Raw genomic sequence first — 288,358 nt, 5'->3', positions numbered from 1 at the left:
ACTTGCTTGACGTCGGAAAAAAACCGAGCTGGAGAGTGACTTCTTCTCTGACATTTGGGAAGCCGCAGGTTCTGGCAGAAATCAACTTTCAAGGGACCTATGGGAAGTTTAAAACAACGGTACTTTCTTATACGACTGCGCTTGAACGTTTTCTTTCTGGAAACTACTAGTATTTCCTACGCATAAGAGTAAGAGCTCTCAAGACACGGGTACGGGTTGGTAAAAAAAATCAATTCTAGAACTTCAGGTAGCAAAAACACAATATGATTGCGAGGCACGCCGTAGTGGCTGAGTGCGGATAAATTTTGAGCGCCTGCGGTTCTTTAACGCGCACACCAAAATCTGTGCACGCGAATGCTTTTTTTTTTTTTCATTTCGCCACAACTTAAACGCGGCCACCGTGGCCCGGGATCGACCCTACCATCTCGAGGTCGGCAGCGTAACCTCACACCCATTAAGCTGCAGCCCGGGCTATCTGTAAAGTTGTGATGGCTACGAAAGGAAGGGGAGAAACATGGACAATGTTCTTTACCTGTCCGGGACCTCTCTACAATGTCGTATCAAAGCTGCCACAGAGAAAAGCTTGCATGGAGAACTACGGTTCTTAAATGCGGTTCTTAAATGGCGAAATGTTCACCTGACCCCGAAAAATAATCTCGAGTAGAGAAATTCTCGGGGTCATATGTAATGTGTCCCATTCCTCCAACGTGATGTCCCACATCTCCCAAAAGTAAGAGCGGGGTGAGGCACATTTCGTTGCTTGCAATATTTTTCTTTCCCTGGACCCCGGCACACACCGATGTGCCACTCGCGTGCAACGAGGCGGCCCACGCCACGGCTCGAAGTCTCACACGCCGAGCCGCCGCAGATTATGTGGCCGCTGCCTCTGCCCCCGAGAGCACGACATCGGATCTGCCGGATCGGGACACTACGACAGAAATGCAACAAAAATCACAGTGGGTGTGGGGCGTTCGCCTCACCCCGTTCACAGACCTCACCCAACACTACAGACTCGAAAGACGAACATTCCCGCCACCGCACGATAAGTTAAACAGTAACTTTGCACATGCTCCAGATGCACTCCTCCCCTACCCTAGACATCACTGCTACCCGGGTTTATATCCAACAGATGCGTGTAAAGCTTGCGGACAGAGAGCAACGCTGCGACACATGCTCTGGGAATGTGCCGGCAATAACGGTAACGAAACCACCTCCGTTCGCGACGTGTCCGTAATCGCGGCCGTTACCACAGTACGGGAATCCTCGAGCTCGCTTCTTCCCGATGCCGCCCGGGCTGCGGGAACCGCCGGGGACCTTCTCCATCGGCGTCACCGCCGCTTGGAGGCGGCTCTCAAAAGTTCAGAGTTGGCAGAACAGCTCTGGGCCGTCCGGCAAGCCGAAGATGCCGCCCGAGTCCAATGACTTCGAGCCGCCACCTGAGGCCACCACAACAAAAAACTGCCGGACCATTCTTTAATAAAGTTTCCTCCTCCTCCTCCTCCCTGATACCTTCCTAACCGTTAGAAGAGCTACTGTGTTAATGTAGCGGAATATGTGGTGTAAATTTAGAGCAGTTGATCCTTATCTATGTCGCAAATGAAAGCAAGCAGTAACTTAAAAGTAGAAAACTGTCCTGTTGCTCACGCCAATCCCCTAATGTTTTGAAATGTACGAATAATTTCCGAATGGAGCTTTCGCTGATTACACGCAAGGAAAGTAGACATGTAAAGCAAACTACAGACTAGCGGGAAGTTTTTCTCCACTCTAGAAACTATAACAGATACACTGTATAGAGAACTGCCTCTAGACCGTCTAATGTGTCGGCGATTATGAGCCGATGTTACGGGTGAAACAAAGGAGCCAGACAAGCTTAACAAATATGCAAATAATGCGCTCATACTTGCAAAAAGGAATAAACAAAACAGAAAGTATGCATGTTGGTATCTATGCGATACGAAGCTTTAGTGAAAAGGCTAAATAAATGCTTGGACGTACGATAATGTGTTGCTGGCGTTGCACTGCCAATTGTGCAACAGCAACGGCTATCAAACCGTCCACTAACAGTTGTACACTAAGCTTGTGGGTTCGACACCCACCGGCGACATGTTATCTTTTCGTCCACTTTCATTTCCCATTCGTTATTATTTTTTATACATTTACATAGTCCAAAGAATAGAAGCACCTAGTAAAAATAACAGGATTTTACTGACGTTCCGGCCTAACGCCGGCCGGAAAGTCAGTGCAGTCCTGTTATTTTTCCTACGTGCTTCTATTCTGTGAACCATTTGTGTGCCGGATCCTGTGATTCTACGCTTAAACTATATATATATATATATATATATATATATATATATATATATATATATATATATATATATAGATAAGCGTGTGTGTATGTGTGTGTGTGTGTGTGTGTGTGTGTGTGTGTGTGTGTGTGTGTGTGTGTGTGTGTGTGCGTGTGCGTGTGCGTGTGTGCGTGTGCGTGTGTGCGTGTGCGTGTGCGTGTGCGTGTGCGTGTGCGTGTGTGCGTGTGCGTGTGCGTGTGTGCGTGTGCGTGTGTGTGTGTGTGTGATTTTTTTAATGAAGTTGACTGAGGCCCAACGAGTACACATTGTGTAGGAACCCCTGAGTGTATTCTGTTACAAAGCCAAAGAATGCATTCCTTGATAAATGCGGATGTAGTAAGCTTGACAGAGGCGTTAGGTTTTAAGACGAAGCTTTAGCTCGGGACAGAGTCAAGTCCTGTTCCCTATTCAAATACATATACATATAAAACACAGAGGTGCTTTCACATAACCGCTAGGCGGATTCGAATTAAATTTGTTGCAGTGAGACAGAAAATTAAATTCTAGTTACTGCACAAAGCAAGATGTTGATCTATGGCTCGGTATTTTTCAACATTGGAAATTGGCAAGTTTAACAAATCTGAAAGCATGAAATTTAGATACGTGTAACTCTGCACATGAACACATATCGCACTTCTGTAAATGGCATCTGTTAGAACATCTATAGGTAAAACTTTCTCCTGAAAGGCAGTTTTAGCTGCAGGGCTCCTGCACAAATATGTGGAAGCATAGAAACCGTTTTTCTCAGCAACCACTGAACGATATTTCATGAGGTGTATTGCATCTAAAAGGAACTAAAAATCTGGTTGCTGTAGCAAGGGAATATTTATTTATCACAACTTTTTTTTTAATTGCTGACATTTTAAGAATTAGGAAAAAGTCATGCATCAAGTTTACAGCTCCGTAACTAAGCAATAAAAAACAACATCACAAATGTGTAAACTCACCTAATAATACATATAAAGCAGACAAATTGATGTATTCTACACCACTCGAAAATACACCAATTATCTGTGAATAGGTCTTTTGCAAAACACTTGTAAACACTGTAACAAATTCACGCACGCTTTAAATTCATATTTCACATTTATTTGCTTTACATACGCGAACGAATACAGTTTACAGAAGTGCAAGATCTGTTTTTCGTGCCGAGTTATAGAGTTCAATACATTAAGCTGCTTACTTTTCTTTAGCCTACCAGTTTTTAATAGTAATTGTAAACAATTTTAGGCCCTTAATCAAAACTGTTTCTTATAGTCACTAGAATTTACCTTTCTCTCCGAAATGCAAAAAAAAAAAAAAATATGTAGACCGGTCCAGAAGTTTTTCTTTAATTGCTAGAGCAATTATGTGGACACTCCAAGCCCATTTCCGCCGTCGCCGTGAGGTTCCGTATAAACTCCGAAGGCAACAACACCGTCGCCCCGTGGGCTACGCTGTATGTGCGAGTTAAGGCGTGCGAGGGGAGCCGATGATCGCGGCTCAATCTCGACCGCGCGAAAGAGACGAAAGCGGGCTGGAAGCGTGCCGTCTCCCGTCGTGCGAGGTGGGGGGGGGGGGGGGGGGCTGAGAGAAGGGGGGGGGGGTTATATTCCAGCTGTAACTGCGCATGTGGCGGCTGCGCTCGGTCACCCGGCCGTAAGAACCATCTTCGTTGGGGGCAGAATCTATCTGAGTCGACGGCTCCTAGCTTTGTTCGTGCTGTGTGTGCTTGGCGCTCACTTTTCGTTGAAGCGACAGACGGCACGAAGGTCACTTCACTCACTGCTGCTGGCGCGTTTGTTCACGCAAGCGTTTTGACAACGAGTTTCCGCGGTCACCGAGTCAGATGTTAACAGTTTTTAGCGCAAAGAAACGCACGAGACGAGAGAAGGCACAAAGGACACATCGGCTACTAACAGCCTTCGCGTTATTGCACTTGGTCACAGTACATATATCAGAGCACAATAAAATACGGAAAGGGAGTGTAAAATTACCACAGCATCACAGATCGCCTAACAGCGTAACAAGGCATAACAAGCTACCGCTATCGTGACAAGAACAGTATCTCCTTCTCTGACAACGCGGCAGATGGGCAGCTACAATTTCGCTTGTCAGTTGATCAGAATTCATGCCCATCACTCTAGTCTTTTTGAACAAAGGTTTTCAGTCACAGTGCATGCAGTGTGCAGCAAGATGACCGGTTACCAGTTCGATTACTATAGTTATATGACCGGTGTGCGCGCGTGGCACCATGCTTGTTAATTTAGTTAGTGTGCCTATGTTTACAAGTTTATGCGCCCGATAAAACTACTATCCTTACTTCGTATAGCTGTCCACCAATTTTCGATCGCAATCGCTGCTTCACCTTTCGGGCGAAACTGCGACTTTTTTTCCATAAAATAATTTCCGTGTTCTACATGTGTTTCAATGGATAGCTTGACGAAAAATGACAACAATTAAGCGATAGCATGCGATGCAGCGAACCTTCTACTTTCAATAATGTAACTTGATGTACAAGGATGCTCAAAGGTCTAAACGGCACCAGAAAGTTTTAAACGAGCTTAGTGGTAAATGCCACCACAACATTTGGAACGGAAGGCTCATATTATTATGAGCCTGCCATCATGAACGGAGGCTCATATCACCATCATCAGGATAACTCTGGGTCTGGAGAGGCCAGAGCAGGACAAAACACCGTTCTACACGTAATCTGCGGGACAGTCGGACAACGAGTGAAAAATCGGCACGTAACCCGCCTAAATCGCAATGTCTGATCATTTAACTTCCAAAAAGGATTTTTAACCGAAAAACTTCCAGTGGCATACGTGAGCTGAAAATTACTTCAGTCTCTTGATCAAGCAAACTCTTTCTCTACCTGACAGACGTCGGCAGGAAATATAGAAACGCTGCCTCCACAAGTTAAAGCAATTCCTAGAGAAGTAGCAATTCATATGAGAACTGGTGTGTTCTATACGTCATGGGTGCTGGCGACAAACAATCCTCTGCATAGAAAATAGCACAGAAAGGTAATAAGTTTCTGACTGCACGTGGCACATAAAAGTGACTTAAGGGCTGCGTGCGCAAAAACAAAGATTTTGGGAATCACAAAGCAAAACACTGAACAATGATCTCTCCTTGCACTCTAAGTTCCTCTCGTCGGAATTCAAGTGACAGCTGTCTAGACTTAGTGGTTGATCTTTCCAAATGACCCCGTAATTGACAACTGGACAGAAAGGAAGTAAGTTAGGAGCGGAGTGTTACGAGAGCTGGCCACGAAATAAAGGACGTAGGTAGAAAAATTCAGAAAAGAAACTGAGGCGACCGTCTTTGCAACCTGGAACCTCCTAAGCAAACAGTGATCCGGAGACGCTCCTGACGCGAACGTGGAGTCAACGTCAAAGCTAATCTTGGCCGTCCCGTGCCATAGGTAAAGAAATAATCGCGTCGGGATGGGTAAGCATTAGCCGAGATCGAGGCGCTCGGGGAGCTTGGCGCGAAGTTCAGAATTATTCGAAACTGAGACGAATGTGTAACGGGTATTTGTTTTGTCTCTCTCAAGAAGGTGACAAAATGCAGCACTGAGGGATGAATCAATATTTATTTCCTTTGAAAATGTAAGTCTACCCGTGCAATCCGGTTAGGCTAGAGGCTGAACGCACATCGCTCGCATGCATTTCTAGCGGCATGGAGAATGCCTGTTGAAGCACAGGACGCCAGGACGTCTTTTTATGTTTGCAGTTTGGAGTCACGTTCTCAGTTTATACAATAGGCTGTAGGAACGCGCTGCACAGACTAGGGCCGCGCAAGCAATATTATATATATATATATATATAATATATATATATATATATATATTATATATATATATATATATATATATATATATATATATATATATATATATATATATATATATATATATATATATATATATATATGTGAGTGTGTGTGTGTGTGTGTCCGGTTAGCTACCCTGCGCTGGGAAGGGAGACGGCTAATAGAAAGAAGGGAGAGAAGCAGAGATATGGGGATAGAGAGACGAGCACTAGCCGCATTACAGAGTCAGACGTCACAGAGTCGGATCAAAATGAGGAAGAGTTAGACAGATATTTGCATTGATATTGCTTTGATGAAATGCGAAACTATGAATGGTAGGAGACTCACTGCAAAAAAAAAATCACTCAACTGTCTTCAGTTGTCCAATGTATACTTAAGTTACTAAGTAACCAAGCGCTAAGTTACTACTTCAAATATGTACGACCAACTAGCCCAACAGTCAACTCTTCTAAAGTATACTTCGTATAGCAGACCTAAAAGAGAGAGAGAGAGAGAGAGAGTAAACTTTAATGAACACCAGCAGTTCTGTCGGCTGGGCCTAGGCCTCCCACGATGGGACGTCGAGGTCTTGCCTCTTCGCCGCTTCGTAGGCCTGCTGGGTCGCCCAGAGTTGGTCGTCGAGATGGGAGCTGCGCAGGGCGGCGTGCCATCTCGACGAGAGGGTCACGGGATTAAGCTCTTGGTATTGATCTTTGCACTCCCATAGCATGTGGGGGAGTGTTGCCGATTCAGTTTTACAGACCTTGCACGTCTGGCTCGGGTAGATGTCGGGGTATATAGTGTGATAGCGTGTGAGGGAGGGGTATGTATTCGTCTGTAGCAGGCGAAGGGTGGTTGCCTGTGCCCTGTTTAACTTGCGGTGAGGGGTGGGGAAGGTTCTTCTTGCGAGGTAAAATGACTTTACATGGTCGTTGTATCTTGTAAGGCGGTCGCGCCCTGCGGGTGCACCTGCACCGTCTCCGGCACGGTTGACTAGTCCTCGTGCTACGGAGTGTGTAACCTCGTTGAGGTTGGTGAGGTGCGGGTGGACAACGCCGGCGTGTGCTGGGATCCAGACGAGGGTGATTTGATTTTCAGACGAATGCGGGGCTTGTCGTAAGATACGGAGTGATTGATGAGAAATACGACCTTTGATGTAGTTGTTGACTGCTGCGCGAGAATCGCTCAGTATGGTGTGACAGGATGGGTCAAGAGTGGCCAGGGCAATGGCCACTTCCTCGGCCGTCTCGGCATTTTTTGTAATGATGCTGGCAGCATGTCGGAGCAAGCCGCCTGCTGTGGTAACCGCCGCAAAGCGCCGTCCATCTTGGTACTCAGCTGCGTCGACGAAGGTGACACCCGCTGTGTTGGCGTAAGCTTTGATGAGGGAAGTAGCTCGTGCCTTCCTGCGTTCTTTGTTGTAGTCAGGGTGCATATTTTTCGGAATAGGGTCGGCGTGTATCCATTGCTGAATTTCGCGTGGTATTGGGTGTTTGTCTCCATGTTGACGGTGGTAGGTGATATTAAGCTTGTTTAGAATGCTGCGGCCCGTTTCCGTGAGAGTAAGCCGCTCTAGTTGAGATCGACGTTGGGCCTCGATTAACTCGTCTAGCGTGTTGTGGACACCTAATTGTAGTAGAAGATCCGTGCTGGTGTGGTTGGGTAGTCCTAAGGCCTGCTTATAGGCTCCTCTAATGATGATGTCCAGTTTAGTCTTTTCAGCTTTGTACCAGTTGAGAAAGGGCGCAACATAAGTGATGTGACAGACGATAAAAGATTGGACAAGGCGGATGAGGCTGTCTTCCTTCATACCCCCTCGCCGGTTGGTCACTCGTTTCAGTAGTCTGGATGTATTGGCGGTCTGTCGAAGGATCTTTGAGATAGCCGTAGAGTTAGCTCCGTTGGCTTCTATGGTCATACCAAGAACGCGGATGCAAGGGACCACGGGTATAGGTCTGCCATCCCTCAGGTTGAGCTCTATTTCCTCGTATCGGCGTTTAGTCGTGGAGCCCCGCGGGGGGCGTCCACGGAGTGTGGGTCGGTATAGGAGAAGCTCCGACTTTTCGGGGGAACAGCGGAGTCCCGTGCCTTCAAGATAATTTTCTACGACGTCAATGGCGTCTTGTAGGGCAGTTTCGATTTGGCCGTCACTGCCCTTTGCAGCCCAGATTGTAATATCATCCGCGTATATGGTGTGTTCAATGCCGTCGAGTTTTTGTAGTTCTTGTGCTAATCCGAGCATAACCAGATTAAACAGTATTGGGGAAATGACAGAGCCTTGCGGTGTGCCCGTGCTGCCGAGGGAGAGTTCCTCTGATCGAATGTCTCCGACCGACAGGAAGGCCTTCCGATTGGATAGAAAGTCCCTTACATAGTTATAAGTGCGTTCTCCAAGGTTGAGCAAGGAGATGCGCTCGAGGATGGTGGAGTGCCTTATATTATCGAAGGCGCGCTCGAGGTCGAGGCCCAAGATCGCCTTCGTGTGACGGGATTTGCCATCTAGGATTTGATGCTGAAGTTGGAGCATAGCGTCTTGGGTGGAAAGATGCTGTCTAAAGCCAATTATCGAGTGGGGGTAAGCACATGTGTCTTCGAGGTGAGTGTTGACACGGGTTAGGAGTGCGTGCTCCATGACCTTGCCTACACACGAAGTTAGCGATATGGGCCGGAGATTGGCGAGGCTAGATGGCTTACCGGGTTTCGGGATGAGAATTACTTTGGCCGTTTTCCATGTCGGGGGAATTGATCCCTGGCGCCAGCAGTTGTTGATGTATTCGGTGAGTTGTTGCGCCGAGGGGTCATCTAGATTTCTTAGTGTTTTATTCGTAACCCCATCTGGGCCTGGCGCCGAACGGCTGTTCAGCTTATGTAGGGCAGCATGAATCTCTGCCACGCTGAAATCTTCATCAAGGGCAGGGTTGGAGTTCCCTGTGTATGGGCCGTGAGGTTGAGTGGGCCCAGATGGGATGTACTTTTCACATAAGCTATTCTTAACGTGGTCCTGGCCATGCGTTTTGCTTTCTGTGAATAAAAGCTTGGTGAGGCGATCTTGTTGATATGAGCGGGTGGTGGTGCTATCAATCAAATGTTTGAGGATTTTCCACGAGCGGGGATGGTGGAGTTGCCCGTCTAGAGAGTGACAGAGCTCTGTCCATTGTTGTTGACTTAGAACGCGGCAGTGTGCTTCAATTTCCTTGTTGAGAAGTGCAACCTTCCGTCTGAGTCTTCTATTGAGCCGTTGTCCCTTCCATCTAGAGAGGATGGATGATTTGGCCTCGATAAGGTGGGCGAGTCTACTGTCCATGCGCTCAGTCGGGGCGTCTGTTATGATAATGCGGGTGGCCGATTTAGTATCAGACAGTAGATCGCATGACCATGATTCTATGTCGGTAATGGGAGTGTCCGTCGTTGCTGTTACACGGCGTTTACGGAACGCATCCCAGTCCGTCCAAGTAAAGTCCCTTGTTCTTCTCATAACGGCTGTTAGGTGTGGGAGAGTAATTTCGATGATAGAGTGATCACTCCCGAGGTCGTGTTGGGTGTTGCGCCAATGGGCGTTGTCTGCGTTTTTGGTGAAAGTGAGGTCTGGCGTCGTGTCTCGTTCAGTAGAAGTGCCGAGGCGAGTGGGGAAGGCTGGGTCAGTAATGAGCGTAAGCCCGAGATCATGGGAGTCTTGCCATAAGTTACGACCTGCAGCAGAGCTGCGTCTGTAACCCCATCCTGTGTGCGGGAGATTGAAGTCACCTCCGATGATAAGGGGGCTGCTGCCTGCGATGTTAAGGGCCTTTTTGAAGAGGGTTAGAAATCGGCTATGGCGTTGAGATGGAGTATTGTAGATATTGAGGATAAATATTCCTTCCTTTCGTTTTCTGTGCGGGATGAGCTCAATGAAGAGGTGTTCGGTGCGCCGATCGTTGAGATCGTGTTCGATTGCGGTAATTCTTTTTCGAACGAGTGTGGAGACTCCGTGTGGAGCGTTGTTCGCAGTGAAAGAGTGATATCCTGGAAGGCTGACCGGAGTATTGTGCGTTTCCTGGAGCAAGATTACGTCGGGTTGACATGAAGTAGTACGGAGGTGTTGACGGAGAACGGGTTGTTTATGGAGGTAGCCTCGGCAGTTCCACTGCCACAATGTTGTGTCAGTTTTAGTGTGGGCCATGATGAAGGATAGGGGATGCCACAGGTGGCAGGGTGGCGGCGACGGTTCCTGTGGTGTCCATGGGTACGGTTTGAGCGGTGGAAGCGGGTTGTGTGAAAAGGGTTTGAATATTAGCTTCCATGGCGGTGACTCTGTGCATAAGGGCGATTAGAGAATTCTGTAATGTTTCCACCGTGCTTTGGAGTGTTACGAGCATATCCTTGACTTCGGAGCGTACTTGGCCCTGAGCTCCTTCTTGGAGGGCTCGCTTTTTTGGGGCTGGTCTTGAGAGTTCTTCGGTTTGGCTGCTGGTAGCGGGTTCTGGGGTGTTAGGTGTAGGTTGGGTTTTGGGTTGTTTGAGGCTGTGAACCTCCTGGGTAAGCTTTTCGATTAAATCACGCATAACTGCGTTTTCTTTCTTAAGGTGTTCGATGTCTGTGTTATCTGTGTTGTCTGTGTTGGGTTTAGGCAGTGGGGGGGATTTAACGTGACCCTCTCGCGAGACGCCCGTCAGGGCCTCTGCGAAGCTCACCTTTTCTGAGGTATATCTGGCTCCTGGAATCGACGTGGATCTTGATCTGGACCGACCTCGATCCGACCTCGGTCTGGAGACGGAGCGAGACCGGGACCGGTGCTTGGTGTCCATGGACGGGAAATCTTCTGAATGAAGGGCTGAAGGCTGTGCTACTCGGCGTTCTCCGAGGCGTCTTCGTATAACGTACGGCGTTTTGTATCTGGCAGTACAGGCTTTGTCCGCTGTGGGGTGGGGTCCACCACACAACATGCACTTGGGTGTACACTGATGATCTTGATCTGGGTTGCGAGCACCGCAGCCCCGGCAGATCTTGTTATTAGGGAACGGGCAAACGTCCATGCGGTGCCCGAGGCGGCCGCAGTGGTAACATATATCGATCTGCTTGCGGTACAGGGAGCATGGGATTAGTGTTGCGCCATACCGAACCATGTATGGTACGTCAGGTCCGTCGAAGGCAATGATGATGGTCGTGGTGGAACCGATTCGCTTTGCGGCCAGGGCTAGAGGATTACGATCATTTATGATGTTAGCATCGACTTGTCTGGCGTCATCGGTGAGAGGGATGCCTCTGATGACTCCTTTGGTGGTATTATCTGGGGCGGCTTCGTACGCGCTGACCTCGTGGGTCACCCCGTTGACTTGGATGGACTTGATTCTGACGTACCGGTCCGCATTTTGCGGGCTGGGCGTGCTGATCACCATGATGTTTTGCTGGTTGTTCGAGCATATTGTGTCGTTTTGACTGTCTTCTGAGCTAAGTTGCGCTGCTTGAAGAATAGCTGCAGTCACTGTAGGGCTGCCGACCTTGGAAATATTGAGTGCTCCTTTGGGTCTGACGATGATCTTGATCTCATTTGCTGGTAGTGGGAGCATGCGCCCGGCCTTGAGAACCTGAGTTCTAACTTGCTGCCTGGGTCTATAGCGAGAGCGAGAGTCTTGCGTCCTAGGTTGTTGTTCTTGGGATAGTTTTCGGCCCCGCTGCTCGTCTGGGCGACGGGCGGTACACCGACGGGAACGGGCGGTACACCAGCCCATCTCGGCGGTTAACTCTTCTGGGGAAATATCTTTGCCACATACTTGGACTTCCATGCTTCGCAGATTTGGCCAGGGGCTTGTGCGTCGTAGCAGAGCTCGCACGGACACGCGCGGGAACGTTGCAGGTAGCCTGGTAGGCCGAGCACCTGGCGCACGCGCTTAGCCTTAGCGCGGCGACGGCGTGATCGTAACACAAAAGTGGTCGCAGTACCGGAAAAATAAATGTCCCACCTGATAACTTGGTATCTACAGAGTCCTGGTGGTCTCACGATTCGAATGGTACAAAATTAGGGCTGGTATGCACAGAAAATCGCGGCGAAAACATTTCGAGAAGATGGAGCCGATGTAAACACAAGCTATGGCGCTGCACTTCTTCCTTCTCCTCCAAAAGAGAGAGAAAAAAAACTTTATTTTATCGGGCATTTAGACGGGAGGGTACCCGTGGTGCGTGGAGCCCTCCGTGCACTGTTTCAGTGGCGATGTCAGCACTTTCGACTCCGGCGATTACCTTTCGACGTTCTTTCGATGACGAGCTTGTCTGCACCATCTCCCACTGTTCGTGCATTGTGTTTCGGCTGAAACGGTTATTAGGGATTTTTGCTAGTCTCATGTGGTATGGTAGAGGGTAGTTCGCTCTGCACAGAAAGAAACAAAGGGGTTGATAAAGGGTGGGGCGCACCGCCTAGAGGTGTTTGAACTGAGGATAGGTGCTGGTCTGGAGTTGCCTCCAGGACTTCAGCTGTCGTGAGGGATGGGTGTGGTGGCGTCTTGGTACTTCTACAAAGGCGGTAGTGTTGAAGTATTTTATGGTAAGTGTGTAGGGCTTGTGGTCAAGGGTCCTCTGCCGTATCGTGCAGTGACCTCGGGCTATCATGTGTTCACAATTTCTTCCCCTGACGGCTTCGTATTCTCGGTGTCCAGATGATCGTGGTGCATGAGATATATATTCTTACAGATTGTCAATCAGCCCAGCAGGAATCAGTAAAAAAAAAGTCGTAGTGGCGACCGAAAGTCGAAGCATCGATTGCGATACCAAATTAGTAGACAGCTGTACAAAGTAAGGATGGTAGCTTTATCGGGCGTAAAAACTCGAAAACATTCGCTTACTAACTAAATTTACAAGCATGGCGACAGCGCGCACAAGCAAACATGAACACATCCCACTCGGTGCGCGCGAACACTCGATGTGAAAACGCTAGTGTGAGCCAGCGCGGCAGCAGGAGCGAGCGAAGTGGCCTTCGTATGATCTATCGCTTCAACGCAACATGGGCAAGAACACAGCGTGCACAAAGGTATGAGCCGTCTACTGATCCCTTTCAAGATATGGCGCGTGACCACGCGTGGCCGTGCAAAGTACGCACTTGTTGGGGTTGTCGCAGCCGCCCCCCTCCCTTCCGCGCTGCCCGCTATCCTCCATAGATGGCGCGCGAGAATGAGCCGCGATAAAGCCCCTCAATTTTTCAAAAGTAGCGCCATTCTTAGATCTTTCCGCCACCCCGCTCACCCTGGCGCGTCCTCCTCCACGCCTCCTGTCGCCCCAGCCTCCTCCGCTTCCCATTGGCCAACCTGTGTCACGTGGAAGCAGGCGCCGCGCTTTTGTATATTTTTTTCTTTCCAGCGCGGAGCAGGCGCCGCGCGTTTGTATATTTTTTTTCTTTCTAACGCGCGCCGACCTCCATTGTTGGGCCTGCGCGACGAAAGTACGGCAGGCGGAGTGACGGAGTGTGTTAGCGTAATAGAATGTGTAGGGCCGAGAACTTAATTGCGACGCCATGCTGCTGCACCTTCGGTTGCCGCAACAGACACAGCGAGGGCAAAAAGCTTTTTGCTTTGCCGTCCGGCGGGCGCAACGCAAAAAGAAGTGTGGATTCGCAGGATCGGGCGGGCTGACTTCGAGGAAGTGGCAAAGAACGCACAGCTTAGTGAAGTAAGGGCCACGGCTACTCACAACCTCTTATTTCGAGCCTAGTTCACGCCTTCCGCTTCGAAAAAGTGTTTGTTCATGCTCTGCGTGGTTTTTAGCGCGTTGTTTGACTTTTTTTTTTTCGAATGTGCTCTCTTTATTTCATGTAGTTTCGTCTTGCGGTGAAATGCACGCATCTGCAGCTGGCCTGTGACATAAAAGCGACTTTATTCAGGGTGTGTTTTGAGCTCCACCAGAAGTTAGCACATTCTCGACGCTTTTGCAAGGCCCAATATGACTTACGATGCAGTCTTTTAGCTTCGAATGTACGCCCGCATGTATTGATCTGGTTTGCGGTGATTAACGTTTTTAGCATTCCGAAGCGACTAAAGCTAGGATGCAGGTCGTAGTGGATGGCTCCGGATAACTTTATCTAGCTCGCCTGGGGATGTTTAAAGGGACCCTGAAACGATTTTGGCGATTTTCTACAAACGTACTGAATCGTTCGAGTAGGTCCTTCTGATCATTAATTGACACATCTAAGTGCTCTGCGTAAAGCGTGTAATTTATTATTAGGTTTTAAAAATGCACATCGCTGTCGATAGCAGCGCACTGCTCGGCGGAATTTTAAGCCGCCCCTACCCATATGATGCAAATACCCATATGACGTCACATGGGCGAGCTATCTGATTGGTTGACCAGGGCGCGTGGTCGATAATTTTTCCAACTTTATGGTGAACAAATGATGCTCGTAATAGTTGGAATGTTAGTTACTTTGTTTTTGTAAAAAGAAAATAACTTAAAGAGAATACACAAGTATAGTTTTTTAGTACACTTGAGCACTTCCGGCACACAGCAAGTGTCGTCTGCTTGTGTTACAACGTGCGCAGTCTTTGACGAGAGCTCCGCCGTCAGTGTCGATCAGTCTTTTCGTGAGCACGATGAATCACCCTTGTTGCGTTGTGGGCTGCAGACGTAGCGACTGGAAAGATGTGAAGTTGCGAAATCGTGTCTCTCTGCAAGGCAGCATACGAGCGAACTGGCTGCTGCGCATCGGACTGCGGCTATCCGATAGGCGCCAGGATTTGCGCGTTTGTGGCCGTCACTTTACAGCGGAAGATTACTAACGCAATAGCGTTTCGCAAGTCCGGTATTAGGGCAAACACAAGCGCAAGGGGACAGGGTCTGGCCGCTTGACTGCGCCGGGATGAGTCATGAGATGAGCAGAAAGGTAAATGTGAATTGTCTGCACGGTGCAGCCACCTGGTGGCACAGAGCTCAACCATACACAGTAGCAGCAACGAAGTGCATTCTTCTTTGCTGCTGGTGTGTATTTTTCGCAGGAGCGTAATCATCAACACGTTGTTCTTATAAATGTTTAAAATGTTTTACACTTGGTTAGAGCAATATTAGCGCTTCGCTTGACTTGTTAAGCGCTCCGCCAACAAGTGTCTGGACAGTGCAGACCGATCAGGCTGCTCACGTACGTCTACTCTGAAGTTCCTTCATCAGCTTGAGTTTATGCCTCCAGTCATTTGCCGAAATGACCGGCTTGCCTGTGGTTACCGGAATACCGGCCACCTTCGGCGCTACGACAGAATGCTCGCAACGCACGCTGCTTCGATGGCTCTCGGTCGACGGCCAAGCGGCCAGCGGAGAGGTCTCGCGCGGGAGGAGGCGTGCTCCAACAACCGGAAGTGGACGATGTGACGTCGCATCGTGACGCAGGACCAGTGAAGGCGGAGCTTAGCGCCGCTCGCTCGGCGAGCGAGTTGAGGAGGAAAGGCATGGCTAGGGAGGAGGGTAATTTCTAATCGCTTGTAACTCCATTAATACGTAACGCTTCATTTAAATTGTGGTGCGAATGTTCTACTTAAGCTGTACCCTATGCGCCTACAAAATTTGTCCGAACCGTTTCAGGGGCCCTTTAACGTGAACTTTGATCGTAGAGTCGTACGTGGGCCGGTAAATTCCTCGTTGGCGTTTCATAGTACTCGCGCTGGCGCGCTAGCGCTGCTTTAGAAGTTGGCGCCTCGGTGCGATTGTATTTCTTCAATAAATTTTATTTACTAGTTGTAACACCTTGTCATTATTTCGTATTACTGACGGCGCCTCCAGGGCACCAAAGCGGCAACGGGAACACCAAAGCTAGAACCAGGGCTGGATGGGGCTCGCCGAAGCCTGCACATGCCAAGGGGGTATAAGATCGTGGTCAGCCAATTTTGTATGCGAACACTCCCTGCGACGCCTGCATTACTGTAATGTCACGTGCTCTTCAGGGGCCTCCGTTAGCCATTACATGTGCCCTCCTGGAGCAGTACTTGTGAAAAAAAAACAATATATCGTCACAATTACCAAAGCACCGCGCAATGAAAAAAACGGCCCTGTTGCCAGGCATTGCTGACTGCACACAGCCATTCCAGTCGTGTGTGGTCAGCAATCTCTCGCGCGCCGGCCGAACAAAAGTATCCTGCAGGTACGTAAATGAACGTACGAAACCACGTACACATACTTTCACGCTGTCAACACCTTAAACTTTGGTAATTATCCGCATGTTTGAGTACACCGCGTGCTTGCGTCGTGTTTCAGCAACACGAACTCTCAACGTCGCGCGCTTTACGCCTTAAATACGCCTTGAATAATGGTCCTTTTCTCTATTTCTTCCGCAATTCCAACACGAAATTCTAAAGGCCAGTTACCGACTGACAAAGAAAGATCTCGATTGAAAAAACTGCTCCGCAGGGCTCGAACGAACATTTCTGCGGATTTCCTCCCGTAGCGTGTTAGCCGTCGTCTGCTACGGCAGGCCCACCACCGGCGGCGCCACCATCGAGGCCGCGCCGAGCGGAGGAGGAGAGAAGTGAATGGCGCTACTTTGGGAGATTGAGGGGTTTTAAGCCGCGATCTTCAGTTGCCCTTGCTCTCAGTCGCGAAGTGCGCAGTCGCGAAGTGCGCAGTCGCGGCCGGAGCACAACACCGTCCCTTCTCCCTACCTCCCATCCCCCCACAGCCTTTCGCTCTCCGCCTCCTTCCTTCGCGCGCGCCTGATTGCGCCGCGATCGTCGGCTTCCCTCCCACGCTTTCACTCGCACATACAGCATACAGCGCGCGGCGACTGTGTCATCGCCATTGGACTTTATGCAGAACATGACGGCGATGACAACGGCGGCGGTGACGGCGACAGAAAAAATGCGCTTTGAGTGTTCATATAATTGCTATTGCAATAAAAAGAAAGCTTCATTAAAACTATAGTATAAAGGTTATAAACAGGGATAAGATGCCTCAGATAGGCTGGCCAACGTTTCGATAGGAGGACCTATCGTCGTCAAAGGATAGGTCCTACTATCGAAACGTTGGCCATCCTTTCTGAGGCCTCTTTTCCCTGTTTATAACTTTTATACTACAGTGTGCTACTCCATCTGCCAGCCCCAGTCATGATTTTGGATTTCAGTACAACTAGTTACATTACTAAAGAGCAGAATGTATGCCTAAAGGCAGAGTCGTCCATAATATTTTGTTGCTGCTCAAAAATATATAGATCTTCGGCAGGGGTCGTTGCCGTGCCGCTCTGCATTGCCTTCTGTGTTATCATATTATTTAAAAAAATAAAATGCGTATTGAGAGTAATAAAATAAAACAACAAATAAAATTTGGAATATTCATCCGCGAATTAACTTGTGTGTGAAGGCATAGTGCAATTCACCACTGGTTCCCATTATTTGCTTTTACATTATCATCATCAGCCTGTTTTATGTGTACTGCAGGACGAAGAACTCTCCCTCCTATCTCCAATTACCCTTGTCCTGCGCCAACCGATTCCAACAAGCACGCGCAAATTTCCTAATTTCATCACATTTTCCCTTTGAATAATATTTTCCCACGTTAAGTGGCTCAGTCCTTATGTTCACGGTGTTGTATTTGTTTTTGTGGCGCTACGTGAGTTCCCTGGGAATTAACATGAACAAACAAGCCTCATATCCCAACTTTATGGTGGAAAAAGGACCATGGTATGTACGCTGTACTTGCACTGTGGTTAAAAACCCTCATGTGGAACCAGAAGTAGAGTCCAAATTTACTCATATTACGAAACACGGATGGCAAATTGTCGACAGAAAAATTGACCCCATTAAAATGAAGCCAAATAAAGAAATGAAAATGCCATGTTCCACGTCACACCATTATTACTCATGATCATAACGAGAACAACGTAAAATGGTAGCCAACGTTTCTGCAAGTGGACTTGTATTCTTCAAGACGATTTTTCACTCATGATTACACATAAGTGTTACCCTTGCACGTCACCAATTTCTATTTAGTGGAGCCAAAAGAGCTTCTAGCGGCAGTCATCATGTTTGAAAATATTGGTTGAAAAAAAAATGGACACCAGCATTTTTTTTTTAAATTTAGGTTCCCACCAAGTTTGTTGGCTCGAATTCTATCACTGTACGTTGTAGCGGTCATTTTAAATTCAACAGTGAGATAAAATAGCTATCAGCGTGTACAGGGGTGTTCCCCTGTGCCTTCGTTAAAATAATATTGCCACAATAACTATTTGGAAAGCGTAGTAGGGTCGTTCTTACCACAATTTAACGCACGTGCATGGTGAACAAAGGATGCCATGTTTTCCAGCTTTTCTGTTTTGAATCAGCAGCAACTCCAGTGGTAAAGCTAGACACAGTAAAAGCTATTGGCTCGATCCAAACCGAGCCGGGCCAGGACGGGCAGGACCTAGACTTTTGTGACTCGGGCTGGCTATGGGCCAGGTTTAATATCATCGCGTCGGACTCGGGTGGGCCAGCGCAATGTACTTATGAGTTCGGGCTGGGCCAGGGCCAGAAAAAAATGGCCCGTGCCGTGCTCTAGGCTGTAGTACAGCTGTAAAAATAGACCATTGTGCAACTCACAATGCGCTATGGCGCAGCGTTATATAACTACGTCTTCCGTTATGTTGACAGATACTGGAGTTTACACTAGGGCATGTATTTTGATGCGCACAAGTGTATTCTTTGGGCGTGGCATGTATATAAAGGTCGTCAATGTTTGGGACACCCATAGTCTCAAACAATGAGCTAAAAAAAAAACAGTCGCAGATGACCACCAAATAAAAGAAGACTCAGTGTCCTTCCACTTTGAGAAGAGGAATGACTAGCGAAGCTGCATATGTGGGCCCCTTAATTGAGAACTGCACCTCCGCCACGAGTCGGCCCGGTATTGTACTATCTTCGGGATCGATCCACGTGTGGGGAGTGCTTAATGCCTGCTTCACCTCCGCCGCAGGTCGGCCCGGCATTGCATTATCTTCGGGATTCTTTTTCTACACATGGGCACGATACTGCGGAATGTAGCCTTAAACATCTTCGCTGTAAAACATTATTTCCCACAAGAACAGTGACAAACCGCTATGCCACGCTAGGGTGATCAACACGAAATGTTCAACTTCTAAACGCCGACCTCATTGGGTAACCAAACAGTGCTCAGAAGCAGGTATTGTACCCTCTTAGACGAAGAATGTACAAAGCGACGCAAAATCTGCAAAAGTGAAATTCGATCGCATGAAGGTGGTCTTATATGAAGGAGAGGAAGCTATTTATTGACGAAGCAGAGTAATTAGCCAGTATACCTTATCTGAGGCTAGCCTGGAAACAATACAGCAGCAGGTGAAACGTTCACTAACAGAAAAGGTTGCTACATTTCCTTTTCGCCAATCTAATTACGTACATATACACCAAAATTGACAAGAGTTCTGTATAGGGCGCGGCATTAAGTCGGAGAATAAAGAAATGTCTGGCTGAACCCATCTCACGATGAGTGTCGATGTGAATGCGATTCGCACTTGAGAAATGTAGCGACACCCCATATTGCCACCGCCGAATCGCGCCATGTATGAGGTGCGCAGCCACGAAGTCAATGCGTGGAGCGTGTGTGAATATTTATTCAGACAAGACTGTCTGAATATGTATGATGCCACAGGTTTAATTCCACCCAGCACCGGAGAAATCTTAAAGGATTTATTTCTTCTTTAAAGGACGGCGCATATACCATAGAACATACCCAGTAACCCAAGTTGGCGTGAAAGACGCTCATTCAAAAGTGACACATACTTTTGACCAAAGTTGGTCGAATAGTTGGCTTCGAACACGGTTTCCTCAGCACAGCATCCCGGTGCTCTACCCGTTAGACCATGGACTACCCACACTCTTCAATAACCTTGCGCCCTTTGGGGCTTATCTTGTCTCACAACAATCATCGTAATGTATCTTGCCCACACTTTGTTTCTTTAAAACTGCGCGCCCGGTACTTACAGGTAACGAATGGCACGCGTGTTATCAGTGTGGCATAGTAGTCTTGGCAGGAAAGTATTAAGGGCAGAGTTTTCAACAAAAACAAGCAGGAAAGGCTGACGACGATTATTGTTGTGGGACAAGATACCTCCCAAAAGGTTGCAGACATATTTAAAAATGCAGTGACCCAAGTTCGTGGTAAAACGTTTAAGACACAGAAGAAAGCACAGATACCCGGAAGTGCATCAAGTACCCTATGTTGGCAGGCTAACAAAAGTGCGTTTGTTCTATAGGAACGCAGAATAAGTAAGTTCGAAATATATTTGAATGCATACAAATAAGAAGGAAACAAAGGTGCAATGTCTCAAGGGAAGTGAACCAAGTCAGACTCAAAAGAAAAATGCGGAAGAACCTGCAAAGCCTGTGAGTGCTCAAGAGCTCGGAGAAGTAACAGCAAGTCCTTTCTAAGCATAATGTCTTTTCTCGTACACGTTTAGCTAAGGATGATTCGTACAGTTGCCATTGCTTCTTCGATACAGAAAGCTTCTCTCACTTATGAAGTGAGCCTTCTTACATTGCCAAAGCAAAATAACCCCCTATAATAAATCGGCTTATGTAACTATGTCTATACTGATCAAAACAAAAGCTAGCGTCTATGAACCTGCGTGCTCATAGGCAAACTTCAAACTCTATTTTGCTAAAGAAGCATTCATTCGGGGTGCACGTACGATCCTGAACGGACCGTATATAATTAAATGCGAGAAATTTTATTTCTATGCGCCACATTTGACTCTCAAAACTTAAGCGCGCTCACACACTGTCTAAGAGAAATTGTCGGCGACAACAATTCAACGGTAACCGACAAATTGACTCTCTGTATATACACCGCATACCTAAAATCGAATTAGGTGTTATAGAAAAAGAAGTGTATTACATTCCGAGGCCGGTGCTTTTTTCCGCATAAACTTGAAGATCCAGATTTTCCCTAGTGGTGTGGTAAATAAACAAACATTGCACGAAATTCACGTTGTGCCTGTGCGGTGCTCAACATAGGCGTTGCATGAGGTTACACGTTGCTTAGAAGGAAAATAAACACAACCGCATGAACCAAATTTTGTTGTATCGCATTTAACTAACGGTTTCCCTAAAGCTTTCCTTCACATATAATCCGCCATATGCACCCTGTCTGCACATCTTTTAGTGGTAACATTCTTTGCTGTTTTTTGAAAGTAACCACATAGGGGGTTCTATATTTTTATTTTTCATATACTCCTCCATGAATTGTACACCTAACTAAAGAAAAAATATGATTTTTTTTCATTTTAACATGGCGGCAGACCTCCATATTAGTGAAATTCTCAAGAAATAGTCTTTCTTTTTTCCTATCTTTTTTTTTTTTTTGCAGCCCTCCTTCCTCCTTCCCTTCCGCGGTTCCTGCAAGAAAACTTGATACACAGTTTTAAGCAATACTGCATTTTGTATATAATATTTCGTAAATTTAAGCCTATTAAATTACATGTAAAAGAGCTGCTTAATACCCTGTCTCTTTGAAATACCCTGTCTCTTTGGAGTTGAGATTGTGCTTCTAAAAGTCCATTTCTACTTTTCTGTGCAATCCCACCTCCCCAAGCATACACGTTTTTCGAGTTCTAACGATAACCCTTGTATTTCCACCTGCCTCTCGCAGCACCTTTCAATAGCGTCTACGCAGCTGCCTTTTGTTATATTTTTGGTGGGCCACTAAAGTAAAGTAGGGTTCAATACTTTGCTTCTTTATTTTATAGGCTAGGCTGAACGCCACTATGTCAGACTTCTCTGTGGGACGTTGACAATGACTATTCTTTGTTGTTTTTATGTCCTAGCTTGTTTTACCTTATTTGATTGCCATGATTTTGTTTCTATTGTCTCTTTTCTTTTTCTGTAGCTTACGGACTGCTTAACAGACGCTGATAATATACTGTCCTAGTTTCGTAAAGTGCATGAACGTCTATGTAGAACACGGTTCTTTATTTCTCTGCACGCCGTTTCTCTTGTTTCCAAATCGAACAGATAGACGTCGCGCATCTTATATCCGCCCATCGTAAAAGTGGGCTCTTTTTATTTTGCGTTTGCTTTCATGCCTTCTAAAGATTGCAACGTTCCTGAGCAATGATACGTTGATTGAAAACCATCAAGCGATAGACATGGTTCCGATCGAAAACACTAAAGTTTACAGAAGTATTGTGGACAGCCATACTAATTTATTCTGTACCGCGTAGATGAAGAGAAATACAACGTTTATAGTCACTATTTTCTTTTCACTCATATCTGAGTTGTATTTAGAAGGTTGGGGCTTCCGTGAACTTCCTACGGGAGAGAGAAACACTTATCCATTGCAACGCTTTTTCCACGCCATCTGTTTATATACACGATGAGGTACGATGATTTCTTTATCGAATTCAGCGAACTCGTGTTCGAAATTCAGCTGGATCAACAATTCCTGAAGAGTGACGCGTCAGAGCACGACAAACACTGAGGCGGAATGATGGCAGAAAGGAAGCGCAACTGCTCGTTGAACACGCAACGTTCGTTGCCTATAAAAGGACTTTCGAAAATTGCGTGTGGCCTAGCTCTTTCACAGCAAGTCACAAAGGCGCCCGTCACAGACACCTGAGATGCAGATTTTTACTCTCACTCTGCTTGTCTTTCTTCTCGCTGCTGTGTTCGTTCGCGGTGACCACGGCAATGAAGAACACGCTGAAGATGGTAAGCTTACCCTAGTAATTCGTGTTGCTCTAGACATATGGGAGCCAGATTAAAAAGGCTTGTTTACTTAGGTTGCTTTGATCCTTAATGTATTATACCAGGTACTTTCCTTTCAGATATCACTGCATATTTATAATCGCCAGTGTCATATAACTCAAGTCAACTCATTATACTGGAATACTCAAGATTGGGACACTCATTCACAAGAAATCGAAATACTGATTTTGCAAAAATAGCAAAAGTTAACTAATCAACGTTTTAACCAGTTACCTTAGTGCATATATTGCAGTTTACCACTGTAAATCATAGAGTTCTCAAAGCACATTCACTTGGAAAGAATTATGAGACTGCCATTACATTGGCGATAAGCTACGTTGAACTTGCGGTAAAATTAACTGTTATTCCTCTCATTTTGTTTAGCGAAATGCCTTTTTATGCAGTGAAATACAAAAGTAACTGCAACGCCAACGAGTCCTGTCCCGAATTTTGGGAAGGCAAATCTCGAAACTGGTGTCATTCTCAGAATTCGTTCGAAGTGGATGTGTCTTGCGACTTGGCAGCAACAATCCGTAAACTGCAACATGTGCCACAAAGCAGTTAGTTTAAAAGTTCATTAGAAAATATTTGATAGTTAGACGCTTGTACGCGTTGACTTAGTCTGCAAATAATTCAAAATTTGGGCTTAACGTCTGGAAACTGCCCATTGTGTTATAAGGAACTTGCAAAAAAAAAAGATTATTTATCTATCTTTTAATAAAGCTATATCATCATCATCGTGCAGCCGTAGTACGGTACACGAGCATGTTTGCTTTCCGCCTTCATTAAAACGCTGCCGCCGCAGAGTGCAATCGTTCCTCAGCAACGCAATTCCATAGTCACTGAGTCATCACGGCGGGTTCTCATTAAACAATGTCCGCCTCTCAGAGTAATCCAGCTGAAGAGTATAAGTGGTGCTACTTGCTAGAGGTTACTTTTGAAAATTCTGTTAAATTAAAAAAGAAAGATTAAAATAAAGCACGATTTAAAGGGCCCGTTTGAGCTATTCTTATTAGGGGCCAAACGAACAAAAACGCTCATGTGCTTTCCTAGAAGTTTCACGATAAGCTTATCTCGTCTTTATTTACGAACACGTCGTGATGCTTACCACTTACGTGTTCGCGCAGATCAAGTGGACGAGCTGATGGACGACCTGACAGGCGGCAGCGAGGAGCTGTCTCGAAGTAAACGATGGGACCATGGAGGCAGCGGACGTGACAACGGTGATAACAGCCGCCACGCGCTTGGCTATTAAAGCAAACAGCAATATTATGCTGTTAATTATACTTCCATGCTAATTCGGCGCTGTTTCTTGTTCTGGGAAACGCAGCATGTTTTTTTTTTTTTTTTCAAACACCATGTTTCCGCTTGCAGATTCCGCCGAATAAAAAGTATTTTTAATTTTGCCTACCGTGAACTCTAATTTGAACGTTGGCTTCATTTGCCCGAGATATTTACTGCTTTGATTTGTTCTTGGCTCACCGATATCGCATTTTTATATTCAGCCGAATGAACTTTACAGCATCGCTAGAGTTGCTAATCTGGAAAATATTGGCTTTCGAAGACAGGACAGGATTCTTCGGAATATCCTCTCGTTATTTCGTGAGTAGATGCGGTATCTTGCAGAATAAGTGAAAGGCTTCATTTCAGCTGTTTGAAAAGGTGCAATGGAAGCGTGCATAACAATGCCACACCAAAGTTTTTCTATAAACTTCTTCAACAAACATTTTAGCGAACTTAGCAGGCATGTGAATTAGAAAACAGAAAAAGTTCGTTGACTACAACAAAAATAATTCGATAGACTTTTATATCTTCCCTACGGTAAAGCGGCAAACAGTCACGCGATAACAAGTTTTGTTCAATTTACCTCCTCTCAAAGAAAGTTTTCTTAAATATATGAAGTCTCTTCCGGACGTAGTTCTATTGTAACACTGAGCAGAAGTGTCACATTCTTTTACGTTACCGACGCCTTCGCACCATCCGCACAAGACCATGCCCCTCTCTAAAAGCTTGCCCAGCTAAAAGAATTGTGACGGCACAACCGAGAGTGAATCAACTCGGCGCTACATTAGCCTCTTCTTAATCTTCCGAAAAAGAATATACTTCCTCGCCATCCTAACCTGACTCTACAGCTTCACGAACTGCTACGCTTGTCCCAACGACACATGTCATAGAAGGTGAAGTGCTCTAGGCAGTGTTTGGCAAGTGCTGCCGCGTGTAGCCAGACGCGAAACCTGATCACTTACTGCATGTTCTGCCGTACACTGCTACCTGTCACGTACAGGAGCAGGCCCACCTGAAGGTGGTGAAGGCGGCGAGCGTCGAGGCGGTGAGCGTCGAGGCGGGCAGCGTGGAGGGTATCGTCGAGGCGGAGGTGATAGACGCGGCGGCCAGTGGAGGGAGCGCCAAGGCGGCAGACGTCCACCGAGACCGGGCGATGACGGGCCCCGAGAAGGAAACGGCGAAAGGCCTGCGGAAAGACGCGGGGGAGGTCCTATGGAAAGACCAGGCGAACGACCAGGCGAGCGACCAGGCGAACAACCAGGCGAAAGGCCAGGCGAAAGGCCAGGTGAACGACCAGGAGAAAGACCAGGAGAAAGACCAGGAGAAAGACCAGGAGAAGGAACAGGCGAAAGGCTAGGTGAATGACAAGGCGAAGAACAAGGCGAAAGACGTCAAGAACAATAATAACAGCCATAGGGTGCCCGTCCCTGGATTTCCAGCTGGGTGCAATCTAGATAACGCGAACGCTGGCTACAGCGGCGTGCAAGTATAGAAAGGAAATTAATTGAATACACGCCAAAAAAGGAGCCGTAAGCACCGGAAATTTGTCGTTTGGGTCTCTTTTCCATTGTTTTACGTTGCAATGCCAGCTGGCTATATGCTTCCCGCATAAATGAATGCTGTCTGCATTCTCATTGCCGTGGTTTACATCATTTCATTTTTTTGCTTGACAATGCATGAGGAATGCGAAAGCAGGGAATAGCTTTTGCGGCACTGCTTTTCGCGAGGTACATGTCTCGGGCCTGGCGCTAGCTAGTAAAAAGTTTGTTTACCCTAAAATAGATATATGATCCGTTGTCCAACCCCAAGCAGCTTTATATTTTTCGTAATAATAACAATCATGTGAACATATATGAACAACACAGAGAGAGAAAGAGGCTAACAAATGTCTTCGAAAGCGACGCGACACTCACCCGACTGAGGATGAGAAAAAGAAAGAGGTGCCACAAGAAAAAAAGAAAGAACCTCGGGGGAGTGGCACTGTGCTGTCACCGCCGAAGTGTAAAGCAAGTTAGCACTGATCCTGAAAACTAAGATACACAGCCCAAAGCAACTTCGGGCCTGTTAGAACGCGTAATCCAGTGCTCTAGATTATTCATCATCTCTGAGAATCTTGGGCTTTATGACAATCCCAGGCGGGTCACCACCGTGAGTTAAACAAGTGATGTCGTGCACGGAACAGCAAGGTTGCTCAGTCAACGCGCGCAGTAAAACTACTCGGTTTGTTCACTATGCACCAGAAGCGAAATTCTACAAAAGCGGTAGCAGCCGGACAGGACGTTGCTATTAGGATCTGCTCGCTTACAGCTAGAATTAGGAGTAGCGATGCCAGCTGCCGCAGCAGTTAAACAGGTTGTGCGTATGTACATAGCTCACATAAATATCCAACAAATGCAAGCTTATTTCCTTGGTTTGCACTTACCGTGGACTCCGGAATGAAATTGTTCGTTGACCTGAAAGCTTTAGTGAAACGTAGGTTTCTGTATTAGATATTGTCATCTTCACTCTCATCGCAATTTAAATGCATTTTTTGAACTTTCTAGATTAGCACCAATACGTCCACTTTCTAAATCAGGCCGTCATGTAAACTCACTTGCGCTTCTTCTGGGGGTTGTTCCACAGTAGCTTAGAGTGTAAATGTTACAGTAAATACGGTCATACTGATTTGTGTAGATAGCAGGCAGTGCTACGTAGCCTAGAGAGACTTCATGCACTGGCAGCCTTCAGGACCAAGAAATAGTGGGCACACACAAACAAAAATTCTTTCTAGCGTTTTACGTGGCATAACCTCGATGTGATTATGAGGCGCGCTATATAGTAAGGAACTGCGTAATAATTTTGAGGGTTGTTTAACGTGCACATGAATCTAAGTACGCGAGCGTTTTTATATTTAGCCCCGTCGAAATTCATCCTCCACGGCCTGGAGGTGAACCCGCTACCTGGTACTTAGCAGCGCAACCCTTTATCCGCAAAGCCACTGCGGCGGGTCACATGAAAAAAAAAATTAGGTATCAGTGATGTAATTTTATGTGAAATTGTCCCATGCACTTCTATATCCCTAAATATGTCGTGAACATTACGTGGAAGGCTTTGGAGATTCTACCTTGCTGGCCATCCAACCGGCGGAGTGGCACATTTCTGCAGCCGGCGTCCGCAGCGCGCAGTTTAGGCTCGCGACCAAAACATAGTAGGTTGCGTACTGGAAGCATGAAGGTGCACAAATACAGGATTTGGTTTAACCTCGCCCCCACAAGTTAGATTAGTATACGCAGTCGTTATTCTATAGAAAGAATCGCAGATAATAAACAAGTCGACTGCAAATGCGCATAGCTTCCACAGCATTGTCTGTTGAGACGGAAGACGAAGACGACGAGCGATAGGCTCGCTTCCGAACACCCGTCTGTAATTTAAAGTCTTTGTTAGCAAGTCTAAAGCTCATTTTTACTCTTTGTGCCTCTCTCTCACCGAACGCCGGTCTGGGGGTCACCGTCTTGCGAGAGAAGCACAGCAAGCGCCTCCCGAAGCGCACCGGACCGAAGCAGCGCGGCGAGCCTCCACCGTCGGCCACCCTTAGTGATGCTCTGACGGCATCCGTCGCAAGCAATCAGCAATCAGGTCAGCATGTTGCTTCTGTAGACCACAGAGAAGATGGGCAAGCAAGGAAAAGGCTACGTGAAGATGAGATCGACACAAGGGAATCTACAGGAGACAACGAAGAGATAGACCAGACAGCCTTCACTGTTGTCTCTTACAACAAGAAAAGAGCCGCAGGTGTTCCTGTTATATTCATGCGAACTCAGCCTGACAGCAGCTTATGGAAAGTAAACCCAAATCTTCTGGCTTCTGCAGTCATGACAACAGCCCAAGAAAAGATACTCAGCCACCGTCTCAACAAGGATGGCAGCGTCATGGTGACAGTGTCTACACTTCCTGCAGCCAAGCGTCTCCTCACAGTGACGGATCTATCGGGTATTCCTGTAGAAGCTCGAGTTCCATACTCTTACTGCCACTTACGGGACGATACAGGACGTTCCTGTTGAGTACTCAGATGACGACCTCAAGGACTATTTGAGCGAACAAGGAGTCATATCTGCTAAAAGGCAAGTTTTGTACGTCCCTAACGAAGATGGCGTAGTAACGGAAACCCGAAGACGCTCGATCATCCTGGAATTCTCTAAGGACGCACCTTTACCAAACCGAGTGTCGCTTGGATTCTGCAGTTAATCCGTGCCGGAATACATGGGGTCTTCTACTCAATGTTTCAGATGTCAAAGACATGGACATATAGCGAAATATTGTAAAGGCCCCATCCGCTGCAAGGTATGCGCTGGTCCACATACGCATAAGGAGCGTACGTCACGTTCTCAGCCTCGGTGTGCAAACTGGGGAGCTGCGCATGCTGCGCCATACGGAGGGTGTCCTAAAAAGAAATCAGCCACTCTTGCACGGACGATGGAGCAAATGCAAGGAAAAGTGCGGAAACGACGAGAACCACCACCGAATCCGGATGTGATATATACATCTACAAACCAAAAGCAACACGACACGGTGCAGCGCAGCGACACGGCTTTGAAAAGGTCCTTCGCCTCAGTCGTGAAATAAAACCAGCAAAGGCCTTCAACTGCAAAGAGTCCATCAATGCCCTCAAGTGATATAACCTCAAGCCCACGACAGCAACAAGTGTCCTCAAGGTCGCAGCAGAAGAACAGGAAGAACCAAGAAAAGCTATTAGATGGTAGCACTGCAAATGAGATATCAAGTATGCTGATTCCCATGATGTTCGCCGCAATCAAGTCCGTGCCAGCCCATCGTTTAAGAGCATCCCTGAGGTAGAGGCCGTCCTGGCTTTGGAACTGCTGGTGTCGTCTTCTTTCACGGCGCAAAGCCGTGATTCTTCGCAGTAGCAACGATGGCTTCGCCAACAATCGTCTCACAAGCGGTGTCCACCAACAAACACTTCCGCACATGAACTATATTCCAGTGGAACGCTCGCGTCTTGCGCTCTAAGTTAGCAGACTTTAAGCATCTTGCGCGAGTGTACCGATTCCCTTTTATGGTCATTTCCGATTCTCGCGTCGACGAGCAGTTTAGGATAGAGGTTATTATTTTCATCATTCAAGGCGACAAAATGGAACTAGCCGACTCCTCGTTGGATTTCGCAACGACGTACCTGCCTCTGCGATTGACGTAGCACCACATGACAAGAACGAACATATTTGCGCAACCACAGTGATTGCATCCAAAGTGTTTACCCTGATCCGTGTCTACTTGGAACCAGGATCACCTTTCGACGTGACAAGATTGGAAAACTTGTTGACAAACACTCAGTCTCCACATATTATTTGTGGCGATTTCAACGCACATAACGAGATGTGGGGCAGTTCATATGCATGTGCTCGGGGTGCTAAGCTGGCGAGGCTTCTTGCAAAATACAATATAGAGCCCTTGAACGATGGCAGCATAACATACCTGAAAAATTCGAAGAGTGTTAGCTGCATTGACGACACATTCGTATCAAGTCAAGTGGCCCCTATGTTCGGATGGTGTACAGATTTCGAGACTCGAGGTAGTGATCACTACCCGATCCTAATCTCTTCCCTTGATTTTTGGATGTCGCCGAGAAAAGTGAAACTGAAGTCAGTAGACTGGGAAGCTTACATAGCAGCCGTAGACAAAGGGATCACAGCCTCAACTACGAATACAGAAATAATACCGACATTAGCTCATTGCCTCAAACAAAGTACCCGCTCTGCCACTAAGCATTGTAATGTACCAACTAACGACGAGGAATTTGAAAGGTTATGTTCCATTCAAAGACGTGCCGAAAGGAAAGCTCTACGTACTAAGAATATCGAAGACCTCAGGTCTTGTCGACGGGCATGACGTTACCTCACCAAACTGGACCGAAAAAGGTGGAGGGCCTCTTGTGGGACACTGGACATACGACAACCGCTGAGCAAAATCTGGCGAGTCGTCAGAGGCATTCACAAAGAGCCGCAACAGCTTTATCCTTTTATCGCCCTCTCATTACATGAGCGCGCCTCCCTGAAAGAGGCGGCAGAGCAGTACTGCAGGCTCCTTTCCAACGGGGCACAACCTTTTCGGCAAATCGCAAGTCATCAGGCTAGTCCACCTCGAGCTACCCTTCCTGATTTAGAATTACCATTCACCATCGAAGAGCTCACGGCAGCAATCGGCGACGTAAACAAGCGATCATCACCTGGCCATGACGGCGTGAGTTATGAAGCGCTCGCAAATCTATGCCACACATCTCGCCTACGCCTTCTGGAGTACTACAACGCCTCATGGATAACTGGGGATGTTCTTACGGAATGGAAGCTTGCGAAAGTTATTCCTATATTGAAGCCAGGGAAGCAGCCAACAAATTATCCCTCCTTCGGGCCCATATCTCTGCTTAGCTGCGTAGGGAAGCTATTCGAAAAAAATGATCTACAAACGACTAAATTGGTTCCTGGAAACTACAAAAATTGACCCGGAGGAAATGAATGGCTTCCGGCAAAATAGGTCCGCAATTGATAATGTCATTGCTTTGGTCTCATCAATTGAAGAGGAATTGGTCTCTGGAAACATACCTACTGCATTATTTTTAGACATTAAGGCAGCATATGATTCGGTCTATCATAAAGCAATACTTGACGCTTTGGAAACCCTTGGTCTTGGAGGACGGCTTTACGCATGGATTGAAGACTATCTTCAAGGACGCCAACTTTCCATGTGTACCCCGGATGGCCCCACGGCGCTTTATGCCGTCGAGAAGGGAGTGCCACAAGGAGCTGTGTTAAGCCCGGTATTATTTAATTTAGTCCTGAGTAGTAATCTGAGAAGAAACGTGCCCCGCGGCGTCAAAATCACACAGTATGCGGACATTTGCATTTGGAGTGCGGCGCGTTCCCGCAGTACCACCAAACAACGTCTCCAGAGAGCGCTAGCAAATATATCGGCCTACCTAAATCCAAGGGGGTCTGGAATTGTCCCCCGACAAAAGCGTTGCCATGGCTTTCACCTGGAGGTGTATGGAAAAAATACCCACTAGTGTCGGGTGGTCGTGCCCTTCCATACGTCAAGACGCAAAGGTTTGTTGGAGTGACGATCGATAGGAACCTCACATGGTCGCCCCAAGTGAAAAAAACTGAGTGAGAAGATTTCCTCGGCGTCGCACGTATTCCAATTTTTAGCCGGATCACAGTGGGGCAGCAACTGTCGATCAATGGTGCTCCTCCATAAGGCCTACGTCGACGGAACACTACGATATTACCTCCCGATCCTGCACAAAATGTCTCCCACAAGCAAGAGAAAACTCGAGGCAACACGAAACAACTGCCTTCGCGTATGTCTTGGCCTTCCGAAGGGGTCGTCCCACTCAGGAACTGTAGCAGAAGCTGGATGCCTGCCTCTCCAAGTGCTATCTTCGCAGGAGACACTTCGCATTCACCTCCGCCACGTCATTCATACGAAGACTCATATTTTAAAGGATATTTCTAGAACCCGAACTACATCTAGCTTTGAACAGGCCGTCGGAAGCATATCTATTTCGATTCCTGCTCACGCGTCACAAATTATGCCGCGAAACATTTCACCATGGACACTGTCCCGACTGGAAATCGTGCCATATATACCTGGAATCAGTGCGAAAAAGAAAATGCCTCAAGCAGCGACTTATCAGATAGCTTTGGAATATATGCACGAAGAATACGCAGCCGCAACGCACAATTTAACAGATGGCTCTACAACTCCACATCGTTCATCATGCGGACTTTTTGTTCCCTCTACAGGGCAACGATTCTCGTTTCGTCTTGAGCGATTCTCGTTTCGACTTCAGCGGAGCTATAGGGCATTAAGGAGGCCCTTGTGTATGTACATCGACAGCAGCCGCCAAAGACATAGGTGATTTTCACAGATTCAAAAGCAGCCCTACAAAGTATGTGGAACAGGGACAAGCGTTGCAATAATCAACCTGTAGCATTTGACATCGCTTATCTTCACCACAGGGCTAAGATTGCTGGGCATTTCATAAAGTTCCAGCGGATACCTGGCAATGCCGGCATTTTGGGAAATGAAAGAGCGGGCGAAGCTGCCAGAAATGGACTCCAATACCGCAAGTTCAAAAGAACATTTTTTACAAAAGCCGACGCTTCAAACATGGCAAAAAAAATATGCCTATCAAGAAAAAGACCGCATCTGCCGCTTCACCAAGATAACTTCCTGCATTACATTGACCCAGAAATGAGGCCGAAAATTCCACGACCACTTCCTCGACACTTGGAAACATTGTACCATCGTCTTCGACTGAACGTGGCATACACGAACAATTATCTGTACCGCATAGGGCTTACCACTAACCCATACTGTGATAAATGTCGCAACTTAGAGAGAATTGAACCCATATTACTAGAATGCCCCGCGTACGGCGACGAAAGAAAATTTTTTGAGCACCAAATGGACATGATTTGCCACGAACCGTTAACGTTACCGAGCATCTTAGGTCCAATGCCCGGCCCTTCAAAATAGCGACGGGTTTTGGATTTATTGTTCAAATACCTGACAGAAATTGGTCTAATAGGAAAGCTTTAAAAAATTGCACACTTCATAAAAAAAGCCTAAATATACCCGCCATGCCACCTGTAAATATTAGTATCAGGTCCACTCGGACATTTCATATTTATTTTTATCCTCTTTTTCTCCCACTCTCTTCTGGAATCTTTTAATCCCATTCACCATCCCTATACAGAGTAGCATGCCAGCGGTTATATACGCGCCGGCAGAATTCTCTGTTTTTCTAATAAAGAGCTCTCTCTCTCTCTCTCTCTCTCTGTTAAGTACAAAACTTGTAAAAAACCTGCGTGGGACCTTTTTTCTGGGGGGGCTCATATAAAACTAAATTGGACCCTAAGACAATTAATTTTACTGTACGCAGTATCAAACTGTGCCCACGATTTTAATAAAGCTGAAACGAAACTCGTCTAATTTGAATATTTGAATATATTTGAATATATCTATTTCCAACAGATTGGGGGAGACAGGGAAGAAAAGCTGCAAGTGCAGCTTGAAAGAAGCACCCGGCCCCCTAATTACTAGTTTAGTCAAGTTACATTACTAATTAGTTAGTTACTAGGTTACTACTAGTTACTAATTTAGTCAAGAAAGCAGTCAATCAACTCGACAACACTAAAACGCGATTTCTTTTTCTTTCCTACAACCAAGTAAGAAACCTTTCCTGTGTTCAGTTACAACATTGTACTGCTAGAACCTGGATTCATGCACCTTCATTTAAACCAAATCCATGCTTTCTTATGTGCTCTGATTTTAGTGTAGTTATGTGACCGGACTTCGTATTTACTTTAGTGCACCTATATGACTTGACTTTGTGTTGCTGTTTTTTTGTGATGACTCAGTTTTAGTGTGGCATTAGGGTGCTTATGTGACTCGACTTTGTGCTATTGTAACTTGGAGTTGACTTTTATTTTTAATGCGTTTAAGTTAATTCTTAATTTTCATGTCTCTATTTGAAAAGCAGTAGCCAGCGCCAATGAAAGCTGACAGCAACTCCTAAGTAATATATATATTTAAAAGAACAATAAATGAAGCCCATGTTGTCAGAAGCACGTAGGGACTTCTCAGTTCAGGCCGTAGTACGTAGCGATGGCGACGTACTACGGCCTGAACACCTCAGGCGCAAACCCCATGCGAATGGACGAAAAAAAAAAAGCGATAGAGAGGCGCGCGATTCGCTGCGCAAGTTGTGACGTCGTTGCTCTTTGTCGCAGCCGAGCGGGAGCGCAGTAGTTTCTCTCCGGCTACGAAATGGGTAGGGCACGCGCCATACGTATACCTACCACTGAGGAGCAGGCAGCTCTTTGGATCAGCAACGCCGCGAGCAGAACCAGGAAAGAGCTCCTCTTTGGATCAGCAACGCCGCGAGCAGAACCAGGAAAGAGCTCCTCTTTGGATCAGCAACGCCGCGAGCAGAACCAGGAAAGAGCTCCTCTTTGGATCAGCAACGCCGCGAGCAGAACCAGGAAAGAGCTCCTCTTTGGATCAGCAACGCCGCGAGCAGAACCAGGAAAGAGCTCCTCTAAGCCGTTCCGAAGCTGCAGCCTGGGCAAAAGGACATGCTGGTGCAGCCGAGTGCAAGCAGCAGCTCCGTACCGAGGATCCCGCAGCCTACCAAGCCGTTGTTCAATGAGATGTTGGGATTAACCCAGTGATGAACACCGGGGCCACACGTTACAGCTTTGCTGTGTAATCATCTGTACGGAATGCTCGGGCGGTGATTTTTTTTTCTTTATTTCCTTCATTTCTTACTGGCTAACTCACGAGGAGCCTGTTCGAGGGCTGGGCTTTATGATGCGGGTGGGAGTGCAGTCACGTAGTATTCGCCATATTTTGCAGTGGTTTATTTATCAGTCGGAAAAAAATAGGTAAATAGTACGTCGCTGAAGATACCGCACTTAGATGTCCCTTGACTGTGCCTACAAACGCTCATTAACACTTTGATAATTGTGATAGTACATCACTAGCTAGATAATTACAATTATCTAATTAAATATCAGTAACTATAAAATTACTGGCAGCTACTCCACTGTACTGGAAACAATATGCACTAGGCTTTCTTCGAGTAACGCCTTGCTTTTTTTAAATCTTGCTGCATGATAGTTGATTGGGACACCGTGTATATATTTATGGCATCTGCATGTAAGTGACGGTGTCTCTATCCCTAATAAATGATGTAAATTGTTAGAAGTGTATTTTAATCAGTCCTTAGCTTTGCTTACTGGAAAGAGAAGTGATACTGAGACACATATTATTCACGTGCTTTTCAAAAGCCGTTGATAAAAGACTGCCGAAGCGGTCACTAAAATCTACAGCTTTTTTTTTTTTTTTTCAGGTTCAAAGAACCACGCAACCCATTTTGAAGCGAGGTGAACATACAGCAACATATTCAGTCTCTAAGCATAGGCTATCCATACCTTTAGAAATAATTGTTAATTGGGTACCCCCTTCTCGTTAAAAATATCATAAACTTTGCCCTGTGCACATATTTAACTATATTCTGCATGTGCATGGTGTTTACAGTGTAAATTTAAAACAATTCTGAAGTGAGAAAATGCGGATGAGGCAGCCGCCGCTGGTACTTCTAATGCGCTTGTTCTCCTATTGTCAGGATTTGCAGAAATAAAGCAAAGTTTGAATTAAAATCTGCGCACGTCCACGCCAACCATGATGCAGTAAGCTATTAGCCACAATAAAATATAGGTGAAAAGGTCGAGGTAAGTCAAAAGAAACCTCAAATGATGTAGGCAACAAAGCTCTCGTAAAGGCAGTGTAGGTGTGTGTGTGAGGGGAAAAGGGCGTAGGCTGCCGCATTGCTGGGAGGGGGGGTGAAGACCCCCCCCACTCCGGAAATCTTCGAAGGGGGCTCAGAGCCCTCCGCTCCCCCCCCCCCCCCCCCCCCCGTAGTCGGCGCCTATGGTGCCCGTACAACGCGGTCTCCGAACTTCAATACAAGTCCAAGTACGACGCCTTGCTGAAGAGCTCGGAATTCATGCACCAACTACAGGCCGTCCAGCGGGCCCACGACGTCGCAGAGAGTCACCACCTACCGGTCCCGTCGTGGGTGAAGCCGCCAAATTGATTGGGGAGCCTTCGACTCCCCCCAATCAAGTTCCTCAGTACACTTCAATAAAGTTCTTGTCATTGTCAGACCGATGGCCAGCTTTTGCGCGAGTAGGGTATCATTCATTTTTGTGAAAATGAAAACTGCCGCCAACACCTGAGAATTTTTATGCTTGGTTTACCGCCCCTCGACGCCTCGCCACACATGCTTCTGTGCTACCGTTCAATGTCCGCATTTGTCCTTTCACTCTTTCTGCGTGCAACATAAAAGTAGCTACGAGCTCGCTAAAGCCTGCTTGCTCCGATGGTGACGTCAACACTGTAGTATGACGCTTCTCGACGTTGGCAATATTCCGCGACGGCTTGCTTCCTTGAGCCGCGGGCGATCGTGCTCTTTTCTGCCTGATGTAACTCCTTTTTCTATGTACACAGTCACGACGTGTGCTTGGCCATGAGCCTCGTGTGACAGACTCGATACTCGGTATAAATAGCACCGGACTAACTGTAAATCGAACTAATCAAGCTAGCATGTGCTCCCAAACGCAAAATATATATATATATATTATCTATAAAAGCCTTAGCTTCGGTAGTCGGCCGACGACAATTAAGGGTAGGCTTTTTTATTTATTAATTAGGAAGTCAACACATTGCAGCAAGATACGACTTGGTGTCTGAAAATGGATCGTCAGTGGGGTCTTGCACCTGACAAACTTCTTAAATGCCGAGCACATACTGGAGAAAACATGAACTTATTAGTCGGGCGCTTGTGATAACCATCTATGCTGCCGTCTATGCGGTCTACCCCCACCTATGCTAAGAAGTGAACAAGAATTCACGATCGCCAGTCAGCCTCTAGGGTCTGTGCAGGAGTACGTTTATTTAGATCACTTACTCACAGGGTACCCTGCTCCGGAGAAGGAAATTTACAAAAGAATAAAAATAGGTTGGGGTGTATACGGGAGGCACTAGAAAATCCTGACCGGGAGGCGGAACTTTACCACTGTCGTTGAAAAGTGTACAGTCATTGCATTCTATCGGCGCTACCTTATGGGCCAGAAACATGGAGGGTGGCAAAGAAGCTCGAGAACAATGAGCGGGCAAAGAACGATCTAAAGAGAACTGTTAGGCGTAACGTTAGGACACAGGAAGAGAGCGGTATGGATAAGACAAGAAACAGGGATAGCTGATATTCTAGTTGGCATTAAGAGAAAAAAATGGAGCTGGCCATGTAATCTGTAGAAAAGATAGCCGGTGCTCCATTAGAGTTACAGAATGGATGCCAAGGGCAGGCAACACTCTAAAAAAAGTTTACACCCTTTGGGTTGTATATTTCCCACAGAACCATAATCGTCATCTGTCTTGCATTTCCTTTCTTGAAAACGCTGCGTTCGCTACTTTCCTGTGGAGTATGCTCTGTCAAGCTGATAACTCGCATGCCGTTCGTGACTTGGAAGTACCGGGCTCGCAGCTTTAAAGGAAGGAAATGCGGGCAAGACAGATGACGATTATTGTTGTGTGGCAAATATACACCCCAAAGGGTGCAGCTGTTTTTTGCAGCACAGTCGAGGTCGACAGAACGGAGAAATTAGGTGGGGAAATGAAATTAGGAAATTTGCAGGCACACTTTGGGATCAATTAAGACAGGGGCGATTGGAGATTAAGACAGGGACAGGAAGCGCAATTCAGAGGTAACTGGAGATCGCAAATGCCTTCCGCATTTCCTTCCTTTAAAGCTGCGAGCCCGGTACTTCCAAGTCACGAACGGCATGCGAGTTATCAGCTTGACAGAGCATACTCCACAGGAAAGTAGCGAACGCAGCGTTTTCAAGAAAGGAAATGCAAGACAGATGACGATTATGGTCGAGGTCGACAGAACGGAGAAATTGGGTGGGGAAATGAAATTAGGAAATTTGCAGGCACACTTTGGGATCAATTAAGACAGGGGCGATTGGAGATTAAGACAGGGACAGGAAGCGCAATTCAGAGGTAACTGGAGATCGCAAATGCCTTCGTCCTGCAGTGGACATAAAAATAGGCTGTTGCTGCTGCTGATGAAAGTTATAATGCAATCATGAAAATTTACCTTAAACATTGCTTGCAGTACATATCCCGGCATGAGTTGGAGTAAATTATGGACACTTATTTTGTGTAAAGCTGTTGCAGAATAGCAAAAATTATGCCTTTAACGTCATGGGCAGAAAAATCACGAAAGTGAGGTCTACAGCAGTTTTAGACATTTTTGTTTAAGAGTACCAATTAACGCCTGGCGTTAGTTGTTTTCCGGAAAAGTAAACACACTCTACGAAACTATATCAAAGAACTACATATGGCTTTCTAACCGTAATGCCGTTTTCGACGCTCGACAGTACAATTTACTGTTCTGGGTAGCGTTTTTCGCGATGCTGCATTCAGGCAGCAGGTGCATTCAGGTGGCAGAAACATGAATTAAAGACAACCGCCGCTCCTGACCTTTCTTTTTTCTTTTTTGGGGGGAAGGGCGGGGGTGTAAAAACTGCTGATAGAAACACTGTCGAGAGACACTTACGAGGTCACGGTTCACAAAAGACCGCAGCATGATCTTTTCCTTAAGAAATAGGTGCTTTGCTATCGAAGAGTTGCTATACATTTCTTCACCTACCTGCGTAGCGCTCATGATTTCGTATTCTTTCCGTGCCATCGTCTGTAACAACTTATGACGGCGGCTTTTCTTCCTTTGGGACGGAAATCACGGGTCGCTGCGGCTGGTTGGAGACAGCTTGCGCGGCAACTGTGCACACAACACTTCAATGACATAACCAGTGGCGTCTCCCAGGTTTCGCGATGTAGCCGCACTACTCCACAATGAACGCAAAACAAAGCGCACGCATCACGCGTCGAGTTTAGCACAAGCACTCCATGCCACGACCATGAAGAGGCGCACTCTCAAACCGGCGACTTGTCTACGGCTGCCGGTAGACTACGAAACTGACGCGTGTGACGAGATGCAGAAAGCAAGCAGGCTTTTATAGTTATATCGAGGACGTGGTGACTCGCTGTGTCTTATCTGTAATAGATAGTTGTAGCTCAGCGAGCCAGTGGGCCCAGCGGGCCCAGCGTAGACGCTAGTGCGCATGCGCGGTACAACATGGGTAGCGCTGTCTACGCTCGCCCGCTGGGCCCGCTGGCTCGCTGAGCTATAACTATCTGATATTTCACGGGCTAAAGTGCGCAGAGCAATGATTGACGCATAGCTTGCACTAAAGCTCACACCGTCTGTCCTTATTTGTTTTTGTGAGGCCACTATTTTACGCGCTAGAAAGGGGGAGAGGGCAAAAGCAGGCATGAAGGGACGATGTTCGCTACAATAACAGCAGTACCCTCCCCTTTGGGCCGGCGGTAACATTGCTCCAATTGGCGCTCTATCTAACCTGGGAGAGCGCTTTGTGGCTTTGTCACGTGCTCGCGCGTTGTAGCTCATACTGAGCGCGATAGTACTGTGCTGCGATATCGACAGGCGCCACATTCATCGCGGCACGGGCCACAGATTAAACACCCGTTGCGGCGTATGGTCAAACTTTGGTGAGACGTAGAATATTACACCTTCCGATTGTCGCCAGGATACCGCGCATCGAAATGGAATGCCTTTTCATTTTTTTTTTCTTGATACGGAGCATTACTTCTGCAGGCGAGAGCAGCCGATCAAACTGCCATATGGACTTCACGAGCATGGGGGCGGCCGGGGTTGGCGGAGCTTAACGTTACGCGCAATTGAGCAGAAAGCGACGAAACAAAAAAATACGTCACAGAAAAGCGAGTTCTGAAACACTCTTGGGCATCGATTGGTGATACCATGCTCAAACATGTCATTGTGTAGGGCATCGAAAACGTTAACTTTTAAGGGTATCGAGAAACACTTTATTTCTCCCTTGTCAGTCCTTCTTTCATCTCAACTCTTACAGCTTGCCACTAATTTTCATACCTTCGGCATCAGCTATCCCTGATGGGTATCTCTATCTGCAAAGAAAGAAAGCAAATCAAGCATGTCAGTATTGCCTATAGCAATCACTAAAGTAGCAAAATAAATCATTCCATTTCGCTCCCTGTTAGTGCCTGTTATAAAAATCTGAGGCTGCAAGGGAGTACCTTGTTGGAGTGTAGGATAGCGGAGCAACTGTTACCCCTGTACTTTGTTTAAAAAGCCACACGTATGCGGCATCGTTGGTAATCACCTCGCCGATGATGCTGCCCGACGTGCCCAGGCTGGCTCACCGACACTCCTTATACCTTTATCCAGAGTCGACGCTGCAAGAGAGCTTCGCAGTCTCGCTCGTACAATCACGTTAGGTTGCTGGCATACACCTCAGAACTCTAAGTGTCGTTTACACAGCCTCGACCCATCACTGAAACTTACATTACCAGCGAACCTTCCACGACGTGATGCAACACTGCTGTGTCGGCTGTGGGTAGGAGTAGCATTCACCAACTCCTACAGCTATCGTATTGGAATGGCGAATTCACCAATGTGCGCGAAGTGCAAGTGTGAAGAGACCATCAGTCACCTTCTGTGCCACTGTTCTCGCTTCGATAATCAACGCGAGACTCTCCAGTGTGCCTTAAATAGACTGGATGACAGGCCATTTACGGAAGCGAAGATCTTGGGGGCCTGGCCTCATAGTTCATTGGCCCAGAAAGCAGTTCGAGCGCTTTTTCGCTACCTGAGGGAAACAGACTTGAGTGCCAGACTGTAGACATCCTATACCTAAGTTCTCTCTCTCTCCCTCTTTCACTCCCCATTCCCCTCCCCACGTGTAGGGTAGCAAACTGGACTCAGTCTAGTTAACCTCCCTGCCTTTCTGTCTTCCCTTCTCTCTCTCTCTCTCTCTCTCTCACACGTATGCGGGAGTTTTCACATTCCATGAAAATGCCTGCTGCCCTCTTTAATCGACGTGGGCACGGACGTGTACGATCAACGGGAAAAAATAATGACGAACGCTTGCAATCTACGAATGGCTCCGCATCACATGCCACTTGGACATATATAATACTGATGCAAATCAAACCTTGACCCACAAATTACATTTAATCTTTACTGATGTCAACTTACATTGCTTTTTCGAGGGGGATAAATATATAAACCGTGTTTGGAGGCGGTTCCGACAGCCGAAGACTCATACATCGTAAAATTTGAGAAGGCAGAGCAGGAATGTGGTAGGCGGTGACAACTGCAGCGTTTTTTAGAGTGACTCTAAGGACGGTGGACATCCAAAAAATTCATTTCAAGTGGATACGTCTTGCAAACTGAGTGGCTACGATTCGCAAATTGCGATATATGTGCCATAAGGTAATTAATTAGGAGGTTAATTAGTGAGTTCGTGTTAATTAGTTGAATATGAGTTTCGATTTCTCGTGCTAGCTTGGTCCGCCTCTTCAAATAATCCAGCTCAAGGAAAATAAATATGTTATCTGCAGCAGGCGATCTTTAAAAATTCCGTAAAACTTTAAAATGATCACCCTGTATGTTCCCGATTCGAATGTAATTTATCGCACACAGTTTCCTTCCATTTGCGCTAAACAAGGTGAGACTGTTTGTAAGTGTTTTCAGCGAGTCACTCAGAGTGAGTCACTGAAATGAGAAGCATAGCTCCGATCATGGAAATGCCAGCGAACAGAATAGGAAACAGGAAAACCGAGAGCAATGCAAATACTTCAACTTGGTATTTGCCTTTCAGAGGCCCACCATCAACCTAGTCTTTATATTCCTCTCCGTTTTCCTGCTTCCTATTCTTTTCGCTGATATTGTCCTGCTCGGATTCGGGGGTAACGCCTTACGGGTTTTACCGTTCGCTATACATAGAAGCGCTGACTCCTAGCGCCCAATTTTCGGCAACCGCTCAAGAATGTATTACTACCAAACTATTCGGGCGACTATAGGAGCTCTCGGAGTGGTATGTGTAGGTTTTTTGGGTGTACTGAAAGAAATAGATCATTCTAAGAGCCTATATTTAGAGAAAACTGGCGGCAAATTATATGCAATGCGCAGAATAAGTTTGAAGTGTGTGAGTTATTTAGGGACTCAATTAAAATTGGTAAGCCACCGCCATTTTCTTCCGGTTTGGAGGCCTTATATGAAGCGCTTACAATGTTTTCCCGCTGCCATGGTAGTGCCAAAGTGGCAACCATGTTATACTTGGAGGCAATGGCTGCTATGTTGTTGGTGATGTGTACGCACAGTTTGAAGTGTGTAGATAAATAATACACTTTAATACAATTACTAAACACTAGTTTTCTCCTTATTTTCATACGTAATACGAGGCACGTCGTAGGTTTCCGCTGTGTTTTCAGTGAGCCAAACGAGGTGCCTTGTTTAGATTTGGTGAAAACAAGGAGAAGGAAAAGTGGAGACAAAGTTTTATGTGTAGGGCTAATTTAAAGTTCTTGCAGTAAATTACGCAGGCAAGCGCTTTGGAGCGTTTAGGCATGTTTTACAAATGCTGCAGGAGTTAGCTCACTGTCTTGACTAAAGCATCTATAAATGCCCACGAGATTAAATTTGGTGAAAATGCGGGGATTACTTGGATGTGCATGCGAAAGTATCTGTATGGATAAATTATGACGTTCATAAAAGAAAGTTCTTAAGCAAGTGTTCGAAGGCGTTATGCGACCGTTATTCGATATGGTTCCCAAGTGCGGCGAGAGAAATCTACGTCACAGCGAGTTCAAATTTGGTGGCTAATGGGGCCACGTTAAGCGAAATGTGTGGCGAACCTTTGCCGTTTCTGACCTAATTAGGAATTCTGCAAATGATAACCGAACACTTCTTGTCCTTATTTTCATGCGTTATACAAGGGGCCCGTGGTGTTCTCGGTGATCTAAACGTCACCTTGTTTACATTCCGTAGAAATAGCGGGTAGGCTATAGATGTGATGCATGGGCAAAGTTTGAAGTGTGTGGGTTATTTACAGTCGTTCCGGTAAAATACTTAAGCAACCTCTCCAGAGCGTTATATGTATGTCTTACGAACGATGTGGAATTTAACTCGCTGTCCTGGAATAATTATTACCTCGCCAAGATCGCAATTAATATGAATTGGGAAAGCGTCATCTGTATACTAAGTTTAGTGTATAAGGTAAAGTACGCCCTTCGCCAAAACTTCCTTAATCAAGTGCTCTAAAGCGTTTCATTCGCGAGACGTTGTAAATGGGCCACTCATGGAGCGCCTACGTTTTAAAATGCGTGTGTTTCTAATCAATCGCAACTGAAATTCCTAAGGTCGAATGAAATAGCTTCACTAGAAATCAGGCTGTGGTTCTGCAAAGCTGCACAAGTGTGCTGCATTTTCTGAGTGCGAATGTTCAAAAATTTTGAATACGAGTCGAGTTGTCTATTCTTTTTACTTAGTACCCCAGCATTCGATAATAAAAATGCTAACTAATTTCTGTTTCATTATAATGGATATAACACCTTTTCTTTACAATCAGGGAACACATTCCAGTGCAAGCCAGGACTGTTAAATGTAATTCTACTGCAGAGGAGATGCCGTTGTTGCCTAGAGACACCAATTCCTGAGCGAGCCTACGAGGCGAGTAACGTTTCTCAATAATCTCTTGTCATTCAATAATAATGCCTCGCCTTCAGGCATCTTATGAATGTGTTGTTTCCATTTGGGCAACGCCTCTTATTATTCGGGCAGTCTCAGCACATTCGTAGCTGATTAAATCAACACTCAGCGCCCTGTAATGTTCTTGATCTCGCCGACTGGCCAAGAAGCGATGCAACGTTTATTTTTCCTAAAAAAGAGACACACTTCTATCGGAAGCCGTGTTTATTCTTCCTATAACATTCTTGTCCTCAGTCTTCGACTTCCTTCCTTCTCGTCTTATAGTGGTTGGGTCGTTATAAGTATCACTCTCATCTTTCAACGAACACGTGACCATGTGCATATGGTGACGTTCTGTTAGGCTGTTTTTTTAGTCATTATGAATGTGCACCGCGTAACTGAAAAAAAAACTGTTTGTCATTTAAAATCTGCTCAATTGACCGCAGGTACAGTTTTGAACGGCTCTACAAGCGTTCACCAAGTAGTGTAAATAACTCATTTCTTATATTACTCAGCGGACCCCACACAAATTTATATTTCCCTTTGTATAGAAACAAAGAAATAGTCAGTATTTGATTCGATATTAGAAAGTCATTTTTTTTAATAATTCTGTTGGATTCAGAAATTCACACTGCTTGAACACGCCAAATTTTCTTGCACACTTGAATGCGCGTTAAGTTACATGTCGCTTACTCATTTGCGCGCCTCTTAGTGCAATTTATTAGGCTTGAAGCTAAATCTGCCACCCGTAAAATGAAGCAGTGTGTGGGTAGAATGAAGACCTGTGCAAGCAAGTATAATAACCCTGACTTCACGCATGATATGTGCGTGAAACGAAGGAGCTGTCGTGCTTGACGATACCGCTCAATAAAGTACAGATTGCGGCTATTCGGTCCCCGCGCTCGTCGGAGGTTGCCTGGCTACTGCTACTCCTGCAGACCTCGACACATGAACACTCACCCGTGTGCGTCCGGTTAGAGCCCACCAACGTCGACAGTCTGAATGAAAGCAAAACTGTCGTGCAAGAGAGTGCGCGTGTGCGCATGTGTGTGTGTTGAGGAATCTGTGTCTGTGTCGATTACCCGAACTTATGAGGGGTCTTATTTGCCGCGACAACGAAATAAATTATTACTGGAGCAAATAAATAAAGAAAAAATAATTGAAAAGGTTTTCCTTCCAGACTTGCACAGTCTCGTGAAAGTGGACTTTACGCACATTACTGTCGCTCTGGGAATTCTCGCCGCCAGCGACCACCATTTCCTATGAACAAGGCTGAAGTTTCCCTTTGTTTATCGCCACAAGCTTGCGGCAAGAGCCAGCTATTTATGCATTTATTCAACCCGTGGTAATTGCTCGCGGAACAATGAAGACAGTGACGGCCGCTGAGCACATGGCCCAGTGTCCTCTCAACGCCTAAGCCCCCCGCAGCACGACAGCTGCCAAACAACCGCGCGCAAACTTCACGCTCACCTGCCACCGCGTGTATACGCGTCGAGTGGTCAGCGCGGAGGAGCATCGCTCGTTGAGCCACCGTCTTTTGAACGATCACGCACGCTATTATGTTGCGTGACCAGAAATTCCAAGGCTCCCGGAGGCTGGAGTACATGCGTGGGTCTATCTTGTACACGGAGGAGCAGTGCGAGCTTAAAAATTGCCTACTTTGCCTTTTCTACACAAAATTTATTTCTTCGCACGGCTACGAACATGCCGAGCGTGTGTGCGCAGAAGCGTGGATACCGTAGTGCTTTTGGATACAGCGCGGGAACAGGACAAGGAAGAAAGAAAAATTGGACGGTGCTATCAAATGTTTCTTTAGACGGAAGCCGGTGCATATGCACTTGGATCGCTATGTGCTGAAAAGACGGAAAAAGAAACAGGTAAGCGAGACTCAGCTAACTAAAGACATGGGCTTGATAATATGAACAGATGTTAGTATAACGACTACATAAAAGACCACGGACAGCAAGAAAACAAACAAACATAATACCATAAAGCAGGACACGCGTGTGACTATTGACGACCTATGCAGCTTCAAGGCAAGTGGTTCCATTTTTCGGTAAAGATACAACGGGCTTCGCCGCAATCCGTATTAAACGATGTGATACCCTTTGAACTGTTCTCTTTTCCTGTGTTCGTAATGACGAAAGAGGACTACGGAGTATCTAGACTTAGCACAGCCGGCACACTCTGAAGAATGCAGTAGTTGATCTGGCATTGATTTCTACAGATCATTGTGATGCTCGCCTAACGTTTGTTCACACGACGGCCTTTTTGCCCAGCGCATAAATTGCCGTACAAAAAAAAGCCCCGTTTTCGAACTGTATTTTCAAATATGAACTGTCTCTAACTCAACCAGACGAGCAGTCGACCCTATTTATGGCCATGCATACGTTCTCCTACGGCAGCGAGCGAAGCACGTGAACGAGCTGGTTCACTTTAAAGAGTGGAACGATCACCAAAACACACTATTCTGGCAACAAAACAACCACGCTGAATACTAGACATCAATATTTTTATATGAGACAGTTTACTCCCACCGGTGCTCTCTCGCAATAGATGGCGCAAGAGCGTTACACATCATGAATGAAGCCTTGTCTTTACATTCATTGGCGCATGCGAGCAGAATTTCTGCATTTGCGTCATGACAGCAATGAATTTTCAATCAAGTATGTGTTTTAACGGAAGGAAGTCACTGCCCTCGCCGGATCCCCAGTGAAGCGACTAGGGCTAGAGAAAGCTGAGGAGACAATACGAGCTCTGTAAACATTCACTGAAATACCCGAAGTAAAACGTGTTTGATTAGATGAGTACGTTTAACGTCTCAACTCAACACATGGGCCGTGAAAGACGCCGTACTGAAGGACTTCGGGTCTATCTTGACTATGTGGGATCTGTTAACATGGACGAAATGCTCGGTGCATAGGTGCCTATTCATTCCGCTTCTCTATACGTAGCAAAACTGTAGCGGGTGGATAAAGAACATACTGCCTTACCTGAACGCAACATCCACTGTGCCGTCTCCACCGCTTAAATGAGACAATTATACAAAAATTACAGCTGTGTTTTGAAGCTGGTATAGCAACAATGAAAACATAAAAAAAAAATATGCGAACCACTTGTATCGACTCCATAGGTATTTCACTGTCGAGTCACAATGTTAGTTTCGTTTATTTATTTCTTTTTTGTTGTACTATTCCATGTTGTGTTTTAGTTTCTCTCACTCGAAGCTGAACACCGCGACTCCATCTGCTTACTGACGCCCTGTTCGCGTGACAGCGGGAGCGCTTTATCAAAGCTTGCTTCCAAGAAGACTAATCGTACAGTGCGAAATTTGCGTGACACCCAAGAGATGTTCTTCCCCGCCTTCGTCGCGCTCAGCTGAGAATACACACACCGACCATTTGGCGATAGATGCGCACATCTTCCGTTAATGCGACAGTATAAAAGCTGCCCACCGGGCGTGTCAAATCAGCCGGCGAAAGAGTTCCACCTCCCTGCGCAGTAAGCGGATAGCTCGTCGAGCACCCATCGTTCGAGATGAGCCAAGCTAAAGTGGCCGTGGTCGCTTTGACCTTGCTGGCCTTTGTGGCAGCAGCCGTCTGCTCCGTTCAAGGTGAGAAACCTTCTCAGAATGCTCTTTAGTTTCTATATACCCTGCGCTTAAAAATTACTGTAGGCATTCTGGCTTACGAAGTTTTTGTCTCGGTTCTCCGTCTTAAACACGGCGACATTCAAACACGTCCGCTACAGCACTAATAGAACTCTCTTAATGTCCTTGCTGAAAGTATGGCAGTAGGCCTTGTCCTTCTGTAAAACTCATAGCTGCATGCCTCGCTGAAAAGGAACACTTGAATTATTCTGCGGCAGGAAGGAGACCGCCAGCGTTGAGGTCTCACATGTGGTCTTTCTTCCAAGTAGCGACTGAGCACGAGCCTTAATTTTGGGGATCCGACGCAAGACGACGTTTATATGCTTGAGTGTGGTGCGTGCCACTTGCAATATATTGTTCAAATAGAAACGCCGTTTAGAATCCGATTTAATAATCATCGTTCTCAAGCAAAGCATTTCCCGCACATTCCGCTCTGAAAACACTTATGCACAAATGGAAGCTCTTTCGACGCTATTAGAGCGACCATACTGGAATCTGATTTTCCTTCCCACAGCGGTCGTTTAGGCGGCGAATTTTACCTGATACACAAATTCAATGCACATTCTTGTGGCATTAACGAAAACAACTAGAAACTAACCTGCATCACTACTTCTGATTGACCAGTTTTTATATATATATATATATATATATATATATATATATCTTTTTACTGCTGCACGCGCTCACGGCTGCCTTTTAGACGAGGTTTTTCTACATTGACAAGTTTAGATTTGTGCCCGGCAGCTGGCAGCTACAGCTATGGCATACGCTGCACGGATCACATGTTGATTGGTTCTTTTGGGCGTGATTATTGTAATTTTGAGACGATATAAAGTTTTGGTTGTCTTAATGCATAATACACCAGTCTTTTGTCGACGTGTGCGTTGGTAAATCTATCCGCGTGGGCATTTTTAAATCCTGTTTTCTCCTGCAGTGCGGAATACAGCGCTAGAATTCATTTTTTACTCGTGTGCAGCTTGTGCTTCCTTGGCACCACATGATTATGTGATTACACGAAGGGACGTTTCCTATATGCTGTGTTCTTTCTAACTGCCCGGCAATTTTTAGATTTTTTCACCATATACAGGGTTTACATTTTGTTTAACTAGGGCTTGATTATGCGCATGTTCGTGTGTGCAAAGTGAGAAGTGCTTAGTGTCGAAATATATCACAGTAACGTCACTATACTTGCATTAACATCGACGAATGCCGGTCCGCCGGCCAAAACGTCAGTAAAAACACACGCCACAACGTTAATCTTTTTTTTAACGTTATACCTGCGGGTCTGGCGCGAAACTTTGCGGCGATATATATATATATATATATATATATATATATATATATATATATTCTCTAGACATAAGAAGGATCTGTGCACTTTCCACTACTCCTTCCCAGTCACAACATCAGAATGGAAGCCGCTGCAAGATCATCGATCATTTAGCAAATGTATCCAAAAATGAAATGATCGAATCAGGCACGTGAAATACAACTGGACTTTTGCATACTGTAGGCGCTTTTCTTGAATATTGATTGTTTACTAAGATGAATTTTTTTGACAACCATTGCTGTAGCATCTACGGATTGCGATGTGTATGCGCTATATTGTGCTCGTTGTCTAATCTCCATAAGTGCTTATTTAGATGTGTATATTAGTTTTCTGTTCTTAGTAATCTTTTGGGTGCAATAACACGAAATCTTTGTTGGCACACTTGTTCCGCCTACATGTTGCCGTCTTGGCGATGCAGGTGTTCTGTAAGTAAATAAATGGTCTCGTTTGTACATCTGTTCTTTCGACGTACATTGCTTGAAAACTGCGTAGCGAGGTTATGAGTAAAATAAACTATGACGAAAATGCATAAATAATATTCGAACTTCGCTGAGCAAATTTCTTCAACCTGAACTCCGCAGTTATTTAGTGATATCAGGATATAACTTGGACGTAAAATAGATCCGGCTTGGACACTTTCCGCAGTAGCCTGCCAAGTTTACCAAGTGTCTGCCAAGAGGTGCTGCTGAATGCGAATTGTTTCCACATAATATCTGTCATTGCCGAGGGACGTGCATATTTAATTCAATGCAGGCAGATTACATAACTTGTACAATGGGCTCATCACTCATCGATAACTTGTTACAATGAGAATCTGACAGCCTTATTCCGGCAGCTACAGCCTATCGGACGCGACTTCGATATTCACAGAAAGACTCCTGGCTTTAAAAAGTGATAACCCTATGAGCATGCGCGGGTCTTTACGTCTTGTAGTTATTAATTGAAATTTCAAGCCGTCCCACACTTGTGGGAGCATTTGCAGCTGCTTCCCATTCTGCTCCATTATTCTTTTTTTTTCTAAAATTTCATGTCACGCTACTAATGTAATCATCACATCACATATATTTGTTGCTTCACCGTATCCATTGCAGGGGACGAGCTGTCGCCGCCGAAAGAGAACGCGAAGAGGAGATTCTTGCGTCAAGCTACAACGCCTGCTTCAGCAGGAACCGAAGGCGACAGCGACAGCAGCAGCTCGGAGTCCTCCGAAGAGAGCTCGGCATCAAACTCGACGGATGCGGCCAAAGCTTCGACCGCCGGCACAGGCATGGGGTCCGAGAAGGAGCAGTCGTCCACAACACAGAAACCCTGAGCCTAGACAAATAAGCGCACTATTGTGAAGAAGCGCGCACTAACGCATGCTTATGAAGCAGCGCAAGGTTCGTGCAATAACTTACAATTGGCACTGACCAGTTTTTTGAAGGGTGTGTGCTCTACCCAGGGTTTGCTCGCACCGTGCCTGCAATCAGTTGAGAATGCAAACAAGCGTAGCACGACTCACTCTCACATAGTAAGGCTTTCCTCTGGCGCCGTTAAGCACGCAACGTAGCTAGCTAATAAAAAAAATCCACCAGGTATATTGTACTACACGAGTCTAGACTTGCACGTTCTTCTTTTACTGTAAGCTTTCCAGAGAACGCAAATGCTCCACTATCAAATAAGAATAAATTTATTTTTCTGTTAACTAGGCAGATCTTTCAACCTTTTTTGACCATGAAGGACTTTTATTTTTTCATGCCAAGAGATTGTTTTATTGACTATATCACATTGCTGCTATATTTTAATCGGTGTTGCAGACGGCAACGCATTGCATGTTGGCGTAATATTAATGTGCATGCAGAAATAGTTTGTTAGTTTAATCATGAGCAGTAAGCTACCAACGCCTCAATGAAACATAGAATATGCAGAATATAGATGTCCTTACTGGAAACGGAAGTTGTACCTAATAAATGTCAGCAAGGTTTGGTGATGGCAGAAAAATGAAGCTTGTGCATTGACAACGCAGCTCCAAGATAAGGGTGAATGGAAGAGTGAATGCCACGTAGCTGGCGACACTTAATGTCACCTGCTGTCTTAGCGAAAGTGCACGCATTATTCTGCACGAACAAAACAGTTATATAGGCAGCACGCACTATCAACCTGATTTATAACATCCGCTATGTGCACTCATCGGTTGTGTCATCATAGGGGCCAACACCATCACATACATCACATGGACTAGATAGCTGTAGCTTCTCGCTCCTCGCGAATTTTAAGGTGGCCTTATGCAAGCGCGAATGTAGAAAGGTAGTGAAATTTATCTGTAATCAGCAACCATGCATAGCTGTGTCAAGCGCTATTAAAACGAAACCAACGAGTGTGAGCCGCCATCATGACATAACGTAATTGCATAATGATTGCCCTGGCTAAGCAGGTTAGCCAACTCTACCGTTAAAGATATACTGTACTCTGTGACTAAAGAAACCCAACGTGACCATTCTTATCCTTTATATTCACTCTACGCTTGGCATCACACAGTAAACTTAAGCTTAGCTTTGTAAATATACAAACTCTATAAGTGCAGAAACTATAGTATAGAGCACATGATTAAAACAAACTCCTTAACTAGTCACGAAGCAAAAGGACAGAACATGTACTGTACATACTTACTGCGATCTTTTACCAACGTTTCCAAATAGGCATTGCACCATCATACAAATACATTATTGTGTCTCTGTGTTCTCCTGGATGGCATAGAGACCTCGGTACGGTCTCTCAAACAAAACCATAGTACGCATAATAACTTAAAGCCTTGTCTTTGAAAGAAGTATGTACAGCTAAAACTGCAGTGTCACTCCGATTTCAGATAGTTCTAGCATGACACATTTTGTAGAAACGCGTGAAAAATTTCCATTCACCATCCCATACCTAATATTCCAATACCAAGTATAGACAGAATGAAAAAATAGGACATAAAAGATCGTTCACATAGATGAATAAAGTACGCATAGAGAAAATTCTATTTGCAGTACATCGCCAGTTATTAGGAGATCGTAACTCTTTCTGAACAGTGGCGCACTGAAGAGTGGCACAGGGAATCGACACTTCAGTGGCCCCCCCTTTTTTTTTTTTTCAGGCAATGACTTGTCCTGTCAACATTCGTCGATGATTTTTCCGAGCGCTCCATGTAGCCGACTGATTTAGTACGGCGCCGTAATCAGTACAGATTCGTGAGAGATTTTCTGTTGCTGTTACAATTTGCGATGAAGCAGGATGTTCAATATTCTCAATGCTTTCGATTACTTTTTTTAACATTTAAAACGGCGCACAAATGCGTGATTTCAAGAATTATACCTAAGAACTTATATTCTCTGCTGATGGCAACTCATCGTCCATTCAGTTAGACGCTGACATCCGCAAAAAACATCTTTCCTGCAAAACAGCAAGCATTTATTTTTAGGGCAGTTGTTGAAATAAAATCTGATGAGCCCATTTGGATAAATTTCTCCCTACGAACCACACCACCTACAGCTTCTGTAACTTTGCAAGGCGAAGCAGTATGATATGTTTGTACATCCTGTACATCCGTATATGTAGACGAAATGGAACATTGCTGGTTCTATGCTGCGTCCGCAAAGATTTAATTTGAACAATGAAGAAGGCGCCGCTGAGCACATCTTCCGGAAGTACGATTGCGTCATCGAGTAACTTATTTGACAATGTGTTAGTAATTCATTAAGGAAAACTTCTGCTCGTTAGGAACCTTTTGTAATGGTAGTGTCCAGGTATCCGAATGTCCCGTAACGAACGGATAGATCCTGTAAAAGATTGTACTACCATGTAGTATAGTGGGCATTATCCATCTCAAGAATGTTGTCTCAAAAAATTGGTTGTGTAGAAACACATTTCTTACATTAGCCGCAATTTTATATAAATAATCTCAATTATTCTCCTAAATAGCCCCAAGTGCGCACTAGATGATCTGCGTCGTTTTTTTATTGCATGTCGAGATGTTGCGAAAACACGCCACCGATGGGCCGGCTATCCTAAACAGCAAAAATAAATCACGAAGATTAAGAAACGTGAAGAAAGAAAAGAAAGTCACAAATGAAAAATATCGCAGGAATAAAGCATTCCATTGCTCACGCATAGCCTGTAATACCGAGTGCGTAGAGCGCGATATGTCCGTAACAAGGCGAATGTCCTATCACATAGCACATCGCCAGAAAATGTGTGCAGTCGTACCCGAAAAGCAGAGCAAGAAAGAACCTTAAGCACAGCGCAAAGTAAAACACGTCGTACAGACCATTGACGGTACGTGCCACCAAAAAAAAACGAAAAAAAATATGGCGCAAATTCACACGAGTGGGCATTAAGTCAGGTTACGAACGCATTCACAATTAATCATGAGTAAAAGAAACTGTAGTAGGCAACTATCGACTAGAAAGCTACAAATTGCTGTGAGAGCGTGTATGCTTGTGCGGGCAAGACCAGGGACCCTGACTACAGGTAACAGACGCCTTCCCAGCCTATTATGATGGCTTCACAAGTTGTCTCGCTCTCGAATGTATGGCGGACACTCAAGGAGCAAATGTTGTACAGGTGCATCTGGTGTACTACAGAGAATGAAAGCAGCGGATGAACCCTTGATATTATGTAGGTAAGGTGTGTAGGCTACCTCAAGGCACGTAAGATATGTATGAGCGTCTCAAAGGTGCTATCAATGCATTGGCGTTGTCGGACGCTCAAGAACAGGTGAAATCTGAAAAGCAGGTTGTCCTCGTCTGATCGTGAAACCTCGTGATCTGAGTGAGCTTGCGACGTCTAAAAAAAAAAAAAAGAACCCTCGGCATTTCACATGAACTATTCAATAAGGGTTATTGTTTGCAACCTATGCTCTGCGCTGGGGTAAGGGGAGGAGAGAAAGAAAGAGGGAGGAAAGAGGGAAAGAAAGAGGGGCATGATGCGTGACGATGACGAGAGGAGGAGGATGTAAAATATATAGCAAGCAGTATGGTCCACAAGAGCATATAGGCCAGGCCCGTACTTTAAGTAAGCATATCCTTAAATAAGCAGAGACTCTTCCACGGCTGAGCAAGCATCCTACAGTGTAGTGTAACAGGCATGGAGGCGCCCATAGAGATTATGTCAGGCATGAAAGACTCCAATCCAAGTCGTCGAAGCGGTACTTCTTGAAAGTGCTTTTAGGAAATGTTCGCCTACTCATCTTCCTCCAATACTTGTTCGGCCCTCTCTTTCTTGAGGAGGCAGCCGTCATGCCGCTTCCCATTGTTAGTTCCCGGCCCTTCCCTTAATGTTTTATTCATTTGTGCCTATGCTTTTGTTTCCATATCTACGGTATAACAGTGAATTGGAGAACAAGGAGATTTTCCAGGATGAGAAAGAGGCGCAGGGACGCCACATTCGGCCAATTTTCAGGCCGAACTTCTGGCAATAGTTCTTGCCTTGCAGAAATTACCCCTTCATACTACAAAAGTTATTATCGTCACAGATTCTCTAAATGTATGCAGCACACCTATTTCGTCTACAAATCGACAGCATTGAACATGTTTACACATTAGCTCCGCCTCACTTAAGTTTAGTTCGTTTAGTATGGGTCCCAGGCCACCGAGACATTCATAATAATGAAATAGCCGATTCCTTAGCACGAGCTTCTTTAATAAGTCTGGTGATATCTGTGCTGCCGGCAGCTGCACACATCACTGCAGCCAGCAGTTTTCTAGGACCGAAGTCAGAAAAGCCCTGTCATTAGCAAAATGTACAGATTTTATGCACCTAAATGATTCTTGGAACCAACAATGGTGTCTTAACCGGCAATTCGAAGTTTCATTTACAAGACTGCCCTCCCCCCCCCGTTGCAGTATTCCAACGCTTCATTTTTACTTGCACAGGTGTAGTCTGGCTGCGTCCCCTTTATGCTACCTCTGCAATGAGCTAGAATTCATAGATCATTTTCTTTATTATCGTGTCGGCAGTTTTCTACCCATGGAAAACAATGTCTCAAAATTTCGCTTCAAAATCTAGGATTGCCTTTAAGCAGTACTGTTATACTCTCCCTTGGAACAACAGTATTAGGATACAGACACAGGAGCGTTTGCCTAGCCATTTATAATTTGCTATGCGACACAAAAAGACCACCTTATTAATATTTCGTAGTTTCTACAATTGATTTACTTCTACTTAAATTTAGAAAATTGACAAAGTAAGGCACAATTCACAGTTAAATTATTATTATTATTATTATTATTATTATTATTATTATTATTATTATTATTATTATTATTATTATTATTATTATTATTCAAAATTTAACTTGCTCACGTTTAAGTATGTCCTTTACTTTATGTATTACAGTAACAAGCTTTTGTTAGTATTCCTATCAAGGAAGGCTGACTATCGTATTGATCACTACTTTATCTCATGCATTAACAGTTTATTTTTCATCTCGGTTTGTTCATTTATTTCCCTTTTATGTTATTTATTTATTAACTAAATAATTTTATTTTTCAATCATATTACCACCCGATTCGTGGCCTGTCCCCCATAGTGGGTTTGTGCCATTAATTGAGGCTTCATCATCATCATCATCATCATCATCATCAATGTGCACGCTTCAGCATGTCGATAGCCGACGCTCTGCGAGCCGTAGAAGACGACGAGGAAGGCACCGGCGCCTGCTGGCGCGGCTCTGATCGCGGCCAACCCGATGGAGGCGGACTCATCCGGCGTCGGCGGCGGCGGCCATCAGCGGACTTCATGCGCCGGGCGGCGCCCTGGCTGGGCCTGGGCACCGTGCAGGGCGCCGCCCCGGAACGGGGCACCCTGCCGCCGCTAGATGCCGCGGACCGCGACCTGCTCACTCCCTTGGTCGTGGTCATCGTGTTCACGGTGTTCCTGATTGGATTCGCCCAAGGCGCCGACGGTCAGTCGTGGCACTTCTTTTACCGTACACCTGTTGGGAGCGCGCTTGCTCTTATTTGCTCACGATCAATTTTAGTGTAAGTTTGAGTGACGACGGGTGTGAGCGGACGTTTGAATGTGGGTGAGTGCGTGCGTAGGGTGCCGATGTACCTGACGATGAAAGTGAGTATGTGGGAGCTTCGGAGCGTTGGTACGACATACCTGGAGATCTTAAAGCAATACAAAACGACGGGAGATCAGACTAAGAAAGACCCAGACACAGCGCTATGTCTACGTCGTTCTCTGTAAGGTCTCCCACCATTTCGCCCTGTTTTAAGGTCCCCAAAAACGTGAGTGCACGTGAGCATGGCTGTCAATCGATGCGTGTGAGTCTCCGTGAGTGTAAATGATTTAGAGTTTCACTGCGTGAATGAACGCGATTACGAGTTGTGTGGTTTCACGTCCCAAAACTGCACAGTGGGTTATCAGGAACGCCGTCGTTACGGCGGTTTCGCAATTACTTTGACCACCCATGGTTGTTTAAGATACACACATAGCATGGTACGCGAGCGTTTTTGCCTTCCGCTCGCAGGATGCTCGCAGGGCGGTGATTATTAGCAGACGTGAGCGCGAACTTTAGTTAGCGCCGATAATTGTGACTGGACACTACAGTTCCAGTGAATGCACAGACGGAGAAATACTGGGTAGCGTTAGCAGCCACTTATCTTGCAGGTATTTGAAATATGTAGGCTCCACTAACAAACAAAAAAATGAAGATGAAAAAATATGCAAACAATTAGTATTAGGTGGCTGCGCATATTGAAAGCACCCCGAAGTCATGGACGGCAGATCACCGATATCCTAAAGAGCTAATGTATTTCACTGCGGAGTCGCAACTGATAAACTAAAAAACTTGAATGACAATTAAGTATCGGACAAGAAGCAATGCAACGAAAAATTATAGACGTAGCGTTAAGGGATAGAAAGACGTAAGTATGAATTAGAAAGTATCGATTAGAAACGTAGGCGGCTCATACTTTAGTTGGAATTAAGAGGGATCAATTGCGCAAGTCATGCAATGCGTTGTGCAGATAACCCGTGGCCTTTTTGAGCAACAAAATGGGTGCCGAGGCAATGTAAGCTTAATTGAGCGTGACAGAGGGTTAAGTATTACAAGGTTAAGAAATTTCCAAGCGTAAGATGCAGTGGGCATCAGTACGACAGGAATAAGTTGAGATCGCTTGAGTGGGTCTTCGTCTTGTAGATGAATTACAATAGGAGAATCATAACAATTGGGAATAAAAGGAGCGCCAGATGAAAGGCGCAGAAACATACGCCAGACTATTTCCTCGTTAAAAAAAAATTATGGGGTTTTACGTGCCAAAAACACTTTCTGATTATGAGGCACGCCGTAGTGGAGGACTCCGGAAATTTCGACCATCTGGGGATCTTTAACGTGCACCCAAATCTAAGTAAACGGGTGTTTTCGCATTTCGCCTCTATCGAAATGCGGCCGCTGTGGCCGGGATTCGATCCCGTGACCTCGTGCTCAGCAGCCTAACACCATAGCCACTGAGCAACCACGGCGGATGATTTCCTGGTTTCATAGCGTGATCGTTCTATTTTTTTATGTAATTTTCCAAGATTGCCTGTGGCTGGTAGCATAATTCTTGTCCTTGAGTTGCATTACTGGAAGAGGCGGACTTTAATAGCACGAGAAATCGAAATGGAAATGCAGCTACTTAACAAAAATCCGCTAATTTACTTCCTAATTAGTTACGTAAAGGCACATATATTGCAATTTACTAATTGTAGCCGCTGAGCTTGCGACGCGTATCCACATTGCATGAATTTCCAGAATGACACCCCAGTTTGTAGATATGCGCAATCAAACTCGCCGTAAAAATAGTGTTGTTCTACTTGACTTTTTACAAAGCGCTCTTTCACACATTGAAGCAGAAGCAACTGCAACGCCCATGTATTTCGGCCCACACTTTGGGAAGTAACATCTCGAAACTGATGTCATCCTGGAAATTCGTTTCAAGCGGATACGTCTTGAAAGCTCACCGGATAAAATTCGCAAATTGCAATAGGTGCCATAAAGTAATTCATCAAGAAGTATTTTAGTGAATTTTTATTAATTAGTCGAATAAGAGTTTCGATTTCTCCTCCTAGTAATGTCTGCCTTTCCGAATAATCCAGCTCAAGGACAAGAATTATGCATTCGACTGCAGGCGATTTGTAAAATTCCATAAAACTTTAAAAAATTATCACCCCGTATAGAGCATTGCTCGCAATGAAAACAGGGCGCACAGACTGGTTCTAAACTTTATAATAAACATCGAAAGTAGCCTACATCAGATGTCGACAAAATTTCACAGGTAAAATCACCTCAAATTTAGTCCGAAAGATGAACACACATTTACAACGGCGTACGTTTCACAAACGCAGTAAGTAACCAGCCAACATAGAATCTTTTCGAAGACGCATTAAGCTAGCATATTCAAGAAAACCATCCGGAAACCTTCAACATCCTCCGCAAGAACTTCAAAAAGGCGCGTAAGACGTGTTAGGGTTAAATAAGGCGGTGAGTGTACAGTATCGTCACAGCATTGATCACAAGATCATCATAAGGTCATACCAGGTTTCAAGGTTCACAGGTCGTCTTAATCTTGTTCTACATGGCTTCCAGCTTTAAGTCGAATTTTAAAAATATATTTTTTCTACTTATATTAGTGGAACGATATTCCACATAAAATTCTAGAATATGTGTAACAGCCTTGCATTTATGAGATTTTTTTACGTTTTAAATGCACATAACAACAAATATATGAACTGTGTTTAAGTGAAATAGCCACTACTATCCGGAACAGTGTCCCACATACTTGTACAGACATGGGCCATTTCATAAGCAGCCGGCAACACTTCGAAGACTAGAGAGACTTCTCTCCCTGTTCGCGTCCGTTACCAAAAAGTAGTGCGTACCTACAATGTGCTAGCAAAATATCAGTTGACAGCTTGGTGAATGTGTTTGGTATCGCAAACTCACATGTGCTGGTTTGGGGGGATTTCAACGCACATAACGTCATCTGGGCAGTGAATTTAACGATTCCCGTGGAAGCATCATAGAGTCTGCCGCAGAAAAAAGTAATCTGATCGTGTTAAATGACAGCTCTGTAACGTTCTTGCGGTGGTTTCGTTACTCAAGCTGTATAGATGTTACGCTCTGCTCACAAGACCTTCTTGATGGCGTTGAATGGTCAACGGACATAGAAACGCACGGTAGTGATCATTTTCCGATCCTGGTAAAACATCGCCAAATACGGAGTGAGGGTACCCGGCGCTACTCAAAATATACTAATTGGCAAAGTTTTCGACACCATTTAAGTAACTCATTGGGTGAAAATCTGAGCTTTCAAAGTATTGCAAATATATTGTGTGAGTCTTACGAGATCTGCACAAAACAAGTCGCTGTTCCAAATGAATACGCTGCAGTCGACGGGGAATATGAATGTCTAAGAGCAATTAGAAGACGCGCAGAACGGGCTTACCGCCGCAGTGGAAAGCTGGATGACTACAAGATGACACAGAAAGTTCGGTCAACTTCTCGCAGACGCTTACAAAAATTAGGTACGAGAAGGTGGCGAGAATACTGCACGTTGTTGTCTCCGTTTACTCCAGTTCCCAGAATATGGTCAGTTGTCCGATCTTTTAGTGGTCCAGTTACCCAGAGCCATCCCTTCCGAGCCCTTGCCGTAGCTCGAAGCACTCCGGAAATATCTGTTGCTGACGAATTCTGTCAACTTATATCCAGACCAGGAATTCCGCTTACTTGCCTACAATCTACAAGTTCGACAACCCTAGTAGAACAAAAAGTTCGTGCGTGCTTTATGTCTCAACATCCTCAACTTGACTGTCAGTTTAGTCTAAAGGAATTGAAATGTGCTCTTTCGTCATGCCGCACAAAGACAACCGCAGGCCCAGATGGCGTCACGTATATGATGTTAAAGAACCTAGATCCAATAGGAAGAATGGCTCTTTTGGATATATTTAATGATATCTGGATAAGAGAGACTCTTCCTGATTCATGGAAATTAGCCCGGGTAATTCCAGTTCTAAAACCAGGAAAGACTCCCCTTTGTCTTGACTCCTACCGACCCGTCAGTCTCACAAGCTGTTTTTCCAAACTAATGGAGAAGATGATAGACCGTCGACTGCAGTGGTGGTGTGAACACACAAATGTGTTTTCCAATTACATGACCGGTTTTCGACAAAATCGGTGTACAATGGATTCAGTATTAGACATTGCCACATGCGTCGAACATGAACCAAGTTGCGGAAATGTGACAGTAGCAGTATTTTTAGACATTCAAAGAGCATTCGACACTGTAAGTCACATACACATCTTTGCACGTATGTTCAAAGGCATTCGACACTGTAAGTCACATACACATCCTTGCACGTATGTTAGATCTTGGCCTACATGGTCGAGCACTGCGATGGGTATCAAATTTCCTAAAAGACAGAAAAATATTTATGGAAACAATCGAAGGAGAGAGTAATTATCACAGCATCACGCAGGGCGTTCCGCAGGGCACTGTTCTCAGTCCGTTTTTATTCAACTGTGTCATGGCAGGCTTGCCACTAAAACTCCCGTCTGGTCCACAGTATTCTCTGTACGCAGATGACATCTGCATATGGGCCTCTGTATCTCATATACAAGACATTCAAACGACGCTGCAAGAGGGTCTTGATAATATCGACACCTTCTTAAAAGAAAGAGGCATGAGTCTTTCATACGCAAAGACAGCTGTACTTCCTTTCACTAGACGACAGCTAAATAATTTCCAACTTACGCTTAATGGGCAAATTTTGATGTTTGTGAAAGAGCATAAATTCCTTGGAGTTATTCTTGACCGCCAGCTTACATAAGCTTCACACATCCGCGCAGTTGAAAAGCAGACCAATGGAGTAATAAACGTACTTCGGCGACTCGCTGGCACAACGTGGGGGGGGGATCAGTCTCTTCACTATTACAGGTTCATAACGCACTCATAAAACAAAAAATTTGCTTACTCGGCACCTATTCTCCATGGTTTATCGCAAACTTCTGAGGAACGTCTTCAACGTTTACTGGCAAGAGGGCTGCGAGTGTGTCTTGGGGTTCCGCAGGCGACCTCTAGTTCTTTAGTAATTGCTGAAGCTCGTCACCCACCATTTCCAGTCATACGAGCGGTTGAAACATGCCGACATATTTATCGTATCTTAACCCAACACGAGAAGCATTCATTAAACCTTGCGCTTACCGAAAGAAACAGAAGCAAAATTCACGATGTTGTTCGAGAACATAAAGCATTATTACCAAGATTTGAATTATTCAAAGTGGATGTTTGTTACACTCCCTGGATGTTAACATGTCCTGAAATAGAATTATCTGTTGAAGGGATTATATCTAAGAGAGACATGTTCATAGTAGCCGCACAACAACTGGCACTCTTCCAAATTTACTCCTTATATCCCCAGTACATCCACGGTTATACAGATGGTTCGTGTCATAAAAATTCCTCGACTTCAGCATTCGTCATTCCACATTTAGCGCTAGAGCAAACATTTAAATTATCCCGAGAGACATCTTCCACCGTGGCAGAACTGTTTGCAATCCTTTGTGCTTTGCGTTTCATAACATCAGAAAAACATTCGCAAAAATGGGTTATATTTAGCGATTCGCAAGCCGCTCTCACATTACTACAGAGCAATAAGAAAAATTCTTTGAACACTTCGCTATTGTATGAGACACTCAAAGAACTTACAAAAGCAAGCGCAATGAACCACGTAATTGCATTCCAGTGGGTACCTGGGCACTGCAATATTCCTGGTAATACTGCAGCGGACGCAGCTGCGAATCGAGCGCACAATAACGCGGAGACAACCAAGCTTCCTCTATTGCGTAGTGAAGTCCGTCTGCTTCTGAGGCAGATGTCTTGTCGCCTCAGCAAAACTACCTGGTTTGATCAGCAAACTAAAAACTCGGAGTTATACTTTATAGACCCATGTATAAACTTATCAATGCCGGAAAATCTAAGGGACAACAGAAAATTTGAAACGTTGGTACACCGCCTGCGTCTTGGTACTGCATTTACAAAGCACTTCTTGTACAGGATAAAACGTGTCTCTAGTCCGCAGTGTTCTTGTGGCCATCCAGACGAAGATGTGAATCATCTTCTTCTCGAGTGCACGAAATACGACCCACAAAGAAGGGTACTGCAAGCAAATTTGTTGATGTTAGACAGAAGACCATTTACTCTAAAAAAGATACTTGGCCCATGGCCAACTGCGGGCCTTCAAAAAAGAGCGCTTCTTGCTCTGAAAAAGTTTTTAGAGGACACCAGCATTTTGGGAAAATATTAGGTATCAGATGATCCGAATACGCTAAATGAGTAACACAAGCGTTGTCTGTGGTTCATAATTGGTTTATGTGGTGATCGCAAATTTTACGCAATATGTATAATTCTGTTCTGTACTTGCAGTGCATTACATGTGTTGTGTGTTTCGGCTGTACAAAATATCTGACTTTATATATGCGTACGTGGACTGAACTAATGCACAGAACTTTGCGACTGATGTACTGTTGGACTGTATATTTTTTATTCATCCAGTGTTCTATTGAGTGCCATATTTCGTGTCGCTATTCTCTCTTTTTACGCAAATTTGTTTCCTTTGCCAAGTGACAAGGAGTAGCCGGTGCCACCATAAAGGCGCCAACCTCTCCTAATATTCACTTCAATAAAAAAAAAAAGTGCGTGACACATGAATGATAGGCATTAGGTATGAGTCATGTTATTCGACGTAAGAATTAAGACTCGCACTTTTACATGTGAAATAGGACAATGAAAAGTGTGGGAAAGCTAAACTTATCTACCGCCAAACGAGCGGACTAACATCTTTCTGCGACCAGTGGCCACAGTGCATCACATGCTCTCCTCCCCAACACATATTGCGTCGCCTACTAGAAGCACAAATGTGCGCAAGTAATATGTGGTTCTACATAACCTTGCGTCCACCAGTTGTAGTTGCAATATATGAAGTATTTGTTTCGTAGAACATGTTGTGGATCAAGAACCACTGCACTGCAAAATGCGCGGAGGGAGACTTCCATGTCGGAACTACTTGCGTAGCTGTCGCAGCGTTGCCTGCTAGGTAGAAAATGGAATATATTATCCGTAGCATTGTTCCTCACGCCTCTACCTGGAGTTAAAGTATGCGGTATACCGTCCCAAGTACTTAAAGAGGGGCCTATTTCACTGGAACAAAACATCACATCTTCATCATGACTATATAAAAAGTAAAAAAAAAAATCTCATATTTTGAATGTCGTTACATATTGACATGTGTACTTGTTTATCGGGCGACCGCGTTTCACCGTCCAACAAATGTTATAGCTCAGTGCAGGATGCGCCTGCCTGTATCGGAAGCTTCTCAAATTTTAACGATGGTTCTATCCGTTGTTGTCCCCGAACCTTCTGTGATCTGATTGCATGCAGGCGCCACGCGAATTGTGTAGTACTTTCTGAAAGAAACGCGGGCACCATCGATTACTCCGAACCTTCGATCACTCATGTATAAAAGCCGACGCACTTGATCCGCTGATCAGATTCTCGACGATCGTCGACTGTGTTCGTCGCGATCGTAGTTCATTTAGCGAAGCCTGTTTTTGAGGGCACAAGTTCGCCCAATAAAGCGCTAGTTTCGTCGTTCACAGTTTTGCTGCCTTCTTCACCGTCACTACTGCGTGACAATATATTGCGCGATTTTACTTGAAACACCGTTCCACTTAAGTAAGTCGGAAATGTTCGCAACAACTTTCCCCTTATATATAACGTATGCGGGACATGACTGAGCGTATATAAAAAGGTAACTTAATAATGGTGCACATTTTCATAATTCTAATGTAACTGGCGCTATTTATTTACCTTAAATATTGGTAACAACCGCATTAACTTGCTTTTCTTTGTATATTTTTACCAATACTAAAGTTAGTATCAAAGAGAACATTTACGGCAGCGGACATATAACTGATTTCTTGTGTTTTACGGGTCTAAACCACCATCCAATTATGAGGCACGGCGTAGTGGGGGGCTCCGAATTAATTTCGACCACCCAGGTTTCCTTAACGCGCACTCAATACATGGCAAAGACGCTTTCTTGCATCCCGCCTCCATCGTAATGCGGCCTGCTTCGGCCAGGATCGAACCCGCGACCTTCATCTCAGCAGCGCTACGGCATAGCCACTATCTACCGTGGCGAATACGGACGTATAACCGCGGTGCCAAGCGTCATCTTATGCCATGTAATACGATTATAAATTGCAAATAGGGCTGGTTCCAATAAAATTATGAACGCATGCACGCCCATGAGGATTTATCAACGCGTTTAGAATTCACTCGAAAATGCGTAAGGGTATAGATGATCCTGCAAGTTGCTGCATCTGCTACCTCGGCGAGTATGGTGGATTCACACAGGAAAGTGGGGTCTTCAATTCTTCATTACGAGCAACGAGATCCGCTACTGTTCCAGAAAATTTTGACAATGTAGGTATCATGGTTCGTCGGCGAACTTTAGAAGCACCCATATTTACACATGTCGTTATTTGCGTCAGCTTATGCAGCATGCAGCAGAGGGTTAGGAAAGGCGAGTCCCCTTGTCGGAAGAAAAAAGGAACTGTGGGGCGCTTATTCAGGCCTTTATGTGCACAGAGGTCACTGAACACTCTTACGCCTCTTGAGAACGCGCTGTTTCCGTTACACGTAGGAGCTTCCACGCTCTTTTGCAGAACTGCTGCAACGCTTTACTCTTTACCCGCCGTGGTTGATTAGTGGCTATGGTGTTGGGCTGCAAAGCACGAGTTCGCGGGATCGAATCCCGGCCACGGCGGCCGCATTTCGATGCAGGCGAGAGCACCCGTGTACTAAGATTTTAGTGCACGTTAGAGAACGTGCACGTTAAAGAATTTCGACCACCTGCAGGTGGTCGAAATTTCCGGAGTCCCCCCCCACTACGGCGCGCCTCATAATCAGAAAGTGGCTGTGGCACATAAAACCCCATAATTTTTTTTTACTCTTTAACATGAATAGCCATAGGGCTTTCTCCCGTTTTCGTGGTGGTTGGTGGCAGTCGCGCGCGTCGAGTTTTCACAGCTAATTCAAGGGCACCGATGCAAAGCGCACGTGGTCTACTGGCTTCGTGCTCTCGTGCAACCGATTTTAGGGGTGCATTCACAGCTGAACGCCAGCTATTATAGTTCATTGAAACTCATGTGCTGTCGCGCGAGTGCTTTGGGGCGTCTGAACGTTTAGATGCTGTGACGAAGCACTCAAGGACAGCCCTCCCCTTCTCCCACTGCCTCCTCCCTCTGTGGCAGCTGCGGCAGAAGTTTATAGCAGCCGGCGCTCGCGCCGCTGAACATAACGCACATATGGCGAATCCGCTTGACTAGCCTTCTAGAAGCGTTCGGCAATACACTTACACAAACTAACATCGTCGATATTTCCTGCGCAATTCTTTTTACGCGCACGCGTAAGTAGGGCGTTCTACTAGGGCGGCTGCTGCGTACGGCGCGGCCGTGCGAACCCTATGTTGAAAGTGGTCTGCGATGCGGACAGTATCTATATAGGCGTCTAGGGGTACCGAAGGCCGATAGCTTCGTGTGCGCTGTAGCATTCATACGCTTGTGCGTCACCCGCGTTCACGAAGTGGAACGTCACTAACTTTTTCTTTAGTTTCCTATTTCTTTTATCTTTCAGTTTCTTTATACGCTTTCTCATATGTGGTTTAGATAAACTGACATTACGGTTGTCTTGGGGAACTGGGGCCGTGGGCCAGCAGTTGTCATTTTTACTTCAGTGTCCGTTACTTCATAATGTTTTGTATCCGTGTGCCCACACTTACGTTATTTGAACGCGTATTATTTATTTATTTTTTATTTTTTTATTTAACAATGTCCTTACAGGCCTCGTATGAGGCATTGGGTAAGGGGGGCGTTACAGTAATATTAACAGTGTATATAGAACATATAAAAAACATAATAGACATACATTATTAATTGACAGTGAAAAAAAAATATATGCCTATCTTATACAAGTATTAAAAGCATGGTACAACATAACAAGGTCTGGAGTGTACATATTAGAAAAAAACAAACGATACAGTTTTTTTAATAAACAATGAAAAATAATGTTGCCACTCCAGTACAAATACTAAACAATACTAAAGAATACAAGAATAATAAGCGAAATGAGCTCATAAAGAAGAGAGCACATAACTGGAAAAAAAAGGAAAAAAAGCATCCTGCACTTTATTGAAGTTACGCGGTGGAATATGAAATGATGAGCTGGCGGAATTTATCGGGATTAGGTTCGGAGACGATGAAATCAGGAAGAGCGTTCCACAATCGAATGGCACGAGGAAGCGCGGACCAGTTGAATGCATGTGTGTTCCCGTAGATGCGTGTGAAGCTGAGGTGATTATGTAATCTGCGAGATGTGAAAGGTGCGACTTCAAGCCGTAAAGAAGATTTTCTATCCGCATGAACGTACTTGTGAAATAATGATATGAGTGCAAAATCGCGTCGAGTACTTAGTGGCTCAAGTGAAATATCAAGTTTTATTTGTGAGATGCTTGAATTGTAAGTGTAGTTACGCGAGATAAACCTGGCGGCCCTATTTTGAATTGATTCTAATAAGCTGATTAGGTTGTTATGATGGGGTGACCAGATTGGGGAGGCAAATTCGAGCTGGGGGCGAACAAACGTCTGATAAGCTAGCTTACGGATGTTAGAGGGCGAATTTCGTAGATTTCGGCGTAAGTACCCCAGTGATCTTGAAGCATTAGCACATATAGTAGTAATGTGATGGGCCCAGGAAAGGCTTGGTGCGAGATTAATGCCTAAGTATTTATAGGAAGTAGCTACAGAAATTGGTTTATTATTTACGTTATATTGGAAGGAAGAGATTGAGTGTTTACGGGTGAAAGACATTACTTTGCATTTAGACGAATTAAGATTCATTAACCAAGTGTTACACCAATCCAATATGAGCTGAAGGTCGTTTTGAAGAATGAGGTGGTCATCGGGGCTGGTTATAGGGCGGTAAATAATGCAGTCATCTGCGAATATTCGCACTCGGGATGTTAAGTTATTAGGAAGATCGTTAATGTATATTAAGAATAGTAGCGGCCCAAGAACGCTACCTTGTGGCACGCCGGAAGTGACATAGGAAAGGGGCGAAGAAAGGTTGTTAACGATAGTAAATTGTCGGCGATTAGAAAGAAAGTTCCGCAGCCAAGTTAGTGTCAGTGAATCTAATCTTAGTGCATTTAACTTTGAAATTAGGCGGCAATGGGCTACGCGATCAAACGCCTTGGAGAAGTCAAGGAATATGCTATCAATCTGTACATTATGGTCCATGTCTAAATGCAGGTCAGTCGTAAATTCTAAAAGCTGTGTCTCACATGACAAACCCTTCCTGAACCCGTGCTGATTAGTGAAAAAAAAGTTGTTTGATTCCAGATGGTTGTATATATGAGAAGCTATTATATGTTCGAGCATTTTACAACAAATACACGTGAGCGAAATTGGCCGGTAGTTATCTGGTGAGTATCTGTCACCGTTTTTGAATATGGGCACTACTTTGGCAATCTTCCAATCTGACGGGAGCGCTCCTGAAGTTAGTGACTGTTTGAGAATGTGATACAGTATTTTGCTAGAAGTCATAACAGTGTTCTTTAGTATTTTGGAATTAATCTCATCGATGCCACAAGAATTAGATAACTTAAGGTTGTTTATAAGAGATACAATGCCGTCGATAGTAATGTCGATGGGTGTCATGTACTGATAGTCTAAATCGGGAACGTCAGGTAGGGTGGAGTGATCTTCAATGCTAAATATAGATGAAAAATATGTGTTGAAGCATGAAGGACACTCATTGTCTGGAAGGGGCACATGGTCGCTATCATGTAAAAAAATGTGATTACTGTCGCGGTTCGGAGAGATAATTTGCCAGAACTTTTTAGGGTTGGTTCCATTACACTGGCTTCACTTTGGTACTTCTTTCTGCAGTTTAGTTACTTTCTCCATTCATGAACAACAGACAACATCTAAACATCTGAACATCTAGGGATGGCTGTTTTTTTTTTCATACACGGTATGGCATCACAGCGCTCAACGTCACCGCTTTCTTGTGGGTGTCTCTATTGTCTTTTTCATTCTCCTTGCACTAACTAGGAGTAAATGCCCGGGATGCTTGCAGTTGTGACTTAACGCTGGTCGGCTGACGGCCCATCCGTTCAAAGTCGAATCGGGTCAAGCAAAGAGTGGCACTCGTTGTGTTTGAATGGATTGTTCAACGTGGTTCCCGACGGAAGCGTCAAATTTCAAGCATGGCGTCAGTGCTCTAAAATCCCGCGCACCTCAAAGCAAGTTTCAAATGTCGCTTTATAAAATCCGCTTATCAGACTCTCTTTATTGTCTCGTGCACAGAACTGTTCCAGGACATGGGCCTGGAGGCTTACTATGCGGACGAAGACCGATACATGACCCGGACTGTCATGGCTCCAGGATTATCGAGAGAGGTCCGTGGGGATTAAAGGTTAAGATCATGCTTTTATAACGCGTTGACTGCTTCTTCTGTTAGAGCGTTAGCTTCCTCTTACTCCTTCGCAAATTTCAGTGTGTGCCTTAAGTTGGAGTATACTGGCCTTCGAGTATTATCATCTACATACCATTCCTGCTATATTTAGCCAGATCAGCGACAGTGCTGCTTGCATCGCCGTATAGCTTCCAAAGCGCTTTGCGTCGAGTAAACGCCAGTATTAAGCGTCAAAGCAAAGATACAGTAGATACACCATCTTCTATAGACTCTAAGGCACTTGCACGCGCGGTGACAGCGCAAAATGTGAGCATGTTAGTATTTTTTTTTTTTATGTGCTGTAAAAGATAACCCGATGATATTTGATTCCAAGATTGAAATTAGCACCTGTAGTACAACACGTATGTGCGGCAACCGAAGTCTTGGGCCGAACAGTACGGTTAAAACTCCTTTTTTTTTTTTCGCCGTGCATAACGTTGCAAAGAAGAAAACATCTCTCTAAAATTGGAATAAAGACTGCATGCCAAGGCTGGATTTGTAAACTGTAGTGAAAAGCATATGAAGTACACACTTCGACGCCCGTTACAAGAATAATAGTACCATTTATTTATTGTTAGGTGAATAAAAATACAAAGACACGTCTCCTTAATAACGCGAAGTTCCGTAGTCCCGAACACTACTCAGAAAGAAGATCAGATCAAAACAGATAACACCCAATAAAACAAACACTGCACACCCTATAACACAAGTCACAAGCATGTCAGTAATATCATCACAGGCACCAACATCGGAAATACGGCCTAGTTATTTGATGCAGCCACCACGTCACCTAGCGGAAATTCCAGATCAAGAGTTGCACGTAGACCTAATAAGTGGAATGCACATTTAACTGTCACTTGAAGAATACGTAATGTTCCATGGGCCCCTAATCCCTGGGACAAGATGTATTCCTATCGCTTTAAATAAAATTTATTTCTAGTACTTGGCTGGGTATTGTAGAATTTAGGATAGCGAAAACAACTCAGGAGTGTAAGGAGCACTACCGCTTTCATAATTCGTGGCTTGGAAGCAGTGAACTTAGTACAGGTGCTCAAGTATATTGTGCCTGCGATAAAAATTGGTCGGGCGAAGCATTCACAGTGATAGAAAAGTTCAGCCTTGTGCTTGAACTCATCTGGTGGTGTCGTAACTGTATGCGGGTGCGGCAGGGACTTGAAGCAGCGCCCAAGTAAACATATGCTGGGCAGAAGAAACAGCATCATGACAGCTACCAACCGTCCGAGAACGCTGGCGTTATGAGGGCCGCTAGTGGCATAACAGGCGTCGCACTTCTCCGCTGGACGAGATGAGACTGGATGAGAGCAAGGAGGTTGAATGAAACTGAAGGAAAGCTGCCGGCATTAGTCAGTGCTCAGTGAAACAGTGGATCCGGAAAGAGCACCGGCGCCGGTGCCAGTGAAATTGCATCATCTTATGTGAATATGGGCCCAAATATTTTTTTTTTGCTTTTTTAATGTTTTGGGACAAAAGACGTACACTTATACGAATGAAATGTTAAATGACTGTTATTTAGCTCTGCAATTGCCGAAATTCTGATGAATAAATCAGTCGAGACCATGAAACATGGTGTGGACTTTGATGAAACTGGTGTTTCAATAATATGTCATCTATCTGGCATAGCAAAGAATCCATATCGACTACCACACCAACGCCGACGCCCACGTCAACGGCGACGGCGATAATTCGCCAGGAGTGTCTATATAATTGCTATCGCAACAAAACTACTCACGTGTGCAGTGACTTCAAAATTTTTATTGATGGCTGCACAAGCAGGCGTTTTCTGTCTATGCCTGCTTATACATGTAACGACATGCTGTTCTAATATGTACATAATGAAGCAATAATTGAAAGGCCTCAGGAAAGTATAAATAAATCAATCAATAATTTATCTAACGTTCTTCTTCTTCTTCTTCTTCTTCTTCTTCTTCTTCTTCTTCTTATTATTATTATTATTATTATTATTATTATTATTATTATTATTATTATTATTACGTCATTGTTGATTTGCTTCTAACGTACCTTACAGCACCTGGAACTGAGCAGCCAGGGATCATCGCTTGGAAGAGCGGACGTGGACGAGCCGGGAAGTGCGGTCACTTCGTCGTCGTCGTCGCCAGCGCAGACGAGCTTTGACCGCCGCCACCAGCGCCGCTCTAGCGGCCCCCGTCGTCGGAGGCGCGACACACTCAGCACGCATGCCGTCCGCAGCATCGCTGATCGGCACAAGCCCAAAAACGTGCCGAAGCCTCTCAACAAGCCGGACACGCCGGGCTGAGGAGCAAGACGCGGCTTTCTTTTTTTTTTCCTCAAGGACACTCTCTCACAACGTACAGAGCTTATCGAAAGGAAATAAAATTTCGCGACCCAGGCACAACGACACTTAGCTCCACACTCTGTGCTTTTGTTGTTAAGTTCAGCGGCTCTTACGGCTTTCAACTCTTGCTACGACAGCACTTACTACCCTACCACTCCCCACAACTCATACAACTTTGTGCAGTACTCCTGCAATTATGTGTGGGCTCGACCAGCTATGTGCAACGACGACGCGATGGCGACATATGCGACGATACGTAAATTGAACATTATAGCCAAAGAATTCCCGCGTGCCCGCTCGAACCTTCTTGACGGGTGCCCTGAGCGAACAAAGTGCTTGGATCATAGCTGTGCACTATAATAAAAAGAGGCGCACCGTCAGTGCCTTTCGCGAATTTTTAGTAAACATCAATCTCATTACCTGCAAGCTCCAAGTTGTTTTACTGTTATGCAGTTCAGTGTCACTGTTTACTCAAATTAATTGTGCGAATGCGTCGAAATTCACCGGCAATAAAAAAGCAACTGCCCGATTCGAGTTGCGAAGACAAGGGGGCCTATAACATAAAACTATTCCAGTATGTTTTTATTCCAATCTCCTGACGTCAAATTTGCGTTACCTCCGACGCACGCATCGGGCGATCACACATTCAGGGCTGTCTGAACAGACCAATCAAACGCACTCCTCGGTCATAGGAGGTCACGTTTGTTTGCTTGAAGAACAAATAACATTGCCTACACTGAGCGGCATGTCTTATCTTATTGGCTGACAAGAGGCGAGGATCGCACTCAAGTGGAGAGGGATTTCATGGCGCCGAGACAGTGCACTGAAAATCGATAACCGCATGAAGAGGGTGGTGCCGGCGTCTGCGATTGGTCCGCTTTCCCTTACTTAGCTTGCGGTGGCATGCAATGCAACGGAAGCTTAACAATGACACTAAAACGAATCCTCAGCAAAGAAGAGTTGGTAGAACGAGGTCGTAAACGCGCCGAAAGTGCTCGAAAACGTTACACGGCCACGCAGAAAGCTTTATTATACGCAAATAATCCCATGCTATGTTCTTTCAGTTTTGTTCGGCATATTAATGCATCTTTAACGCGTACACGTCACTTCGACGCGGTGAGTTTTCGTGGTATTGTGACGTCGCGTGACAGGCAGGTGACGTGGGTGCAACCCGAAAACAATAGCCGAGGTCTAATGGAGCAAAGGCATTCAATAAGAAATCACTATTTTCTTTTGTTCGGTCAAATCATGCCTGATCAGTGTGTACACGTCATATGAGATGGGGAGCTGTCGCGGTTTTCGTGACGTCGCGTGACAGACAGGCGAAGTGGGGGTGGTCCAAAAAAGCTCTTGACCAATCACAGCGGGCTCAAATTGCAGAATTGGAATAGAAAAGTCTGGAATAGCTTTACGTTACAGCGTCCAAGGTCAGGAACGTCGGTTTGCCGAGTGCTGCACACCTGTGCGCGGTTAGCAATTCACTTATTTTACGGGGTGATAATTTTTCAGTTTCTTTTATTTCTTTTCTTTAATAGCCTGTCGTAGATAACATAGTTCTAGTGCTTGCGCTGTGTTATTCAGAGCGATGGGCATTAGTTCTACGAGAACACCAATCTTTAATTGTATCCGGTGAGCTTGCAGGGTGTATCGACTTAGAATGAATTGCCAGAATGACACCAGTTTGCAGATATGCGCTCTTTTGAGTTTGAGTTTGGAGATGCACTCTTGCTACAATTACTTTTTTAACAAAACGGTCTTTTATGCATTGAAGCACAAAAGTAACTGGAATGCCTATCTATCTCTCGCCGCTTTGGGGAATATCTCGAAATCGGAAAGTAAGTTCAACTGGATAAGTCTTGAAAACTCACCGGCTTCAATGCGTAAAACGCAATATTGCAGTGTTGTATTTAATTAAGAAGTTAATTAGTGAGTTCGTGTTAATTACCTGAATTTGTACTTTGATTTCTCTTGCTAGTAACGTCCGCCTCTTTGAATATTCCAGCTCAAGGACAAAAATGGTGCTATCTACCATAGGCGATGTCTAAAAATTCCGGATAATTTAAAAGTGATAACCCCGTATTCTAGTCTGCTATTTACGCCGAGAGCTTCGACCTATTGATTTTGTCTATCGGGTGCTATTACTGTGCGCAGTGGCTGCACTGAAAATTCAAGTGCTACAGGGGTTCCGTCGCAAATAACACGGGCAACAGTAATACATCAACAGCAAAAGCTAATAGGGACAAAGAAGAAGTAGCATCGCAAGGTATATGAGGGGAGTTGTCAGTGAAATATGAAACAAAAATCGTGACCGCAGCGACTCAGGCCACTAGTAGACGATATAAAATGATCCCACCATCGCAGGAAGTGTGAATAGGGACGTGTGGTCATCCCACTCCGCAGAGAAGCGCCGGGCGGTGTCGTTGAGACACTTGTCTATCCTTCCAGCGTGGACCGGAGCACACGTACAGTAGCTCAGGGGAGCTATTCTGTAAGTGTCCACCTAGTGCACATCTCCATTTTGTCTGCTGCTGAAGTGCTCATTGGCTGAGGGCGCCTGTCTTATTCTGATGCGTACCCCAGCCCAGCCAATCAGAACTTAAGCAGCACATGAAATACGCACGTCCAATAGGCGAACACTTACAAAATAGCACCATAGCAACCCCCCCCCCCCCCCAGTATCGAGGCTAGTGCGCTTACTGCTGCCTGCACACAATGCTCATTGTAGTAGCGGAAGGCTGAATTTGTTCTTGTTTCGCCACCGACTCGATTGAGTGTAGCACTGACCGTTCGCCCACTTCGCTTCGTCTTTGCAGCCAAAAGCACTCGCGGCGTCTCTGGAGACTGCCTCGCACGAGCCACCCAAGCACCATCAGTGAGCCAGTATGAGAAAGGGGGTGGCTCAGCCGAATGCACGAATGCAGCTCGAGCAGCCGTATAATCACTATCGCAATAAAACACGTTAAAACTGGTAAAATGCATAACATCGGGGTATCACGGATAGCTGAAATCCACCGAAAGAAGTAGCACCAAATTACATCCCTCGAATCGCGTTTTTTTTTTTTTTTTTTCTGTATTACACATAATTCCTTCTTGATGAAGTACGGGCACAGCCTGAGCATAAAAATGAGAAAAAAGTTTAGTGGAGAGGCAGCAAACTTTTTAGAAGAGTGGTTAGGCTGTCGTGTCTGGCGTGCTCAATCGTTGCTGTCGAATGGAAGGGAACGTCTTCCGCTCCGCCAAGTATTGCTCTTTCTCGACGTCAGTGGTAGCACATATTTGTATCTGTAGACAAGACATGGCGCTGCATTCAAACGTCCAAGTCTACGTAATCACGACAATCTGTGGTGTTCGATAGCACAGTGGTTCGGGTCTTCAGCTACACGTCCAACGGCAAATGCGATGAACAGTCAAACACTCGAATAAGGCGTACGTGGGCAACGTAATGTAGCAGTTGTCATGCCTGGCGTGCTCCAATGGCGTTGCCGAGTCGATGTGAACGATTCACACAAAGAAAACAAAGCCAGTGTGAACTGGCAGAGTAGACGGAGTTTGAGGAATGCTGCTCCTGTCATATTGGCCAACTACCGAAGTGACGGTTGGAGCGAGCAAAGGACGTCCCAGCATCGAAACTAGGGGAAGGAAGCCCGGACACCGAGCAGGAGTGATAAGCATAAAGTTGAACTTGAAGGAATTGAAGAAGTGTGAACCATGCACGGGCACATCCGAACACTTCACAAAAAAGAGTCGCAGTTTCGCCCGGAAGTCGAAGCATGGATTGCGATAGCAAATTAGTAGAAAGCTATACAAAGTAGGGATAGTAGTCCTATCGGCCGTAAAAACTTGAAAACACTCGCTTACTAACTGAATTAACAAGCAGCATGTCAGCGCGCACAAGCAAACATAAATACATGACACTCGTTGAGCGCGAAGACGCTGTCAAAACGCTGGTGTCAGCAAGCGCGGCGGCAGCAGCGAACAAAGTGTCCTTTGTGCGGTCTGTCGCTTCAACGCAAGATCGGCGCGAACGCAGCGCGCACAAAGTCATGAGCCGTCTGCCGACCTCTTCCAAGATAGGGCGCGCGCGAACTCGCGCGGCCGCGCAACGTACACACTTGTTGGCGGAGTCGAAGCCGCTCCCCTCCCCTCCCGCGCTGCCTTCCCGCTGTCCTCCAAATATCGTGCGCGAGATTGGGCCACGATCGTCAGTTCCCCTTGCGCCCGGTCACGAAATGCGCAGTTGCTGCCGGAGCACAACTCCGCCTCCCTCCATGCCTCCCTCCCATCTCCCTACGCCCTTTCGCGCAACGGCAGATGGCGCGTCTCCTCTCCGCTTTCCTTCGCGCGCACCAGATTGAGCCGGGATCATCGACTTCCCTCGCGTACTTTCACTCGCACGTACAGCATGCGACGTACGGCGACGGTGTTATCGCATTAGACTTTATACGGAACACCACGGCGACGGCGACGGCGAAAATGCGCCTGGAGTGCTCATATAATTGCTGTCGCAATATTACTAAAGAAATCCTAGGTTTTTCTGAAGAATTCCATCTCTGGCCTGTGCCTATGCTGCTGACGTGGTTGATGGTCTGGAAAGGCCTTGAATATTGCAGTGATTTTTCCTTTTTATGAGTTTATCTGCCGGAACTATTTTATCGTTATTGGGTTTCGTTGAAAGTTCTATTCTTCCCTACTTAGGGGAGGATATGCAGTACTGCGTATTGTGGCTTAATCTGCTATCATTATTTATGTGCATCGCAAACATCCGTCTTCTTTCGTAGCAGGAGAAAAAATGTACTGTATGCGCACGAAAAATGCACTCTCCGCGTATCTAGCTGTATGGGCAGGCCAAAGAGATAGAGAGAGAGAGCGAAAATGGAAAGTAAAGTGAAAACACCTTGAAAGGCGAAATGACATGAATTATCGCATCTCGGGAGCACCTAAAAACACCGCTATCATTTTTGAAAATTTTCGCCTCTAGTTCCTTCTGTGTGACAAAAGAGGAAGGAAACATTCAGAACGCACGCCTGAGCTTCCATTTATTATAACAGCCTGTCTCATTTCCTCAAGACTAATACCACCCCTTTGCATCAAGTGAATAAAAAGAAAGATAGTGCACGGCAGCCGTGTGAATGAATTGCGCGCCCCTCGTTTCGTTGGGTCCGTAAATCAACGTCACTTCTATGCGAAAATAATAGGGCTAGGGCGGAGAGTAAGCACGCCCGAGGTTTGTGAACTTACGGCGCGAAACTTCAGTGGCGACAAGGTTGTGTAAGAGAGACCAGGGTTACGATGCAGGCGTCAGAGATCCGTGCACATTGCTTCTATTTCCATTTTTTGAAGCACAAGAAAGCAATCCTGAAAGAGCAGGCAATGAAATTTTAATGCTGTTCGCCCTGGTAGTTAGCACATAGTGGTGTCATAACGAAAGCTTCGACATGACAAGGAAACTCACTTCCTGAATCCGGCCTGCTAACGGCGGCAGACATGTTTTACATGCCCGCCTCAGCAGCTGTTCACCACCGTATTACTTACTGTTTAAGATACCTTGCTTTACATGTTGCGTCTTGCAAACTTTCTTGCAAGACGCAACATGTAACACGGAGCACGTGTTACATGAAACACGGAGCACGTGGCTCTCAGGGCAACCAGCGTTGGACATCGGTTCCGCCGAAAAGCCGATGGTGCCTTGTGGTATTTTCAAACGAATATTTGCCTCGCTTTATCCTCCCCCTTCTCCTCCCTTTTTCTCGGTCGTTTTCTTCTTACGCTTCATTCAAACGAGCCTGGATATGAAACTGAAGAAAGAAGCAGCGTTAGCTCTTCATTTGTCGGTCTATTGTCTCTCTGCTTATGCGTGCCAAACATGCCCAAGCACTACAAGGGCGTGTTTCACACGGACACATAAAAATGAACTTCTTTTAGGGAAGACGTGCTATTAATATTTTTGCTTTTGAGATTTACGATCTAATTTTTCGTTTAACTGCTGGGATCATTTATGAAGTTTTTTTTTTAATCATTTTAATGCATAATTGTCGTGTGACCATATTTCTGATGCAATTTCCATTAACAACTGTCAGAGAACTAACCGCACCGCGGCATTCAACCGAGTCGGCATTCTGTCCGCAAACGTGGCCTCGTCATCTAGTCTCATCAAGTCTAATCACTTACTGCTTTCTAAAATGAGTACTCTTAATAGTGACCCTAATATTCTGAAATGGATAGAATGTTTCCCGACCAACTCTACCCCGCTTGTAACAGCTAATGATTTTGTATGCCCGCATAAGATAGAAAGAGAGAGAGAGAGAGATAGCAAAGAGAGGAAAAGCAGGGAGGTCAACCAGACGAGCGTTCGGTTCGCTACTCTGCACTGGGGGTGGGGGAAAGGGGGAGTAAAAAGAAGAAAAGAGGAAGGAAGTGATGACTGTGTGTGCTGTGAAGCACCGTGACAGTAAAGTCAGGTGTTTCTCAAGGCTCCATCATGGCCCCGGTACTTTTCCTAATTTTTATTAACGACTTACCTGCCGTAATTCACAGTTCTATTAAACTGTTTGCAGACGATTGCGTTCTACACCGTGAAATGACTAATAAGCATAATAACTCTATTCTTCAGTCAGATCTAGATAACCTCTGAAGTTGCTGCTGACAACAGCTAATGTTTTTAAAACCCACTAAATGCAAAATTATGTCTGTGTCGCGTCGCTCAAACTCACCTGCTCCTTTCGGCTATACTTTCAATTAAACCTACCTTGAGCATTTGACTTCCTATAAATATCTAGTAATCCAACTAAACCATAACCTTTCGTGGCATGCGCATATTGAACACATCAGTAGAAATGGAGACAGATCATTTGGCTACATACGCAGAAATCTTTCTAAAGCTCCACCCGATTTGTGTTCTACAAAGCACTAATTAACCCCATGCTAGCGCGCGCGTCATCAGTTTGGGACCCTGGTCAAAAAGCATTAACACATATATACCATTGAGTCAGTTCAGAACAAGTCAGCCCGTTTCATCCTTTCAAATTTATTCCGTTACTGCATATAATATTCCGTTACTGCATATACTGCAAATTAGCGTTACTGCATATAATAAACAGGAGCTTTACCACTGGTATAATCACAGAAAGATAAAGGATATATATTATCAGGCCTGCGTGAAAGAAAGTTAAAAAAGAAAGTCTGCTAGCGAAAAGCCGACGTGGATTCAAGAAAGAACAAAGTACAACTACACCGCTCGATAGCTTATCCGACTGTTATTCACGAACTGATATCGATGAGGAAGCACTCACGCTGTTTTTAGATATACTGAGAGCATTAGATACTCTTGACCGTGGCATTCGGATCAGTAAAATTAAAAGTTTAGAATTTTGAGGTTCATTTACGAAGTGGTCTCAAAACTACTTGGCCAACCGCAACTGAACCCTTGAGAATGGATTATCAGTTGAGTGAAGTACTAACTACTGAGTATAATGGTATAAAACATAGCTCTTCATTGGGACTTCCGTTGTTCAATCTGTATGTTAGCAACCTATAAAAACTCTTACTGCACTCAGAATTACTTGAGTTTGTCAACGAAATAGCACTGATGACATCACGTCCCAGCTTACAACAAGCAGCCAATAATTTGCAGTCTGTAAAGGTACTAAAAGTTCGGCGAGTCGGTAGGTATTAATTATGAAACTGCAGCACGCACTGTTACCTTTGCTTTGTGCCTCGTTTATTGTGAGCGCTGCAGTTTCATAATGCATTTGCAGTCTGATATACACAAACTATCGCAATGGTATCAAAAACACTAACATCAAAGACCAAGCTGCTGTGCTCCCACGATCATCTCGAGAAATTGTACTTCACGGTACTTTTGTACCTGCGTGTAACTAATTGTTATAACTGTACGTGCACGCAGCTTGAATACGGCAAATTTGCAAATTACTTAGGCGAATAATTTGACAACATGGCACGTTCACGTTGATTATCTATGTAAAAAAATGCGAACAGCAGCTTCCCAGCTATATCATATTAAAACAAGTACACCACTGCACTTACGAAGGCTAATATATAGCTCCCTAGGAATGTGAGTCCCAAGATACGGGATCACATATTATGGAATGTTATGTTGAAATACGTAAAAAAATCAAGTCAGTATAATAAAGATATGTGCAGTCAATATCGGTTCACTTATTCTGGTATTAGAAAGCTCTGGATCTATTTAATGTGGATCAATTACGTGACTATGTGATATATACAAGTCATTATAATGGCCAAACAGTTCAAAAAGTGAAACAATAAATGTAGTTGAACTTAGCAAAACTGGAAGTGTTTCAGCACCTCGAGTGCACACTAATAAGAAAGAAAAAGCAGATTACACTACGTGTCAACACTTATTAATAATCTCTACACGGATGTTTACAATATGAAGTCATTAAAGAAGGCTAAGACCTGCGTTTAAGGACCCTTAAGAACATGTCCTTAGCAGTTTCGCGATTGTGCACGCTTAATGTGCTATGTGTATGCCCCCCCCCCCCCCCCCCAAATGTTTTTATACATTACAATACAAGTTCACTATCGTACCATATGTGTTCATATTGCAATTGGTAAAACCAGAACTGCTGTGCTTTCTTTTTGCTAATAAGCTCAGCAATGCCGCATAGATTATTGTAAAAATCATTGACATTTGCGATAACTTGCACGGGATATTTTGTTTATTGATGTCTAGTTCATTATGTTTTCTTCAAAACTAAATGCTATGCTAGCTAACTGCCAGCGCTACACTCAAGCACTCCAATGCTTACGCAGCCCAGGATTATGTAAAGTGCACGGTCTTTCAATCTGCCAATATAAAAGGAAACCTCTGCTAATCGAGTCGCTTCAAAGAATCAAGGTTCCCTTCGCCAAAGAAGCGCTGCAGGTTCAACCGCCTCAACTCATCCAGCAGCGGCGAGCGGGAAAAGATCATTTTGCCTGCGACCATACAGCCCGTGGCGCCACCTATGTACAAGTGCCAGAAGAGTAACGCTTGCTTCCTGGCGTAGCAGCAGCTGTGCGCCCTTGTTGAAATGAAGTATTGGATCATTATAGTGTTATAATAAGTATACAACAGCAGCTGCGCCCTTGATTGAAATATTGGATCAATGGATCAGTATAGTGTTATAGTAAGTATACAACAGCAGCTGCGCCCTTGATTGAAATACTGGATCAATGGATCAGTATAGTGTTATAATAAGCATACAACAGCAACTGCGCCCTTGATTGAAATATTGGATCAATGGATCAGTATACTGTTATAATAAGTATACAACAGCAGCTGCGCCCTTGATTGAAATGTTGGATCAATGGATCAGTATAGTGCTATAATAAGTATACAACAGCAGCTAATTTCATCACACCACATAATTCTCTTCCTTTCTCGACGGCGCTTCCCTTCACTTCGACCTCATTCTGTAACTCTAACAGACCAACGGCTACATTCTCTACGCCTGCCCAACTTCATTGCAAACTAAGTCTTCATGACAAATCAAACATCGGCTACTCCATTTGCTCTTTAATCTGCCCCACTGTGTTCCTGTTTCTTAACATTACACTTATCGTTTTTCGTTTTATCGTTTTTATGTTGCGTGTTCCTTGTCTTTGCAAGCTTCGTTGTTCACCTACAAGATTTTTTTCTTTTTCTTTTTTTTTATTGCGATAAAGACTTGCCCTTAAGGCATAATTCTTGGTGCGTATATGTGTATTATATGTGTGCTGTGAGGCCTGTGTTGTGTATGAATTGAAGCAGTGATTTGTGGAATCTGTTGTCATGTATCCAGCGGTCATAGCTGGTTGTCACACTGTAGCGGAGGCCGGCTTGCAGTAGGAGACACGAGCGTTCCGATTTTAAACCAGTACATGTCCACATTAGGTGGCATGTATCTGCTTCCATCACAGGAACGGAGCAGTATGGACACGTAGCACCCAGTGGTAAATGCGACCAGTTCCACCTTGAGATAACAGCCGGTGTAAGGGCCACCCCGGCACGAAGCCTCCTAAGCACAACTTCCTCCGCCCTAGTAAGGTGAAGGGGGAAGGAGCAGACACACGGTGGGATAAGAGCGCGTGTGTCTTGCCGGAGAAAATTTTTACGGGCTCGGAGCGAGTTAAGGGGTTGAAGTGGGAGGGGAATAGGTGGAAGATCAGGATTAGGAGGGCAGTGTGCCTGCTGGACAGCAGCAATGTTGTGAGGGTTCGCTGAATGGCCTTGAATCCAGTGTACCTTGACGCAAGTAGCTGTTTTACTATTCATAGTGTGTATTGTCTCGTAGATTTCCATCGCCTTATCGACCTTCTTGAGTTCCTGAATAGCCGCTAAAGAATCAGTGAAGATATCTAGTTGCTTGATGGTAGGCAGCTTAGATGTCGCATCTTGCACGGCGTCGTGGATGGCTTGAAGTTCCTTTACTAGAGCGCTGGCTCCCGTAGATAAATAGCGCTGGTGGCCGCTGATGAAATTATGCGTAGTACTCAGGAATGATGTCCTTCCGCCGTCTGGGAGAATGGCAGCATCCGTATAGACTTTGCAGGTGTCAGCGCATGATGCATCGACGATATTGTGTTAGTCAATTATACCTGTTGTATTGCTGCGTCGTAACTTCGTTGGCTTATTAGTTGTGATGCTGGTGAATTCCCAGGGAGGCATTGGATAGGGCTGATTGTCAATCCGAGAGCCGCGTTGAAAATGAGCATGCAACGCAGCGACAGCCGGAATAAGTTGCTTTTTTTTATTGCACGTGCTTTTTCACGTTGCAGAATTAGCTCTGCAATAGTGTTGAGCTGGGCATGTTCCTGTGAGGTTGGTATCGGAGTGATGCGGGGCAGTGCTGTGATTGTGCGCATAGCATCGCGATTAATCGTCTCCAACTGTGCCAGCTGTGCCAAAGTCAGCCGTTGAAATTGTGCCTGATATAAAATTCGTGGCTGCAAGACTGCACGCACCAACCGTCGAGCTACGTCAGTACGAGCTCCATCTGCTTTTGCTGCAATGCGACAAATAAGGTGAAGTGTTTTTGTCGAACTCTGTCTGGTTTTACGGAGCCAGTGTGCACCACTGCCGGAGTGGTGAATATCGAGACCCAGTATGCGGACCTCAGAAGCCTCAGGGATTGTCACTGCGCCGAGTCTAAATGTAAAGGGGTGCTGCGTGATTCTTGTGCGTCCTTTCTTGTTGGCCACCACAACGTAGCTTGATTTTTGTGCGGAAATGTCCAACCCTGCTTTCCGAGCGTAGTTGTTCAGAACATCAAGGGCTTCTTGAAGCTGTTTGTCTAGATATATCTTCTTGCACGGACCACAAAGTGACGTCATCCGCATAGATTAAGAACCTCAGGTCTGGAATCCGATGTAGTTGCCAGGCTAGAGGTATTAGAGCAACGTTGAAGAGAAGAGGACCCAAAACCGAACCTTGTGGGACTCCTCTGTTCGATGTGAAGTATCTTTCTTACCTTCCATCTACTCTAATCGCAAATGTGCGATTCTGAAGGAATGAGTAAATGAATCTTATCACCCGCGGTGGAAGTCCCAGGTTGATGAGGTTGGCTATAATGATTGCATGGTCTATATTGTCATAAGCTTTCGTTGTGTCTGTTGCTACTACCGTGCGCACAGCGTGACTGTGTGGTGAAACCTGTAAAACATTGTCTGATAAGATAGAAAGTCCGTCTTCAGTTCCCAAGTAAGAACGGAATCCAATTTGAGCAGGATGATATTTATCGTGGCGTTCAAGCCACCAGGAAACACGTGTGGCCAGCATCTTTTGAGCGAGCTTGCAGACAGTTGAGGTTAGTGAAATTGGGCGTAAAGACTGCTCGACTTCCTCGACGACGATGGTATGAGTAGTGCGAGAATCTTGGATCGGGCAATGGAAACAGAGCACTTTGTCGTACGTTCCGTCAATGGAACGCGGTCATAAGCAACCTGACCCTGCAGCGAGCGTTAGGTTAGCGATGCAGAGTTCGCCACATCAATTTGGAGAACACGCTGCTAGAGCGTTTTCCCCAAAATACGATCAAGCGTCACCTATAATCTACCCCGAAATTGATGAGTCTGACACAACTTCCAAATCCGAAATATCCAGCCCTTTCAGTATGGCTGAACTAATAGCGGCGATTGAAACTTGGAAGCAACGAACAACACCTGGTCCCGATGGTATTCCTTATGAGGTTTCCAAGAACATGGAAGGAGCAGCTCTTGACGCATTTCTTCAGGCTATTAATAAAGTATGGGAGACTGGAAACGTTCCACCTGATTGGAAGCATTCATTGTTGTCGCGATTCCGAAACCAGGAAAGTCACCTACAAGATCAAAACGCACGCCTTGTGCGTATTGATCCAGCGGCCCTGGCAAGGTTTCCTTGCGCTTGGACTCTTCTGCCGGTGTCCTAACCAAACTACGCACCGCTGCTACACGTTGGCACGACGCTGCACACAAGGCCACTGCTTCTGGGTGCAGAAACAGCGCCCTGGCAGCTATCAGGCTTCTCACAATGCTGGCGTGATGAGCGTCGCCAGTGGCATTGCAGGAGTCGCACCTCGACGGCGCACACGATGAGACCGGCGGGAAACCGTCAGCGTTAGCCGGCGCCCAGAGGAATGTTAGATAAAGTTAGCTTGACTTTTGCTGCCCACTTCGCACAGAGCAGTGCACATACACACCAAAGATCCGTAGGAATGCAAGTGGCGTGGGCGCAGCGCTCATGCCAGCAACGGAAGGCAGAACGCTGCCTTGGCCCCGCCACCAAGGCGATTGAGCATAGTGCTGATGGTGTGCCAATTTTTGTTGGTCGTTGTTGCAACCAAACCCACTCCCCGTCTAACCTAAGCTAGCCCAACTTAACCTAACCTAAGTTCTAAATCTCCCCACGCGAGCCGCGTATGCCGCGTCGAGCGGGGCAGGACAACGGCGCTGGTGGGATATTGCGCCTCGAGCGTCCGCATGATTGCTGTCTCAATAAATGAATCCTCCATTCTGCGCAGATAACAAGAAAACAAATCAACAAATAGTCGATGTCGCACTTTTTCGTGAAACACTGGCCTCGAAAAAAACGCATATACCCGTTATGTCCTGGAGTGCTATGCAGGATGGCCCTAGTTTGGCTAAGTTTAGGATCACTTCGAGCTCTGACGACGTCCTCAGATGAATGAGCTAATGGTATCATGAGTTAATGGTATTCATCCTTCATGCGCGATATCTAGATTCACTCTAGGGTTAATTATCATCCCTTGGGCGTTACCGCTTCGGCAGTCGAGAAAGGAGTCACGTCGTCAAGCGGCAGGTGCTTTCTTTCATTTGTTTGTTCATCGTTCCGAATAGCGAACTACCTCTGCATGTAAGTTATACAAAAAACATTTTCTTTTGATGTGATCGAAAGAAAGGAAAGGGTCGGCGTGAAAACTCGCCACGTCTGCACTGTTCGCATTCGATGGCGCATAGACCGATATTGTCCGAAAGAGGAGAGACGCCTGTGATGCGACCCAGAAAGGTGTGGCAAGCGGTTTGTGCCGAGTGTGCAGATAGATGTCGGGGCAGTCACAGTATTGCGATATTGTGTTAAAAACAGTAAGCTGTGCTGGCGCGTAACATTACCCGGTTTTCTGTGTTTGAAACGAGGACGTGGCGTGCGCAGTGTGCGCTACAGTGTTGACATACATGGCTTTATCTCGACAGTTTATTATTGCCGTAGCAACTATATGCACACTCCAGATGAATTTCTGCGGCCGCGCGCGTCCTATCTAGGAAGCAGTCTGCGCTGGGTTCGAAGGCTAGCCGGCCAGTTATAGCTGATGGCTTCGTGTGCGCTGTGCACTAGCGCGCCTAGTTCGCGTTGAAGCGAGAAGCAGCACGAAGAGGAATTCGTTCGCCGCTGCTGCCGTTCTTCATCACACCAGCGTTCTGACAGCGATTGTCCCCGGTCATAGAGCGAGATGTATTCTTGTTTGTCTGTGTGCGCGTAGAAACGTGTTTGTTCATTTTGTCTGCTGCTCTCACGTATTCCGCGCTATCCTTGTTTACTGAATGCCGTCATGCTAACTCAGGCGAGCGAGAAACTAGGGGCTTCCTGCATTGCACCCCTGGCGGCGGGCCTCAACGTGGGTTTGATATATTTCTGAACATACAGGTGGAAAATACACAGGTTCCACACTTAGTGACGGGTTCATGGACTCTAATGAACTCTATGTCACGCAGTTTTACGAGCGGACGTGACATCATCGGGCTTTGTTTCGGTAGGTAAGCGCAAGAACGCTCAAGCGTTATTTTCATGCGCGCAATATAAATCAGTTCTACAGTTGCACACTCATCTCGCAGGAAGTGAATGAGTGACGCAGGTACGAAAGGCAATTCTGTTTCACCTATTAGCAGGATGTGTCCCGTATTGACTAAACTCAGTTCTACAGCTTTGCGCTCACGTCAAAGGCAATAAATGAATGACGTACGAAACGAGTGACTCGCTAGGGCAGAGAGGCTATATCGTTTAACCTACAAACAGGATGTGCCGCGTAGTTCCAAGTAACTGACAGCAGCGAAAAATGAGCATTTTGTCAGGAATATTAAACGGCAGCTTTGTTCGCTGCTATTTAATACTCTTGGCCCTGAGGAGACTGCGGCCATGAAAATATGCTGGCCGTGAACTTTGTGATTGGTAAATAAGTTTGTATAAATTGTTAGACGTGCTACGCATTGTGTGACTTGTCACTGAACAATTGAGCTTTGTTTGTTTTAACCCTCCCCCTATGTAATGCCCTACAGGTCCCTTAGGGTCATGTAAATAAATATTTGAGTATGATTTGTGAAGTGTGAAATGCATTGTTTGACTTATCACTGATCAAGTAATCGTTGTTTGTTCCCCCTCCCTTGCCCTCCTATGTAACGCTTTACAGAGCACTTAGGTATATAAATAAATTAACGATGATTCTAGCAGAAAGAGCTTCCTTTGTTTTTTGGTTGTTTATCAAGAATTTTCGGATATATTTATCATGCAAATTGCTGGGACGCTTTCACATGAATTTCTGTCATTAAGGCATTAGGCGACCGTATACAGATGGTGCGGTGGCTCCAGGCGTGAGCGGCGCGATGCTTTTCTGCCTGGGAATTCCATGTGTGCCTCTGAAATTCCGTTAAAAAAGCGGCCCCTCGGTCATCCAAAAATAGGCATTCCGCCAGTCAGGTTCATAGGCGCCAGCACAGCTCCATATTCATTGTGGGAGATCTGAGGGAGCAATTGAAGTAATCGTCTGTTGCTTCTGTTCCACTACTGCTGAGTGTGAAGAACGAACGAAGAGCGCAGATATCAGCAGCCTCGAACTAAACCGATAAAGCAATACACGCTCACGCTCGCGCAAGCATGACGCAAGGATGACAGATGTCAGTGTCCTACCAGTTAGTCCGATGGCACAGCTAAATGATATTTCTGAAATTGGGCAGGGAATGCTTGTTCGCACAGTAAACGCCCGTGGTGCATAGTGCTGTGGGTGATTCTACGTCCGCAAACGCTTACTTCCGCGTAAGAGGTAGGCCTATCCCATTTTTATTTTTATTTTATTTTTCACAATTTAGACTGTGCTTCCAGGCAGCTCTACAACCTGCCCAGGCGGTATGGGGCAAGAAATAACTCACAACCTGCTTCCTGACTATACATATCCGGCCCTTCGTGTTGTACAGTCAACCACAAAAGTTTATGGACCCCGGGATCTCAGAAAACGTACAATTTCTGAGCCGCTTGTAACAGTAGTCAGTGAAACGGAACAGCACAATGTTGTTCACATATACTGGCAGAGGCTGTAAATTCGAATACTAAGCAATGTTGTGAAGTTGCGCAGATATTCAGTTTTCTTCTCAGACCTCGTGTTCCCTAAAATTTTTTGGTTGGCTGTACACAAGGAAATGGCTGTTGGAAAGTGTTGAACTAAAAAAACACACAGCAGAACACATCTTACGATTACTGTAGACGGTAAAGCGATTAGCATTCTAATGTAGTGGCATACCGTGCTCCAGAAGTCGCGTTTATTTACCATATACATTAGCCATTGTGAGACTTTCGGTGGCTAGTCTACATGCGACATACTGTGTTATCGTGCCACTTTGCCATAGCACTCGCTTGTCAAAGATGGAAATGAGCATGGTAGAAAGACTATGAATGTATGATATCGACGCAGTTATGAGGATAGAGTGACGAAGAATGAATGGCGTCGATTGGACGTCAAAGGTGGTTTAGCAACGATGCCATGACGGTAAAGAGATGTTGATTCTTAGAAGACGATGGTATAACCACAACAGCATGACGGTAATATGAGAACAATGAGAAGACGAGGAGTGTATGACGATGATGATATGGCGACAACTGATTGACAAAGCTGAAATGATGACAATGGCACGACCGCGATGGCATGACGACAACGATATGACAATGGATACATGTTAGCGACTCCCGGATGATGATGCAATCAAGACCATGACATGACAGCAGTGGCATTATCCCGATGGAATAATGACAGCATGATTATGACAACAACAAATAATGTCGATGGATTGACGAAGGCGGTATAACGACGACGGCATGACGAGAGTTGGATGTCGAAGCTAGAATGACGGCGATGGAACGACCATGACGGCATCACATACGAAAGTGTGGCCACGAATGCTTGACCCTGTGACGACTAAGGCATGACAAGGGCATGATGACCAATGGCGTGATGACTCTATCATGAAGTACGTTTGACGATGATGGCGTGACTACGACGGCATCACCATGATGGTCTCACAACGGATGCATAATAGCGACCGCCCGAGAATGAGTGCATGAGGACAACAGCGGTATTATCGCTATTAAATGACCACGGTATGATTACAATAAAAGGGCGAAGATTGACATCGGTGGGACGGCGAAAGTAGTATCTCGACGAGGCCTTAACGACAATTGGGTGACGTTACCAGAAGTGATCACGATGGTAAAATGACGGCGTGATGGCGGCGGCATGACGACAATGGTATTACGATGACTATGACGACGACTGTGTGACGACGACGGCATGACAACGGCATGATGGCAATGGCGTGATGACTTTATCATGAAGCACGTTTGACGATGATGGCTTGACTACGACGGCATGAGCCTGATGGTCTGAAAACGGATGCATGATAGCGACTGCCCGAGGATGAGTGTATGAAGACAACAGCAGTATTATCGCTATTAAATGACCACGGTATGATTACAATAAAAAGACGAAGATTGACATCGGTGGGACGACGAAAGTAGTATGACGACGGCATGACGACAATTGGGCGACGTTACTAGAAGGGACGATGATGGTAAAATGACAGTGTGATGACGGCGGCATGACGACAATGGTATGACGATGACTATGACGACGACTGTGTGACGAGGACGGCATGACGAGAGTAGCAAGACGTAGTTAGAATGACACCCCTGGATCGATCACGACGGCATCCGGACGGCGGCGCGACAACGACTGCACGACGACTCCATGACAATAATGTCGTGACATTGACGGCATGACGAGAGTCAGCTCGCAAATCTGAAATGACGACGATGCATCCGTCGACACAAATGATGACTACGACGGCATCACGTGCACAAGCGCCACACGTAGTCTGCCAAGCTATGAGGCAACTTGGGCCACTGGGTCGGATTAGAGGGCGTGAAAATGACGAATTGACGAGTCAGATCACGAATCTGGAACGACGCTAGTTGAACTACCACGGCGGCATCACGATGGCGGTGTGACAACGATGGCGTGACGACGACGGCATGAAGCGAAGTCGGATGAGAAAGCTGGAATGACGCCAACGCGACGACCACTATGGCATCACGACCATGAGCACATACGTAGTGGCGCAAGCTATTAGGCAGTTTCGGAGCGGAACGCTTGACGACGACGGCATGATGAGTCAGATCATGAAGCTAGAACCATGATGATGGAACGACCACGAAGGCATCACGACCGCGAGCACATCCATAATAGCCCAAGCACGTAGACAACTTTGGACGGACGGATTGACGGGCGGACGGATTGACGGGCGGTCGGACGGACGGACGGACGGACGGACGGATGAACGGACGGAGGGATAAGTAGGCTCAAAAAGGCTGAAGTAGGCAAAGAATGCCAATATCGTTAATAATCCAAAAGAACACGAAACGCGCAGGGATTGCATGATAAACAGTATACTAATAAAGTGGAACGAGGTGCTACGATCAAGAGGTCCAAGCCCAGGCCATCCAGCAGATCTCGGCGGCCCTTGAAAGGCAACGACCGAGCGAAACCGAAGGGAGGCTGCCACCCCAAAAGAGGGGCAGGCACGGTCGACCAAAGGAGTGCTAGTGTGGCCACGGCCGGAGTAAAGGCCCCATACGCCGGGAAGACGTCATGGCTGCGTCACGGTGACGCCTCCCTTACAGGGGAAAACGCCAATTAATACGTCAATTCGCGTTGAAAAGCAATCAGGCTAAACTGAATATTTTAACAATGTTTGAGCAACACCAAAGAATGAAGGATAATTATTTCACATCGCCGCTATCTGATTGGCAATTAATTGAATGCGCTGTTTTGTACTGAATCAAATGGAAACACCTCTGCTCCGTGTTGACTGTATTAGGCGACTGGGGAAAGTGTTAATAAAGAATTTGAAATTTCACGTAATTCTGTTATAAATATATCCCCCCTGTGACAGTTCAGGGACATAATCGCGTTTGAAGTCGGCTTTTATTGCATGCTATGAGGTTATGAATGTGAAAAATAAGAAGTTTGTTTAAGTACAACGATTACATGCCGAAAAGAAGGAGACACCCCCATGTACGACAGAAAACCGCTGCAGGAAAATCCCCCCACACACGCACACACACACACACACATATATATATATATATAATGTCGTATGTACTTACGGCCAGCATTTTTGTCACCACGAAGCATTACTTACTTTTAATTAGTAAACATTTTAATTATTGCTTGAGTCGCAAACATATCAATTACAAAGTTGTAGGGCACCTTAAATAACCTCCGAATCGAGAATTTATTTCGTGCTGAAGTGGTCCTGGTTGTTTTTTCCCAGAAAAAACAAAAGCCCGGGCTATACGTGAAATACAAGATAGATGCGCACTCGCACGCCGCTACTCAAGCGCCTACAAGACACCACTGAAAGACATACGGCTGCATTCTCTTATCGCCGCATCGTACAAGGCTCCACAACGCTAAACAATGCGTCAGCGGCGTCTTCTCTTGACGCCGCGCCCATCACATAGCGTGAAGCCCTGTATCGAGCTGCCGCCGCTAGTAAAGCCGTGTATCCGTGGCTATTCGCTTGGGAGCGCTTGAGTAGCCGCGCGCCAGCGCCTATTTCGTATTTTGTTTTTTTCACGCCCTTTAGTTTTCTTCTCGGAAAAACCAACGAGGCATAGCTGAGCACTAAACAAATGCTTGATTCTGAGGTTATTTGAGGTGCCCTACAACTTTCTAATGAATATGTTTGCGATTCAAGCAATAATTAAATGTTCACTAATTACAATTAATTAATACTTCGTGATTAAGAAAATACTGGCCGTAAGTACATACGGCTACGGCTACTATGCAGTCGGCACGATTTCTCTAAAGCTCTTGGGTATATTTAAAACCTTGGTCCAAGTTAGGTGGGACACCCTATATATATATATATATATACTTACGCTGTGCGGCGGCGGAGCCGAAGAACAGAAGTACTTGGAAGTCGATCTGGAGTAAGCATCATGGCTCACCCGAAGCTTTCTATTCGCACTAAAGTCAAAAAGGGTGGTGTTTATTTTAATGTTATACTGCCACGTACTGCAACATACTGCTGACCACCAGTGGCTCCTTGGTCTTTACAGGAGACTTCAAAGTGAATCACCAGATATGGGGAAGCACCAAGATTAGCTTCAGACAGCAGAAAGACGGCCGCTTACTGTATCGGCGAGGCACTTGCTGGGACTTGGCTGATTTCAAGGTGCTTTGCTGCGTACACATACGGTGTTCCCTTTATCCCACTTTCTTCTTCCTGTTCCCCCTTTCCCTTCTTCCATATTATGGCAGCAAACCAGACACTCGTCTGGTTGAACTTCCTGCCTTTCTTCTCTTTGCTCTCTCTCTCTCTCTCTCTTTCTCTCTCTTGTAAATAAACGCACCTCATCCGTAACAACTTTGGCGGACGGTGCGGGGTAATTTCTCTGGACAACCTTCTTCAACGCAGCCTCCGACGAAGCCGGCGCTTAGTCGGACTACCGCCGTATGACACGGACATGAACTAACCGCAAGTAGCTGGCGGCAGCCATTACACAAGCCTGCAAGATGACAGTAAGCATCCTAGGCAAGTCCTCTGGTGGACCCTCAGAAAGAACCACGCACCTTTTCCGGCAAATCTGATGAGGACGTTGCCCGGGGAAGCGTGCAGAACTTACACTGAAGACGTATTGAAACTGTGCAGAATTGTGAACACGGCCATGTCGGTTGAAGACAAGGTTGTATATCTTCTGAAGGGCATCGCTGAAGATGTCTACAATTTTCTTGTCTCAAAGGAAAATCTGCGCGCTCCCCCTGATTTAATACGTCACTGCCATGTTTTTGAGGCGCTGAAGACGCGACGTGTATTTCCAAAGCTTGGTAGACTTGACAACGCGACCACGGTCACAAGCGTGGACATCTCCACCTCCCACGGCATTGCCTTGTTAGTACGTTAACTCGTTAAAGAAGAATTGGCGCACTTTGAAGCACTAGGTGGAGGGAGACACGCAGGACAGGAGTACCACCAATGCACACCTGACGTAGCTGTCCTGAACAGCCGGTACTTTGCCAATCGCAAACTAACAGTGAAAATCGGCCCTTGCACGATGAACGCATCCGCGTCGACGCAGCGGGGTTCCGATATTCTTCGCGTACCTTCGAACACCGCGAGGCCGCGCCACCGCAACGCCTTCCTCCCCGCTACAGCCAGCCCCAGGCCCCATTTTATGATATCAATTATCACTTATACAGCGCATACGAGGGACAAAAATGACGACGAAGACAAGCGCTGTATGTATGTATGCGCTGTAAGTGACGATTGATACCATGAAATACCAACTAGCCCGCACCCAAACCTTGTCCCATTTTATGACTATCCTGTGTTCCGCGAGCCACCCATTTGCTTTAGCTGCGGTATCTGTGGACATATCGCCAGGTATTGTCGCCGACGGCAGTAGCAGCAAGTTTCGGCCATCCCAGATTATCGGTCTGGAGGCCAAGACAGCACGCGGTGGCAGACCGCTGCGCCTCTTCGACGACATCCGCGTGAACGTGTATCCTGGTGTGAGTCTCCAGCTTCCAACCGCAGTCTTACTCCACCTCCGACCAGCTATCGCTGCTGGCCATCGCCTCGCCGTCGTTCACTTTCATCACCATCCCATCTGGGAAACTAGCGGGTGCGACCGATGGAGATGAGGTAGCGGGACGGTCACGTAGTCCTCCGCCTGTCACCATATTCAATAACGAAGTGTGTGTCTGTGATGATGGTTTAAATACTGATGCCTTAGTCGAAACCAGTGCTACAGTTTTAGTAATGAGTGTCTTGTTAAAAGTCGCCTTGGACACAAAGTTATGTTCGCGTGGGACCAAAAGAGTACTTTTCGTGGAGTTGGGGGCGACCTTCTGCGGCCCGTTGGGGTTTGCTCTGCTATAGTGACTGTCGGCGGATAAAATTTTCCTACTGAATTTGTTGTTTTGGAACACACAACTCACAATATCATCCTTGGGATTAATATCATCCTTGGGATTGTCTTTCTTGGTGAATGGGGTGCGATGTTACATTGTGGGGCTGGTGAAATTTTTCTACGAAGTCACGTGATGACGCCCATACCAGCTGTACCTGACAGGGACAAGCAGGGAGTATCTTCTGTGTTCCATTATGTCCTTTTACTGGCCTAGACTGCGACATTTGTTCCGGTGACTTCCACGGATTGTCCCCCGCATCGCTGTCATAGTTTAATTGAGCCGTACTCCCCTACCATGTTGAAAAAATATATACTGGTTCCCCGATCCACTATAGAATGTGTAGATTGTTATGCTCACGTGTGGGCGGTGAACACGTCTCTGGAGCAAGTTTTACATCCGACAGGACTCAAGCCATCTTTGACTCATAAACGACTGTCAGTATTGATGCCATTGACGCTTCTACTGATCCGAGAGCAGCAAATCGCGACAACTGCGTGGGATTCTACTGCACGATGAACAAGTCGTTATTCTCTTTAGAGCGGAAAGAATTGCAAAAAAGCGCTTGTCCACTATGCGCAAGTATTCGATTTCGCTTCCTGACTCGCGAACACAACACCCCATAAACACGGACCAAGCGACATCTATTCGCCAGAAGCAGTACCCTGCGCCTCCTGCAGAACCAAAAGTAACCGACAAGCAAGCTCAAGAAATGCCGCGGAAAGTCGTTGCCCAGGAGTCTTGCAGTCCCTGGGCAGCTCCAGTAATACTAGTTAGGAAAAAAGACAATTCTAGGAGATTCTGTGTTGATTATAGACGACTTAACGCCATTCGCGCTGTGTGACCCCGCCTTTCGCGCTGTGTGACGGCCTGCTTTACACAACGAACTACTGTTCTGACGGCGCTTCGTTGCTCCTAGTCGTTCCCGAACGCCTGCGTTTTGCGATTCTTCGCACCGTGACTGATTACATCACATCGGGCCATCTCGGTTTTGCTCGCACGCTTCATCGATTATGCCAGCGTTATTGCTGGCCGAAGCTATGGAAGAGCACAAAACAGTACATTGCCAGCTGTCCAGGTTGCCAATGTCATAAGAAGCCGGTGACGCCTCCTGCAGGCTTTTTGCAACCAGTGAAACCATCTACTTGGACATTTGAAAAAGTTGGTATAGACTTGCTCGGCCCTTTTTCCAAGAGCTCTACCGGCTGTCGCTGGATTAATGTATATTGAGGCTCTATGCTGAGAATGCGGCCCTTACCTCTGCTACCGCCGCCGATGTGTCGCGCTTTTTCCTTCCTTCTGTCATCCTGCGCCACGGCTCCACGTGTTCCACGGTGCTCCACATTATAAGTGACCGTGGACGGCAATTCACTGCCGAGGTTGTTGACGATCTGCTGCGAATCTGCTGCGACTTTGCGGTTCTACTTATCGCCATTCAACGACATACCACCCACAAACAAATGGCCTCACCGAACGCACGAACTGCCACTATACGTCTCAGCTGATCACAAAAATTAGGATGACGCGCTGCCCTTCATCCCGTACGCATACAATACAGCCAAGTACGAAGTAACCGGGTATGCGCCTTTCTATCTGTTGTAGGCTTGCAGTGCCCAAACGTTCTTGGGCACAATTTTGTCATTCACACTGAACGAAGACACACATCCATTGTACAGACATTGTGTCGCGCCGAAGAAGCGCGTCGGCTTGCTCGCCTAAGAACACTCTCTACGCAAATTTCAACCAAGGCACACTATGACGCCCGAAATGTACCTGTCACCTTCATAGGGTTCCGGAAGTCAAGTACTACCAGTCATGTGGTTTCCTAACTCGCTCCGCGAGCTTGGTCTGCGCCGGAGGAAGATGTTACGCTGCGCGGCGGAGCCGAAGAAATGCCCGACTGCCTGCGATCTCGTTTCTAGCATGTTGTAAATAATCCCATAATCTATCTAATCCGCAACAATATATATATATATATATATATATATATATATATATATATATATATATATATATATATATATATATATATATATATATATATATATATATATATATAATATGATCAGAGAGAGAGTATAGCGTCAGAAGTGCTTGCCAGTTGCTAAGAAAAATACGGATACAGGAAGTAGCCCTGAAAACCCAAGCATAACTCATTTCGCAGCTTAGCAGAGCCAAAAAAAAAAACACAATATGAGTCACTTTTCTTCTCTACCACAAGAACGAGCTCAGAATGCAATGTACGCGTCATTTCGATTTTATTATTTGAGCTACACAGATAATAGCGATGGACACATAGGGGTGTAAAAATAGGCAAATAGGCTCGATGTTGGCGCTTAAATAAAAGAAAGAAATGCCGTTATGGGTAGTAGTTAGGTGCTCTGTAAAATTTTCAGGAAAATCGGCACTCACAGCTTCTACTTTAAAACGCCTTTAAAATGGCCAATTTTGGAGAATTTAACAGTTTTGGTGTTCCCTGGATTTTATTACGAAATGAATGCGTAGCGTAGCTGCAGATTATATATATATATATATATATATATATATATATATATATATCAATTTGCAAGGAATCCTTCTCTACTGAAAAAGCGCATTCCCCATAACTCCTTATCCAATAACATCAAATGACATATGGGAAAAATCGGTTTTTGTATGGGTTCGTATATGTTTCATATAGGATTATTGAATTTGGCATCTGAATTTTTCAGTAGGGTCTGAAGATTTTCTCCTTATGGTCTTTGTCTGAAAACTATTTAGAGCAATTTGTATGCCGCATGTGCTGGAGAAATATACGTTCCAATTGTATCATGGTATAGATACGAAATACTTCGGCGACAAGTATTTGAGACACAAATACAATATATGAACGGAAGAATTGTATTCGATACGGTACTCGCTATCTGTATCATAACACACTTCGATACATCTGCAAATTCTTTATCATAGCTCTAATGTAGCGACCAACGCAAACTTAGAGTAGTTATTGCTGGGAAATTTCCTACGTCCGGCCAACTGGCCTCATTTCATCCGAATGAAACGTTCGATAATATCTGAAACCTTCTACCGTTCTAGCTTAAAGCTCGATATTGATACAGGACAGCCGCAAATAAAGGCCTTCTCCGAAAGGGCTACAGTGAAGACGATGAGAAGGACGAAGTAGTGCGTCTTTGGTAACCCACCGACCGCTTTAAGTATTCTTCCCTTTTTACCGACTGCCGCCCGATTCATGGCCGATCTCCCGTAGTTGGCTAAGCCATATCCGTAGACACAAAACCAAACCAAGCCAAGCCTGGGGCTTTCCGAGACGCTGTTGTCGCGTTGCACTGGCCCGCATCGCGTGGTGCAACAATTGGTGACCGATGGCACGTATCAGGTCATCCCTGCCGGTTCCTTCGTGTCGTCGCCCGCACCAAGCGCCATCGTTCACGTAGCCAGGCTCAAGCCCTATCGCACTCCTGCAACCGGCGATGTTGATGATGCACCGAAATAGTGCTTCTGCTGCCGAGGGTCAAGACATGGAACAGCTGCACATCAAGGCCGCCTCAGCGTGGCTACGTAGAAGACTATGTGAAGAACGAAATGGTGACGATTCTAGTTGATCGCCATCTTGGTCGCCTTTCGGCTACCGTCCAACTATATATTGTACATAACATTGTACCTGAGTTTTAAATAGGGGTATTTTCATTCCGAAACAGCTTATTGGTGTTACTGTAGCTGAATCGGATGAAAGGTTGCACGTTGCACTGTCGGCTGTCCTTGCTTCTCGCCTTTGCAATCGGTAGGAGACGCTGCCTTCTAGGTGGACCAGTCTCCTTGTAAAACATTTATCTGCCTTTTTTAAACCATGCACATTGGCACGCGCGAGAAAATTCGAATTACGCGTAGGAATGAAGTGAACCGATTTATCTCGTTTGTGCTGTGCACTGTTGGCAACCTTTGGAGGCTTGCGTCTAACAAAGTAGTGGCCACAGGAGGGGCCGGATGCGTTGAGAACTGCTGTCTCCCCTTTTCCCGAGAAATTGAAGGGAGTGCACGCGTGCTTGCGTTCTATCAATGCCATGCAGCAGCTGCAACAGAGGTCAACATCTACAGTAATCTTATGGGCACAATAAGTGCTGCATTGTTCATGGTAAAATAGCTGCACAAGTGCAGGTTCATTGCGAAGGAAATCCCAAGCATACATGGTCCTTACTTTCGCCGCTGCTCTTAACTGCTTGCAGAGAAGCGTTCTAGAGGAAAAAGCTGAAGCATCTATACATAAACACAAGCATAGTGAGCTGCAAGCAATAAGAAAACCTGCAGATGATACCGCCGCAAGTTAATCACGAGTATCATACTCTGATAGCAGAAATGTGTATAATATTTATTGCTCCCAATATAATCAGATAGCATTACTAAACACAGGGCGGCAATTAGCAAGGATATATTTTTCGCAGTGCTTGGCCCAGTCAGTGTTGCATATAGTGATGGTGACTACAATGCGACAGTTTAGTATTAATAACAGTGCAATGCTGCTTTCAAGTAAAGAAAATAAATTCGTGAAGGTACGTTTCGTTGTTATGACGGCCCACGCTAATTTTAATACACTGATCATAAAAAATACAAGCTGGCGTGATGCACATTCGCTTCTTTCTTCGGTTTTGCCCGTATTTTACCCGTTATCATGGGCATCTGAAGTAGCCATGACAGGCAATACCAACGTTTCCAGCTTATAGAAAACAGTCCTTCAATCTAACGCATAAGCACGAAAAAGCTGAATGTGACACACATTTCATCACGTAGTTTTGAGCAAGTTTCATTTCATGATAGAGAAAGGCCTCAATTTTTTTGCTGTCGTCTCACCTGCAAATATCATCATCAGGTTTACTCGCACATTTCATTTATTGACTTTTCTTTTTCTTTTCACCCTCCTCTAGAATCTTATATGTTTCCACCTCTCTATGCAGAATAGCATGTCATCGGTCATATGCACGCCGGCAGAAACATATGTATTCCAATATCCCATATATGCCTTCCAATCTATCAATCTCTCTCTCTCTCTCTCTCTTTGTTAGCTGCACGCAGCGCCTGGAGCAATATGAGACGTATAGTTTTTATGCTGGAAACAATTAAGGCGCTGTAATAGGAGCATCATCAAGCAAGCTGTGATTTAGCGTTACAACTCGAAACTTCTCTAAATCACCTTCACATGTAAACCTTCTTCTGCACAAGTCCTTCATTACATCAAAACTTGAATTTGCCGCGTCAATGTGGACCCTATGGCAAGAAAACCTAACCATGCTGTTCAAACGGTACAAGACAACTCAGTTCGTTTCGTTTTATCAAACTGCCATCGCGCAGATAGCATAACAATAGAATCAAGCCTTAAGCTTCCATCCTTAGTATCTCGTCGCAATATCCACCGTTTAAGCTTTTTTTTTTAATTGTACTACCATCCTCATCTACGTGACCAATTTATCCTTCCTAGTCTCTACATTTCACTGCGGCTCGACCACTCTTACAGAGGTGGAATCCCGTTGTGCCGAACACATGCTTTCCGCACTCGGACGTCCCCAGAACAGCTAAAAAGTGTAATTGCCTTCCCGACCGGATGACTTCTATCTAAAGCCGCAAGTTGTTCATTCACCCGCCCACTAATTTTCGGTGAGTTCACATTTGTTACTGTTGCGTCACTCTCCTCAGTTAATCTGCCCTTATGTACAGTATTAGGCTGTATTGTATTGTATTGTATTCGATTGCACTGTATCAATTAGAATTATTCTTGCTTACTTGCTTTCGCGTTTATTTGCACGCAGAACTTTTGAATTTTGTGCGTATATTAGCTGAAATTGTATAACAAGAACTTTTCTTTTTTAAATTAAACGTTCGCGGGATCAACGCCCCCCCCCCCCCCCTCCAATCCCTGTAATTTATGTTTTACTCTGAGGGTATTGCAAATAAATAAACAAATGAATATGCAACTTGCAAAAATGAGAAGTAGGAGCAGCTCTTGAGAATCTTGATACGCTTGAAGCGATATCTCCTTTTCAAAACTCGCTGCTTTACGGACCAGCTCACAATATAGAATGAGTCCTCGTAAGCGTTCCGTCGTCCTCGTTTACTGAAAGCAAACTAAAGCCTCCAAACAAGCGGGCTTCCCGCCCGATTGTGTTCCACATATAGCTTGCTAACTGCGCCATACGGTCGCGACGAGAACAACGACTGGTGTGGGCAGGCGTCCAGACGTCTACGATGAAGCTACCGATACTGGCAGGTGGTCGTAAAAAAGCGATTAAGCGGGCGAACTTGGGCGCTTTGTATGTCAGCAGGACGAGCGCTTTCGGCTCGCAACAGTGCCTGTTGTTTTGTCCCCGCAGAAAGGCTCGCATGGAAAGTAGAGAAAGGTCACGTGATCGTTCGCGAGCAGGCGGCAACTTGCTTTGTTTTTACTCTTTCGCTATGGACCAAAGGTCAAACTAGTGGCTATATACGTTTCGTAGCTGACGTACTTTGAGCAAGAATAGAAACGTGGCGGAAGTTATACTGCTGCGATCATTTTGGCCATTTGGCACCTAATATTAGGCGGTATTTCACTGTTATTTCATTGCAGAGCCTCAGTCAGTGACAGCGCCCTCGCAGACAGTTTTATGTTGTTTGTTCTTCCTTCCTATTCACTCAACCTTTGTACCCGTTTTCTGCTTCGCCAGCGCAGAGTAGCCACCTGTAGATATCTTCTGGTTAACAATCCTCCCTTTCCTTTGCCTTTTATTTCTATATTTTTCAGCCTTCGTAGTCTTCGCATGACGCAGACGCGCCCATACCACGGCCCCACGATTAAAATCACAGAGCTGCCGTGCCCATACATTTGGGAATAGCTGAGTTTAGCGTAGTGCGGATACTTCAGATTTCAAGCTTGTCCAAAGACCTTCCTTTGCCTTCACGGAGTGACGATTCTCTTCGCTCGGTTCTACTTCATTGTTGCCGGCCGCGACACCTGGCTGGTTTCAGCCTTCGGAAGGCGAAGCATTGCTCAACCGTAGGCATTTAACCCCCCCCCCCCCACACACACACACATACTTTACACACAATACAGCTGGAAGTCAAGAGAAACGGCGAAAATATTGCGCTAGAAATCAAACCGGAATAGCATCATTTTGCCATTTCAGCCAAGACTTCAAATATAGGACCGAAAATCATGCCGCTGGAGTTTGCTTCCTCCCGCAACGCTTCTGAAACAGCTCCGAAACCCGGATCTTCACATCTAACGCAGTGTGTCTTAACCTTAGCTCACACACCTATAAGTTCGAGTGAGTCTCCGTGTAAGACCCCTGTGAAGTAACTGAACGTAGCCGGTGGGTAGTGGCAGATCAAGAACGCTTTATTGCTTGGTGTTGCTAGTTTTATAACGAAACAGAAAAGGGTCACATGACTGGACATGATAGCAAGAGTGCGACACGTGTAATCTGTCTTGCTCATGCTATACATCAGCACGCGGGCTTGATAACGTTACATCACGCGTGCTTGATAACACTACACCCTGTCGCTTCCTGTTCTACCCGGAAAGAATGCAAGAAATGTGAAATAGGATTATATCAAGAGCAACAGTGGTAAGCGTAATAAGAGCTGCAGTGCTAATCTAACCGGGAGAAGAAAAAAAGCAAATAACAAAATAAAGTACTGGCAGCAGACATGCAATACGTGCACCTGCAACTGCATTCACGTTAGATTCAAGAAATCAGGCGCCACTTAGTAAATTAGGACCTTGAGCGTTGACCCACCACACCGGCAATCCTTAACCCGCAAGTGATAAGCATTTCTGCAGCATACAGTTCAAGCCGATCCTAATCGAGAATCGCCCAGCGCGAAAATCATAACCGATTTTCTTTTTAAGTGCACGGAGAGGTTGTTCTGAGGGGCGCAGAAGACGTAACGTCATACAACTGTAAGCGCAGCCGTGGAAGCTACCTACCCTTAGCCTTAGCCCAGGCGGAAGCGTACAATGTTTCTCTTCGTACGCTGTCTTCCCTCTTTCTCTTTCTCTCTCTCTCTCTCTCTCTTTTTCTTTTACTTGTGCGGCCCCGCAAGCCTTGAAAATGAAAGTACAGATTTGAAGTTGTCGTTTTCGCACATTTTCTATACCATAGCGCGCACCAACAACTTTTTTTCTTCCTGCCTTCCTTTTATATTTATCCTTTTCTTTTCCTCAGGAACACGGGCGTACCAAGTAAGTGAGGTGCACGTGGATGACCCAAAACATGCGCCCCTGCTGCGCCGCCACTGCCGACACGCAAAAGGCGCTCCCGACAGCCAACTGCGGAGTGAAGACGGAAAGGAAAAACGAAAAAAAAAAAAAAACCAGCGGAACCAAAGACGCTACTGTAGCAGCGAAGCAGGAGGAGTCGTGCGAGAGACTAGTAGCGCGCGGCTATACGGAGGTAGGGTACAAAAGAAAAAGAAGACCATTCCCCACGATTTTTCTTTTTTTAGGGGACGCGTCTGGCGCCGGCTACCACCGAGCCACGGATTTTTCACTCCGTTCCCGACAGCCGTGCTCCAGCTGGAGCACGCCTCTGAGAGCCGTTCTTCTAATCTGTGTCTTCGAAGCCAGCACTGGCGTTGTCGAGTGCGCTGCCTAGCGGCGAACTTCACTCATTTAAACGCCAACCTCATGCAACGCATTTCTGACGTATTCTTGGCATCCGTCTCACATACATGGATGACCATAGAGGTTGTAATCACGGTCCGAAATGTGATCCACGTGATTGCTTCTTAAAGCGAATGCCCCAAAGTACGCATCCCGGATTTGAAACCAGCATGGCTAGCGCGTGTTGTGAGATACACGCGCCGACGTCAGACGACGCCACGTGACGCCAGAAATGACGTCCATGTGGCTGCCGCTTTTAGATACAGCTGTTGAGACCTAAATTTATTCTTGCATGTGGCATGGCACCTTCGCACAATTATTTCATTGTCGTCTAACGGGTGACTGCGCTAGGATGTTTGGAGTCTCCGGCGCAACAAACTCGTGTTGTGCTTGGAAAAAGACAAGCACTCAGCATCCTCTGGACAATGAGTGCGTCAAGCCACGAAACCGAACGAATATGTGCATAAGCAATGCTGAAGATGCGTTAAGCCAGTGTGCACTAATCAAGTGAATCACGGCATACGGTGTGAATCGCGGCAACAGGCGAAGCCTGTCGGACACTTCCTGTGCCGGCACCTGTAATACTTCGTGTACACCTTCGTGTACCACTTTGTGTGTCGGCAACAACCGTTCGCGACCTGCCATTCAAGTTACACTTTAGCTCAGACACAGCTGGTCTGTAATGTCGTATCTGCGTAAACACGTACATCCAGCGCCAGAAATAAAGTAATACCAGGACAGACTGAAATGCGAACAATGAAGCTCGTAAACTTTTGGCTGATGCAGTGTTGCTCAGCAAAAAGAAAGGTCCAGAAGCATTGATGAGCAAGAGTTACGTGTCATAAGCGATGCATCAACGTAAAAAAAAGAATAACAGAAAAAAAAACGGAATTTCACATTGCCTTACTTTAGGCGCAGCCAGCACTTACAAATTAGTGCTACGTTGTTTTTCTTGACTACTATAACGACTTGCGTACACTGTAAGCGCTGGTCGCACCGAAAATCTCCGTTAAGCATATTTTAAATTTATTTTCCTTTAAATATGGACCTAATCTTTTTAAACGCCTCGTTGTAGGTTTGGAAGTTGAAAAGTTTATGAAGAGGAAACAAATACTAGACCTTTCTTTTCTGCTGTGCATGCATGATCAACAAAAGAGATAACGTCATTATCTTCATTTCAGAGGAACTGACGTGCTTGGTCCCTGATAAGATGTGCTTACGCTAATTTATTCAGTATGGCGTTCAGACTGCAAATTTATTGCGACCTCGGAGCTTCCATCTACAAGCTTAAATTGACTTTCTGGATACACAAGGGAAGGAAAAGTTAAGTCAATTTTGGTAATGAATAGAGTCTTGTGAATCAAGTTTCGTAAATCCCGGCAACTGAGCGCTGATACTCCAGTTGATTGGCTATGATGAGATTATGACAGATGCCATGACGATGACAGATGACGTCTTGCCTACTCGCTCCTCGAAGAGGCAGTACGTGTGTCGTTTCAGCTCCTGAACAACACTTTGCAATATGGTGAACAATATTAAAATCATGGATCCAGAATCTAAATGGAAAATGACTTTGAACATAACAAAGCGTGTACATCTCTCATTTACAAAAAAGAAAACACCAATTCAGTCACGGTATCATCTGAACAATGTAATATTGAAGCAAGGCAGTACGTATAAGTATCTAGGTGTGCTGCTGTCGTCTGAATGTTCGTGGAAATCTCAGGTAGACAGTATCATAGCCAAAGCTGGTAAAGCTTGGAATTTCATTCAGAGAAACCTGCAATGTTCACATGCGAATTTAAAACGTATGGCATATACAACTTGTGTTCGACCACTCTTAGAATATGACTGTGCTGTGTGGGACCCCCACGAGATAACCTTCATTGCCGCTCTAGAAAAAAATACAATACCGTGCTGCCAGGTTCGTCTTGGGGCGGTTCGGAAGGAGGGATAGCTGCACTGCAATGAAGGCTGACCTAGGATGGGAATCTCTTTCTACCCGCCGCAATAAACTGAGATGAAAATTTCTATATTCGATATACTATAATAAAACTGGAATTAATAGGGAAATTCACCCACGGAAACCTCATTACATTTCAAAACGAACTGATCATAGTTGCGAAATTCTCGAGCACCCTACCAAGACGAACATGTATGCCAACTCATTTTTTGTTCGAACAATTAAACAGTGGAATAGGCTGACTGAAAAGCAAGTTTATTGTGTGAATGAAGATGTATTTTATTCCATGTTGTAAACCCCTGCTGTAACGCCTTCGGGCGCTGCGGGGTAATTGATGAATAAAGAATAAAGAAAATCTCAAAAAGGTGCGACGTAATGCTAATGCATTTCTCTCTCATTTGCCGCTAAATCGCCCCTGATTTTGAACCTGCCTTTTTAGTTTGCACTGGCAGAGTACATTTGGGCCTTTAGAAAATAAAGATCTGCCAACTTACATAAGAACAACGGTTTAACTTTGTGCCCATGCTAACATCAATATAAGACATTGCGACTGTTTGGCAGTTCTTCAGCAGAGATACGACGGAAGCCAAGGCATAAAACGCTTCCACTCATAAAAACGCTTCCACTCATAAAAACGCTTTCACTTTTAAAAATAAGCAGGGGATACGTTGTGTCAAGATTCAGTATAGTATGTTGACAACCAAGACCAGGCGGGATCGAACAGCCCATTGTGCTTGTCAGTAGATGATATATATATCAAAAGAACATGTGACAGGATGGCTGCACGCGACAAACAGCATGCAGTACCATAATGCTAGAAATGAGTACTAAAACACTCATACTTGTCTAGGCACAACGGAATGGAAAGAGCCACTTTGACTTACTGACTGAGAGCACAAGGTCGTGGGTTCGATTCCTGACGATGACGGTGGTACTGGGGGAATGATGCGTAATGCAAAAACATTAGTGTATTTAGATTTGGATGCACTTGAACGCACCATGGATGGTAAAGTTCATACAGAGCCCTCCACCACGGCCTGTGCCGTTGCAAGGCGTGTAGCTTGAGACGCTCAACTCCGTAATTTTATTTACGAATAGAACTGGAGAGTACAATGTTTTAGCATGTATTCGCAAGTGAGGCTTCCGTGTTGTGATGATCGAAAGCCGAGCGCACACTACATTTCGCACCTTCATCATGCCTGCACCTTTGGGAGCTTCGTGGGTCTGGTAAAAACAGTTTCGTTGTCTTCGTTACAGCATGTGTTTCACCATTCTAAGCTAACAAGGTATGAGGCAGGCCCACATGAAGCACATAAGCTTTATTTAGAGGCGTTGTTCTCTCTCTCCAAGAAAACATGGCCGCGCAAGGATACGCACCAGCCACTAAATCACATAAACCAGTGAATATAACGTCTCAGATATTATAGTAACAGGAAGACACGACACGAGTGTGGTGTCCTCCTCTTTCATCCTCGTCTTTTCTAGTGCTTTGCATTTTTTACTATGCTGTAGCAACAAGGCCGAACGTCAACCCTTGTCAAGTTAGTTACTAAGATGACAAAAAAAAAGAACAAGAAGAAAGGACCTAAACTGAAGTTTTCTTACGAGCAGCAGCTCCGTGCAATTGGACAAACTTTATCATTAACACGTATTGTCCCGAATCTGGGCCCGCCTAGTCATCTGAATCTGGGACGCACACAGCAGGTGTGTGCGGGGTATGAAAATAATAGCGGTGTTAAGGAACGGAAACTCCCCGGCAGGTCTAGATTAATGTCGCCAAAATCCTGGCGGTGTCGGTCACGACTGCCATTTCCTGTATGTTGCAAGCAAGTGCTTTGCGAGAGTTCTACAGTGTCTATTGTCCCACGCAGCACGTAGTGCGTTTCCCAAGCCCACCTTGTTGTTGATTACTGTTTACAGTTTATCGCCGCACGGTCATCACATTGATGGCTCTGCTGCTCCAAACTGCGGCCCAGATGAGTGAAAGCTGGGTCGGTGGCACGACGAACGCGGGGAAGTATGTGTCGAGCTTGTATGGAGCGGCAGTATGGCTGTTCCAAATTACTTGCACGATCTGGTGAGTAACAGCTGAATCAACAACATTCAGCAAGCGTTAAAATAATTACGCCAGACGAATAGCGATAATTCAAGACCCGTGTAAATCTTCTTTCGGTTTAACATTTAAAGATATCTATCAAGATATGCCTCCTCCCCATGAATGGGATCATTAATGTGTGTTCATGCATGGTCGTCACCAGGATGATCTACACCTGTGTGTCATGTGAGTCATGAGTTTGAAATAAGTCATGCCCGTGACCTTCCAGTTGTCACTTGTTGGCGTAGTTGTGGTTTCAACTCGACCGGAATTATTGCTTTGAAACCATCGATAAACCGCAGTTGTTAGCCATTGCTTTCTGTCTGCCTCCACGTTCAGCACGCAACTAAGCGTTTGGTAATATTCGTTTTCTGAGCCTCTTCATAAACAATGCGAAGTTTGGGAGCCCCTTCATTCTAAACTTATGCTGTTTTCGAGTGCCTGCGAAAGATTATTGCTTGTTGCTGTTGGTACAAGCACCGTTATCTGTAAGTAAAACCCTGTTGGTACGTGCTTTCTATACCTACAGGTTTTGCAGCAAGCTTTAAAAAAAGTACCAAATATTTCCCAGAGTAGATTCACTGATTGAGTGATTTAATTGTGATGAATCAGAAATGTATGAAACAAGTAGAATATGCCACCGGCTTCTCCACACCGTTAAATTCTCAAATCAATGAACAATGATCATAGCTGAATTGAGAGGAGTTATTTACACGTTCCAAAGCTGCTGAAGCTTCCTATTTCATGTGAACAAAGTCAAACGTAAATATTTTCTTTGTTTTTCTACTCACAGTAGTTTTTAAACGATGGCACAAAATTTTCCATAACCATGACAGGGACTTTCAGCAAAGCTAACACAACCCCATTTCGCCACATAACTGCAGCTACGCAGCAAATGCGCCAACTCTATGTCAACAAAGAGCCATCGGCTCTCGCTAAACAGCCATGAGCTAGCTATCACATTGACACGTGTGCCTGTGACCCTTCTTGCATCTCATAGCCAGTCTGAACGAGCGCAGCGGAATATATGAGTTCATATACACAGTTTAGCCCGATGATTCATAGATGTGTCAGCTGCAGAGATATTGTTTTAAACTTCACATCGCCCATGGCGCGTTTGTTTCACAAGATGCAGAATGTCCAATACAGTGGGCAACAGGCACAGTGGCTCCAGTGAGTGTACGTGCCGACAGTTTTCCTTTGGTTCAACAGACATAGTTTCTGCCACCAGATTAACGAACGTAAGCTTCAAAACAGAAGCTTATATGCGGAGCATGTTACTACGCGTTATGGAGTACGAAAAGAACACTCAATTTTTCCGGTAATGCGCAAATATACCTTGCCGTGGCGTTGCCAGGAATTTATTTTGGGGGAAGTGGGGGAGGGAAACACTTTACTAGGAAGGGGGTGAATGGGCAGGCGAGTGTTGTCGCACGTCGAGTTATACCACATGTCCTGAATCACGGAAATTCAGGGGCAGGGAGGGAAGGGATGCATGCGTCCGGTGTGCACCTCCCCCCCTGCCCGCACCTTGGCTACGCCAGTGATACCTTGCATTTCGCAACAATTATACATCGCTTTGCACTTGCCAGCCGACATTTTACATATTTGTGCTGTACATTATTTTTGACAGGAAAAATTACTGACGTTGCAATGGCGCACGTGGCGGCAGCTTAACTTGATTGGGCAGGACAAACTTCAGTTTGCTGCGGCAGCAGCTGCGCGTAACTCATTCAATTGTTTCCTCCCGATAGCTCGCTGGATAATATAATGCCAAAAGGGCTACTACATAAATATATGAGGCAAATAACAAAACCTATGTAACTGAAAGTGAAAGGAGCCAGAAGTACGCTGCGCAGAAAATGCTCCCACGCGCCTTTTGCCGCTCCTGTCGTGCCTGGTGTCCACTATCAGCAAAATGTGTTCTGCAGAAAGAACTTGGCTTGACTCTGCCACAATGTTTACAGATCTTGCCTCCGAAGGCTTCCTTTATCCCGTGTAGGTAATTACATGCACTAAACCACATTGTTACGAGAGCTATATCTAAAAGTGTCGGGACTCGCGTGTCTTACTCGAGGGAACAACAGGTGCTATCTTTGAAGCAGAGTTGTACAATAATGCTGGTTGGTGGAACCTTTTAGGGCAGCTATAGAAAACTGCTGTTGTCCACTAAAGTTGGCATTAGGAACAAGTGCTTCTCGGAAGCACTAAATTTGCTCCGAAAATCGCCGTAATTTTCCCACTTTAGAGGACAGCATGCAACAAAGGGATACACTTTGATGCAATCTTCTATGGGTATGCTGAATACTTCAGTGTGACTAATAACTTCTTGTTTTCGTTCTGCCATCATGGTGGCTCAGCGGTCATTACTAATGGGAATAGATATTATCTCAAGACTGCCTATGCTTGGTAAATTGATCAAAACTCCGAAATATCCGTGTATTAAGATTTCGACGGGCTTTAAAGGACCCCGAGCAGGCAAAGCTACTTCTTTCTTAGACGATCTTTGCAAAGAATTTCACATAACTTAGGCATCGAATTTTGCTGCACGCCACCATCGATCATCTTTAAATCGCAGATCACACTGTTTTAATGGACCTAAATACCGGACTCCATGGTCTGCAGACATCATCATTTTATGTGGTTGCATAAATTTGTTCTTGCAGAAAACTAAATTGTTCCTGCCACAGAACTATAATATTCAGGACACCATAGTTCTGATTGCCCACTGTACATCTTGTTGCATAGTTTATTGAAACCTTGTTCTTTGTATCTTTGTCTTCAATTTGCAATGTTTCAAATAACGTATGTATTCACTGTAATCCTCATCTATATAACACCACTCGGGCCCTTAGGGTATCAAAATAATGAAATCATTCAATTACTATGTGCAATCCATTTAATATCTTAATTCTCGCTTTCCATTATTGTAGTTATGGTCCAGTTGATTCCTAATAAAACGTATGTGCATTTATAATGTAAGCTTTCTCCATGTCATGGTCTTGAAATCCTGAGGTTAGCCTGCTATGCTTTCAGCGACTGCCATATTCCCCGTTCTAATCGAAAGGACCTTCACCGCAACCGCCTCAGGGATTGAATTTTATTCATTATTTATAGCATCACTACTTATCGTGTTTGCCAGACTTTTTCCTGTTTCCTGTTTCCTTACGAAACTACCATCGAAACTACGATGGTAGTTTCGGCTTAAGTTCCTTTTAACCGGGAGTTCACAGAACGATGCGTTCCGTTCAACCGAAATTCGCCAACACTCTGCGTATGCGTGGCCAACCAAAGTTGATACCAGTGTTCCGTTTATCACGCATTTCCTTTTAAGCGGGTTTCGTTCATCCGGTGTCCACTGTATCATATGGGTCACGTGATTCTTAAGAACAACGGCAAGCTTCGTTAGTGAGCAATTGGTGCTTTCTCAAAAGTCGACTATGCTTCGCAGTCGCGTTGCCTAGGCGTCACAATGTGCAAGCACTATCTGTAACACCTATAACAGCAGCTGCAAATACAAGTAACATGATGCTAGTCCACCGGGACGTAGTGAACAAGGCACACAGTCAGCCCGGCTGCTTTGCAATCTCATTGAGGTGATGACTTCCGTGAGAGTCACCCCACGCTTTTCTGCCCTCAGGTCGAAATGACCAAGGAATGCCTAAAAACCTTAGGCCATTAAAGGGCACGTATGCAGGCAATAACGAGCAAGCAGTTCCCATATCCGCCAAGCAGAGCCGCAGGCACTCTCTCGAAGGGCGTGATTTTAAAGAGAAAAACGGACACACTGGCGCGCACAGGCAGCTATTCGTGGCGCGAACATAGGTAGCTAGGAAAAGCGTAGAAGCCACAATACAGGCCCAGTGTCCATGCGGTAACTTCCTTCCACAGCCGCGTCCGTCGGACACACATAAACACTGTGCTACAATTACATTGTTTTTTTTTTCAGGAATACTACCTCACTTGCATGCTTGCTGGCTCTTGCAGAATAAGATGCATTCATAAACAACATCAACGTTATACTAAACGGCTCCTACCTAACGCATCATTATAGTCACGGCTGTACGGGAGAGCTCTAGTAATCCTTCCGCTCCCCCCCCCCCCCCCAACCACATACACACCCACGTTCTCTACAACGCCAGCTAGCCACACCATTTAACCGCTTCCGTAAGCGGGTATTACATAACTTGATTGTTAGTTACGACGGCATAGGTTAGCTCCCGTAACCACATGGCGTACATCGTAGGTAGGGGCGCTGCCCCTCAAGCAGATCGCACCACTTAATCGCTACGATGAACTGGCATTGCATAAATTGCTTTTTATTTATGCGGTTGTGCGTGGTCGTGGTGTGTGAACCACACCGCGCGCGTCGTATGCTGCAGGATCTCTGCACCTCCAGCTGGTGACGTCGTCTCGTAACGGGAGACTCCTGCTCCATCAAGGTTCGTCGAGAGCACTCGCAGACGCTTCCTGAGAAAAGACGAAGTAGAAAACTGGAGGCGCGCAGCACGACACTAGAGAAAGAAAGAGAGAGAGAAAGAAAGAAAGAGCGGTTCACGGAAGCGACGGTGTGAGGATGATGGCAGGTCCTGTGACGGCGCGCCGTACGGTTGGGGGCGGACGCTGGCGATGGCGATTAACCCATTTCAGCGCCAAAACACGAACGGCGCGCGCTCCGTAGAGTCATCGCCCCCTGCCATCCACCTTGCGTCCGAAAACTTCCCCGGGGCGTCCCCGAAAAACAGAGAGTGGTGCGCCATTGTGTCGACAGGGGCGGACGCCGTCGCGAAAGAAAATATATATATATACATACATACACATACGTATTAGTATATGTGTGTGCAAGTGTGTGCGTGCGTGAGTGGAGAGGTATGACGGTTACGGGCGAGCTGGAAAGACAAGAAAAGAAGCCGTTGTCGCCCCCCCCCCACCCAATCCGAATGCACCGGGGAGAGGCCCCCCTATATAAGTGAGCCCCCGTGACGTGGACCGGCGACTCTGAACAGTCCACGAGACAAGATGCGGTTACTGGTACGTACAGCTACGGCTCCTTTCCATGGCTTCTCTCTTTTTGTTTCTTTGAGGCGAACGAGCGTACTTTATACCCTAGTTCCAGGAGCATCGCGTTACTGGTTACGTGTCAGGCCAGGACAGTTGAGCGATCACCATACCGTGTGGGTGGAGCAGCGCACTGACCAGGACAAAGTGGAGAGACACAAGAATACACAACACTCGCTGCACTCGCAACTTTATTTCAGAACAAACACTTCATATTATTTCTTGATAATAAAAATAGAGGTATTACGGTTGCAACGATTAGAGCACACCGTCTTAGATATGTTGTCTTTGACACCCGAGTGCGCGCGGGTATAGAAATATGAAGTGTTCGTTCTGAAATAAAGGTGTTGCGAGTGCAGCGAGTGCCGTCTATTCTCGTGTCTCTCCGCTTTGTCCAGGTCAGTGCGGTGTTCCACCCACACGGTACGATGACTAGTCCCCAATTCGTCCAACTTTCCACGTTACTGAGACAGATGACAGACAGACTCCTATCCCACTCCAGTATCTCTTATTTACTCTCTCTGTGTCAGGTATACTTGTATCACCAGCAAGACCAACGCATACAAGAAAGACAGTGCCTAGGTCTAAGTTATTTAGATAAATGTGATACTGGAGTGTTTATAAGGTCAACCCCTTAGCTCATGCAAAATATTGACAGGGTATCTTATAATAGACATCAGTAATACATATTTAATCAGTGGATCTAGTGTCGCAGAAAATGTAAACAAAAAAAGATAGAAATGGTTTATTGATTTGAGCACATACGTTCAGCATACTGATATTTTACAAAGTGAAGCTCTCTAAAAGCAATGTTTTGGTGCAGCCATCAAAACAGTCGTGGCAAATTTTGTCAGACATACAGGGGACTTTTCCGGCTGTATTATATACGCTGATGTGATGCAGTGATGAGATTAGTATCACTGGCTATGCTTTAAAGATTTTGAGGAAGGAAATTCCATAACTTTCTAGCACTGAAAACGAGTGAAAATGCACCATAATGCACCGTTGCGGTTGAAGTTGGGTAGATGATGACCTTATCATATGAGAAAAGTTACGATACTCGAGCTCAATTTCCGGCACTGTACAACATGTTTTAGTATCTTAAAGACAACTCAGCGTGCACTTAGCTCGATACTTTGATTGGTAGTATTGATAGGAGAGTTTACGTGGAATACGGAGGAATCATGCCGGAGTATGGACAGCCTAATACAATGAGCAGTGCTCTGCTAAACTTGACTACAAACCTACAGGGTAGCTAGTGTGACTATATACGAAAGATTAATAAAGCCTCTGAAGTAGCCTCTGTAGGATGCCCAACCAGGCGTGACCATGTTTAAGCTCCCTGCTCCTCCTTTATATCTCTCTGATAAATTTTTAGGGGAAGATGTGCTGCGGTAAGTGAAACATGCGTACACTGCTGCAAGTGTCTGAACATAGCTGCTGCACGTGAAGACGTCATGTAAGCTGACGATTAACCATGAATCCAAGCAATTCAACATGTTGCATACATTGAAGCGGGGCATCATTGATTATGTATCGCTGGTTTAGTGAGAAGCGTCCACTTACTCCGCTCATTATCTGCTGGCTAAGAGTTATAGTTGTTTCAGATTTCAATGAACTAAAGTTACTAAACTAAAGAAGTCGACCTATAATTATAGCTTTGGCACTCCTTCCTCATCTTCAGGAACATCCCAGTGCACTTGTTCAATCTCGATATTTCTTCCTTCCTCTGGCAGCGGTAGAAATGCAATGTTCGAGAACTTGCGAAGCAAGACACTTGCTTTACTGCCTAGCCACCACACAGCTTGATCGCGCCAACAACCCCGAGCTCGGTCGCCTTCATTAGAAAATGTCGTGTATACCACTGGGAAAGACGAACGCAAACGTTTACTTCGAAGGCGTCTCTGACACATGTAGCGGACCTCAGACGCAATTCGCCTAGCTCCGGCACAATGCATTACCACTTCAAAAGCGAAAAATGGCGTGGGGTACGCAAGCCTGCCAACTAAAGATTCAATAGTCCGCGAAAGCCCCCCACCATCGAAACAAGTCCAGCAGTGTGGTGCTGCCCCTACTGCAACAGGCATCAGTGTGGGAGTATACATTATACAGTATTTCATTCTTATGACGGGTGGTACTCGGCTTTGAACGTAACATTCTTTTTATACAAACGTAAACAACATCTCATTTATTCGAAGATCTTTAAGCGCGCGACATTTCATGGCGTGCAGCAAGGCCTCGCCTTTGCTATGGGATGTATCAGTCTCAGACTTGTTCCTAATTTTTCCGTGATTTGAACTGTCGTCAAATACATTTGTACAAATTAGACCAAGGCAAGGAGTTCTCAGGAAGATAGATTCTTAAAGTGTGATCAACAGTGAGCAAACAAGGGAAGCCTCGTGACCTGAATGCAGCGCCAGGCACCAAAGTGCGGGAAGCTATAGACGTGTAGTTAACGAAAACGTTATCGAACACAGCTGCTGACCACCAACTGAATTTTGTTAATCAAAGAACGCATATAAGCGTAACTCTTTCATCACAGAAGGTGAGAGGGTTATTGACTATGCTGCTTGGAAATAGCGAAATATAAAGCATGACAAATAACATAACAAGAACGTTCGTAGTCACAAGCACGAAGATTAGACAAATTAATGTATAATTACTATGGCGTGGCTGAGCGCTGGAGTTCCGCCTAGAAATATTTTGTAGAAACCTCAATGAAGGTTGTTGATATCGCTGCAGCTCGCGAGTGTTGTTGTGATGGCGGCCGTGTGCGCCGTCCACTGCGGTGGAGGTGGCTGGTCCGGCGGCGGCGGTGGCGGCGGCTGGTCCGGCGGTGGAGGAGGCGGTGGCTGGAAAGGAGGCGGTGGAGGAGGAGGCTATAAAGGAGGCGGCGGCGGAGGAGGTGAGTGCATAGATCTTTTTTTTTTTTTCAACCATGACCACCAACGCCGATTGTGCTGCCAGGCAAAGCTTCGGCGCCGGTATTGCAGAAACCGAAAGAAAATCGGAAACTAGAATTCCCTCTCAAATTAAACTTTCACGCGATTATTAGCTACACCTGCTGGGCACATAACGCACACACACACACACACACACACACACATATTATATATATATATATATATATATATATAGAGAGAGAGAGAGAAGAAAGGTCCCGATTTTTATTAGTCATATAATATGTTGAATGCGAGTGAACGTGAGTGAGTGCACTCATGAGTGAGTGTGCTACCCTCTGCCGCTCACAATTCGTGTATATTCAGACCGAAGCTTCCAGTTAGCACTTATTACATCTGGAGTGCGAGAAGGCAGCGTTTTGGACCGAGTTTTCTTTTTAATATACATACACGATTTGTCTTCCCGATTGCCTGGTAACATCTGTCTATTCGCTGACGATTGTTTTTCGTACCGCGAAATTATTTGCAATGATGATCACCATATACAAAATTCTACCTTTTCTTGGTGTCAGGAGTGGCAGATGACTCTAAATACCTAAAGCTAAGTAATGCTAACAGTAAGTAGAAAGAAACAGATATCTGATTTTACCTACATTATTACTGACACACCTCTCACTTGTGTATTTCAGGGTAAATATTTAGGTGTCACTTTAACACGCGCTCTCCGGTGGGAAACCCATGTTGACAACATAACCTCAAGTGTAAATCAATGTATATGTTGAGCACCAAAGTGACTCATCTTTCTGAGAAAATGCTTTTGTCTTGCACGAGCAGACACAAATCTGCTGGCCTACAATACGCTTGCTAGACTAGTGCTGGGGTACGCGTGTACCGCTTGATTTACGTACACAAAAGAACTCATAAGGGGGGGTGCAGAGGAAAGCAATAAAGTTCATTTATAATAAATACAAGTTAACGGATTCCTCGACTGCATTATTAAAGAGAGCCGGTTTATTAACACTGCAAAGTAAGGCAAAACTAGCACGACTAAAAGTTTTCGTTTCAATTTATTCATGGTGACAAAACGATTGACACATCCGTACGAAATTCTTTCAATCGTTCTAGGTCAACAGGCCACGAGCACTCTAGAACGCCTAATGAATACGCTTTAACTCAAATTCTTTTAAATATTCATACTTCCTTAAAACAATCAGGGAATGGAATGAACTTAGTCGTTCCATTGCTAACGTTTTATATTTAGATAACTTGGTGACTTCGAGTGGCCGCCAACTTCAAAAGCGTTCGCTTGGAGCTTGCCCCTCATTGATCATCGAGGAGGGAACGTCATGTAGACGAGACGACGCAAAGCAAACTGGTTTAATACATCGCTACGGGCGAGCGAACATCGAGCGACAGAACACCGCAGTGTATGTCAGCCATAGTTCAGCAGTGTGGGGAGAATACTCACTCACACTCACTCACCTTAATTTTTCCGGGCCCCGAACTCCCTCACGTTCATGCTCACCTCCACTCACACTCACAAGCGCCCACTCACGCTAGCACTTACCTCCACTCACACTCACTCGCACTCCCCTCCGCTCACACTCACTGGCACTCACTCACACTCGCACTCACCTCCACTCACACTCACTGGCACTCACTCGCACTAGCACTCACGCCTTTGTAATGAGTGCGAGTGAGCGAGTGCACTCATGAGCGAGTGCGCCGACCTATGCAAACAAGTAACGAAGAGTCAAATACGCTCCTAAAACAGTTGCACTTGCACCCTTTGGAATGTATATTTGTCCCACAACAATATTCGTCATCTGCCTAGCTTGCGTTTTATTTCTTCAAGACGCTGCGCTCGTTACTTTCCTGTCGAGAATGCTAAGTCACGTTGATGACGCGCATGCCTTTCATGACTTAATTACCGGGCTTGCACCGTTAAAGAAAGGAAATGCGGGAAAGACAGATAACCATTATTGTTGTGGAACAAGATATGCCCCAAAGGGTGAAAACGTTTAACGAGTGTATGGCTTCATGACGATCATGTCGCTGCCGACACCTGATGTAAGCATCTAAGCCCAGCCGTTAGCTGCAGTAACAGCACCGCACGCGTTCGTTGTATAGGCTATCGCAAGATATCGCCAGTCATGCACCTGGTTCCTTCGACGTCTCTGGGTATTCTCTTATACACCTATTAAATAGACTAAGTTAATTCCTAAGCACTATTTGCAACCTTCCCACAGGATATGCGACATATAAGTATGTATCGAAATAACCTACAATAGTCTACCGCTGTCCAAGTATTCATAATATTTATCAATGACTGATGTGCGTTGAACAGATATGATAAAATTACTCTAAATATTTTGTAAAAAACACAATGAGTTCAATTTATCCTACGTTAGTAGCAGTCACCTTTCCACACAAGATGAACCGTTATGGCTGGTAATGCAATGCCCTCTGACGTGAGGAAAGTCGTGTATGCTTATGCACACGTTTCTAGATTGTGAAATGAGGTAAAAAGAGGTCGGTACACAGACACAGACGCCATGTGGCGTTGCTTTGTGCGTTCTACAGGAAAACATTGATTCACAGTGGAGGAAAAGGACTAGCAAGCTTACCAGCAAGTATGCAGCCTGTAGGGTGGGCAACACAGCAAGAAAGAACATCAAGCGGAAAGTCAGAGAGGCCGAAATAATCTCATGGGTGGCAGCAATGGAAAAGAAACCTGCCATGAGTAACTACTTGAGAGGAAAAAACGAAATCAGGAAAGAAACAATTTATGATAACTCAAAGGGAAGCTCATTACTTTTCGAAGCTAGATCGGTATGCCTTAGAACATGCACCTATAAAGCGAGATATAAGAAGGAAGAAGAAGCATGTGCTTGCAGCGGTAAAGCTAGGGAAACTATGGAGCATGTTTTATTAGAATGTGAAGACGTCTACCCAGCGGTCGATTAAGGCACCACTGGCCTCCTTGAAGTCCTTGGGTTCAGCGAGAGCAGGGGAAAAGTAAACATGTCCGCAATAGAGATTAGTAAGAGGCGATTGGAGGATTGGTGGAATAAAAGAAGGCAAACGACAAAAAACGGAGACGTACAAAAGCACAGTTCTCAATGGGGACCAGAAAATTTGGTTGTGGAGCTCATAGTGTTTTTTTATTGTTTTTTTTTATTGTTTAACCTAGGTAGGACATTAAGCAGTATAATAGCACGAGCTTGCTGGCGCAACCCACCGCCCCGTTCCAAAGGGGACGTTTATAACATCCATCCATCCATCCATCCATCCATCCATCCATCCATCCATCTAACCATCATAGCTGTGCTGGCTGGCTTGTTTTACATTTCCCTCGTTTCATCAGCTCATATTTCAGTCCTTGTGAAACACTCTCGACAACTGATTAAAACAGCGTGCTCGAAAAATAGCTGATGCGTGCGGCGCTTACCAAAAGGTTCAGAGCTGCTGTTAGCGTCGCGGGAACTTTCGTCTGCTGGACCGCATATGTGATGACCTTGACAACGTTACATAGCTTCAGAACTGTATTAATTGACCTGTACAGTTAACTTCGAAATATCAACAATAGTACAGGAGTGCCGCCACAGAATCAAAAGGCCTGCATCGTCTCTCACGCCCCGGCCACCTGACTATCATCGCAATCAGGTCACTGTTTCAAATGGAACAATTCTGCTGCCATTCTACTACTGCAACGAATGAAGTGCCAAGGAAAGAGAAACAGAGTAAAGAGCGGCAGGAAATTATAAGAGGAAATAGATACCGAAGTTTGCAGTTATATTAAGTGCGCTCGTCTTACACAGGGAAGAGGTATAGATGTAGACTTCTAGGAGCAAATTCTGCACACTGAAGCTAGCTTAGATAGGTCCATGATACTCTTAGCACTACTTTTACGGCTACTACTACTACCAATAATAATAATAATAATAATAATGATAATAATAATAATAATAATAATACCACAGCATCTACCACTGGTACTACCATTATTCCAACTATTACTACTGCTACTCCTACTATAACATAACCAAAACAATCGCTAGTACAAATATCCGCATTAATAAGACTACTGACACTACCACGGCTACTATCAAAACCACTCTGCTACTACATCGTCGCTACCATTATTCCCACTACTACTGCAACTCACTACTCATACTAGTACAACTACTGATACTGTTAGTGTAATTACTACGGTCAACGCACTCGCTAGTAACACTATCCCCACATCTGCTACTCGTACTACTGCTACTAAATGCTGCCACTAATACCTGCTACCAGAAGCACCAGAAATGCTACTACCATAGTCCCCACTACTGCTACTACTGGTACTAATACGGCTGATGAAATTTAAGAGTTTGATGGAAATCCCTCTGGTGGGCAGCAGACACTGCAAGCAGTTGAAAATTGGACGCCGGCCATATAAAATTACACATAAGAAGTACTACTGCTGATATGAAGCGTCGAATGAACAGAGTTCGGCGCTGAATACTTAGCGACATCTGCTCACTTATTCATTGTGATATTGCAGCGCGCACACATAAAACGAGGACATAACAGCAAAGGTAACACAGAGGCCCTGAGTCGCAACTCAGTTTATTTGGAACAACTCAGTTTTGGAAAGGAAGGGAAGTGCATTGTGTCCTCGTTTGTTGCGTGCGTGCTGGCATTATTATAATGAATAGCTACCAACGTGCCTAGCTTTCAGCGCTCGTAACTATTCGCCTCGCTACTCCAGGCGCCGCCGCTGGAGGCGGCGGCGGAGGTGGCGGCGGCCAGACGTACAAGACGGGCTCTACGTACCTGGTGAAGTCCCTGCACCCGGTGAGCTCCGGTGGAGGAGGAGGAGGAGGTGGAGGCAAAGGCGGTGGAGGAGGAGGCGGTCACGGTGGAGGAGGCGGCCACGGTGGAGGAGGCGGTGGAGGACACGGTGGAGGAGGCGGTGGTTGGCAGGGAGGCGGAGGCGGCGGTTGGCAGGGAGGCGGAGGTGGCGGTGGTTGGGACCGCTAACGGGACGCGTCCCGCCGGACCAAGGATTACTCGCACGATCAAACGACCCGAAATCGACGACCACACCATTTCACTCGACGGCCAACCCCGGCCTCGAACCATTGTGCAATAAAGAATCGGACAGTTCGTTACCATCAAAATCACGAAACATGGAGATCTGAGTCATTTCCTCGCCGACTTTTGAATTCGAAAGGACGCGTGTTGTCTGTAAATAACGGTAGTGTCAGGGCTGCCGCACAGCTAACGAGCCGGATGCTTCTCATCAAAATGCAAAAACTACGAAGATGAAGATTGGAGAGAAGGACAGGAAAAGGCAACTACAGTTTTCTCCCGGGTGGGTCAGTCCGCGGGTGCGGTCTACGTGGAGCCGAGGCCAAAGAGGTGTGTTTTCTCCCCCAAGGGGCCATAATGGTCCAAACACCGCCAGTGGCTCAAGCCCCAGGATCCCCTGTTCCCCGGACACGGCTAAGCCGTGCGCGGGAGGTTCCGGCTCCCGTGTGCTCGGGTCCACGGTGTCGCAAAACGCCAAACGCCCGCTGAAGCAGACGCCCCTGCGGGGCAGGCATCACTTTGCTGCTCTACTTCACTTTCTTAGTTGGAACATGTGTACTAAAGTGAATAATTAAGAAGTTAGCTGGTGACACGCCGGGTGTACTACCCTGTGAAATTTTCAAATATATATTTTCTAGATATCTCCTTAGACTTCCACATAAATTGTTCCTCTATGTCCTATATGCTTTTTCTGTACAGTCATTCTTATAGTATGCTTTTTTGTTTTAGTATAGTTTGAACAGCATGGGGAGGGGGGGGGTCTTCTAGCATATTTTTGGCCTGCTTGCATATATTAAAAATGGGAGGGGGGGCTGCATCACGGCAATTGCATTTTCCTTATCGTGTTTAATCTAGACAGAAGAATTTGCTGCCAGAAGTTCAGGTCTACATAAATTAATTGAGCTACGCCTGTAAAGCGGCGCGTTTTCAGGGCGGCATTGATTGCTGCGGCTCATATAGATGAATCCTAAATCTGCAGTTTTGCAGTTTCGTACTTATGGTGCGGCATTGGTTTAGTGCGGCTTCTATATCTTAGGGTGCCGATAAGGTTATCGAAGTTATGAATTGAACATGACCGCGAAAAAGACACCGCAAGGGAGAAGACGGACAGTGTCTTGATCTTCTTTGTGGTGCCTCTTCCACCTGCAACGCGTTCAGTTTTGAACATCACCAACTAGCACAACGCCACGTCATCTTGAAATAGATTATCAAAGTATATTTGTAAACAAATAATTGTTGCAATAAGCTTCGGCTGCATAGATATTTTTTTTTTCGGTCGGGCGGGTGATGGCTTTGGCTTAAAGACTGTGCGCCCTCATCTAACTCTGTTGCATTATGTCGCAAGATTTATTAGCGAAAACCGGTCCCTGTGGTTCGGTTGCTATGGCGACCCGCTCCTGGGCGCGAGACGACGGGTTCGACGTCTGCCCGCTCTGGCCGCATCTTGATGAAAGCAGGATGCAAAACCACTCGTGCACAGGCTTGGGGTGCGTGATAAAGAACCCCAGGTGGTTTGAAATACTCCTAAACCTCAAACTACGGCCTCCCTCTTAGCTCTTACTTCGTTTCGAGACGCTAAACTCCAACGATCAATTACTAAAGCAAGCAACATGAAGCGTCAATGCTGACGTGCCTAGTTTAGGTAAGTCTAAATTCCATTTTGTTCTGGCATTTGAATTAAGCCGAAATTGGCGGTAAAGTATTTCAAGCAATCACGTCAGTGCAACCACAGAAATGCAATGTTAGAACGAATGAAGGCTTTCAACGTGCAGTAACCAGTGTGCCTGTCTTGGCTGCGCGCGTATTAAGCCAAGGCGCACGAAAGCGCGCTGCTTCAGCCACTTTCATCATGGGCAGTACTTGGCAGCATGAAATCAACTGTTATACAATAGTTGGGCGTAGAAGTTACGATTGTTGCTTATACATCGTTAAGCTCCAGAAAATCAACAACCGTGGGAATGCACATGCCATGCTGACAATTACGTGTCACACATGAAACAGTTTATCAATGAAAACCTACTAATACATGGACAAAATAATACATGGACGTCCTGTAAAGAGACTGGCTACTTTATGTCTAAAACTCCCAGGATGAACACTCTCTGGCACAGAGCAAAAGTAATTCATAGCAAAATGATTATTTACCTAATCACTCCATTATTTAGGTAACATGAGTTATACAAACAAACAGCACACTTAGTTTTAATTTCTTAATCAAATAATTAGACTATTCATTTATTGATAATTACTTATCGTAATGATTTGTTTAAATTACATTACTTCTTTCAAACTTAGATGATTAAAAGTAATTCAATAATTCGTACTGCACTCGTATATTTACACTGCGCGCGACAACCGCTGTGTATAATTCAAGCTGAAACACCTCAGAGAAAAGCAAGCCTTTATTTTGAAAGCGAATGCGTCGTCTCAATTACATAATCTAGAAAAAAATCACAAACAACACAAAGTTCTATGCACAGGCTAGCGACGCACAACCTGCACTACTGGCAACAAACAGCAGGAATGAGCGACAGGAAACCCTGTGCAACGAATGTTGTAGGCGGCGCTGCTGTCGCACAGGCTGGCATCCAAGTGCTGGACCGCAATTTCACGTGCCAGAAGTAACTGTATTGTCCCTCGGTAGCCTTGTGTGAAAAAGAGCTGGCCTTCCTTGATTCAAATGCCAGGATGCACGATGGAAGTATGAGCAGGTTATGTGTGCATGTGTGACCTTCCTTCTTTTTATGTGTTCACTTTAAAACTTGCTGCGCACTAGAGAAATAAACATTTTCCTTTTAAGTCAGCACTGTGTCTGCGTACTTTGTGCGCCTCTTTTGTCTCCGTTGGTTCCCCCCCCCCCCCCCCCCGCGCTGTAGCCTTCCACTACTTTCCACTTTCCGCCTCACGGCATTGCATGGCGCGTGCCGCCCCTGGACACACTACCCCCTTCTATTACACTGTAGCTCAAGGTTCGCATCACATAAGCGGAGGAGGCGAAGTTAGCAGATACAGCAAAAGGGTGCCCGAATATTGACGGCGAGGACTTACGAAGTCGCCATCTGTCGGAAGCGCCTCGCTTGCGTAGTATGAGGGATAACGCGGCGCACTCCTCTTATGCTTGGCTGTCGGCGCTCAATAAAAACACTACGCGGGGGCCCTCCTGGACATTTCTGTAGGTATTCTTAAAATGACACAAGTTCTAACTGTCAAAATAATAATCTTGGGCAAACAGAGAGCGCAGGATGGTTTACAGACGCAATCTCTTTACCGAATACGTACAGTTAGCGCCCACTGCGCGCGGTCGCCGCGATGGAGTCCCCCGAACTAGTTTCTTGCGGGAAAGGCATGCAGTCGCTGAGAGCAAGGTATGTGAGATATGTCCTTGTAGTGGGCTGCCTGCGTAACGAAATGGAGCACAACAGAATTAAGCCTCAATGCAGCGACCGACCGCGCGTATGCATGCATGTCCGCGCACAATGTTTCGCTTTCGCTGCAAGCCCGCTTTCGCACCGTGCCGTGAACTTTAGGCGCAGCATATGAGCATTTGACCGTACGCGAGCAACAATTCTTGTGTGGGCGATATCAGAGCTGTTCAAAAATAATTTCGTTATAACTATGGTCTTCGACGCCTACGGCGACCTTTGATATGCCGTCAAGGCGATTCAATCTTCCTTTTTTTTTTTTGCGAGTTGTGATACGCTTGGCTCTGCCGGCTTGTGCGCGCAGGCAGAAAAGATGGCGGCCACCCCCGAGCTAAAATAGCTAAAGCATAAAGCAAAAGCGTATCGCCGGGTATACCCCAACTGCGTTTAATCATGAGAAGCGTCAAAACGTACTGTGATAAAAAAATATCGTAATAAAAACAGTAAAACCGGAATGGAGGTTGTTTGCCCACGACGTGTCATCGGTCGTGTATAGACCTCACATCGGCCAAGAACCTTTCCAGTGTCGCCACAGAGCCACTGGCCGTATAATATAGCGGTCATAAAGCGATAGTCACGTTGGTACCAAAAAATAAATTCAAAGAAGCAAACAAAAGAAGGTTAAAATCAGAAAAGTATTGAGTATGCAATTTAATGTAACAGCAAAAAAAAACATGAGAAAACGATATTTATTGTTAAAATATATGGGGTTTTACGTGCCAAAACCACTTACTGATTATGAGGCACACCGTAGTGGAGGACTCCGGAAATTTCGACCACCTGGGGTTCTTTAAGGTGCACATAAATCTAAGTACACGGGTGTTTTTGCATTTCGCCCCCATCGAAATGCGGCCGCCGTGGCCGGAATTCGATCCCGCGACCTCGTGCTCAGCAGCCCAACACCATAGCCACTCAGCAACCACGGCGAGTGATATTCATTGTGGTATGTGTCTTTTATTTTCAAAATCAGCACATTTATTATCAACATGTTTATCACCATAAATACAGCTCCTCTGGTCATCCACCTTCCCAGAGTAGAATGGCTTCACTTTATTTTTCTGCTAAATTCTTGGAAGTTTCAATATCATTATTTCTCAAGTTGCATCGCACTATGTTTATCGGTCTTCTCAGCGAGCAATTTCCCGCTGTTTTCTTTTTCTTCTTACTCAAGTATATTCATTGTTCGGTGCTAACACAAACATGAGAATGTTCCATGCCTTGTTTTTGAATGTGCTTCTTACCATTCCCTTTCCATTCCAGCATACTTACCAGTATCTATCATCATCAACAAGTTCACAGACTAAAGCTTCATGACATCAGCCGGGCAGCGCGAGCAGGCGAACGTCTCGTGCGCGCTTTTTTTCCCTCACTGAACTTCGCAGCCCCGAATCCGTATCAGAAATCTTCCTCGCGGAAGTGCTTGCTGCACACCCGAATTGTGGCTGATGGCTGCTTGCCGGTTCTAAGTTTCACGATCCAAGCTTCGCGCAGCGTCTTATCTTGTGGGTACCTGTGAAGGCTGAAACCGGGCTCTATTGCGTACGTCCGACACTGCGGCAACGAACAGCAGCCTACCATGTTGGAAGCCTTCAAAGGCAGCCACTACATATTATAGTGCTTTCAAGTGTAGTCAAGCAGACACCCGAAGAGGGAAAATCCCCCAACTTAATCAGAACCACAGCACAGGTGGGACTTTAAACTTTCGTTTTCAGCTTCTTTCGGCGCTTCCGACGTGGCCGCTGTTACACTGTACTATAAAACACTGTGCCACTGTATGCACGTGATCCCTCATACCACGTCACACCGATGGTAGCGCCGGATTTTCCATTGGTGGAGCTCGCCCTCAATTGAAAGATTAAGAGCTTCCTCGGCTCCTGCTTTTAATGGGCTTCTGATATGTCGAAGTAAACGCATCGTGGTCACCTTTGAAAGTGGTATCGTCCTTTGATCCATGACGTCGTCAAACGATCTGCTCAACATCTCACCCGAGAGAGTCCTTACGTAGCCTACTTGTTTCACACCATGACCAGCTGGTGACCCGGAAAGAACAGCTTTCAGTACAGTCAAATGTGTTTTTATAGGTACGGACACGTGCTCAAAGTGCTACGGACAATTTTTTGCAGTGCTTCGTCTTCATTGTTGATGTGCCGCCTTTTGTTTTTGTGTTTCCCCTTTTGCACCTGGTAGTGTTTGCGCGAGCAAAGTTATATATATATTAGTCAAGCGGAGTAGCCAGAGGCGTACTCATTCCAGCCTTTTCAATGAGACCTCATTGAACACGGTTTAACACGGCTATACTCGCGTAATTCGATCACAATTTCCGGATGCCTACACGCGCATCTTAAATTTACCTTAGGTTTTGCATTTGCAATCATTCAACAACAGATACTCCAACACCCAGCGAAGAAACGGCGTCTCCTCGTGAGGTTTCGCTTTGGGCAGCGCAAAAAAGAAACCGCTTACGGGACCGGTGCAGAAGCGTAGGACCCGTAAACCAGGTACAAAGTGTCCCAGGTACAAAGGCTAGAGACACGTCTCCTACTTCAGTGCGACTGCGGTGAGTGCCAGCTTGCGCTCTCACGGACGGTGGTGCATCCGCTTTTCGTGACTCCCGCACCGCTCGACCCTCCATGCCCGTTCATGCGCGGCATCGCGCGCGTTAATGAGGACGCGTGACTGGGCCGAAAAAGTAGCAGGCCCCGGATCTACCCACTCCCACTTCCGTCACTGCATTCTCTTACCAAGTACTTCACAACAAGCCAAAGCGTTAGAAATACGGATATACCGAGTGTTTCGACGACGACTGTCTCCAGTTAATAATATAGTACAATGTTTTAAACGATAAAACATCCCTACGGCGAGAAATGGGACACCTGATGTAATAAACTGTCTGATACTTGGCGGTATGTTTCTTAATTAGAAAGTTTCGCTAACCTTATTGTAATTAACTAGCTCTAATGTAATTGTAGAATTACGAAATTGAAGCCGGTCTAGCACTGCCGGAAGACTGCAGTACTATCCTATAGACACTATCGGATTCGGCAATAACTTCTGGAGTGGCAGCCCTTGCAGCCGCCTTCGAGACGAGGGAAGCCGCGGGGGCCATATTGCTAGGGGCAGATGAGGTCGCGTCCCGAGCAGGTGGCCGCCGAGTACGTGCGGCATTCGGTTGCATTTGTGGTTTCGCGTTTAAAGATTTAGAAGAAACCTCTTTAACGTGTGTCAACTCACAAGTGTGTGTTGTTGGTGCCGAAAAAAAAAACAATACTACATGCATTTCTTGCCGCAGGCTTCGAGAAGTCGGAACACATGACCAATCGCGCTTCTTCGCTGTGTTCGGACCTCTCTCGAGAAATGTGACTGCATAATATTCGTCACTGCTTGCCAGCTAGTTAGACACTGATAGAGTGGTTCGAGTCGGTTGAAGAACATGTTGGGTTAGGTTAAAATCATTACAGAGGCTCACAAAATAAACGCACTCAGAAGAATTATGCTTAAGAGTAGAAGCCTTATCGCTCCACATAATGGCAAGGTAATGGAAATCGCCCAGGAGGAACAATGACAGGCTGGGGAATCGAATGATTACGCCGTTAAGTGCGTCGTGTAATTCATTACAAAACGACATAGAGGCAGTCGGAGGCGAACAGCATGAGCAGAACAGAAATTCTCGATAGCCAGCTTGAACACGTACGCAAACTAATTCCAGAGGGGACGCAATAGCAACAGGTGAAGAAACAAGGGAGTCAATGACAGCAACCAATACGTCCCCTCCGGAGTGAATGCCACGGTCATACCTATAAATAGTGAAGGCTTTCTCGCAGTCGAAGATTTCGCTATCTTTTATTTTAGCCGAAAGCCACGTTTCAGTGAGAATGATGATGTCTGCTGAACAGGAATCGGAGATGGACGATAAATCGGTTCACTTGTTAAGGATGCTTCTGATATTCGACAATAGAATTGATAGGTTGTCAGTATTACAATGCGATATTTGCTAGGATGAGCTGTTGGTGGGCAGGTGTACTGATGTGTTAGCTGGAACATGTGATGTAAGAGAAGGCCCGGATTCACAGATCCTGTTTGTAGTTGCGCAGTACACATAGGTTTTTCCGTCCAAAACGAGCCTGTTATGGTGAATTGCGTAAGAATAGCCGCTTGCTTTGCCAAATTCAATTAAGTGTTTCTGCGATTATCGCGTCGCCCTGCAGATATCTTCCCCTAATGATACACCGGTACCTTTAAACTTTGCTCTTTGGGAAAGAATGCTGCCTTTTAATTTTGAAGATACAAATTTCACGATGATTGGCCGCAATTTGTTTGCGACGAAATTGTCCAACCTATGTACCCGAGAAATCTGTCCCTCCTGGATATTCAAGTTCAGCTGGCGGGAAAGAAAATTGCGCACCTGCATTTTCGACTGTGCCCAACTTTCCGAAGTAGTGTCGGCAATTCCATGAAATATTAGATTTTCGCTCCTCTAGCTGTCCTCAAGATCATCAAGGCGGAACTGATATGCGGCCTGTTCTTTGCCAACTGCTTAAGCAACAATGCGTGGCATGTCAGTGCTTGACTGCCCGCCTGCAATTATTTCAGTAGACGCTTCAACTGCGACTACTCGAACTGCTAGATCGGCCACCTTCGATGTAAGCGCTTCTTGGTTATATCTAAGTTGATCAAGATCATCCTATATTTCTTTATAACGCGAATGAAACTTCGAGGAAAGAGAAGCAATGTCAGAAAGCACGTCATCATTAGGCTTACACCTTGGATCCAACTTAGGGGGCCCATGATTGGACTCCACGTCGCCACACATTAATAAGCTTTTCGCGACAAACACACATTCGGACAAAGATGCTCGCAAAGCTTGTCGACACGTGAGGAGCAGCAAACAAATATTGCTCGTTCGCTTAGAGTACAAGGACGTAGTACTGCCAACCTGCATGATTCGGTTGTGCGGCAGAGGAAAGGAAGAACGATAGTGGCCCACTGATCTTGATCCAGAAGTCCATGTGCGTTGATTTCAAAGACAGATACCAGGCGCAGCAGAGAGGGTGTACACGCGGCTTCAATTCACTTTATTGACCAGATAGTTCTGGCTGGACGATTACTGCACTTGCGACGTTTCCCTTCTTTCTTCTGCTTTATTTCTCGGATAAATTGAGCACTCGTCCTATTTCTGCACGCGTCTCTCTGGTTTCCCTATTGCAAACATATGCATGGCGCGATACGTGCAAACCAAACAATGAAAGCACTTTTCCGACCGTGTACAATCAATAAGCACGACGAACGCACTCGACACTGTGCTACGGCGGCTACACCGGTTCGGGCTTTTTACCTCTAGCAAGATGGCGGCGACCAGATTCACTTTTGGAGAGCCACCTCCACTCCAGAAGTCTAAATGTATAACCTTCTTGTCAGCCATATTGTGGAATTTGCCATTTTGTCAGCTTTTGATTGGCTCACGGAGCTACTACGGCCTTTCTCATTGAATCAGAACGCCCACATGGCTGAAATTGATAATGCTCAGAATAGCAGTCCAGTGGGAAGGTTGTTGTTGTTGTTGTTGTTGTTGTTGTTGTCGTCGATGTTGTTCTTAAGTGGTAACATGGTTTAAGGATACAGAGTATGCAATTGAGCAGGTTACTTGTTGTTGATCGTTGACCTTGCACTTCCTCAATTTTTCGCTGTCGCCGTAATTAAGTTCAAACAGCAATAACTCCGTATATTTCTGTATTGTCCTCAGCCTCTCCTTCTTTTATTCTTCTTTCTCCCCCTCTCCCCTTTCCCCCGTGCAGGATAGTCAACTGGCCAGAGTCCTGGTTAACCTCCCTGCCTTTTATTTGTCCTTTCTCCCTCTCAGCCATTATCAACATGAGCGCGTAATAAACAAGAAGATTTAAGCTCGCTTTACTTCTGTGTCCGAGTCCAGGACACTCTGCCGAAGTAACCGATCGAAGCTACTTCCCCAAAAAATATACTTAAAGAAAGAAACCGTCGATTTGGCGGACGTCTGAAGTGTAAGACGTAAACACGTTACCTCGAGAGATTAGTATGTGGAAAAGCAAAACATCGACTGCCACAATCAAGTCGTCCCGAAATGTCAATGCCAGATAAGAAAAAAAGAAAGAAAGTTATCTACAGCACTCCGTCGGCTCCTGGTTGATCTGCCGCCTAGCATACTCTCGGTACTCGTCTTCAAGACGGGCGATCGCCTTGTATGCACGCGTCGGCAGCTGATAAAGGCGAGCCGCTCCTTGCAGAAGCCGAGAAGCTTTACTTTTCGCCTACGGTGTGGCACAACTTCGCTGGCACGGAACGTGTACGGTGCGGATGTCCGTGGGGGCTGACTAGTGCCTACTGTTTTCTTCCGATCAACTGACCCATACATTCAGGTCAGACGCGTTTTCGTATATCTGCGGCCAGAATCAAACTTGTGAATGCTAGATATCACAGCTGCAGATAAAGATCGAGCTATAGAAATTGCGCTGAGGTATTATAAAGTGAAACGCGAAATTGTCTTGTAAACGCGTCACCAAAACACGGACAGTTTTGAAACTTGATAGCGGCACTTGCATTCATTAGAATACCATCTTTAGTTCTGATATATATATATCATTATATGTAGTTTGTTTCTTTCTTTTATTTTTTGAATCTTTTGTTGAGTAGGTTTGAGAGCCATGGTTTTGGGGAAATCGACCCTCTGGTTCCAACAGATTCGAACCTGTTGAATTATGCTATCAGGAAATTGAACGTGATGTGAAATAATATCAACGCTAGGATATTCTACCTGCTCATATTACTAGATAAAATATAGCAAAGGCATAGTTCGTGTACTTCTCTTCTATCTTCCTTGTCTTTTTTTGTTTTTTTTTTTGCGAACAGCTTTCTCTGGAAGGGTATTGAAGCAAGAACGTATCTTTGGCTCGCGCACTCTAAGTTACTTAAACATCATCATGGTTTTCCGGTTCCTGTCCTTTCGACGTAGTACTAGTTTTACAATCCCGTCTAACCCCTTCACCTTCATTTACCCTTCATCGACACCCGACAAGCGTCCGCTGCATTAACGTTGTTGTAGCTTCAGCACACTCGACACGTCCCAGAATCGAAGTACGCTTGGTCGGAAACACGGTTGGTTGCTGCGACCCCAGAGACACTTACACATACACACACGCAGAAGAACAAAAACAAAAGAAGGTTAGTGGGGTTTCGAAGTGGAGCACTGCTGCGGTAGCCGTCGCAGTAACCGTCACACGTAGCCGTCACTGTGAATGCTAATCGTCCAGCTCTGCGCTCTTGTTACACGAGCCGGGATGAGCCCCAGTAAGAAATCACACCCAGAGAAAACAATAATTTTATGCTTTTCGAGGCTATCTCTTTTTATCTGTTAGATCTAAGGTAGAGTATTGCTTCAATCTAGGATCAGGTAGGTTTCCTCAGGATATGCTGATTTTTTACATATTTATTGTACAGTTATTTTTAAAATTTAAATGGCGTAAAAGTGGCGTTGCGGCAGTATAACTTCCATTCTAGTAAATGAAGTTGTCGAGCTTGTTTAAATACAATATAATACCCTCCAGGCCCATATAGATCAGATAAGCACGAAGGTCCGGGGAGCTTTAGAATTTAAAAGCAGCCAAGTAGAGCTTAGTAATGCGAAACAAGTAGAGCTAACAAAGCCTAAACAGGAATATTTATAGAAAAGGCAGAGAAAATAGATCCGTTCAGTATTGCGTTCAGGTTTATATGAAAGTGGCAGCTGTCACTTCCCTGTTACACTACTGTCCGTCCGTCCGTCCGTCCGTCCGTCCGTCCGTCCGTCCGTCCGTCCGTCCATCCGTCCATCCGTCCATCCATCCATCCATCCATCCATCCATCCATCCATCCATCTATCTATCTATCTATCTATCTATCTATCTATCTATCTATCTATCTATCTATCTATCTATCTATCTATCTATCTATCTATCTATCTATCTATCTATCTATCTAGCTAGCTAGCTAGCTAGCTAGCTGGCTGGCTGGCTATCTGGCTGGCTGGCTGGCTGGCTATACCTGCGCATGGGAATAAATACAGAATTTACATCTTTCTCGGAGATACGGAACATCATGAAGACGCGTATGATCGCGAGTGCTATCCGCGCCTACTAAGACAGCGCGTGAATGATGCTGCGTTTAGTCGCACCGCACTATTTCATGCTTCAGGCTTGAAGGTAACTTTTTATGTGCCACATATTGAGCAACGCAAAGCTGAAACGGGAATAGGAATATTTTCATGGTGGTCCATAATTCTCTCATTGACACCATTGTTCTGGATACAATATTCATGAAGCTCATAAATTAATAATGAGTAATTATGTAGTTAGGTGAAATGCAAAAAATAGTCTTGGCAAAAAGACGCTACCTTAGTTCTGTCTAGCTACGTGGCACTTGCATATTTTTTTTAAATCTTTGCACAAGTTAAGTGGCACATATAGAATGTAACCTCACACTCAATGTTGTCAACGCACAAGTATGTAATAATGGACCGCTTTTTGCAATAGTTATTTTTCAGCCGTTATTTTCATTTATTATCACCCAACCCGCCGAGTGGCCCATCCCGGCGATAACAGAGCGTGGCTTCGTGCAAGCCAATGACGAGATACCAGCAAAAAATATAGAACATGAAAATAGTATCCACAAAATGAGGCCGCGGGGTGAGAAAAATACGCATTGACAGTGTTTCTGCTCGACCCAGTTACTGGAGGGCCCTAGGGGCCAGACTGTGTCTGTACACTAGGGAGGGCCGCCGAAAGAGTCGGGCCTCAGTGAGCTGCTAGCCAAGACAGCTGCGATCACGAGTGCTGAATAAGATTGAAACGCGCCCTGTCTCCAGTTTCTCCGGGATCCAAGAAAGGCTTTCGCGGAGGGAGAACTAGATACGATGACGTTGTTGCTCTGTGCCGATGGTCTAGACAGCTGTCCTGACCAGTGAGCGAGCAGGGCACATTGTCTGTGAATAGGCGTGTCGCTGCTAATTTCCTCCGCGTTGCATGCTTTTAGCGACAGCGCAATAGCATAATCACAAGTTCCAGTCAGTGCAGAGATATGCCTGTCTCTCTTTTTCTTATCTTTCATTTTAAGTAGCATATCACCAATGTCGGCTGCAGCTCGATTACCTCCCTCACCTTTCGGAATAGTCAGTCAACCAAATGTTTATAAAAAGTATGTCCAACTACAACGGAATGCATGCATGTATTATTATTATTATTATTATTATTATTATTATTATTATTATTATTATTATTATTATTATTATTATTATTATTATTATTGTTATTATTATTATTATTTGTTTTGGAAACATATATACACTTGACAGGAAAGGGCAAGCGAGGAGCAGGCTGGCAACTGCCACTGGGAGGGCACAACGCCTGCCTACACTTCAGAAAGAAGGAGACAGAAACAAAGAAACAGAAGATAGGAAAAAGGGGAGCAAAGAGGAAATAAATAGAAAGATGGCAAATCTCAAAGAACAAAGCAGAACACACACAGTAGGGCTGGCAACTGTATACGTCACGCTAATAAAGAATGTAAAAAAAGAAGAAATAGTATCTGGGGTCTCATCATCTGAAATCCGAAATAAGCTACAAACGTGAACCTAAGTTAGTTACTTCTATAGAAAAATAAGGAGAGCGCAATGACCCTGATCGCGTCGGGACGCCCAACCACTGGGGTACAAATATTCGTCGAGTCTCCTACACACCAGACCAAGGAGATTAGCCCCTCATTAGCGACGTGCGCTGCGCAATGAAAGCGGGCTTCTCCAATATCAGGTGCTGAAGTGTCTCGCAGCAACCGCAAGACGTATACGATGAACTGGCCACACGTCCTTGTCGGTATAAACGCTCGCACATGTTCAAACAGCCAACCAATTAGGTTGAGTATTTCTCCTCTAGTGCGACGAGGCAAGCCTCAACCGCGAACACGGGGCGGGAACGTTCTATTTGCGACACGCTGGTCTGGACGCTGCTTGGTTAGGTGGCGACGATTCAGCAGACGAGTGTCATCAAGCTTCCACATAATTACAGGGTAGACACAGTCATTATGAGCGCAAGTTGAAGCCAGCTGCTCAGCCTCTTCATTTCTGGCGATCCCTACGTGTGAAGGTATCCATTGGGCAACGAGATACCCCATGTGATGTAAGTTTGTTTGCAGAGTCAGTGATACTGCGCACAACTGGACAATCAATTTGCCTGCGTTGTAATCTACTAAAGACGGCGCGGGAGTCCGTAAATATGGCAATCTTCAATGCGGTTAGCTCCTCTCGCACGTATTTCAGTGCAAAATTAATCGTTGCTAGCTCCACAGTTGTATATGGGGTATGGGACTGATGGGGTATCTGAAATATGCGTCGTACTTGAGTCGAATGGCAGAAAACATCTGCAGAGGAGCCTTGACCGTGGCTGTGTACAGACGCATCAGTGAATACTTGAAGATAATCTAAAAATCTTTCTAACAAGTGCGGCTGAGCCAATGCAACGAAAACGAGAGAAAAAATGCAGGCACAAAAAAAGGCATTGAGCATATTAAAAGAAAAAGCACAATAACAGAAGACAATAATGAGAACAAACCAATAAACTTGGACAAAACTCAAGAGAAAAAGAAATTTTAATAAAAAGAATGGTCCGGCAGTTTCTGTTGCAAAGTTAATTTGATAATCCCGACCACAAGACAGAGGAGAAGACTTACACCATGTGGGAAAGCAACTAACTCAGCTACAACAATGGCGAGCAAAGCAGACCTATGGCAGACGCTGTCCTAGAGTAGAAGTGCATTTGATACGGCCATCACGGACGTTTGAGAATGGAATTTCAAATATATATATATATATATATATATATATATATATATATATATATATATATATATATATATATATATATATATATATATATATATAACTCAAACCCTTCAGATCTATATGGACTCTAGGGCCAGTCCTTTCCTTCCACCAAGGTTTGTGGAAGTAAATCACTTTATTTACTTACCGACATTGCGACGCTCACAACAAAACAACGATGTCTAATGAATCATATCGAGACCAACAAAATAAGTGTCATACAGACTTTATATTGTACTCAGATTTGAGTTTTGACTATAGACGCTTTCATCGTGGAGAACGACCGGCAGCGGCGGCTTAGCGGCTATGGTGTTGCGCTGTTAAGCACGAGGTCGCGGAATCAAATCCCGGCCACGGCGGCTGCATTTCGATTGGGGCGAAAGGCATAAAGGCACGTGCCCGTGCATTGGGGGCACGTTAGAGGTCCCCAAGTAGACAAAATTTATCCAGAGACCGCCATTACGGTGTGGCTTTTAATCAAATTGTGGGTTTGGCACGTAAAACTCCAGAATTCAATTCACCTCTGGGAGAACGAGAGCCTCATCTTTGGAGTGTGGCGCGGGAGTACAAAGGCACGCGTGGTAGCTTCTGCAATGGTTTTACGCGGTGATTTACGGCAATTACCAGGAAGTTCTCGTTAAAACGGTCTATATGAGAGGCAGCAGCGCGGATTTGTCTATTCTCCCGGATGCTCTTATGCGGAATCCGAGGTATGATTCAACTGAGAAGTTCGGGGCAGGTAAGGATACCATTAAAAAGTCTGAACAGAAACGTAAGGCCAGTGCGATTGTATCTGTGATGGTGCGATGATAAGGTAACAGTGCTAGAGCAAAATTAAATGTAAGTGTGAGTTGAGCAATGATGTCATATATTTAAAAAGCTTTCTTAGCCCGTGCAATGATGTCAATGTGGAATTTCGAGATGCCATTTGAGAATGTCGGTGCCTACTAAAGTTAAAGAAGACAGATGGATGCTCATAGAACGTTAGCAAAGGTGTTGTAGGTGAAATTCCCTTTCCAGTCAGCAGACAGAAGCGAGAGAGTGCCAACCCTGCACTGCGCGACGTTTATGGTTTGCAGACAAGTTTATGATGTCATCAGAGAATATGGGAAGATCATTGATGACAACGGCTTTGAACAATGGAACAGAATTCGCAGTATAGGTTAATGGAATAATTGCTGTTCGCGAGTGAGTCCCAGCTTTGGTTTTAGAAGCATTAAAGGTGAATCTATTCTCTTTATATTATTGCGATAGCAATTATACGGCATGCTCGAGGCACATTCACGGCCTCGGCTTCAATGCGCCGCCACCGCTGTCATGTTCATCCCGCCGACGGCGCACGCGCAGATCGCGCGCGGAGAGTTAAGTCTCCAGATACGCGTAGTGCGTTTGGATGCACAAACGACGAAGTGAACACACGATCAACTGCATACGCTCAATGGCCGCGGTGGCGCTGCAGCGGCTGCATTCTGCCTTCCGCTGCTGGCACGACCGTTGGGCTGACGCACTAGCGTCCCTGCCGAGCTGCTGTGTGTATGCTCTGGTGTAAGCGCTAAACGTCAAGCTAGCCATTATCTAATATTTCACTGGACGCTGACAAACGCCGACGGATCGCGTTCGGTCTCATCTCGTGCGCCACTGAGGTGCGATGCCTGCAATCGCCACTGGCGGCGCTCGTCCCACGAGCGTTGTGAGACGCCTGGTAGCTGCCAGGGCCGCTGTTCCTTCTGAGCAGGAGTTGCATTGCGTGCTGCGTCGTGACAACAAGTACCCCACACCCCTCCAATCTTACCGCGCAATTGTTAGAACACCGAGTTCAAGCAAAACGCTAAACCAGGGTCTTTCTCTAAACCTTGCTATCGCGGTCATCTATTGACGCTTCGGACGCAACTGCCAAAATTTTTAAGTTATCGAGATACAGGAGGAAGAAAAAATTCCGGATAGCTCAAGAAACATCATTAATGAAAATAAAAAAAAGCAAAGAGTGGCTCTAATACCGACGCCTTGTAAGAAGATGTTTGATCATTAACGCAAACGTAACATGATTATTGGGAAGACAGCTGTGCAGAATAGCTACATAGAATAAACCCAAAACTGCGTAAGCACAACCAGAAGCAGTGTGTAGCTGACCACGCCAAAATCTCTCGCAATTTGCGTTGTCAACTTGCCCCCTTTGAAGCACTGACGTGGGACCTGCCTCATAAAACTGGCGAGATCGGTGATTGTTGGGCGACGAGGGAGAAATCCATGTTCATTCGTGACCAAAGAGCTTTTGACACATAAAAACAACGTATCGGGAAAACTGAAGTAACTGGGTGCAATTTGTGCACTCTCGCACTCACGCACACACCCGCACACAGCAATGTGTGACGGGTGAAAGATCGGAGGGGGGGGCTACCGCTTTCCCATGAGGGCGCAATGCAAAAAACGCACGTGCACCGTGCAGTGGGTGCATGTTAACTAACGCCAGCTAGTCAAAATTATTCCGAAGATCCCCACTACAGCGTGCCTAATAATCATATATCGCGGTTTCGGCACGTAAAACTTAAGACTTTAATTAGATATTGAAGTTTTACAACCCCTGAGATTGACCTAATGACATGATACGGGCTATTTTTCATATGTGAAGAAAAGCTAAATTATGTAGTTGTCATGTATAGATGTCAATATCGGGGCAAAAGTGCCAGCACAGAGTATTTACAATGGATGAAAATGTGCCTTCCTGGCCGCAGGATAAAGACGGTTTCATACTCTTATGGCATTGCTGATGAACCTCTTCTCTATCAAACAAACAAAAAAGCATTACCGTATTTTCGGTTTATAAGCCGCGGTTTTTTGTCTAAAATTTTCGTCCATCCATCTCACACTGGGTCATCGGAGGATATTTTGGAGAATTTAAGCTTGTAGTTGCGAATGTGTCTGCGCATACCATTCAAAACATTCTCCATAAACTGACTTGCTCATCACCACCAACCATGTCAGTAACCAGAGACCATTCGACGGGGGCAAACGATTTGCATAGACCAAAGTAGTCACCACGCCTAAAAGCTAAGCGAGGGGATTTCCAACGCCGAGGAAGTTATCCCTAGTGACGGATGACGGTGATTCCGACACAGAATGGAAATGTCACAGCGCGAGTCATGTAGAACTTGCGCATTTGACAGACAAAGGTCTAAAGCGTTACCTCAGCGATTGGCCATCAAGTTACCCTCCAAAAGGGAAATAAAGGTCAGGAAGTCCAAAGCCAGGCCACACTTGCTATCGACATTATAATTGTAAATACATGTTAGAGTGCACCCATTTGTGCCAGGAGTATTGAAACCTCTAAAAAATATTCTCTCGTTACTACAGGATGATATCATACTTTCAATGGAAAACATTACATCATGAAACAAAACTGAGGGATTACATGGCAGTACCTAAAAAGATTCGTTCAACTGCAGCGTCTCACGGCGTGCAAGGTTGATTTCTAGCCAAATCGACTTCTCTAAAGATTCTATACCTCGGCGCTGTCAGTGAAATGTCAACAGCAATACTTAGAAAAATAGAAACATCCAGGTTTCAAGGCCACAATGACAAGAACAAACAACAGCTGATTTTGCTTTCTGTTTAAAATCTATATCTCAGCCACGAGCAACGTTATAGGAAAGGTCCAGGAATACTCGGGATATATTAATAGGCCGTGTAATGGTTGGGGTCGGGCATGAAATAGATGGTAGCTGGCCCATGCCGTCGTTCAACTGCTCCACGCTGAGGACGTTGTTGAAGGGAGAGACTTGTTCTTATCGAGAAGGAGGAATATGGGATTTATTTACAATATCTACATGAGAACGTTACAGTTCATCAGTCTAGCATGACTGAAAGAGAATGCACGCCCAGCCGCCGCGCCACGGCTGCTTATAAACACTCTGTCCTCCCTAGATCCCTAGGTGAGGGAAAACGGCCGTTCAACCTTCGACCGATTCGGAGCGTCCAAAGTCATCGTAGCCGACCCGCCTTTGAAGGGGAGGGTTTACACACTCACTTCCGCACAGGTTTCACTCACCACACCAAGGTGAGAGGGTTTTCGCAGACACGGGTCTTGCCCCGAGCAGGCGTCTCTTGGTCCCAGAGTTGACCCCGCAGACAGTGGCCGCCGCGTCTGTCCATTGGCTGACGACTTCTAAGACCCGTGAGACGATGCCACAAAACACCTCGTTACAGGAATTCCCCCGCTCCAAACAAACCTTGACGGTGACGGCGAATCCACTAGCAATACCAGGTCCGCCGACTGCGTCTAGACTACGAGCAATAAAAACAGCGCTAAACGACAGGACGAGTGAAGGGACACAGACAACAGCGCTGACTAACAACCAAAGTGTCTTTATTCTTTCAGTCAGCATATATATGCTCTGCCGCTATCTGAAACCACAGAATCAACAGAATTGCGCATGCGCAGGGGAATTGCAATTAATGCGATAGGAAGGCAATCTTTTTCGGAAGGACAGGAATAGAAGGGAGGCTTACACATGCTTCGCCATTAACGTGAATGTGGCAAGCTTCGTAAATAAGGCGTGCGCGGTCATCGCGGTATTTTGACAAGTAGGTCACACCTTCGAAAGATGGCTTGCAGCCGCATTCATTGCAATGCAGTGACAACTGACTATCTTTTGCTCGTTTTTGAAATTTGTTTGAGTGCTCGCGTATGCGGTCATTGGTGCACCGTCCCGTTTGGCTGATATAAAAACGCTTGCATGAAAGGGGAATCTTATACACCACACAGTCACAACAGTCACCAACAAACCTCGGTCTGTGCTGCTTTTTACAACTTTTTTTGTTCTTCTTGCTTACCCCATTGACTTGGTGGCACAGGCTACTTAACTTATTCTTGGCAGTGAACAGCAACCTGACGCCTGCCCTGCTGACAACCTTTTTGAGATTGTACGCAACCTGGTGCACATATGGTACAACCGCAACCATTTGTCGTGAGCGATTCTCAGATAGAGCAGGTGCCGACTGCTTTCCTTTAAGGTTCGTTGCAAGGCTTTCAGCGATGCTGGTGAAAAGCGGTACCGGGAAACCTGCGAGCTTCAGCCTGGCTACTTGCTTTTCGAAGCTTACATCCATTTGGTGGTCACAAGACCGGATGAGGGCCGCCTTGATGCAGGATCTTGCTATACCGCGCTTGACTATCTTTGAGTGCGCGGACGAAAATGGGAGAAGGCTCTTATGAGACCGAGGGGCGTAACCCCAACGTACATGATCGCTTGAGAACGTTAGCTCCAAGTCTAAGAAACCAAGCTTGTTGTCTGACGGATGCTCCATGGTCAATTCAAAAGAATCTAAAACTATGCGGAACAAGTAAAATATTACTGCAGCAGCAGGCTGCGCGTCAGTAGTGTTAGTATTGTGAAAAATTAAAAAGTCATCGACGTAACGCATCACTTTTACAGTGCTTGTCTGGCTGAGCTTAGTTATAAGATTGCGGTCATAGCTGGCTAATAAAATGTCACTAAGAACAGGGGCTATACATGAACCGATGCACACACCTTTCTTCTGTATGAAAAGCATATCCTCCATTGAAACGAAAGTGGAAAGCATATAAAACCTTAAAAGCTCTAAAAACTTGTCGACGTTGATACCACATGCATTCTGAAACCTAAGAACACCATATTTGTCAATGCAATGGCCGACTTCAATGCATACGTCTTCTTGAGGCAAGGAGTAATACAAGTCCTTGATGTCCACGGAAAAGGCTCGGACAGCCTTTGGACATTCCTCACGGAGGAAGGTGGAGACAGTACCTGGCATCTTTATGAGGAAGGGGTCATCGATGTCGAGGAGGCACAGAAACCTTTGCAGGAACACTCTCACTTGTCGTTGCCAGGTTCCGCGCTCAGAAACATTGGCCCGAAACGGACACAGTTCCTTGTGCGTCTTGGCGCTGAAAAACACAGAAAGACTGGTTCCATTGCAGGCCTTTATGGAGGAGGCCAGCTTGGAGAGTCCGGCTTTTTCGCAGAGCTGAACAGCCTTTGTTTTGACCTTCGCAGGAGCCACTCCATGCACTTCCTGCACCAGCATCGCTGAAAGCCTTGCAACGAACCTTAAAGGAAAGCAGTCGGCACCTGCTCTATCTGAGAATCGCTCACGACAAATGGTTGCGGTTGTACCATATGTGCACCAGGTTGCGTACAATCTCAAAAAGGTTGTCAGCAGGGCAGGCGTCAGGTTACTGTTCACTGCCAAGAATAAGTTAAGTAGCCTGTGCAACCAAGTCAATCGGGCAAGCAAGAACAACAAAAAAAGTTGTAACAAGCAGCACAGACCGAGGTTTGTTGGTGACTGTTGTGACTGTGTGGTGTATAAGATTCCCCTTTCATGCAAGCGTTTTTATATCAGCCAAACGGGATGGTGCACCAATGACCGCATACGCGAGCACTCAAACAAATTTCAAAAACGAGCAAAAGATAGTCAGTTGTCACTGCATTGCAATGAATGCGGCTGCAAGCCATCTTTCGAAGGTGTGACCTACTTGTCAAAATACCGCGATGACCGCGCACGCCTTATTTACGAAGCTTGCCACATTCACGTTAATGGCGAAGCATGTGTAAGCCTCCCTTCTATTCCTGTCCTTCCGAAGAAGATTGCCTTCCTATCGCATTAATTGCAATCCCCCTGCGCATGCCCAATACTGTTGATTCTGTGGTTTCAGATAGCGGCGGAGCATATATATGCTGACTGAAAGAATAAAGACACTTTGGTTGTTAGTCAGCGCTGTTGTCTGTGTCCCTTCACTCGTCCTGTCGTTTAGCGCTATTTTTATTGCTCGTAGTCTAGACGCAGTCGGCGGACCAGGTATTGCTAGCGGATTCGCCGTCACCGTCAAGGTTTGTTTGGAGCGGGGGAACTCCGGGAACGAGGTGTTTTTAGGCATCGTCTCACGGGTCTTAGAAGTCGTCAGCCAATGGACAGACGCGGCGGCCACTGTCTGCGGGGTCAACTCTGGGGCCAAGAGACGCCTGCTCGGGGCAAGACCCGTGTCTGCGAAAACCCTCTCACCTTGGTGTGGTCAGTGAAACCTGTGCGGAAATGAGTGTGTAAGCCCTCCCCCTCAAAGACGGGTCGGTTACGATGACTTTGGACGCTCCGAATTGGTCGACTGTTGAACGGCCGTTTTTCCTCACCTAGGGATCTAGGGAGGACAGAGTGTTTATAAGCAGCCGTGGCGCGGCTGCTGGGTGTGCATTATCTTTCAGTCATGCTAGGCGGACGAACTATAACGTTCTCATGTAGATACTGTAAATAAATCCCATATTCCTCCTTCTCGATAAGAACAAGTCTCTCCCTTCAACAACGTCCTCAGCGTGGATGAGTTGGACGACGGCATGGGCCAGCTACCATCTATTTCATGCCCGACCCCGACCACTACACGGCCTATTAAAATATCCCGAGTATTCCTGGACCTTTCCTATAACGTTGCTCGTGGCTGAGATATAGATTTGGAACAGAAAGCAAAATCAGCTGGTTGGTTATATAATAATGGTTATATATAAAATGGTTATATAATAATATAATAATGGTTGGTTATATTCCGCACATTTCTCTATCACCTGATTGATAGTGTGAATATGATCTATTGTTGAGTAGCCTTTACGGAATCCCGCCTGCTCCTTTGGTTGACGGACGTCTAAGGTGTTCCTCATTCTATTTCCAATTACCTTAGTAAATACTTTGTAGGCAACGGACAGTAAGCTGATCGGTCTATAATTTTTCAAGTCTTTGGCGTCCCCTTTCTTATGGATTAGGATTATGTTAGCGTTCTTCCAAGATTCCGGTACGCTCGAGGTCAAGAGGCATTGTGTATACAGGGTGGCCAGTTTTTCTAGAACAATCTGCCCACCGTCCTTCAACAAATCTGCTGTTACCTGATCCTCCCCAGCTGCCTTCCCCCTTTGCATAGCTCCCAAGGCTTTCCTTACTTCTTCCGGCGTTACTTGTGGGATTTCGAATTCCTCTAGACTATTCTCTCTTCCATTATCATCGTAGGTGCCACTCGTACTGTATAAATCTCTATAGAACTCCTCAGCCACTTGAACTATCTCATCCATATTAGTAATGATATTGCCGGCTTTGTCTTAACGCATACATCTGATTCTTGCCAATTCCTAGTTTCTTCTTCTCTGCGTTTAGGCTTCCTCCGTTCCTGAGAGCTTGTTCAATTCTATCCATATTATACTTCCTCATGTCAGCTGTCTTACGCTTGTTGATTAACTTCGAAAGTTCTGCCAGTTCTATTCTAGCTGTAGGGTTAGAGGCTTTCATACATTGGCGTTTCTTGATCAGATCTTTCGTCTCCTGCGATAGCTTACTGGTATCCTGTCTAACGGAGTTACCGCCGACTTCTATTGCACACTCCTTAATGATGCCCACAAGATTGTCGTTCATTGCTTCAACACTAAGGTCCTCTTCCTGAGTTAAAGCCGAATACCTGTTCTGTAGCTTGATCTGGAATGCCTCTATTTTCCCTCTTACCGCTAACTCATTGATCGGCTTCTTATGTACCAGTTTCTTCCGTTCCCTCCTCGGGTCTAGGCTAATTCGAGTTCTTACCATCCTATGGTCACTGCAGCGCATCTTACCGTGCACGTCCACATCTTGTATGATGCCAGGGTTAGCGCAGAGTATGAAGTCTATTTCATTTCTAGTCTCGCCGTTCGGGCTCCTCCACGTCCACTTTCGGCGATCCCGCTTGCGGAAGAAGGTATTCATTATCCGCATATTATTCTGTTCCGCAAACTCTACTAATGATTCTCCCCTGCTATTCCTAGTGCCTATGCCATATTCCCCCACTGCCTTGTCTCCAGCCTGCTGCTTGCCTACCTTGGCATTGAAATCGCCCATCAGTATACTGTATTTTGTTTTCACTCTACCCCTCGCCGATTCCACGTCTTCATAGAAGCTTTCGACTTCCTGGTCATCATGAGTGGATGTAGGGGCGTAGACCTGTACAACCTTCATTTTGTACCTCTTATTAAGTTTCACAAGACATGCCACCCTCTCGTTAATGCTATAGAATTCCTGTATGTTACCAGCTATATTTTTATTAATCAGGAATCCGACTCCTAGTTCTCGTCTCTCCGCTAAGCCCCGGTAGCACAGGACGTGCCCGCTTCTTAGCCCTGTATATGCTTCTTTTGGCCTCCTAACTTCACTGAGCCCTATTATATCCCATGTACTGCCCTCTAATCCTTCCAATAGCACTGCTAGACTCGCCTCACTAGATAACGTTCTAGCGTTAAACGTTGCCAGGTTCATACTCCAATGGCGGCCTGTCCGGAGCCATTTTGGCGACCGGAGGGTCTTTAGCGTCCACCCGCGCGAGAGATGCGGGCGTTTTCTGCATTACGCCCTCCAACGAAATGCGACCGCCGCGGCCGGGATTTGATCCTGCGACCTCGTGCTTAGCAGCGCAGCACCATAGCCGCTAAGCCACCGCGGCGGGTGAAGGCATTCGTGACGAATATTGGCTCTATACCGCGTCGTGCGCAATTGCGTCTCAGTTGCACTTCTGAAAATAATGTGCCCCAGGCATCCGCAGGCTTTGTTCCAACGAGATCGTTTTCGAGATGAAATTTTGCGGTTAGTGTCCTTACACGTTCTTCCGTTTAACTTAAGTATTCCCTAAAGCAAGAGTGTTTTTTTTTACATTATATTTTTTAACGGAGTTAGAAATGGTAGCTGTCCCCAGCAAACGAAGACAACAACTCAATAGTTTATTTTTATTTTAATTATTTCGGAGCCGCACACTATACGGCGTCTTTCAAAGTTCCAGTTGTTACTCCGGTACGCTGAACACGAACGTCATTTGCCGTACTGACGCCCGGGTGAGTCAAACGTCTGCCGACCTAAAGCCGCCTGCAGTTTCAAAACTACTGTCGCGTATATGTCAGACCATGCGCGTGCGCACTGAAGCACGTTCGCAGCTTCGGTGCACCGCCTCCCCACATTTGTAACTGTCGCGGCCAAGCGTCGACCGCACGCTATGTCAGAGCTTTACAATGGCGATAGCCTATGAAACCGACAGTCGTACGCGCAGGCGCACAAGGCGTTCTCTAGTGCAAGTCAGCAGTTCCCTTTAAGACGACCACGCCCTACCATATAGTGTCTGAGCAGGCCAACTAAAAACAAAAGAGTTACGCTCCCTTGATCCTCACCGGCGTTTCTCACTCGTAAAATTGCTAGGCCCTTGGACGTCAACAAAAAGGCAGCGAAAAGCACTGAAAGCACTCGAACAATTTCTTTTTCGAATACACAGGCATCCTTAACGAATACAAGACGCCGTACTGAATAGTAACACAAGCTAACTACAACTTGCTTCCATTATTTGTATTTATGAGAGCTCGTATATTACTTGTTATGCTCTTTTGCATTCTGTGCTGAAGCTCACTTTTGACTGTCATATCTCTGACAGTGCATTATTTTATGACTGTGTATTTCTCATCTGTTTACCTGCTCGTCACAGACTGCGTCGCGGCCACGTGTATGTGTTGGTGACTCTGTTTATGAAGTCGGTTTGGCGCGACATACCTTCAGCTTTCATATGGCAGCCCTGCGGATGCGCCTGGAAATCTGAAGGGAAAAAAAATGTAATCAGCCCGAACGGGGCTTGCACGCTCAAGGTGCTTCCTCCTGAAGGGAACAGCTTATAGTAAACGACGTTCGCAGTAGAGAATGCTTTGTGTGCCTGTGCGTACTACTGCCGGTCGGTCTCTCCGATTATCGCCATAGTTAGGTGCTGACATAGCGTGGGGTCGGCGCTCGCGCGATTTAGTTAAAAATGCGAGAGAGCGCACTAACTTCGCTCCTTACAAAGTTCCACCTGCACTCTTGCTGACCGTAAAGCTTTTCAGATATGATTATTGGCCTAGTTGGTATTTGATGAAAGACATCACCCGTCGGTCGTCAACGTTTCAATTCCTTTTTTTTTCGTGTGCCTTCTTATCAGTAAATACAGGTTTTGCTTCGATGTAGCTGCTCCCCTTCCTGACTGCCGCTGCTACGCCAATCGCTTGTATGTAAATGGTATCCGAAATATATTTCAAACTATTGTCTACAAAATTACAAGCTGCTCCACACGTGCTGTTCCATACATGACCATACCTTGATCATCACGGTGGTCACTGGTAACCGCAACGCTTTTTCTTAAGCCGTACACTTATAAATGCCTGCCGGCATACATGACTACACGATTGGGCATGTAGTCTAAACTTCTCTCCTGCTGTGAATGACGCCAATCGACACTGTCATGAGCTGTTTCTGTTGCTTTCATTTGTCGCGGCAAGCGGCACCTGCAAATCTCTAAAAAGAAAACGAAAGTAAGCTCCACACTGAACATCGAAATGTCAAAGGGTCAAAACAGCATTCCTGCTATTAAATAAACGTCAGAACATGAGAGAAAGTATAAATACAAATCTTCGAGCGCAACTAGTTTCAAGCCTAGATATAGCATAAGACATTTGAGAGTGTGTCCGGCAACGTGGCAAATGAACTATTACGACCCCTCCGTACTGATTTGGCCGAAAGGATAATTCTCAAACCAGCTTCACATGTCGCACCTGCTGAGACTAAAAACTTCCCTGCGAAATATACTAGTTGCTTATATTGAAGCTGGGCTTGTATTCCACGCATACGTTCTTCGCGTCTGTCACAGCCCTCCCCTAAACAATTCGCCGAGCAGATACGTCGCCTCTTACCGACTGAAACCGACGTTGCGCACCGACATCAGTGCCCGTACCTCGAGCCAGCGAGAGTTATCAGTGTCAACCTGCCACAGTGTTAACAACAGAGAAAAATGAATAAAGACAGGCTGAGCGAGCGGAAACAGAGAAGGGAAGAGGAAAGAGGAAACAGCGCTGAGGACACCGCGAGGGGCCAGTCCGGGCCTGCGGTGCTCGCGATTGGTTGCTCGCGCCGCTGACGTTACGGAAACAGAAGGCGGGAGTGAAAGAAGGAACTTATACGGGTTCGCTCGGGGAGAAAAATGGATTTGTACCCCACCTGTTGCGGGTAGTGAGGAATGTGCGCCGTATTCGGGCGTAGTCGAAGATGCGCTATCAAGTGACTCTCAGACCAACACGAGAGAGAAAGGCGAAAGGAAAATTCAAAACGCTCTCAAGCATGTCCATTTAAAACTGTATAGTGGATGCGTATTGCTCCCAGGTAGCCTTTATTGCTGTTACTTTTCGAAACTGTCTACCTTGTTCCGGACATCATTTCAGTCAGCTACGGGAATGCAAATACGAAAGATAAACTCGACAGAACGTCAACTGCTTTCAGGAGCGTCTATTACGGTGAGTGCATAACTGTGGTATCGTTTTTGTTTCTCATCGGTGGATGATTAGAGATTAAAAAAAAGCAATCAGGTTCGCTACTCGATGATGCCAGGGACCTGCTCACTTCAGCGAGAGTGCTTGCTCTGAGATGTTGCATACGCTGTTGGTTTTGTCTTGCACTTAACTGATTATACTGTAGACGCCAACGCGTGAAACTCTTCAAATTATTAATAATAATAAATTACTTTGTATTCCCTTATCCCACGTCCACCAACTTAAACTCTTTGCACGATTGTATTCAGCCATCTTGAGAATTATTGAAGGAAAGCCTGTGGACGATAGCTTCCCACCAGACTGGACTTGTCTATATATAGTGCTCGCACTCGGCATGTGATGTGCCTTCCTGTTGCTGTTCTCTTATTTTTAACTTTTTTTCTCCCAACTTCAAGCGAATGGGCATGGGGTCCTTTTCAGAAGACATTTAATACCCCTTTGCACTTTGTGTGTGATGTTTATAGACGTTTACAATCATGTAACAATATGAATAGTTTCCAACACTCTCACCTATGTTAGCACCAATGAACGACTCCAAACATCGCGTGCAAACGGATAAGCATGTGCACGAAGGGAATTAATGCTCTTTACTCCATTGCCACAATGCCGAAACAGGCATACCCGTCTAAGCATTTGTTTGCAGGAAAGAGTGTTTTGTCAGCGTGAATTTTACATGTGAGCCTACCTTGAGCCACACGAGGCGCTTTATTCAAACCAAGAAGTGGCACCGAGCCAAAGATGAAAGCATTAATATTCTTCTCTACGGGCATGGATGGCAGTTTAACGAGTAGCACAGAGTTATAGCAATGCGTCTTTTAAAATAATTCAGAACACTACTGCCTAAATGGCCCGTGGTTCTCCTGGTTTTCTCTACCGCAAAATTTCGCCATGTATGGTGCGCTCGTCATGTCGTCACAAGTAAGAAACTCATTGACGTTATGCGCATACCGACTTCCTCGCTGGCAAAGTGTGAGAACCTGTATCCGTGAGGTCGATGTTCGAGCTCCCGGGGATAAATAGCGGCCGGTAGACGTAGATTTTCGACGCAATTGCCGGAATTCTGCAAGGGAAGGTTGAATTCCGACGAGCAGGTGCCGCACCATGTTTACTCGGACGCTACGACTTGACATCTGACCCTGCTTTCACTCACTGATGAAAGACCATTGTCACAACAAATGGATTTACAATACCTTACCTCACAAGTCCGTCGCGGCAAGCAACGAATGCACTGTTAAAAGGCAATAAAGAGTTATTGCATTTCGCCGCTATCGAAATGCGGCCGCTGGCGCAGTGAATGCAGCCCGCGACCACGTTCTTAGCAGCAGAACTCCATAGCCACTGCGCCGTCCATACGTGAACAGCGAACAGCGTCACACAGCACGCCATGTCCTTCCCCGTTCACTTTATGTTTGTGCCTTCAACGAACGCAGTGACCGTGCTCATTCGCGCGTCACATGCCACGACTGTGAATCTTCCACAGGTGTTTGAGGTGACCCGCAATCGTAGAATTTCGTGAAGCGGATGCAGCGCAGATTACACGTCAGTCAAATCGGAGAGAGGGCGAATACGTACGAATAATAAGAAATGCAAAGTAATTTGAACACATGCACCATAGTACAGCACGATCCTCCATGAAATACATGGGGACACGCGGACTTTCGAGCGCCTGGGTTATCGACCCTTTTATTTCGAATAAATAAATCAACGCCCGCTCAGCGTGTACCAGACAAATGTTTAGCGGGGGTGAATAAACTTTACTGTGTATATCGCGCATGCTCACACACTATAAAAATGAAAGAAAACGACTATGTTATTAAACCTCTTAACGTAATGGTCGTAAAAAATTATTTGTGGCGAGCAGTGGCAACATGACAAGTTATTATAGGGCATATTATCATTGAGTCTTGCGGTTTAAAGCGAGAAAAAAAAGCAAACGAAACACATAGAGGACAGCCAGGCACACGTCCGGTTCACTACCCTACACTGAGAGAAGAGGATATAGAGAGGAACAGAGAGAAAGAAGATAAGAGAGAGAGAGAAGGTGCACAGCAAGTGTATATGAGCGGTCGCGGAGACACGTCGAAACCCGGCACTGTGGCAACGCCTCGTTGCTTTCTGCGCCAGCGACACGCACGGTCATGGTCCGAGTGTATTCGCTTCTGAAAATGATTTTGAGTTCAGCTCCGGATTACTTTTGACCACGTGGAATCCGTTAACGCGTCCCTATATCTATAAGCAGATGAGCGTTTTTTTTTCTTTTCCTTTTTTTTTTTACATATTGTCTTCGTCAAAATGTGCGGGTTAAATCTTACCCGCAATCTCGTGTTCATCAGCAGAAGTTCATAACCACTGAAGCACTTTAGCGGGCTTTATAGCAATATTAATTACGAGGGTGGATGACACTGCTTTAACGTCTACTCTTGAAAGCTTTTCCAAGCTCTTACATGTGTAGCTCTGTCGCTCAAATGGCAGATGGCAGCAATAACTTCCAGGTGCAGCTTTTGTAAAAAGATGAAAAAAAAAAGCGACAAACGGTTACAGAGGCACTTAAGCCTCACTACATGCATTAAGTGCGAACGCATCCTGACTCTTCCACACGATACTTTTCCCTTGGTCTTGTGCTCGAATTGGGCAGGGTAAATTTTGAGGGTTGGGCCGAGTCAATTTTGGAAGTGGGCCAGGTCGGCTTCGAACGTGGGTCAACTCAATTTTCGATTTTGGCAAAGTCTTCCTTTCTTTTCTTTTTCCTCTTTTTTCTTCTTTTGTTGTGGGGCACGGCGTCTGTCCGACGCCGTGGCTGGTTCCCTGTGGGATCTCGCAGTGCGAGCCGCAGCAGGACCAGCGCCGAGAACGTGACGTCATCACTTCACGTGGGTTTTGGTACCATCGGATGTTAACGCCGGACGCGCGGCCGGATATTCCGCTTCATGGGGCATATACTGTTTTCCCATTAAAAACCACATGTGCAGCGAAAGTCTTGACGAGCATAAGCTGATGCGACAGCCGGTTCACAAACACCGCAGTGCGCTCACCGTATAGAGTTCCGCGGCTTTGAGCAAAGTGCTCGCTTCCAACTTCGTCCCTATTTTCTCTTCGGTGAAAGAGCGAATTGAACTGAAATGATCCGTGCAGCTCCTGTAGGGCACGTCGGAATGCCCGAGCTCCTCCTCCTCCGAGCTGACAAAAACTTTTTAGCTTGCTTTTACCATTCCGTTAAAAAAAAAATTAGGTGTCCTTTCTGCTCGTACGCTATGTAGTGAGTGTCCCGTTTTTCTCCCGCGCCCCGCTTCGCTATTACTGTTCTGCATCACCACTGATGAATATCCATATACAAGTGGCGATATCTATGCATTCCACCTGGCTAATTGCGTTCTTCTAGTGTTCCCTTTTTAAAGCAAGTGCCTTGGCTTCCCTTTTGCGACGTATTGTCTTTTTTTTTTTTTCATAGCTACGCTCTTCGCTCAGTGAGTGACAACGCCTGTTATATGTTTTTAGTGCTCTTTTCTTTTTCTCATTCTTGATTTAGTGTGACCCCGAGTCGAATTTAAAGGGAGACTAACGCAAAACACTAAATCAGTTTACATGAATAAAGCGTTCATTGAAAACTCTGTTGTCCTTAATTTCTAAACAATGGCTCGATTATCCGAAGAGAAAATTAATATCGAAGCAACAGTCTTCAAATTTTGCGCCAGAACCGCAACGTCAGTACGTCACTGTGACCTCACGAATTTCAAATTATCTTTCCTCAGCAGACGTTCCCAAAACTCGCCACGCTCAATATTTGGCTCCTTTAGAACACAGTGTAGTCTACCTTTACCGCTAAAGAATTAACTAAGCCTTAGAAGACACTGCCAAAAATCCACGACGTCAAAGCGCACTGGCGCGGGAACTTCAAGGAGGTGCCGCCACCCGTCATTTGTTCTTGCGCTTTTCCTGGCTAACCAAGCGTCTGATCGTGGTAAGAGATTTTCTAGTTACTGTAAAAGAGTAGTTTATCGATACAGGTGAAATCACTTTTCTCTTTAGTGTCCCTTTAAAATTAAATTGTGGGTTTTTACTCGCCAGACCACGATTTCATTATGAGCCACGTTACGGGTCGACTTTCTTCTCTCTTCTGTTCCAACTGCGTTGCTTCATTCTTTGTCATATAAGCAATGTGCCCTTTGACCATTTTCTTTCTCCCTCATTTTCCTTTTTCGTGTCTTATACATTCGTACGTTTCTTTGTTTTCAATATTAACAATAGTAATAATAATAACAATAACGGTAAGTTAATTGAAGACATGTGCCAGAACAGAGGACCATGCTCCGATTCCAGCTTACAATATTTCTGTTCTGGGCATGTTGCCTAAAGAATTTCGAACTTTTTTCATTGAAAGCTCACAGCAGAGGACTGGTGCTGGTTTTAGGTAAGAGTGTAGACAGTTGTATAATATAACGAAATAACGCAGTCTAGCCGTGATCAACCACGCCATTGTCGTCATTTCGATGCCCCACATTGCCTGTTGTGAGTTCGAAAGTGTTTCGACCACAATCGGGGCCAATGACTTCTCGTCGGGGTCAACTGACACGCCTTGTTATAAAAACAAAAAATGGGCTTCAGTCCACGCTGTTACTGTTGTTGGCCAGCGAAGCCGTGGTATCAGCTGATCCGATAGACGAATGTGACGTAGCCTTGAACGATTGAGAAATGCACTACATGAAATTATTGAAAGCAAGACAATTAAGTTCACTATGCCAAAACTTGATTTCTTTGAAACGACATTGATAACGGCTTTGCGATCACTGTGATATAAACACTGAGGTTTTCCGTTGCGTCTTTAGAGAGATTCTTAGCTAAAGTTAAATATATACACGACCTGTGCACAGTGGTTGGTTGACTTGGATTGCAGAAGCACATGAAACCAAGCTCTTCTGTCACGAACTGGAAAAACCATTTCTTCCTTGGTCTTGAAATGTGCAGATTGAAGTCTCCAACAATCATCACCGGTGTGAGGTGATACTTCACCCCAGAGAAGACAGTATGCATGAAGCACTCAATGTCGGCTTTGAATGTATTGAGATAACTGTAGACTGCGAAGGTTGAGATTACATCTTTAGTCTTCACGCCACATCGTATTCGCACTACTCTTTAGGCGTCCTAACTCTGCGCGGCTTGCTTTGGGCAGGAACCGTTGAGTCCTGCCAAGCCTGGGCACGACGCCATTGTGCGTATTGACATTGCTGTTCCTGTCGTCACTCATCGTGTTCACGCTGTTCTTCGGGAGTCCTAACTATGCGTGGCCTTCCCATGGCGCCATCGCAACACAAATGAAATCAGCTGCTAGGTGGGTTCTTCTTTTAGATATGCAACTGTAGTGACTTCACTCCCTGCTTTATATGCTGCAGCTGCCGATTCCAGGTAAACGCAGCTTATGCAACTGTAATCTTTACCGGGAAATGCATGCGGCGGACTCTACGTGGTTCGCAGTTACAGTTTTGGGGAAAACACGGGGAAGACGGGAGATTGAAATTCAAGACGACGAGCATAAAGAGAACAAGGTAAAAGCGGGAGCCGTCGTTTCGACAAGTGGACTTGTCTTTTTCGAGGCCTTGAAAAAGACAAGTCCACTTTCAATTGAGTCTTTATTTTCTCTTAAGCAGAGAAGGAGACAGGACTAAAAGCTCGCAAGCTTGACAGAGGTCCTGCCCCCTTTATCAACTTGGCAGTACAGTACACGGGCAGAGATTTTCATTTTTACAAATAAACACTGAAACAAGATAGCAAAACACTTTGTAAAAAGCAGCGCTATGCATTACAACACGAACACAGGCATTAGAAAAACAAATAACAGGTTATGGGGAAACGAGAAAGACGGTATAGCTTTAAACTGAGCGCAATATCATCACGTAATTTTTCTAAGAAAAAAATTGCTTAATAGCATCGCTTCGGTGTTCAAAAGGGTAAAACAATTCTTTGTGTAATTTATTTATTAATACCGGAAGAGTATTAGAAAGAGACTGCTCGGTATGATATGCCCTGGGTGTCGGCACAAACCAAATTTCTTTATGTCTAGTCTGCAGGATATGCTTGTTTTTCTCAAGTTTTGCCAGATAACAAATATAATGTACATCACTTGGTGATGAGCGTTTATAGATCATTAAAAGTCTATGATTGTATAAATTATAGGTTGGAAGGATTTCATATTTTAAAAACAAGTGATGTGTGAGGGAACAGTAAGGCAGACCAGCAATGCATCTTACAGCTCTTTTTTGAAGAAGGTGAAGCTTGGATAAATTTGTGACACCCGTATATAGTGCCCCAAACGGTACAGCAATATTGCATGAGAGGAATAGCTAATGAGTTGTATTGCAACAGCCTAACCTTGACAGGAAGAATACCGCGCAGGCGCAACATAATATTGACAGCTAAAGACACTTTTGATCTATTACAGTCAATATGATCATTCCAAGTCAAATGCTTTGAAAATATAACGCCAAGGATTTTAACAAAATCTACTATTTCAACATTATCAGAGCTGGAGAACACGTTCAACGGCCTAGAAATTACCTTCCCTTTTGGAAATTGCAATATTATTTTTGTCTTTTTAGAATACATCTTCAAACAGTTTGATTTTGCCCATGTATTCAAAGCATTCTGTATTCTGATTGCTTTGTCTTCAATGTCACGTTCTGATCTCCCGGATATGAACATCGAAATGTCATCAGCGTAGAATACAATCTTACCATCAGTTGCACATTGTACAATATCATTCATACAGATTAAAAATGAGAGCGGTCCCAAAATGCTTACTTGGAAGACTCCTGCCCTAATATGTTGTATTGAAGACAACGAATACTTAATGTCTACATATTGTGTTCTGTTCAACAAATAAGATCTCATAAGGTCGTGAGCTTTTCCTCAGACACCATAGTTTGCCAGTTTATGCAGTAAAATTATGTGGTTTATCAAGTCAAAAGCCTTAGTAAAATCTATATATATGCCTGTACCTATCTCCTTATTTTGCAACATATCTATTATGATTTCTTTTAACTCCCGCTTTTACCTTGTTCTCGTTTTGCTCTTTATTATGTAGTTTTGACACTTGTTTTGCGCTTTTATTTATTGAAACGAATACTGGGGTGTGTCTTGCATGCGTAATTCCAATGGAGATAGGCGCTTTTTGCTTCAATTCGTGTAATGGTCTTCTGTCGACTGTTCTGTCTACGGAGACGATAAAATTCCGGGATCCGAGCCATATACAGCGTCTATGTAAAAAAATTTTCAGCACACATATCGGGCCACAGCTGCGACAGGAATCGTGAATAAATGTGAGCTAAAATAAGGAAAGTATTATATAGGACGAGCTAGTACCACCTGCACGCCAATATGCTGTCTTCTCATTGGGAAAACGCCGCGTCAGCGCAGCGGATGGCGCATATAAGAACACAGCACACTGCGTAGATGAACGTCCTTGTATAAACCTCTACGCCACTTTTCTTACGTGATCAATCAACGTACCAGTGCTTGCTAAGCCCCACAAGGAGTTTATACGACAGAACTGATAGAAAAAATTTATGCCTTGGCAATAGATCAGCGGCTCACTTTTCAAAACCAATGAGCTCCATAGAGCAGCGGGCAGCGAATTAATCTACCGTAGCCCAGTATGGGCTATCTTGTGACTGATATTACGACAACACAATATTGACAGCAGCAGTCATTTCAATTCACGGTGAACGCATGCTGGTCAGCAACCACCTATTCAATACCAGTTAGCAAATTGAAAAAAAAATAATTTAGAAGCTGCGGTAACCCGGAAACAAGACAAAGACGATGGGACCGGCGGGAACCATCAACTAAAGTTTATTGCGGAAGAAAGACATATACCCTCCGGCAAGGCTCCTTCTACATGCGCAAAAACCATGGCAAAAACATTTTCCAGTACAACATAACGTAATTGCCTTATTATCACGCCGCAGTCTAGCACAGCATCTCAAAGCGCTAGCTGTTACGAAGGAAGTGTGCGAGAAACTGGCATATGACGCATGCGTCAGACGTTTCAAATAACGACTTTAGCACGAGGAAAACATGCGTGCGATCGTGGTCTAATCAATAAAGCGAGGAAAAAATCGAAAGTGGTCTAATGGTTAGAACACTGGGCTGGCTGTGCTGGAAGACTGAGGTTCAGTCTCACCATCAGGTACGCATTTCTTTACAGCATTATAGGCAGGCCTCACCTACTTTGGTGGTATCTAACATGATGATTTAGGTCTGTTGAGCATAAACTACTATCCCACGGTGTGCACTAAATCATAATAGAAACACACGTTATAGAAACGTAACATTGATAAATGAGAGTGTGAGAGGTCGTCTCTGATGCGCTCAGCTTTCGCAACGTCAGAATCATTATTATCTAAGTGTGCTATCGCGTACTGTACAGTTACCGGTGCTAAGTTCTGGTGTAATCTTTTCTTTTTCGCCAGAAAAAAAGTGAAAACGCGATGTGCGCCTTGCTGGAAACATCTCATTTTAACGCCTCTTACAATTCTCTACAACGCCCAATTGACAATTAAAAGGTTACCTAATTACTTTTATATTTGCTAATTGAATGTCAAGGACCAAAAATACAGAGCATTTCTCAACAAGGCGTGGAACATCACACACGTACAATAGTTGTTCTTTCTTTAGAGCTTGCTGCATGATCGCTGGGACACCCTGTATCAGTCGCCTCATAAATAACCACATAGACCTGCTATTAAAAGAGATCACGAAATTCAACTGCCCTATTATTTCCACACATTAGGCGCTACGTCCGGACGACAGTAGAATAAGCGCTTACCTAACAACACTTTTCTCGTCACTGCCACTCGGAATTAGAAATCACAACCATGCGTCAAATACACTTCGGAACGGGGCAAATAAGCTATATATTGTGCTATCGCGGAACATTCACACTTGATAATTTATGCGAGTGGCTGCACGCCATACAGACTCCGAGACTCGGTGGCGTGTGTGTATGCATTTCGGAGGACGCACATCAATACTGCAGTGGACGAGGACCTCGTTGTGTGCCTCGCAATGGTATTATAACAAGAACAAAACGTATTTTCTAATGCCATCCGATTATTGGCCGATCCTCCACAATTGGTACGCACTCACCATCCACACACAAAAAAAAAGAACTCAGTGATGTTGTTCTTCAAGAGATAGCGGTGTTAGCTGCGAAAGCCTACTGCTGTCTCGGTAAATTATTTCAGAGTCACAGGAATCCCTGAAGTCTGCAGATTCTTTTGTTTTTGTTGCTGCTCTTGAAATACAAAAGTATAGTTTGTAATCAGAGAGAAACGCAAAGACCGATATTTTCCGCAAAGACAGGCGCCACGATGATCGTCACAAGTGAAAACCTGCGCAGCGGCTTTCCGAAGAGGCGGACCACCAAGCGCCCATTACCTGGTTAATTACCATAACTCGTCCTTGTGCAAGCAAACGGCCTTCGCCTGAGTCATTACCGCGTGCAATTTGACCAGCAATGATCGCATGTAGTGTATGAGATGAGTTTACGACAAGGAAGCAGGTCAACAACTTAACCCTTACATCGGCGACAGGCACGTGATCCTTCATTGATCAAAAAGCTGTTGTTCAGGTCTGTAGCAAACAGCTTCGTGCAAAAAAAAAAATCGAAGCAAAAATAAATGCTTCAGACTTTTCCGCATACTAAATTAGGCGTGAATACGAATCACTGTTTTTCTTTCTTTTCAACCCTATCATTACGAGTGTCCATGCATGATACCGCGCCTTCTGCTACGCGATGGTTGACGTAAATGCGCGCGGCAGGGTATCCGTGAAACAGGGTCGCTACGCAGAAAACAGCGAGCGCTACAGCCATATGCGCCCTGCATGTCATGACACGAAATAGGCTAAACAAAAACATAGTTGACTGTGCAAATGTTGGGCATGTAATTTTCTGGGCATGTGAGAAGTGTCGCCACTATGGGTGCCTCGAGACCTCAAGATTGCACCACCACTTGCATTCATCAAAAGAGCTTTCGAGCCTCTATGAAAGCGACCCATAAGATTTTCCCACTCGCCTTGTACCTTGGCTTGAGGCATAGCTGTACAGTGACAGCCAAAAACAAAGCAACAGTCTATGCAATAAAAGACGCCCCCCCCCCCACACACGCGCGCACGTACACACATACGCCATACACACAAATACACTCTCTCTCTCACACACACACATAATATTTAACGACCTGACGCTTGGGGAGAAAAGTGGCAACGACCAATTTCTTGGACGTGGAAAGGGATACTGCTGATATATGACCTGGTGATTGGCATAACAACAGGGGAATATTATGCCGACATTTAATGGAAACTACATGAGGTCAATGTGAAAAGGAAAATCAACGACGAGAATTGGAGACAAGAGGCATCCTCGTCATGCACAACTCCCTTCCTCACAAATCTCCTGTCACCCATGCATTCATATGAGTCGTGATTTAGAAGAGCTTGACCACCCACCCCTACATTCCCGATCAGGCCCCCAGTAACTCTCTTTACAGCGAAGCTGTTCAGGGCTACTTTCCCCAGGATCGTGTCCGTGTGTTAACACAAAACTATCATCATCAGGATTGCCTCCAGCGTCGTCGTTTTCTTCCATAGCTAGTTCGTTGGCGCCCCTCGGCGCTACCGCGCGAACGTTCTCGTGCCAGTGCTCCTGTGTTTGTCCTCATTCATTAACTAAGACACACAAAGACGTAACCAATTTTACAGCGAAGCTGTTAAGCGCTACTTCCCCCAGGATCGTGACCGTGTAGACACAAAACTCCCCATACATGGACCGATCCCGAACATACTGCAAAGCCGGGCAGGCCCGCGGCGGAGGTGAAGCAGGCGTGACGCACTCCCCATACGTGGACCAATCCCGAAGATAGTGCAATGTCGGGCCGACCCGCGGCGAAGGTGCAGTTCGCCATTAAGGGGCTCACATTCCCAGGTTCGCTGGTCATCCTTCTTCACAGAGTGGAAGGGCACTGAGTTTTTTTGTTCTAAATCTGAAGGAACACTTAACAAAACAAGGTCTAGTGACGTGGACATATTGTGAAGCCGCTCCTCTGTGGCAATTTTCAAGAAAGACGGAAGTCACCTTTCTTTTTCTTGAAATCTATAACAAATTTATGCCAATGTGAAACAGGCACTTGGATCGCGATCGAGCCCAATTCGGATAGAGTGTTTGTACATGGGCACTTTCGAACACGGTGTTGCACGATCCGAATGCAGTAGATCGTGCAAGCAGGCAGTCATCTGCATCGTCACGCTGGTGAGCTTGACCAACGTGATCTGGAATGTTGGACCGCGCAACAATGACCATTCTTGATCGCAATCACAAAGTTTATTCCGAATTGGGTTTGATCGCGATCTAAAATGCCCGTCTTGTATCGGTGTTAAAAGACGACTGAAAGCCAAAGTGATTCGGCCTGTCACTACATCCTCCTCTCGCAGCACAACTCGCGAAGAAATCACACAGTACACTCTGCATTCTTGTCGCGAATAGGCTACCCAATCATACTCCTGTGCTAAAGCGCTCAACTGCTCGCAACTTGCCCCTACAAAAATGCGCGCGGTACAAAAGCGCACGCTGTCAAGAAAACACGGAAAAGCACAATTTGCGTCGCGCGTGCAAATCAGCCGACCGACGCACAGTGCCTCGTTCACAGCGCATCGAAATGAAGCTGCAGGGATATTCTCGTCGTTACGAGCAATCTGTCATGACTGAGGTACAAGGCGAAGAGACAGTGCTACCGCGAATAATAGCAAGCATTGAGAAAAACGGTTAACTCTCGCTCGGGACACTGTTTCTAATAATAAACGTCTCTCTCTCTCTCTCTCTCTCTCGCTTTCCGACTCATTTGATTCTGCGGATGGCAGTTCTCCATGCTAATACCATTTACCCGGAAAACCGTAGAGTTTACCAGGCGGCTGCAGGCCCCTGGTGCGTTTGTCATTGTGGTTTCAGTTCAATACGCAACAGTACGAGGCTCTTTGGCTACCCGACCGTTGAGCCACCGCGAAAGAACAGCGACTCGAAAAGAAATATTGCAAGCATGGATGGATGGATGTTATGAGCGTCCCCTTTGGAACGGGGTGGTGGGTTGCGCCACCAAACATCGCGGGTGTCGCGAGCGCCTCACGGTGCCGGCCATAGAGCTTCATACAATAATTATTGTATGAAATTCTATGGTGCCGGCCTCCTGATAGACGGTGACGAGGGGAAGGAGTAGCTCTGTCGGCCGTCGGTAACCTTGAGGTTGGGAGCCCTATTGTGTTAATTTTTGGTCACCGCGTCCTTTGCAACGAACACTCGGGCCCTCTAAGGTAGTGACTTTGAGTTGGAAAATAATGAATTTGTGCTTGTCTCGAGGCGTTCACTGCATGATTCCGCACAGTTCACTTTCCCTTCCCCACGTTTAGGGCAGACAAGAGGGTGCTACTATCATTAGCTTCCCTATATTCGTAGGCGTATTTACCGGGGTGGGGGAAGGGGTCAGGGGGGCTCTTCCCCCCCCCCCCCCCCCCCACGCGCTGTCAGAAATGGAGGGGAAAAGTACACTACCTACCCCCCTCCCTACTTTTGAAATCGGCGGCAGTCTCGAAAATACAACAAAATCTGAGACCACATCTTTCTTTTTGAATGCATGAGTCACGTAAGTAATGCTTTTCTTCGTTGCCTATCTCCTGTTTTTGGCAGTGAGGATTGTTTTTCGTGCCTCGCTGCGAACAGGTGTAGCAGACGACGAGCGGGGTGCGCCATAAACGCTGTCATTGCGGAAAGAAGCTGGCGCTAGGCAGTTCCTGCCATTACAAATTTCACGTTGCGCTTCTTGCATCATGCCCAGTTTCTTGGAACCGCCTAATCGTATTTGAATACATAAAAGTAGTTAGCTGTATTTAACCTAAGGGCGAGGGATTATAAAGTATTTTAGTCAGCCTCAAATTGTTGGATTATGTGTGGGTATGTGTGTGTGTACGTCCAGAGGCTGCTGTGTAATCACCATTTATCCTTGATATGTTGGTTAAAACGACCTTCAGAATGTCGACTAAAGCTGCGCGAGTTGGTTTGGCAGCGGTTGTTCTGTGCGGCCGATCCGTTTTTGGTGCGAAAGCGTCAAGTGGCCCATTCATCGAAAAACCGGCGTCTGTCATTTGTGGGAGCGAAACGGCACCTAATTTCCCATTGGCTTAGACACCACTTCGCGAGCGCGCCTCGACGGAGCCGAGCCGGCGAAAGGGGACGCCTACTGCAGCGTTAGTACGAGGTGTTGTGCGAGGGGAAAGGGCATCGCCGCGACGCCACGTCACCCTTGCTCTCGCTCTCGAAAGCCTGCGTTATCCGCGCGTTCCATGTCCGCGCAGGTTCTCACTAAAACCCCTCCATCCACGCGTCAACGCCGCTTTTGCTAAGAAGCGCCAACCTTTGTTGTGCGTCGCTGTTCCCTGATTCGTCGCTCATACCAGTTCCGCTTTCGGGGTTTCCGCTTCCTTGGTTTCCGTTTCCGGTCGTTCCGCTTCCGGAATTTCCGGTTCCTGAATTTTCGCTTGTACGCTCGCACCTCTATGCAGAAGTGACGTCGCTTCCGCCTAAATGAGAAGCTGGGACTTCGCAAGTTCCGCTTGACGCCAGGAGCTGAGAGGGTGAGCGAGGAAGGAGCGTGGAGGAGGAGGGTAGGTTGGCGCTACTTAACCTGGTCGGCGCAAACGTGCATGAAGGGGCTTTAGTTCTCACACGCGTTCTAATTGGGCCTCGGTAAGGCCAAATCACAACGCGCTCGCTAGCCGGCGAGGAGTTCACAACTCTAAGGACCACTCAGCGGCGTTCAAGTGGACATTAATACTTTCGCATTACCAACTCATAAGAAGTATTCAGGTGTCCTCGGATTTTCTTTTGTGTCGTGTTTTTGTTTTGTGTTTCATGGTTAAGAAAACGACGCTGTTGAATGTGCAGACCTATTACAATACCATTACAACACTGCCTTGCCTTTTTTTTTTCAATCGACATTCGTCACTTCTGACATTGTCCATTTTATTTTTGGGCTGTGCCAACATAATAGTTACACTAGCACAGGTTCCCTTGCAGAAGGGAAAAAAAGTATAGGTTTTGTATTTTCAATAAATGGAGGCCACTTTATGGCTGATATATATAGCGAAAGTTTGAACTGTTTAGGTTACTTATGTGCTTTGAAAGTATTTACTAAATACCTGCTTTCTCCCAACTTGTATGCGTTATGCAAGGCATTTGGTTGCTCTTCCTGGTTTCATCGGTAAACTATGCGAAGCACGGTGTTTTTATTTCATTGAAGTAGGCATCGTGTTCAAAGTGACGAACAATAAATTTTTCATATGTGTGGGTTTATTGCAGCCTTTGTAGAAAGTTACCTAATCAAGCGCTCCAAGTCTTATTCTGTCGTTATTCCAAATGTTTCCCAGACTCCTAAAACAGGTATGAACTTCAAATTCTGTGAAAATTAGGATAATTTTTAGTGTAATGCGCTTCGATACTTTCATGTACATGTTTTTAGTGTAACGTTGTAAATATTTACTGAACCCTCGTTTTCCCCGTGCTTTTATTCGTCATACAAGGCTCGCAGTGTCCTCGGTGAATTAAACAGGGCACCTCGTTCACCTTTGGGGATTTCGAGGGGCCTGGTATGGGTAACACATGCAGGAAACGTTTCAAATATACGGGTTAAATGCGCCTTTTTACAATGAATTGCACATGCAAATAAATGGACTGGAGCGTTATTAGTGTGTTTTACGAGAGGGGTAAAACTTATAGCGCTGCTCTAGCATAATCGCAATTACAGCAGAGGTCAAATTTTACAAACATAGGGGGAACGCTACGCCAAGCTTGTGTGCGATGTTAAATGCGTGTTGATCAAATACCGCACTTGGAAAAAGGTTTTTAAAAAATTTTAAAAGTCAGAAGATAGCGTTCGAAAGTGTCAAGCTGCCGTTATGAGCTACATTTCCGAAATTTTCAAGAGAACTCTGCATATCACAAACTTTATATTTATAAGGAATAGGCGCAGCTTAAATGCAATGTGTCGAGAGGTTTTAATGTTCCTGGCTTACCTAAAAGCGTCACGAATAATTACTAAATACTCGTTTTCTCATTCCTGCCTTTTTTTTTAACTGCATGATACGTATATTTGTTTCGCGTGGTGTCCTTGGTGAACTAAACAAGGCAGCTTTTTTTATGTTTGGTGACAGTAAGGACGAGGTAATGATTGATGTGTAGGCAAAGTTCAAAGTGGCCGTGTAATTCAGGCTGTGGTAATTAATTACGCATGCAAGCACTTTAGAGCATATATATGTGAGTGTGTCTAACGAAAGGGGCAGAATTTAACCCGTTGCCCTGGTAGAACTACAAATGCCGCAAAGATCAAATTAAGCGAAAATGGGGGGAACGCTATGAAAATCTCTGTGAGAAGTTGAATGAATTGAATCAAACGAAGCTTTTGATAAAAAATATGTCTTGTGTGAAATGGCCGCTATCTGCTTTGCTTTCCATTGTTTCGACATAGCTGTAGGTTACAACAAGGTTATATTTCGTACAAATGGGAGCGGTGGTCATGGTAAGTGCCATGTCTGACAAAATTTTTACGTTCCTAATCGAGTTAGAAGCGTCGCAAATTATTACTGAACCCTAGCTTTCTTTTTTTTTTACCTATTTTCATACGTGATAAGACGTTCGTAGTGGGTTTGTGGGAGGTCCTCGGCGAACTAATGAAGGTATCTTGGTTATATTAGGCCAAAATAAGGAGCGCGTTATGGCCCTATGAGTAATGTGTAGGCGAAGTTGAAAGTGAGGGTACAAATTACGACATTTACAATAAATTACCCATGCAGCCGATCCGCAGTTAATGTTCAGGCGAAGCAAAATGTGTGCTGACGAATTATAAGCTCTTAAAAATTCCTAACAATAAGTACTCGAAAGCGTTGCACACGTGCAAGGTTTCAAACGGAACCGTCAAATACGAGCAACGTTTTAAACTGTAATTACAGGAAACCAGAACTCTATTTAAACTGCTCGGAAAAAAGAACAGCTTGGCTCGAAATCGGTGTGTAATTCTGCAAGGTCGCAAACAACTGCTGACGTTTTCTTTTTTTACTGAATATTGTAAGTCTTGTACCTTGACTGCACTTTGTTGTGTATAATCTCGGCAACATCATTGTCTTAAGTAGCGATAAATTTGTTCTGTATCACCTTGAGGTTTTATATAATTTCAGGAAAGATATTTACGTAATTGCCTGATTCACCATAGTTCACCCCATGTGTGACTGATAATCACGTATAACGCTGGTAATTACAAAATAAACTGACAGACGAATTTACATTCCCTTTCTCTGAATTCATTAGTAATTCCAGATTATATATATATATATATATATATATATATATATATATATATATATATATATATATATATGTATGTATGTATGTATGTATGTATACATCACGCCTGAAATATGGTGATGATCGGTGGTGTTCAGTGGCGCAAAGGCCAGGGATGACTGAAGAGCCCCAAGCAAGTTATCATGAATTTTCAATGGTAAATCTATTTCTAAGGGTAGATGTATCATTGCTGTGAAGAGGACTGAAAATCTGCCGCTGTTAAGTACGTAAAACATGTATCTAATAATATTGTGGCAATGGTTAGGGAGGTTTTGCTATAAATATAAAGTATGCGTTACGAGGAGATGATACAGTAATATCTGTCGGGGCAAGTAACACGACTGCCTGATCAGGACCCTTAAAAGCAAGGGCCTGTAGACACGTGCTTTATGGTGTATAGTTGGTTTATGGCAAAGGTACCCGTCCGCGCAAGCTGTGTGGCCATGGTGCTCTGCCACTCAGCAGGATATCATTGAAACGAGAAAAGATTGTTTTTAATCATGCAGTCAGTAACGTAAGACCGGCCGTACAATTCTTTTTCGTGCGACTATGACGATGATTAGTCACAACCTGACCGCCTCAGCATGCTACATTACATACGGTGCGCCAGAACATCCCTTTATAGAGCCTAGCCGGTTTTTCTATGCCGGTATGGCGGAAAACAAGGAAAACCTTGCTCTCGTCGAACGTCGATCTTCGGGGCTAACCGTTGCCTGTACCTATAACACAGTCACAAACCATGCACCCGAGAAGCAAAACTCACTTTCTTCGTTCGCCTTGGGAAGCCGACTTTCAAGCACAACTTCCTAAAGGGCAATTCGCGAATCTCACCTTGGCGCTTTCTTACCTCCCCTTTCACTACCGGCGGTCGGACGTTTCCAAGGTCATCCCACTCTCGCCCGAGATGCGCTCTCGGTGTAATAGCACCGTTCGCTGCGGGGCGTTCAGGTTTTCTGCCTCTTGTTTTTCTCCTCGCTTTCGTATATACGTCACGCTCGTCTGGACGTTACCTCGAGAAAGAAGACGGAACGCAACGCACTGAAATAGGCGGCGCAGTTTTCCACGCAACGGGCGACCGGCCGCAGGAACCTCCTCGGCCGCATGCCCTCCGAAGCCTGCGCCGACTTCACCGCATCTCTTCGTTTTTTTTTTTTTTTCCTCTCCGTCGTTTGACTCTGGGCACAGGCACAGCAGTGCAGTGCGCTCGCGAACGAAGGCGTTTTATTGTGTGTGTATGTGCGTGCGTTTCGTTTGTTACGATGCCTGCGCGATGACTGGTGTGCGTGCGTGAGGGTCCGCGGCCTTGCAGTGTACGGCCTAGCGCACCCGTTTTCTTTTTCTTTTCTTTCCTTTTTTTTGTGTGTGTGGCTGGATTTCGCCGGTTGTTTGCGCGGTGGAAACTTACGGACCGCCCAGAATGTCAGCAAGGTGAGTGCAGAGCTTCGTTCGCTTATACCATGCTTCGTATGACAACCGACGCTTCCAGCGGTCTTTCGAACACGTGGTTTCTGATTCGGCGAGGCATCGAAGGGTTGAGAAGCACGAGAGTTGAAATCCGGGCCAGTTGGTGCATCATTTATTATGACATGAATTCCCTTCTCTTGTCCTTTGTTTCTTTGACTAGATTTTTTTTTCCGCAGATGGTCGAGAAGCAACTCGGAAGTCGACGCTTGTTCCTCGATTTTTCTACGGCTTGCAAAATTAACGCGTGCATAGTCACCGTTTGTTGCCGGTTTGTACGTTACGTGTGTCCTCTTTTCACTGTCTTGTAAAACATACGGTTCGCACAGCAAAGACGACGAGACTTGCTTACCACACGTTCTCCGCGAGAAACGATTGATACGAAGCTGTGTTACACATGCTTTCTTTCTGCGATACACACCGTGATTGGGCCAGTTACTGCAAGTATTCGTCTTATTACTACTTCTCTGCTTCTTCAGTTGCCAAAAAAGGAAAATATGTGTAGTTCTTAATTCACGTAACTGGTGAAAAAGGAGCGACTTAGCCCCCGCTGTAATGCAGTGTCCGTGGCGTTTCGCTACCCCTGCACGAGGTCGTCGATTCTATATTACCCGACGCGGCGGCCACATTTTAACGATATACGATAGTACAAAAAATCGATAAGGTAAAACAAAAATAATAAGCACGCCAGTTGGCGAATAACCGGCTCAATGCGGAGCAGAGAGACAGAGAGGAAAGGCAGGACGTCAGCACATCTTATCCGCTCTTTTCGTGTCCTGTTCCTGTTGGCGCGTCCTGCCTATAATTAGCGTTAAAAAAAACACTCGCGTACTTAGGCGCACGCAAAATGAAACAAAAATCCCTAGCCGTAGCAAAATATCCACAGCCTCCCACGACAGTGTCCTTGAACTTCTTGATGATCTGTAGAAAAAGCGTGACATGCGAATACATTTTTCTTCTGTCACGTCGGCACCCACTGAGTCGATTGACATGCATTCTACGCCGCTCTTCAGGTAGAGAGATAAAAGCAAAGAAAAGACAGGGAAGTTAACCAGAAGATTTCTCTGGCTGGCTATCCTGTACCGGGGAAGGGGGGAAAGCGGCTGCGAAAGATGAGAGAAAACATATAACGAACAAGCACACACGCACACAAATACAGAACTGCTTCTGTTTGCAAGTGCGAATTGCGGAAAACGCAGCGGCATCTCGAGCAGACTGTCTTACGTATAGTAAGTAAAACTCTTGCTTGGACTATAGTTGGTTCATGCTTGAACTGGTCCTGGACTTCTGCGCCCTGCCTTTACTAATTCTTACGTATAGCTTGCCCACACAAAGTGTTTGTGGAATCAGTCGAATTTTCCTGCACTACGGTTATATTCTTGATGCCGCGACAATAAAAAGCGTACGTGTCACGCCTTTGTAATCAACTTTCGCGGGCGGAATTCGTGAAAATTAGGTATACAGTCGCGTAAGTTTACGAGGCAACAAAATAAACAGCAGGCAAAATGACCATTGCGGTCAATGCACTGCATCGCAGCTCACTCAACCGGTTGCCCACTTGGTAGGTCGAATAGTACGCTTACTCCGTAGAGAACCAGAAACAAAATATCTGATGACGTCATCCACAGCTGGTCCTGACTTCCCCGGAGCGGTCAGCGTATATTATTTACGATTGCATACTTATCTTTCTGAATTTCGCAAAAAATAAATAATCAATAGAGAGAGAGAGAGAGAGAACGAAATGAACAAAATAAAAGTTAGAATTAAAAAAAATAATAAATGCTTCTGTATAAAAATGGCCAACGATACCGTGCGCGGATCGCCGGAGGAATAAATTCTCATACAAAAATTACTAGAGGAATTGTGGTGCTAGTGCCTACAGGAGCTGCAAATACGGTGGTCCAGCCAGCATAGAAATTATGGGTAATACATAAACTTGACCAACCGTCCTACTTCTTTCCTCGTAGTGGCTTTGTTAGTTTGAAAATTGACCACTTACAACAACAACGAAAATTCATTATGAACACAACAATTCGCAATGATTATGAATGCGCGCAGAAAGGCATCGCTTTCGTGCCTTTTCTTTTCAAAACTTGTGCACTCTTTGAAATTTAGGAAGGGTTTAGAAAGGAGAGAGGCGCTAAATAACGGCACGAGAACGTGCTAAGCCACAAGCACCAAGACTGCGCAAATCCATTCCGACGGTAGCTGAAGCACTGCAGCTCCAGGCGTAACTTCTAGTAATCGTTTAGTAATTGTATGACCGGAAGCACACATAAAATTAGGAGACGCAGCTAGCGCGATTACATTTGTGCACACGAAGGTAGTGACCACATCCATACACACCGGGAGAAAAGAAAATGATTGCTGTTGAACTCATGCATGTCGTAAAACAAAAACATTTAATGCACTGCACACGCAACGCCCATCCGTGCGAAAGCCTGCGCACTGCGTACTGCACACATAAACTTGCGAAGCTCCGACATTATGTTCTTATGTTAGTGTACCTTACCTTCGCTCACCCTCATCTAGACTGCGCTTCGAACGCGTGCAGCTAGTGCTTACATAAATCCATTATTATTTATGCTCCAGTAGTCGAAAACGCAGTATCCAGATTAATGCAATGAAATCAAATGGTCGTCATTGCACTGTAACGTTCGGGAAAGAAGATTGCGCTTCAGTTTAGCCACGACAAATTCGCCGCATCATCAAGGACCTGTCCCGCGTTCGAAGATGTAAGTTAGCAACACGTCCCAATCTCTGCATAGGCCCGAGGGTAACTTAATTTACTAGCACTGCCCCCCCCCCCCCCTCATTACTGCGCAGAACAATAATCTTAAGATTCAAATCGAATTAATTTATATAACGAAACTGTCGTCTATAACCTGTGCTTGGTTGATTTGTGATAGCAGCTGCCAATACTAGGCAATGCTTTCGAACGGGCGCCGCGCGGTAACGAAGACTAAATGCTGACGACGACGATGAAATGCGAGGAAGCCATAGAAAGACCGACATGGTGACGATGGAGAAATAAGGAAGGTATAACCTGTGCGATGTACGGAAAGGAGGGGACGACGTTTTCACCGTGCTACGTAAAGGTTTAGACAAGCGCTCATAGTATCTAAGCGACATATGTCTAGCTGCTTGCGGCGATGACATATTTTGCGTGAGAACAAACGGATAGTGTATGCCTGCTCAATTACACCACGATTCATAGAGCCAGTTGAGACAGATTCACTGACGTTTGACGATGCATGACAGTCCTCCAACTTTAAGAACAGTAACCCTACGCATCCGAAAGTGGTTATTTATCTGTCCCAAATCCTAAAAGTGAGCGCCTAACTTTCATAGCGTATGATCTTGAACAGCATGTAAATTGATTCTAGCTTATTGCTACTGCTTCTATATTGTCCTCGTTTCTTCCCTTTCCTCTTGCGAGAAAAGTCGTCCTTTCTTAAAGCGAGACATTATTTGTGAACACTCTTCGCTATTGCTGACCATGGCTGTCGTTGCTGTCGTGGCGAATGGTTCACAAATGGAACATTAAAAAAATCTGCATATCCAACGCACATGTTGGTATCTATGCGAAGTGAAAATTTCATGAAGCGGTTAATTAAATTATATCAAACTGATCTTCTTTGCCAAGCGTGTTGCAGCATAGCGACTGCGCGCCTACCAGGCGAGACGGCAAGACGCAGAGACTGATATCCGGTGACTGACGCCACCATGCATTACACTTTATTTATATATATCCGACAACGGCACATTTTTCCAAGTCCAGTCCAGTGCGCCTCTGTCTCCAGGATCGGTTCACTACACACGGCGAGAAACTGGCCCAGTAGACACGCAAAACCCAGGGAAAGAAGAAAGGCGTAGTATATTTTTTGAACTGAGGATATTTAGGTACCGTTTGTTGGGTCATTTCCTCATTCCATAGAAAACAGAGCCAGCCATTATCACATCTGTATGAGTAGTATAGGATGGCTGCACATAAGCTCATTCGTGATACGAATGCTGTCTCGTGTGTTAGCTATGCGGCAAGACAACAAAAACAACAGTAGCAGCAGTAGCAGCAGCATCATCCACAATCAGCAATATCCAGGATAGTTTATTAAGAAAGCTCGCTTTAAACGTCTCGTGTGTGGGCTTTGTTGCAAGACAACAAAAACAGCAGAAGCAGCAGCAACAGTAGCATCATCGTCATCATCCACGCTCAGTAATGTCCGGGAGAGTTCATTAAGAAAGCTCGCTTTAAATGTTCTGTCATGTCTGGATCGAACCTCGTGGTCTCTCAACGCAGCAGGTGATCATAACAGGGCATCAACAGGTGGCGATCACCTGTTGTGCTGAGAAAGACTGATGTTCAATCCTACCACCAGAGAACGGCGATCTGGACAAGGCCCCTCAACAAATAGCTATCTTCTTCTGCCAGCACAACCCGATACCCTATACCATTAGGCCACAGTCGCACACATTCAACGGCCATTCCGACGTCGAGTAGCTCTTTGAAACAAATGACGCATGCATCCCACCTCGTAGCACGTGCAAGAGCATGGTCGCCACGCCCGTCTCCATTAGGCCACATACGCAGCAACGAAATGGAAGACTAATAGTCAATCTTACCATTGCTTTTCGTGTAGTACTTCTCTTTTCCATGCACCTCTCCTCACCATTCTTCTCCCGAGAGTCATCAAACGTTGCCGTCGTCTTCGTGACGTCATTTTCTCGATGTCTCATAGCGTGCGTTTGCATGAATTGCTGCTTGCATTTCGGCATAGCTTGAGAACGATGTTTATTGCTGTACATAAGCGTTGAATCTCACTATAATGCGTGGTGCATAAATATAAACACGGTATGAGATTAATGCGTTATGTAAGATGACAAGACGCGTGTACGCCTGCCATTTAGTTTCCTGGCGCTTAATTAGCCACTTCACGAAAACATTGCTTCGCATACAGATTCCAACGTGTGCGTTGGATCTGAATGCTTTATTGGTCCTCTAAAATATTAGTTCTGCCAATTTGATATCCCGAACCAGCAGGTCTGGTATGAGAGACGTAATAATAGTGGAGGGCTTTGCATTGATTTTGGTTTTTTGAATTTCTTCAAACTACTCTTTCATGTACATCAGTATTTTTTGCCCTCCGCCCCCAATCAGAGTGCGGTCACCACGCCGCGAACCTCGTGCTTAGCAAACGAACGTTATAGGCAAAGAATAATTGTGGTAAGCCCACGTCTATCTACCTTAGAGTAAATTGTCTGTATACTTCAACAAATTAATAATGAAGGAACATCTCCCGCGGAAAGGCAGCTGCTCATCCCCTGTGGTTGTCCTAAGCTCGCCTCGGTGCCTGAGTGCTCGTTCATATTTATGCGTGCCGCACTTCCGCACGGAGTGTGTGCTGTGTGTGCCGTGTTTTGTAAACCCACCTGTCGCTGAATACCGACTCGTGTAATGTTCATTCATGAGCAACTCGCCGTCATGCGAGCACCATTAAATGCATGTTTGTGTCTATACACGACAGTACCGACGTTTATCCAAGTCAAGGTTCACGGGCGCGCTTTAAATTTTTCCGACGCTTGTGCGCGTCGTGGAGGCTGTATTGTACGTGTCATAAAGTGCCAGAAGCAAAAAGAACAATACGCAGTCATGTGGCTGAGGTGAAAATTTTAAACGGCATAGAAAGAAAATGGAATATTACAAATACACTGCAATGTTTCTAGGAACCGGCACACGACCACACACACTTTTGCGTCATAAATCAAGCATCCAATGCATTTTTGTCAGGCTTCGTGGAGTTGTTAATATTTAATTATTTTAGAAGGCTGCATTCCGAGCGGTACTTGTCAACCAAGGCTCCGACCACGTTTTTTTTTTTTTTTTTATCTGTGATATAGAACACCAGACACAAATCATTTTCAGTTGGCACACAGCAGATGTCTCACTGCATGCATTTAGCTCTTCTTGTATGTACCTTACGCCAGCCTTTCTTTGAAGCTAAACAAAACTGTGCATGCAGTTTGTCCTAAGCGCATTCGTCCCAATGGTCAGCACGTTAACCACAGGTTCACAAACCTGACGCTGCTGCCCTTGGAGTGTAATGCTACAGGTATATTCGAATGTGAAAGTTTAAGAAGCAGAAGTGCGGCTAATCTTTATTTTTTTTTTCTTGGCTGCCTAGGTATAAAGGCTGGAATCGACTGGTACTGCCTACGTGCGCCTGCTTGACCAGTGTCATACAGTAATACTATTTCATGTTGCCCGGCCGTGCTAGAAGAAATTACTTTTTCTTGCTTATGCCATGGTCTCTAACTTTTGCACTTGACTGCGCATATTTTGTTATCTATTACCAAAGCGCACAGACATAAGACACATGGCACTTACTTTCTTTTTTTTTCTTCTGCTTTTTCTAGTTTCATAGATGGAAAGTTCTCATTTTTCCGGGGTTGGGCTGGGGCCCGACCAGCTTTCCGAACCCCGTATATACATATATGCTTCTTGCACTTGAAGAAACTTCGTTCGACCTCGAAGAATTGTTCACTGAAGTGACGGCCTTATATGAGAATTTACAAGACCTCATAGTCGGAGACAGTTCAATTTCACAGCCTGAGTCTTCTCGCATCACCAAGAATCTGGCATCTCTTGGCGGTGTAATCGGCCGTCGGGTAATTGTCGCATACATCGCTATCACTAATACTGCTCCGCCTTTCCGGCGAAACTGCAGTCTCCTCTCTCTCTCTCTCTCTCTCTCTCTCTCTCTCTCTCTCTCTCTCTCTCTCTCTCTCTCTCTCTCTCTCTCTCTCTCTCTCTCTCTCTCTCTCTCTCTCTCTTTTTTTTTCTGTGAGTCCGAGCGTAAGCTCTGCTGCGCTTGACTGTTGTTGATTTTGACTTCAAGTGAATCTGGCTTGGCCTCATTACGGTTACTGAGGGAATTATACAGAGTGCCCCAACTATTATGCATCAAGACATTAAAATATAGAAGTTGCGTTACTCGAGGAAAACCTAGTGCATATTGTTTTCCGTACAGTGCGGTAGCCACCAGTAATTCTTTCGGTACTTAGATTTAATTCGGTGATTGCAATTAATTGTCTAACTCGAGAAGTACTGCCCTGATTATGAAAGTGTCAATGAGGCATTTGTAGGCACCCCCAAATGACAAATAAGTGGGGTGTCTCAGCGACGTTCTAATTGCGTACAATTTTTTCCGACTGGCAAAGAAACCTCACGAAATATGAAAAATACCCCGTGACTGCGCTCCCACCTGCATCATAAAGCAATGCCATCAAATAAGCTAATTGAAAGCAACTGCATTGCCTGTCGCGAACCCCAAGACAGCGCATCACTTAAGGAAGGAGCACCAACAGCAAGTTTCGCAGCTTCGCGGCTAATCATTGCTCTCATTTCCGCATCACACTTATTATCCGTCTCTCTCGGCCGACTGATCATATTAATAACAAAACGGCCTTGATAACGCAGCCGAAGTACCGCTCTGACCACGCACGAAACGTGAAAAGCAATGTAATAGGCATAGAATGTTTCAAAATCCCGGCTTTGCTCGCACCGCATCGAAGGAGTGTGCCGTGCAGTTATATTTCGCGCCAGAAACTTGCTTCGGACCAAAGCCAAATTAAAGTGACGGTTTCATTTTTTATGAGAGTGTATACGTGCTGCAAAAACAGGTTCGTGGCAAAAAATAAAAAAATGAAATAAACAGACCGGGAAGCGACCCACGTGTAGAGAAAAGACAAAAACGATGCGTTCAAAAAAGTAAGTATGCCACTTCTAAATGAGCCGGCTTGGAAATCGGGACGTCTCTACAAGAACATAAAAATAAAAAGAGGTCCTCCCAAAATCTTTTTTGGGAATTTATCTGAAAGATGCGTAAGCATTCGGTGGAACTGACGTGGTGTTGTGGTAGTACACTAGAGTGTTTCGTATAATTGCGCGATCAACCGCGAAGGAACCGTGAAACGGAGAAGCGCGATTGCAACACAGACCTACACGAGACAACGTAGAAGAGGCGAGTAGAAGCAATGTTCCCTGGTGTAATATACTCGGGATGTCTGCACAAAACGAGCATCAGAGTTGAGTGTCTCCTTATTATCTATGAATTCGAAAGCGCCGTCGAACACCAGCTGCTGCCTAGAGGGCGTGTTCAAATAGGTCTCATTCTGCAGCTACGCAGTACTGAGTCCGCTTTATCACATTTTTAGTGGATTTCTTGATGCCCGATGCTGCAATTCTACGGCGAACATCCATTATTCTTGCCTTGAGCTAAACCGACGTCCGTCTTAATCATGTAAGCGCGATCTTTCACATAACCCCAATGAAAGAAATCGAGTGGAGAGAGGTCAGGTGACCTAGCCGGCCAATTCACAGGCCCGTGCCTCCCAATCTATTGCGCATGAAAAGTGCATCCAGCGAGTTTCGTGCTCTGCTGCTGCTGTGTGCCGGCGCCCCACATTGCTGATACCACAGAAGTAGAACACGTGACAGCGGAACTTCGCTGAAAAACTCATCCACCAGTCCTTCAACGATTTCGTCCGCGTAGCGCTGTTCAGTCAGGGTGTGATCGAAGAAGACGGGACCGATTATAGCACTGGCGTAATTTCGCACTACACATTGAACGACCACTTGCACTGGTGCCGATTGCGCTTTACCCAGTCTGCATAAGAGTCACTCCAATAGTGTGCATTATGCAAATTTACCTGGCTGTTTCTACAAAATTCGGCTTCGTCTGTGCACACGATGTTGCTCAAAAAGTCCTGTAACTCATCGACTTTCGTGGGGACCCAATTCGAGAAATCTAGACGATTCTCCCGATATTCCAAGCATTGGTGCTTGTTAAGATGGTAAGGGTGAAATTAGAATCCTCCAACTGGTGACTTGGAAACTGATACTTGGGCGGCCACGTCCCGCATGGTAGCATAAGAGTTGGCGGCCATAAATGCTAGAACATTCGTGCGTAGGCTAGGACTCAAAGATGGAGTCATCCGCCGCTATTTCCTGAAGCTGCCGGTTTCTCTGATGTCTTCATAACTTCTGATGGTAATCGATGCGCTTGGTCTACCACCACACTTCCATAACCGATATATATTTGCGGCCTTCCTCTTGCTGCCATTTGCAGCTTCCAAGGCAAGGATCATCTCTACCTTCTGCTCATTAGAGAGACATGGCGACTGGGACGAAACAACACGCACCTTTAAACCTTTGCACCGACGTTGTCAATTCACTTTTATAGTGATAGGTCCTGTGCCAAAAAATAAGAAAGAAGGGCATCCGAGCAATTTATCTACCCTAAGACAACAACTATCACAGCTTGTTTCCAGCTAACACCAAACGCGACATGTTACTTCGGCCGGGGCGCGGCAGATATGAAACTAGCTTGATCACTATGTCTTTCTTTATTCCGTTTATTTCGTTCTGGATTTTGTTCTGGCTTTCGTTCTGGGTTTATTGATCAGTCGGGAAAAGTACGCAATTTGTACAGTCGCGGACAGAATATTACGGACCATGAAATCTAAGAAAAAGCTGAATATCTCCCCAACCTCACAACGCAATCTGGTATTTGCATTTTGGACCTCGACTAGAATATGCTAACAACGTTGTCGTGGGCAGTTTTACTGGTTACTGCTACAGGGTGCTCGGGAATTGAACGTTTTCGGAGACCCCGTGGTCCATTTTATTCTGTCCGCGACTGTACGTCACTGAAAACGCCGCAGTAAGATGTCCCTTGATTGTGCCTACAAATGCCTCATTGACACTTGGATAATTAGGATAGTACGTCTCGAGTTCGAAAATTATTTGCAGTTACCTAATTAAATCTCTGTAGCAAAATAAGGTTACTGGCATCTACTCCACTCCATGTATTGGCAAGGTAGCCGAACATGCTATTCATAACAGGATAGTAGAACACAGAAAACCAAGAGCTTTTCAGGCACAATCTCATAGATTTTCGGAAGACATTATCCACACAGGACGCCATGCTCATGATCAAACGTACTATTATTGACGACCCTAGCAGGGACGTAAAGGGCCTCCTGGGTCTAGATCTTATCAAAGCAGTTGATCCGGTGGCACATAAACATATCCTACATGAAATCTCAACCTTGAACCTGGGAAGCAATTTTTACAATTATGTGAGGTCCTTTTAGCTAATAGTACAGCTTGGGTCAAACTCGGGACAGTCACAGGCAGTCCATACAATTTAGGCAACGGTGGCACACCACAAGGTTCGGTATTGTCCCTACTCCTCTTTAACATTGCCATGCACAGGCTCTCAGAGGAATTGTCCAAAATTCCGAGCTTGGGACACGTCATATATGCTGACGATATCACAGTGTGGGTCCCCAGTGGGTCAATCGCAGTACTAGAGCAGACACTACAAGCAGCCGTAGACACCACAGAATCCTTCCTTAAGGGCACCGGACTCAGACTATCACCTAGTAAATCTGAGCTGCTGCTCTTTAAACAGGGAAGACAGGGTGTTAGGAACCTTGCGCCTTTAGAAACTCTGCCAGTTAAAATCACAGACAACACAGGACGGGTCATACCCAGAGTTGACACAATTAAAATTTTGGGTTTTCTCATTGACGCAAGGAGCTGTAATGCTACTGCCCTAAACCGTCTCACAGGGCAGGCCAACAGTACTTTAAGGCTCCTGGGCAGGGTCTCAAATCAAAATGCAGGCCTCAAGGAGGACAATCTAATCAGAGCATATCAAGTATTCTTCATCAGTCATGTGACGTACATTGCATCACACCTGAACTGGGGGGGAAAGGAGAGAAGGTTAAACTAAACACACTTATACGCTCCGGACTCAAAAGGGCTCTGGGACTTCCGCACGGTACGAGTACCGAACTTCTCAACAAGTTAGGACTTCATAACACTATAGATGAGCTCATTGAGGCGCATTCGATGTCACAAATTGCAAGACTCTCCAACACTAAGCCCGGGTGCAAAATTCTAGATGAAGTCGGAATACTGGCCTGGAGGAGGACACGTCTCTAAGTTCAAATACCCAAGAAGGTGGAGATAATTACTTGTGGACCCCATACCTAGGAATATTCATCCTGTCCACAAGGGCAGAAGGGACGCCAGGGCCAAATGCATTCTGGGTAAACTGCACCAACAACAAAGCTCAGCTCTTTTTGTCGATGCAGCCAGTTATGGATCGAGAAACCGCTACGCTATTGCCGTGGTCGATGAGAGCGGTAAATTAATAAGCGCGGCGTCACTAAGAACGAGCTAAATTCACGCTGCCGAAGAATCAAGCATAGCACTTGCAATTACAATGAGGAGAAGCTCCAAGATTTTTTCCGATTCCCGTACAGCTATTAGGAACTACTCAGCCAGCTTCGTCTCAATGGAAGCACACAAGTTACTTATACACAGTCTTAATATTCATAGTTACGAGCAACTGGATAGCTCACACCTAGTCTGGTTTCCAGCTCATCAGTGCCACTTGGTCAGCCTCCTAACGAGCAAGCTCACTCCGCTGTGCGAAATCCCACATGCCGCTCACCAGATCAGGAACTGCTCCAGGATGACTGCGGCTCCTACAAAGACCCACTTAGTACTTTTCACGAGATCACCTCACACTATAGGGACGGCAGGAGGTTTTTTCCTCCCCCCCATCAGAAGCTCAACCGAGCTCAGGAAGTCACATTAAGAATGATTCAAACTAAATCTTATCCCACACCTTTTGTGCTTAACAAAATTGACCAGGATTTTCCCGCGGAATGTAAAAGTTGTGGACACACTCCGTGTCTATTTATTATATGTTCTGGCTGTGCCCCAACCAAAGCGCTTCGGATCTGAACAGTGAGGAGGACTGGAGTCGGTGCATATCCAGCGAAGACCTCCAAGATCAACTCTTGACCGTCCGGAGAGCTCACGACATCGGGAGAGCCTTTGGCCTACCGGTGCCTACGTGGGCGGAGCCACCGACTTAGCCTGGGGGCTTTTGCCCTCGGGCCCTAGTTCCTGTGGACCAAAATAAAGTTCTTGCCATGCCATGCCATCTACTCCACTGTACTGGAAACAATGTGCATTAGGTTTTCTTCGAGTAACGCATAGCCCTTTTTTTTTAAATCTTGGTGCATGATAGTTAATTGGGACACCCTGTATATATTTATGACCTCTGCATGCAAGTGACGATGTTACCATCCCTAACAAATGTTGTAAATTGTTAGAAATGTTTTTTAATGAGTCGTTAGCTTTGCTTACTGGAAAGAGAAGCGATACCGAGACACATATCATTCACGTACATTTCACATGCCGTTCATAAAAGACTGCCGAAGGGGCACTAAAGTCAATAAGTTTTTTTTTTTTTTTTTTCGGGGTCAAGAAAGCACGCAAAGCATTTTGAAGCGAGGGGAACATACAGCAACGTATTAATACTCTAGGCATAAGCTACCCATACCTTGAAAAATAATGGATAATTGGCCACCTCCTTATCTTGAAATATATAATAAACTTTGTCCTGTATGTATATTGAAATATAGTGTGTATGTATATGGTGTTTACAGTGGAAATTTAAAACAATGTTGAAGCGAGAAAATACGGATGAGGCAGCCGCCCCTGGTACTTCTAATGCGCTTGTTCTCCTATTGTCAGAATTTGCAGAAATAAAGCAAAGCATGAATTAAAATCCATGCACATCCGCGCTAACAATGATGCAGTAAGCTATTAGCCACAATAAAATTTTAAACGAAAAGGCCGAGGCGTGTCAAAGTAAGCCCCAAATGATGTGGGTGACAAAATTGTGGCAATGACACGTTAGCTTGGGGTGAGTGCTCAGCCCCCACCCCCGTGAAAACTCCGAAGGGGGTTCGGGTCCCGGAGCCCCCCTCCCCCCTCCGTAATCGGCGCCTATGAGTCCTAGCTTCATATATGATGAGGATACCATGCTCTTTATTTTTCGCATTCCAGTCAAAAACCATCTGTTGTATCTGGGTGCGTGGTTTGTCGCAAGGTTGTTTTTATGAGTGCGGGTGTGATCTGCACTTGACATGACGGCGTGCTTATCTATGTAGCAGTTTCTGCATAACAAGCCCTGCAGCGTTTGCTCTGTGCCAGTTGCAGTTTCTACTACTGTACGAGTACTGTTCCACAAGCGTAGAAAAAAAACTTAAACTAGTGAGTATTTTTCAGCCTTCTCAAAGGTGATTGAAAAAACAAAAACTCAGCATGTAATAACCCCGAATGCCATGTGAGCATTGCATCTTTCTTTTGCTGTTTGAGTGACAGCCCTAAGTGTGAGTTATTGGCTTATTTTTTTATGGGGTTTGGAAATAACACTTGCCCTGATTTTGCCTTACTTTTCTTATTATTATTATAGAAGCCATTGTCAACACTTCCCACCAACTGCACCAATCGTTGCATCGTGATCGCATTCGTGGGGCTGCAAATTACTTGAAGTAAATCTGAAATTATTTTATTCCTGTCGGACTAACTGTAACAGTAAAAAACGACTCAACACCCCCTCCACCCACCCCCCTATTACATGAGATTAATGCGCAGCACTTATATTAAAACGTTAACTATCATTTTGTGCCTCGTCGTTGATATTCACCGCTGTATTTGGCTGTTTGTCTCTACTTAATGTTTCCAAATCTCATAACCAGTTCCTCCGTCTATTGTTACATTTCTCTTTGAAAATTAACGATGCAGAAAAAGTAACGAAGATATGCAATGGTGCAAATTCAATTATATGTTCTAGCAAAGGTATATATTTCGCGAAGGTATTTATCAATCATGGTGGCGTTCATCGCTGCGCTGTACGAAAAATGCCTGTTCTTCTGGTCTACAGTGCTACATAAGCCTAAATATTTGATTGAAATATTTATTTATTTATATACTTATTTATTTACTCCTTTGTAACTTCAGGGCCTTTCTCAAGGCGCTAGAGAGGAAGGATTGCGAGAAGGAAAGCAACAAACTAATCAGGAACAATAGCTGAGATACATATACTGGGTACTTTGGTACGAATTCGGTGCACGTGATTGACCTGAACTTCTGTCTTCTTTGTCTATTTCACTGCCCCTCTGCACATGTAGGGTAGTAAAGTGCACAATGTCTATCAAGCCTCCCTGATTACCTATTAAGCCTCCCTGCATTTCCCTCTCTCATTTAGTATCTCAACAAGAGCTATTAAACTGAATACTATGTGACGTATCAGTAAATAAAATTACTCTTGTCTAAGTAATGTTGGCTGAGACGTCATAGAAATAGCAATATTACTTACAGAAATGATTTTCGTGGGACGGTGGTGCCGCTCTAGTGACATCCGAGCAAGGAATGACGGAGAGAACGCAAGTGCGCATAAGTAAATCGCAAAAAGTTCATAATATATATAAGCGCTTCATGTAAGTTCGTACACCGCGTGTACTGGCTAACTAGGTTGGAATAACTAAATAAATCAGGTGAGCGCCACGGGAAGGCAAAACACGAAGTATTGTTCACTTTTGGGCAACTTTTTGGGCATTTTTTTTAACTTTCAGCTTACATCATTGTTTACAGAGAGCAAGTAATAGACTAAATTATTGATTTAAAAGCAATACCTTCTATGTAGAAGAAGAAGAGTATATCGAGAAATCCCTTAATTATTTTTATCATTTATAATTAATAAAAATTAATTAAATTCTCGGGCTGTATGTACGAAAACCACGATATCATTATGAGGCACGCCGTAGTGGGGCACTCCAGACATTTCGAACACCTGGGCTCTTTAACGGGCCCCCAAAACACGGGATACGGGCGTCTTCCGTGAAGATGGCTGCGCTGTAAATTTTTCTCAGCCCAATAGAAAGTGCCCGACATGTGAAAAGGTATCAAGTGGCAAAGCACTTGCGAGCCGGGACATTATTGCCTACAAACATGCTTCGAACTAGAGGTCGATGCTTCATGCAGACATGGTGCACGAATGGATTGTAAGGAACGGAGATGGCCCCAAGACGCTCGCGTTGTCTTCCGCTTTTGCCAAAAAAGCGATGGCAGAAATAAAGTCCATGCGATATACCGATAAATAACGCTGGGCAATTATTCAAATAGTGTCGGTATTGTTGCTTTCGGCAGACTGAATAAACGGGGATGGTATCTTGCCGGCACTTGAAAGTGCATCTGAAATGACGGTCACGCCATCTCCTCTCTATCATATTTGCTGTTTGCGGCCTATTCATACATTCGGGTTCAGTGTAGCACAATCATTGCACTTGACACCTGCAAGATGGCATAAATGTCGCGTCACGCAAGCGTCTAGTCACGTGACACGCTTTTAGATCTCGCGCACTGCCTTCCGTTCTATATATTTTTTTCCAAACACAAAGCGCCTGAAAACAAAGTAGCATTCTTTTTTCGTGGAAAGAAATAAATTGGGGGTATTTCTTGATGAGCTCTAAGACTTCCCCGTTGAAAATATTGCGCTAAAAATAACTCCCACAACGCAAAAGCTAGCAACACCAACACCATCAATATCGAAAGTACAAATGAATTGAAGACTAAAAAGGACTTAAGCAGAATTAATCAACGATGACTGGCAAAGAATGCGAACAGCCGAAGCGCATTCATGTGAAACAAGAGGCAATGCGCACGTTCATCTCCAATGTCTGGTTGTACGCAAAGCTGCTAGTCAAAGTCCCAGTCAAAGCTGCTTACTCAACTTTTAGCCCATATTCCTTTCCAGGATGTTTTCTGGAAAGATCTGGAAATCACTCAACACATCCTAATAGTATGCGAATGGATTCACTCGGTGAGAGCTTTAGGTAACGTGCACCTTCCGGAAGCGCTTGGATTTAAAGTTGATAGAAGCATCAGCCAGTCAGCAGTCTAGATAGGCAAGATGCGTTTAGAGTATACTGGTGGAGAAAAATTCACTAACGATTACAATACTCCTTAATGCGAAATTTGAGGGTAGCTCTATACGTGTTTTCATTTCGCAATTTACTGGCTGGCGCGGACAATTTGTCTCGCGCGGCACGTTGCAAACGGAGCCAAGTGTGGCGTGACTGCCTCGCTAATCGGGAGATAGCGAGAGGCAGCGCGTGGGTGACGCGGGGGACCAATTCACAGCAGCCGCCGCAAGCAGACCTCCGCTCATGCAAAGCTTTGTTTCCATACAGACGACGCATGCGCCTCTGACGCCAGTTCGTAGCCATCGTCAGAAGCGTTTTTTTTTTTTATGAGTCGTTAGCATTGCTTATCTGAAAAGAGAAACCATACTAAGACACATATCATTCCCGTGCATTTCCCACGCCGTTGATAAAAGACTTTGCCGAAGGGGTCGCTGAAATCTGCAGGTTTATTTCAGCGTAAAAAGGTCATGCGAGGTGAACATACAGCAACATATTCATTTTCTAGGCATAGGCTGTAGACCTTTAGAAATAATTTTTAATTCGCTACCTGCTCCTCTTTCAAAAATATAACAAACTTTATACTGTGCATATGATGTATATGCGCATGGTGTTTACAGTGGAAATTTAAAACAATGTTGAAGTGAGAAAATACACATGAGGCAGCCGCCGCTGATGCTTCTAATGCGCTTGTCCACCTATTGTCAGAACTTGCAGCAATAAAGCTAAGTTTGAACTAAAATCCGTGCATGTCCGCGTCAACAATTAAACAGAAAGCTATTAATAACCACAATAAAATTTTAAGTGAAAAGGTCTAGGCAACCGAAAAGAAACCTCAGATGATGCGGGTGACAAAACCCTGGCAATGACACTTAAGGTGGGGGGGGGGGGGGGGCTGCCCCCTGCGGCAAACTCCGGAGGGGGCTCAGGACCCGGAGCCCCCAGTAGTTGGCGCATATACGGGTACGGGTACGAAGAACTTTATTGAAAGCATCCTGAGAAGCGCCTCCCTAGGGCGACACGGCGAGCCGCTCCCATGTGGGGACAGTTAAGTCCTATCTAACCTCCGCATCGTAGGCTCTCTAGACAGCCCAAAGCTACCGATGGTTTTCCGAGCTCTTAATGGCCGAGTTCCACTTCTGTTCAGCGATGTCATTTTCCTCTCGTAATGAGGGACACCGCCAGAGCATGTGATCTAAATTGCAAGTCCCCCCGCCGCTAGGACACTGTGAGCTAAAAAAGTCCGGGAATAAGCAGTGCATTGAGGCCAGACTAGGATGAGAGCTAGTCTGAAGCATCCAGAGGGTTATAGCCTGAGGTGTTGTGAGCTTTTTATGTGGTGGAGGAAATATTCTTCTCTCCAGATAGAAATGTTTAGTGAATTCATTAAAGGTGAACAAGGTGTCCCAGAACTCTTGGACATTGTACTGTGACAAGGCTCTTTCCTCCCACGCGGAGAGTTAGTACGCGCGCCTGGGAGTGGGCAATGTCATTGAGGTTGGTGAGCGAGTCTAGATTTAGGCCCAAGTGTGCTGGAAACCAAGTGATCGTATGTGGAGTGATTTCCCTGTTCCTGAGAATACTATGGGCCTCTTTCGCGATGGAGCCCGAAGCGAACGCCCTGACTGCCGATCTAGAGCTTGTGTAGATGTGTGTTCCGATGTCGTCCAAAAGAACCAAAGTGACAGCAACCTTCTCCACTTTAGAAGAAGTGGTCCCAGCGACCGAGGCAGCCGAAACAGCATGACATCTGTGATCTATTGTCACTATGGCAAAGTGAGACGAGCGGCCATATTGAGCCGCATCCACAAAGCAGGCCGATTGGATTTCATCCTTGGTCTTCTTTAGGATCGCAATCGCCCTGGTCCTGCGCCTTCCCCCGTTGTGCTGCGTGTGTACATTGGCGCAACGTAAATAGTTTCTCTTTGCTCGTCAGTGATTCGATGCCTTCTCTCCACAGCAAGTAGTGGATTAAGGCCCAGGATGGCCAGAATTCTTCTCCCTGCCGAAGAGCAGGGCAGCCGAGCCAGTTGGGCCGATTCCTGCGCCTCGATATTCTCCTCCAAATTATTGTGTACTCCCAGTCGATAGAGGCGTTCTTTACTGGCGGTCATGGGGATGCCGAGTACCCTTTTGATGCTTTTCCGAATGAGGGTGTTCAATTTATTTTTATCAGAAGTGTGCCAATTGTGCATAGCTGCTACACAAATAATATAGATCATAAGGAAGGCGTGGAAAATCCTAAGATCAGTCTATGCGTAGTTTTAATTCGATGACCTGTATGGTCAAGGGGTCTAAACAATAGGGAATAACATCAAATGCGAATCCCAATAGTTCGTTTCCGCGAAGCATACTAGTTTGTTCCCGTGACTCTCACTGCGCCAGCATCACGATGCTCAATGCACAACAGCCCAGCCGTTGGAACGGCAAACAGTACTGCAGCGCGCAAGAACTGCAGGCACCGCATGTAGACTCATACTGATTCATTCCGCCGCGCGTACGAACCTCAAACGCCGCGTTTATGTTAGCACACAAACTCGATCAGAAACGGCGTACCCATCGTGGTGGCGTAATGTCTATGACGTTGCACTGCTAAGTCCGAAGGCGCGCGATCAAATCCCGGCCACGCCTGTCGAAGTATAGGCTATATTTATTTAGTAAAATGAGTAACTTTCTAGAACCTTTCATGCGCAGTTCCTTATCCCAAAGGCTCATGCTAATCATTTCTTACTCGCGGCGGTTCAAAATTTTACTGTTTAAATATTTTCAGGCAATGCTGATGCATAGTGTTCATTTTTGTTTGTTTTGTGCAAATCAGCCGCATTTCTTTGTTTCCATTATTCACTATATGGCAACGTTCACGGGCCTACGCACCCGACGTGACTGCAATGTGGCATATGAGATGTCCTTGAAATCTGAAGGCTCCTTACACCAATATCCAAATTCATATTTTGTGTAAATCAATACTTTGGCCTAACGGAATGAGACAGTTGCTTCATAGCTTCATGGTTTTGAGGTGCGATGCCTCGAGTAGACTCTGAGACCAAAACTTCTAATACAACTGGTGTCACGGGCGAAATGACGCAGTGCCACCTAAGAGATTCGAACGTTTTAAGTCTATGCATTTGCAGTAGTACTACGTAGGGCACATGGAGCGTTTAAATATTGTGAGCAACCATGTAAACTACGTGGCGTTGTCGCGGCGACTTCGCTGTTGGCATTGTCATTGTGGATGCTTTCCACGTCGTTTTTTCTCAACAACTTTACTCTCAGCGCATACTCTATTGCGAATATGTGCCATGTCTGAAGCGTATCACCATGTACGCCTCCTTTCTGCCACTGAGGTTGCTTTCACGAGCATTCACAATGAATAATTGCACGCACACATGCCGCCATCATGTCAAGAACAATTTATATGCGATACACCTAATGTAATCCTCCTTCACTACACAGAAACGCTGGTTCATGCATCCGAAATAGATGCACGGATACAACTGCTCTCGGGTTCTGAATGAAGCACAGAACCTTGCACTAATTTCACAGCACTATCCTTGGCGATAGCTCAGTGGTTATATCACGCTCGACTCCCAAATGCGCATTACGTCACTGGCATGGGCTCACATTCCACTGGAGGCGGTTGTGAAGAAGTATTTTTCTTCACGCTGGGGGCAATGGCGAAGCTGGGGATGACGAGGTGGCCTGAAGACGACAAAAATTGTCGTTATTTGTCGTCGATGACCACAACGGGTAGTCGTCAGGGTAACCAAATGGACGTATTGACGGGAAGACAAGGCAAACCTAATTTTGAGCAATAAAATAGTGACCATAATAACTAGTGTTGCGCCTCAAGGTGGCGTTTGGGCCATGAATCCACCAAGCCCATTGATTAGTACGTCCGGTAGTACGAATGAAGGAAAGAAGGTTTATTTTACATTATGTACACTGGCTACAGATACGGACCGCAACACTATAGGATTGTAAAAGCGTACTGCATGGCTCAGTTGCACTTGGAACCCTCGTCCAAGTCGACTGTCATGTTTACAGACAGTTCCAAATTTTGCACATGTATGACGTGAACATATCTTATCGAAACCATACGCTGAGCAAATAATCAAGGAAAAAAATAAAAAGCAACAGCTGCATATCTACTGCTCTATGATACCGCAGGGCTCGATGGGAAAGGGCACGGAAGTGTATCAATCTTGAAGCTCATGAATGAACAAACTGCCTCTCAAGGAACTATCGGCTTTCCCTAATACACGGCGTGTGCTGTCCTCCCAGTATCAAGGTGCTCAAACTGCTCTTCGGTGTAGGTGTGGGGGATAAAAGAAGGGACCGGGGTTCAATTCTGCATGTTTAACTCAAGAGCAGTTTCGGCGCAGCCGACTTGCTGCTCTACTTTATCTCATTCATCATCCTCAACGCCGCTGTGCTCACTGGCAACGTGTACTTCGTCCATCATCCTTAGAAGCGCCACTGCTAACTACTTTCGTGCATCTTATCGACTGCGTTGTCCATCAACAGTGTTCGCTTTGCTAGAAAGTCCTCCTAAAGGGTTAATGCTTTGTTTCTTCCTATTGGGTTAGCAAACCCCTCCTCTTAAGCCATAAGAATGACGTTTACAACTGCGTAAAACACGAGATGATTGATCTTTCAACGCACTGCGAGTGCCTTTTTCGAAATGAAACACACGCACGCGCCAACACACACGCACACACACACAAACGAAGAAATATGCAAGGCTGACGGAATACACTGCACACGAATGTGCGCATAAATGCGCATGAGCGCTACATATCTGGAACCGAGGGCGAACCCGTGTTCGTCGAAATTAAAAGAAAACTTTAGCTCGACCCTAACTCCGATTTTCATCTGCACACACACACACACGCGCGCGCGCGCACGCACACACAAACACACACGCATGCGCGCGCGCGCATATGCAAGGCCGATGGAATACAGTGCAGATGCATGCGTGCCTGAATGCGCATGCGTGAATGAGCAGAAACAATTTTAAATTATGGGCTTTTTACGTGCCAAAACCACTTTCTGATTATGAGGCACGCCGTAGTGGAGGACTCCGGAAATTTCGACCACCTGGGGATCTTTAACGTGCACCTAAATCTAAGTACACGGGTGTTCTCGCATTTCGCCTCCATCGAAATGCGGCCGCCATGGCCAGGATTCGATCCCGCGACCTCGTGCTCAGCAGCCCAACACCATAGCCACTGAGCAACCACGGCGGGTTGAGAAAAAAAAAAAACAATTTCATGAGACAACCAGTCTCTATCAGTTTGAATGACAGTTGCGGCCTTTGAGAGAGCAAATAAAATTAAAGTGACTCCAGAAAGCAGAATTATGATTTACAGCTTTGAATCTTTTAGAATGATTCTCCAAAAACCCGTAAGTTTAAAAAACATTCAAGGCAATTCCGCCCTGCGAAGGTGGATGAGCAGCGGAGCTGTAAACATCCTGGTAAGAAAACTTGCGGTAAAGACTCTATTGCATCAATATTTGTGACTTTGTAACGACGGTCACCATGGCTTTGCGGTCGCTGCGATATACACTCATCGGCACACTCGCAAGTGCAAACGCATTCTTTGATAACGTCAAATCGATGCACGTACACCGCTGGGTGGTCGATTGGGCCGGAATGGTGTGACATCGCAAGCGATATGTCTGCAACACGAAATGCGTAAGCCACACCCTTTTGGGTCCCGACACATACACATTTAAATCACAGGGACAGTGCCATCGTAACTAACCCAAACAGAATGAGAGAGAGAGAGAGAGAAAAGGGAAGAAGGAAAGGCAGGGAGGTTAACCAGACTGAGTCCGGTTTGCTACCCTACACGTGGGGAGGGGAATGGGGAGTGAAAGAGAGAGAGAACTTAGGTGTAGGATGTCTATAGTCGGGCACTCAAGTCTGTTGCCTTCAGGGAGTGAAAAAGCGCTCTAACTGCTTTCTGGGCTAATGAACTGTGAGGCCAGGCTCCCAAGATCTTCGCTTCCGTAAATGGCCTATCATCCAGTCTATTCAAGGCACACTGGAGAGCCTCACGTTGATTATCGAAGCGAGAACAGTGGCACAGAAGATGACTTCACATTTGCACTTAGCGCACATTGGTGAATCCGCCATTCCAATACGATAGCTGTAGGAGTTGGTGAATGCTACTCCTACCCACAGCCGACACAGCAGTGTTGCGTCATGCCGTGGAAAGTTCGCTGGTAATTTAAGCTTCAGAATGAGTGGCCATGAACTTTACGGGGCCATGAGCCATTGCATGTTTGCTTGTATACGGGGGTATGAGCCATTGCTTACGGTGGTATGAAACATTGATGATGACAGTTTCCGAAATGCTGTTCTGTATGTTCTATGCGTGACTAGAAATAATGTAAGCACTGCTCGCTTAATTTCGCTGAGTGCTTGTAACCACAGCCGTACCGGGCTATGAGCCATTGCATTTTTGCTCGCTTACGGGGGTATGAGTGCTTACGGGCGTCTGAACCATTAATGGTGATAATTTTTTGTGTGCAGACACGAAAACTCTGTGGCACCCTAGCCATATACAGCTCCGCTGTAAAAAAAAAAAAAAAAGAAAAAGACACTTGAAGCACGAACTTTACAAATCCGTAACTCTGCATCGAAAACATATATCGCAGTGCGGTAAACTGCATCAGTTAGATTTAGAATGTGCCACTTGCTGTCGAACTGAGTTCACAGCCTCGGGAATCCCTGCATTCAGCCGATTTTTTGCTGGTAAGGTAATTAAAAGCTAATTATCCATCTACACAAGATATGCAGCTGACTTTTGCACAGCGACCTTGTTATCAGCTAAGATGTCCCACTTGGCCCTATACTATAGCATCACGTGAGATAACCTGTACGCATATTCGTTATGATGCACTGTCTTCAATACGCGGCACAGTTCGTGGCACTTCCCATAGGCAGACACTATGGACACCTGCCTTCAACAGGTCGTAAGGGATGTGTTCTGGTGCAAACACAGTTCTGTCAAACTAGTACGCGTTCAGCTTCACAATGTGTTTTCTTGTCGTTGGCCTATTTGTTCAACCTTACGCGCGAGATATTTCTGGCTTGTCGCGATACTTCGTTACAGCTCGATTGTTATCATTGCTTATTCTCTCATTTTTTAGCCCACATTCTTGACTAGGTTTGGCAGGACGTATTGGAAATTTTAACAAAGTTCCTGGCGAATTTTTAGTTTCAGTATTCATAACTCTGCTCCCAACGAAGTCATCATCGTGAGTAGGGCGACGTGACGTAAATTTATACTGTACCTTCACTGTTTGCCGGGCCAAATATTTATTTATTTTATTTATTTCAGATACTGTCAATCCCAGCGGGATTTTTACAGGTTGGGCATATATTATACACTCACAAATAGCGAAAAAAACAGGTTTACATGATTTCAACAATATTTGCAATCGACACAAAGCAGATTTACACATATGGTAGGAAATAAAACAAGGGTACATTTCATTTGGCAAAAGGGGGTGAAATTACATAGGCAAATACAATGCTCATACAGATTTCATTTTATACAATGACTTGAGTGGTGTTATTTCCGGCTAACGTAATCTAATTATTGCACAACAGCTCTTCTACAAGGGTTATAAATTTCGGCAACGATGTGTTAGTCGTTATGAAGGGGTCCAGGCTATTCCATTCTCTTATTGCAAGAGGAAAGAACGAATATCTAAAACAGTCAGTGCGAAATGCATATTCTTTAAGTGTTAATGAATGCTTATGGCGGGAAGGTCTGGTGTCAGCTAGGGATATATACAACGAAGTATTTATTCGTAATGCATTGTGTATCAATTGGAACAATAATTTTAGTCTTGCTAGCTTGGCGCGGTTTCGCAGAGTAGGAATACCGGCTTCTTTTAGCAGTTGGGTAGGTGAATCGCTATTCTTGTATTTGTTAAAGATGAATCTAATTGCCTTTCGCTGCACTCCTTCTAGTTTGTTAATAAGCTGTTGTGTATAAGGAAACCAAATTGTGTTACCATATTCGAGAACTGGGCGAATAAATGCGTTGTATGATAGCAGTTTAATTTCCGGTGGCGCAGCTCGAAGTCTTCTTCTGAGGAAGAACAGCCGTTTTAAAGCAGATGGTATGATACTGTTAATATGAGATTCCCATCTTAGGTCATGTGAAATGATCAAGCCAAGATATTTAAGCTCATGAACTCGGGTGAGCGGTATATTATTGATTGTGTATTCGAAGTCTGACCTATGTTTTTTGCGGGTTATAGATAAAAAGGCAGTTTTTTTAATGTTCAGCTCCATCTGCCACTTTTTACACCACTTCACTACATCGTGAAGGGCGCTGTTTAAATCAACGTGGTCATTCATAGAGTTAATTTCATTATAAAGAATGCAGTCGTCGGCAAAAAGCTTCATTTTAACGCGGATGTTAGAGGGTAAATCATTAATAAATATAAGGAATAAAGTGGGAGCAAGGACACACCCTTGAGGCACCCCCGATGTAACTGGTACAATGGAAGAAATTTCATTGTTAACAACAACATACTGAAACCGGTTGGTTAGGTAATCTTCAATCCAATTGACAATAGAACCATCGCCTAAAGTTGTTTTCAGTTTGCTGATTAGTTTTCGATGGGTTACTCTATCAAACGCCTTTGAAAAATCTAATGCTATTAAGTCAACTTGTTTTTGATTATCAATGCTTTGGGATAAGTCATGCATTACTTCAAGTAATTGGGTTATTGTTGAAAGTCCCCGCCGGAAGCCATGCTGGATAGGCGATAATATTTCTGCTTGCTCTAGATAGTTCGTGATATGCTTTAATATGATATGCTCTAATAATTTCCCTACAGTGGACGTTAGCGATATTGGTCTGTAATTACCAACATCACTTTTGCTTCCTGCTTTATGAACGGGGATTACTTTCGCTATTTTCCATTCCTTTGCAAGGTTACATGTTGATAAGGATTTGTTAAATATTAGATGTAGATATTTCGCGTTGACTTCGGCATATCTTTGAAGAAAAGTGTTGGGAATATTGTCCGGGCCGTTTCCTTTTTTTGTGTCTATTGATAGTAATAAGTTCAGGACTCCTGACTCAGTTATCGTTGGCATGCCTAGTGGTCTCTGGTTGTAGTGATTCACCTCCGGAATGCGACCATCGTCAGCAGTGAACACAGACTGGAAAAATGTATTTAATGAATTTGCAAAACTTAAATTTTGTTCCTGAGAATTGAGAGTGTTGCTTTGTTTTTGGGGGCTAAGATACTTCCAAAACTTTCCAGGGGAATGCTTTAAAAAGTTAGGAAGCGTAACTGAAAAGAAATGTGCTTTTGCTGTACTAATCTTTGCTTTCATTTCATTGACAGCACACGTGAGTTTACGTTTATGTTGAGGGCCTTTTTTTGTTTTGAGCAATTGTCTTAGTCGCTTCACTTTGCGCTTTGCATGAATGACATCACGTGTTATCCATGGGTTATTTTTATTAGTTTGTTTGGTTCTTATTGGAATATAGTTATTGATGCAGTGGGATACAATGGCTTTAAATCTTTCCCATAATGCATCTATATCAGTGTCTGAAGAATTAGCGAGTTCTTCAAATGACTGATACTCCAAAACTAAGTAATTAACTATGCTTGAGTCGTCAGCTTTTATAAAGTCTGGATAACTAGTTTGGGAAATAGAAAGATTTGTTGCGGCCTGAATGGGAGTAGTGCATAATGTTAATTTGTGATCTGATATTCCATCTAGCACTGCTAAGTTAGTTTTATTGATCGAAAAGTGGTTGCTCAGAAAGATGAGGTCAAGAATGTTGGATGCATTGCCTTGAACACGTGTGGGCTCGTTGACAACTTGTGACAAGTCAAAACTAAGCATAATATCAAAAACAATTTCTGAACAAGGAGAGCGATAACTCATGGTTGGCCAGTCGATATCAGGAAGGTTGAAATCCCCGAGAAGGATCAGCCGGGATTTTGGTACATGAAGTTCCATATACTGATATAATGATGTCATTACGCGTTCATCAGTCGAAGGGCTACGGTATATACAACCGACACTGATAGTCGTTGCACCAAAACTAAGTTTGCAAAAAAGTGCTTCAGCATTTTCGACTTCTGGTAAGATAGTGAAAGGAATTTTTTTATTTATTAGTAAAGCAACTCCTCCTCCTCGCGTTAATCTGTCTTTGCGCACAATCACATAGTCGGGTGGGGCTATTTCTTTGTCCTGTATGTCATCTGTAAGCCACGTTTCTGTAATCGCCATAAAGTCGGGCTCTAGGCTGATAAGAAGAGACTCTAGTGCGTTAAGCTTATTCAAGATACTACGCGCATTTACGTTTGCAAAGGTTATTTGTTTCGTTTTTGGGGCGGTCGGGGGCGTAGGTGTGGTCCTATTCCTTCCTGGTTTTTTTGGCCTTTACTCGCATTTGTCTGTGCCTTTACAGGTACCCGGCAGTTCTTTTCTTCATCCCACTGGAACAATTCTCCATTGATTCGGACTTTATCGTAAACGAGCGCCACCTTTGCACCGGAATCTTTCATTGATTTTACACTAACCCACAGTTTTTTCCTTATGTCGCGTACTCGGACAGAGAAATCTTCACTGATCGCGTATTCAGTATTTTTAAGTTTGCGACAGTTTTTTAGCACAAGAGTCTTTTCACGGAAGTCAAGAAGTTTAAGTATTACAGGCCTGGTTTTCTCGCGTGAAGGTTTTCCTAACCTATGAATGCGTTCAATGGCGACAGGTTGAATTTGAAGAATGTTCTTGGCAATGCTTTCATTAAAAGTTTGTTCAAGGGATTCGTTGTCTTCTTCTTCAACTTCTGGAATTCCATAAACTAAAAGATTACACCGTCTCGAGCGATTTTCCAAATCATCCAGTTTTAGTTCAAGCGAGGAAACAACCTTCTGCAGGTTGGTGACCTGGTTTAAGCAGTCCAACATTTTTTGGTCAAGGGCAGCCATGTTTTCCAGTTTCGTTTCAATTGATGTTAGTCGATCCTCTTTAATGCTTTTTATGTCTGCGGCAATCGCCTGGAGCTGTCTGGAGATCTGTTCAAGGTCTGGCACTGACACTATTGATAAGGCTCTCAAAGTTAAAGAAGCATAATCCGCCCTGTTTTCGCTGTCAAATAAGTTCGGAGCTCATATACAGCAACTTCCCTCACAGATGCAATAGTGAGCCCTATTAATGACGTTTCATCCGCCACAACCACCGCAACTATAGCAATATGTTTGGCCTAGGAATACGAGCTATACAAGAGTGCATACTTTGAGGACAGTAAAGATTAGCGTATTATTTTATTTCTCAAAGACTTCAACGGAGAAAAAAACGTTTCCGTTTTGTTATTCGATTAACAGAGCCAACAGCGTCAAAAAACAACTTGTCCAAAATAGCACAAAGATTTTTGTTGTCACTTTCCGCTCTGTACAGCTGCAAAGAGGCAGCAGCTTTGTGTGATTGCTATATTGCAACAGTCACGTAGTTCTTTCAGGGAAGCGATTAAGCAAAAAAAAAAAAAGAAACAGGAAAAGAAAGTGATAGGGGCTGGAGCTTGCTGCGCATTTTAGGGCGACATCATTTATACTTTTTGCTCACTTGGATGTGTCCGCAGCTGCCGTCATTGGTGCCCTTCGTAACACCTCAGTGCATATATGTTCAAACCACTTGTAAGTAATGCAGCTTTACGCTTTGCCAGATAACCACTCAAGCCTCGTTAGAGCAATTGCTTAAATGTCGCGATACCTTAGTGAACACACGTTATTTACGGGCCATTCGCGGAGCAATACCAAAACGTGATAAGCTCAAAGGCCTGCCTGCGTGAACCGCATCAGCCCACGTTTCACAACCTGCGCAGTCACGCCAATAGTGATCACATTCTATGCTAAAAGATTGTGCGCTACACAGCATGGTTTCACGAGTCTGCTGTTCTAACCACTGGTGAGGTACGAAGAGACACCGACGGCGGGTTCGCGGAAACCGCAAGCAGTCAGTGCCCCTGGATCGCGCTTTGTGAACACGGAACAGCGAATACATTCCCGGTTAACTGCGTGAGCAAACGTGAAGCACAAAGAGACTGCTGTACCTGATGCCTTGCCTTTCAGGCCGTAGCACGATGACGCCGTTCTGAAGAAGGCCCGACGAGACCGACTACGTGAAGCAACCATGGGCTCCAGCGACATACAATGCCCTCTTGGAGTACGCGACATCCCGCGAAAGTACGCGCACATCTTCCGCAAGAAGAGGACCTGGGAGCTGGTGATGCTCAGCGGAGCCGTGTGCGGTATCGAGCTGTGCTACGCCGCCGAGACGGCCTTCATCGGCCCCATACTGTTGGGCCTCGGGATACCCATCTCGTTCGTGGCGCTCACCATGTGCCTCAGCCCAGCGCTGGGCTTCTTCATCACGCCGCTGCTGGGCTCAATGAGCGACACCTGCGCGTCCCGCTTCGGCCGGCGGCGGCCTTTCATCGTGCTCCTCTCGCTGGGCATGCTGCTGGGCCTGATACTCCTGCCCAACGGCCAGGACTTTGGCATAGCGCTCGGCGACAGCGGCATGGACGAAGAACTTCTAGGAAAAGGCAGCGTCGTGATTCCGGAGGGGTGAGTGCCACGCTCAAAGTTTACGGAGCTTGCCATCGAGAACTCCCTGTTCAGAAACATGTGAAATGCGCGAGTGTTCCAATTTAATGCATGCAACTCGATCTCGCTGCTTCTTGCCGTTGAAAGGCGCTGACACGGCGAGTGCTCGATACTCGCACGATATTAATGATAAAGTGCAAGACGCACACTGCGAATCACACTTGTACAGAGTGGTCGAGCTGCGTGCTGCGCCGATGTCGCTTAGCAGTGGTTGCTGGGTTCGGGATACGTTGTCTACGAGCGCCAGGGTAGTGCATGTGGCAGTGCCGCTCGCGGACGTATCGTAGTGCCGGTCAGCGCACGCGGTACCCAAAGCGAAAGCGTAGTCCTGGTCGCCATCGATCGAGAGATAAGGTACAGGCCGACACGGCGATAAGGCCGCGAGTGGCAATGCCGCATGCCTGCGCGCTCTTAGCGCTCATATATAGCATATATAGGCCATCGTGGTCTCGAAACCAACAGCTACCGCTAGGCGAGGCTGGCGCAGTACGTAGCCGACTGCTCGAACACTCCGAATAGTCCCATAACCGGACATTTTATCTTACACGCAACAAGTTTATTTCAAATCAACTTGTGCTGACTTGGGAAATATAGCGTTTCATGTGTATTTCAATAGGGACAGACCAAGTCATTTTTGGAAGTGCAAGACGCGGCAAGGTATTCCATGAGCAGTTGGATTGCGTTAATTAATTGAACTTCGAGTGACCATTAACTTATTCAAGGGTGCATGAATTGCCTATTTATGCTCGAAAATGCTGAATTATACCGAACCACGCCGATGTCTTTCAATAAAGTGGCCTCAAGCAACGCTTCAAAATGGTGATACTGCGGTAGAATGCAACAGGCGATCGTCTATGAAATAACCGCTAAATGCGTTTTTTTTTTTTCCTACCTTTTTCCAGGAACTCTACGAACGTTCCTTCTTTGCCTTCGAACAACTCGACTGCCGGGAATGACCCAAACCACGGCTGGTCCACGCACGGCCGGGGCATCGCGTTCACCATCGCGGGCTTCGTATTTTTGGACATGTGCTGCGACGCGTGCCAATCGCCGGCCAGGAGCTACGTCCTCGACGTCACAATCGTGCCGGACCACGCGCGGGCGCTGTCCATGTTCACCGTTCTGTCGGGCCTCTCTGGCGCTGTCGGCTACATCATGGGAGGCATCGACTGGGAAAGCACGGCGGTCGGAGCCAGTCTTGGCGGGCACGTCAAGACCGTGTTCGGCATCGTCGGCGCATTCTTCGTCGTCTGCATCGTGCTGACTCTCACGAGCTTCCGCGAGATGCCGCTGCACGTCGTTAGGGCGGCCACGGCGGCTGGGTACTTTGACCAAGACGGGAGCCGCGGCGACTATGAGAGGTTCACCAACGACGAGGCCAGCGGATGCGAGGAGACCGAAAGCGTGGAGCTCGCGAGGCGCAAGGCGAACAGTCCCTTCAAAGACGGAGACAAGAGCGCGGAAGAAGAGGCGTCCCCGACGGTGAAGGCTTACCTCCTCTCCATAATCTACATGCCCAGGTATATGCGGCTCCCCAGATTGATTATGAGTATAACATATGTTGCTTAAAAAAGGGCCTGTTCGCGAGATGACGGGGCGGCACTGCTCCTATCTCCCGCTTCGAATAGCACTCAGGTTACTGCGCTGCATCTCGGTCGAAATGAAATTTGGGCAGCCTGCTCAACTTCCTGCATGGGCTTTGTTTTCAAAGCAACGGTCTACGGGTATATGCTCCAATAACCACAAATCTCAACACGTTACGCGACTGTTTCCTGAAAGAACGAGATTTGTGAATCTCAATGGGGTAAAGCTTTTCTTCACAAGGATAAATGTTACGTCTGAAACAACTGTCTGCAGTATTGAGGTCGGCACCATTTAAAACGCAGTTAGCATTTCTCGCACTTGGTGGACTATGACACACGCGACTACATTGTGTAGCGCGACTTGACGAATGCAAAGAAAACAACACACGCAGCGCTACTTTAACCTACAGATCTTTATTTTTGCAGCTACGTGGTATACAGTTGTAATGAAAAGGATGACATTTTTTGTACTTGCGTCCTGTGAGCTAATTTGCTCAGAAAGTTATCCAACTTACTACCCATCATGGTGGTGCAGCCAAAAGGATAGAGATGGATAACATTTTGCTTATTGACGGTGACATTAAGTCTACTTCCCATTTTGTTGATTTCACGATGTTCGCTGCCGACCCTTTCCCCTTTCGTAGCCCTTGTGCAAGTAGATGCAAGCGGCGCTTTCTTCTTTTCTCTCGTCCTTTGGTCTCTCGTTATGTAATTAAACCTGTAATAGCATGCCAAACCAATTGTTCTGCTAACCTCCTCACCTGTCATTAAAATTTCTATTAACAGCGCGCAGGTATTTTACTGCTGGTATATATATTAGTTTCCTTGTGATACGTTGCTAGGATACGTGAATTATGTACGCGATGAGTAGGCTACGCGGTCTCAATAAAGTACGTTGGCAGGGCGGGTTCGAGAAACTAGTGCCCTAGGCTAGTGGTCTGGCATAACCCAACACCCACAGGACCCAAACGCAAAACATAATTTTTCCCTACTGTATATAGATAATGCACAAACGAAAATAAAAGCAAGATCAACATTCAGAGGTACACACTGAAGAACCGTACTCGTGCTTAAAGCGTAATCAAAACATAATGCAAAAGAGCTATAGAGCCATGTCAAGAAATCGCATGAACCCGAACCAACCAGCCCGCCACATGTTTTAGGATTGCAATAGCAAGAACTTAATTTTGGAATAAGGTTTTCCGTCTGCTCATACCCTATTTCTTTTTTTGTGTGTGTGTATTTCTATTTCTGGTTCTTGTAGGAACTAATATAATTTATATAGAGAGTGTTTTGTTCCATTCAGCTTCTGATGCCGAGGGGAATTTCCTTCCCAGATCTCGTCGCACAGAAATAGGGGTTAAACATGAAGCGAGACAAAACAGGCATGCCCTTGCCTGTCTGAACAAACACCTCCACTGTGTAACCTCGCAGGTCCATGATGTTGCTGTGTATAACCAACCTGTTCTGCTGGATGGCACTGGTCAGCTACTCGCTGTTTCTCACGGATTTCGTGGGCGCCGTGGTTTACGGGGGAGACCCTGTGGCGCACATGGGCACAGAGTCCTATCGTCTGTACCAGAGCGGAGTGCGACTGGGTTGCTTCGGCCTGGCCATCGACTCTGTCACCTGTGCGCTTTACTCCCTCTTCATCGAGAAGCTTGTGGACCGCTTTGGTGGGTATTGTCCGACACGAACGGACCTGTAGTTGAAGAATGTCAGCGGAGTTTTACAGCGAAGCTGTATATGGCTAGCCGATTCGTCCGTCCGTCCGTCTGTCGGTCGCCTGTACACCGAAAGCTCCTCCGGCGCAACCGCATGCGCACGCGCGAAAAAAAGAGAGAGGTGCGCGATTAGCCAACACAACCTAGATAGCCCAAGGTTTGTTTACTTCGATCCATGACGTCACGCTACATGGCCTGAAATTTCCATTGAAAAGGATGGCGTGATGAAAGCGGTGACGTCAAAATCACTGTTGCCTATTCGGGAGCATCCCCATTAGGTTCTGTGGCAGTCGGGCCAGGTAACATGACGTCATGGATCAGAGCGAAAAGGCCTTGTGCTATCTAGGTGGGGTTGGACTAGCTGCACCAGTAGTGACGTCGTTGCTCACCGCCGCAGCCGAGCGCGCGTGCAGCAGTTTTCTCTGGCTCCGAAATGGGTAGGCCACGCGTCATACGTACTCCTTACGAGCAGGCAGCTTTCGATCAGCAACGCCGCGAGCAAAAGCGGGAACGAGCTCATAAACGCCATGCCTATGCTGCAGCTCGGGCACAGGAACAGGCTCTTGCAGCCAAGCACAAGCAGCAACTGCGTACTGAGGTTGCGGCAGCCTACCAAGCCGTCATTTAGTGAATCTTCGCGATTAGCTCAGTGATAAACACCGGGACCGCACGTTTCATCTTCGCTAGCTAATCATCTGTACAGAGTGCTTGGGCGGTGATTTCTTCCGTATCACCACGCGACGTGGTAGCCCAGTAGCTACGGCATTGCGCTGCTAAGCTCGAGGTCGCCGATTCGACACCGGCAGCGGCGGCCGCATTTCGATGGGGTCGTAATGCAAAAACGCTCGCGTATTCATAAATTTAAGTACACGTTAAAGAACCCCAGGTGGCCAAAATTAATCCGGAGCCCTCCACTACAGCGTGCCTCATAATCATTGTTAGCTTTGGCACGTTAAATGCCAGATTTTATTTTTTTTATTTTTTCACGTCTGTACATTATCGAAAGTATTTCTGGACATTAAGTGCAAAATAAATGCACGTGTGACATAAATGAAAAATGAAAAAAAAAAAGCTAGACCTGACTTGATTTCTCGACGGCTATAAGAGAACCAAAGCGTATTAGTTCGTACTAAAATAAGCCTACGTAACATTTATTTTCTTCCTGCTTCGCTAACCGCTGTGTGCAATGATGTTGGCTGAGGGTCCCGCCTAGAAATTTTGTATGACCGGACCATGGTATAAGGCAGCGAAATCTGCATCATTACACTACCTGGATACAGTGCTGAAAAGTGGCAAGGTATGCGGCTAGCAGGGCTTGTCTTTAAGGGGCCTAGCTAATAAGCACTCAGTTCGTATGCAACGTGCGCTTGGAGTTCAATATGAATGAGTTACACAGAGGAAAACCTAGGGACTACGCGACACGCTTCCTCAGCAACCTTAAGAGAATCCAAGCATATCAGCTCGTACTCATACTGTTCAACCTACCACTTCTGTTTTCTCTTCTGCCTGCTGTATATGTATATGTTCTGTGCTATATATGTATATGTATATAATACATGTATAGTGCTGTATATGTTCATCATACCGTGTTGGTGAAGTAGCGCACTGACGAGGACAAGGTGAAGACACAAGAATACACGACACTCGTTGCACTCGCAAGTACTTTATTTCAGAACAAATACTTCATATTTATATGCTTGCGCACCTTCAGACGTCAAAGATAAGCAAGGAAAGATTAAAAGCATTTTTAAATTAATTTCCCCACTTCACATGTCCACCTTTGTATTGTGGAATAATGTTACGCAAAGACAATAGTCCGGTATATGTTTAGGCTCGAAGGTAGCTCCGGTACTACGGTATTTTTCTAGGTAATGTTGACAAAGCAATTGATACAAACCTTAACGGCCTTGCAGCAAGGGTTTTCCGTTTTGTATATAATTTTTGGCTATAGTCGAACATGGTGTTTTGGACATAAGAGTGGAAGAGGTCTTGAAAGTGTTCAAGGACAACAGCCAAGGACTGGCCTTCCCTGTTGAGTTGCCGAATAATAGCAAGGTACAGTTTTTTGGTGTGGTGTTCACTACCACACCGGACCATGTTTGCTGGTCATACATCCATGATCAGAAAAGCCCTTGCTTAGCTACGATTCGGGACACTCAAAAGTCGTAAAAAGTGGCACAGCTTTTTCATGCCTGCGAGCGACCTTAACTAAGTCTTGCCCGTAAAAAATAAAGTTTCAGCCAACAAGTTATCAGGCTAAAGAATGCAGGATACTAAAGACTTGTGCTATGTAGATCAGCCTATAAGTTCATTCGTTATGTGTGCAATGACTTTCAGAAAGGGCGTAATAGAAAAGAGAATGACAGCAGAAAAATTGTATCAATACCATATGCACACAAGATTGCGCATAACCTAAGGAAAACGTAGGTAGCAGATGTGGCCTTCAAGTAGTTTTTTCAGCCCCTAACAAACTGGGTAAAATATTGACGTACTGGATCGCAGAGTTTCAACAAGAATAAATGTACATGGTTTTAGGAGCACGGTCAAGCATAGGAAAGAGGGTCGTCTGTTGTATACTGTTTGCCCATATCTTGTGGAAAAGTATACATCGGCCAAACGGATCGGTGTGTAAACAGAAGACTTCTGGAGCACAAAAGGTCTCTGGGGGAAAAAGTAATTCCCACATTAAAGGGCATTGCTCACAACATGGGTGCCGGCCGCTTTACAATGACACTACAGCTCTCTTGCGCAATAATTAGGGATGAGCTGACCAGGGAAATAGTGGAAGCTTTTTACATTTACAAGAGAAGAAAGGATTGTATCCGTCAACCATCTGTTCTTCTGAGCCACTGTGAGGTTGCCTTGTTGAAACACTAGAAAAATATGTGTAATAAAGAATTTCGTTAGGGGTGCAACAAATAGAATAGGATTGCACACCATGATAGATATTTTGCCTATCTCTTAACCCTGAGTATGCGCGGGGAAATGAATTTAAAAAATGCTTTTTAATCTTGCATATATTTGACGTCTGAGGGTGCGCAAGTATATATAATATGAAGTGTTTGTTCTGAAATATAGTTGCGAGTGCAACGAGTGTCGTGTATTCCTGCGTGTCTTCGCCTTTTCCTTTCACCAACTCGGTATAATTATTAATCACCAACTCGCCCAACTTTCCACATTGTCGTATATGTTGTTTACTGGTTGGTATATAGTATCAGGTAAATATATTCCACACAAGACTTCCGTATGCCAATGTGTGTAATTGCGGATACTGCGCTAATGTGGCTGCTAGCGTGGCTTTTGTTGTTACGGGTCCTAGCAGCTGCTAGCTGATAAGCATCTGTGCCTAACGAGCCCCGAACGCCCAAAATTCTATTTTTTTGCAGGTGCCAAGCCAATATACGTCTTAGGCCAGGCGGCCTACTGCGTGGGCGTGGCTCTGCTTGCCATTTTCCGCACCAAGGCAGCCGTGCTGCTGGTGTCCCCCGCGGCGGGTCTCTTGTACGCCACCCAGTTCACAATGCCTTTCATCCTGGTGGCGCACTACCACAGCTCGAAAATGGTATGCGCCAGAACATCTTGTTTCACATCATTACCTGATGCGGAATTGCCGCACATTCACAAGAAACAGAGTAAAGGAAAACTGACCGGCTTCGCTGGCTCAGTGGCAGCGGCGTTCTGCTGAGCACGAAGGCACGGGTTCAATTCTCAACCGCGGCGGCCGCATTTCCATGCATGGAGGCTAAATGCAAGAACGACTGTGTGCTTAGAGTTATGTGCACGTCAAAAAAACACAGACTGACAAAATCATTCCGGAGCCCTCCACCACACATAAAAACTGGCCGCCGATAAGAGCAGTTAGACAAGAGACGCACCTTGTTTTCACTTCGGTGAAAAGCCCTTCATTTCAAGCTTTCAGCAGCCTCTGTTCATTTGCTGTAACCAACTGCTGCAAAGCCTCCTCGGGCGTTTTATCTTTGAGGTGAAGTATTCTTGCGGCGCCTGTTTCCTATACTCCGTTTCATACATCAGCTGCAACGCTGTGGAGGCTAAAGATACTTTTTGCACTGTCTGCGTTCGCACTTAGAAACAGTTCGGTGTCTTTTGACGTATTTTTGTGAAAATGTTCTTTATATAAGCTCATTACTGAATGAAAATAAGAATTTACCGTTAGAAGCAGGCAAACCATGCGCTCATTCGGCTGCTAACACGTTGTTTTATACCGATTTTCTTTTCCTTGCTTTTTATTTGCATCCCGGTCGCGGCAGCTTCACGTGCATGCTCGTGCGAGCACATGCCGCTGGCGCCCAGCGAGGCATAACCGGAACGCGCGGAGTGATAAAATTTGGAGACCGCACTACTTGCGTAGCTTCCACAGCGTTGCACCTGACGTATGAAACGGAGTATAGCTACAGGAAAGCCTATAGTCTACTACGGCTTCGCGTGCAATAAAATTTGCCTCCATGCTCCCTCTCTACGCATCGCAGGTGGAGGCTGGCGCCGACTGGTCCGAGCGCGGCCTGGGCACCGATATCGCGCTCGTTAGCAGCATGATGTTTCCGGCGCAGTTGCTTCTGTCGCTGTGCGCTGGGCCCATGGTTCGTCTCTTCGGAGGGACGCCGACTGTCATCATGTACGGCGCGGCGCTGGTCAGCGCCTGCGGGGCGCTGTGCGCCACGCGCGTCACCTACCACAAATTGCGCTGAACGTATACCACGGAGGAATGAACGCTTTGTGTGGCGCGATTCCGTGGGACATCATCGGCGCCGTGACCTGAAACCACGTGCGTGTGACCGCTGCAATTGACGGGAGAAGGCACACGCGCCTAAAGCGCAAGAAGAGCGGCATGCTGCGCTTCAGCCGTTTCTTCCCCAGAAACTCAATTTTTGAAGCAAAGTGAGAGTTTACGGAGGGTAATGTAGAACCGGTTTCATTGACAGTCGACTGTTTGTCACCTACTGCGGTTCCAGGTTGCGAATTTTTGACTGATACTTTTGCTCTCCACATTGCGAAGAATTATGTGCGCCTCTTTCTCCTTTTATTCCCGTTACCCCTTTCCCCAGCACAGGGTAGCCAGCCGGTATTTACACTGGATAACCGCCCTGTCTTTCGTTCCCTTTTGTCTCTCTCTCTCTCTTTTAATGTGCCACCCACCGCTTCCAAACGACAGTGCAGCTTACCGCAAATGTTTTTCATCGGCTGGTCTTCTCAGCAATTATCGTGGTTGCTTTAAACGGTATAGCCATATCCCACCTCACCTGAAAGATATGTATATATGTATGCGTCGCCGCTGAATAATTGTCTTTATTTACCAGAGCATCATTTACCATATCATACCGAACATAGCCATCCGCAGTCATCTCCTGAATGATGAGAGTTGCGGCGCACCTGTGCGCTGCATTCGCAATGCTAGTCGCATTTGACAAGTAGTAACCTAAAACACAGCAAATGTCTGCTTGTAGCACAGCCCATGATAGCCCCGTTCGAGCTCGTAAACGTTATTCGAAACGACCTCATAAATTTGTTACATTAGGACCTAACTTTCAGAAGCATCGTCAACTGTTTAAAGCGTGCAAGCAAATAGAAATGAATGAAAGCAAAGAACAGCGACCTCTGTTCCAGGCAGCAAACTTTAATTTACGCAAGCATACGAGTGCATCTGTGATGTATATAGCTCAGGAACGCCGCCTGCTTATCTAGAATGTGTTGTGAAGCGTTAGGCGCGCTCACTACACCAGCTCACATATTCATGCGTTCCGCATATTGAGCGCCTAACAGCACGGATGCAGATTTGGAAGCGTTGGTCGCAGGTTAGATATTCGGCGACGCTGTCTGAAGATATGACCCAACGTGAAGCAAGTGCATGAGACTGATGCTAAAACAGTATATTTGCGCATCATTTACAGGCATTGTTACGTATAAATGGCACCGACAGGGTTCACCTTAGTTCCGGTCTTGCGTTCATTAGGAACGCGACAATATCACTTACAATAATAAAGAATGCTTTGCTAAACTGCAAGCGGCCCGTACTTAGATGCTGACAGGTAAACGCGTGGATCATAATCAGGACGAGGAGTATCCGTACGTGCATCTGCATTAAAGACGCGAGCCAACTATGTCGGGCGCCACGAGTGCAATATGTAACTCTTGATAGTTACGTCTGCGGATGACCTCTCCAGCGCTGCGCTCACTATGCTGACAAGTTAATGGCAGTGCCAAGTTGTAAGATTACCGCTGCAGTAAACAAGCCACTACCTCTATACCGGCCTTGTTCTGTATGTTTTTGCGCATCCAGAAACGGCCACATGCTCCATATTCCGAGGTTGAAGTATAGGTGTGCAAAGGATGCTCGCAACTAACGTATTGAGTTGCTCAAACCCGCGTTGTACCTGAGTTCAAAGGTACCAGCACAAATAGGGCAGTGGTAAAACCTAGTCTCGACAGGGGAAATGACTGGGCGCTGTTGCGTCGTGGCGAGAACCGCTCTCAATGCGGCGGAGGCGGCGCACGAGACGGCGCAAGAATGCCGTCGATACATAGCACGCTTTCCGCGCAGGGCGGGGGTAACCTGTCGGGAAGCTGCACAACACAGTTGCAACAGTGAACGCGGCGCTGCGGTGCGCGCTGCCCATGAGTCTGTGATCACAAAAGACGCGCCTTCGTCGCGCAACTTCCCAGTTTTAATCCCTCGCTCGGTTTTTTACCACGGATTTTAGTCCAGGCAGCTTCCATTTTCCCTGTAACAGCCATATTTCGTCCTATTGTGAAATAAGTACTGCCCTCCCCGGAAAACTTGGCTGCAACGGCGCTTTTTGTGAGGTTACGACAAAACGCAGCTGTCAACCTCCGCATCCGCACAAACAAATTTTACGACGCGCCAAGGAAGGACTCTACATATCGTGTTTACCGAAGGCCACCTGGAAAATCCATCAAGCCAGCCACCTGAGTTCTACGTCCAGAAACTCCGGATGAGACAAACTCGCGCCATATTTAGAGTACCGCGCAGAGGAATATATCACCCTCGTCGGTACAGTCAGTGTCGGGAAGTACTGAGATGTCGCTGTAAAATGCGGAATGCCGCATGCATACCTCTTTGAAAACCTGTGTAAGTGTTGCGTTAATATAACAATGTGCCAAAAGGGCGGAAATGTGCCCCAACGTAGCGTTTACAGTATTCACATGTGTTTCCGGTGTCGTTTGTGTGTTTATCTGTCTCCGTTTCGTTCTCGTAAATTGTCCGGAAGCTGTGCACAGACGGGGAAGCGCAAGTGTTTACATTGCGCGCGAAGGAAAACGAAACTTTAGCTCCGTGAACGAACCTCAATGCATATGTTTGTCTTGAGTTCCAAAATAAAAACTGCGCGCTTTGCTTTTTTTTTCTACTTTCAGGGGTCATCCAACAATACGATCACATCATCTCAGTCAGCTTGTTTTTAAATGTTGGTGCAAATTGTGCTGAGTGGTGATACAGCATACACTTTTATGCAAAGGTGGCTCCTGCCAGTATACCAGCTGCCCGTAGCATGCTAACACACGCGCTGAATAATAAATGGTGACCTAGCAACGACAGGACACGTGGTGGTGTAGCCACGAACGAGCAGCAAACATCTACGATCCATTATAAAATATGAAGACTCCAAATAAACAGACACACACAAGAGAAGAAAACGGGACTAGCAAACTAGCCCAACAAGAAGTGATTTTAATCTACGATCCACATGCGCTTTACTACTTCAATAATCACCCGCGGTGTCGCACTGCGGGTTCGCATGTATAAGCTCCGTCTGATTTACTGCCGCGCTATGCAAACCGTCAACCAGCATGCAAACACGTGCATGTTCATTAATTGTTTACGACTAACTATGTAAGGCGGAATGCAAAAAGAAAAAGAATCATAATAATCTGAGCAACTCCAAGCGACGACAAACATTACCTTGGTTCTGTTCAGCTACGTGGCATTTGCATATGTTTAAGATGGCGTGGGACACCCTGTACATGGGCGCCTATGCTCACTTCTGCGCATACTGATACCAAATATATCCGCCTAAAAAGATTTTTCGCGTAAAGTACAGCTCCTGGGTATTCAGCTTCTTAACATTTATGTTTCAGTCTGGCGCTATTTTATCGTAAAAATGTTTCAATTATGGACAAATTTTCACATCTTGAGCGGCTATAAAATGGAGGAATGGTTAATAACCGGCTGATGCTACTTTAGGTAAAATAACGCCTTCAATGTCCTGATAAAATTACGTGTTGATATTTTTATTAATGGAACGCAGTGTTTGGCAACGTGTCTTACGGTGCATACTTTTGTGCCTTACAAGAAAATTTAGGCGGCGCTTGAGCCGGGAATTTTTTTTATTTTTTTCGGGAAAGCAATTCTTGGGATTGGGGGGGGGGGGGGGGACTTTTCGTGCTGTACGCAAGCGCCTAACATATTTTTAGAGAAATCGCAGATGATCAGGCGCCAAGGTTGGCGTGGAATGACTCTGTAGACAGCGGCCGCAAAAACACGGAACGCTGCTACCAGATTGCACCGTGATGTTAACGTTGATGGCGAGAACTCCAGTACAGTGCTAATTAAAAGTTCTAAATTAATTGGAGGTGTGAAAATAATTGCCACTCAGTCCTGTCACGGGGCTCTTAACACAATTGCCGGCATCCCAAGTTAAGGCGTACGAAGAGGGTGCCCCATTCCAACCTGGATCGCGCTTGTGTTCGAAGTTCGCATGGTTCTCGGAACGCGACCTTATGACAGCTTCGGCCACGCACGCACTGGTTTCTGCAAATAGTTTGCAACATTTATGCCATAACGCACGTAATTAGTTTGTTTAATCAAGTCTACCACTGCCGCTGCGAGACAAAACATAATGATAATTTAAGCAGGTGCTGGCGAAGCAACCGTTGTCAATCATAATAAAGCTTATATGATGATGATTATGATGGCAATCAAGCCGAATTAGAGCTAGTTCTGGCTTCGAAACGCCGGCCCAAGTAATTTCCCTCATTACAGCAAAGTATGCTCGCTACAACTTCGACAACACGAAGCATGTGTACGGTTAATCTCACTAAAAGACAACATGCAGCGTCAGGAATATGTAAGCAGTTTGTTTGCACAACGAAGAGGACTTATCGAAGCACCCTGCATTATCAGGATGAAGTTTAACAAAACCCGCCTGTGCGCACCATCCAAAGTAAGTCGGAAATACACTATGGAGACGGTGGAGCAAATGCTTTCTCACTCTCTCTTTAGATCGCATGGTCGAGAGAGATCAAGCCAAAGCATTACGTCAACTAATGTTGCGACGAAGCATACTTCCAATTTATACCAGGGCGCATGTGCAACACTCATAAAATTATGGGGTTTTACGTGCCAAAACCATTTTCTGATCATGAGGCACACCGTAGTGGAGGACTCCGGAAATTTCGACCACCTGGGGTTCCTTAACGTGCACCTAAATCTAAGTACACGGGTGTTTTCGCATTTCGCCCCCATCGAAATGCGGCCGCCGTGGCCTGGATTCGATCCCGCGACCTCGCGCTCAGCAGCCTAACACCATAGCTACTGAGCAACCACGGCGGATGATGTCGTCATTTTCCCATAGTTAGATTGAACCATAGGTAGTAGAAAATTGAAGTTGCGTGCAAACCTGTTATTATTGTGTGCACGCACGCACACGCAAACACACGCACACGCACGCAAACACACGCGCACGCGCGCAGACACACGCACACGCACGCAAACACACGCGCACGCACGCAAACACACGCACACGCACGCAAACACACGCACACGCACGCAAACACACGCAAACACACGCAAACGCACGCAAACGCACGCAAACACACGCACACGCACGCAAACACGCGCACACGCACGCAAACACGCGCAAACGCACGCAAACACACGCACGCAAACACACGCACGCAAACACACGCACACGCACGCAAACACACGCGCACGCACGCAATCACACGCGCACGCGCGCAAACACACGCACACGCACGCAAACACACGCGCAAACACACACGCACGCACGCAAACACACGCACACGCACGCAAACACACGCACACGCACGCAAACACACGCGCACGCACGCAAACACACGCGCACGCACGCAATCACACGCGCACGCGCGCAAACACACGCACACGCACGCACACTCACGCAAACACACGCACACGCACGCAAACACACGCGCACGCACGCAAACACGCGCACGCGCGCAAACACACGCGCACGCACGCAAACACACGCGCACGCGCGCAAACACACGCACACGCACGCAAACACACGCGCAAGCACACGCGCACGCACGCAAACACACGCGCACGCACGCAAACACACGCGCACGGACGCAAACACACGCGCACGCACGCAAACACACGCGCGCGCACGCAAACACACACACGCGCGCGCACGCAAACACACGCGCGCGCACGCAAACACACACACGCGCGCGCACGCAAACACTCGCGCACGCACGCAAACACACGCACACGCACGCAAACACACGCAAACACACGCGCACGCGCGCAAACACACGCACACGCACGCAAACACACGCACACGCGCGCAAGCACACGCGCACGCACGCAAACACACGCGCACGCGCGCAACCACACGAACACGCACGCAAACACGCGCACGCAAACACACGCACGCAAACACACGCGCACGCACGCAAACACACGCGCACGCACGCAAACACACGCACACGCACGCAAACACACGCGCGCAAACACACGCAAGCACACGCGCACGCGCGCAAACACACGCACACGCACGCAAGCACACGCGCACGCACGCAAACACACGCACACGCACGCAAACACGCACACGCACGCAAACACACGCGCACGCACGCAAACACACGCGCACGCACGCAAACACACGCACACGCACGCAAACACACGCAAACACACGCGCACGCACGCAAACACACGCGCACGCACGCAAACACACGCGCACGCGCGCAAACACACGCGCACGCGCGCAAACACACGCACACGCACGCAAACACACGCGCACGCGCGCAACCACACGCGCACGCACGCAAACACACGCGCACGCACGCAAACACACGCACACGCACGCAAACACACGCGCACGCACGCAAACACACGCGCACGCACGCAAACACACGCGCACGCACGCAAACACACGCGCGCAAACACACGCGCACGCGCGCAAACACACGCACACGCACGCACACGCACGCAAACACACACACGCACGCACGCACACGCCCACACGCATGCGCACGCACGCACACACGCCGCGCACACACAAATACGGTGCAGCCATTTGTTCGGCAAATGGCTCTGCCGATTTTGATTTGGTTTGTTGCATTTCAAAGAAGAATTCAAGATCTACCGATTCTAGGATTAGGCAGTCATTTTTTTTAGAGGAATTATTGAAAATTGCAAAATTTAAGAAAAAGCAGGGCCTTACAACGGCCCTGCTTCGCCATTCTGTGCGCTTCACTAAAACGGACAAAATTGATGTCTTATACATCGCTCCTAAATATGTCACTAATATGTGAGTAGAGATTCCGCAAAGCTATCGTAACCACTGTAATGTATACGTAAGCTGTAAATTCATAAAATTTGTCCACTTCAGATATACTAGCAGATGCAGTTTACAGAACTGCGACATCTGTCGGTGGTGCAAAGGTACGGTTTTGTCAATTTTTTGCTTCCATTTCTTTAACTTGTCAGTTTTCGTAAAAAGTCATCATCAGCCTACTTATGTTCACTGCAGGACGAAGGCCTCTCGCGTAAAAGGTTTGAGACACTAAATCAAGATTCTGCTTCCTGCTGTCGGTAAAGTTAAAATTCCCTCTTAATTACAGTCAATTTCATTCAAATCTGCTCAGAATTTGCCTAATGAGTGCATTTATGCGTTTCTCGTGCATTTTAACGGGCAAATCTGAGCCGACTGGGCGATCCACCAACATTTATTTCCTGGATTCCCACAACCGAACCGCTTTGTATTTGCAGCTATATATGTTTATGACACATGCGCTGCAAACAGCCATACGCATGTGTTCCATTAATTTTCCCGTCAAAAAGCTGCAGCTGTCACTTGTCCAGAATTGCGGTGGAAATGGCCCGAAGCGAGTTGCAAAGAATTTGTTCACCGCAGCACGTTGCCGCAAGTACGGCGCATTGTACCGGGTGTCCCACGTAACTTGAGCCAAGCGTTAAAGATATGCAAATGCCACGTATAGCTGGACAGAACCGGTAATCTTGCTTGCCGTCGCGTGGAGATAATTTTTTTTCGCATTCCGCCTAATTACATAACTATAGTCTCAATTAGTCAATCAACTTCTCAAATATAATTACCTGAAAAGTGTCAATGAGAAAATTGTGGAGCAAGATGAAAAAATAAACTAATACAGCCTTTTGTTGCTCAATACGTGATATGAAAGTGTTTTTCCGAGCGTGAGAGAAACTCGCGAACACACGCAAAGTGCCTCGAGCGGCCGGTCGCGCGGTAATTTTTCGTGCATTCGCGGGCTGCTTTCACGCTTGGAAAAACACTTTTATGTAGCACGTATTGAGTTTTTCATGTTGCTCTACAATTTTATTGCGATAGCAATTATATGGACACCCCAGGCACATTTTTGCCGTCGGCATCGCCATGATGTTCCGTATGAAGTCCAAGGGCGATAACGCCATTGCCGCACGTCCTACGCTATAAAGCCCAGACCACACGTACGCTTGCGGACGCGCGCAAGCTCGCGTCCGCGCGCCCACGCATGCGCAGACGGTGCGGCATGGCTCGTACGCGTCGAAACGCGGCGTGATCTCGGGAAACAGCTCCTCGCTGTTGTTATCGCTAAAGTTTAGTTATCGCGCGCTTGGGCTGCCTCGCGGCGGCGCGCCTGGCTACGCAGCTACGGCACGGAACATTCAACTCTGTGAAGCAGATGTATATCATGCAAGAAAGTGCTTCTTCTTTCCTTTTTGTGCTGATCTAACAGTTCTAAAATATAACAGTTACGTTTATATTTATCGAAGCATTTTGAAACACTGTCAATAACAAAGTACGGAGCGGCGTCTGCGAGTGAGCCCAGTGAGCGCGCGCTGTCGCAAGTCTTTGTGGATGCAAACCGCCATTCCTCGCGAGGCGCGGCAGGCAGCAGGCGCGCGGACGCGAGCTTGCGCACATCCGCAAGCGTGCGTGTGGTCTCAGCTTAAGTGCGAGAGGAAGAGCGCGAGGGGAGCCGGCGATCGCGACTCAATCGCGACCGCGGGAAAGGGGGAAGGAAGTGCGCCGTCTTCCGTCGCGCGCGAGGCACCTAACGTTGAGAGACACTGTGTGTGTGTGTGTGTAGGGGGGAGGGGGAGAGGGGGCGTTGCAACTGTGTATGGCGGCTATGCGCGGTCGCGCGGCGGTATATTGAGAGCGACCTGCTTTGGGGGCAGTCTAGGTGCGTCGACGGCTCGTAGCTTTGTACGTGCTGCTTTCTCGGCGTTCAGTTTGCGTTGAAGCTATAGACAGCCAGAAGGTCACTTCGCTCGCTACTGCTGCCGCGCTTGCTCCCGCCAGCGTTTTGACAGCGAGCGTCCGCGGTCCTTGGTGTGATGCGTTCATGTTTGCTGTGCGCACTGACACCATGCTTGTTAACTTAGCAAGCGAATGTTTACAAGTTCATACGGCCGATAAAAGTACCATCCTTACTTCGTATGGCTGTCTGCTAATTTGCTATCGCAATCGAGGCGTTGCCTTTCGGGTGGAAAAACTTTTTTCTCACTAACACCTTTAATCTAATCATATTTGAGAAGTTGATTAATTAATATTAATTACGTAACTAGGCGGGATGCAAAAAGTGAGTATCTCCAAGCGACGGCAAACATTACCTTGGTTCTGTCCAGCTACGTGGCATTTGCATATTTTTAAAGTTTTGCTTAAGCTACGTGGGACACCCTACATGAAAAAGAAGCGAAATTCACTGCACACAGAGCCAATAGGAAAGTTAGATACATTGCACTGTTTGTTTACACATGCTGTAGCTGGTGCAGACACGCTACCAAATTTTATCACATATGTCTATAAAGAGCAGCACACTTGTCCCATGATGAGCGCCATTTACCCTTGAGGAATGTGCAACTAACATAAATGTATAGAATGAACTGAGTAATTCAGTAAATCTATGTACTGCCGGCACCGATTACCCAGTCGACGTTTTCTCCTTGTTAGCTGTTCATAATGTTCTGTTCTAGAGCAATGTAAATGGTATGCCACAAATATATAACTCATCGTTTCTCTCTGACGAGCTGTATACGAAAAAAAAAGAATTGACAATCACTTTAGCATACAAGAAAGTACAGGCGAAAGCCTGCGCACTCAAGAAACATTCATTAAATTACTTGACATTCTCATTCGAATGGATTGTTCTTATTACTTGTTTTCACCCACAAATGCCTTAATTGATGCTACCTTAATTAACTTCACCCTAATTAACATCAAGGGTCGAGGGCTCGATTGCCTCAATTAATTCAATTTTAAACTGCGCCTTAACTAACTTCTCAAAGCCAAAGGTTGTGGGCTCGACATCTACGTAAGCTCGAGGATTTGACTCCCACCTATCAAGTGCCTGAATTAACTCTATCCTAATTGCCTTTTTTGACATGCTTAGCGGCACCAGAGCCAGCTATGGAAGATGATGACAAACGCGCGAGCAGTGACTCGAGCACGTCTGCGCGAGGCGAGCTCGCACGACTTTCCGCACCGCACGCCGCGTTTTGCAGGCCGTTGTGGGTATAAGCCACTTAGGCTTTCGTCTTAAAAGTGAAAAACTCTGGCTGTAGTCATCACGTAGACAGGGTGCAAGTAGTTCGCAATGTCTTTAACCAATGGCAAGGTTCCTCACAGCGCTGCTGATTTGTGCAGCTGTTGTCACGCTTAAAAAATCTCGACAGAACCAGCCTTCGGTTGACAACGTCATAATTGACAGCTCGCATATTACAAGAGGCGCACTGCAGCTTTTAGTGACAAACGCGTCCCTCGGCCACCACATGGTGGACCTTGCCGAGCAAGGGGAAGTTTACTGAGCATTATACCATATTGAATCACAAGACACGACGAGCTCGACTTTGTAGAAAAGTGCCACAGTACGACGAGAGACGCACAGTGAATTTTGAGGACGAACGAAACCCGTATTTCCTAATCGTCAGCTAGAAAAAGCGCGCTAACTTTTTATAAATAATTTGTTGCCATGCTACATGCCTAACGAGCCAAGCGCTAGTTTGCCCTAAGGGATTCTTAAGGGTGCTTCATTCTCTTTTAAATGCGTAAGCATTTCGATGCCTTCTCAACGAGGAAGACCGTCTGTCTGCCCGTCACTTAAGACGATCGCTTTCGAGATAGGGGCCGCAGCAGCGAGCGAATTCACCTTCCTGCTGCCACTCGCTTCAATGCGAACGAAGCGTCAAGAACAGCGCTCATGAATCTATCAGCATTCGGAGCACTGTGTCCGCATCGCCAATCACATCAAGACAGGGCCCGCGCGTCTCGCTTCAACACGAACTAAGCTGTGGGAACAACCTACACAAAGCAATCAGCACTCGGAGCACTATTTCTCCATCACCGATTGCATCAAGACAGGGCCCGCACATCTCGCTTCAACGCAAACTAAGCTGCGAGAACACAGAGCACACGAAGCTATAAGCACTCGGCGCACTCTGTCGTCATCGCACATCGCTTTCAAGATAGGTCCCGCGCGGCCTCGTCATATGCAGCTGCCGCCAGAATATGGTTGATATGACCCCCACTTGATTCTTCCATGTTTTCTGCATGGCGACATGGTACTGCTTTGTTGGATTCAAACTGGTGTTGTGTACACACCAGATATTGCGGCCAAAATTCAGACCTGTGCGCTTCAGTGCCATAGCAACTACGGCCACCATTGTGCCTGAACTGCAAGATGCCCAACGAAAAAACAAATTACGCTACCAGCTCTGGGACTGCACAGCAACTACAAAGAATGCAACAACATTTTACATTGCCTGATGCTACTGCCAACTTTGATAGACCACTGGATACTTCTGGAGGGGCCAGTTTTCAAATCTGTCTGAATTATAAAATTTGTATTATTATGCTCACACATAAGCACGAAATCCCAACCTCCCAAAGTAAACAATGTCACAGACCTGCGAAACTGACAGGACTCCTTTTGAATGCGAGGACCACACAAGAAAAAGAAAACTTCTAAATAAAACACTAGAATGTTTATTTGCAGTAAGTTTTGTGAAAGGCTGTGAGTAAAGAGGGAATACAACAATCTCAAAACAACCAAACAAAGCACTGATGCCATAGTGGATCACCGAAAAGATAAATCACATGCTCCTAAGATCCTGGTCCTCCTACTCCCTACATTACCTAGCACACCTTTACTTAAATTCAAGAAAAAAATATCAATGCACTTAAAGTGAGCAGTACCGTAAATAACATACGCAACTGTCATATCACAGCTTAGAAGGTCACTTGAGGCTTTATAAGACAGCTACAGTCTGTTGGTTTGATGGAAGTGGGGCACACACACACAGAAACAAATAGAACAAAAGCATAACAAGAAAAGCAGAAACAGTTGTTGCAATCAAGCAAGCCTTTAAAATGTTTTCTTATGCTGCTCAATCACAAATTGTACCATCTAACCTTACTCACACTAAAACAATGGCTGCCCTAAAAGACGAGAGGATCGAGAAAAAATAAAAAGCAAACAACAGTAAACATAATGCAACCACTTTGCTTGTGAGACGAGAAATGTTTGTACATCATCACCGGGAACGCCAGTCATGCTACCGATGTCGAAAATGCATCATCCCGCTCCTACAAATGCAATATGCTTAACTAGACAAGGTAAGGAACTCTCCCATAACTCGGCTTCAACTTAGTTTGGAAGTTTTGCACAGGCTTTTTGCCAACAAGAGAGTCGCAAATGATGAGGTAACAAAGATCCCTGCAGGAATGGATGACATCAGCCACCAATTTTTGCCTGCAAAAAGAGAAAAAGACATTGGAGGGCATAAAAATTCAAGCATGTGGGAACATAAACACCTCAAATAAAATCTGAACACCATCATACTCGTGCTAACAGCACAAGCACAGACAGTCTTCATGGTATGTTCTACTAGGTAAGCTAAAATACCTTTTATGAATCTGCCTCCTGAACACCACTAACTACTTTGGTATGCTAGTTATATCCTGCTAGTGTGCCGTTTCAGAGTGGACTATTTGTATACAGTTGTAGAAAAAACTTGTTTGTGATGTGGTCCTGTACAAAGGGTTGCGGGCCAGAGACTGCATTTTCTTAAGTTTTGACTGGTTGCCGGGATAATCTAGTTTTGTTCTCGCAACCTGCATGGATGTTCTCATTAAAGTGCCTGCATAACGGCTCTGGCTTTTGGCTCAAGGTCCCTTGAACATTGCCGACAACTGGAGCTAAAAGCATTTCATGCTTAATAACAGTAGCACAGGGCCCTACACATAACAGAACTGGCTAAAATGGCACTAAATGTGAAGATTAAGCCAGAGTAAAATGATAGGTCAGTGTAAGTATGTAAATGACAAACATAGCCACATCTCAATGACATGTCCTGTGAATAGACTAGTGAAGAGTAGTAAACCACTGATAATATTGTAGATATTGCATCTGCATATGAATGTTAAAGAAAGTGCCGAATTATTAATTTTTGTGGATTCTTCTGCAGAAAAGCTAGCCGGTCCTACGTCTTCGCACAGCTCAGCCAACGCAACTGCAAGTGTGAGGGCAGTAGTATTCAGCAGAACATGACCGCCAATATCATTGAAACAGCAAATGATTTCATGTGCATGATGTACTACAAGCCTTCTTTTTGGTCGATCTGTTCTTTTCCGAAGATGTGCCGTCTTCCACTCCAATTTTCTCAGGAAGTTGCCTCCCCAGTGCAAATGACGAGATTTTCGAAATAGTAACTTAACACTACAGTTTGACCTAAAGGAACACTAAAGGCAAATATTAAGTAAAGCCAAGGTGATAGTTTAATGCTGGAGAATGTCTAAGGAATCACTATAATAAAGAACAGAGCTTTAGTAATTGAGATATTGAGGTCAATGCAGGACACGATTCGAGACTCCACTGGGACATCCTACTACTAGCCCTGTGATCTAATAACTACTCATTATAATTCTGTCACTTATACTCAACCACTCATAATAAAAGGGTCATTGCATCGCATTATAACACAGAAGAATATGCTACTTATCTAATTCTATTCCATCCATAGAAATAAAAAGAACTTTACGTTAACCTTGACGATGACGTGGCGGCCGGTCGAAAGATTGTTTTTGCTCGACAAAGCACCACCCACACCCTCGTGTTTTGGTATTTTCTGTATACGTAGCGATCCACTTGCTTTCCTGGCTCATGAAGCTCATAATAAAGAGGCAACCACATGCATGCAACGTTCAAGAGACAAGCGATGCGACAGATGGATCCTGCAGTACTGGTGCACTTCGCCGTGGGACAACTGTATACCATAACCAGTACAGTAAACGCGACTCAGAGGGACAGAAAAATTTGTTTTGTTTAACCAAAGTTTCATGTGACCAAAGGACATGAATATCAGCAAGAATCACCTTATTCAAAAAGTGCTAAAGCGTTTCCATATTACTAGGGAGCAGAAAAACTTTACTGCACTCTGCTTCTAATATTGTAACTTTTCTTGTGCAACGTTGTGCTGATGCCCTGAAGGCGCAAACTACAGAGGGGCTCTGGGGCCCCGAGCCCCATCTGGAGTTTCCCCCTTGGCAATGCCAAAGCCTACACACGCACACCTAAAATGGCATTACCAGAGTTTTGTCACCCACATCATTTGAGGTTTATTTTGACTTGCCTCTACATTTTCGCTTTGAATTTTATTGTGGTTAATAGCTTACTGCATCATAGTTGGCGTGGACGTGCATGGCATTTAATTCCTACCTTCGCTTTATTTCTGCAAATCCTGACAATAGGAGGACAAGTGCGTTAGAAGCACTAGCGGCGGCTGCCTCATTCGTATTTTCTCACTTAAACAATGTTTTAAATTTTCCCTGTAAGCACCATTCACATACACATTATATTTAAATATACACACATGACAAAGTTTATTATATTTTTGAAAGAGATGGACGTATCCAATTATAAATTATTTCTAAAGGTACGGATAGCCTATGCCTAGAGAATGAATATGTTGCTGTATGTTCACCTTGCTTCAAATTGTTTTTTGACCTTTTTTGAAAAAAACCTGCAGACTTTAGTGACCGCTTCGGCAGAGAGTTTTATCAACAGCATGTGAAATGCACATTAACGATGTGTGTCTCAGTATTGCTTCTCTTTCCAGTAAGCAATACTAATGACACATGAAAAAAGAAATACTTTTCTACTAATTTACAACATTTATTAAGGCTGGAGACATCATCACTTCCATGTAGAGGTCATAAATATATACAGAGTGTCCCAATTAACTATCATGCACCCAAATTTAAAGAAAGAGCAATTGCATTACTCGAAGAAAACCTAGTGCATATTGTTTCGTGTGCAGTGGTGTAGCTGCCGGTAAATTTTTCATTCCTGAAATTTAATTAGGTAATTGTAATTACCTAACTCTAGATGTACTATCGTAATTATCAAAGTGTCAGTCAATGAGGCATGTGTAGGCACAGCCAAGGGACATCTAATTGCGGTATTTTCAGCGACGTACTAATTGCGTACAAATTTTTTCCAAATGATAAATAAACCCTGCGAAATATAAAAAATACCACGTGACTGCGCTCCCACCTACATCATAAAGCAGAGCCCTCAAACAAGCTCCCTCAGAGTTAGCCAGAACGAAATAAAGGAAATAAAGAAAAACAGTGTGACTAAGCTAGTTCCTAATCTGCCGCGCCTTGGCTGAAGTAACGCGTCGTGTTTTGTGTTAGTTGGAAGCAAGCTGTGATAGCTGTTGTCTTAGAGTAAATTGCTTGGATGTCTTTTTCTTTTTTTGCCACAGAACTTGTCACCATAAAAGTGCACTGACAATGTCAGTGCAAAGGTTTAAAGGTGCGTTTTGTTTCGTCCCAGTTGCCATGTCTTTCTCTTATTTAATGAGCAGAAGGAAAACATTATTCTTTCCTTGGGAGCTGCAAATGGCAACAAGAGGAAGGCTGCAAATATGTATCAGTCATGGTAGTGTGGCAATAGACCTAACACATTGACTATCATCTGAAATTATGAAAACCTGAGGCAAGCTGGCAGCTTCCAGAAACAGCGGAGGACGACTAGCTTATGCACAGATGTTCTAAAATTTATGGCCTCACACCCTCCTGCTAGCGTGCGGGACATGGCCGCCCAAGTAGCAATTTCCAAGTAATCAGTTTGCAGGATTCTAAATGACTCAGCCTTTCAACTGTACCACCTTAACCTGCACCAGTGTTTGAAAGACAGGGATCTGCAGAATCATCTAGATTTGTCTAACTGTGACCTCAGTAAAGCCGCCGAGTCACTGAACTTTTCGAGCAACATCGTGTGCACACATGAAGTCAATTTTTGCAGAAACAGCCAGGTAAATTTCCATAATGCACACTACTAGAGCGACTCCCAGCCACACTCGGTAAAATGCACTTGGCCCCAGTACCAGTGTTCGTTCAATGTGTGGTTTGGAATTTATGCCAGTGCTATGATCGGTCCCATCTTCTTTGATCGTGCACTGACTGGACAGCGTTACGTGGGTGAAATCCCTGAAGGAGTGGTGGACGAGTTTTTCAGTGAAATCCCACTGTCATGTCATCCATTCTGTGGTATCAGCAAGATGGGGTGCCAGCACACCGCAGCAGCCGAGCACAAAACTGGCTGGATGTGGCTTTTCATGCGCAATAGATTGGAAGGCATGGGCCTGTAAATTGGCCGGCTAGGTCACCGTACCTCTCTCCACTCCATTTCTTTCTTGAGGTTTAGATGAAAGATCATGATACATGATCTTTCGCATAACCCCGAGACGGACGTCAGATAAGCTCAAGGCAAGAATATCGGATGTCCGCCATAGAATTCCTGTGTCGGTCATCAAGAAAGCCACAGAAGATGTGATAAAGTGGACTCAGTACTGTGTAGCTGCAGAAGGAGACGTATTTGAACACATCCTCTAGGTAGCAGGCGGTATTCAATGGCACTTATGACTTCATAGATAATATGGGCACACTGAAATCTGATGGTTTTAAATGTGTAAGCATTTCTATCCTTACCGAACGAAAAAAAGAAGTGCGCCTCCATTCGTCCTGTAAGACCATTGCTTTAAACACAGCTCCCACAGCAGCGAGCGAATTCACCTGCGTGCTGCCTCTCACTTCAACGCCAACGAAGTGGCGAGAACACAGCGTTCACAGAGCTCTCAGCACATGCCGCACTCTGTTGCTCTCGCAGATCGCTTTCAAGATACGGTCCGTGCCGCTGCACCAGACGTAGCCGCCACCGGTGCATGGTTGATCCCATTCCATAATGGTTCAGTGCACCTAATAAATGTTGCATATATTTCCTTCATTTGCTACGTCTCCCTGGTCATTTCATCCCACGTCCACATCCGCTGCAAGCCATCTATAACACCAGTGAACAGTGCTTCTACTCGTCTCTTCCAAGTCATCTTACGCAGGTCTGTGTTGAAATCGTGTTTCTGTTTCACGGATTTTTTGCGGTCGTTCTCGCAATTATACGAAACACTGCACAGCATACTACCATGAAACACATCAGTTCTACAAAATGCTTACGCATCATTCATATAAATCCCAGAAAAGATTCTGCATGATTCTTCTTTTCGTACGGACGTCCCGATTGCCAATTTGGCTCATTTAGAAGTCGTACATTTACTTTCTTGAATGCACTGGTTCTGCCTTTTCTCTACAAGTGAGTCCTTTCCCAGTCTGTTTATTTCGCTTTTATTTTTTGCCGCGAACTTGTTTTTGCAGCACGTATACACTTTAATAAAAAATAAGATTGTCACTTTAATTTCGCTTTGGTCTGAAGCAAACTTCTGGTACGAAATATAGCTGCGCACGCACTCTTTCAATGTGGTACAAGCAGAGCCAGGATTTTGAAACATTCGATGCCTATTCCATTGCTTTTCACCTTTCGTGCACAGTCAGAGCAGCGCTTCAGCCGTGTTATCAAGGGGCTTTTGTTATCAATGTGATGAGTCAGCTTTGAGAGACTGATAATAAGTGACATAGAAATCAGAGGAAGGAATAGCCGTGAAGCCACGAAGCCTGCTGTTGGTGCTCCTTCCATACCATTATCAAGGTGATGTACTGCCTGTTCGGTTTCGTGACAAGCAAAGAAGTTGCTTTCAATCAGCTTATTTGAGGGCACTGCTTTATGATGCGGGTGGAAATGCAGCCATGTGGTATTTTTCATTTTTGTGGGGTTTCTTTACCAGTCAGAAAAACTGTACGCAATTAGTATGCTGCTGAAAACACCGCTGTTAGATGTCATTTGGGGGTGCCTGCAAATGACTCGTTGACACTTATAATTACGACAGTACTTCTTGAATTATTATTAATTATAATTACCTAATTAAATATCTGTAACGAAAAAATAAACACTGGCGGCTACTCCACTGTGCTGGAAATAATATGCAGTAGGTTTTCTTCCAGTAACGCAACTGCTCTTTTTTAAAGGCTTGGTGCATGATAGTTGGGACACCCTGTATAATTCACTTAGTAACCGAAATGAGGCCAAGCCGGATTCACTCAAAATCAGAATCGACAGCAGTCACGCACAGCAACGCTTACACTCAGTCACAGAAATAATAAAAAAAGAGAGAGAGATGCTGCAGTTTCACCAGAAAGGCGAAGCAGTATTAGTGATAGTGAAGTGTAAACAACTTCACGAAGGAAGACTGCACCACAGAGAGACGCCAAATTCTTAATGGTGCGAGAGGATTCAGGTTGTGAAACTGAACTACTGTGAGGTCTTGTATATACTCATATAAGGGTGTCACTTCAGTGAAGTTTCACTTCGAGGTCTCACGAAGTTTCTTCAACTGCCACTGTTATTAAAGGTTATATATATATCTGTATATATATGCGGTTCAGAAAGCTGGTCAGGTTCCAGCCCCCTTCAGAAAAATTAAAACTTTCCATTTATGTTCCCAATAATTCTGTTCAATCTTTGTATTCAATATAGCGTCGCAGACTTTCAACTGCATCTCTTGCAGACTGGCCCAACACAATAACATGCGCTGGAACAGTTTTATGTCTTCGTCACTAGAATTGCAGTCTTCGCCACGAACTTCACCGATAATGTCTACTCTGGGGTCTCTTATTCTTGGCGGTCTGAAACCTTAGTGGCAGCCTGACTGCAAGAGCTATAGTGCTCTCTACCTCCTCAGAGATCATTACTTGCCTAGCCAAGTCCCCATTATGAAAACACCATTGCAACTTCGACATGATTAACTTGCAATAACATTCCCTCAACTGCTTGATGGATTAGATGTTCCTCATCATGTTTAACTTCACCATTTGACATGCTTGCTGGACTTTTCCAGTGTCATACAACGACGAGGTAGTTAGTAGTTTCAATTAAAGTTTTGTTTAACTGGAGTTCACAAAAGGATGGGTTCCGTTGAACCACAGTTTGCTAACATCATACCTATAGAAGGCCAACCAAAGTCGATACCATTATTCCGTTTACATGGCATTTCCATTTAGGTGAGTTGTGTTTATCCGGAGACCACTGTACCTGGGCACTACATTGAGTTAAAAAAATATAGCGACAAACTTTTGATATTATTTCAATTAATGCAATGGTACATCTGCAAAAAATAATCTCAGACATCTTGCGAAGCCAATGTTTAAACCAGAAAGCACAAGATATAGTTTAAAAGTGCCATCATCGCCAGTAAAAATGCATTCTATACCGCCAGCGGCAAATGATGTGGCGCCATCTGGCAGCTAGAAATCTAAACACTTTCGTAACTTCATGGCCCCCGTAACTGTGATGGAAGCACCATCTTAGATGCTCTGTACACAGTGTAAGATCAGACCAAGTGAAGGCCGATTTTAATATTTATTTCATGCTGTCAGGAGGAGAGCAAGTAGCAAGAGAGAACTCTGATAGATGTGGGCACACTGGATTCTGCCATGTTGTTACACAATCAAGTGGGAACGAATGTGCCGCTGTGCAGACTTCCAAGTGACATGCGAAACTTCTGCATGCATCAGAAAATTCCACATTCATATGATGTCTTCGGATTCTGTCAGCTCTGTCCTCACTTGATTTCTGAACATGCTTTTGCGTTTTACGCAAGAAATAATAACAGCAGCATGGGCTCTTGAGCACTGTTTTACTGAATGACGCCAGTCAAGTCCAGCAATGGCATATGCAATGTCAGAACTCCTCGCTCATTGATGGGCAGCTTGAACTGCGCTAGAGAAATGTGGACCCTTCAGATCCAACTTTGTCTTAAACGAAATGCTTTTTTGGCATGAAGTATGCGGTGCGTGGTTTTTGTAATTGTATTTTAACAGCCCACGTTAACATATTTGCCTTTAGCATCCCTCAACCATGACATTCTATTTCCACACTACAGCTCTTCGTGTCACGGCATTCTTTGTATTCCAGATGACAACTATGTCAAACATGAGAGAGTATGAAGGCCCAAATATCTTAAAAATGAACTTTTTCGTTTACTCAACAACACTCTGTAGTCTGGCAACTTTCACGCTTTTGCACCTGATAATGTCACATGCTCCTGTCGTGTGGCCCATTTCATGCGGTGTAGTGGCCATTGATATTTGTTTACCTACAGCTGTGTTGAAGGGAGCATCACTTCTTGTTCACTTGACATAAAAGGCAAACAGTACTTTGCCAATAATAAATAACGTCATACAGTGATGGTACAGAACCAGAAAGTTGTAAAACTGTGAGTCGTGAATCTAACTCTTTACTGGCCAAGCTCATGGACAGAAAAACAGGCAGCACTCAAAGCATAATAGCCGTGAACACAGTCGTGTACGGGCCAAAGTCATTTTAGATGGTTTCACTGTCTAAACTGTTACAAATTTGTGCCGAGCAATTGCTTTTTAATGGTGGTTAGACGGTGAAGAACCATCATGGAAAGAAAGATGAGCAATGTACATGTGTCAATAACTTGCCGACTTGGCAATAACCACAAATCCACTGAACTGTATAGGCTCATGTCATTCAAAGAGGTGCAAATGAGTGACTGGTAGTGAAAGACTGCTGCTGATGCTGCGAGTGCCTTTCACATTTTGCACATGCTCTTTACCAAGTAAGAAAATATTGTATTTCATAACACATGACCGACGGTAAAGTCAAAAGGCACTTGACCTACAGTAAAGTAAAAAGGCACTTCTGTTAGATAGGATGGCTTCACATTTACCTAGATGTGGCTTCTGTGCATACACACATTCAATATGCATGCTAGACTTAACTTTCACAGTGAAAATCTGCACGTGTGTGGCTGAGGAGGACAAGAGTTTGCATGTTTGAGCTTCAGAAGTGTTAACTCACCTTCGGCAAAATTAAAGCAGATACAGTGCTGTACGGTTATTGTTTGTAGTGACGTATTCACACTGGTTGATTTTCTGGAAACTCATACAATGATGACAGGCAGATTGTTTATCGTAATGTTGGGATTGCCAGCGTGACAGCCGGCTAAAACTGCGACTAATTCAACTTGTAGGTCATGTCAGTATTGCTGTCAGTGTAGCATGGCAGATTGGTATATCAATGCTACTGTCTATAGCAACGACTTGGCCGATCACTCATGTCAGTGTTCTGTTGGCCTCAGTTACGTGCTTGTCCACAGTGAGTGTGGTCATACAATGCAAGCATAATCGCACTTGACAGTGGTTATAAATACTCAGGAACAATATTGAATTGTAATAACTGCTTAATGCTGCATTGACATCTAGGTGTAATCAGATGGTCTATGCATTGCAGACAATGCATAGGTATGCAATAGTTACCGATGTCACACATTTTACATCAACATGGTGGCTGCCCTTGTTGGCAGGAGTTTGAAGCTCATAATTTGAATTGTCAATTTTGGATAATTTAAAGCCTGCAGCACTCTGAAAATACTGGATTTGGTGAATGTGATTCTATACTTTCGATTGTGAAGTAAAACTCAAGTACGTCAGTTGAACAAATCATAGCCCCTTCAAATTTGCCTTTAGTGTCCTTTAAATAAGCTGCTATAAAAGCTGTTGAAAGGCAAATGTAGAAGTTAGAATGGACATGCAGACAGACAACCATTTAACAAGTGCACCATTCTGAAATGATCAAAGGACTACAGTCAAACCCATGTATAATAAACTCTATAGTTCTGCAAACAGTGGTTGTTGTATTAGTACTTTATTATAGGTGAACGTACCCTTCAAAACGGGCAAAAATTTAAAACACTGAAGATTGTGTTGGCAGTTACGATTCAACACCACTTTGGCCCGAAAGGAAATAGGATTTTCAGTATCTTCATTTTTGTTACCGGCACTTTCCCGCATCTACCTGCAAGCTTCTATTAAAAACGAAATTATTAGAACAAAATGCGCTGGCACAGCTCTTTCAAACAGTACCAGGCCAGTACTGCACGCCTGCTATTTCAAAACTACGAGCACCGCCGTTGCCATTTTTCTTCGAGAGCTTGTGACATATTTTACTGTCAGCCAGACACGAATGGATTCTGCGTAAGATAGCGAAGCATTCTAGTTGGCTGGAAGTCGAAACTACAGCAGAATGCTTGCATTTTGCAAAGATCTTGCCGTTACGGTTGCAGCATGAGCCACCTTGAAGAACATTGTGTGGCACATTAACAGAAACCTACGTGCTTGTATTCAATAAGCAAGAAACTATGTATTTAATTTGACTCTGAAAATGGTGCCACAATGACATGTAATGTTGCTCAGACAGTAAAACACTGTCAACAAATCTGTGTACCTTCGCATAACCAAGAAGCCACGCAGGGAGTTGTCTTGCTTAGATACATTACTTTATAGCCTGAAATTGTATTATATGTGCTTTTGCTAACTTTTCTTCGAGTAAAAGAATAATTTCTTTTTTATTTCGAGCTAGGGCATGTTGAAAAGTGTTGCTGCCATCGTGCAGACAAACGGAGTGGTGCATCGATGGGTCTTCAAGTATGTCCTCTTGACAAGGTTGCGTGCAACAGTGGGAGTAGCATTTGGGGAGTGGTGTGAGGGTTGCAGTCTTTGTCAGGATGTCGACAATACGGTGCACCTTTAAGACGTGCCGGCGTCGTCACAACACCAGCAATGGCATTCCTTAACCACAATTTGCCTCTTGACAGTCGCACAAAGGCTTGGATTGACTACTCAGACGGTGCCTGTAGGAAACATGGAAGATTACAGGTGACAAAAAAAAAAAAAAAGCTCATGCCATTGATGTGTACTGAGGTCGGCTATCAGAGTCGTAACTTGAGTGTGTTTTATACAAAGTAAGCACTTCTGTGGAAATCCTACGTGCTTTCAGTTTCCCAGTTTAACCGCATGGCGTTGCCATCACGTCTATTAATCAGCGTTGTGGGCATCTGTACGCAATTTTACGAATGGACTATGCAGACAGAAAAATTGTTTAAAATTTTTTTTCTTGCTTTCTAGAGAAAGCACTGTCCGTTCATACACTTTTGAATTGTAGGCTTTCTATCACACTACAAAAGAGGAGGTCCTTCAAAAATCGTAAACAGAAAAAAATTAGGTGTAGAGGAGGCCTTTCGCAATCAGCAAGTAAAATACACATGCCGACAATGCACACAGAAACAGAATCTCAAGTGGAGTCAAGATCTTGAAGAAAGTGGTGCCAGTTTGAGAGTCTTGGAGACAAAAAAAAAGAAAAACACACAAAATAAATAAATGTTTCATTTGTTATTTTTCTAATCAACATATCGTGGCACACCTGCTGGCAGAAAAAACTAGCTCAAACTATGTCACTGTATATACACTGTATATCACTGTATGTCACTGTACACTGTACAGTGTATACACTGTACAGTGTATACACTGTATTTACCCGACAAAATGCTCAATTTTGTTCATGAAAGCAATGAAAATGAACCATTTTGTGTAATTCCCCATTCCAGAACCACCAATCAGAGCCAGGTCATCTTGGTCTAGTTCAAAAGAGAATTTTTCCCACTCTCTTTCTTGCCAAAAATGAGCCTAAATGCTGATTCAGAGATAAGCTACCTTGTTGTGCAGCCTGAAATGTATACCGTTGCACTAGATTTTCTTTTTTTTACACATAATGATTTCAGCAAGTCACAAATTTTGGAAGCGGCTCTGCTACTCATTCAGTTCACTTAATCTTTTCTGCTTGTATGCTAGAATCACAGAATTTTGAAAGCTTGTAGAAATCACCAACAAAAATTCATACTTGCAATGTGAAGCTTTCGAATTTCATAACTTCGTCTAAAATATAGACACAAGCATTAAAATGCCAAGTTTCATACACTGAACATCCAGAAAAATACCAGCTTAATTTCAGCTTTGTTGCTGCAGCACATTTCTTGCAACTTACTTCCCAAATTTATAACAAAAATAATTTTGAGCTTTATTTGTATTAACTTTGCTAATTGCATATATTTGTAATCAGCACACAAGACTGAATATTTGCTGAAAATTTCACGTGTCCAGAGTAAATAACAAAAATGTTTTTCCTGGAACCAATGCGCAACCGGCTACCCTTAACATGGGTTGTTAAGCGTGAAAAAACATGCGTCTGGTTTTCGCAGTGACGATACTTGGGCGGACAAACACTGAGAGTGTGTTGCACAATGTCGTGAGTGTCAGAATCATGGCAGTCGTTATCGGCCAGCTTGTGTCGAGCAAGTTGGTCGCAGTTGTCTGTGCGCATCAGTTAGTTGTGCGGTGGGTGCCTCACCGGCAGAAATGGCGCTTGGACCCATTATCTCTCTGGCACAGAGATGATGTCATTTTGCGACGAAACAGCAATTGGTCGGCTGCCAGCTCCCAACAAAGGGCTATGCGCCGTGACACTAGTGTGTCCACACCCCAATCCGCACTTCTCGTGCACCAACAGGCTTGGATCGTATCATTTGACACATGGAAACCTGTCACAGTAATGACAATACGGTTCCGCTATGCTAGAACATACAAATGGAAACAAATAAAAGAAAGTCAGTAAGAAATAGACCCTGTGCATTCTTACTACAAGTGACAGCGAGTATTGGCAACGATGCTATATAGCTGGCAAGTGTGGAAAGATTGGAAGTCCTTATCGAGCAATAAAAATTGCCCCATTGTCGCGACCCACGCTGGCCAGCCAGAATGTCCCAACCCTCATAAAGAATGACAATGGCCGAGAAATAGAGATGCAGCGATATCACTAGCAATATGCCTCCCAAGTCCTGACGCAGAGCTGCAACAATGACTGGCTTATTTCGAGAGAAATGCAATTCATTGAACCCTAATGGCAGGTTTGTATGATGGAGTTCTCAGAATAGGAAAGATTATAACTGCACTTGAAAACAAAAGAATTATTCTTGCACGAGAAAGCGCACTCATACGAAGGGTCCCATTGCAGGATCTAACAAGCAGTGAATTGTCGGGAAGCCCACGAAAATACCAGCTACGTCTCAGTGTAGACATTTGCTTCTGCCCCGCTTTTGTTCAGTAGAATACACAGGGCTGATTTGAGGCTAAATAAAACAGCAGCAATCAGCCTTCATGAAAGCTGGAATCGGCCTAGCACTCCACTATTGTACCAAGCTTTACTGCGCCGAGGGTACCCAACTACGAAACCATTTTTATGCTTCACTGATTTCAGTAAAGACACAGCAGTAGCCAGTTCCAGATGAAATAGAAATTCCACTTTAATGACAACGTAGTGTGTGGCATTAGTGATTGCGCGAGTTCAGTGCCATATCTGAATCAGGTGCCTCGGTTTACATATCCAATCACGTAACGATCGTCCTCACCAATCAGAGCCCATTCTCTACTCTGCGGCATCCCCTGCTGCTGCTCGTTCTTGCTCAATTAAAGCGGTGTTTTATGGCCTGTTAAATGGGGATTTTCATATTCAGGAGGTGAATAATTATAATAACTCGCTGCAAGCTCACTTCTTTTGAAAAATGCATCGGCTTTCCTTTAATAATGCATGCTGGAATAAAGCAGTGTCAGAAATGTGCATTTTATGGTCGTAACCACTGTCAATCCACTCTGATCTTATTTTTCTCTATGTGGTTATTGTGCAGGATAGTTATGAACTAGTGACAAAACTGCATTTTGTGACAGTTGGCAGTTATTTTTGAAGCGCCATACACTATGCTCTCGGATTGAAGCGGACAATACCTAGCAGCTCTGCTGGCTCCAAGCCGCCAGTGGTGGTATGTGCTATATTGTGTTCTTTCCAAAAGTTACCCCGGGGTGTCATGCCAGAGCACGACATGCAGTTGCAGGGTGCGTTCAGTTAGTGTATTTGCACTTTTAACTAGACTGCGCACAGCTAGCAAGAATCAAAATGGCACACCTTTGCTGTGCCAGACGCCTGCCGCATATTTACGCTATAGCTACTTGACGCTGCGGATTCTCATAGCAGGATTAGCAGGTGCATGCAAGCACTGCGAGGAGGCCATTGTGGTAATGGTAAACAGCAACATTGTGCTAGCATACTGTTACCATGATCAACTGTAAATCAAAACAGCAGCCTGCACTTCTTCCAGCCACTACCACAGGCTCCACTAACAACCAAGTTAAATTTCAGTCGCGGTGGTCACAGCTGTCAATGAAGTACTTTGAAGAAACCACTCTTTTTCACCACATCAGCCAATCAATTATTAAAACTACTGTCACTGGAAACCAGACCGTCATAACCATTAGTAATCCCACAGCGCAACAATGCACAAAATGCAGTCATCACTGCCTTGCTATACTAGGAACAGCGTTTAATTACTGAGGAATGCGCACGCTTATTAAGCACACTTTCTTCTTGCAAAAAATCAGTGCAAGAAGCCTGTTTGCTCCTTGGCCGCTCCCTGGCTGCTCCCAAGCCAGCGAACAGGGTGGGAAGTTTCACGTGACCCCTATGTTGATGTCAATTTCTGCATTTCTTCTTTCACCCTGTCCTCATCTGCTGCACTAACCGCGTGAAAAGGGCGGAGCTACAACGAAAATTTTACCAGCAATTGCCACGTAGTGACACACACAATCGCGAAAATAATTTCAGGAGTTGAATAATACTGCGATGACTGCTTGCCAAACACCACAAATCTTCAAATTCAAAAACTACTTCAGTTTACTGTAAGTACAAATGAACAAGACCAAATAAAAGAAGGTTCAGAAAATAATGTTTTACACGCAACAGTGTGGCGAGAGCATGACAATGAAATAGATATATGATCGGCCATAATACTGTACTAAAGATGTGTAAAAGATGGTACAATGCACATGGCTTCTTCTTAATACTGTACCATTAATTCTTTAAAACAAGTCATTAGCAATAAATAAACCAAGCCGGTTTGCTTCTGCAATGCCAACTGCGTGGACGCCAAAAAATGCAAGCAATATGTGCACACCTTACATGAGTGGGGATGGTTATGCTGAAAATGAAGACAGGCAAAATGATTGACAAAGTCAAGAAAAAAGCAAAAGGCTATTTTCGGTCAGACTTGAAAAATTCAAGAAGACAGGCAAATGGTCACTCGCCTTGCTGCTTCCGTTTCACTTCTTCAGGGTTTACTTCTTGCCAGTGCTTCGAACGAGAAACAGCATCTTTCCATTTTGAAAAACGCTGTTCGCGCTCTAAAAAAAAAGAGAACAGAGAAAGTGCAAGAGGTTTATGAAAAGCAACAAGAGCATTCAAGCACTCTTGCAAGTGTTGGAACATATGAGGCCCGCTTCACAAAAACGTAATTGTTGTAGCAGCATCATGGCAATGACATCAGCAAGTACCGTATTTTTGCATGTGTAATCAGCACCAAAGATTTAAAAGGTTTAAAAGTAATGTTGGGGTGCAGGTTATATGCGAATTCGCCTTTAGCTGTGGCTTCATGGCAGCGTCATACGCACTGCCGTGAAGTCCAGCTTCAAAGCAATGTTCTCCACCATTCAACTTCCGCTATCTCCTAGAAAACCCTGCCCTCTTACCAACCTTCAGTGTTGAAGCTCCCTTCTCTCCTTCATGGTCGCCCATTCTCGTCTTCACAGGTTGCCATTTTGCATGCAGTGGTTAGCGAATATGCACGGCACCGGCATACTCATGTGTCGCAAGGTAGACATTTGAGTGAGTTAGTAAAGTTCCATGGTGAAGTAGGGGAGCACGATCGACAGAGACAAAGCCGAAGAAAGGGAAAACAAAGTGCTGGTGTAGTCCTTTTCTTTGGATTTGTCTGTGTCGATTTCACTCTCCTACTTCCCCACACTCATAAGTCACCCGTTCCCGCGATGCTCCCTCAGTCCATGCAAAGCACTTCGCGGTACAGAGGAGAGCTGAATCACTACTGGGATTTCTACTAGCCGAAGATACGACACGGAAGAGCCGTGCAACCGCGAATGGAGGCTGTTTTTGCAGAGATTTAAGTGTTGTTGTATGCAGTCATTTTCACAAGTTATACGTGCAGACTTTTTTTTTTTTTTTTGGAGCTGTTGCAATTGGGGGGGTGCTTGTGATACGAGGTGGCAAGTTATACGTGGAAAAATACGGTACAACACATGCTGTTGAACGAGTTGGTTGTAGTACAGAAGAGGATAACAAAAAAAAAAAAAAGACATAAAAGGCAGGACATGATAGAGGAAAAAGGTTTCTTGTTTTGGCAACAAGTGTATTATCAATGTGACTTTGGCATCACTGTCATGAACATGCGAGTGTTTTAAAGCAAACCAAATGCTTTGACAATTCAAGGTGTCCTTTTGGCTGTTGCCATGTTTGCCTCATCTCTTTGAATTTCCATACATACAGTAGCCGACAGATTTTTCGGACTCAAGAAATTCAGACTTGGTGGATCTTCCCCGAGGAACCGTAAGTTGCCCCACAGGAATACCATACTTACTTGAATCTAACGCGCACTTTTCTTCCAATAAAACGGGTCAAAAAATTGTGTGTGCGTTAGAATCGAGTAAGACCCTAAATCTGCGTTACCATATCGCCATCGGCATTTCAAAATGGCTGCCTCGTACGCGCTTCGAGCCTAGCTGCCGTAGCTTTCTCCATGTGCTGTAGTATGCGTGTTTAGGCAATGCTTCCTTATTTTTTTTTTATTATGGGGTTTAACGTGCCAAAACCACTTTCTGATTATGAGGCACGCTGTAGTGGAGCACTCCGGAAATTTCTACCACCTAGGGTTCTTTAACGTGCACCTAAATCTAAGTACACGGGTGTTTTCGCATTTCGCCTCCATCGAAATGCAGCCGCCGTGGCCGGGATTTGATCCCGCGACCTCGTGCTTAGCAGCCCAACACCATAGCCACTGAGCAACCACGGCGGGTTATGCTTCCTTTAGGTTAGTGCACTACCCATCTTCCTATTTTCTGTGTTTGCTTTATCAGCATGGAAGTGTCGACTGTAAAGACATGCAGAGTTCATCACGATGCCGCAATTAAAAGGAAAGTGATCACATGTGCAGAGACGGACGGAAATCAGGCCGCATCACGGCCATTCGGAGTTTCTCAAACTTGTGTGCGGGACTGGTGCAAACAGAGGAGACGTTGTACACCGGCGGCTGCTACATGTGACATGGCCATGCGGCCCGGCCCCATCTTGAAAGCGATCTGCAGTAGAGACAAGAGTCTACGCATCTAGGCGCACCGCACTGTGTTCTCGTCGCTTAGTTCGCGTAGAAGCGAGATACCGCACAAAGGTCAATTCTCTCGCTCCTGCTCCCGCACTTCTTCACTCCAGCAATTTGATAAAGAGTTTTCGCGGTCATTGAATGAGAAGTGTTCAATGCTTGTGTGCGCGTGACACCATGCATGGCATCAATTTAGTTAGTAAGCGAATTTTTATAAGTTTAAATGGCCAACAAAACTACATCCTTACTTTTCGTATAGCTGTCAACTAATTTGCTATCGTAATCGATGCTTTGCCTTTCCCACGAAACTGCGACTTTTTTTTATTTATTGCAACTTTAGTGCATTGGGAGTAAATCTTTGTTTTTCCAAATGAGAGAAAGTTGTATTTTTGGACTTTCTTTCCTTTAGGTCACAGCAAACTGGTGTGAATTACAATCCAGGGCATTTCCCTCTCCCCCCCCTTTACTTTGGACACGAAAAACGGGTGCACGTTACAATCGAGGGCACAACAATTTTGGACAACAAGAACCCAAAATTTTAATATTTCAGACAAAATTTATTCAACTGAGCAGCACTATGGTTCTGCAGAGGATGCCATTTTATATCTTGAGTAGCCCAGCTAGCTCCAGTTTCGACGTGGATTAGCTTAGATTAGCATAGCGACGCGATTTAAAGTTAATGCCAGGTGATGCTGACGTTAAGTGCTATCATCATCAGTTTTACTTCTGTGTCGCAGATAGCTGTGCGTAAAGGAAAATCCATCCGAAGCATCACCATTTCTTGTTTTGTTACTTTTTCCTTCCCGCCTTTGTCGAGTGCCTTGCAGTCGTCCATTTGTGCTTCTTAACTAAGCGATCAAAAGCAACGCTGACGTATTTTCAACACCATGGCCCCACCTCTTATACCCCCTCAACCGAGCTTATGGAAGAAGTGCAGAAAATATTAAGCAATGGCAATGGAGAAAAAAGTTACCATTTTCAGGCTCATGGAGCAAGGATGGATGTAAGTTGATGTCGCAAAGGACTTTAGCCTTTTCAAGCAGACATTGTCTGATTACTAGAAAAAGTGGGTATTTTCAATTAGAGTATTATATCCCAGCCATTTTTCCAGAAAGGCAACAATTAATGGTAACTCGAAAGATGTTACCACGTAAAGAAGTATTGGCATGTTACAACTGGTGCGCACAAAAAGAACCACACTTGGGTCAAGAATGCAGAGGCGAGCAAGCATTACCTGCAGGAAGTATAGATGGTTCGAAAACATCAGTCGTAATCTTGGGAAAGCTGCGGCTGTCCAGGCTCCACACATTAATGCCAGCGGCTGCCCCAGCAGCAATGGCCGCACCAAGTGCAGTTGTTTCTGCCATTTGGGGTCGCACTGGGAAGATAAAAAAATATGCACACACCACGCTAGAATCCATCAAAACTTGTTACTGTGACTGCTTGTGAATACGAGCAAAGCAGTTATGTAATGCAATGCAAATGCACTCGCATAGTCAATAAAAGAAACGGGAAAGCTCCCATGAAGAAACTCCCCATGCTGTGGGTCATGACCTACAGCATAAAAAAAAACTAACGGTTCATCAATTGGTTGATCCGATGGAAATGCATAAACATTTCCCTTCACAAGTCTCGTTTGAAGGCATTCGTTGCTCCAATGTGCCAAAGACGTTGGTGCTCCGCTTCTGTGTCCTTTTCCGCTCTACATTTCACCGCCTCCTCTTGACATATGTGACACTTCACCTCAGCTTCTGCTCGTCGTAATTTGGTATCTGCATGATGCTTAGCCCATTTCAGCTCGGCTTCTACCCGATGCATAGCAGGGTGCACCTTACGCTTAGCTCGTTTCGCTTCAGCCTCCCCTGTTAACCAACAATAGCATTCTTCCTCTGACTCTTCAGCACATTTTCAGCATTTCGCTTCAGCTGCTGCAGTGAAACGAGCCTTATGGGCTTTTTCCGATTTGGCCTACCATTGCTGTCACATCTCCTCAGCCTTCTTTTGGCGACGTTCCTAAGCATGACTTTCTATACTGTTCTGAGGCAGTACTTCAGCCATATTAAACTGTACTCAAAGACAAATGCCTTCTCAGGACAGGTCTGGAGCTGTCAAATGCCGCAGGCAATCTGCCAAGTCCACAGCAGTGTGCCAAAGTGCGATTTTCTCCTCTGCTCCGGTGGTCTGCCAGCTGTGAGCACTGAAGTGCGATATCATGCACCACCTGCATTCCTATTTGCTCCTGAGGTGTGACATCACACTACACTCTCTTTTCTTCGCACTCTCATGCCTCCTTTGTCCCTCCTCTCCCACAACCCGACCTAATGGACGGCCGCCACCGGAATTTCGTTTGTATGAGCATTCTAATGCTTACGCGTTAAAACTGAGCCAAGTGTCATGCCATGCACAATGTGGCAGATTTAATTGGCAACATTCACAGCAGACGTTTCAAGACAACATATGGCCTGCAGACTATGCATTTATGACACCTGCCTTAGGGGATCATGTAAGGTTGAGCTGGAGGTCAGGAAGCAGCCACAGTAGTTGTACATATAACTGAAGACCAGGCTCTCTTATGTTGTTAAGTATTCTGCTCTATGTAGAGGAACTATATACAGTTACACTTCAATATAATGAAGTCAGTCAAACAAGATGGCAGCCATGCCATGTTTCTGGCGCGACTGCTACCGGCATTTGGTTGTTTTTGTAAACAGAAATGGCAGCGCCCAGGCAAGTGTAATGTGGTGGTATTTTATGCAATTTTAGTGCAAATCAATCGCATTTGAGCCTATTTTGGAGCCTGCTAGCCTTATGCAAGTAGGTAGTATCCTCCTGAGACCCCGCTATGGGGATTTGTCCAATATATTGGACATTCAGAAGTGAGACAGAACTCCTGTGACAAGGCTTCCATCCTCCTAAAACCAAGCTGTCCAACTTATTGGACGCCTGCTTGCGCCATCTATGCAGCATTTATGAAAATACATCGTACAAATTCCCACCGAAACAGTTCCACAATGGCGGCTTTCAGCAGCGCGGCGTTTTACGGCAGCTTCCGGAGAAGTAAGCAATATTTCTCGTATTTCTACCAACTTTCAAGGCATATCTTTGGTTTTATAATAAAGGCAATACAACAGCGTACGCGCGGAATACTAAATTTAAACTGTTCGCGCGCTTCCTTTTTTTTACGCTTCCTTTGGTTTCGCGTGTCCATTACGTTGGACGCTAGGACTCAACCCGGTTATTTTGACCGCGCTTTTGCGATAGCCTTGTTATGAACAGCAGGCGAGTACTGTTGGCATTTAGCGGCTTGTCGACGAAATCGCGTCTCTTTTTTTCTTTGGGGGACCGGCCTCGCGTGTCTGATGAATTAAGCCGATAACTTTTCTTTTTTCAGTCTATGGCTAGGACCCGCAAGGCAGCTGTGGCAGGCGGTCTCGAAAAAAAAAAAATCTCGATATCCCTCAATCAGATGTTGTGCGCATGTAAAACGTCAAGATGGGTGGTGTCGACAAGGCAGACCGAATGATAAGTTACTACAGGATAAAAGCACGCGTTATCAAGTGGACAATCAGAGCCTTCTTTCACCTCTTCGACATTGCCCTCAGCAACTCCTGGGTGCTGTACAGGCGGGACATACGATCCCTAAAGAAATAGCAGAAAGAAATACTCAAATATATGCAGTTCCGCCAATCTCTTGCTCAGACTCTCGTGGCTCAAGGGAAGCAGGATGAAGCGGAGAGTGAGAACGAAGCCGAGTGGCATCCGCCATCAAAGCAGGCTCGACTGTCTCCCCGGGAACCCCAAGAAAAGAGCACTACCCACTGCTCAATGCAGGCAGACACTGCAAACGCTGCCCGCTGCAGACTGCAGGGCGGCGACATGAAAACAAAGTTCTTCTGCACCAAATGTCGGCTCTTCTTCTGCATCACCAAGGAAAAAAAGGTGTTTTGAAAATACCCACAGGAAGTGAACACAAGAGAAAAATTTCTGTTGAGCAGAGGAATGCTCTTTTTATGCACTTCATTCACTACTTTCTCTTTCGAGTTGTGAAAATATTTTTGCACGCCAGTTTGAGCGCAATATCTGCGGTACGTCATTACGTGCGCGCTCGGTGAAAAAAGACCGGGTAGCATCCCAGTGTCCAATATATTGGACATCGCGCTGTGCTGAAACTATCAGGGCTATTGAAAAAACATTTAACACTTTTCACCTTCATAACCCTACAGACCTATTTTGAAAGTTTGGGAAAAATCTGTACACCCAAATACATCCCGGGTCTCAGGAGGATATGTGGAGTTACGTTCTGGCAAATTTGGCTGAGTTAGGAGTGTAGCACAGCAATATTTCGTTGTGGAGAAGTACGAAATGCATTGAATCCTATGGGCATTCACCAGGGATATGAAAATATTTCATTGTTATGAGAATTTCGCAGTAGGAAGATTTCTTTATCGCAGGTTTCAACTGTACTTCTTTATATCGAGAATTTTTTTATACCGAGGTTTAACGGTATAACAATATTGGTCTCAGGCGTTAGGAACACCAGTATCTAAATAATAGGAAGGCTTATCTGCCATAACCAAAAGTTTTACACGACTCTTTAAATATAATCAAACTAACTTATAATGATCTCACATATAACAATCCGATGGTCACAGCAAGAATAGGGTGCATCCAAAGTGAAAAGAATATCAAAACAAATCTTCTGAAGCGCAAGAGGGGTGTGTGATGCGTGCGGCAAAGCACGCAGTGTTCAAGTCCAATCGTGACGAAGGTATAACCTCCTAGATATCAGCCTCGCACGGCTGGTACAGAGCCACGAAGGCCATAACAGCGAGACATTTGCAAAATTGTGGCATGTATGCTGCAGCAGCTTCCACTTCCAGCCAAATAGAATGCTTTGTTCTCGTGCCCACGCTAAAGTCCCGCTGAACGTAAAAAAAATCACTAGGTCTCAAAGAAGCTATGTGCTTTCTGTATGTGTGTGCTTTCTTTTTCTGTTTTTTCCTGATTTCATCCATAACTTAATATGTTCTTGTTCAACCATGTACCCACCACCTCTGTAACACCCCAAAGGCTCTGAGGGTAAATAACTAAATAAATAAATAAATATGGCGGCTACTCTCACAGTTTCAAAACGACAACTGATAAAAATTTTGAAAAAGCTGCGGCGACAAAGTTCGTTCTTTAGATTGATGTTACGCACATTACGCGGACATTTTTAAACAAAAATTCACAGGTACTGTAAGATCCAAAATATAGGTCAAGTTTCCAAAACATTTAGTGGAAAAGTGCCACCTCATTCTATAAGAGTCTTTGGCATAATGTGAATTGTTGTCCAGCCACTATTGGACAAAAAAAGAAAGTACAGCGTTGCCACTTTTGTTACTGTCATAGCGAATGTACAAACTTCACAAACAATGCGCAAATGTGATTTCGTACCGCCTGAGGGTGCAAAGTCAGCAAATATTGTCTTGACTTCGGTGCTGCATTTGAAATCGATGTGGCAGAATACCCAGAAGCAAATAAAAGCATGGTGGCATGCCACCATTTTAGGGTTCACACAAACAGAAAGTAAAACGGTGCCCAACTGTCTACTTTATCTGTAAACTTTTTTCTGCCACTTCAACACAGTTCATACTGAACTTGACACCATGAATTAATTTTCTCACAGGTATCATGAACGAGTTCTCCCAGTAACAGCAGATTAGATTCGTAGCAAAGGCAGTTCAATTCACTCGTAAGCATGTGGCAGGCGTCCCTTCATGAGGTGCAAAGACTCTACTTATCGCCGGAGGGGTTGTTAGCGCTTTGTAATAAGACTGCAGCAGAAGTATCACCATGTTGCCAACTTTCGTTCATTTTGATGGGCAAATTTGCATATAGCGAACACTTTTCACGAAACTATCCAGTTCATTATGAGTGGGTTTGACTATATATTGCAGCACTAAGCCTACTGACTATTTCGAAATGCAGGCAGTGCTGAAAACAGTCTTTTCAACTTACCAACAGGAATGCCAAGCAGGTCAGCTTGAAGCTGCATAAGCAAGTCGTTGACTGCCATGCCACCATCGACCAAAAGTTGCTTCAGTCGGGTTCCTGAGTCGCGATCCATTGAATCCAAAATATCCCGCACCTGCAAACAGAAAAGTACCGGGTTTTGCACAAGTTACAGTGAGCATACTCTCTGTGAAGTACCATATCAGACAAGCGCAGAAGTTTGCTGTCGCATGAAACTGTGCATCTTTAGCAGAAATGCATTACTATTCTGAGGTCAGACTACACGAATTGTAGAGAGCCACTCAAAGAAAACCAGAAACAGCAGTAGTTGACGATACTGACAATGACATGGTAACGGCACCAATGACGACAATGACGACAGCCTCAAAGACACCTCACCTGGTATCACACAAACAAAACTTTTTTCCAGCTTTTTCTACGCACTGAAAATTGAGCCAGGCTACATTTAGGAAGATCTGAAAGCTACGGCATGTGATTATTTGCACGAGTTACATGTCTGGATTTCTTTCTTTTTTTCCTTATCTGAAGGCTGCAATTAGGGGCACAATTTGCATTCTGAGGTGTAAATGCACAAAAATATGGAGAACTGCAGTCCCTAAAAACCATTTTGTGATAATACAGTGTTTTATATTCTACACCACACCAGTTGAATATTGATTCAAATGTCACAAGTTTCAAGTACAGAAGCATGCAGATTTAGTTAAACAACTTTAAGGCTATGCATTCAATAGGTCATACAATCGGTGCATTTTACCGGTGCTGACATATGGGGCAGAGACTTGGAGACTGACAAAGAAGCTTGAGAAAAAGTTAAGGACCGCGCAAAGAGTGATGGAACGAAGAATGCTAGGCATAACGTTAAGAGACAGAAAGAGAGCGGCTTGGATCAGACAGCAAATGGGTATAGCCAATATACTAATTGATATTAAGAGAAAAAAATGGAGCTGGGCAGGTCATGTAATGCGCAGGTTAGATAACCATTCGACCGTTAGGGTTACAGAATGGGTACCAAGAGAAGGGAAGTACAGTCGAGGATGGCAGAAGACTAGGTGGGGCGATGAAATTAGGAAATTCGCGGGCGCTAGTTGGAATCGGTTGGCGCAGGAGAGGGTTACGTAATTGGAGATCGCAGGGAGAGGCCTTCGTCCTGCACTGAACATAAAATGGGCCGATGATGATGATGATGAAGGTTATGCATTTGCTGCTGTTTGTTGCTCTTTGCAGGAAGGTACCACTTTATTTTTTTGCCTACATTGTTCAATGAAACACTTGGTGTCTGCCTGGTTGGTTCATCCAGAGATGACGAAAGCCACTGTTTTATGCACACCTTACAATCAGAAGCAGCAGCTGCTAAAATGGTGTGGACTAATTAATTACTATGCTGCTTATCAGAAACTAACACTTAAGATAAACCAAACAAACAATGCCACATGTTTTACTCAATGTTATGAATGAATGATATGTTTAATAGAAATGTAGAAACAATAAGGAAAAGAGAAATGAAAGTGCATGATGAGGCAACCTGCTGCCAGTGGGAGCCAAACCCACAACTTACCCATTATGCATGCAATGCTTTACCATGGCTATCGCCCAGTCCACCGCTTTTTAGGTATTTGAGTATCCGCACTAGATCTAGCCTTGGGAGTGTGAGCCAGCGTCACGAATGGCCATGGCATCGAATGTGAAGCATACCTCCCAACAGCTGGTGTCACGCAATATTTGCTAGACCTTGCCTGCCTGCGACACAGGCAGCTAGACCTTGCCAAGGATCACGTAACTTTCCGATGGCTTCCTGCCGGTTGTAACTAAAAAAAAAAATTAAGACCTTCAGTTCCACTTATTCTTCTGACTTACCTTAATTGTTACAACATAAACGCAGGTTTATGTTGTACGCAGGTGATGGGAATATCAACAAAAGTCAGTGACGGTGAATTTAGATTGCTGTGAGTATGAACTTGAGCAAATGTTAGTATTCGCAAGTACAAATGTGAGTAAGTGCTGGTGAGTGTGAGTGGAAGCAAGTATGAGCATTAGTGGATGCCAGTAAGTGCAAATGTAAGAGAGTATGAATGCAAGTGAGTGTTGGCGAGTGTGTACGTGCAAGTAGGAGCGTGAGTGAGTGTCGACGAGTGCGAGTAGACATAGGTGTAAGTGAGCAACAGCCCTGAAAAATATGAGTACTACATCCACTTCTTGTGCCCCCCTATGCTCTCGCCAAACTGCTCACCTGAAAGCAGACAGCTTCCAGGGCAGCCCTGGCAATGTGTGCTCGAGTTGTGAACTGCGTGAGGCCGCATATGATTCCTCGGGCATCGGGTTCCCAGTAAGGTGCATACAGGCCCGAAAAAGCTGGGACAAAGTACACGCCGTGTGTGCTGCCTACTGTACGGGCCACTTTTTCTGCGACGAAAAAGATCCACAGGGTGCAATGAAAAACACTGAAAATAAAAATTGTCCATGAGCTACGAAATCTTTCAAAGGTGCACATTATATACAACGACAGCTGCACTATGAAATGGTTCTAAAGATTTAGTGGAGCAAAATTATTCTAGGGTTTGACCTGCCAAAAACCCCAATTTGATTGTGAGGTATGCAGTCGGAAGGGACTCTAGATAAGTTCTGACCACCTTAAGTCCTGTAACGTCCACCCAATGCAGAGCGTGCAGGCATTTTTGTTTTTCACCCTCACTGAAACGCGACCGCCATGGCCAGGATTCAATCCTGCACCCTCTGGCTTAGTAGAGCAATGGCATAGCCACTGCACCACAACGGCAGGTATTTAGTGGAGCAATTGAAGTAAGCATTATGGTACCGCCACACAATCTTAAACACAATTCTTCGGAAACATCTTCGAGACCCCTTTCAGCACATAAGCATGAGCCATTCAGACCCTATAGTCGGATGCAACTTCAGAAAAAAGGGGGTGTTTACTCCTCCGAGGCGGAGGCACACGAGCACCCACCAATGGGCGCACACTCTGGACTAACGTCATCAGCCAGACGGCCAGTGACTCCGCCGACAGAGAAGATGGCCGCCCGCGCTTCGAACTGGGCGAGGTCGCGTCAGCTGTGTGCTTCAGCCCCTCGTGAGAGTGAATTCCAGAACTGTTTGTGATGGTCTATCATGCCGGAAATATTACTACGAGCTTACGATGCGGCATTTGTGCCGCGTGCGCTTATTCTGAGTCGTGATCCGGCGAAGGAACATTGCAGCGAGCATCGCTGGCGCTGCGCTACGCTTTGCCTGAAAACAGGATCCCGCGGCGACCGCAACGAACACACATCCTGCGTGTTTGTTCCATGTTGTTTTATTTCGCTCCCGAGTGACGTTACGATGAGAAAAGTTTTCCAAAGACTGGTGCCCACTGTTAGCGGCGGGTGTGTTCGTGTACTGTGTCGCTGCATTTTTCGCCAGACGGGTTGAAGTGATGGAGCAAAACCATTCTCAGGAGAAATCAGAAAAGTGTGCATGCATGAAACAAACCTACGAGTGTCTCAACAGAAAATATTTGCAGTAGAAGCCTTCTACGCAAAGATTTGTCGCCGTCAACTTAGCGTGAACGATCATTGTCAGCAGTGAGATAGCCGATCGTCTAGCGACGGTGTTCGAGCGTTGTGTAGCACCGTCGATGGATTGCTGTCCACCAGTGCTCACTGCACGCGCAAGCTGTTGAATGCGTGCTGTGAAATTATGAAAACGCAAAACCAAAAAAATATACATTTTATGCTATTTAAAACCAAGAGTGCTTATTTAAAATGATGAATGAAGCATTTTTGTACCTTCTGCCTCGACCGTATTCTTGCCCCAGGTTTGTAATGGTTGTGATAAATGCATTGTTTTATATAAGTACTTTTTCAATAGCAACTGATTCATTTTAAGCTTCGAATGTGTACATGTAAACAAGCACAAAAGCCATGCAGAGCTGCTCTTTCTACTTTTGTCACTTGCAATGAAGCTAAAGACCAGACGACGCACAGCGTTGTAGAAGGCACGGGGTTATTTTCCGGTCGCTATCCGGCATGTGCTGTAGCACATGAGAGCTCTACTAAACCAGTCATCAAAATATAAAAGTCTTTATACTGAGAATTACGCGTTTCAGGAGCCCGATTTTTCGAGCGGGACTATTTTAGTCGCGGAAACAATCAGCTGTCGCGCTTCGGTCATCTGGGTGGGGCCTCCCCTTTTTTCTAAAGTTGTATCCGACTATAGGCAAGGGTCACTACTTGATTAGAACCGATTGTTCCACTATGACTCTTTATACACAACATGAGGCAAGTTCTTCAAAAGCTTTAATCTTCCTTAGTGGCACCATCCCAGAGAAAAAATGAGGTGCAGTATGCCATTAATGTGCCCTTTCATGTCACCATCACATGGATTAGCAAGCACATCCTTCCAAGCATGCGGCTCTACAATGTAGCAGTTACTATGATGACAGTCTCTCTAAAGCATGCAGCTACTGTGGAAAACAGACTCTGACAAACGCTGCACACAATCCATGATGAACCTTCACTATACAACTCTCACTGTCACGCTGTACCTAGTTCATCAAAAGTTAAAGGCAAGAAAAACTGCATTTCAAGATGCAGTTGCTGACAATGCCACAGCAACCTCGCTCAACTCTAAAACAGTACTTTCAGCCCCATTACTGACGAAGTTCAGCATGCATAAACCAGAGAGAGCATTATCTTCCTGAAATGTAGTTGTGAAGTACAGTGACATGATGGACTGCAAGAATCGCACAATTTGCATTAAGCAACACTGATCATGCAAAAGTGAATGTCCTGCTGAGAGGGTCTGATCTAAAATGGCATTTCCTCTTGCTTGCTGTCACAGTGATAAAAAGTTGTGGTCACTCACCAAGCCAACAGTTAAATATTTTTTGGGACTAAGTGCTGGCATCTTCTTTGAAAACCACTTAGGTGTTTTATTGCTACTTAGCAAATAGAGGTTGCTTTAGGTTCTTTCAGGCTTGTTACCTATATAGGAAGTCCAGTACATCAGATAGTTGAGTTTTATTCACATCAAGATGTGGACAGACAAGCACGAAAATTGACCACCTCTCTTGCACTTCTGTCAGGCAGCACTAATCAGCTGCAAATGATGCCTGCAGCTTTTACTTCTCCACTGCATAAAACTGTTTCTTGTGCCAAATCTTATATCACTTAGTATGAAGGACAATTGACGATGGTAACAAAGAATACAACTCTCACCGATTTCACTGCTGCTGCTGATGAGGCCTAGGTTGTCCCTCAGCCACCGAACAGCAGCCCCCGCAATAGCCACAGATCCCTAAGAATTTTTTTAAACATTACAAAATTGCCTTCCAGAGGAACACCACGGTGCAGTTATCACTGAGCACAGATTGTGTGAAGCATAGGTTAGTCAGGTGACAACGGTCAGGTGACAATTGCCTTTAAACTCGGCATAATAACCACTCCTGCTGAGCTTCAGCTCCACTGTTGAAACAAAACTGCTGCCCTCAGGAATCAATCACATAGGAAATCACAGACACTGAAGGCCTTGCTGCAGGACAAGAACAAGAAAGTTTCGTTTTGTTCTGAAATGTCATAAATATTTCGAGTTTCTTTTAGGCCACAACAACAAAACTCAACACAAATGTATGCCATCACAGATTCAGGTCAGGTCAACACAACTGCATGGCATAGAATGCTTGTGTCTGCTAATACCTTAGTGCTACAATAAAGCTGCTGCTTAGGTGTTATGTTGAAGAAGGAAAGATAAACTAAGACTTAACCTTTCTTAATGCAGACAGACACTCAAAATCTATCCTGATAGCTGATAGGTGTTTAAGATTTCTACCCACCACCAAGACCCCTACTATCTTTTTGTAAATGTCATACAGGAACTCCCAGTATTTTAAGAGCAGCAGCTGTGTTCTAACAATTAGACCAACAGCTAACCAGCCTGAAATGCTACATCATGCTGAAAAACAAGTGCCACTTCATGATTGTGTTATGGATTACAAGTGCACCAATGTGAGAATTACAAACAAGCAAAACTGTACGAAAGGAAAAGTATTAAATAATGACAAAGCGTTTTGTTTATCTTGTAGTAATTAAGCACTTGAGCAGAAGCTGCAGAGAAGCATGTGGCAGAACACCTGATATCAACTACCAAGTATTTCTAATTGCTAACAAGGCAGGTTTCTTGAGAGGCTTTTGATGTACCCTGTCACATTGCAAGTTTCACAGTAGTGAGATAGCTGTACCAGCCAACAAGCATGCTCTAAGAACAGAAATAAAGAGCTCTTCTGACAGACAACAGAAAGTGTAACTGGTGCTACTATTTGTGAGTCAGTGAATGCAGTTCAGCTGTAACAACAACATTGATGCAACGAGGTTCAGACATTTCAAAACAAGGTTCAGTTCCTCCAGCTTTTCACTCTGTAGAACATCATTTTTCTCAAATTTTCTTAAGTTTCATAGGACACAAAAAGAAAACATGTATCAAGATTGTGTCACACACTGAAATATGGCTCGAGTGCTCTTACACAGCATCGAAATCCAAACCACAAGAGCAATGGAAGCCAGTCACACATATCATCAAAAGGAGGGGATGACACAGATTCACGGCATGACCTGTTTGTGATAATAAAACAGGTCACGAGACAGTATGCAAGCATTCAGTTCATAGCAAAATTGTTCAACTTCAGGGGTTGAACAGGGTTAGTTCTAGTAGTAAAACATAAAGAGCCCAGAAAGTGGATGGGAAGGTGGTGCCGCAGGAACTCAATTGGTAAGAGCATCGCACGCATAATGCGAAGACATGGGCTCATATCCCACCTGCAGCAAGTTGTTTTTTCATCCACTTTCATTTTCATTAATTTATTATTAAATTCAAGTAGTAAGTAGAAGTAACTTCCCCTATGTTGAGCCTCATAACTGGAGTTTTGAATGGATGTATAGCAGTAATGGTAATTTGATATTTTACTATAAATAAAAGGAAAGCTTAAATATACAAGATATACATGTGGTTCCTAGTTTTCAGCATTTGCGAGTCAGGTCAATTGAAAAAAAATGACCTAATATAACGATTTGGTGGCTTCAATACTAGCCATAGTTATGCATGCTATGCAGAAAGCAGTAATTTCCCAAATTTGAAAACGAGTATACAAAAAGCACTGGTTTTTACTCAGTGCAGCAGACACCTAGTTTGCTGTTTGCTGCATTTTTTTAAGCTCATAAAGCCTAGGTTGTCATTCGAGGGAGCATACAGAAGCCTCCTCATACTTGATTGTACCAGACACCTGGTTTGCTGTTTTCTGCATTCTTTAAGTTCGCGAAGCAATGACTGTCAGTCCAGGGAGCATACAGAAGCCTCCTCATACTTGATTATTGCATTTAATCAGCTTTCCGTGGAAGCAAGGTGGTCAAGTGTGCCTCCAACTAGTGCTCGAGCCTCCACATGCTTTCTTTGCCTTAACAGTGCTGAGCAACATGGTGCAGAGATAGGTAAGGGCACCTGCACAGGTGGTGCTCGAAATGTAAGAGGTGAGACAGCTACTCAAGCTTCAGTCGAAGATCAGTCTGAAATCAACTGCGTGCTCTTGTGCGAGTGAAAGCACCACACGACAAGAACGATTGCCAGTAATAATTTGTGAATACGCTCTCAAAACGCTTATAAATGAAAGCAACCGACGGTGGGGAAACCAAAGTTGCACATGATACTAGTTAAACACAATTATCAAAATGCCTCTATATATGAGCATCTGCGGCAGTTCGACACATCATTAAAACAGCCTATACGTTCGATTGGAAAATTTGCAACCCAACAGAAGCTTCTGTGTCTTCACTGCTGCAGCCATTTCAAGATTAAGTTGCCGAGTCTACCAAAGCTCAAATTTCGCGAATATTTATTCAAGAAGTGCTAGAAGCACTGGAGGCCGGTTTCGACAGTACCACAATTCAAAGCTTTATTTTCACAGACTCTCCAACCAACCATAAATTGTTAAATCTGACAAATAGTTAAAATTCAGTCGTCATTTCAGACAATGCATGATGCTGACATTAGAAAAAATCCAAAGGAAATGTTTACCAATGCATACAAAAACTGTCGATCAAATTGATAGATTTCTATAGGTGCGGTAACGAAAGTGTTAAAGCGATGTGATGCCGCAAACAGGAAAAGTCACATAAAGGTGGATGCCTGATGAGCTTTATTCATCCTTACTGTGAACTGCTGTTACAAAATAACATGAAAGGGCAAATGCTGACAGGTTTGTCACTGTCTGCAAGATAGGCATCGTCCTCCGTGACACCAAGGTTATTGCACAAACAGCGCTTTAGAAATGCCCATGAAACAATCAAAATGGACAAAGCCTTGCCCGAACTGCGCAGTAGTGCACTGAGCCACTTGGAAGATCACTCGCTTAACATGACTGCACAACAGTGCTGAACGTTTTGCTCAAGGTTGTGATTATTATACGATAACTGCATTGACTGATGCAGCACTACCAGTGTTCTATCAAGAGAAAGCCAGTGCAAAATGCATAATGGAAACTGCCAGCTCCCCCATTCTTGCATGAGGCCAGATGTCAATGTGTACGGAGAGCGCAGCAAGCAGGCGAACATAAAATAAAAATAACAAAAGCATTGTATTCATGTCACGAACATGAATATATAATGTGAGGTACGTTCCGAGGACAGATATTGCCGGGAAAAAAAACTTGCGCTATATTCGTGCAAATATGGTATATGTTTGCTCGGCAGCTTGAAGTATGCATGGTATTCTGGTAGCAAAAATGTCCGAAAAATTTACTCGGCAAAGGCAACTTGAGACAGCACATTTTTTCTAGATGTGTGTCAATCAAGGGCTTGGTATAACAGGCCTGCAGCTGGCAAGGCAACGCGCCAATCCTCCATGATCACACCTATTATGCACATGGTTGCACACTAAGGACAGTGAAAAGCATGGTTGCAATTTAGAGTTGTTCTTGTGCCATACATTGGCACAGCAAGTCGCCGACAGGTCATCAACACAGACAGGAGATGCCTCACTGGCTTGTCGGAGGCATCAGATGTGCACCTGAATGTTATTTGGCATAGACCTGACCTAAATTTTGTTTTTTTTCAGTGATATCAACGTGTATATGCTTATAAAAAAAGGCATTTTCATGTTGGATGAAACCTAATTAAAACAAGGTTAAACTGTACTACTGCCAGATTTTTCAGGATAATCTTGTCACAAGCACGAGGAATTTAACTACAATGCACGAGAACAGACACACGAACAGACACAAGAACAAAGGCAAGGCCTCACCTCAACAGCATACTGGACAGGACGATTGGGTCCCAGCTTGTAGGCAACAGTCGTGAGCAGACCATGAGTGGACTGCACAATCTGCAAGCCAGTCTACAATGTTGTTAGGTACATGCGCCATAACTCACCGTGTGCATAATTGCCTGTGCTTGGAAGCAGGAGCGTAGCAGAGAGAGAGAGAAAAAGAGAGTGACATGAAAGTGCACGCAGCAATAATGGGCACAAGTAAGAGCAGCCATACCGTATTAAAGCAGGAAAGAGCTTTACCACAATGATACCAGAAAGTGCAGCAAAATGAGAAGTATGAGAAGAGTAGCCACAGTGCTTTGTACAGCAGTGCAAGTTTTTGTTTTTCAAGGGTATCAGAACCAACACAGAAATTGCCCCCAACAAGAGATTTGCCATTAGAATAAATGATAGAAGCTAGCCTTAACAAAAATGATGTCCTGCAAGTCGAGCAATCTTGAATACTGCACTAAAATTGCAATTGAAGAGAGTTATAAAGACATGAACATGCTGCAAATAAATAGTTTAAGGTGCATTATGCTCTCAAAATCTACGGAAAAGAAAGAATGCTATTACTATAACGCAGAACTATCACTCCGAGCTAGTGCTGCTGTGCGTGCATCAAATGTTACAAAAAAAAAAGATGTTATTTTAGAATTTTACGAGCTAAAACCATGATATAATTAGGAGACTCACAATTAATTCTGACCACCTGGTGTTCTTTAATGTGCATGTAAACATAAGTGCACAGGCGTTTTTGCATTTCACCCTCATCAAAATGCAGCCGCTGCTGCCGGGATCAACCCATGACCTCAAGTTCAGCAGTGCAACAACACAGCCACTAAGCTACTGCGGCGGCAGGTGTGCATCAAATGCACTTGGAAGTAGTACATGCAATTGTAATTATATTGTAAATCAGTTGTGCGAAAGCTTGCAAGGCATAATATACATGAACTGTTATATACTATTTGGCGAAGTCAGACTCGTCTGCTATGATAACTTCTATTATAATGGGGCAAACTATATATTGTAGAACTATGTTGATACGATCCTATTATGTACGATTTCCTGGCACCAATATTCGCAATAGAGAACACAATGTAATGACCCAGAGCGCTTACTTTTTACTGGTTCATACGTTTCCAGAAAACTTGATCTTTCAGCAGATTGCCAAACTGTAATCGTTTGATAGATTTTCCAGCTGCCAGATCCCACGTGAACAAGAGAAGGCGCAAGGCATGCGCGACTGAGAACAGTAGCTGCCCGCCACAGCAGCTTTCCTGCAATACTTGCTCGTCCATCTCACATAAAAAGGCTGGTGTGCACTTAAGTTTCTTATTCCGGTACCAGCAAATCTCCTCCCGATCTCGTTGTACACCGCATTTACAACTATCACGGCCAACCCTATTGCGATACACATCTCGGAAGCGTACTGTACGAAGTCATGTTGGAAGCGTACTGCTTGATATAATAGGCGATGACACAAATGTGCTGCTGTTCCCTGCTGCAAGCAGCATAATAGGCGTCATATTCCAGTGTTGCTGACTAGCTCGATTTCGTTCATCTTTCTCGTTGCAGACTTCAAACACTATGCAATTGGAAAATGACAACGTGCATCTTGGGTTGCTTAGGCCCTACCAGCTTGACGCGCATCCGCGTCTAGTGCCGCAACAATTTGCACTGAATGGGCATGTCAAAACTTCCCGCCAGAATGCCCTGCTCGAAGAAGCTACTGACCCAGGCTGAATTCGAGGAGCCCAAATGTAAGCTTGCGGAGACCGTAAAAAGGATAACATGTGTCTTGGTGCCACTAGAGCCCCACCAGCTCAGCTCGTGTCAGGGTCTTGTGCTTCAACAATTTGTGTTACGTAGATGTCAACTAGCAATTTTTAGTGACTTCCGATTGTACGTTTTTGTCAGTTACGTGTTCTTTTTCGCGTTTTTTTGAAAAACGTATGAACGAGGTTCTACTGTACATATTACGTGCGTGTTTACGTGTGTGCGTGAAGGTGCATAGAATAAGGAACAGAGGGAATCACCACATTCAGAAGAAAAAGAACTTAAGATTCCCAGCAGCAATAGGCAAAACAATGTTGTGTAGCTATGTAGGAACAAGAGTTTCTGTGTTGACGAGGAAAATAGCAGAAAGCCACTCCTACAAATCTTGTATGAAGGACGCCACATCTAGAAACGTGCCGATTTCCAGCAGATGTACAGTGCTGTGCACCTTGCCCAAGAAATAAATCTGTCAAGTAAACATCAGTTCTCATAAAGGGCCAGCTTATCTATCAGCAGATCAAAGGTTACCTGCAGCAAATACCTGCTGATGTTTTCAACCTGAATGGGGTGGGCTGAGCTGAAAGTGGCCGACACAGCCATTCGAGCCTTTTCTGACCGCAGAAATGCAGGTAGTACAGCCAGAATGCGAGTAGTCACTAAGTTTTTTTATCCCTTTGGACATTATTTTTGCAACAATCATTATAACAAGGTGTTAAAATGTGCTTCACAACTGCCAACCAGTTCACAAAGCACACAATATTTCCTCCACAGCAGTAGAAGTTTCTGGTTGCAGCAGCTTTTGCAAGGTGGGCCAGACCCCATAAAAGAATAAGAACAGGGTCATTTAAAGTTAATTTTGTTAGAAGCTTGCAACTCAAGAAGTACCAAAATAAGATGTCTAATGAGCACTATCTATAGGTTGACATATACAAAAGGACTTGTATATACATGTTGTATTCTTTCTTCTTTTTTTTTTAATGAGCTGCAAAGCGCTGCAATATTGTGCCATTATTAGAATCCCAACTTGCCAGGTTCATTTCTTTTCTTTTTTTTTTTCATGGCAGTCCTTCCATCTTGAATTATCCTGTACATTCATGCTGTCAACTATGCTTATGTCAGGATGCTGCCAATTCCGTTGATGTAGAAAATTCTAGGATTCACGCAAACCAACGCAATTTCAGCAGTTCCTCAACATGCCATACCGGCTTCCTAAGATAGTGCAAGTATGCCCTACTCCTCCCTTTCCAAGCACTGCTTGTCACACAAAATTTCCATAGAAACAATAATAAACAGCAGTAAAATGCTCATGCAGCTATAGGCTGTACATTGCAAGTTGTGAAACAGAAAGGAAAAGTGAAAGGCAATCTAGCTGCCACAATCAAGCAGCAGCAGGAGAACCACATTAATTAAATGAACAGTGCACATGCAACAAAGAAGCTTTCTCGCAGCAAGCAATGCAGCTAATTCCAATATGAATTAGTGAATGAGCATGCTGTGTGCTTACCTCCAGGCCAGTGTTACACAAGAGGAAGCATCCAGTGCCATATCTGCACAGGACCAAAACAAAAGAAACCGGACATTACTTTACACGACATATACCTCAGCCACAGCTTCTCTGTGAAAAAAAAAAAAGGGGGTATAGGCTGCTGACTCACGTTAAGCCCTACAGACCCATGGAAAATTTACTAACAAAGTAAGCTAGCGTCTGTAGCGATAGGGCTGGAGTGTTCTGTATGGTGCGGTCTGCTGCAGTTCAGTGTAGAACTTGCGTCTGGTTTAGCGATTTACTTTTAACTACGTTGCGGAATGCAAAGCGGGTTGGCGTCAAATGTAGAGACTTCTAAATATGCATAATTTTCATTGTCTGCACGGTTCTTTGCATAGAAGATTTTGGTAAAAAATAAAGGTTACAGCAACAAAGAAGGAGAAGCTATTTTCACAAATATCAACTAAAGCTAAGAAAAACATTTGGTATCCACTTCTGGCGATAAGGAAGTTTTCTTATATAGTTTTTAGCACTACATGTAGAAGCAACACTCCTAAAGCAGTTTCATTTATCAGTTCTTGAGCATTCGTCAGAACAACTGGCGGCAACATCAGGGCGACGACTGCACTCCACTGTGCCTCTCCCCTCATGACGACAAGCAAACAACAACACGATGGGCATATGACACCCTTTGCTCTCTGTCACTTTTTACTTTCCACTCCTCTTCATAGAGCATGCGAAGGGAAAAAAAGACGCCTCTGCACCAACTAACATTTTTGACAACATGAATGGTTTAGCATGTAAAAACGATGAAGCTATGTATGACACCAAGAAAGGACAAGCAATGCGAGCAGTTACCGCTTGTGAGCAGTTTACATTTGCGCTTTCTTGCTTGTCTAACCACTGTGTCAATGCCTTAGTGTGGATTTGCATAACATTCATATCCCGCAAAAATGTCTATATTGGGAAAGTACAAACTGGACAACTGTTTCAATGACATGTAGTTTTTTGAAGAACAAGGTTGAATAAAATTAATTTTACAATGTGCAGTGCCTGCATGTAGTGCAATGCTCTGCATATAATAAAATACCGGCAATTTGAAGTGACTGTTCCCATTCTGTGCAACCTGAGGCTGCTATGTCACATGCTACAATCTGTTGCTCCTAGTGTGTCATTAGCATTTTGTTGTACTGCCTACTCAATTTTCACACATCAGCTACGTTAACGTTTGACATTTTGCAAAAGTTGTTGAGACATATACAGGGCAGCTGCTGAAAAAAATCTCTGCATTATTGGTCACTGATGAAATTAATGAAACTCCTCTGAAGTGCTTGTCAACTGGCATTTCAATGAGGTGGGTAAATTGCGAGTATTGGTTCTGCCACTAGACCTACGTTTTAAAAAGCATGCGGGGTTCGAAATTGCTGTTGCTTTGTGTTGCAAGCTCTTCTAAGATGTAAGACACATTTTCTCATGAAAGGCACACTTCATAACTGTGCTGTGTAATGAGAAAATAAATTTGAAACATTATATTCCCATGTATTCCTATCGGCAGGGAAAAAGCCGGTAACACCAATCAGCCATTGCTGCTGACAACAATGCCATACTGCATACTGCCTATGTCAGCAACGGCAGCAGGTCTGTAAAGAGCCGAACCACTTTATAACAAACAAGAATATAATGATTATTGGATATAAAGATGTAAATATAAAATTTCGTTGGTCATGTCATAATTCAATGGAGTGCTCTCCTGCTATAAAGAAATCAAAAATGCGTGTGAACGACATTGGTTATAGCGAGGCAAATATATTTTTGTACATGCCTCAAAATATGTACAGTAGACTTCTGTTAATTTGACTCTTACCAATGAACACTCGTGCATTTATATAAACCCAAACTTTCATTATTTCAATCATCAAATCGGCCTTCACCGGATAATTCAAACTTGGCCAGTCATCACACACACGCCCGACCGTATGGTGATCCCAACAGCTACCCCTTCAGTGGCAGAGTCTTTATATAAGCAGAGCTTTGCGGACAATGAATGCAATGCATTCATCATCTCTTACTGAAAAAGCCTATTTTCGGATTGCCTTAGGAAGATAATAAGCAATGATTGTAGTTTACAATGTCCCATTACGCTATTTACCCATTTCTAACAAGCGCCATACTTTTCAGGAAAATTATGCAAAAAATTGCCTGTGCAGTACAATCGGATACAAAACCAAAACCACTTTTGCAGCGTTCGTACGCATTACGGAATACTAAAGAAGTACTGCAGTGAAACTGACTTTAAAAAATGACGTGGCAAAGCTGACTTTAGGAAACCGGCTGCTACTGTGCAACACATTACACAATTGTGTGAACATAATATTTTTACTTTATTTAGGGCTTCAATACCATTTCTATGTTAGCTTTCTGCTTTGGACACACATAAAGTAGCCGCGAATTCGATGCAGGGACATGTTACAATCAAACAATTGCTGTCAAATAAATCAGTGATGCTTTTTTTTTTTGCAATTCAACTTGTTGGATAAATTTATTAATTTTGACAGCCCCATCAGGGTCAAATTAACACAAGCCAACTGTACTCTGGTAGCAAAAATAGCAAATCCACTTGCCGACTGATTTTCCGGAACCGATTTTGCAAATGTGCGCGATTATGCGGACTTCTGTGCAGCACAGCCATCTCCCCCTAGCACAGGAATGGCAACAACCTAAATTTCAGATAGTACACAATGTCTCAGGCAGGAACCACATGCATAATGCCGCAAACATGGCAGATATGCCCAAAGTTGCTGACTGCCATGAAACCGTTCGTAACTTTGGCTGCCAATTCCCACTGAAGAAGCGCTGATAGCTTACCAGCCTCAGCAGTGCAGCTGGTGGAGTGGCTAGAGATAAGCCATTGCGGGAAGCTTTCCGTTAATATATTTGCACTTGTACACTTAACTAGCGCATGAACTAGACGTAGTAGCTGAGTACGAATCCACGTAAAGTTCCCCCCCGATGTGCAAAAATTCTGGCGGCGGTGACAGCTTGGCTTGGTCAGACTGCAGTGGGCAAGCCAATGCACTGTTCCCGTGCGACACCACCAATCACATGGTTGCCTCTTCACTGCCGTTTAGAATGCGTGTATGTATCTTATTGTTGTTCCCGAGTCTCATGTCAGCACGGCAAGGAGCCGATGGACCATCAAAATCTGCAGGAAACCCTTTGCTGGCCCGTCTAGAAGGCAGCTCACTTGCATTTATTTCACACAGACTTAATGTACATTTTTTAAAACAATATCAGCATGTAAGCATACCACGAACATTGGATATAGCAAACATATTTTCGTGCCCAATGCAACTTCGTCATAACAAGGTTCGGCTGTGGTTGGATGTGCAGCCACCATCACATCTGATGGTGTGACCGGCCGGGCAAAATAATGGCTGCGCCCCGCTGTGGTGTCTGCTTTCAGCAACATGCAAACTAGATTTATACTTTCGCGTCTGCTTAATCATGTATACCCTCCATTTCTAGATGATCACATTGTCGCATCTACTCTGTCGTGTGCATGTGGTGCTACTTATTGAAATCTGTGTTTCAATTTTATCGAAGGTATTATGCCTGTTAATCCCTGCCGAAATGTCTGGCTACTGGACAATATGCATATGTGACAGTCTGCTTTTTCAGCATGATAAAAGTGAAGTGATCACGAAAAGTGAAATATGTTATAGACACATTCTAAGTGGGTGACTCTTCAGTAAACATAGCTATGCTATATTTCATTAGGTGGTTACTTACAATCTCCGTGCTTTGTGTTCAAATATTATGCAGTCGCACAGCCACGTAACAATACAAACTCACACCTCTTTCAACACACGCAACAAGTTGCATCACATAGCTTTTTATGAAGCCATGCTTCCGTCTCCTTACAATGCAGACCTGCAATGCCAAGGACCTTCACTTATCTTGCTGCCTGCAAACTGCTTGACACAGCTTATCTGCTTATCACAAGTACTACATCCGTGTCTGACAAGTGTGTCACAGAAGTCAGAGAGTTAATGTTCTGTTCTTTTGCCTACGCCTTTTGGCGACCTAGAACACAAATAGCCATGGCAATCATGCAGTGCTGCAATGCTGCAAGAGTAACAAAATGGTTTAACAGAAGTAGACCCTGCAAAAATACAGGTCGTTCCACACAGCAAGGAACTGGATGGCACATTGCATACACAGTAAAACCTCGTTAAACCATACCCGCTTAAACAGTAATTTTGTTTTAAAAGTAGTCAAGTCAAATCCCACACTCAGTGGCCATTGAACATAATGTGTTTTGTATCCGCACAGACCGTGCCAGCTTATTGCGCATGTATCAGTTCACATGTAGTATTTGCATTTTTCATCGCGCAAACACGGCAATGCGTCGTCTCCATAGGGCAGCCCGGCAGAACAAGCCTCAGAGATCAGAACAACGGCCTCCAAGAGCCCTGTGCGTTTGTGCGTGAAGCCACATCAACATCAACATCATTTTGGTGCCATTCCAGAGAGCGTTGTGGCATTGTGCAACAAACAAGGACTCGCGTCATGCCAACGCTCGTATAAACAAGACGCCAGGTGCTCAGCATAGAAGAAAAATTAGACATCGTTCGTACTACCAAACGTGACACGAAGAAGTCAGTGCTGGCACGCGACAGGGATGTACTTTTGACTATGGTGTGTGACATTTGGAATGCGAAGAAGTTGCTCGGCAGCGCTGCTGCGACTGTGTAGAGATATCAGCTACGAGGTTCTACTTTTCACCACCATTGCCTCGGTTGTTGCCGAAGTGTCGGCTAGCGACAGTGATGAGGATGACACTGAAAGCGACAGCGCTGGCGATTCTGGCACAACAGTGGCAGAAGCTGTGGGTTAGGTCAGCCTCATGAATGCAATCATCGCGACGAGAACAGCACCCCGCAATGAAAAGGGCGCCCCGCGACTTCTGCAGCGCTACCGCCTGCGTGCACGGAGAACATGCAACGCCAACGAGGAATCTGCCATGCGAATGTTTGCCTAGAAGATGGGGCTGGCTGGAAAGCTGGCTCGCAGCTTCAGTAAGCTTGAGGCCGCTGTCGTTGCTGCTACGCCGCGGCGGCCTAGCAGCAACGACAGCGGCGCACGAAGTGAATAAATACTGCATGTCTTTTTTCCCCTTTCATCGCACTCTGTCCGAGTTTTGTTTTTGAGAGGTAAGTGGGCGATCTCATGCTATTTTGGTTAAGCAGTAGTACCATTTAGTACATACTTTTTCCGAGCTCCGGCCAACTACAGTCTAACGAGGTTTCACGGTATCAATTTATTAGAAGTGAAAGTTTATTGCCACACCAAGCATGACAATGAAAAATGTGTCCGCATCGCCAAGACTGTTTGCTAGGTTGGTTTGAAAACAGCAAAATGATGCTGCAAGCATGTTTAGCATTGAACAAGCACACAAACTGTAAAACAAGTATATCTTTATACAAACAGGCTAGTATTTAAGATGCCCTGATACAAGACAAGCAAGAAAAATTACAGATTGCAGCACTCAATGTTAGCATCACACAAAGCATTGATGGTGGTTTTTACATACATAATATAACAGAATCCTCTCTTTTGACTAATTTTACATTACGAGCAGAAACAAATACCAATGTGCTTAACATTATACATACTATATTTTTTTAATTGGAGAAGATATGGCAGCAGTTTCTATGCCTGAGGATTTCTTTATCCGATGACAGCAATGTATGCAATTCTTACCAAACCTGTTAAACTTGCCTTATATCACATGTATTTCAACTCTGGTAACGCACAGACAACATAACTACAAAAAAAGTTGCACACATTTTAGCACAGCAGAGCCGATAAGGGTAGCTTTGCAAGGGTGAAAGCTACAGCCTGCGGCTGTGTGGTTGGTACTGAATGTCAATCAAAAAACAGCCAGAAATGCAGCCTGTGTTGGAGCCCCAAATTTGCTTTGAATGTTAACTATCAATGGTTATAAATTAAAAGTTACCTTGCATATACTTCACTCGAACACACGACATCCTTGCACGGTTTATTTTAGCTAATAATCCGTAATTTTGGCTTCCCATGTTGCATTTTACCAGCTCCACCTCGGAGGTCAACTAGAAGGGGCCCAAGTTGACAGACATTATGTGGGTATCGCATCTTAGCCTTTTGGCTAAGAATAACTTCAGTAGCTGTTCTTAATACTATTTGATAAGAAAGGTTTTAAGGACTAACACAAGTCTCCGTACATATCTGGGATTTTGTGAAGCATTTGCAATGTCTTCGGTAGATATTGGGCAGCGGAAGAAAAAGAGCCCACTAGAACTTCCAAAGGATGCGAGAACTCCTTTATACAGTTTCGCTGTCTTTGATGTCGGATTGCATAAAACTGCAGAGGTTTATTTCAGTTCTCACAACAGACAGAAAACATAGCGCAGTAGAAGCCGCACATATTTAAATGAGATCGCCACTTACGTGCATTTTGCTTCACCTATGTCAAAACACAGCTGACCCACGAGTGCTGCACTTTGGTCTCCGAGACACTAAAAGAAAACATAAAGTACAGATACTTTTCTTAAATATTAGGAGACAGTGTAAACAATGCATCTAATTTGCACTAGAGCATAGTAAATGTGCATTTTGAGCAGCCACTGTGTTTTCCCACGTACACGTACACACGTAAGTACTATCCACATGATGGTGCTCAACAAGGACTGCATGTGACAAAAGGTTGCTCACCCCCGAAATAGGAACGCCAAGAAGTGGACCTTCACACATTTTCCCATAGATTTCTGAAGAGCTGTGAATCTTGGGAAGTATCGACATCGGTACCCCGAAAAACCTGGAAGCAGAAGTACAGGCAAGTCAAATAACTTTATGACTGGCATGCTCGGGCTGACAGCAGGAAGCCATGCACGAAATGTTTTTGCTGACATATCCCTTTGAACACGTTATCAGCTTACATCTCAAATTGAGTGTTTTTTAATTAATGTTAGCAGATTTATTGATGATCAAGATGCATTGCACACAGCGACAATGAGGAAAGGCGTAATAATGTACAATGGTCGATTGAACAGTGAAGCAGATTCACCCACAAGTATTCAACCAAGAAAGACACTTTGATAAAAGGAATAACACATAAAAGGACCGCCTCAAAGAAATGTGGTCACTATTTATGGCAGGAAATTTTTTTCAAAAATTAACAAGCTGCCTTTTCCCATTAATGGACAGTGCTGGCAGAGTATTCTTGATTGGGAAGCTTCCTGCATTCTTTACTTGGCCATTTATGCTAGACAAGTACTTCATTGAGTCTGTAGTAGTAGCCCATTATGGATTACTGTGCAAGGTTGAATAAGCACACCTTATGGCACACATTTCTACGACATAGTAATTAATAGGCCAATTACTTACGCAAAAACATGTCACTGAATGTTTTAAATGCCACATATACACATGATGTGCATAGTCTATAAAACAAGCAATTCCACTGGCTGATGCTCGGATTACGGTACTACATGCTAAGGCCAGTTGTAGTGTGCCTGCGGAAATCGACAAGATTCTTAATTATTTGATGCTGTCAGGCCAATAGCGCAACAAACTCCTTAAGTTTTCTGCTGACAAGTTGAACAACTGTGTTCATATATAGTACATGTTTCCACTCGAGCTTCTCTTTGTTTGGAGGGGGGCAATATCTCTTCACTGTGACTGAGTAATAATTCTGTGATTGCACACTTTTGCTGTCCACTTGAAGGCATTAGAGCAGGTGAATGCTTTTTGAGCAACTCCTCATTTCGCGAATTATTGAGAAATGCCAGTAAAAGAAGTATGTTTGCTACATTGGTCAAGTGACAACACTTTCAGTGAAAGTGCTCGTTCGAGTATGGACTTGTTTGCAAATACTATATATGAATAAGTGAGCAAGTAAACTTCTCAAGTATAGATGATGTCACTGTTTATATATGCAGTGGCCAGGAGTGTTACACTGACGCACTAAAAGTGAAAAAAAAAAGAAACAAAAGACAGACACTTCAACATGCACTCACTTGCAAAGAAAGTTATCCCACTGGAGTGTTTCAATATCCATGAGCATTGTTCGACTAGCATTTGTCACGTCAGTGATGTGAACACCACCATTGGTCCCTCCTGTGAAGTTCTGACAGGAAAGGAGAAATAAGACCTAAACCAAGAGAAACTGCTTCCAAAACACTCAAACATCTTTCTTGTCATGCTATTTTACCACGAAATTCCACCACTGCTAGCAACTTCCAATGATTAATTTACTCCTCGTACCTTTACATTAGGATGCAGAACTCACACGCACACCCAGACATGCACTATTATGTCACTAAACCTACAAGCTTCAAGAAGAATTACGGAAAAAGGCCAAATTTTTTTTCTCATATTCAAATTTCCTTTGACTGCTTTACCAAGAAAGATAGACGTATGTCGGATATGTATAAAATTAATGTCTCGCTACTGTTTCTGACACACTTGACAGACTTGGTAGACTTGATCATGGTGGGTTCAACCATCTCTTGAATCTAGAGCCATCCAGCATCTGGCAAACTGTGCTAAATCAGTATGGACTGAGTACGAGTCAGTGTACTCATTAGCGAGTATTCCGGCCCTATGTTTATACAGTCTATGCTCATTACAACGAATCCGCATATAATAGACTTTTGGATATAACAGGCCATATTTCAGCCTTAGTTTGTTCTACCTATTTTATTAATGCAACGAAGTTCGCTTACGACGGGCCGCGCTACAATGGACTATCAGCTACAGTGGACAAAATTAGTGGAAATTTTTCTCAAATCGAGCATACAAAACGTACTTTTACCGTATCGGCACGGGCTAACAACTGACTTGCGAAGGTCAGCAAACAATTGCGGCACAATGTCGTGCATACGAGGGAGGAAAGCGGAGCGGAAACACACCGTCTTTTTTTTGTGCGTGAGGTGTGGGGAGGGGGGGACAGAGGGGTTTTTACTCCGAAGGCTGCTGATAATGCTGCAGTTGCCGTATATTGAAAGCGATTTGCAATGTGTAAAAAATGTATCCAGTGCTGGTAGCTTCGTATACGCTGTGCTGCTTCACTTATCTTATTTAATTTGCTCTCGCAATCAATGTTTCGCCTTTCAGGTGAAACTGCGTATTTTCTTGTTTGTTTTTTTACTTAAGACATTCGTCACTCACTCTTTGCAATAAAGTTGTTAGACATCGCGACGAAGGTTTAGGAAGCGAGACGTTTCGGATATTACGGACTTCAGCTAATACGGTCTTTTCTTTTGACAGATTATCAGGGTCCGTTGTAACGAGAGTCAACTGTAGTACTTAGGTATTTATCTCCCTAGGCTGTCTGCATGCCTGTACTATCAGCATAAATTCTAATGTAGACACGTAGAAAATGGTTGGAATGCATCCTTGTGTTTCCATGTTCCCCTAAAATTTAAATAGTTACCTAATTCAAGTTACAAAGTGAACATTTGGGATTGCACCATGCTTAAAAACCAACCACAGTTTGTTTTCCCGTTGCACTCTGATGCAGCTACAAATGGCAGGTACCCTGATCCATTCTTTGCTATCTGCATTTAAATTTAAGCTGATGGTACAGTAGAACCTCGTTCTTACGTTTAACAAAAATGCAAGAAAAAGACGTACCAAACGGGAAGACGTACAATCCATAGTCAATCAAAATTTGACAGACTCATCTGTAGTTGACATCTTAGTAACGCGAAGAGTTGTGCGAATGGTTGCAGCACGAGACGTCGACGCACCCCGAGCTGATGGGGAGGCGTGCATAGTTGTTCTTGGGGCATTCGACAAGCTTCCAATTGCACTACTTGAATTCAGCCTGGGTAAGCAGCTTCTACGAGTGGGGCATTTTCGGTGGGAAATTTTGACGTGTTCACTTGCACCCGCGCATTGCTGTGAATGCGGCATGTGACGGCCCTGAAGGAAATTTGCTGGGACTGGAATAGGAAACCAAGTGCATGCCGGTGTTCCCGTGAGACAGGTGGGACTGCATTGTGGGGAAATTGCTGCAGCAGGTGGCCGCTGTTATCGATCATGCGTGCCTTGCAACCCTTAGTTTTATATGAGATCTAGCGGCCAGAAAACATATCATACGATCGCAGCTTGGCAATGTACTGAACGTTGGTGCCCAAAGATCGTGTTTTCCCAGTACCTATGAACCGGTGAAAAAAAAAAGCCTCTATTGGGTGATATTTTGTGTTCTCGATTGCAAACGTTGGTGCCGGAAAATCAAACATAACGGGATAGTATCAGCGAGGTTCTGCTGTCTATGCCTTAAATTTTATGTGACACTACTCATCATGCCTGGCAGCTCTAAAGCCCACATCTAAGACCAATAAAAATATTCGCCTTTCCATAGATCTGGAAAAGAGTTCCAAGCATACACTTACATATATTAGCCACGAGTCTACAGTGCCAAACATGCAGCGCCCTTGTTCCATCGCAGCTTTTACATCAGGAACATTGTCCATGAGCCACTTTAGCTTAACCGCACTGAAGTACGTGCTCAAAGGTAGCCCACATTTTTTCTAAAAGAAAGAAAAAGGAAGCAGATTTCACAAGTACATCACACGTAAATAGTATCATAAATTCCATAATATATATATATATATATATATATATATATATATATATATATATAGCCGGACCCGACATAAGGCAATGCAACAGACTGCTTTGTTCCCTTGGCGTTGTTGCTGCCCTTGACACAGAAACTATTTAAGCCTTCCGAGAGCTTTGCCAGCATTTCTTCTGTTTGAGCTCTGTGTTGTGCTTTCTTGCTTTTAGTAATGACGAAGTAGGCCAATGACATAAAGAAAATTGACATAGTATTTTTGCAGTACTATTCTTAACTAAAGCACAGCAAAACAATACTGTTTGTTTCGATGTCGTAAGAAGTTTCGATGTCATAGAAGTTTGGAACGCCACTGTTCTCCGCTTCCATCTTTATCATAATGTTGCAAGCGGAGAATATTGGAGTTCCGGCTTATGAAATCTTGTACAACCACGCTAGTTCAAAGGCCGGTGGGAGTACGATGTTGGAGGATGAGTTTCTCGTGTGGAAGGCAAATGAGTGGTAAAGGGATTGAGAAGTCTGCTGCGAAAAGCTTGCGTATCGTGGTAGCCCACAGTTCTTATGGTTGAGACGAGCTCTCATTCTCAACCTTCGATGTGTAAAAGTTCAAAAAGCAGCAGAGGGGAGCCCGCACACAGACCACTATAATAGCACTGGCCACATGTACAGCTCTCCATAAACTTTGGAAAGGAATGTTACATGACACATAACCAGCGAATGGGACGCTAGACTAGAACCTGATAGAAGTATGTAGGAAACTGTGATCGCACACACTGACGGCAGTGCATAAAACATAAGTTGACTTTCTTTTTTTCTGAGAGAACAAGGCAGTTTTGTTGGCTGTCACATTAAAATTAATTATTGCAGACATCACTTACCTTAAGATAGTTCTTATCATGACCTGGGATTTTTGACAGTAAGGTTTCAACAGTACCCATCGTCCTGTTATCCAACCACACTGCACAGTTAGCAGAAAGAAAGGAAAGTTCAAAATAAGCCATGCACTCATCTCACAGATAGTCCCACATGATAAATATTCTGAAACTTCAACAACCAGGACAAAAGACTAGACCAGTGCGATTCCCCCAAAACATACCTGCACCAGATACAACATTACTGCTTATATATTTCAACATGTAACAGAGAAAAAAGGTCAATAATATCTGCATAAAAGTACAAAAACACGAGAGAGGTAGCCTGTCTTAGCAAAAGTAATAGGTATATAATAATGGACACTCTGCTGCCATAGTAAAACAGCAAATGAAAGTGTGATTTAAAGCACGCTAAACTTTGACAACACAGGTGACAAGCTCAATAGTGATTCATTCTGTGCTTACCAATAGCATTGTACAGAGGTCTGCCAGTTTTTTTGTCCCAAACAATTGTTGTCTCCCTCTGATTGGCGACTCCAAGTGCTAAAAAACAAAACAAAAATGACACACAGACAACCATGAATTTAACGCTGTCACTGTTGCAAGTTGCACAATAGGTTCTATTATTAAAGGATGCAACAACCATTCCCAACAATATCATGGCACTTCAAAAACCTGGCATGCGAAGCTTTGCAGAAAGCATTACTTTAAAAAATCTATGGCTTCCTCTCAAATTTAAGAACTGGACAGAATGCCGTAAAATGGATTATGGTCCCACCCAAGCAAATGTATACAAGCTCTTCAAGTACTGCATGCAAATCTGCATGGTGATGTCTCAAAATCAGAAATACTAATGTACATTATGCTTGAAACATGTCTCACACATTATAAAACATATCCGACTAAACCTGCAAATAACGTTGATTAACCCTGTCATGCCGCAGCTGTGTTTTCTTGTTCTGGCGTTTTTTGCAGAATTATTAGCACTAAATTTATGAAGTGGTTTAGTGGTTTAGAAGTAAATGAAATAGTCGATTTTCTTCTCACAGTAGAAGTGCTGCTAACTGGGCCAGTTGGTTCATGCCGAGACTTGAGAAAAACCAGTGAAAATAATTGAGATGCAAGTACGACAGAAAGCGCTGTGGTGTCTTTTCTTTCTGTGGTGCTTGCGTCTCAATTTTTTTGCCGGTTTTTCTCAATTGTTCTCACACCTCAAGTACTTTCGAGAGTTCAAACATCACAAAAGAGGACTTACTTTTCAGTAATGCACTATCCCTGCTATATGCTTTCAATTATTCTTAAAATGCAATAAATTTGCTAAAACTGAATCTTCAACTTGGATAACTAAGAGAGAGAGAATGAAGAGGAAAGGCAGGGAGGTTAACCAGATATGAGTCTCCGGTTTGCTACCCTACACTGGGGATGGGGGATAGGGGTTAGAAAGATGACCGAGAGGAAAACGCTAAAAAAAAAAAAAAAAAACCTTTCAGTGGCTTCCAAGTCACTGCGGGATTATCGGCAATGAACAGGCGGATCATGCTGCCCGCTCAGCCCATACTGAGGAGCGCCACGTCCCAATTCCTCATTCTAGAACTGACGCAGCACGGAAGCTCCGCCTACTTGCTCGGCAGTGCACCGCGTCGCAATGGAATGAGCCACATTTAAGAAACACGCGACTGTACTCACTTGATCCAACACTAAGTCTTCGAGCGCCATCACAGCTTCGCCGTAGAGACGCCACACTTCTATATCGACTTTGGTTGGGCGTTGCCTTTACTAAAGCCTATGCATTCCGCATAGGGATGACCGACAGCCCAACCTGTGACCACTGCGGCCATGAAGAATCAATTGGCCATATTTTGTGTGCCTGCCCGCAGTACAGTACACAGAGGGCATGCCTTCGCCACGAACTTGACCAAGTGGACGACCAAACGCTATCCGAAAAAAGAATTCTACAACATCGAAAGGACCTACCGTCACAGAAGAAGGCCGTGCAAGCGCTATTGCGCTTTTTGCGATCTACCGGCCTGTGTGAACGACTTTAACTGGAACGCCTTTTGTGTGTGTGCCTCCATGTGTGCGTGTTTTTTTTTTTCCTTTTTTTAACTAAATTGCCTGAGGAGGGAGTTTGCAGAGTGATTTACCAATGCCTTAAAAATGTAGACAAATGAATGGCTTCAAATTAAGTTTTTGACGTGAAAAATTAAAGATACAAGGAAATGGGAAGCTAACTTGAACACAAAATTTTGGAGCCTTTATTTTACTGCACTCCATAAAAAAAAGAAAAAAAGTTGCTGCATGCTGCCAATCAGAAGATTACTGCACAATGCAAGGAAAGTGGCATGCTGCACTGGCCAAGCTGGTGGCCATGGCTGTTGAATAATTAGTGCTCATAGCGAGATTCTAAAAAATGAGAAGTTCTCGAACAATGAAACTTCAAAACGAATATTAACATTAGAGACAAATGACCTCCCAATATTTGATCGACAACTTTATTTCTAAACAATGTGAAACTAAGCTTATATGGAGTCCATCTGGCAAACTACAGAGGCCCAGAGATGAATTATTTGATGCATGTAATGCCATTCACAACTGACCGTCTGGTCGATTAAGGAGCTTGCGAATGAGAAACAAGGAAAACAAAGAAACAAGGAAATGTACACCACCAAACGCACATACAGTGTCGTGTTCATTGAAAGGAATGTGATACTACAGCACCGCACATGGTTTTATTAAAGGGACACAGACTTGGTGAGAATGGCCAAATAATAAAAAGGTTTGCCTAAATCAAGAAAGCAAACTTATATGAGGCTGACTTATTATAAAATGCATTCTTATTGAATGATTAGAAATTACTGAGCAGAAGTTATCTACCCCGTGCATTTACTCAAGTGGTGCCTCTGGGCGATCACCATGGCTCTCCTGCAGCAAAGTCACTTTGAACAATCTTCACTCAAACCAGTCTCCTGCCCTTGATATTGAAACAATTTTGGTTATCTCTTATAGTGTTAAATTTGTACAGAAACAAACATACCACAATTTCGAATAGTGAATTCTCAAATCAAATACAAATCAAACTGCAAAAGCTACTAAATTCCTATCCGAATATTCACACACCCCTTATAAAAAGTAATGCCACACCCTTCTTTTTTTCTTGGCACACGTCCTAACCAACCAAGTTGCAAAACATCACATGTAACTTTTGTACAGTGCTGAAATGGCATGCAAGCATACACCATGTGTCACAGTCTAAACCAATAACCAACAGGTATTCAATTATTTCTTGAAAAGTATACATAGCGCATAAAACTACAGCTCAGGATGCTGCTATCCATGCCACACTAAAGATTTTGAAAGCAGACAAATTTTAATGTTTAGAGTTGAATGCTACCGTGACCACCAAATTGTCACCATGTTTTTCATGACCACATTTACATTTACACCATGTTAACAATTCAGGAGAAAGAAATAAGAAAGGAAAATTTTTGCATTTGTACAGTTTTTGTATGTGCACACTGCCCCAATATAAAAAGAAACACTTATTTGCGTTCAAACAGCAATTCCTGTGAAAATGCACATTCAAACCTCCCTCAATTCTGCGTGCTGTATAGTTCTCGTGTTACAGAGACTCCATTGTAACTTCCTTGATTTCAGTGCAAGAAGAAAAATATCCTGCTTCAAGCAAATGGCGCAGTGCACATTTTCATATTTGAGCATAAAATAGAACATATGACTATTTTTACACTCCTCCCCCACCCCTCCTGCTTAATTAAGTGTAACTGTACTAACTGGCAAATAAAATGATGGTCATGAGTTAAGCAAGTTTATAAATAACACTGTACCAGTACAACAGGCCGACTGTATATTTCAATTACTGAATATACGGTTCGGCATGACACATTTCTCGCCCCACATCGTGCAACCAGAGCTTGTATTATGCATCCCTCTTAGCTAAATGGGGCAGCATGCTGATAAGTACCGCTGTGACCTCAAGTGTGACCAACACTATGATCCTCTCCTCAAATTGGTAGTCTGCCAGCTCATATCACTATGAAGGTTGCACTAAGTTTGCGCAAGAAGGAAGTGGGCACGCCTGTCTGCAGTCTGCATACAGGCTGCTGGACCTCAGAGAAGTGTGATGCGCACACACACACACACAAAATATTAATAAAAGAGTTGCTGACATTAAAGAGCACATACATCACGAACTAACAGCTTTTGCAGAAAGTCAACAACAACACAGTAAAAAATGAAGAAGGCTAACAGCTAGTCATTTTTGTGTCTTTATATTACCAGAGCAGAACAGTGAAAAATAGCATACAGTGTAGCTGCGATATTCTGAATGGACTACAAAAAAGTTAATTGCTTGGAGTGCCAGATGAGTTAACAGTAGACAAATGTCAACACAGATGTTTGCACATGTACGAATTGAGCAAGAAATTCTGAACATCAGTTGAATTATAGTGAGCTACTAATACTGAATTTTATTTTTACTTGTACGTGGTAACATGTTGGAACAGCTAGTTACCAAGATGCCTTGGTAAAATGTACTGATCAAGTGTGAAAAATTGCTTACCTATTATATCCCGATGGTCAATCTCAAGGGCTTTCAGTTTATCAACAGTTTTTTCTATACATTCATGGACAGACTTGACGATTTCGTATGGGTCCTCTTCCACCCATCTAAATGACCAAAGTGAATGGAAAAAGTTGAGCACCCGATAACTGCCCGTCCAAGTCGAAAAGGCGAACGCAAGGGAAAATTCAACACACCCATCATTTGGAAGAACGTGCTGTATTTCTGTTTGATGGTAGGCAATGAGTTCAGATGTCTTGCTCGCGAAAACCTAAAGCAGAGAAACACGAATGTAAGGACAGTTGCTTGGATATACGAGCTCAGCGAATACATATCTGCTTAATCAATAGCTCGGGGGTTACTATCTCCCACACGCAAAAATAACGAGGATTAATAAATTAATTAATAAATAAATTCCGTATTTTCGTCGGATGCCTGAAACGCTCAGGTTTGCGCAAGATGCTGCCAGGCGATACGAGGAAAACGGCATCGTGTTTTTCTCTACATTTTTCCTCATAACATGCGAGAGAACACGCTTAAGTTTTATGGACGCAACTATCCTGAACGCGATCTTACGCATCACAAGAGCGACAGCTATGGATGAAAACAACGAGCAAATGAATGGGCGAAGCGAGAACAGCTGTGCGGGGGATCTCCACGAGTTGTTTCGGGTGCACACACGTGAAGGGCAAGCACCTGCAATCGTGAATTGTCCACAGATTTCTGCAGGTGAGAACTTATAAAGCAAGAACAAAACTCACCAGAAATCTAGTGCTGCTTGTTCCTTGATCAATGGCACCAACAAGCGGGCCATGCTTGCCGCGCACAATGTTTGGCTTCGATGCCATCGGAAGCACGCCAAATCGACCTTAGCATGGAGGTCTGGTCCTCATAAGAAGTTACATTCGTCTCCAAGAAGACACTCGAGGCTGTACGAGGGGGCGCAGGGGCATTTCCACTTGGAGCGATACACCTACAACGTAAGAGGTAGCTTACAGCATGCTTACACCTACAACTGCAACGGGAACGAAGTGCTGTACACCGGCACCGAACGCACGCTGCAGGCTAGCCACCGCATGTGCAGAGCTATTTCATTATATAGTAACGAAACAGGTCCGAATGCCAACGTGGATTCCCGCCATATCTTGCCGCTAGGGCAGAACTGAGTTGACTGAGCGCTATCGTGAGCGATGTTGCCACTACGTAGTGGGCGCCTTAGAGTTACTCTATTGTGGGCGCGGCAAATGTAGACAAGTTGCGTGCTTTTCTCGCCAGCTTGAAGCCTTCTTGACTGACTGCATAAAGCTTGTGTCCATCATGTTTTGTTATAAGAAAGCACAAGCTCCGACCAGAAATTTTTGATAACTTTATCCTCTTCAGCAGGTAAATACTCTCAACCCCTGATGCAGGAATTAGCAAGGTTTATCTAAACTAGAAATGAAATTAATAATCGCTTAACCTCGCTTATCAAGCTTAAGTTGGTGTCAAATTGCATCACGGCAGTGCGATATGAAGTAGCAAACAACGGCAGAAGCAATAAACCATCATTGTCACAATGGGTTATTGAGAATTAGAGCTATGAACTATTGTCTAAGCTAAAAATCAAAAAGGGTAACATGCTCTTTCGACTCTATTGAAGCGCAGTCGACTGACGCACTCAAGCACGCACTCACGGCAGCCAAATTTCTCGCTTTTCCTTGTGAACGCACTAAAGAATGCCATTCTAGTTGTGGATTCGATAACGGACAAATAAAAACTGGGAAATCGCAAATAGTAACAAAGGCACAGTTCTATTTGGTTGAGATGCATTCCGCAGTAACAAAAAAGCCACAATACACAGTATTCATTAAAACGTAGATAAAAACTCGTGAAGGAGAGAAAAACAAAACATACCACTAACCAATGCTGCGAGCATGTAGTCATGAATTCCCAGCTACAAAGCACTACAGGAAGTTCAACGATTATTTCACGCCGAGGTTCTTTTAAATTCCGTCCTATTTTCTACCGCCTACGGTACGATCAGGCCTTGCAGACACTACTACAATGCGAGAGATTTCTTTCTCTCTTTATTTAAATTTCTGTTACACATCGTAGGGCAATGCAATTCGATCCTACTGCGAGGGAAACCTGGGCAAAAGCTAGCCAGCAATACAAATACATTAGACACCTAAGAACCTCTAATGAGCCAACACGCCAAGCGCGTTGGCATGCTTGACGTGCTGGTTTAGCCCAGCTGGTAAGGTTCGTTGGTAAGGTAAGCTGCTAAGGCTGGTCGCCGGTTCGAAATTCACTACCGCTAAAGTTTCTTCTTTCGAATTTATTCTGTATTTTTATACATTAATTTCTTTATGCCGATTACAAAGGCGAAGTAGCGCACGTGACGTGGCGCCGCAGCCAATGGGAATTCAGGTGCCGTTTCGCTGCTACATACGCCGTCTTTTTCGCTCAATGGGCCTTTTGATGCTTTCGCATCAAGAAAAGGAACATTCGTTCTTGCATTCGATCGTTAGAGATTGTTCACTATTTGCACGTTCATGCTGTTGGCCATGAAATATTTACCCTGATTTACGTGATGGGGTACGCACAACAGAACGCACTATATCCAATGACAAATCAAGGTATGGGTCGAAGTTAAAGCTTCCTTTCTTTACAAACGCGTTTTTCTTCCGGAAGAATTACCCTGCCAAGAGCAGGTTTGGCGCAAGAACGCTATTTCCCACTCACTTGTACACGTTTAACTGGCCAAGGCTACTTGGTCTCTCATATTAGGAACCTCAGTAGTGCTAAATAGACAGGGACATGCATATGAGAACGTCACACGGCACTCCCATCTGTGCCCCTTCTTTTAGAGCGCTCTTTTTAGGTGCCAGTTTCTTGGTTGAGCGTTAGGGTGAACGCGCGAACGCGTGCGTGCCGCTGCTCGAGCGTTCGTCGCCGTCTTCTACTGATGATGATAGTGATCTAAAGAAAAGAAAGACGCTTGAGTCTGCAACCCGTGAGGGAGCACGGCGAAGCGTCGTCAGGGGAGAGAGAGTGCGAAGTGAAAGATGATAGAGAAACAGAGAGGATATGGCCTAATAGACTCCACTATGCGCCACAGGTGGCAGTCCGCAGTAAAGTTGCCAGCGTTGTAGCGGGCGCTTACAGAGTGTCTATTCCAGTGGAATTGATAAACTCCAGCAGCCTTCGCAGTGCGGGGAGCTTGGGACACACTGGGAACAGCAGGTCAGTCTCTGTGGTCGCTGGAAGGCCGTAGCGTCTGTAAGTGTTGATCACTATGGAGCGTTCCTGCGCCAAGGGTGGGCAGGCACAGAGAAGGTGCTCCAGAGTCTCGGGGTCCCCGTACCTCTTGCAGGCAGGTGACGTGGCGTGGCCTTTGGCGTACAGCCAGGCCGCAGTCCAGGTGCAGCCAGTCCGCAAGCGCAGGAGTGTGGAATGGTATCTTCTGGAGAGGCCGTTCTCTGGAAGCGGCTTGGGGGCCCTGCCACTAGCAACTCGGGGGCCCGGGTGAATGGGGGTGAGCAGGCACCGTAGCCGATATCTCGTGTAGTCCAAAGCCGCTACCGCTCTGGTAACCGGGGCTACATCACGATGGGCAGCTTTGGCGTAGGTATCCGTCTCCTCGTTACCGGCTACCCCGACATGTGAGGGCAGCCAGTGGAAGGATATTGGGATTCCGGCAGTGGCTAGAGCCGTTAACTTGGCAAGTAGCAGCACCCCTGTGAGTCCTGCCCGCCGTGGGTTGACGAGGGCCTGGAGTGCTGGCTTAGAGTCGCACACCACCGCCACTGGATGCTGGGGAGGATGCCCAGCAAGGAGGTGGGCGGCCAGGTGCAGCCCCGCCAGCTCAGCTGCAGTAGAACTTCCTGTAAACGGGAGCCTACACTTCCTGTGACAGGCGAGAGCTGGAATTGTGCACGCCGCTGCTGCCGACCCGCTGGGGAGGACTGAACCGTCCGTGAACACCAGCAGGTGTCCTTCCAACTTCTCCTGGAGCTTTCAGGCTGCCGCCTGCTGCAGGGCTGTGGCTGGTGCTCTCCGCTTGGCTATCCCCTTGAGGGAGAGATGCACGTCCGGAGATCCGTGATGGGGAGGAGGGAGAGCCACTGCCACAGGTAGGTGGGGAACTGTCTCCTCATAGAGGCGGCACAGGCTGCCCATACGTGAAGCCGGCAGGCTCCGGAGCCGGTCTAGGAGAGCTTGGCCGTCTGGTGCGCGATGTAGCCTGTCAATATGTCCCAGTCCCCATTGCAACATGAGCAGTGACAGTGGCCATTCGCCGGCCTCAGCCAGTGCTTCGGCGATCTTGGAGTGCCTTGGAAGCCCCAGGACATTTCTGATGGCCGTTATGTGCACGACCTCTAGTTGTCCTTTCCTGGCATGCGTCAGGGAAACCAACGACAGGGCATACAACAAGGACGATGTTGCAGCCTTGTTCAGGCGCAGGGCCCACGCGAACGGCATCCACGCGAACGCGCTCGTGCTGCTGCTCGCGCGTTTGTCGTTGTCTTCTTCCACAGGTGGCTTCGATGCCGCTCACCATGCCAGCGTTCCCATACTGCTTCTCGCGCTCGTACTCGTGCCATTTCTCGCGCCTTGGTCGTCGTCTTCTTCCACAGCTGGCTGGCTCCGATGCCGCCCATCATGCTAGCGTTGCCATGCAGCCCCTCCCTCTGTGTAGGCGCTGACGGCACTGACCCACTGCCAGTCGGTGCGGTGATTTTGATCTCAAATTCACCGCGATATCGCGAAATAAAAACACATATAAAGCTGCGCTAAAATATCGCATTAGGGAGCATCGTAATCGTCGGACATTTTCTAGTGAACTTGTATTCATTCATTAGATGTAGCCGATTATAGCTTAAGGAATTGCCCGATCCCATGCGATTCCCTGCGACACACCCTATGTAGATGCTATGGACTTTATTTAAATAGAACTAAATACAACATAGAAAAATAAAATTAACGAAAACGAATTGTCTGTATACAAGCCTATAGGCTTGTATACAGACTGTCAGTATATACAAATGGCATATGTAGTGTAATGAATGACGTAAACTTATTTATACATATAAAACAGCTTAAGGGCATGACTAAATGCATGAAAGAATGAATATTTAATGCTTATGAGCAAACCCTTCCACAGTTTTATAGCAGCGAATGATGACGTCATTTTCCCATAGTTAGATTGAACCATAGGTAGTAGAAAATTGAAGCTGCGTGCAAACCTGTTATTATTGTTATTGATGAGGTGCCTGGAATCAATGAATTGGTATGAGAGCTGTTTAGTAAGTAATTCATAAAACATAATTATTAGAGGATAGTTGAACAAGTTCGTTACAACAGGGATGTTATTTTCACGAAGTAATAGAGTAGCACTCGTGAAAAACCCACTGTTAGTGATAATGCGTATTGCTTGGTTTCGTAAGTGCTGAATAGACGAGATATGACAGTTATAGGTGTTCCCCCAGCAAACAATGCCATAATTAATGTGACTGTGAATGAAGGCAAAGTATAATGCTAATAATGCGTCTTTGGAGACATATGCTCTTGATTTTATTAATTCTCTAATACCGAAGGTAAACTTTTGCTTAATCAAGGCAATGTGTTGAGAAAACTTGAGGTTGTAATCTAATTTGATGCCTAAAAATGATACACAGTCGAGGACGGGAATGTGATGATCATCTAGAGATATCTCAGGCAAGCCTCTCTTTGGCTAGAACGGAAAATCATGAATTGAGATTTTGAAGCATTGATAATTAAATGATTGGACGAACACTATGCAACAATATGGTCAAGCTCATTGTTTAGTTTAAGGATTAAGGTTGTTAAAGAATTGTAACGCAACGTGATAGTAGTACCGTCTGCGTATAGCGCACAATATGCCGATTTAAGACACGTGAGTAAATCATTAATATAAATGGAGAATAGTAAGGGACCTAGTATGGAGCCTTGTGGTACACCTTGGTTAATACATTTAGTATCAGGATAAGCATCTCCAAAAAAAAAAAACTGTTTGTTCTCTATCATACAGGTAACCTTTTAGGAGTTTTAGTACTGGACCCGTAATTCCCAGGGCTTCTAGCTTAGTAAAAAGTATCTTATAATTAATTGTATTGAAAGCTTTAGTGAAATCCAAGAATACCGAACCAACGAAGTTACCCGTATCAATGGAGATACGAATGTAGTCGGTTAGGGATATTAAAGCTAAGTTAGTCGAACTGCCAGCGCGAAAACCAAATTGAGAAGATTGCAACAAAAGAAATGTTTAAAGGTAATTATTTAGGCGCTTACAAAATAATTTCTCAACAACTTTACTAATCGACCATAGAATAGAAATAGGACGATAGTTGAAACACCTCCGTTTTATTACCTTTCTTATGTACAGGAATAATCTTAGCCCTTTTAAGCGAAGTGGGAAAAGTACCACATTTAAAAATAATATTCATTATAATACAAAATGTATCAGAAATAAGTGGTGCAACAAGTTTTAGATGAAATACAGAAATATTATCTAAGCCAGGGCTAGTATTCTTTAGAACTAATACCATGGAACATACCTCATCTGCAGTTACGGGGAAGAGAAAAAAATGATTGCAGCGATAAATGGGATAAGTAGTAGTCATATGACGACTGCTGTATATGCTATAGAAGTAGTCACTGAAACTATTTGCTATGCTAAAAGAATCAGTATGAGTTTTATTGTTGTAGTTTATTTTATCAGCAGCATTACCCAGACTTAGGTAGGTTTATGAACGCATTAAGAAGTTGCCATTGTTTTTTAGGATTGTTGTTGTGTTTTGCAAATTCATTTTCGTAATACTGTCCTTTAGACTTCTTTAGCAAGTTATTCAGAATGTTACAATAATTTTTATAGCGTACCGCTAAGCGTACATTAAAAGGTTTATATTTAGCCTTTTTGTATAGGTTTTCTTTTTTTCTCATACTAGTCAGTAAACCTTTCACTACCCAAGGGTTACAAAAATGGAACAAAAATTTTCAAGAGCTTGATCGGCATCATGCAGAGAGTTAATTACAGGCCAATCAGTATTTGTTATAGTGTTGACAAAACTATCTCGGTCAAAATTGGAGGAAAAGTAGCAAGGCTCGGAATGAGGTACTTCGGCCTGAAAGGAGACGAATATTGGGAGATGGTCTGTGATCTAACTATCTATGACACCAGAGTTTGGAGTTGGCGCGATGTTAGTTAGAGCATGGTCAAGAAGCGTGTTGGTGCCATGAGTAGAACACCTAGTAGGAGAGATAATTAATTATTCCAGTACGAAACCAGAAAAACAGTCTGTACAAGCTGTTACACTTCCGTTGTCGACGTCGAGTATGTTGATGTTAATATCACCGAGAATTAGGACTTGCTTATTTTCAAGAGATTTTTTTTCAAAACTATGGAGAGTTCACCCAGAAAATCAGGGACAGATGAAGAAGGGGAGCGGTATACACAACCAAGAATAAAACTGTTACGATTATGAGAATTCAGCTGTAAGTCAGTTTCGATCCATATCTATTCACAGTGAGTTACTTTAAGAAAAAGATCAATCCTACGCTTATATTTAATATGAGGTGAAACAAATATAGCGGGACCACCATATCGATCCGGAATACGATGGCAGTAGTCTACTTGGTAGGGACAAAAACCGTATAAATTGCTATCCGCATTATCAAGCCATGTTTCCGAAACACAAATAAATGAAAACGAATGATTAAGTGAGTCAGTAAATGCAGAAATGGTATCATGGTTCTTGCGCAAACTTCGCGCATTGATATGAAGAAGAGAGATATTAGAAGATGTAAGGAATGGTTTGACTTGGGCTGGTAATAGAAAGACATGATGAAAAGTATTCGGGGACGAGTGCGCAATCAGTCCGCAGGACAGAAAATGTGGCAATAAGCTACGCCTGCGCAAAGGTGCAAAAATCAGCCTGCGAGTTTATTCGTCATATCATATTCATTTAGCATTTTGTTCCATGGACTAGCTCCTACTTCGAGATAACGTACCACAATATTGCTACTGAATACCGAAGCGCCTTATATTCTCGATCAGCCTACCTCGAGCACTGAACACTGCAGGACACAGCTAAGAGCAATACAAATGTTTCTTTCTTTTTTTTTCTTGCAGAACATTTTGAACACAGATATCTTGGAACTTGTATTAGTATCGGGGATTATGTAAAAATGACACAGCTCGGGGACTGCATGACTGAAATTACGCAGTTGCAACCTATGCCCTACAGTACTTGAATCAAAATTTAATTAGCGTGACACGAGGTATCCGAAGCCATACTCGGTTCGCTCACTGTCAAACTCCTGCCGATGCCTGCTGCACAGGTATAATGTTAGGGTAAAAAAAGCAAGAAAAAAGCTGTATTTAGGGGAAAGAATGTTTTGAATGCGTGGCGTTATAGGGCGAGTAGGTGTGAGAATTCTGCCCATTCTTACATGGCGAAAAAAATGCTGGCCGACCCCGGAGACCATGAAATACCGGGCCTATCGTGGTCGGGTATTGAACCTTTTGCAACTACAGGGGGAGAACGCGTAGTTTATTAATTAAGCCCATTGTGTGCGCGCTTGATAGCGGCCAGCAGGTGTGGCGTGATAACGACTCATTCTCCTCGGAAACATCATTCGCATCGGTGCAAACCAGTCTGCGCGTCAGTCGACCGTCTTCTATGGACGACTACGTGCCTACTACAAGATAAGGAGGAGTCATTGATCGCGTATATACGTATGCGGGGTATTCACATCGTAAAAACACTTAAGTACGTGTACCCGTAGACCCGTACTCAATGTACTGGGACATATAGTATATAATCATATCATAAGAAGCCAACAAACAATGACATCAAGGACAGCATATAGGGGAAATTATCTGCAGTTCTTAATTGAATTAAATAAACGATAATTAAATGGAATTTAAGAGGATAAAAACAACTGGCCGCAGGTGGGATACGAACCCACGTCTTTGCCTTACGCGTGCGATGTCGTGGATTTGTATCTTACCTGCGGCCACTTGTTTCTTCATCCACTTTAATTTCCATTTATTCATCATTTCTCTAATTCAATTAAGAAGTGCAGATAATTTCCTCTATGCTGTCTTTCGCGGAGCCCCGGCTGGCGTCCGCGAAGAATACGGCAGCCCCGGTACTCAATATACCGAGATCTACAATCAAGGAAGCGTGTACGGCATCCCTCGACGGCCCAGAGGTGGATGTTGTTCTGGGGCAGTGATCCATGGCAAGGGAAGCGTGGACCGCGTTTCTTGGCCCCAGGCGGTTCTTAGGACGAGGGACTCTCAATAGTACTGTCCTTATAGGTTGGAGTGGCTGCGCCTGCGTTTTTGTAGACTGCGCAATCGAAATGAAAGAAGCAGACAAGAGGCGGTCTCTGCGATTGCCTGCTTTACTCTAACTTGCATACATCTTTCCTCGAGCTGCCTTGTGCTTGCCTAATGAAGCCGTTCCTTATCATATATATATATATATATATATATATGTGTGTGTGTGTGTGTGTGTGTGTGTGTGTGTGTGTGTTAGGGACAACCAGAAACACCAAGGACATTAGTCCTTGTTCCTTGTCCTGTCTTTCTTTGCGCTTTTACTCTTAATAATAGAATACCAACTAGTCCAAACTGCCACCCTTCTTCTCACAACACGTGTGCAAAACAGCCGCAACAGCAGCAGAAGCAAGCCGAAGCCGAATGCAACGTTACGCATATGTTGGATAATTGGCGCTGCAAGGAGGTTCCGCTAATTTCTTTTCTCGTTTTTCTCAAGGCATAAAAACCTGGGGAAGAAGCCTCGTCAGGTGTTTTGCCTGTAGTCTGTCCATGGACGAGACGTCCATGGACAGACTACAGGCAAAACACCTGACGAGGCTTCTGTATACCGACGAGTCGGTATACAGAAAAGAATTTGCCGTTGTCTTAACCTGGTGCTAAAGCGCACGTGACTCGAGATATTGAAAAGTTAGCGCAGCATTTTTAATAGGTACGCTGTGCGTGCGTTTCTTGGAGTCCGTGTCAGTGTCAGGAATAGCACCCAAGGAAAACCTCCACAGAAGTTCCTTCTTCCCCTTTGCTCTCAATATTGACGCAACCATTTATGCTGTAACCTTCCGGTTTCGGGCTGTCTGGCTGCGCAAAGGATGCTGCTTCTGACAAATAACTACAATCACTTGATTTTATTTCGGGTGGACAATTTTGATGCGAAAATATCAAATGACCCATTGAGCGGAAAAGCCGGCGCCTGTAGCACCAAAATGGCACGCAAATTCCCATTGGCTGTGACACCATGTCACGTGCACGCCACGATAAAGCAGAACGGGCGAAAGGGAACACCTGCTTGTGTGCTGGTGCGCCAGGTGTTGCGTGAGTGCATCGCCGCGATGCCATGTGACCATCGCTATCGGAAGCCGGTGTTACCTGCGTGTTTATTGTCCGTGCAAACTCTCGCCTTCATACTGACTTCGCCTCGGCAATCGCTATAAAGAAATGAATGTATAAAAAACAATAAATTTTACAGAAAAAATTCGCCGACGATTACGATACTCCCTAATGCGAGAGAGAGAGAGAGAGAGAGAGAGAGAAATAAACGACGAGGAAAAGGTAGGGAGGTTAACCAAGGACATGGCCGCTTGGCTACCCTACACTGGGGGAGGGGAAAAGGGAAGAACAGATAAGGAGAGAAAAGAAAAATAATAGTCATTCACAGTTGCAAATAAATATGCACTGTCACCAGCGTTCATGTAATCCAGCATACTTCAAGAAACGGAGAAGGGCTTTTGTGGCCTTTTGCATGCAAGAACGCATAGGTGCTGGTCCAACGGTCTTTTCTTCTGAGAGTGCTCTATTGCCTAGCAGGTTGAGCTTCGCTTGTAAATTATGTCGTTGAGTGTCAAAAAATGAGCAATGACGCAGAAGGTGCTCTGTACTTTCATCGCAACCGCACAAATTGCACGTTGCACTGCCCGCCATTCCCATGAGGAATGAATAGGAATTTGTAAATGCGACGCCCAACCACATGCGACACGGTGAAGTTGTTTCTCGATGGGAGAGTCCAGGTGACAGGCGAAGTCGCAAGTTAAGGTCGAGAGAGTGCAAGCGTGAGTTGGCGAAACCCGGTGAACGCCATCGTAGAAGTGTCATGTGGCGATCAAGTGATTGAAGTTGTCGCGCAGCATCAGTTCTTGAAACTGGTATAGGAACCCGCTGATGTTTTTGCTGAGCCGAACGTGGGGGGGGAACCTTCATTTGCGCTGTCGTTGCCGACAATTCCGCAATGTCTTGGCAATCACTGAAATACAATGTCGTGACCTTTCTCAAGCACCTTATTATGAGCATGCCTTATTTCGTGCACTAGCTGCTCGTGTAACCCATGACGTAGGGAAAACTACAGAGTTTGTACAACTGCTTTATTACCGCAGAAAATGGCCCAACGATTTGGTGGCTGCTGGAGCACGCCACTTGAGTGCACCTTGAAGAGCGGCAAGTTCTGCCGCTGTCAACGTTTTACCATGCGAATATTTAAACTACAAAGAGACGGCGTCTGATGGAACAACTACTGCTCCGGTAGAGCTGTTTGAATTGGTGGAACCGTCCATGTGCGGTCAAAATAAAACTCGTTGAGGAGAAGCAGAGAAAAATGCTTCAAGGCTAGCGATGACAAGCCTGTCTTCTTAGCAATCTCAGGAATTGGATGGCACGCGTGAATTTGCCGGAGACACCACAATGCCGATGTTGGGCGTTTCGCAGGCTTGAAGCCAGATTATATCGAGTAATGGTGCCATACGCGTTTTCATTTCGCCATATATTGGCTAGCGTGGACAATCTATCTCGTGCGGCACGTTGTAAACGGAGCGAAGTGTGGCGCGACTGACTCGCTGATCGCGAGAGGCAGTACGTGGGTAACGCGTTGGCGTGATTCACAGCAGCCGCCGCAGACAGACCTCTGCTCATGCAGCACTTTGTTTTCACACAGACGACGCGCGCTATTCTGGCGCCATCTCGTAGCCTTCGTCGCCGCAAAGCCCGCTTTTCTTCTCACGCTTTTGCCATACCTCCAGCGCTTTCTGCCTCATGGTTCCGCTGCACCTTCTTCCTTCGCTTTCCTCATCGCTATCGCCGTCTTTCATTTCCCGCTGCGCTCCGCGTTCGCTTTCATTCAAGCAGAACTTACTGAAGTACTAAAGCGCCAAACAGACGACACAAGAAGAGACTCTTTGCCGTGCTTTTTCGCTTGGTTGCGAGGGACAACGCCGACGCTTGCCGCAGGAACGGGCGCATAAGGGCTGTGCTCTAAAATGTTTGCGGTAGTGAGTTTCGAACCTACGAGCCTACACCAGAGGCCGAGTGTCTTACGGGCTGGGCTAAACAAGCGCCTTCTAGGTAGCCGGCTTGTGCACTCTGCTTTATGGCATCATGCTACTTGGACCGAAATTTCCATTGCCAAGACCGACGTGACGAGAGCGGTGACGTCAAAATCACCTCGGATTACTCAGGAGCGTGCCCATGAGATTTTATACCAGTCGTGAAAGCTAGCATGACGTCACGGATCGAAGTGAACCGACCTTGTTCTATCTAGGAGGTATTGGTCAAGCGTCTCAACGCGCTCGCTTGCCCGCGAGGAGCCCATAACTTGCAGGAACGCTCAGCGGTGGACATTAGTGCTTGCCCATTCACAACTCAAGTGCTAAGGTGTCCTCGGATTTTTTCGACTCTTCAAGGTACACCAATGAAAAATTTTAAATTGCAAAAATCCCCCTTTCACCGTGGGGAGGAGGCGTGGTAACGCAGAAAAGGCGCAACAACGAAATCCGGGTGACGGTGTTAACCTGAAGTTCCCGCTCAGGGTCGACATAGATTTTCGCAGCATTTGAATGGATCTAGGAATAATTATTGTCCGTTAAGGAAGGACTTCACTGTCACTTTATGCCAAGTTCTCAGTGTTAGATTTTAGCTACAATTTTCTGTTGGATAGCGGGTACTTGAGTAAGGAAACTTCATATACTGTCCATTTGAACAACAACGTCAACAACAATACTGCGCATGAAAGAATCGGAAGTGCCACCTGACAAGTTGTGATAACTTATTTCGAGCCAAAACTACCTAAACACCGGGCATCAGCAATCCTAAAAACCTAAATTTCCGGAATTCTCTAGGCAGTACACCATGCAGCGTGACCTCCATAATGGAGAAAAAGAGCGGCTTTCATGTTCGGCAGATGAGAATTCCGAAAACTACCAAGAATCTCTGCACGAATAAAACAGTGGGTTATATAAACGTTAACATATTGCCATAAGTTACGCAAACATGGCCTTGCATGGACCCTTTATTGCTGTTTTCCTTTTTATCTTCTTTTTTTTAAGCTTTCATATATGTGAGGAAGGTTTAGGATATTTTCGCAGTGTTTCAAGAATTTCTGAAATAAAAACGTTAAAAATAATTATGGGGTTTCGCGTGCCAAAATCACTTTCTGATTATGAGGCACGCCGTAGTGGAGGACTCCGGAAATTTTGACCACGCGGGGTTCTTTAACGTGCACCTAAATCTAAGTATCACGGGTGTTTTCGCATTTCGCCTCCATCGAAATGCGACCACCGTGGCCAAAAAAAAGAAAGAAAAAGTGTTTTCTTTTTTATGTCTGTTTTTTTTTCTCGCGTTTTATGATGTCTGTAAATTTTACATTCATACGCTCTTCACACTGGAGCAGAAGGACAACTATAGGACATATGGGGGAATAGGCGCCCTTTAAGACAGCGCAGTTCGCGGCTTTGAAACCGGTAGGGGCACATCGGGGTATCGGCGTGTTCAATAAAAGAATGAATCTTTTTGAAACACGAAAGCCGACGCTTACGCTTTCCGTTCCGCGTCGTGGTCCTAACTGTTTAGTCGTCAGTCCTCAAATTCCCGGCGACAGCGTTTTCGGCGCTCGTACGTTTGGCATTCTTGATGGCATCGCCGGACGTTTGAGTAGTTTTTCTTCCGCCTGTCCATAGAGGCTTGGTTAAGTTGTCCTCGTCGCCATGTTAAGGCGAGAAAATTGTTTAATAAATCGAGACAAACGTAAAATAGATGTCTTTTTTAGGTCGTTGCTCCGGGCGATCTGATGCCTCGCTTGATTTCCCCGCCGATGTTTCATAAGGCTTCATCGTCTCTCTTCTCTTGCGCTGGCGGCCAGGGCAGGCTCCTGTTACTTCAGCATCCGGTGGTAGTATGCGTCTGGGAGGTGCTATTCATATGGAGCAGCGGCGTCTGCATCCATCCACTCTGATTTGCAACTCGAGACGAGTTAGTTCCATTCATATTTTTCAATTACGTTTGGATAGCGTGATGCCTGCCACTGACTTGCGATAGCACTGCAATGCATAGTAATGCGCCAGAAGTCCCCTGTAAGGGGGCCCTATATTACGAAATCCTGATTTCTGTCTACCTTAACGCGCCCTTAAATCTTAGTTTTCCGTTCCACTTTTTTATTCAAAGTGTGGCCGCAGTAGCAGTGATCCTGTGAAATGCATGGACATTTCAGTGGCGCGAATATAATTGGCACTCTTCATCATTGCACTTCATAATGTACACCTCTGTGCATTAGCCCGAGAAGCGGCTAATCACTTTGAGCACGCTAAAGTAAGCGGAAATGGAGGGCTCGCTAGAGCGTCGAAGCAGTGCCCCGAAAAAGCGCGCCACTCGAATAGCGGACCGAGTCGTGCTCGCAGACTGTATTGAATTGCTATGTCAAAGCATAACTTCATATACGGCGTGGCGACGTCCGAAAGAACACCTTTTGTGTGTTTCTATCGTTTCGAATGTCGCTGCGCCAGCACACACGCACACACACACACACACACAGACACCACACACACACACACACACACACACCGCACACACACACGCACACACACACACACACACACACACACACACACACACACACACACACACACACACACACACACACACACACACACGTGGACTTTCTTACGTGTTGCCGATGTGAACGCCACGCCCCGTCATCATGCGAAGCGGATATTGCTTTGATTGTACAGTTAAATGACACACATGAAATCCTTGTTGGGACCTATTCACACTGACGAAACATGTCGCCTAGAAACTGTTTTTACTTCATTGTAATAACGCCCAGCGAACGTTCTTTGCCAGCGTCGGTCAGCTCTTAACGGCACTGTTTGGCTAATTCAACTTCATCCAATATATTTTCTGTCTCAAATAACCGAACTAAAGAACACACCTAATTTGCAGTCAACAGAACCCCACACTATAAGAAAAAAGCTATAGCGTTTTGCGGTGCGGACAGTAACCGGATCAATTTACGTGGACTGGCATAATGAAACAAGGGGGCGGTCGACTTGGACGTATTTCGCGAGGGCCGTGTTATCCGTACACTGATGTGCGCGGAGAGCCTCAATATATGTACACTAGGGGTTCGGGGAAGGAGACCCTAAGGCGATGATGTTGTCTCACGACAGTTTTCAAGGGCGCCGGCGCTAGGCGATCGACAGCGAATGAGTCTGTGGACACACAAGAGACCACGCACGCCCTCTTTCGTGCCAGGGCTCATTACCGCAATTGTGTGAGTTACCGCAAGTTCGGCTTACGACTGCACAACAGTCCAAAAATAGAGCCACCCTTTCTTGGTCTTGACGGTTCTTCCCGAAACCTACAACATATGTCATAACCATGCAACCCTTGTCAAAGTGGCCGGCAGGGAAGGACACTGAATGATGACTGGTCTAAGCCGCCCTTGCCTGATTACTTCACGGCGTCGTATGTGAAGCACAAGCGCCGTGCGAAAACTGCGGAGCTCCGCGGGACATTGACGCTCGTTGTTTCCAAGCGCGCGCCCTTCTCGCTTTCTGTGTCACCAGGTGACACGCGAACGTAGTTCGGGACGAGCGTACGCTGTGCATATTGTACGCCCTCGCTTTCCCGCTCCAGCAACCTCACCGTGCGCTGAGCGCTGGAGTGACCCATTGCAGACCACGTGACGAAACACTTCCCATGGGGCCTCGCGCGCACTGCCCACGAGACCCGTGGTGGCTGGTTTGCACCACGGGCGACGCATCGAGCGACCCGGTTTACGGGCAGCGCGGCGCAGTTGACTTCGGGCGCGGGAGCCGTCAGTTGGTGGCAGCCTCTTGTGGCGGTGAGCACGTTGGACTCGGCAGCGACCGCGGAAAAGTGGCAACGGTCCTCGCTACATGAGATCACGGAATGGAAGTTGCACACGCATAAGTGGTCGCGTATCATAAGATTGTGAAGGTTTATTGACGATTGCGGAATAGCGCCTCTGCAGGATGACGACGTCACTGTAATGCAGGAACGATGGATTACTACGAACATGTTACGAGAAGGTAACAACGAACGTGAGAAATTCAGGACAGATTTTGTTTCATATTGAGGGGCATGGTTGTACTGATACTCAATATATACACTGGTTTCCGTAGTCAAGTTTGAATCAAGGCAAGAAATGTGCTTGACTAGGTTTTCTGTGTGATCCTAAACGCCCATGGCTTTTCGTACCAGGTCCCCTCGGACAGACGATGGTGATAAATCAGGCGGGTATCGTCGAAGAACTCTTACAACCCGTTTGTGAGGCAGTATCAACAGTAATTGCCTGTCGGCAGTGCTTATGCGTGTTCATATTTTTTTCTCAGTGACGACAATGCCATGCCACTGAGTGCTACGTTAATGGCTGGTTAGAACCTTGTCGGACACGCCTATGAATTATCAAGAATGCTCTGTCACATTTTCAACAGCCGTCCGCCGAATGCTGTATCGGCTTGCTGATATTATTGAAAGGACAACAAAAAACGAACTAACTGTGGCTTGTTCTGCGTAAGTACTCCTGCGGCGGCAGAACTACACATTGAGAAAACAAAAAACTGGCAGTGCTGCATGCCATAAATAATACGTAAAGTTGAAAAAACCTGTTCGTGGGCTGACAGAAGTATCCAAGGCGACAGAAAAGCAACGCTTGCCGGCAAAGCGTCGTGTGAAGAAAATGGTAGATGTATTTCATCAACACTTGCAACCAAGCAAGAACAAATGTACCCATGGTCGATCATAGTGTTCCATGTTCAGTGATGTTCGTTCAGCAAGTGTGAGAGGAGACCAGGTCGAGACGGAGAACTCACGGACGGCAGCTTTTCTGTTCAGCTTTTCGAAGCAAAAGGTGCACTACAGGGCTATGGAACCTCCGGGCTTCGAGGAGCCTCCGTTCTCTCGAGCGTCTGCGTCGGAGCGCCTCCTACAAGCCAGGAACTCGTTCGCCAACATTAACCAGAGTGACGACAAGTTCAACGAAATAGCCCAAAGCAGCGGCCAACGGGTGCTTTCCAAGCTGAGGACACGCCAGTTAGCTCTCTCGTCCTCGGTTAAGGACACGAAGCCCGGTCAACAGCTGCAAGTTGCCAAGAACGAATCCTTCAGCTATCAAACTCCACCCGTGTACGCACGCCCACCACAGCCCATGCCTCGAAAACTCGAACCTTTATTGCCAACGGTCAGAGACAATTCTGACTCGAGATCGTGTGAGCAGCGCTCTTCTGTGCGAGCTTCGAGGTGATTTGCGTAATGATGTTTGACTTAAGCTCCTTACACTTTAATCTTGCTGTGCGGTGTGCGGTGCCATTTTTGATCTGGTGCATTATTTTTCTGAAGCAGTTCTCACTCTATTAATGCAATACGGAACGCACATCATGTATTACGTCTGCCGTTTTGATAGGCATTTGCATGGACACAGCTGAACCCAGAGCTCTGATCCACAAAGCCTTCTCTGCGCGCACAAAAACGCCTTATAAGAACGGCCACCAGCCATTTGTGAAAGCGATCGAGAGGATAACAAATGTGACAAGGAGTTTTTAATAACGGAAGGTTCTGTGTGCTGTAGCCAGATCGAAATACGCATGTATTACAGTCAGATGAATTTAAAACTTCAGACATGCACTTGCGATGTATCTACGCGTGAATTGTTTTGCACAATCATATTGTTAGCAAAAAACACGAATTGTATGCCCCTATGCTTTGCACGGGTCTACATTGGATACATGAGAACTTCTCAAGATATCCTAAAGGCAGGATTCTATCGGTATAGCTCTTGACAACATATATGTGGCTTTGTAACTGTTTGTATTTTATTACAGAGACGCAGAATCATCGCCTGTTCTAATATTTTTTTTTTTTTTTTTTTACGTAAAAATGAATCAGACGAAAGTACACGTTCATCGCGTTGCGGGTTGTCTTCTCAAACTGTTCTCAAATAATTTATTAGGTATCTTGCATTCGAAATGAAAGGCAAAGCCCCTTAGAAAAAAAATAATAAAGCCACTACGGCAAACTGCAACACGCCAGGCTTCGGCGTTACTGATTTGATATAGTACAAGAAATCACTGAAGTTTTTCTCATTTTGCTCCGGATCGTGCTGTGTGAGGTGAATGATGTGAGCGGTTAGCTGAACTCAGCAACGAAGGTTGCTTCCAGTGCAGACCCATGCGGTCCTGTAACTCAAAAAGAAAGAAAACATCTACACGCTTGCCGAGTCTGCCTTCTATTCACATAAAATGAATATGTACGACGACATTTAGATTTCGTCACAAATGGCAATAAGGCGCATGTTCATAGCGGAATATATTTTTTAGATGTGCTTAATCCAGCTATTGAAAAAATAACAGTTGCTATCGTTCCGTGTTATAGAATGTGCGAACATGGAAAAACGCGATATAAGGTGATAAGCGAGAAGAATTAGGGGAACCTCGACCCCCTACAATTATAATAACAAGCATATATCATTAAAGTCATTTGATTAATGCTAGTAATGACATAAGATTTACAAGATATGTATATATACAAGAGGAGGTCCCGAAAGCCAGCATACAACGGAGCTAAGGAAACAACAGGGGAAATTCGCATGTTTTTTTTATAGAACTGTAGAATTATTTTGGAATGAGAGTTAAAGTTACGAGAAACTTATATTCTTAATAAAGGAAAAGACAGATGAAAGAAAAGCCAACTTGCCACCGGTGGAAGACGAACTCGCAACCTTTGCGTTATGCATGCGGTATTCTAACGAACGGGCTATACTTCGACGGCATCTGCCACACTCTTAGGTATTTATGCACACGTCGGTATTTATTAATTAGCATGGGGAATGTTAGCAAGGGCCATTGACAGCCAAGGTGGAAGATCTGCAACATCCATTAAGCAGCAGCCGTATGGTCATTTCTTTCGCTTTTATTTCCAATACTAAGAAAAAAAATTTTAGAGCAGCTTTAGCCGTTATTGAAGCTTAATTGGGAAGTTTAATAAAACCCGTTACTTCATCCTATGCCCTCACTGGCTTTATTACTTGTTCGTTTTGTACGACGACTACATGTGTTTACATGTATTAAATGTTCAATGCTTAACTCACAAACGTTCTCTGATGTGAGCTCGAGTATTTCATTTTCTTCGGCGAAGCTTTCTAGCTTTTCACATCCGCCTTTCTTAATGTTGTTCAAAGACACAGACCTAATACATTCCTTGGCCATAGACAAAACGAACACAGATCAGCGACGCGAAGCTTGTTTCATAGTTACCGAAGGTGGGCTACCTCCCTGCGACAGAGTGAAATGAGCTGGCTGTGGGTTCCTTGTCAAATGTTAGGCAACTTTGCTCTGCAGGCTCTCTATTTACAAAACGCAAACACAAAAAGACTGAAAACAAATTGTTCATGTTTATTTCTGGTCATGAAAATCCCATTCGTACGAGAACAAACAAACAATGATATATTACTTGAGCAGGACAAGTAATTAGTGTAGTAATAATTCATTTGTATTTGGTTTGCTGAGCTATTAACAACTGAACTTTCACTTGGGCGTGCCAGAAACGCTACCGTGTGTTTTGGTTTAAATTTCACGCGCTCAAATCATCCTTATTGAGGCATAAAACTCAACGCCACAAAACATACCTTGGGCGTTGTGGGGATCATGCAATCGCACGTATACGAGAAACATTTTGTACGAGCCCTTTCAACACTCTGCCTTGGACGATAAACAACAGTACGGGTGCCCTTGCCAGCCTGGATCATAGCATCTAACTGAAGCTCTGTTTATTTCGTCGCCGTTGCCAATAAACACTGACTACACCGAGAAAAGCTGGGGCGAGTCAGGGCAACGCGCGCATTTAACAAACGAAAAACACGTATACGTACAATTGGAATCGAACAGAATGCGGAAGCGAATACCCCGCGCCTACACGAGGTGAACGGGTGACCCTGAGGAGGTTCGAGCCCTTCATTGTCCTCGACCATGATCGACGCCATCGGCGGGTGCAATTAGTGCAAATGGACTACTGGCGCGGTTGCGGTCTAAACATGGCAGTGCGGCCATTCCTCGTGTGATTATTTTGCGCCCGCCGCGAAAAAGCGACTATGTGGCTTACGACACAGCGAAAGCGGATCGCTTAGTTTAATCACGTTCAGTCCAGCGTTGAAGCGCTCATGTTCCGGCCCAGATCCCCTTTAAGCGACCCGGAGAACATAAGAATGGTGAACACGCAAGATGAACAGTGTATCCAGGGCTCAGCTGTGTTAATCAAAGAGAGAGAAAGAAGAAACAGAGAAAGCGAGAACGACATTTTTCAGGCACGCTTACGGCTGGGCAACGGGACACGTTTGACCCTGCAGAGGTCAGTGTTCTGGGGAGGAGAGGAGCGTGCGGACGTGTTCGGGTCGGTGATCAGTATGGACACTACGTGGGTCAAATACGAAAGAAGGCACAGTCGCATGAAAGCTGCCCGATACGCTCGGAAGGCGACGCTGCTCGTATGTCGGGGGCATTGTGTTGTTTGCTGGCGCAAGCCCACATAGCCGTGGAAGCTTGTCACATGGTTTACGAAGTTCTGTTGCGTGTTATTTTGTAAGTCATTACGGGCCGATGAGAAACTTGCATGCTTATAGCAAGAGCTGGAGACAGCGATGTCCTGATGGGGAAAATAGGGACAAACCTCTGATTATAGCTCTGCGTAGAGCTTGCAGATCGCTGCCGCCACATTGCGCAATGTGCATATATATATATAGTCATATCATAAGAAGCCAACAAACACTGGCACCAAGGACAACATAGGGGAAATTACTTGTGCTTAATAAATGAAATGAAGAAACAATAAATTAATGCAAATTAAAGTGGATGAAACAACAACTTGCCGCAGGTGGGAACCGAACCCACAACCTTCGCATTTCGCGTGCGATGCTCTACCAATTGAGCTACCGCGGCGCTGTTTCCCCATCCACTTTATTGGGTATTTATGTGTCCTAGTAGAACCCTGGGAGTGTTAGCCACCGCCACCACTCACAGACCTTGGCGGCGGACGTGGAACGTCCTTTTTGCCGCAGGCGTCACGAGAACGTGATCTTTTTGGGTGAAGGCAACTGGTCAATAAACCCACATATGCTACCTGAAGGCATAAATGTAGCCGGATTCGAGACCCTCGTTATGTAATAAACGAGAAGAAACGAATAACCGGGTTCGATTCCCACCTGCGGCAAGTTGTTTTTTCATCCACTTGAATTTCCATTAATTTATCGTTTCTTTATTTCATTTATTAAGCACAAGTAATTTTCCCTATGTTGTCCTCGGTGTTAGTGTTTGTTGGCTTCTTATGATATGACTAATAAAAATCGGGCCCCTCGGTTAACCCCCTTTCTTCTCGTTTATATATATATATATATATATATATATATATATATATATATATACTGGCGGCTATCTGCGACCTGTATACAGCGATGGCATCACAGAATTTTGTCACTGTTTTCCCCCGCCAGACCATCCAAGGCAGTGTGCCGGGAAAGCTCGTACGCAATATTCTTTTTCTTCTTTTTTGTATGCCTGCTATTGGGGGGCATACCTCAACAGCAACCCAACGTATCATTTTTGATGCGCTCAGTCTGATACCCCAAAAACGCTGTTTTGAGCTCGGGAAAGCATAGGTTAAGGACCCCGTAGGCCTAGGACTTAGTTATGTTACGTTACATTCATCCTTTTAATACGTGCGCCATTGGCAACGTGGACTGAAAAAGAAAATGATAGCAGGTATAAAAAATTGGCGGCGCATCCATCGTTAAGATGATTGGCGGCGTCAATGCAATTACAGCAATCTATCTTATGATGGAGTGTTTAACTAACTTAATATATTATGATGATTATTATGAAGAGTGGTACATACTCAGTGGCACGTACAGAGATCCACAATTCCAGTGACTAAAACTGACGTCAAGGAGGCTCATTGAAGAGCGCCACGTTCTGAGTGACTCAAGTTGGCTTGAAAGGGAAATGATTAATTCCGGACATAAATACCGGAAAGTGCGAGAAGTATTCTAAACATGCTAACCCCATTAAAATTACACCTCACTCTCCAGTTCAATCAATCATTCGAACTTTATTTGAGTTCAATTTGAAACAGAACTGAGGCGTTGTGAGGAAAAAGCGGTATAGATGACCGCTTGACTGAGCTCTCCAATCCACAAAACAGGATCGAAATTTGCGAGAATAAATGAATAAGAGGCAAGACATAGCACGAGAAGTCCGATACAATAAATACACCGTTTTGCATTAACGATTTCGGTCCCATAGAAGACATGATTATGCAAAAATATTATAAATTATGATTCAGCATTTGTGTGTGTGTGAGAGAGAGAGAGAGAAAGAGAGAGAGAGAGAGAGAAGTAGAAGACAGGAAAGGCAGGGAGGTTAGCCAGACACACGTCCGCTTTGCTACCCTGCACTGGGCGAAGGGGGTATGGGTACGAAGAGAGAGAGAAAGAGGAGAGAGACAGAGCACAGTTGAAGCTTCGCACCGAGTCTACACATTCAGCATATAAGCACACACACACAAAAAAGATCTAAGCATATAATCGTTATGCACTTGTTCATCATCGTGTTGACTTCTATAAAACATTTCTACAGAAGCTATGTATCCAACGAGATAGCTACAAAAAGAATGAACCTCAGCTAACTGATAAATGAATCTCGTAGGGCACAAAAAGACATAGTGTGTAAGTTCTCATACAAGTCAGTATTCAAGCGTTTAGGTAAGATATGTCTCTAACTATTGAAAGTGTAATTAGTTCACATCAAGGTAAGGAAAACAAGCTGCCGTTTCGAGTTCCATTCGGTGTTTTATGGGGGGTCAGCGAAACCATTAAAAAAATAAAAGGGTTATTTCGTGTTATGGCCTTTTTTGTAGAAGCACACAGACCTGCACTCAAACATTTTGATTCATTGGCAGAATTTTATATTGTAAACATATGGGGCGTGAGTGGGGGCATCATAAGGTGTGTTAGCAGTTATTCGGATCGTTTTCTTTTGAAGAACGAGCAATTTTGGGATGTTTGATGCAGTGGTTTTACTAAAAAACAATAATTTACGCAATAATGAAAGAAAGCATAATGCATAGCTTATTTTTAATTATAGGAATGTATTTATTGAATGAAAAAATTGCAATGAGCTTGGAGCGAAGGATGCGAATTTTGCTAATATTGATGTCCTATGTCATAGTAACAGTGCAACTATATCCAGGAATGTAAATTTCTCAACATATTCAACATCAGTGTTATTTACCGGAAGAGGCGGCGGGTTTGATACTTGCTTGTTTCTTGAGTGAAAGATGACAGCCTTTGTTTTCCCCTAATTTATTCTTAATGAATTGTGCAACGACCATTGCGTTAAAGATACAAACATCGTTAGCGGTGTCTGTTAGCAGTGTTATGTCATCAGAAGAAAGAAAAGCAAGGAGGTGTCATCTGCGTATATAATGTATTAAGCCTCTTCACTGATGTTGATTACATCAGTAACAGAATACTGAAGAGGCGCTAAGAGGCTGCCTTGCGGCGCGCCATCTGTAATGCAAAGAACTCCAAATTAACAATGACTGACCATTATATAGTGGAAGTGAGAGTTAAGGTATGATTTAATTACGTTAAGCGCATGCCCACGTACGCCATAATGCTCACGCTTTGCGAAAAGAATGTCGTGTTTGAGCGTATTGAACGCCTTGCTAAAGTACACAAATACACCTAGCGTAAGACATTGTTACTCAAAGTTAGTTAACATAAACATTCTTCTGATCAAGGAGAAAGTGTTTCTTTTTGGTTGATCTGTTTTTGTTGAAGCCGTATTGGCAGTCATTAATTGCGGAGTGCTTAAAGGGCCACTTACCAGGTCCTACCATTTTGAGCTGACAAGCGCGGAGCACACAATGCGCGATAACGATCATGTCTGCAAAGCATTACATCGCCACGCGCCGCGGAAAGATGCGAAATTGCGGTTTGGAGCGCGGCCGCCGCGCTCCAAACCGGAGGATGACGTATACATGTTAGCGCCCCTACGTACACGTGATCGTGCTGTGACGTCGATCACGGTGGCACGTGACTTCGAGAATTATTGAAGCCCACATCTGTTATTTGTCTAATATGTTTCTAGGATAGACGAATTAAAGCTTAGAGAAATAATAAACACACAAACCGAATGTCTGCATGTTTTTGCTTTACTTCGACCCGCAGCAAGATATATGTACATCCGTTACGTCTGCTTGTTCCCACGGCGTGCAGTCGCGCGCGCAAGCACCGAAACTAAGTAATTTTTTACCGTGTTCCATTGAGGGATCATGCTCTGTGATATACTTGTGTCTGTCTGAGTATTCGTGTAGCACAGACTTATACCGCTAGTCAGGTGTCCTCGTGCACAGCGATCAAAATCGTGTGCTGCGCGAAACGAGACAATCGCAACAGCTTGCACGCGACGCCGTCAACGGAAGTGCGCCGCGCCGCAAAAAAGCGAGGAGAAAAAAAAAAGAAGTCTGGGCCCGTGACGTATACGTCACGGAATCCTCGAGGTCCGGTATGGGAGAACGCAGGTAAGAAATTTCGGTTTCGGAGACTAGGCGGGGCAAGTGGAGAGAGCGTCTATGTTTGCGGTGAAGCTCGCCTCGTAAAATCGTGGGTTCGCGACACTGAAATATTTCCATCTCGGCTATTATTGAGCCGATTTGAAGAAGTTTTGCGGCAGAACGCTTCCTAGAGGACACGTAACAATTTCCAGCGTATAACCAAAATTTGCTATGGGGCCTGGTGAGGGGCACTTTATGGAAAGAATCCTGAAGGTGGCAGCAAATCACCTGTTCTAATTAGAAAAAAAAAAACAAAAAAACGGAAGTATAGATATAGACCTGCAATTGCTCAAAAAATTCCTACCTACTTTCTTGTAAATGGCTAACTGTTGCTAGCAGCATATCCGAGGGGAATGGTCCAGTGATCGCTATAGTACTACATGTATATGTCATATCATGAGAAGCCAACAAACACTGACACCAAGGACAACATAGGGGAAATTACTTGTATTTAATAAATGAAATAAGGAAACGATAAATTAATGGAAATTAAAGTGGATGAAAGAACAGCTTGCCGCAGGTGGGAACCGAACCCACAACCTTCGCATTTCGCGTGCGATGCTCTACCAATTGAGCTACCGCGGCGCTGTTTCCCCATCCACTTTCTTGGGTATTTTTGTGTCCTAGTAGAACCCTGGGAGTGTTAGCCAGCGCCATCACTCGCATACCTTGGCGGCGGACGTGGAACGTCCTTCTTGCCGCAGGCGTCACGAGAACGTGATCTTTTTGGGTGAAGGCAACTGGTCAATAAACCCACACATGCTACCTGAAGGCATCAATGCTGCCGGATTCGACACCCTCGTTATGTAATAAACGAGAAGAGAGGGGGTTAACCGAGGGTCCCGATTTTTATTAGTCATATCATGAGAAGCCAACAAACACTGACACCAAGGACAACATAGGGGAAATTACTTGTATTTAATAAATGAAATAAGGAAACGATAAATTAATGGA

General features: G+C 45.0%; 5 protein-coding genes across 10 annotated transcripts; 4 read left to right on the top strand and 1 right to left on the bottom strand.

The window, feature by feature from the left end:
- Positions 1 to 22,643: 22,643 nt before the first annotated feature.
- Positions 22,644 to 25,643, top strand: LOC126531180 (uncharacterized). The gene is made up of 3 exons (XM_050178607.3): positions 22,644 to 22,780; positions 23,944 to 24,039; positions 25,101 to 25,643. Exons 2-3 carry the CDS (start codon positions 24,016 to 24,018, stop codon positions 25,455 to 25,457), a joined length of 381 nt encoding a protein of 126 aa, XP_050034564.1. The 5' UTR covers positions 22,644 to 22,780; positions 23,944 to 24,015; the 3' UTR covers positions 25,458 to 25,643.
- Positions 25,644 to 54,892: 29,249 nt separating this feature from the next.
- On the top strand, positions 54,893 to 70,269 carry LOC126531179 (uncharacterized). The gene is made up of 3 exons (XM_050178606.2): positions 54,893 to 55,211; positions 67,722 to 67,813; positions 69,917 to 70,269. The coding sequence occupies exons 1-3, from the start codon at positions 54,908 to 54,910 to the stop codon at positions 70,163 to 70,165; spliced, it is 645 nt and encodes a 214-aa protein (XP_050034563.1). The 5' UTR covers positions 54,893 to 54,907; the 3' UTR covers positions 70,166 to 70,269.
- Positions 70,270 to 109,550: 39,281 nt separating this feature from the next.
- On the top strand, positions 109,551 to 117,756 carry LOC126532089 (uncharacterized). The gene is made up of 3 exons (XM_050179779.3): positions 109,551 to 109,653; positions 112,423 to 112,585; positions 117,337 to 117,756. The coding sequence occupies exons 1-3, from the start codon at positions 109,642 to 109,644 to the stop codon at positions 117,606 to 117,608; spliced, it is 447 nt and encodes a 148-aa protein (XP_050035736.2). The 5' UTR covers positions 109,551 to 109,641; the 3' UTR covers positions 117,609 to 117,756.
- Positions 117,757 to 127,289: 9,533 nt separating this feature from the next.
- LOC126531178 (membrane-associated transporter protein-like) lies at positions 127,290 to 201,419 on the top strand. Of its 2 annotated transcripts, none has more exons than XM_050178603.3 (6): positions 127,290 to 127,470; positions 190,194 to 190,691; positions 191,633 to 192,250; positions 193,748 to 193,989; positions 197,424 to 197,599; positions 198,525 to 201,419. In XM_050178603.3, the coding sequence occupies exons 2-6, from the start codon at positions 190,255 to 190,257 to the stop codon at positions 198,741 to 198,743; spliced, it is 1,692 nt and encodes a 563-aa protein (XP_050034560.1). In that variant the 5' UTR covers positions 127,290 to 127,470; positions 190,194 to 190,254; the 3' UTR covers positions 198,744 to 201,419. The 2 variants fall into 2 exon arrangements, with proteins under 2 accessions (XP_050034560.1, XP_050034562.1); XM_050178605.3 differs by lacking the exon at positions 127,290 to 127,470 and adding an exon at positions 161,635 to 162,185.
- Positions 201,420 to 210,255: 8,836 nt separating this feature from the next.
- Gk1 (Glycerol kinase 1) lies at positions 210,256 to 263,544 on the bottom strand. Of its 5 annotated transcripts, none has more exons than XM_055071010.2 (18): positions 263,217 to 263,544; positions 262,653 to 262,726; positions 262,456 to 262,562; positions 258,345 to 258,422; positions 257,886 to 257,965; positions 256,823 to 256,960; positions 254,441 to 254,550; positions 253,137 to 253,239; positions 252,873 to 252,940; positions 246,402 to 246,444; positions 243,113 to 243,205; positions 239,044 to 239,122; positions 236,061 to 236,233; positions 233,819 to 233,948; positions 229,053 to 229,196; positions 225,738 to 225,833; positions 225,608 to 225,631; positions 210,979 to 211,044 (listed from the first exon to the last, which is right to left on the bottom strand). In XM_055071010.2, exons 1-17 carry the CDS (start codon positions 263,301 to 263,303, stop codon positions 225,627 to 225,629), a joined length of 1,608 nt encoding a protein of 535 aa, XP_054926985.1. In that variant the 5' UTR covers positions 263,304 to 263,544; the 3' UTR covers positions 210,979 to 211,044; positions 225,608 to 225,626. The 5 variants fall into 5 exon arrangements, with proteins under 5 accessions (XP_050034558.1, XP_050034559.1, XP_054926985.1 ...); XM_055071011.2 differs by lacking the exon at positions 210,979 to 211,044 and adding an exon at positions 221,098 to 221,401; XM_050178601.2 differs by lacking the exon at positions 225,608 to 225,631 and having other exon boundaries at positions 210,256 to 211,044.
- Positions 263,545 to 288,358: the final 24,814 nt, after the last annotated feature.

The sequence above is a fragment of the Dermacentor andersoni genome, chromosome 5 (assembly GCF_023375885.2).
Source record: "Dermacentor andersoni chromosome 5, qqDerAnde1_hic_scaffold, whole genome shotgun sequence".
Taxonomy (NCBI): Eukaryota; Metazoa; Arthropoda; class Arachnida; order Ixodida; family Ixodidae; genus Dermacentor; species Dermacentor andersoni.
This window is presented reverse-complemented; position numbering and strand designations above follow the sequence as displayed.

Coding starts and splice junctions, on each gene's coding strand:
- LOC126531180 (XM_050178607.3), top strand. CDS start 24,016: ATGGAGGCAGCGGACGTGACAACG. Junction 24,040..25,100: donor AGGCAGCGGACGTGACAACG/GTGATAACAGCC, acceptor TGTCACGTACAG/GAGCAGGCCCACCTGAAGGT.
- LOC126531179 (XM_050178606.2), top strand. CDS start 54,908: ATGTCGATAGCCGACGCTCTGCGAGCCGTAGAAGACGACGAGGAAGGC. Junction 55,212..67,721: donor ATTCGCCCAAGGCGCCGACG/GTCAGTCGTGGC, acceptor TCTCGTGCACAG/AACTGTTCCAGGACATGGGC. Junction 67,814..69,916: donor CTCCAGGATTATCGAGAGAG/GTCCGTGGGGAT, acceptor CGTACCTTACAG/CACCTGGAACTGAGCAGCCA.
- LOC126532089 (XM_050179779.3), top strand. Junction 112,586..117,336: donor AGGAGGCGGCGGCGGAGGAG/GTGAGTGCATAG, acceptor TCGCTACTCCAG/GCGCCGCCGCTGGAGGCGGC.
- LOC126531178 (XM_050178603.3), top strand. CDS start 190,255: ATGGGCTCCAGCGACATACAATGCCCTCTTGGAGTACGCGACATCCCG. Junction 190,692..191,632: donor AGCGTCGTGATTCCGGAGGG/GTGAGTGCCACG, acceptor ACCTTTTTCCAG/GAACTCTACGAACGTTCCTT. Junction 193,990..197,423: donor GAAGCTTGTGGACCGCTTTG/GTGGGTATTGTC, acceptor ATTTTTTTGCAG/GTGCCAAGCCAATATACGTC.
- Gk1 (XM_050178601.2), bottom strand. CDS start 263,303: ATGGCATCGAAGCCAAACATTGTGCGCGGCAAGCATGGCCCGCTTGTT. Junction 256,961..257,885: donor ATGATAAGAACTATCTTAAG/GTAAGTGATGTC, acceptor TCTTTCTTTTAG/AAAAAATGTGGGCTACCTTT. Junction 225,834..229,052: donor ACCATCTATACTTCCTGCAG/GTAATGCTTGCT, acceptor CTTTTTTTTTAG/AGCGCGAACAGCGTTTTTCA.